The following is a 288,358-nucleotide window of genomic DNA, read 5'->3' on the forward strand; positions in this document are numbered from 1 at the left end:
TGTTTTCTTTCCATTCTCCTCTGCACCGCGGCGGGGGGAGGGGCGGCCGCGTGGCGCTTTTGTTGCCGGCGGCAGCCGAAACCAAAACATTAAATTTGGCGCCCAAGCGTGGGGCGGGGATAACGGCAGGGCTGAGCAGCGGGTGTTAAAACTGCTTTCTTAGATTTTGTTAAATTTTGTTATACACATTTTTCTGTGTTAGTTAAATAGTCGCCGGTAAAAATGTTTCTGTCTTTGATCAGATGGTTGTGGTTTTTGAATCCGTACTTGCTGTACTTGTTCCCTGTGGTGCTGTTCATCATCGCGGGGAAAAGGATCAGGATTATGATTTTACTGTACTGTACGATGTTGACTTATGACATGATAACATCACTGTGCATGAAATTACGCTTGTATTTGCATGCGGCACTGCGGTCATTTCCGTCTTAGAATTTGTTAATAATCGAACCCAATCTGTGGGGAAAACTGAAGGGGATACCTTCCCCCACTCTTTCGCTCCCCCCTCTCTCCTTCAGGCTGGTCCTAACGGCTTTTGAGAATTTCGAGTACCCGTGGGATGCTCAGGCCAGCGGGTTTCTATTGTTATGCTTCCTGAATGGGTTGCAGGTTTTGTTTAGGGCTAAACAAGTCGTTAAGAACATCCTGCAGAGACCTGCCCCGGGGCCGGATAGCTGTGAGTGAGTGGGTGTGTGGGACAGCATGGGCAAGTACCTAGGGCAGTGGACACCCCCGATGTTTTTTAAACTCACCCCTGAACAAATACAGAATCCGGACAAACTAGTGAAGTATCTGCAAAAAGTGTGCTGCCACCCTGGGAACTCCAGAGAGACACAAATCACTGCAACGTGCTGGGGTCTGGCCCACGCCTACCGAGACCTGTTCAACACTGTTCAGTGCCTTAAAGGGGAAAGGGGGGAAAACGAAGTGGCAGGCACTGCGACTGGCGCTGCCCCCCCAGCCGGCCCTGCAGCCCCTCCAGCCCAGCAGGCAGTCACAGCCCCCCCGACCGGCACCATGGCTGCTGCAGCCACTGGCGTTGTCCGGGCTCCCCCGGCGGGCACGGCAGTGGCTCCAGCCCCAGCTCCAGCCACAGGCACAGTGACTGAGCCCAATGACCAACCTGTGCCGGTAGCAGTCGCCCCCGTAAAATTAAAGAAAGGCGCAAAGAGAGCAGATCGCTCCGGGAGGGATGACAATGAGCCAGGGTCATTGCGGGAGATAAGACAAAGATCATCACCTGGTCCCTGTCCCTGGGCGAGTTGCGAGACATGCGGAAAGATTTCAGCCGCCACCCAGGCGAGCACATTGTCACCTGGCTGCTGCGGTGCTGGGATAACAGGGCCAGCAGCGTGGAGATAGAGGGCAAGGAAGCCAAGCAGCTGGGATCCCTGGCCAGGGATGGGGGCATTGACAAGGCCATTGGGAAGAAGGAACAAGTCCTCAGCCTCTGGAGGAGACTTCTGTCAGGCGTGAGGGAGAGGTACCCCTTCAGTGACGATTTTGTATGTTATCCTGGCAAGTGGACCGATATGGAAAGGGGAATTCAGTACTTGAGGGAATTAGCTGTGCGGGAGCTGGTTTACTATGACACAGACGATGACCAGTTACCCACAGACCCAGATGAAGTCCAGTGCACAGCATCTATGTGGAGGAAGTTTGTGCGGAGCGCACCCTCCTCATATGCCAACTCACTGGCAGTTGTAAACTGGAAAGGTAAAGAGGCACCAACAGTGGATGAGGTGGCTGTCCGACTCCGGCAATATGAGGAAAGTCTCTCTTCCTCCCTTGTCTCAGCTGTGGAGAAACTGGCCCAGGAGGTGCGGCAAATCAAAGAGAATATATCCTACTCCCCACCTGTACGGGCCAGCATCTCAGCTATTAGGGGCAGGCGTTCCTCCGCTCAGGAGAAAGAATACAGAGGCTACACACCCCGGGGCACCCTGTGGTTTTACCTGCGTGACCACAGAGAGGACATGAGAAAGTGGGATGGAAAACCTACCTCAACCCTAGAGGCACGAGTGCGTGAGTTGCGAGGTAAAACAATCACAAAAGGGGATTCTGTTAGGAAAAATGCCATTCCAGTTTCCAGCAGCCAGCTCTCCAGGCCAGGTAGGCAGTTTGATCTTGATTCCGATCCTCTGGAGAGGACCTCCAAGTCATTTTTACAGCAGGTGAGCAGCAAATTCTGTGACCAGGATTAGAGGGGCCCTGCCTCCAGCCAGGTGGAGGAAAGGGACAGTTGGGTTTATTGGACGGTGTGGATTCGGTGGCCTGGCACTTCAGATCCACAAGAGTATCAAGCTCTAGTGGACACTGGTGCACAGTGTACTTTAATGCCATCAGATTTCCAAGGGTCAGAGTCCATTTGCATTTCGGGAGTGACAGGGGGGTCCCAAGAGCTGAGTGTATTGGAGGCTGAAGTGAGCCTCACTGGGCAGGAGTGGCAGGAGCACCCCATTGTAACTGGCCCCGAGGCTCCGTGCATCCTTGGTATAGACTATCTTAGGAGAGGGTATTTCAAGGACCCAAAGGGGTATCGGTGGGCTTTTGGCATAGCTGCTTTGGAGACGGAAGAAATTAAACAGCTGTCCATTTTGCCTGGTCTCTCAGAGGATACTTCCGTTGTGGAGTTGCTGAGGGATGAAGAACAACAGGTGCCAATCGCAACCACAACGGTGCACCGGCGACAGTATCGTACCAACCGAGACTCCCTGATCCCCATCCATAAGCTGATCTGCCAGCTGGAGAGTCAAGGAGTGATCACCAAAACTCGCTCACCCTTTAATAGTCCCATATGGCCAGTGAGAAAATCTACTGGAGAGTGGAGAATGACAGTAGACTACCGTGGCCTGAATGAAGTCACACCACCCCTGAGTGCTGCCGTGCCAGACATGCTAGAACTCCAATATCAGCTGGAGTCAAAGGCAGCCAAGTGGTATGCTACAATTGACATCGCTAATGCATTCTTCTCCATCCCTTTGGCAGCAGAGTGCAGGCCACAGTTTGCTTTCACCTGGAGGGGCGTCCAGTACACCTGGAATCGACTGCCCCAGGGGTGGAAACATAGTCCCACCATCTGCCATGGACTAATCCGGACTGCACTGGAAAAGGGTGAAGCTCCAGAACATCTGCAGTACATCCACGACATCACTGTATGGGGTGACACAGTGGAGGAAGTTTTTGAGAAAGGGGAGAAAATAGTTCAGATCCTTCTGAAAGCCGGTTTCGCCATTAAGCGAAGTAAAGTCAGGGGACCTGTGCAAGAGATCCACTTTTTGGGGATAAAATGGCAGGATGGGCGCCTTCAAAACCCAATGGATGTCATCAACAAAACAGCAGCTATGTCTCCACCAACCAGCAAAAAGGAAGCACAAGCCTTCCTGGGTGTTGTGGGTTTTTGGAGGATGCGCATCCCAAATTACAGCCAGATTGTGAGTCCTCTGTACCACGTGACCCGGAAGAAGAATGATTTTGAATGGGGCCCTGAGCAACGACAGGCATTTGAACAGATTAAATGGGAGATAGTTCATGCCATAGCCCTTGGTCCAGTCCGGTCAGGGCAAGATGTTAAAAACGTGCTCTACACCGCAGCCGGGGAGAATGGCCCAACCTGGAGTCTCGGGCAGAAAGCACCAGGGGAGACTCGAGGTCGACCCCTGGGGTTTTGGAGCCGGGGATACAAAGGATCCGAAGCCCGCTATACTCCCACTGAAAAAGAGATTCTGGCAGCATATGAAGGCGTTGGAGCTGCTTCAGAAGTGGTCGGCACTGAAGCACAGCTCCTCCTAGCACCACGATTGCCGGTCCTGGGCTGGATGTTCAAAGAGAAGGTCCCCTCTATGCATCATGGCACCGATGCCACGTGGAGTAAGTGGGTCGCACTGATCACACCCCAGTAGCCCAGGAATTCTGGAAGTCATCATGGACTGGTCAGAAGGCAAAGATTTCGGAGCATCACCAGAGGAGGAGACGACACGTGCTGAAGAGGCCCCACTGTATAATAAGCTGCCAGAAGAGAAGAAACAGTATGCCCTGTTCACGGATGGGTCCTGTCGCATTGTGGGGAAGCAGCGGAGGTGGAAGGCTGCTGTATGGAGCCCTACACGACAAGTCGCAGAAACTGCCGAGGGAGAAGGTGAGTCCAGCCAGTTTGCAGAGGTGAAAGCCATCCAGCTGGCTTTAGACATTGCCAGTCAAGAGAAGTGGCCAGTGCTCTATCTTTACACCGACTCTTGGATGGTGGCCGATGCCTTGTGGGGGTGGCTGCAGCAATGGAAGAAGAACAACTGGCAGCGCAGAGGCAAACCTATCTGGGCTGCCCCATTGTGGCAAGATATTGCTGCCCGGCTGGAGCAGTTGGTTGTAAAAGTGCGTCACGTGGACGCCCACATCCCTAAGAGTCGGGCCACTGAAGAACATCAAAACAACCACCAGGTAGATCAGGCTGCTAAGATTGAAGTGGCTCAGGTGGATCTGGACTGGCAACATAAGGGTGAACTCTTTATAGCTCGGTGGGCCCATGACACCTCGGGCCACCAAGGAAGAGACGCGACATACCAATGGGCTCGTGACCGAGGGGTGGACTGGACTATGGACACCATCGCACAGGTTATCCATGAATGTGAAACATGCGCTGCAATCAAGCAAGCCAAGCGGGTAAAGCCTCTCTGGTATGGAGGATGATGGCTGAAATATAAATATGGGGAGGCTTGGCAGATTGACTACATCACACTGCCACAAACCCACCAAGGCAAGCGCTATGTGCTCACAATGGTGGAGGCCACCACCGGATGGCTGGAAACCTGCCCTGTGCCCCATGCCACCGCCCGGAATACCATCCTGGGCCTTGAAAAACAAGTCCTGTGGCGGCATGGCACTCCCGAAAGAATGGAGTCGGACAACAGGACTCACTTTCTTAACAGCCTCATAGACACCTGGGCCAAAGAACATGGTATCGAGTGGGTGTATCACATCCCCTACCATGCACCAGCCTCGGGAAAGATCGAGCGGTACAACGGGCCGCTAAAAACCACTTTGAGGGCTGCCGAGTTACAGGCTTTCCAGCAGCCTGTCTTTTCCAGCAGCCTGTTCAGTTAAGCTGTTTTGCTTAAGCGGCCTAGTCGTGCTAACTCTCAAGCTACATCGACCCCAACAGAGGGCAATGGGGGTTGGGACTTTCAAAAATTGAGATACTCATTTAGCAAAGGCCACCTGGTTGGTTAACACCAGGGGATCCACCAACCGGGCTGGTCCTGCCCAGTCAAAACCTCAGCGCCCCATAGAAGGGGATAAAGTCCCTGTAGTGCACATGCGGAACATGTTAGGGAAGACAGTTTGGGTTAGTCCTGCCTCGGGCAAAGGCAAGCCCGTCCGCGGGATCGCTTTTGCTCAAGGACCTGGGTGTACCTGGTGGGTAATGCGGAAGGATGGGGAAGTCTGATGTGTACCTCATGGGGATTTGATTTTGGGTGAGAATAGTCCATAAATAAATTGTATAAAGTTAATTGTTAAATAACCCTGTCACTGTCTGTTATCACTGTTATAGTTGTTATGTGTTGTACCAGTAGTATCGTAGTAAGAATTGTGCAGATTAAAGAAGGATGGACTTTTTGATGAAAACCTAGCAGAGCACAGCGATGATGGGACTGGACCTGGTTTTCAACAACTGGCACCCAGCAACTTCATCAGGATCAACATCTCCTGCAGACTGTGGGCACGGGCCGCACCAGATACATCAGCCGTGAGCTCCGGATGCAGCAAGTGACCGCCCATCACCACACATCACCTCTCCTGCCACGGAAGACCATTACGACAGATGGAGCCTGAAGTCATGGATTAACTGAACTCAATGGACACTTTAGAGTGATGATCCATAGACTAAGGGAATGATATCTGGAGACAGGAGAAGTGGTGGTGATCAACTGGACAATGGGGGACCTGGGCATGACGTAGATGGTATGGAATAAGGGGTGGATAATGTCCTGGGTTTGGCCAGGACAGGGGTAATTTTCACTGGAATCCAGGAAGGGATTCCAGGAAGGGATACAGCCGGGCGGGCTGACCCAACCTGGCCAAATAGAGCAGGGTATTCCATACCATGTGCCGTCATGCTGGGTTCCGGTGGGGGGGGGAGTTGGGCAGCGGGAACTCACCCACGGCTCGGGAGCACGCAGCAGCAGTCCGCGAGAGCGGCTGTCTGGGTCGTGCGGTTCGTGTTGTGTATTCCCCTTATCTGTATCGTTGTTGTTACTGTTCCCTTTGTTTGCTGTTCTGTTAAACTGCCCTTATCCCGACCCACCGGTTTTCTGCCTGTTTCTTTCCATTCTCCTCCGCACCCCGGCGGGGGCAGGGGTGGCCGTGTGGCACTTTTGTTGCCGGCCACAGCCAAACCATAACTCCCGGGAAGAAGGTAGGGGTGGGGGAAAGGTGTTTTAAGATTTGGTCTTATTTCTCATTATCCTACTCTGATTTGATTGGTAATAAATTAAACTAATTTCCCAAGTCAAGTCTGTTCTGCCCGTGACCATAACTGGTGAGTGATCTCTCTCTGTCCTTGTTCAACCCACAAGCCTTTTGTCATATTTCTGCTCCTCTGTCCAGCTGAGGTGAATGCAACCCCCTACCCCTCCAACCTGTCAATCTCAGAACCAGCCAACATTGTATTCTTGCCTGTACTTCAAGAGCAATTAACTGGTATAATTAGCCATTTTTCTTGCCTTTGAATGAGAGCATTGAGTTGGGATGATCAGGCACTCCCTGACTGTACCTGGAACCTCTGCTACCTGTTTGGTAAAGGTCAGAACTGCATGGTCTGAGGAACACCAAAATTACCCTGTTGTTGGCAAGATTGCTTCACATGGCCAGGATGGAAACTTACTGATGACTGTCAAATTTACTGACCAAAGTTAATCATCTTGAGATCCTATAAATAGTGGTACCAAGAAAGGCCCTTTGAGCTCTTCTGGACCGCAGAAGGCTGCACCCAGTATCTCCTTCTGAGTGGGACGCCTCTCAGAGCACTTTGAACTCTGAAGTTTGAGGTTACTTGGGCTGAACTACAGGGATCCCTCACTCCTTGAGGCTCAGCCTTTGTCTGCTGAGGAAAATCATTTGACATGAGTATTTCATTGAACTTGAGGGGAATTTTTAACAGGTACCTTTATCTATGCATATTGTCTGTGTGTGTGTGTGAATTGATTCAAATCATAATATCCTGTTATTGTGATTGTAGTGAATTCTTTTTAACCACTTTGTAAATGGTAAGTTAACCAATGACTAATTACTGCTATATTCCTATGATTGAAATATTGGAGAGCAGGCCATGCCATTCTAGCCCTGAACCCTCTTCACTGATGAAATATGGGCCTCCAGTCCAGGGCTCAAACCAATTCATTCTTTCTTAGCAGGTTGTTCAATGCACCTCTTAGCTTTGGCTGTTTGATTCTCTTCTGAAACCTGGGGAGGAAGGGAAGTCAATACCATAGAAAGAAAAAACCAAATTTGTTCTAAACTTCAGAAACTCTGCTGAAAGTCAAAAAGGCAATACAACCTCAATTTGCAATTTCTGAAAAGAACCAGTTCATGAACCCCTCTTCTAAAGTGCATACAATATTCAGCTGTTTCCATTCACACCTGTTCTACTGGTAGCCCTCTCTAACTCTGCTCTAACAACTCAAGGGTTATAAAAATGATTCTGTCACCAGTACTTCATGAAAGAAGGTAAGGAGTACATCGCTCCTCTGCTTTCACTAAAGATCATTTATTTTTGATAAATAGGTGCTTGGAAGCGTTAGGTACAATCCATTAGCAGATCTAGATTCTGCCTGGAGAACACATTCTAACAGAGAGGGCCCAAATGCTTATACAGTATTTGCGCAATCTATTTGTAAACAGATGAGGTAGATATGAGAAGACAAAGAAGGGATGGGATTCCCAGGAGAAACATAGAGACATTGCCCAAGTGTGCAGAGATGGAGTTAGGAAAACCAAAGCTCAACTGGAGTTGAACTAGCAAGGGATATGAAGGCCCAAAAGAAGAGCTTCTATAGGTATGATGGCAGAAAAATGAAGGCTAAAGAAAATATGGGCTTGTTACTCAGTGGGGCAGAAGACCTAGTGACCCAAACTCTACTTCCAGAAAGGAGCAAAATAATTCACTCTACAAAACTTAACCCCGGAGCCCTAGAAAGCAGGCACTCATATTGACACTCGTCAGATAGTACAGATAACAGCTATACATCGTTAGGATGTAGCATCTTTGTTAACCGGGCCCACTGTCTTTTTATCACCTCCCCTTCTTCTTCCATGTTCATTCAAGATGGGTTTGATCCATTTTGCCGGCACCCACTCCGTCTGTCCATTATCTGTAGAAACTCAAGCATATCCCCTCCCCCAAGTGAGTAGTCATACTGGACCTTCCCAAACCCCTTTGTCCGGGCGGAATACCGTTACTAACACCACATCATTGTCATAGACATTTTTGTTTGTTCCCCTGTGCTGAACAGCTGGGGGGTCACTGTGACCTCCTCTAACATTCAACCAATTCAGGACAAAAAGGGTTTTGTGTAGACAGTCTGTTGGGGATTGCTCTCCCCCCTTTTTTAAAATATTTAAATGATCTTTTAGTAAGCGATGGGAACGCTCAACAATAGCTTGACCGGTGGAGTTGTATGGGATGCCCCGTACGTGCTTAACACCCCACCGCTGAAGGAAACGGGCCACCACCTGAGACCTGTAGGCTGGGCCATTATCAGTTTTAATTTGTTCAGGTACTCCCAACACAGCAAAGGCTTGCGCCCAATGTCATTGGGTTGCTTTGGCATTGGTAGAAGTAGCTGCTGTTGCCCAGATGGCAGCCGAACACGTATCGACAGAGACATGGATGTGCTTCAAACGCCCAAACTGGGGGAACTCGGTCACATCGGTTTGCCAAAGTTGTCTGGGCTGTAGACCTCGAGGATTTACACCACCATCCTGTATAGGAGTGAGTCTCGCACAGTCAGGGCAGGCTGCAACAATAGCACGCGCATCTGCTTTAGATAATGAAAACTGTCGTTGCAGCGACGCCGCAGACTGATGGAAAAAATCATGCGCTGCTCATGCAGCATCAAAGTTCGTGGACAGTTGTACGGGAGTGGTCGTCACTAGTTGGTCCGCACGGTGGTTACCTTCTGCTAGGCCCCCAGGAATGGAAGTACGACTTCTAATATGAGCTACAAATAGTGGTTCTTGCCACTGTTGAAGCATGTGCCATAACTGAGTTATGGCACTGAACAGCAATGGGTTTTGTATCTTACCGATAAATGCAAAATGTAACCTTTGTACGATACCAACGACATATAGTGAGTCAATCACAATATTAAGAGGTTGTTGAGGCCACCGTTTCAATACTTCCACTACTGCTAAAAGTTCTAAAATTTGAGCAGATAATATAAATATACATAAAGAAAATATGGGCTTGTTACTCAGTGGGGCAGAAGACCTAGTGACCAATGGCATGGAAAAGGCTGAGGTATTCAATGCCTTTTTTTTACTTCAGTTTTCACCAGAAAATACTGCCCTAAGACCTCTCAGTCCCCTGAGCCTCCTAGCAGTCTGTGGGAGTGAAGCATTGCCCACAGTAGAGAACAATGCAGTTAGAGAACACTTAAGCCCATTGGACATATAGAAGTATATGGGACTAGACAGGATGCAAAAGGGGCTGAAGGAGCTGGTCCATGCCATTGTAAGGCCGTGCTCTACCAACGTTAAAAGGTCATGGTGGTCAAACAAGTTTCCTGATGACTGGAAAAATGCAAATGTTACACTCATCTTCAAGAACGGCAAGGGGAAGGATCCAGGGACATACAGGCTGGTCAGCTTCATCTCAGTCCCTTGGAATTATGAAACAAACCCTCCTGGAAGCCATGCCCAAGCACAGAAAGGACAAGAAGATGACTGGGAACAGCCAGCACGGATTTACCAAGGGCAAATTGTGCCCGACCAATCTGATTGCCTTCTATGATGAGATGACTGACTCAGTACTAGGGGAGAGCATTGAATGTTGTTCACCTCAGTTTCAACAAGGCCTTTGACGTGATCTTTCGTAGTGTCCTTATAGCCAAATCGGTGAAATATGGACTGGATAAGTGGACAATAAGGTGGGTGAAAATTTGGCTGGACCATCATGCTCACTGTTGTGATCAGTCGTACAAAGTCCAACTGATTACCAGTGGCCTCTCAAGGACTGATAGTGGGGTTGATACTGTTTAACATCTTTATTAATGACTTGGATGATGGGATGGAGTGCACACTCTGAAAGTTTCTGGATGATACCAATTTGGGGGGAGTAGCTGATACACTGTAGGGCAGGGTTGCTACTCAGAGGGCCCTCAAAAGACTGGAGAAAAGGGCTGACAGGAACGTCATTGAGTTCAACAAAGAGAAATTTCCCATATCTGGGATGAAACAACTCCATACACCAGTACAGGCTGGGGGCTGACTGGCTACAGAACAGCTTTGCAGAAAAGGACCTGAGGTCCTGGTGGACAACTAGTATATGAGCCAGCAGTGTGCCTTTGTCATCAAGGCCAACTGCATCCTGGGCTGTATTAGCAGTAATGCAGCCAGAAGGTTAAGTGATTTCCCCCCCCCCCCCCCCCATTCAGTACTGATGAGACTACAACTGGAGTTCTGTGTCCACTTTTGAGCTCTCCAGTACAAGACAGGCATTGACATACTGGAGTGAGCCCAGCAGAGGTCCATCAAGATGGTCAGGGGGCTGGAGCCTATGACATAGAAGGAGAGGCTGAGAGCTGGGATCATTTAGCCTTCAAAAGAGAAGGAAGGACAAGAGGCAACGGGCACAAGCTGAAACATGGGAAATTCCACTTAGATATGAGAAGCTTTTTCCCCATGGGGACGTCAAACACAAATAGGGGCCATGCTTGGGGAGTGGGATGAGTTGGACTAGAGATCTCCAGATGTCTCTTCCAACCTATATCATTCTGCTATTGGAGAGAAATATTCAGAGCATAGTGATGCATAGGACTCTGGGATGCATCACATCAGGTCCCATAGACTTATGTATGTTCAGGTTCCTCAGGTGGTCACGAACCTGGTCTTCCCTTACAGTGGGAGGGGCTCTGGTCCCCATCTTGCAGTCCATCAACTGGGGAGGGGCGAGGAGTGAGGTCACCAGTGAAGACTGAGGCAAAAAAGTTGTGGAGTACCTCAGCCTTCTGATCTGTTGATACGAGGTGTCCACTCATGTTCATCGGGGGGGTTATGCTTTCTTTGACCTTCCTTTTCTGGCTGACATACCTGTAGAAGCCCTTCTTGTTATTCTTAGCATTCCTTGCCAAGTTCAGCTTCAGCTGCGCCTTGGCCCTCCTGACCCCATCCCTACACAACCGGGCAGCATCCCTATACTCTTCCCAGGAAACCTGTCCCTGCTTCCACTGTCTGTGCAGTTCCCTCTTGGTCTTTAGTTTGACCAGTATGTCTCGACTCAGCCATGCTGGTCTCTTCCCTTCCTTGCCTGATGTCTTACACCTGGGGACTGAGAGCTCCTGTGCTCTATGGAAAGCGTCCTTAAAGATCTGCCAGCTCTGATCTCCTCCCCTGTCCTTGAGGGCAGTTTCCCAGGGGGTCCTACTGACTAACTCCTTGAAGAGCTGGAAGTTGGCTTTCCTAAAATTTGGGGTCCTCACTATTCTCCTCTCCTTTCCCATATCCCTCAGGAGTGTGAAGTCCACCAATGCGTGATCACTGCAGCCCAGGCTGCCTCCAGTCTTGACGTCATTGATGAGTTCACTTGCATTGGTGACCATCAGGTCCAGTATTGCATCCCCTTGGGTAGGGCTGGCTATTATCTGTCTTATAACATTATCTTCAATGCATTCTAGGAGTCTCCTGGATTGCCTACAGCTCTCCGTACTACTTTTCCAGCAGATGTCAGGGTGGTTGAAGTCCCCCAGTAGGATGAGATACTGCGAGCACTAAGCCTCCTGGAGCTGGAGGAGGAAGGCTTCGTCAGTAGGCTCCCCTTGATCAGGCAGCCTGTAGTAGACACCCACGACAAGGTTCCCTTTGTTGCCTCTGTCTCTAATTCTTACCCATAAGCTTTCTACCTGCTCGTGGCTATTCTTCAGGGACAGCTCTTCACACTCTATCCATTTCTTGATGTAGAGGGCAATGCCTCCACCCCTCTTTCCATGCCTGTCCCTTGTGAACAGCCTGTAGCCATCAATAGTCACACTCGAGACATGGGCTTCATCCCACCAAGTTTCAGTAAGGACAATCAGATCATAGCTTTCTAGCAGCACGGTAGCTTCCAGCTCTTCCTGTTTGTTGCCCATGCTGCGTGCATTCGTGTAGAGGCACTTCATCTGGGCTGTTGGCCGTGTCACCTTCTTAGAGGAACACCCCTTGTTTCCCTTGGGGTGTTTCACAGAAGTTTCCTTGTTGGCTCCTACTACCTCAGGAGCTCCCAGCTCATCTCCGATGAATCCTGTCTGATGCCAGAAAGCCTGGTGCTGTGTAGGCCATCCTGTTGTCAAAAAAGCCAAAGTTGCGTTGATTACACCAGCCATGGCACCATGTATTAATAAATTGGTTCCGCCTGATGTAGGACAGAAATATTCAGAGCATTGCGATGCTTAGGTTGTAATGATAGAGGGCAGAAATGCTTAGGTCGTAATGACATTGTTTAATTTAGGCCTGACTACTTTGTATAAACAATGCATGCCTTACTAACATTTCATGCCCTTGAAGAGGAGCTAACAGTCTGATAAAAGGGGAACATCCTGCCCAGAAAGCGCCAAAAGCTGGACGAATGCTGAAGAAGCATGAAGTTAACAAAGATCGAGGGTAACTAGGAAAAAAGATAAAGGCAGCAGGGGGAGATCGCGACCACCGACTCAATTCAGAACCAAAAGACTGCGCCCCTCCCAGCTTGGGAGCATGCGTAGTTAAGGAAGGAAGGAGTATACTTCAAAGATAAGTGTGTAATGCAATGAACCAATCAGAATGTAACAAGTAATTTGTTTTTGTAAGAGTATGTAGTCCTCGTGACTCTGCTAAGCAGCGTGCTAGCTTTTTGGAATTATCACCTAGCACCCACAGCTGCACAAATATGCAATAATGACAATAACTCCACTCTGTGTGTATATTGGCATACTGCACACCGGGCAAACAATCCCACTTTTGGGACAACAGTTTTGGCGACCCAGATGGGACTGCACTGACAGCCTTGCTCGGATCATCTTGCCGTACCCAATGGGAAGAAGCGGCCTGACTGGACTCCATCGCGCACCGACCTGTTGATCAGGGACTCCACTGGCCCCTCTCCTGCAGTCGGGCAGTAAGCGACACAAAGGTGCAATGCTATTGGAAAGAGGTATTTTCTGATAGATAAGTAAGAAAAAAGGGAAGAGTCTTCTGGGAAGCAGCAGGCATTTGGGGACATTTTTTGTCCCACTTGGGCTCTGTATAAGACATATTGGGAGAGATACGCAGCAGTAGCATTGTTGTTTTGTTTCTTACACATTGTTTAATGACAGGAGACATCCCTCATTTTGATTTGTTTCTTACACATTGTTTTAATGATGGGCGATGTCCCTCGTTTTGGTTTGTTTCTTACATGAGGACCCTGCTTGTTGTTCTGCCTGCGATCCTAATCCATATTCCAATCCGTGCATTCCTGAGTCCAGTTCCTATCTGCTGCTGGGGCCAGTCCAGGACTTCCTGGTGCTGCCTGGCAGCTGCTGGCAGGAAGCCAGTGCTCCGGCACCCAACTCCGGGAAACTCAGTATCAGTTTTGTATATTTTGCATTATTTCTCTTATTATTAGTATTATTAATATTATTAGTGTTATTAGTAAAACTATTTATATTCCATGTGTAAGTCTCTTTCCCTTTTCCTCCTTTTTCCCTTCCTCTGGTGGGAGGGCAGGGGTTAACACAGAGCATCTGCCACTCAGTTTATTGCCGCCCTGCTTTAAATGGTGACAGATTTTAATTGGTGCCCAACGTGGCACCAGAGGGCTCGAGAGCAGGTCTGAGTTCAAACTCAGGTTCCGGCAGGAGATCAGGCTCAGTTGAGAAAGTATAAGGTTTTTCTTTGAGAGTTTCGAGGAGTTTGGAATTGAAGCAGGCAGCTTTCATTCACCATGCTGAGTGCCTTAACATTAAGCTTGATATTATACGATGTCTTTTTAGAGATTCATTCAGACCCAGGTGTTGTGGTAATGTTTGGGTTGTTTGCCACTGGTTTCATGCGGTTTATGAATTTTAGGCCTAAGAGGAAAGGCATTGTTGTGCTGTGGGGTTTATCACTGAGCTTTATCGTGGTAAGATCGGCCATTATCATTCTGATGTCTCATTTTAATCAAGTGATGAAAATGAAAAGTGCAAAACCCGAACCAGCGCCAACAAGATCATTTGAGTACTACAGGAGTTACCTTGTGAATTTTGTTAGTGATCATAAGTTTTCTTGTTATGCTAACCTGACTTTGCCAGATTTTGGGAATTTTGGATATGCTTGGGACTATCAAAACATGTTTCTGTTTTCAGTTTTCCTGAATGTTTTTCAGGTGTTCTGTCCTATTAAACCTTGGTGCACGTGTAAGTGCTGTAGAATTAGTGTAGGTCTTTCAGGGTATAGCAATGCAAGGTATGTCAATACAACCTCCACCCCACCACAGCTACTGGCAGCTTCCACGGCAAGCGCTGCCAATATTGCTGCTCCTGATACAGCTGCTGCAGCCACTCCACCTCGAGTGACAGATACTAGAGCCACTCCATCTCCATTAAGAGTCCCTGCAGCCACTCCACCTCCAGTAACAGATACTGCAGCTATTCCACCTGTGACAACAGCCCCTGTAGCCACTCTACCTCCAACAATAGCCCCTGCAGTCACTCCACCTCTGATAGCAGCCCCTGCAGCCACTCCACCTCCAGTGAGAGATACTACAGCTACTTTGACCCTGATGACTGGCACTGCAGCTACACCAACCTTAGTGGTTGCCCTTGCAGCCATCCAAACCCCCATGGCAGTTACTGTGGTTACTCAGGTGCCAGCAGTATCAGTCGTCACCGCGGCCAAGAGGAAATACAAGGGAAAACCAGAGCAGGGAGACGGCACATTATCATCATCATCAGAACCAGAGATAGTTATCTGCTCCTTATCCCTGGAGGAGTTGCAAGGTATAAAGAAAGATTTTTTAGCCATCATGAAGGTGAGTTACTTACCACCTGGTTTGTTCGATGCTAGGGTAACGGGGCTGATAGTTTGGACTTAGACGGCAGAGAAGCAATGCATTTAGGAACCCTGGCCAGAGATGGTGGCATTGACAAGGCGATTGGGCAAAGGGCAGAAAATCAAAGCCTCTGGAGGCGAATCTTGTCGGCAGTGAAGAGCAGGTATCCCTGTAAGACTGATATCATTTGCCACCTGCAGCGAAGAAATCAGCCCAATGCGGCGATTGAAATCATCAAATGTGGTGAAGAAGTCAGTCGGACTTTTCTCTCTTCTCAAGGCAAGTTTCCTGTATTCTGAAGCCAAGCAAGTAAGCGAGCAAGCGAACTAACAAGCAAGCGAGTGAGCAAGCGAGCGACCTTGCAACACAGTCAAGAAAGTATTTTATATCCACAGATACGAGTCCGAGCTATGAGGCCAAACAGGAAGATTCCCTCCTTTCTCACACTCCCTAATGAGGGAGAGTTAGCTTTCTCACACATTCATCCCTCGTGACTGTCTTCAGTCACAAACAACCATACAGGTGCTCCAGGCAGTTTTCCAGCCTGACCCTTTTATCCACTCATGCACACAATAACTATTTCCCGTGTGGCCTGCTCAGATCTCTGTTCCTGTGCTTATTCTTGATCAATCTTCCATATCTTGTGTACAGCTCCGTCAGCCACCTAAGCAAATGGACCACCATGGGGAAAGGTATTAAGTATCTGAGAGAATTAGCTGTGTGAGAGATAATTCACAACGACCCACCGATAATTATAAATCCAGATGAAGTGCCATGCACCTGACCTTTATTTCAGAAGGTTGTGCAGAGCGCACCATCAACATATGTCCACTTGTTGGCAGTAATTAATACAAGATGACGAGAAAGCAACTGTGGGTGAAGTGGCCACGAAATTGTGGCGGTTAGAAGAGAGTGTCTCTTCCCCCCTACAGGCCTGCGTTTCAGCAGTGAAGAAGATGACTAAGGAAGCTGAGAAAAACAAGAGCATGTTACAAAAAATACTTGACAAACTCGACTTTCTATGTACAGGAGCCCATGTCGGAGCCGTTAGGAGATGAGACTCTTTTGTGGGATCAGCTCGAGAGAAACTGAACATGTCACAGGGTACCTTGCGGTTTTTAGTGCATGACCAGTGGGAAGATATGAGGAAATGGGATGGAAAACCTACTGCTGACCTAGAGGCATAAGTATGTGAGTTAAAAAAGAAAGTTCCCAAGAGAATAGTTACTCTAGTTTCCAGTGGGCAGTTCTCCAGACAGGGCGCCGAGTTTCAGCATCCATGCAGGGACAGGAATGACTCTCACACATTGATGCAATGCACAGTCGATTCCCTTTTTTGCTCCGTTTGCATGGTTATATACATTTTTCATATCTGTACACGCGATCACACTTATTCGGATAGGCTACAGACATAAATCACGCGCTGTTCACGCGCCCCATATTCCCTTATGATTGGTAACTATGCACTAGCGCTAATAGCAACAGACCATCTCCACGTCCTTGAACACAACTTTTTTTTGCTAACCCACATCATGTGCACTATCAGAATTTTCTCCATTGTTATTCTTAACTGCCCTTTCCAGTGGCCTGTTCAGTTATACTAACTGTTTTGCTTAAGTGGCCTAGTCGTGCTAACTCTCAAGCTACATCAACCCCAACATCAGGGTAGGTGGAATTCCCATCCCTCTCTAACAGACTTAAATAAAAAGAATTAGAGGGGACCTGCCTCCAGCCAGGAGGAGGAGAGGGACAACCGAGTTTACTGGACTGTGTGGATTCGATGGCCTGGTATGTCAGAACCATGTGAGTATAAAGCTTTGCTAGACACTGGCGCAGAGTGTATATAATGCCATCGAATCACAAAGGAGCAGAGTCAATTAGTATTTCTGGAGTGACGGGGGGATCTCAAGAGTTATCGGTATTACAGGCCGAAGTGAGCCTGACGGGAAAAGAATGGGAAAAAATACCCTATAGTAACTGGCCCGGATGCTCCGTGCATCCTTGGTGTAGACTGTCTCAGGAGAGGGTATGAGCAACGACAAGCATCTGAACAAATTAAACGGGAGATAGTTCATGCCGTACCCCTGGTCCAGTCCGGTCAGGGCAAGATGTTAAAAACGTGCTCAACACCGCAGCCGGGGAGAATGGCCCAACCTGGAGTCTCGGGCAGAAAGCACCAGGGGAGACTCGAGGTCGACCCCTGGGGTTTTGGAATCGGGCATACAAAGGATCTGAGGCCCGCTATACTCCCACTGAAAAAGAGATTCTGGCAGCATATGAAGGCGTTTGAGCTGCTTCAGAAGTAGTTGGCACTGAAGCACAGCTCATCTTAGCAGTCCGACTGCTGGTCCTGGGCTGGATGTTCAAAGAGAGAGTCCCCTCTACGCATCATGCCACTGCTGCTATGTGGAGTAAGTGGGTCGCACTGATCACACAGCGGGCCCGAATGGGAAACCCCAGTGGCCCAGGAATTCTGGAGGTAATCATGGACTGGCCAGAAGGCAAAGACTTCAGAAAATCTCCAGAGGAGAGGAGGTGACACATGTTAAAGAGGCCCCACTGTATAATAAGCTGCCAAAAAACTAAAAGCAGTATGCCCTGTTCACGGATGGCTCCCGTCGTACTGTGGGGAAGCAACGGAGGTGGAAGGCTGCTGAATGGAGACCTACACAACAAGTCACAGACACTGCTGAAGGAGGTGAGTCGAGCCAGTTTGCAGAGGTGAAAGCCATCCAGCTGGCTTTAGACATTGCCAGTCGAGAGAAGTAGCCAGTGCTCTATCTTTACACTGACTCCTGGATGGTGGCCAATGCCTTGTGGGGGTGGCTGCAGCAATGGAAGAAGAACAACTGGCAGCACAGAGGCAAAACTATCTGGGTGTAATTGATGGCCTTGCTGGACTTGTCAAATGCAAGACAAAAGACATACTCCGGACTGAGGCGTCAACAGCCAAAGAGTTAACAAAGGGAGCTACTGACTTGTGCTTATCTTCTCAGACAAAAGTAAGGGGGGATAGTACAGATGGCCCCCAGAAGCGCATCCCGATTCTGACAACACGACATTCCGTGCCAAGAGCCAATCAATACACAGTTATAGACTTAGTCCCACCTCGCCAAAAGATTTTCCAAACATATAAATATTGGCATTTGAAAAACTCTCTTTGGGAGGAGGAGCCAAGCGAGAACTTTACCTGACGGACGGGTCGATGGGCCTGAGCCTCTCTTCCCAAGGGACGCCTTTTTGGTAAGAGTCGCGCCTCTGTCAGACATATCCCCAGGAACACATTGTTAACTAAAGCGCTAAACCATTACCTTGAGCTCAACTTTTGCAGACAGTGCATTTATCAACAGCAATCCCGAATCTGTGATACCTGTCGCTTGAATAAATTACCTATTGTTTCAGCTATGCGAAACTGTTTCAGTGAAAGTCCTTGGAAGGGCTCTGACAGGCAAACATTGACTCTGATAAGTGGCTCCACACTTAACCCTTTAGACATAAACCGTTGACCAAGTCTGGGACTAGGAGTAGATCCAGCCGCACCTAGACTCTCCTCTGAGAGAGAGTTTAGAACACAAGGGGGTCTGCTCTGAACCTCGTGACTCAACGGGAGGGCTCTCCTTTTGCCACTTATCAGACTCCCCTTACCCCCCTTTTAACGTGACAGTAAAAAAATTGTCATAGTCGGCAGGATTGCCATGGATAAACTGCTACAAAAATATAAGTGTGCACCATCACAAGCAGGAATTGAATGGGCCCAGAAATTCTGGAAAGATGAGGGTAAAGTGGTAGAATGGATGAAACAATGTCTAAGTGAGCAAAAGATCAAAAACACTAAAGGGCAAAAATTTATTTGTGCTCTGTTAGGGGCTTGCCTATCTTGCGCACAGAAAGAAATTAAAGAGTCCCTACCGCCCGAAAAAAATTGCAGATGTAGAATATGCTGCACTAAAATCAAAAAATGAAGTATTAAAAACATCACTGACTTTTGAAAAGGAAAGTAGAAAGAAATTGGAGACACAAATCGACACCCTAAAAGGTGAAATCGGTTACCTTAAATCGCAATTGTTTTGGGCCAATAGGCGAGAAAAACATTTAGAAGGAAAATGAAATCTGTCATTAAACCCAATACCGTCCTCTGTCTCAGCTAAACAAATCTGCAAATTAATACAGTATGCGGATCCCGAGACACGGGATGGAGACATCTGGGACAGTGATGATTGTGATGAACTGGAGGAAAATTCTGATTATGATTTAGCCCCAGAACCTATACCTATTCGACCATTGATTAAAACAGAAACCACCGATGAGGTTGGAGACCCGGCTCGTACTACAGTACAAACCATCCCATGGTCTCCTGCTGAATTGGCAAAATTGCAGGAAAAATATTCCAGGCGTCTGGAGGAGTCCGAGATGTAATATGCATGTCGAGTCTCCCTCACCGGGGGAGACCGAATCCTCTTAAATGAGGAAGAAGCAGGAGGCTACTGGGGTCCTGGAGTATTCCTAACTACCACTCCAGGTATTCATAATTATTCATTAACTATGCGAGCTGCTTATTGGGCTGGCAGCATAGACCCGCAAGACAGAGGAGAACCTTCTGTTATAAAAGACTCGAGGTTCTCTGATTTGGTGACATCTGTGCAAAAGGCTGCCTGCATACAAGCAATGCATGAGTGGGATGTGTTAATAAGATCCCCAATGTTAGCCCCTATACATCCGGCAAGATTAACTCCATTGATCCGAGGCCTCCCAGACAGTTTAAAAACATATGTGGCCAATGTGCAAGATCGACTTCAAGTCACTCGACCCAGACAATGCCGACGCCCACATCGGGGGCAAGATCAGGATCAGGACCAAGATCAAAATCAAGTAATCACTTGGAGTGAATTTGTACAAGACATAGTAAACTATGGGCGGAGGATGGCTGGATCGGATCCTCACAGTTATCTGATCCGCCACCTCGGCGACTTCGCCAGATTCACAGCCCTAAGGCTAAGCCTGAATGCAAATTAAAATTTGATAAGGAGCGTAACGAGCTCTGGCGTAAAGCTCGAGCTATGGGGGTGCCACGGCACCTACTGGTTGGTATATCCATGACTGACCTAAAAATTCTTGTACAGTCATTAAGCCATAAATTTAATTCAACAAAGAAAGGTCAGCCGGCAGAAAACAAAACAAGTCCTGTTAACACTGCACCCTCTGCCCCACAGCAGGAGCTAATTGATTTAACAGACACTCAGGCAAAAAACGCACATCCCTGGGGTGGGCTGTGAACCTCCTTCCCCGGCGGGTACTAGCTATACAGTGGCTCTCTGATATACCTCCTGAACCTGTCATTGCCATTCCGGTGGGACCAAAGAAAGTTTTTGTCAATTTCCTCATTGATACAGGTGCTCAAATTTTGGTAATCACCAAGGAGACCGCAACATGCTTAAATGTAAAACCTGGTCGCCGTAAAGCAAAATTTACAGGCATTGACGGAGTCATAAGGCAATGCCCTACAGCAAAAATTACCCTGTGGCTCCCAGGCGAACAAAGATTAACCTGCACTGAAGTACTGGTCGGTGCTGCTAACACTAATATCTTAGGATTTGATTTGTTGTATGGCAGAGTGTGGAAACTCCCTGATGGTTCATTTGGAGTTTTGCTGGGCGAGAAATTAAACAGAATGAGCCTAAATAAATAAATTTATTAGAAATGTCCGTATCTTTACCACCATCAAAAATTACAAACACAGAACAGTACACCTTACCAGCAGCTGCGCAATCGGGTATTGACAGGGTGGTAAGAGACTTAGAAAACCAAGGCATCATCACTCGTACACACTCACCCTATAATTCCCCTGTTTGGCCAGTTAAGAAACCAAAATGGGCAATGGAGGCTCATGATTGATTACAGGCGATTAAACGGCAACTCTGCACCTTTAACTGCAGCTGTACCTAGCATTGCAGAATTGGTGACCCAAATACAGGAAGCCTCTCACACATGGGTGGCAGCTTTAGATATGTAAAACGAGGCCACACTGGCCAGGCCAAGCTGATTTGTATTGGGAAGGCATAGCCCGAGGATGGCCTGTGTCAACAAAACTGTATGAACTAGTGGCAACTGCCTGTTCACAGTCTTGCCTGCGACTTAACAAAGATCATCCAAGTAAGGTGCCTCCCATGCACATTCGAAATAAAAAAAAACTGTGGCACACCTGGCAAATTGATTACATAGGTCCATTGCGACCCTCAGGGGGCAAAAAACATGTATTAGTAGGGGTGGAAGTTGTTTCAGGAATTACCATGGCAACAGCTGTCCCGGCTGCAACTGGAGATAACACAGTTTACAGCCTGAAGGAATGGTTCAGCACACTCCCCCTTCCTGAGGAGATTCCAAGTGACAACGGATCACACTTTACAGCCACAGTGGTACAAGACTGGGCAAAAGAAGCAGCAATTCGGTGGGTATTCCATACTCCATACTACCCCCAAGCAAACGGTATTGTTGAGCGAACAAACGGGTTAGTTAAGCGATTTGCTAAAACCCATGAATCTGGGTGGCATCTGCGACTATCCAATGCCATCTATCAATTAAATAATCGATGGAGCAGAGATGGCTGTCCCAAAATGAAAGTCTTCTCTGCTTCTGCCACAACTCTGGTGCCAAAGGCAGACGTAAAACCAGAACACCCTACTACCTTTTACGCAGGCCAGCCAGTGCTGGTTAAAATGCCTCAGATTGGAACAGTGGCACTAGTATTAACAAAACCAAAAAATCTTTATGCTTGGGAAGCGAAAGATAGCTCTGGAAAACTGCATCGAATCAGTACTAGGTGGATAGTACCCACCTTTCAACCTACTACATGCCGGTTTCAATGACAACCGAGCACTTTCTTTTCTGTTTGCAGGTATTTTCCAAACGCTGGGAAACTACACCTAAAATCACGGACTGTCATGTGTCAAAACAGACTGCCCTCAAGGACTGCTGATTTATACTTCTAGTCCTAATCCGTGGAATCATCTGTGAACCAAAGTTTCCAGAAGGTCAAAACAATCTGACAAAGAAGATAATAAGTGATTTAATTCTGATAGGAATACTGATTTCTAGTTTTACTTGTATGTTATGTGAACTTTTTTACCTTTTGCTTTATTGTTTAGGTTACTGGTTTGTTTACAATGCACAATAGTTTTCTTTTGTTGTGGCTTTGATAGTTATAATTTACTATAGAATTGTCAATATGAATCTTCTATCATGCATTAGCAGTGGTAGTCAAATATATGGAAGTGTAATATGTGTTTACATATTAGGTGTAATGATTGTGCATGTGTTCCATAGAGATTATAATCAAAAAGCAAAGAAATCTTTGGGTATGACAGAGGAAAACACAGCCTTTAAGTTGTTGCAAGGATTTCTTAGAATGATGAATTGGACTCAGGGAACCACTTGTCTTATGTTGCCAACAACCCCTGCAGAGGGATTCCCTTTTATTGTATTATAAAAGTGGATCCCAAACAGGTTAACAAATGCACATGTGATATAGTTTGTAACAACAATGCTGAGCCACAGGCCACAAGATGCCACGTTCCTTTCCAACATTATCTAAATGGACATAATAGCCTCGATGAACTCGAAAATAGTACGTGTAGCACTTTAATGCTACCTGCACCACCTGAAACTGTATGGCTGTGTTCTGATGGACAAATATCAGACTACATTCAACCCTATTGGGATGGATTAGAATGTACTCTAGGTATTCCAAGCTTGTGTCCTACTGTAGCTCTTAATTTCATTCAATCCTTAACAAAATCACAAGGACACAGAGCTAAAAGACAGTCACAAATGTGGAACTCTATGCAAGAAAATGGTAATCTTTTTCCCTGGTCCAGCTATTATACACCAGCAATGAGACTAAACTTAGGAATGAAAGCTTTTTGGGGTATTTGGACAGTAATAACCAATAATCGATTATATATAGAAAATTTGACATGGCAAGTAGAATCCCTAGCAAATTGGACAAAAGCAGCAACTAATGCAGTTGACTTGCAGCTGCAAGCTACATCCAAAATGACCCTACAAAATAGGTTAGCCTTGGATACGATTTTGTTAAAAGAAAGTGGTGTTTGTGGATGGCTAAATGCCTCCTATCCTGATGAAACTTGTTGTGTTTCTGTCCCAAATGTATCCGTCACTTTACATCAAGCCAAGGATGAAATGCGTAAGATTGCGGAACAGTCTCGAGAACTCCGTGAAAATATGAAACAGAAGCCCTGGGAATGGACAGGGTGGATCTTCAAAATTTTTAATGGACTTGGACTAAACATTAGTGGATGGATGCAAAGTTTGATTCAATATGTATTGATGTTTATTGTACTCCTTATAGTTATTTGTGTGGGTTTATCATGTAAAATCTTCACTAGTTAAAACTTTTAGTACGCATATTAGAGTGCCTCAAGTTCATAACCCTGATTATGTTCCTTTAATTCCTTCTCCTATTAGGGAGGAAGATGAGCCCCTCAACCAATCTGAACCTAAATTCATCCGATATTCCTTTTTGAGGAAATGTGACTAAAGTCACGGGGTGGATAATGTAATCGATGGCCTTGCTGGACTTGTCAAATGCAAGACAAAAGACATACTCTGAGGTGACTGAGGTGTCAACAGCCAAAGAGTTAACAAAGGGAGTAATTAACTTGTGCTTATCTTCTCAGACAAAAGTAAGGGGGGATAGTACAGATGGCCCCCGGAAGCACATCCCGATTCTGACAACACGACATTCCGTGCCAAGAGCCAATCGATACACAATAATTGACTTAGTCCCACCTCACCAAAAGTTTTTCCAAATGTATAAAATAAGCATTTGAAAAACTCTCTTTGGGATGAGAAGCCAAGCGAGAACTTTACCTGACGGACGGGTCGACGGGCCTGAACCTCTCTTCCCAAGGGACGCCTTTTTGGTAAGAGTCGCGCCTCTGACTTTGTCAGATGTATCCCTAGGATCACATTGTTAACTAAAGCGCTAAACCATTACCTTGAGCTCAACTTTTGTAGACAGTGCATTTATCAATGGCAATCCCGAATCTGTGATACCTGTCGCTTGAATAAATTACCTATTGTTTCAACTTTGCGAAACTGTTTCAGTGAAAGTCCTTGGAAGGGCTCTGACAGGCAAACATTGACTCTGATAAGTGGCTCCACATTTAACCCTTTAGACATAAACCGTTGACCAAGTCTGGGACTAGGAGTAGATCCAGCCGCACCTAGACTCTCCTCTGAGAGAGAGTTTAGAACGCAAGGGGGTCTGCTCTGAACCTCGTGACTCAACGGGAGGGCTCTCCTTTTGCCACTTATCAGACTCCCCTTAAAATGGCAGGATGGGCACCGTCAAATCCCAATGGATGTCATCGACAAAATAGCAGCTATGTCTCCACCAACCAGCAAAAAGGAAGCACAGGCCTTCTTATGTGTTGTGGGTTTTTGGAGGATGCACATCCAAAATTACAGCCAGATTGTAAGTCCTCTGTACCACGTGACCCGGAAGAAGAATGATTTTGAATGGGGCCCTGAGCAATGACAGGCATTTGAACAAATTAAACGGGAGATAGTTCATGCCGTAGCCCTTGGTCCAGTCCGGTCAGGGCAAGATGTTAAAAACGTGCTCTACACCGCAGCCGGGGAGAATGGCCCAACCTGGAGTCTCGGGCAGAAAGCACCAGGGGAGACTCGAGGTCGACCCCTGGGGTTTTGGAGCCGGGGATACAGAGGATCCGAGGCCCGCTATACTGGCATATATTCTGGCAGCATATGAAGGCGTTGGAGCTGCTTCAGAAGTGGTCAGCACTGAAGCACAGCTCCTCCTAGCACCACGATTGCCGGTCCTGGGCTGGATGTTCAAAGAGAAGGTCCCCTCTACGCATCATGCCACCGATGCTACGTGGAGTAAGTGGGTTGCGCTGATCACACAGCGGACCCAAATGGGAAACCCCAGTGGCCCAGGAATTCTGGAGGTAATCATGGACTGGCCAGAAGGCAAAGATGTTGGAGCATCACCAGAGGAGGAGACGACACGTGCTGAAGAGGCCCCACTGTATAATAAACTGACAGAAGATAAGAAACAGTATGCCCTGTTCACAGATGGGTCCTGTCGCATTGTGGGGAAGCAGCAGAGGTGGAAGGCTGCTGTATGGAGCCCTACAAGACAAGTCGCAGACACTGCTGAAGGAGGTGAGTTGAGCCAGTTTGCAGAGGTGAAAGCCATCCAGCTGGCTTTAGACATTGCCAGTCGAGAGAAGTGGCCAGTGCTCTATCTTTACACCGACTCCTGGATGGTGGCCAATGCCTTGTGGGGGTGGCTGCAGCAATGGAAGAACAACTGGCAGCGCAGAGGCAAACCTATCTGGGCTGCCCCATTGTGGCAAGATATTGCTGCCCGGCTGGAGCAGTTGGTTGTAAAAGTGCGTCACGTGGATGCCCACGCCCCTAAGAGTCGGGCCACTGAAGAACATCAAAACAACCACCAGGTGGATCAGGCTGCCAAGATTGAAGTGGCTCAGGTGGATCTGGACTGGCAACATAAGGGTGAACTCTTTATAGCTCGGTGGGCCCATGACACCTCGGGCCACCAAGGAAGAGACGCGACATACCGATGGGCTTGTGACCGAGGGGTGAACTTGACCATGGACACCATCGCACAGGTCATCCATGAATGTGAAACATGCGCTGCAATCAAGCAAGCCAAGCGGGTAAAGCCACTCTGGTACGGAGGACGACGGCTAAAATATAAATACGGGGAGGCTTGGCAGATTGACTACATCACACTGCCACAAACCCGCCAAGGCAAGCGCTATGTGCTCACAATGGTGGAGGCCACCACCGGATGGCTGGAAACCTACCCTGTGCCCCATGCCACCGCCCGGAATACCATCCTGGGCCTGGAAAAACAAGTCCTGAGGCGACATGGCACTCACGAAAGAATTGAGTCGGACAATGGGACTCATTTTCGTAACAGCCTCGTGGACACCTGGGCCAAAGAACACGGTATCAAGTGGGTGTATCACATCCCCTACCATGCACCAGCCTCCAGAAAGATCGAGCGGTACAATGGGCTGCTAAAAATCACTTTGAGAGCAATGGGGAATGGGACTTTCAAAAACTGGGATGCTCATTTAGCAAAGGCCACCTGGTTAGTTAACACCAGAGGATCCACCAACCGGGCTGGTCCTGCCCAGTCAAAACCTCAGCGCCCCGTAGAAGGGGATAAAGTCCCCGTAGTGCACGTGGAACATGTTAGGGAAGACAGTTTGGGTTAGTCCTGCCTCGGGCAAAGGCAAGCCCGTCCGCGGGATCGCTTTTGCTCAAGGACCTGGGTGTACCTGGTGGGTAATGCGGAAGGATGGGGAAGTCCGATGTGTACCTCATGGGGATTTGATTTTGGGGGAGAATAGTCCATAAATAAATTGTATAAAGTTAATTGTTAAATAACCCTGTCACTGTCTGTTATCACTGTTATAATTGTTATGTGTTGTACCAGTAGTATCGTAGTAAGAATCGTCCAGATTAAAGAAGGATGGACTTTTTGATGAAACCTAGCAGAGCACATCGATGATGGGACTGGACCTGGTTTTCAACAACTGGCACCCAGCAACTTCATCAAGATCAACAGCTCCTGCAGACTGTGGGCACGGGCCGCACCAGATACATCAGCCGTGAGCTGCGGATGCAGCAAGTGACCACCCATCACCACACATCACCTCTCCTGCCACGGAAGACCATTACGACAGATGGAGCCTGAAGTCATGGATTAAATGAACTCAACGGACACTTTAGAGGGATGATCCATAGACTAAGGGAATGATATCTGGAGACAGGAGAAGTGGTGGTGATCAACTGGACAATGGGGGACCTGGGCATGACATAGATGGTATGGAATAAGGGGTGGATAATGTCCTGGGTTCGGCCAGGACAGGGTTAATTTTCATCGGAATCCAGGAAGGGGCACAGCGAGGGGAGAGGGGGGGTGGCTGACCCCAACCTGGCCAAACAGAGCAGGGTATTCCATACCATGTGCCGTCATGGTGGGTTCCGGTAGGGAGGGAGCTGGGGGCGGGAACTCACTCGCGGCTCGCAGCACCCGTCTGGTTCGGGAGAACGGCTCTGTGGGTCGTGCGGTTCGTTGTTGTTTTTTCTCCTTATCTTTATCATTGTTGTTACTGTTCCCTTTGTTTGCTGTTCTATTAAACTGCCCTTATCCCAACCCACCAGTTTTTGCCTGTTTTCTTTCCATTCTCCTCCTCACCCCAGCGGGAGGAGGGGCGGCCACGTGGCGCTTTTGTTGCCGGCCACAACCAAACCAGAACGCCCCCTTTTAACGCGACACTGGGCTGCTCCATTATGGCAAGATATTGAAAAGGTAGAGAAGCTGCTTGTAAAAGTGCATCACGTGGATGCACATTTCCCAAAAAGACTGCACCCCTCCAGCTTGCGAGCATGCGTAGTTAAGGAAGGAAGGAGTATACCTCTAAGATAAGCATATAACGCGATGAACCAATCAGAATGTAATGAGCAATTTGTTTGTTTTTGTAAGAATATGTAGTCCTTGTGACTCTGCTAAGCAGCATGCTAGCTTTGTGGAATTATCACCTAGCACCCATATCTGCACAAATATGCAATAAAGACAACACCTCTGCTCTGTGTGTATATTGGCGTACTGCACACCGGGCAAATGATCCCACTTTTGGGACAACAATAACAGAGGCTGAATCCTGAACATTCTTTCTGGTAACACTGTCGCTGAAAAAGAATCTAATAATATTACCGAATCCTGTCAGTCAGGATGAAAGAAGATGTCTTTTACAACTCCTTCTCTACCAGATGTGTGCTGGAACTAAACCCACTCAGTCTCAACCGAAGCACCAGATAGGACAAGAAAGTCTCAGTTTGTAAACCATTTATGAGGATTTTGTAAACATATATCTGGCTTGTCATCAGGGTATAAAGGTTTATAGTCTTGTCTGATAGGATTCATTGCAGGAGCCAGTATTGTATTTGTAATAAGCTTTTGGACCTTAGTTGAAATAGACTGTACAACATAGGCAGCTGTGGGTTATAATGCTCATAAACTGAACTTCCCAAATAAAATAAATTCAAGCTCTAGGATGCAGCTTTCCTATCATTTTTCTAAACTTTATATGAAATACCTGTTTTGATCCTTCTATTCCAAGCTCAGTTTAATGTTCTAGCATTATTGGGTCCTCCCCAATTAAAATAGCATTCTACATTTTTAGATGCGAAACATACTGTCTGGAACACACATTATAGATCTGTGAGAAACATGGCTTGATACGACAGAGACTTTATTCTTTGTTTTCAGATTAAGTATGCTGAAATAAGTTAATGCTGCAAATATTTTCTCAATTTTGCTAAAGCAAAACTTGCAGTAGTAGGCTTTTGTGGTCACACATTAACAGCAATGAAGTCCAGATGCCAAAGTCAACCCTATTTTAGCTAGCTAAATTTAGAATGGGAAATTATTCTTGATATTTAAATTAACATATTATATTCTGTAGCTATTGGATGCATGAACTACTAAATCAAGTTGACCCCTCAAATAATAATCTTTTTTGCACTATGAGAAATAATTTTTTTTTACTCCTAATACTACTACATAAATATTAACTATCTTATTTAAAAGACAAAAGTTGCAATAATTTTTCTTTCAAAATCAATAGTATTACAATCTAAAATATTTAATTATATAAACCCCAAAACAATTCAAAGTCAAATGTTTGTAACAGGAAAACAAATTTATTTATTTCAGAAGACAATACACAACTTTTTTTTGAAAAACACAAGAAAACTAGCCTGAGTTCATGTCTGAAATATTCAGAAGAATCCTACTGTCTTTAGTATGTTCCAGTCATTATTTTTAAACAACACACTAAAAGTTAATATATATTTTTATAATTATAAAAGTTTCCTAGTTGTTGTACAGTACACAATACAAATTGCCCACAAACTATTATTTATCTCCTTCCAATTTTCAGAGGACATGAGATACTAAAAGATTTAGCATTTCTCACAAAAAAAAAATCACATCAGGAAATATATATTTACAAAATCAAATACATTATACAAAAAACTATCAGATTATTCTGTAAAGTTGTTTTCCTTAAATAATTAAAAAGTGTGTTCAACTAATTAAAAAAATGCAAAACAACATTACATCACACATACAGTCTACAAAAAGTTGCTTTCTTAATTTACATAATGTATGCAGTAAATAGGAAAACAAAAGTTCCGTTTCTCCTAGTGTTATTACATTTCTGTGCCTGTGGGACTGAATAATGTAATCTGCCACTTACTAAGTGAAATTTAAATGATGGCACTTTAAAAAAATACAGTAGATAAATGGAACCAAGTTAGTTTCCTAGAAGGTAAGAAAGTCCTGAGTGATGACAGAATTATTGATTGGCAAGCTCTATAATTAACCTAATTACAGTTTACCACCTGAGGCAAAATTTCCCAAGTGTTTGAAAGGCACTCAAAGTTTATTCAATAGCCTCATTGGTTATTACTGCAAATCCAAATTTCCAGTGAAAATGAGAAACTTGCTTTGGTACAAAATTATATTTTTCTGACATTTTAATTGCTTTATTGGGTTATTTTAATATGATATTTAGTGTTTAAATACAAAACAATCACTTTAACAATGTATTTGGGAACCCTTTAGCATTCTTTGTGTAAAAAAAACCAAACCAAAAGTAAAAAAACCTCTTGTTATCAGCGAGTAAAAAGATACTGGATTAGGTTCCTGGCAAACGCCAAGCAAGGTGAGGTTGTCCCTCCACAGCCTTAATTCTTTTAGAATATTTATTATTTTAAAGTTCACCCAGTGCTGAAAATTCTTGCAAGACATTTGCATCACAATCAAGGAAGATCTTAAAAACATAAGAGCATTTCCCTGATTCAGATTTAAGTGAGGGGCATTTTGATGCTCATAGTCTTGTTATGGACTTTTTTCTTTATAATGAATTTCAGCCTTAATGATTAACTCACAAGAACAATTTTTACCAAACGTTTAATTACTCAGGGCTTCCAATCCCAACATTTTAATTGTTGGATTTCTTTTTTTAAAAGAAAAAAAATCGGAATAAACCAAGAGAGTTTAAATGACCAAACTGAGGCACATTTTCCTCAAATAAAAACTAGGCAGTCACTTTGTAAGTGGCTTTTACTATTTCTTAAGTAAAATGGGTAAATTAAACTCACATCTGCTGGCATATAAAATCACTAGCAGCAATGTTCAAGGCATGCAAACTGGGAAGCATTTACAATAAATTGTGAATAAAATATTGTTAAATTAAAACCCTTTGAGTATTGCATTTTAATTATGCATGAATTTGCATTAACTGACTAAAAATCTTTACAACTTACTTGCACTATACTATTGATGTAATTCCACTAAACAATGTAATGAGAATTTTTTTTTCACTCAGCTAGATTTGAATAAATACATCTGCACCTAGTGTTGCTGATTGCTACTGCAAGGAACCAATAGAAAAGTTCAGAAAGGTGACGTTTCTATCTAACATTTTCAACAACTCCCTACTCACTTCTGAACTTGTTCCCTTGTTTTGGTGAGTACTACTTGTAAGAACAAAGAACTTTTTCAACACAACAGAAGGCAGGTGCAATTTCCAGGTGTGGGGTTTTTTTCTTTCTAAATTCTGACATTCAATAAGAGTCATCCAAACTGCATTCCTGTAGAGGAAGCTGAATCTAGTACCTCTGTCTTTCCATTAGTTCATATCACAGTGACTGAATGTTAAAAGTAATATGAATACAACAGTGTCCTTTTCGTCTGTTTGTCAGATAGACTGCAGAAAATTTGACTGCAAACAGACCAAGGGTTCTGTAAAATTCATTCTCTTGTGAGCTAAGGAGGTTTTGTTTTATTTTTAAAGATTTTCATTCACAGTATTAGAGTATTTTAATATTACCCTAAAGAGATTTTCAAAATAGTACAAAAAAAAATTTTTTTCTAAACCTCCATCTTGTAAAGGCATCTTAAAGTAAACAAATTATGTCTGTAAAGTCAAGTATTTGATTTATCCACATATTTATGCAATTATGAAAACAAAATAGCAGTGGTGTTTTGCACCAGACAGCACATATTGATGACAGTGAATAATTTAGCGTAAATCTATTGAGCCTTCTGTAACAAAATCATTTCTGTCTAGTATGCAAGTATTTAATTTAGAAATAAAAAAAAAATCTGCAAGACAATCAGTAGCTTAAATGTATAGAATATTTTCAGTGGTCTAATTAAATTACCCCAAAAGTGTATCCTTACAATGCTCAAAGGGTTAATGCAAGGCATTATATTAAATTGATTTTCTAAGGCTAAAACTAAGCACTTTGCATTTATGCTTCTATTCCTGTGTTTTTTTTCTTTTTCTCACCAAAGTAGCAAAGATACTAGAATACCATTCATTGACCTGTTTTTAAACCACAGACACAATAGTTTTCCTGTTCTACAGAGACAAGGATGCAATTTTCAGAAATTTATACTGATCTCTCAAATGAATATTTTAAACTCCGAAAGCAGTCACATGAAGTACCAAAAATACTCACATTATTAAAAAAGTTAATTTTTCACCAATTTTTTTCATGACTACAAAATGTTATTTTATTTTGTAAAACCAGTCTATAAATTAAGTTAGATTGCAATGCAGCTCTAACTAATATAAATGATTTTCTAAACTATGCTGATATCATTTGGTGAGAACCACAAATATATCAGGTCAGATCTTCCCCCGTGGAAAATATTTTGAACAGAAGTAGTGTTTCAGACATTTTAAAATGCTTCAGTTTAAATTAAAATGTTTTATAGACCTATACATTCCTCAGTGACAGTACATCAGCACATTATTTTACACATTTGTCAGCTAAAGGCAGAAATGCTGTACATCATCATTTTGTAAGTAAACAATTTAAAGAATATTCTCCAAATTTTTTTAATGGAACATTAAAAAAAAGGTGCACAAGGCATGCTACAGTACAATAATAGAACACAGAAACATAACTGAAAAGAGAAGGTTTTTTAAACTGATTTACAATAGAAATATGAAAATGTACCAACAACTTTTCTTAAATGTAAAACTTGTGAAAATTGGGCCCCATGTTTTGAAAAAGTAATTCAACAATACCCATTCCGCCACAGTGTTCACTAAGTTATTTGTGCTAATAGGAGAAGTGTCTCTAAAATATTTATTTTGACTTTCACATCAAGATCGGGTAAAATCCACAAATCATGAGACCTTATCTTATAATGTCTAGCCAGTGGATGCTTGCTACAGCTCTTCAGAACTTAAGAGTTAAGCAGGCTTCAGAGTGGCAATTCAGCCACATGTTACACACTACATAATTTGGACTGAGGTATCCATATTTCTGTTCTTATATCATTAACAATACCCATCTATTAAAAAATATCAAAAGTGTGTAAATTTTTTCATATGTGTATGTTTGATCAAAATTGCAGTAAATTTAAAAGCAAAGCACAATAATCTCAAATCTGTAAGTATACACAGCAGCTTACAGCAACTTAATTCTTTTAAATATTTGTTAAAGTGGGGAAAATGCTGCTTAAAAAATTAAGATAACCATAGAAATACAAACTCCATTCAGTTATCTGAATCGGGGATATTTCCAATTTGTTTTTATAACTGCTGTTAGAACCCATGATATACATTCTATCTTTGTATGCATATATTTTGTTTTCTTTTTGCACTACATGAACAGTGATCAACAGTTCAAAATATCAGTCAAAAGATATTCAGGTCCCATCTCTTCTTAGCAATCTGAATTTACATGTTACAACCATACTTTTCTCTCAGCAACAACAAATTCAACATTCTACCAATAAAGGACGATGATAAGAAAGCATTTAAGGTTTGTCAACACAAAATTTGAAACCAGGCAATACAGACCATCAGTACAGCATAGAACACCCTATGTTAAAAATGAAAAATGCTAAATATTTCATTTTATTTTACTTGTTAAAATTTTATAATGCAAAATAAAAGGAAGTAAATATTTACCATTGGTTAGCTTTCAGGATTTTTGGTGCAGGGTGCTGATTTCTAAGGGAAAAAAACAGGATGCGGTGATATTTGGGAGAACTAAACAGGGATTCAGTGCAAAGGTGAATTTAGAGACAAACAAACATAAACCTCATTTGCATTTTTTGCCGAGACAAAAATATCTACTGACACCAGTAACAATTGTGCCTACATAGAATGGAGCAGGATGGGTTGGCCTCCAATTTCTGCTAAGCATTTTACAAATAATTTTGTACCCCAAAAAATGTTAGGACATCTTAGTTGATGTGTAACCGTTCTTGGAGCATATGAAAGCTGTAGTAACAAATTTCTTTGCTAAAAATACACTGTTCATTTCACATGCTGTTCACCCATTTAGTATATATGATTTAAAAACAAAAATCAATCACACTAGATAAAACAAGAGACTTCCTAAATTTTTTATACAGTCCTTTCTATGAAATTGATTTTTTTATTCTCTCCTTCACCTTTTTCTTTTATTTATTTTCACTATTTTAGCTTAGTGAATCCATGTCTTTGCTTTAAAAATAATTAAAATGCTTAAAATAATCAGAAAAATCATGTTTAATGTCAATTAATATGGACTGTATAAACTATTACTATAAGATGTAATCATTAAAACATAGCATCAGGCTGACACCCTACCACATATACAAACTGAAAATAAGCACTGCATTTTGCACCTGCTCATTTATTTAGTCTGTCTTTTTAAAATTAAAATCTGATAAGGGTTTAAAAATATATAACCATGCTTACGACTAGGGTCCATTTACTTTGTTAACACCATTTGAAGTTGGTATTAAAGCTAGTTTTGCTTTTCAAGTTCCCAAGAAAATTTTATTTGTAATAAAGTGAAATTCAGATAGAAACAAGAAAAAATAGTTTTATTATCAATTTTAAGAGGGATAGTAAAATCACTTAATAATAAAAGCCCCTTTTATTTCTTTGAAGACTATGTAACCCGCCCTTAATACTTAGGAAATTTGAAAGTGACAGGCACACCTTGTTGAATAAATTTTAAGAGTTATTTAGAATAACAAAAAATACTAAATCTTAGCTTCAGTTCTGTTTAAGGCACCATGTAATAGCCGAGGTACGATGATCCCTGATGTACATTCTTAAATGGCAATGGTCCATCTAGCCACCTATTCAAATTCAATGCAATTGGGAATAAGTTCAAGTGAGGTGTGCCAGTTACACTACCTTATTAAATTTTTGTAAAAATTTAAATTCACTTTAATAATTAGGAAATATATTTTGAAAAGAAAATTATGCAGGTTGCTACATTCTTTACATTCTATAAATTATCATTTATGAAAGCAACAGATTGAACTAGTAGTAGGAAAAGACCTGGAACAGAAGAAAGTCATCCAAAAGGAATGTTCATCAGTCACTTCTTTTCTGGTTCAGTTTCAATCAACTACAGTACCATTCAACAACCAAAAGCATCTGTGCAGTGGTCTCAAATATAGAATCAGTAGTCTCCAAAACCAGAGGAACTGGCATGCAAATAAAATCTGGAGCTGTTGTTTTTAAAGGAAGCTTGTATTGTTTACATGGTGATCAGATAATTAGGTATGCCTACAGTATAGACATTACCACATTATTACAATTCTATCACTCATTCTGCATTTGTAAATGCAGTGAAAACACTTCTTGCTTACAAAACGAAAACAGTAGATCACCCAATCCTACAACATTGCAATAAAAATACCCCCCGAATGCTTACAATTTCATCAAAATAGTGTCTTCTAGTTCTGTTCAATGAATAGCACCTTTTATAATAAATTTGATGCATCTGCTGTCAAATGAGTAAGCCTCTGGTATAAGTAAAAGAAAGTATTACTTTTAATATTTCACAGAAGTGCATATAATTAAAAATCTATGTATATGAAATCATGACAAATAATTAACATTAAAATATTTTTAAACTATGAAAAAAATAAGTTATTTTAATTTTAAGAGGACATTAGCATTAACATTAAAAGCTTGGCAAAAATCTTCCTTGATGCTTAAAACTAGAAAAACTCATAATATTGAGTAACCAATGTAAAATGATTTTTCTTACTAATTTTTTTAAACATCTGGCAAAATGCATACACCCATTTCATTTCACTTCACAACTCCAATAAAAGGTAATGTTCAGCACAGCTAAAATTTGATAAGTCACCTTTCAGACTTATTCTCCCCCCCCCCATTAAGTCCAGCATCAACAGGGCTATTGTAGTTGGGGGGATGCTTCAATATTACACTGCAGTATATGTATTTCCAGTAGCACTGCATTGTCTGATAGTCTGAGTATTTGTAACAATGTGCTCACTATGAAGTGGGTTCAGGAGGCTCTGCTCTACTCCACTCTGAAGTACTGGCTGCTGCATGCAGCCCACCTGAAATGCCTGGTTTAGTTCTGTTTTCTCCCTCTTGGCTTGTGGCTCTCTGTTTTCATCCAATTCTTCTATTTCACTTTCAACTTCACTGCCCTCATCTGCACGAAAAAACAACCAGGAAAAAGTAGCACAAAGGGAAAAAATCTAAATACAAGGGCCTTTATTTTGCAAATAACATGAAATGTGAAAACACAGGGAAGTGTAGCAACCTGAGAAAGTAGAAACTGAAAGCTCAACATTTTATTGGGAAAAGTCAATAAATACTACAGACAAATAGGGTAATGTACTCTCTCTAATGTTGTTTCATTTTATTGATAAGGAAACTGAACTGAAGAGAGTTTAACTTGCTCCAAATCATACAACCAGTGTAAGAATGGAGAACAAACTAAGCCTTCAATCTACAAAGAGGACACAAACTCATTTCTTACTATATCCTTCAGTAACAATTAGCAAGTTATTTGGCAAGTGCTTGGACCCAATTTCACCATTTTCACTTATCAAACCCATCATTCACTATAAATGTAGATATATGTACATGCTCATCGTATCTTCCTTTTTCCGACTGTCCAACCACTTCCACTCTCTCACCAGGATATACAGCTAAATTCTGGGTGAAAATCTGAAAATTTCTTGTGTAAATAACAAGCATTTTAAAAAAGATTTTCCAATTAAGAACCTAGACTGTTCTAGTCAATTTTATATACTATATATCATGTATAGCATATTGTACCCATATAATAGTAATATACACATAAATTATGACACAGCTTTAGATTCCACTTTACCATATTTTAAAAAAATAAGGACTTGTTTTGCCCCGAGACACATTAGTTCTTTATAAAATTATACATTTGAGAGATTTGACTGCTTACCTTTATCCATATTTCCAGGGGATATAGCATTTAAATCACCAAACTGCAAAATAAACAATAAAAAGTGTGGATAGAGTCCTACACAAACATGACCTTAGATTATCTATGATGAAGCCAGTACTATGCTCCAATGCCTTGTGGCTAGTATGAAAGTGCATGCATGTGACTGCAGTCACGTCCACAGTGTAGCAGTTTATTTTCCATTCCATCATATTTGTGTTCATATTAAGGAAATTAACAGTAAAATAAAAAATCCTTAGCAACTAAAACAACAGAATATAAACTTAGCATATGTTTTTGGTTTTAGGGTGACTTATGTCAAGGCCTTTGTTGCTTTGAGCGAGATATTTCTGATGTAGAATGCTGGAAAATATGACTGGTGTCCATTTTTAAACTGCAATATTTTAACCAAAAGCTCTTTTAAAAGTTCCCCTGAGAAGGTGTGTCACTAAAGGCAGTTACAGTGTAGCAAAACTATATGTAAGGTAAATAAATGACACCACTGAAAATAGGGTTTAATGTTATTACAGTGTATTCTGCTAACTGGTTTACTTATAAAAAAAAACAAAGTGAAAAGTTGCTCACAAGTAAAAAATACAACCTTCCTTCCTCTCTTTCCTTGTTAGAGTCATCTACCCTTCTCTTAAACAAGAAGCAGCAGAGCGTAATTTGATGAGTGAATCTCAAATGAAAGGAGTACAATTTTTAGATAAATATATTTCTAACCAGACCTGATTCAGTCCTTTTCAGAAATAAAGAAAGATAAAACTTCAGTGAATACTAAACCAGCATAAGCAGCAGCAGCCCTGTACTTTCAGGTTCCCTCACACATACTCCCTCCTCACCTCCTTATACCCATCCTTTCACCTTAAGTGTTCACATGACCGTGCAAAGAACCACGACAGAACTGACCCAAGAAAAAAACCCACAATTTTAATGGGGTTATTTTGCACAGGATGAATTCTCTGATCCAGTTAAGCACAGGACTGCCTGAGTACTTGTGCCAGCATCAATGTCCAAAACTAAGGGGATGGGAGAGGAGGAGACAGTGTTTTTCTCAGCTGCAAAGCTAGTTTATACTGGCTTCAAGTGTTTGTAGAACTAGCCTTAGTCTTTCCCATTTTATTTCAACCACAGTCAGTAAATGCAGAGAAACACAACAAGCCATGCATTTAATGAATATTTACATCTTCTTCCCTGTTCCCCTCTCACCTTTGAAAGCTTTAGATTACATTTTCTCTCTAAGATCATATCTATCTTAAGTTTACCAAAACATTATAGGAAGTCCCACAGTACACCAAAAACATTACATTTAACATATACCATGTCTGTCAAGAAAACAAGAATGTAGCAATACTACACTTTTGCAGTACTTTGCTATAAATGTAATGGCAGAGTTTAATCGAATATCTAATCAGAAATCTACAACTACCTGAAAGGAGGTTGTAGTGAGGCAGGTGTTGGTCTCTTCTCTCAGGTAACTAGCGATACGACCAGACACAATGGCCTCAAGTTGCATCAGGGGAGGTTTAGATTGGATATTAGGAAAAAATTCTTTACTGAAAGAGTGGTCAGACATTGGAAGAGGCTGCCCAGTGAGGTGGTTGAGTCCCCATCCCTGGAGGTGTTTAAAAAAAGTGTAGATGTGGCACTTTGGGACATGGTTTAGTAGGAATGGTGGTGTTGGATAGATGATTGGACTCGATGATCTTAGAGGTCTTTTCCAATCTATGATTCTATGATTCTATGTCATTTTGATCAGACTATAAATTAAGCCAAGACTCACCATATCTATGAAAAAGTACATTTTTTATAATATTTAATGATACTATTTAATATATCCTGAGGGAAGAATGATATATCAAGTCATGCAAGGTGACTTACAACTTGTCAGTAAGATAAAATATGATATAATGATTGCCAAGTATAAAAACATTAAGCTTCAGTCTGGTGAACCATCTATCATATGTCCACATCTATCCATTTTCTAAGCACTCATCCAGCCATTCGCTTGTTTCCCTGCCCCCCATCCCTCTGGATGAGGGAGAAGATAGGAAGAAGATAGGAAGAACTGGAGTGAGAAAGCTCATGGATGAAGATTAAGACAGGGAGATCACTTACCAGTTACTGTCACAGGCAAAACAGACTCTACTTGGGGAATTTAATTTATTGCCAATTAAAATAAATATTTAATTACTGATTCAAGTAGTGGGAAGCAAAAGCAAAAAAGAACAAAACATTTAAACACTTAAGGAAAACATCTTTCTTCCCCCTTTCCCATGCACAACTTCACTCCAAGAACCTCTCTTCCCCCTGTGTTATCGCAAGTTACGCTCAATCCCTTCAGTAAGGTAGTGGGTGGTGCAGGGGTGCTTGTGGTCAGTACATAGCGGTTTTTCTCTGCCACTCCTTCCTTCTCACACTTTTCATCTGGTCCGGCGTGGGTTCTTCACATGCCGCAGTTCCTTTGGGAATATCCCTCTGCTCTGGAGGTTCTCTATGGGCTGCAGGGAATATCTGCTCCACCATGGAGCATCTCCTGCTGCTCTGACCTTGTTGATCCCTCTGCTGTTTCTCACTCTCTTTTATTCCCTTCTCCTGTGCCTGTCTGGTGTTTTCTGCCCTTTCTTTAATATGTTTTCACAGAGGCACCCAAAATTTGCTGATTGACTCATCTTTGGACTGTGGTGGTTCCGTTGCCAAGCCAGCTAGAACTGGCTGTGCCCAGCACAGGGCAGTCCCTTACCTTTTCTCATAGAGGCCACCCCTGCAGCCCCAGCCCTGCAGCCCTGCCCACCCCCAAAGCCTTGCCACATACAACCAATACACGTGAACAATACCACTGAAGCAAAACTAACTTCTGCATGTGAACCACCCTTCTGAAGTCAAAGGGACTACTAATTTGTGTAAATATTTGTATTGGAATTTTAAGTATGTGTAAACAGATGCCTGAAAGCAAGTTTCCTATTATTCTGTTCCTTTATTATTTTCATATCAACTATTTAGTTTTCCAGAACTCAAAAAAGTAGGTTTCTACCTATTAGGTTGATCTGCTTTTCTGCTTTCTTTTTTTTTTTTTTTTTTTTTGAGCAAGCTCGTTTGCAGAGAATCAGTGTTAGAAGTCATTGTGGTTTCATTACTCTGAAAAACAATTAGCCAAGGAAACATGGATTAAGGTATATAACCCAAATTTGAAGATGCCAATGTATTTGCAATTCAATCTGCATCACTTATATTACAAAATATCCCACAGCTCCATGTAAACATTAAAAAAAATTGTATATGCATATCCAAACTGACCACTAAATTCATCAATCCATTGTCTTGCATATTATCTTACCTCTCCCATAACTGCGATAGGTGTCTCTCCTGTTGCCTGAGCAACACGATGTTCTACTAAGTAAAACATGTACTCATCATAAAGCAAGCGGATCAGATGAAAAGAGCCAAAGCTAGCAGCACTGCGTAAGGTTAAATCTCGAATCACCATTGAGCTATTTAAATATGGGGAAAAAAAATAATTAAATAAATATCACAGTTCTTTAATGGTTTATTCATATGGAATATGCACTTCAAGAATAATATTTTTTAAATTAATGCTAACCACAAACAGCTGATTTATAGTGTCTTCAGAAAGAAATGTCTGAGAAAGACAATTATTTGCCTCTCCACTTTTTCTGAAAGCATGGTTGGAGACCACATTACATAACTAAATGCTAAATTTTCAAAAAGACAGGAAGGGTTTTGTTTTGGTATATGCATAATTACCAATATGTGAGCGCATGTAAAAACTGACCTTAGTGGAAGGTAGTTCTTCGTTAAAATTTTAAATAATAAAATTGTGTTAAGATTATTTAGTTTTAAACAAAATAGTCTTTCAAAATATTGTATCTGTTGTGCTCACACTCCTAGTTCAAAGGTTTTAATTGGTATGATTTTTAAACTTGTAAAATTTAAATAAGTTTGTGTATACCTTATAATAGAAAAATGCAGATTGTGGATGAAAACATACCTGCAGAAAATTGATGCTACAATGTACCATTTCGAAAAAAAACACTAGCTTTACTATGATAACTGATATGGTAGCAGATGACATGGAATATTTGTCTTGATGTTCTTTTTACACAGTAAAAAATATTTTGTTTTCCCTACATAATAAAAATAGAAGCCATGTTATTTTAATAAATAGTATTAAGAACATTGGTTTTAAAATTGTATAGTGTCAACCCAAAATGTTTCATAGCATGTTGCCGAATCAGGATAAAATTCTAACCTCATTACACTTGCACAAAGCCTTTAAAATCATGTACAAGGATCATTTCATCCACTGCTGAGTTGCACGTAGTCCTGTGTTTAATGTTAACAGCACTACTGTTTTTTTGGGGGGGAGGCTCTTCATTTCTTAGCAACTATTGTCTGATATTAATTTTGTCAACATTATTACAACATACAGTTCAGCAAATAATAAAACAGCTAAAATAATTTAGAATACTATTAAGAACTACCTGTAGAAAGACCATTTTAAAAGAAATTGCCGTGCTGCTTTAGGAAAGCTGGGTCTTCCTTCATATGGTTTCAATGCTTGCATCATTACATTATCAAGCCAGGCAGCCCACTGCTCCAGAGTGCTCTGCTGCTGAAGAGTCATCTTGAAATCTGTTTCTAGTCTTTGAACCATATTGTCATCACACTGACACACCCAGGAAGCCTGTTCCTGTTACAACACATAGCAAACATGAAAGCAAAATACAAAACATAAATTGTTCTTAAAGACTGAACAAATAAATGAAAAGGATGAAATACACTTATTAGGCAAACTAATGGGTATTTTTATTTTCATGTCTCTTTCATTTTCGTTGGAAGAATATGAGAGTAAGGAACCCAAAATATAAAAATATAAAAATCATCAAAGAAAGCACACACACAAAAATGCAATGAAAAAACCACAAACACATTGCAATGTTCCATATTAATTTTCATGAAAGAATTTTCAACTTCCATCATTCATAATTTTTTGAGTAAAAGTTTCAGGAATTGTCAGGCTTGGAACTACAGAAAAAAGGAGTGAAAGGGGCAGTCAAATGGAAGTTGAGAGAGTAAGAAATAAAGAGGAACCAAGAAACCAAAATACCTATTGCTTTGAAGGAGTTACCAAATACAATTTCTGTTATATTTTTTAATCACCTCACTTAAAAAGACCTTTGTTTTATAGGCAAAAAAAGGATTGTTGTGTTTATCCATAGTCTGCAATATATTACACATTGCTTAATGAATAATATAAATAGCACACAATTGGACAAACACAGTCCATGTACAATAATGAGCAATTCACAGTGTTATCATGGAATGTAATTATATTACATTTTTAAGTTTAAATAAGACCAATAGGACACTTATGTTAAATAGAACTTAGAGAAAACCATTATCGATTTAATATAGGCCATATTTTTAAACTCTAGCTATCACATGCCAAGTTAACTTCTCAACATTCATAGACCCTATATCCTACCACAGAATAATATTTAATATAACATGAATTCAGTCACATACTAAATCTTGGGTAGTTTACACATCATTATGCAATATAACTATATCTGTGTTAAATTTTATTTATTCTAATGTCTTTAGAACAAGAAAAAAGAATTTAACTGTTGTTAGTGAACTTCTGAACTTCTGTTAAGAAAAAATGTGTTAAAATGTTTGTTCATGAAAGAAGATCAATGTATGACTAACAGTAATCTGGGCCATGCTAGTTAGCTGAGCAACAGGAGAAAAAAAATGTTGCTTCTGCTAAGGAGAAGAAAGGTAAAACGGAAACCTTTTTCTAAACCTAATGGAAAATAATAAATTGATGTTTCACAGATAACTGGAAACTAGTTCTCACCGGTTACTTAGGAAAGGCTGGAAATGCAAGCACAAACAATTATGGAAAGTATACTAATAATATTGTGTTTGAAATAAAAATAAATTGTAGAATCATAGAATGCTTTGGGTTGGAAGGGACCTTTACAGGTCATCTAGCCCAAACCCCCTGTAGTGAGCAGGGACATCTTCAACTAGACCAGGTCGCTCAGAGCCCCGATGAAATGTAATGAAACAATCTGTACTAGAAATAGTGCTGTATGATCAATATTTTTTTATGGAAGATCAGAAGCTATGCTACTATCCAAGATTTCATCTTCAGGCATTCATGCTGTTCATTCTAAGAACACATGTACTCTGCACTTTCATCTGCATTAAATAAAAATCGGCAGAATGCATGGTCTGAAAGATAAGAAGCCTTCAGAGAAAATGGAAATACATAATGGTTCTGAGGTTTTATTTTCCGTATGGTCAAAGTGTAAGCTGGAAAGTTTCAACTGAATCACTGCAAATATAAAAATCAGCAAAATGTTCCCACTTTGCTTTCTTGATGGAATAATAAGAACTAACAATAAAAATAAAAAATTTGGGGGGAAATAATAGCAACTTTTATTAAAGTCTGTTTTTTAAAGCCACAGATACCTGTACATTGGCAAAATCAACACGGTTGAGATCACTGAGCATCTGGTTGATCTGAGAAGTGTTCTGAAGCACAGCCCGAGCTGCCTGAGCCAGGTGATTAAGAGATGTGTATCTTCTCAAAGTCTGTGCAAAGGCACTTACAGCAGCAACCTATGAAGAAATCCATTTATCTTAACACATTGTATTATAAACAGGTCTTCTGTTTCATCTATTTTTAATTTTAAAATTGCTGTATTGATTTAGATTAATTGCAGATACTGTAATTCACATATAATGGAACAAATACAGTTTTTCCTATTAATTTTTTCTGACAAAGCAAAGTTATTTCCAAACCCATGTTTCATGTTTGAAGTTCAACCTAAATACAACACTCAGCATGAAAGTTAAAATGCTGCTACTTTTAGATTTTAAATGATATCTAGTGTACAATTGCATAAAGTGAAGAAAACTGCAGTAAACTTTTTTCACCTTGGTTTGTGTCATTCTCTGTGGAATATTGTTCATGGCACTGGAAAGCCAACCTTCAAGGCTTTTTGCGAAATTGCGAATGGCTTGGGTCAAGGCACCTAAACATTAAAGAAAAGGAATAAAATTTTAAAAATGGCAAGGTGCCTCTCTTGAAACCTTTTGCAACCTCAGTATTTAAATATTCCACATTGACATCTGCTGCATTTATTGGCTCAGAGACTTATCCAGTCTAGGTTTGGATCCTTTCCAATACAAGAAGAATGTTGATAAACTGGAGCAAGTTCAATTGAGGGCCAATGACATGGTCAGGAGGCTGCAGCACATACCTTATGAGGAGAGGCTGAGGGAACTAGGTTAGTTCAGCCTGGAAAAGAGAAGGTTTAGGGGGGACCTAACAGAAGCCTTTCAATACCTACAAGGCATCAGGAAGATCGAATCAGACTCTTCACAACGATGCATGGCAGGAGGGTGGTAGACACCAGGCATAAACTAAAAAAAGAGGCCCTGACTTGATAGGAGAAATTTTTTTACCTTGAAGATAGTTAAGCAGTGACAATTCATGGCCCTTCATTGGAGACTTTCCAGTATGTCCATGTCTCTCTTTTACAGGGGAGCCCAGAACTGGACACAGGACTCCAGGTACACAGTACTCAACTGGTGCTGAATAAAGGGGAAGGATCACCTACCTGGACCTACTGGCAGTACTTTGCCTAATGCAACCCAGGATACCATTAGCCCTCTTTGCGGCAAGGGCACACTGTGGGCTCATGTTCAACTTGGTGTCCACCATGACCCCCAGGTCCTTTTCTGCTTTCCAGCTGGCTGCCACCCCGCCGCGCCCCCCCCCCCCCCCGCCGCGCCCCCCCCCCCCCCCCCCCCCCCCCCCCGGCATGTACCAGTGCATGGGGTTGTTCCTCCCCAGGGGCAGGACTTGGCACTTCTCCTTGTTGAAGTACATGAGGTTCCTGTCAGCCCATTTCTCCATCTTGTCGAGGTCCCTCTGGATGGCAGCACAGCCCTGTGATGTATCAGCCACTCTTCCCAGTTTTGTGTCATCAGCCAATCTTGCTGAGGGTATGCTCTGCCTCATCATCCAGATCACTAATGAAGATGTTGAACAGTATTGGACCCAGTATTGTCCCCTGGGGTACACTGCTATTTACTGGCCTCCAACTAGACTTTGTTCCACTATGACCATGGGAACCTCTTTGAGGATGGAGGACTGCTAGGGAGAGACAGGATCCACATGGCCAAGTGGGGCACAGACAGCTTCGCCAACAGGCTGACCAACCTGGTAAGGAGAGCTTTACACTAGGAATGCTGGGGAAGGGATGACCAACAGTCAAGTGAGGAAGTCATAGACTGGATGAGCAAGCAAAGGATGTGGGGCAAGCAGGAGGGACCTCATAATCAACAAAACCGGGTTGAAAGTGGACCACTTTAAGCATATGCACATAACTAAGGAAGTGTCAGGAGATCAGCATCATAGGAAAGCCTTCATGCCCTCTGGGGGAAATTGGTATGACCGGGTGCGTCTCTGAAGTGCCTGCACACTTATGCACGCAACATGGGGAAAAACAGGAGGAATTAGATGTCTGTGAGCATTTGCAGGGCTACGATCTCAGGGATCACAGAGGTATTGTGGGACGGCTCATACAACTGGAGTGCTGCAATGGATGGATACAGAATCTTTAGGGAAAACAAGACAAGAAGGCGCTCTATATGAAAGAGGAACTGGAATGCATGGAGCTTCGAATAGAGATGGATGATAAGCCAATTGAAAGCTTAAGGGTCTGGGTTAGATGACATACGAGTGTGGGTAATGTTGTGGGTATCTGATACAGACTGCCTGATCAGGAAGAAGTAGATGAAGTCCTGTGGTGGGTTGACCTTGGCTGGCTGCCAGGTGCCCACCAAGCCGCTCTATCACTCCCCCTTCTCAACAGAACGAGGGAGAAAAATGCGATGGAAAGCTTGCGGGTCGAGATAAGGACAGGGAGATCATTCAGCAATTACCGTCGCAGGAAAAACAGACTTGGCTTGGGGAAGATTAATTTAATTTATTGCCAATTAAACAGCGTAGGATAATCAGGAATAAGAAAAAATCTAAAAACACCGTCCCCCCACTCCCCCATTCTTCCCAGGCTCAACTTCACTCCCAACTCTACCACCTCCTCCCCCTGAGCGGTGCAGGGGGACGGGGAATGGGGGCTGTGGTCAGTTCATAACAGAATCACAGAATCACAGAATGTTAGGGGTTGGAAGGGACCTCTGTGGGTCATCTACTCCAAACCCCCTGCTGAAGCAGGGTCACCTAGAGCAGGCTGCAGAGGACCTTGTCCAGGTGGGTCTTGAATATCTCCAGAGAAGGAGACTCCACAACCTCTCTGGGCAGCCTGTTCCAGTGCTCCGTCACCCTCAGAGGGAAGAAGTTCTTCCCATGTTCAGATGGAACTTCCTATGTTTCACTTTGTGCCCATTGTCCCTTGTCCTGTTGCTGGGCACCACTGAAAAGAGTTTGGCCCCATCCTCCTGACACCCACCCTTAAGATATTTATAAGGTCCCCTCTCAGCCTTCTCTTCTTCAGACTGAACAAGCCCAGCTCCCTCAACCTTTCCTCGTAGGAGAGCTGCTCCAGTCCCCTGATCATCCTTGTAGCCCTCCACTGGACTCTCTCCAGCAGCTCCTCATCTTTCTTGAACTGGGGAGCCCAGAACTGGACACAGTACTCCAGATGGGGCCTCACCAGGGCAGAGTAGAGGGGAAGGAGAACCTCCCTCGTCCTGCTGGCCACACTTCTTCTAATGCACCCCAGGATCCCATTGGCCTTCTCGGCAACCAGGGCACACTGCTGGCTCATGGTTAACCTGTCGTCCACCAGGACACCCTGGTCCCTCTCCACAGAGCTGCTCTCCAGCAGGTCCACCCCTAGCCTGTACTGGTGCATGGGGTTGTTCCTCCCCAGGTGCAGGACCCTGCACTTGCCCTTGTTGAACTGCATCAGGTTCCTCTCTGCCCAACTCTCCAGCCTGTCCAGGTCTCGCTGAATGGCAGCACAGCCTTCCGGTGTATCCACCACTCCTCCCAGTTTTGTGTCATCAGGAAACGTGCTGAGGGTGCACTCTAACTCTTCATCCTGGTCGTTGATGAAGAAGATGAACAAGACTGGGCCGAGTACTGACCCCTGGGGGGCACCACTAGCTACAGGCCTCCAACTAGACTCTGCGCAGCTGATGACAACCCTCTGAGTTCTGCCATTCAGCCAGTTCTCAATCCACCTCACCAACCACTCATCCAGCCCACACTTCCTGAGCTTGCCTAGGAGGATGTTATGGGAGACAGTGTCAAAAGCCTTGCTGAAGTCGAGGTAGACAACATCCACTGCTCTCCCCTGCTTTGTCTCTGCCTCTCCTTCCTCCACACGCACTTCCCCTGCTCCAGTGTGGGGTCCCACCCACGGGAGACAGTCCTTCATGACCTTCTACAATGTGGGTCCTTCCCATGGTCTGCCGTTCTTCACGAACTGCTCCAGCATGGGTCCTTTCCGTGGGGTGCAGTCCTACAAGAACAGACTGCTCCAGTGTGGATCTCCCCACTGGGTCACAGGTCCTGCCAGAAAACCTGCTCTAGCATGGACTCCTCTCCACGGGGCCACCGTTCTTGCCAGGAGCCTGCTGTAGCATGCGCTCTCTGTGGGCTGCAGCTTCCTTCAGGGCACATCCACCTGCTCTCGCATGGGGTCCTCTGTGGACTGCACGGTGACAATGTGCTTCACCATGGTCTTCACCACAGACTGCAGGGGAATCTCTGCTCCGGCACCTGGAGCACCTCCTCCCTCTCCTTCTTCACTGACCTTGGTGTCCGCATTGTTGTTTCTCTCACATATTCTCACTCCTCTCTCCCAGCTGCTGTTGTGCAGCAGTTTTTAGCCTTTCTTAAATACGTTGTCACAGAGGCACTACCAATGTCTCTAATGATTGGCTCAGACTTTGGCCAGCAGCGTGTCCATCTTGGAGCTGGCTGAAACTGGCCCTTTCCGACATGGGGACAGCTTCTGGTGTCTTCTCATAGAAGCCATCCCTGCACCCCCCCATCGCTACCAAAACCTTGCCATGTAAAGCCAACACAGGTCTTCTTCAGGCAACTGGCATAAGCCTCATGTTCACAGGCTCTGGTTCTCATGAGAGACTTGAACAACCCCAATATCTGCTAGAGGGACAACAAAGCAGGGCACAAGCAACCCAGGAGGACAGTGAAGCAGCGCAACTGGTTGCCCAAAGAGGTTTGTGTAGTTTCCGTCCTTAGATGTTTCCAAGACCCGACTGGGTAAAGCCCTGAGCAAACTGATCTGAACTCAGCATTGACCACGCTTTGAGCAGGAGGTTGGACTAGAGACCTCCTGAGGTCCCTTCCAACCTGAATTATTCGTTGATTCTGTATTATGTAACAATTATTTAGCTTCTGATTTAACAAACAGAACTGATCACCTAAGGCCCTTTCAAGAAACTTATGATCAGCAGTGAAAATTCTTTTTGGCCTTCCTACAGGTACATCAGTAATTGCAACCATTGTTTCCTATCTCCTGAAAACTTCCATCATGAATTTTCCGCCTTCAATTTTTGCCTAAATATTTTTGCTTTTAAAGAGCAACACCCTGCAGGAAATGGCAATTATTGCAATACTGCAGTTTCCTCAAGTAAGCTCAAAGTACCCTGAACCATTGCCAACATGCTGTTTATTTTAGTTCTGAAGAACAAAATGCAATGTGCAGTGTTCAAAGACAGCATCAATAAGCAATATATAAGAATGTTTTTAACTAACAGAAGGTAGGATTGCTCTTACTGCTGTGAAATCTTGGTGCTCTTCTCTGGGCACGCTCCAGCAACTGAATGTCCTTCTTGTAGAGAGGGGTCCAAAACCGAACACAGTACTCGAGGTGCGGCCTCACCAGGGCCAAGTACAGGGGCACGATCACTTCCCTACTCCTGCTAGCCACACTGTTCCTGATACAAGCCAGGATGCCATTGGCCTTCTTGGCCACCTGGGCACACTGCTGGCTCATGTTCAGCCGGCTGTCAACCAGCAGCCCAAGGTCCTTTTCCGCACTCAGGATGAATCGCTCCATAATCTTCCCTGGCACTGAGGTCAGGCTGACAGGCCTGTAGTTCCCAGGATCCTCCTTCTGGCCCTTCTTGTAGATGGGTGTCACATTGGCTATCCTCCAGTCATCTGGGACCTCCCCTGTTAGCCAGGACTGCTGATAGACGATGGAGAGTGGCTTGCCCAGCTCCTCAGCCAGTTCCCTCAGCACTCTTGGGTGAATCCCATACAGCCCCATAGACTTGTAAGTGTCCAGGTGGCATAGCATGTTGTTAACTGCTTCCTCCTGGGTTATGGGAGGTTTATTCTGCTCTCCATCCCTGTCTTCCAGCACTGGAGGCCGAGTACCCTGGGAATAACCGGTCTGACTATTAAAGGCTGAGGCAAAGAAGGCATTAAGTACCTCAGCCTTTTCCTCATCCTTGTTGGCAATATTCCCCCCCTGCATCCAATAAGGGATGGAGACTCTCCTTGGCCCTCTTTTTGTTGTTGATGTATTTGTAAAAACATTTTTTGTTGTCCCTTACAACAGTGGGCAGCCTGAGTTCTAGCTGGGCTTTTGCCTTTCTAATTTCCTCTCTGCATGACCTTACGAGACCCCTGTACTCCTCTTGAGTTGCCTGCCCTTTCTTCCATAGGTGGTAGGCCCTCCTTTTTTTCCTGTCCCAGCAGGAGCTTCCTGTTCAGCCAGGCCGGTTGTCTTCGCCGCCGGTTCGTCTTGCGGCACATGGGGACAGCCTGCTCCTGTGCCTTTAAGACTTCCTCCTTGAAGAATGTCCAGCCTGCCTGGACCCCTTTGCCCTTCAGGACTCTCTCCCAGGGGACTCTCTCAACCAGCATCCTGAACAGGCCAAAGTCTGCCCTCCAAAAGTCCATGGTGGAGAACGAGTGCTGCTACAGTAATGAAGAAGAAAAAACTAGAGAAGGGGAATCATATTACCTTTAAGTGACTTTTTTTTTTTCACTACGTCTAGGAAGAAACAGTCCAAGTAAAGACTGGATTTTGTTTCTGAGGCAAAACACCGTGTTTGGTAGAGTGAGAATTAATGGTTAATGGAAATCTCCTAATATGAGAAATGCCCTTTTTCAACTTGAGTAATCGATGAATCCTGTAATTAAGAACTTCCGCTAGCAAAGTCAGCCAATTTGCTTAAAAAGACAGAAATATTTTATTTTTCACAGCATCCTTTTCTTCAAATTTGTAGTGATCACTAGTTTATGTAACTGCCCCCAAATGTGGATGCTCATCTGGAATTTAGTTTGGATTTATAAAACTTCTATATTAACTCTATGGAGCAGGCTTTTTTGTCTCTTTTTTTTTTTTTTTTTTTATTTCCTGAGGTTTCCAGGCAAAGAACAAATGCTCTTTTGCACTGTCAGTCATCTAACCCACTTATGCTTCTACATAAACGCTTTTGTATGCACTTACTAATTAAGTATGCATTCACTCTTGTTAATTTGTTACCCGCAGGGTAAGAAAAAGTCAAAGTATAAGGAATACTATAAATAATGTGTCAACGATATTTAGTTCTTTAAAGGAAATATTTTTTTTTTCTGGGCAAATGCTATGTAAAACACATAAAATAGGATCTTTTTCACCCCACTGTATTTCAGGATGATCTGTTTTAAAAAAGAAGTGTGGAAAGAAGCAGCTCAGTGTCATCCCGATTAAAATAAAAAACAAACCAAAAAGACTTTTAGCTATGAAGAAAGAGGAATTCTAAATTCTAAAGAAGCAATATTCCCTCTTTCTAGCTAAACACTATATTATTAGAGGACAGTGATGTATAGAGTGATCACAAATTTCTGATGAGCTCTGAAAATGATACATTCAATTAAAAATTTTTGTTGTCCTCTGTCCTGTAAATAGCGGTTAACATACCCAGCCATTACCAAAAGCCTAAGCACCTACGTGCTCCAAACATTCTTCAAATTGATCTGGCTATCATCAAAATTGCCAAAAACGTCTTCCAGAGAATCTATAAGAACAATCTGGTGTGAAATAAATGGCCTAAGTTCATTCTGCTAGTTTGTAAAGTGTTACTAAACACACATTAAATGATGTAGCAAAGAAAGTTATGAGGAGAACATTTATTTTTGGATAAGCATTCAAAAAGCTTGGGTTCTCATCTGAAATATCTCTCCTACACAAATCTTACAAATAACAAGATTTTGTAGTCTTTTCGGTACTTGTAATTGCTGTAATTGAGATATACAATGTGAAAAATATGGTGAACATAACTTCTCTGCCTGGAATAGGAATTCCCAAACAAGTTTGTTACTGTCCGTCCTGTCACTTGTGAAGAGATAAAAAGGCCATTCTCAGGGGAAAGGATCTATTGCCAGTAATACGCAGTGGCTCTGGTCTTTTGCTAGAATCATTAGATAATAATCAACTTTACTCCTGACTCAAGTATAGAGTGTTTGACTTCTTTTTAAACAAAGAAATTTGGCTTTTTCCTACACAGTAATTTTTCATTCGTTTTGTGGGCACTAAAAAGTTTTCACAAAAATTTCAACTGACCAAATTTTACTTAGAGCTTGTTTTTCAAAAATGTTTTCCCCACTGATAATTTCTTTTATGGTAATATTTATTCGGAAGTTATGTGAGAGAGTAGGTTTTGGGGATTATCCCCCCCCCACCCCCCCATACTGAAAATCAGGACAAGAAAAAAAAAATGAAACTCATAAAAATAGAATTATCAGTTTACATCCTTACTAAATTAAACACATTTTCCCATTTTTTTGGCCAGTTGCTGTTGGTAACTTTCTGATTATCCAGAAAAAAAAAGAAACCTGCCTATGATGGGGTATTTCTACAAAGCAGTACTTGCAAATATTTTCCCGAGTTGATTCTTACAGCATAGCTAACAGAGGCAGCCAACAGATGCAGCACTTTGCTCAATAGGGGGCCAGAAACTTTGCAGAGAACAACATCCATGTTCTGAGCAATGGTGTTAATGTGTCACAGGGTACCACCTCCAGCAATCGGAGCAACTATCCCTATGTTGTCAGAGGCCTTAATCCAGACCGAACTCCCGAGGAAGGATGCAGCTCTCAGAGTACAGCGAGTGCCCGGGGTCTCTCGCTGAGGCTGGGGCAGAGGGAGACACTTTCCTTGCCTGCAGAAGTTGTGCAGTGGTACAGGATCTGTGTTGCCACGGAGGTGCAGGAAGAGGTCAGCAGACTGCATGGTATCAGAGATGGTGAGAAAGAGATCAACCGGATCTTTTTCAAGACCTTGCAGCCTGAACCCTCAGCTGTGTTGAAGGGAGGATCAGGTGGTCTGTGCTTATTGGCGAAGGCTGGAAGCTTGGGACTTACGGCAACAGGAAGAATGCTCCTGCTCCACATGCATATCTCCAGCTAAAGAACAGGTTCAGTACCTTCGCAGCAGATGAGGGTCTGGGAACGCTGTCCAATGGAGCATCCGAGTCAGCTAAGCCTGAGCCACGCAGCAGCACCAGAAGGAAGTGGCAAGTGACAATAGTGGGAGACTCCATGCTGTAGGGGTTGGGGGCCCACATCTGCCAACCCGATCTGCTGTGTTGGGAGGTTTACTGCTTGCTGGGGGTTGGATCCGGGATGCTGTGGAGATACTGCCAAGGTTTGTATGACCCTTGGACTATTACTCCTTGCGAATCTTCACATGGGCACCAACGATACTGCCAGAGGAGACCTGGAGCATATCATGTGTGACTACATGCATCTGGAGGCAATGGTCAAGAGCGTGGGGGCCCAGGTAGTGTTCTCCTTGATCTTTCCAGTGAGAAGCAAGGGCTTGAGAAGGAATGGAAGGATCCTGTGGGACAACAGTTGGTTTCCCAGGTGGCAATGACAACTGGTATTTGTATTTTATGACCATGGGGACCCTTCTTTAAGGATTGAAGACTGCTAGAGAGAGATGGGATCCACCTGATCAAGTGGGGCAAAGCCATCTTTACCAACAGGCTGGCCAACCTGGTGAGGAGAACTTTAAACTGGAAATGACAAGGGAGGAAGATAATGACCCACAATCAAGCGAGGGAGTGGTGGTGTGGAATTATTAGTAAAATTAAGGTCTATATGAAAACATAGCAGTGTTCACCCATTGAGGAAAAGCAAAAGGAGCTCTGAGGATGGGACACAGCTCCAGCAGGCATGCCAGGAATCCACTCACACAGCAACTCCCTGCAACATACCATAGAGGATGGAACGGAGTGGAGACTCCATGGCCATGCTCCATGATGATAAAGTGGGAAGAAATGGTTCTCTAGAACTGATAAGCAGCTCATCTGGCCCCCTGAGCCAACAGGTTTTCAAAACCTTGCCAAAGTGCTACCCTCTCATGAACTTTGCTCATTTTAATATCATTTTAATACCAAAACACACCTCCATCCCGAAGGCTACCTGCCTCCGAAGTGCGACCACCCCTCTTCGAGTCTGCGCTCTCAATTTTTCGTAAACTATACCTTTAAACGTGAAGCGAGAAAATTTTACACCAATCATGATAAAAGGTATGTATGACTACAAGTCACTCAAACTCCACCTTAAAGACAGAAAGGATACAAAAATAGCCAGGGAAATGGGGGATTTTCTGAGAAGAAGATAACACCGTAGATCTTCGGAGGAAAAGAAGATAACACCGTGAGCAAGTCAAGGGAAACTCCACCTCAGACTGCCTCCGACAACCGGGATTGGCCGATGGGCTGAGCCTTGCTTCTCTCCCCCTTGGGACGCCTTGGGTGAGACTTAAACTAAGCACTTTTCTCGGGAATAGTTACTCCCTAATGTTTATAGCCAGGCTGTATTATTTATAACCCTTTCACGCGTTTTATATTTGCACGTGCTTTCTTGCAGACAGTCACTATCACTGGCAATTCAAAACACCTATATACCAGTTGCACAAATAAAACTGCACTGGTTAAGTAGCCAGTTGTCACAGTTTCTCACTGAATGCAACCGAACCCTAAGCGCGGCCGTGCTAGTTCATGAGCACGACTGGACTGAAGGTGCAGACTGCTATTAGTGTATCCAGAATCGTGGTAGTTTAATATACGTATTAAACGCGACTGGACTGGTAGTGGCAAATTGGACATCACTCAGAATTTAAACCTAGCCGCACCTAGCCTCTCACTCCAGTGAAGAGAGTTAGAATGCAAGGGGGTTTATTTTCTGCCAAATTAAGGTGACAGAAAATTGGCGTCAGGGACAGGGTTGCCATGGATAAACTGCTGCAAAAATACGGTTGTGCCCCTTGCCAAGCTGGGAAGGAGTGGGCCCAGAAGTTTTGGAAGGGCGAAAAGAAAGTAGTCGAATGTGTTAAACAGTGTCAGGTTTCACAAAAGCTCCGAATGGGTAAAGGTAAAGGAGTGATTTGTGCAGTGTTTTGCACCTGTTTATCTTGTGCACAAAAAGAAACGAAGGAAGGCCCTGCTCCTACTCTGGTCTCTGCCGTAGAACACGCAGCTTTAAAATCAGAAAATGAGGTGCTGAAATCAGCATTAGCTTTTCAGAAGGAGACAGGAGAAAAATTAGAAACTCAGGTTAGTAAACTTACAAACCAAGTTCACGAGCTCTTGGGGGAAAATAGAAATTTAGAATATCGAAATGCTAGACTCAGGGGTGAGGCTCAGCATTTTAGGATGTTGTTGGAAAAGATGAATGGGCTTTTAGATAAAATGCAGCCTTCTGCCCAGGTCCAGCAGATTCGTAAGTTAATGCGTTACCCGAGCTCAGGAATGCAGACTGAAGATTTTTGGTGTAACAGTGATGATGAGGAAGTCAGTGAAGTCGAAGGGACTTTTAAATCCCAAGTGATTCCCTTGCGACCTCTGGTCAAAACCAAAACAACTGTTGATGATGATGATGAAATCCATACCAGTACATGTACCGTGCCGTGGACACCAACAGAGTTGGAAAGAATAAAAGAGAAATACTCCAGGCAGCCAAGCGAGTCAGCTGTTGAATATGTGTGGCAAGTTTCTGCTGAGGGTGGAGATAGAATTATGTTAAGTGAGGATGAAGCGGGAGACACCTGGGGACCTGGAGTGTTGTTAACAACAACAACACTCCTGTGCCAGGAGATCATTGTTATTCCCTAACCGCTGGAGCAGCCTACTGGGCAGGTGGTATGGATCCGCGGGAAAGGGGAGAGCCGCTAGAGATTAGAGCTAAGGGTTACTCTGACCTGTCTGCAGCAGTACGAAAAGCAGCTTGCCTGCAAGCTATGTATAACCGGGAGGAGTTTCGAAAATCCCCGATGTTAGCTCCTATTGACCCAGACCGACTAGCCCCTCTCATCCGTGGTCTCCCCGATTGCCTTAAGCCATTAAGGTCGAAACTCGAAACCACATACGGGAGATTTGTGATAACCCTAACCATGGTCAGGGTCGGCGTAACCATATACCCACTTGGAATGAATATGTACAGGAAACAGACAGATATGGACGCCAGATGGGCTGGGCTACCCTAACTGGTGAAAAAAACCCTGATCCTACCTGAAGGATTCGCCAGGTCCACATAAACAACTCCAAACCTGATCGAATGCATAGTCACAACTCTAAACCTGACGGGAGGTTTAAACCTGATAAGGAGTGAAATGAGTTGTGGTGTAAGGTCCTGGACTTGGGGGTACTTCGACGGCTCCTGCACGGTGTCCCTACGGAAGATCTCCGTGCACTGGTCCAATCCTTAACTAGAAAAAATAATTCAGTTGGGGTAAAGCATCCAACCGGAGAGTCTCCTGATTATGACAGTGTTGTGCCTTCTGCACCAGAATCTAACTTGATTGGTTTGTCAGAGTCCCAGCAAAAAAATTCCCATCCCCGGGGAGGGCAGTGAGCCACCCTGCCTGGCGGGTACTAGCGATTCAATGGCTTCCTGGTAAAATCAACGAACCTATTATTGCCCTTCCCATTGGACCCCGAAAAATATTAACCGAATTTCTCGTCGATACCGGGGCCCAAATGTCAGTAATCACTAATAAAACAGCACAACTTTTGGGCATAAAACCCACCCAACACAAAGTCAAATTTATGGGGATTGATGGTGTGATAAAAACATGCCCCACTGCAAAAATTACCCTCCGGTTTCCAGGAGAACAGTGAATGACCAGGAAAGAAGTGTTAGTGGGTGCTGCACACACTAGTTTTTAGGATTTGATTTGCTGCACGGGCGAGTGTGGAAACTCCCCAATGGAACTGTGTGGAGCTTTGCAGGACTTGAAAACGGATTAGGCACAATAGCACTGAGTCTGCTAGAAACCTCCATACCATTACCCCCCTCTAAAATCACTAACGTTCGGCAATACCCGTTGCCAGCAGCGGCACTTACCGGTATTGACGGGGTGGTAGTAGAATTGGAAAAAAAAAGGCAAATGCCAGTACTGCACCCCTAACTGCCGCAGTTCCAAATATTGCTGAAGTGGTGACAATAATACAAAGAGCTGCTCATTCCTGGATGGCTACCTTAAATGTACTGGTAAAAATACCTCAAATTGAAGCAGTGCTAATGATACTAGTCACTCCTAAAAAATCCCTATGCATGGGAAGCCAAAGATTGCTCAGAAAAAAATACACTGGATCAGCACCCGGTGGATTTCACCTTCCTTTTAACCCCATCACTCGAAAGACCGAGCATGTTTTTCATCTCTTTTGTGTTTACAGGAATCCTGGATGAACTGCACGTGGACGGACGCATTGGCTTACACTAACCTCGAGTACATCCAAGGAATTTTGTCCCTCATTCTAGCTGTAATACTATTTCTACTTAAAATGAATGAGTTTAGCAACTGTCATCATATATAACAACAACGAATTGCAAATACATGAATCAGAATGGAAGCATTCGATGCATAGATGGAAAGTCGACAAAGGAAAAACAATCTGCATAGGTTGTAGAACCTTTAATGCTAGTAGTAGAAGAGATTTCCCTCCTTCAACCCAAGTTACCAGCAGAAAATTTCCTGAACAAAAAACAGAGCCCACGATAGGTAGGAAGCATTGTGCATCTGATGTTTGTTGGTTCAATTTTACTATAATTCAATCAGTATCAGTTGTCTGTTTAGGAAGCACTGACAGAGGAGACAGAGCACTATCATTTAAATTTGGGTTAGACATATCACAGGAAAAGACTTCAACTACGGCTATGCCTGTACCAATCACAGTGTCACCCCAACAAAATTTTAAGAATGAATCCATTCAGATGCCCACAAGTCTAAATCCTTACATTTTTAACATTGGTCCTTACGTTATCAAAAATACCGGTCAACAACAAATATTGTTTAACCCGACCTACTCTCTCAAGCGAGTGGAACTATCAATGCAGATTAATATCTCTGCCATCAAACCTATTTGCTTCCCTTTCCTAGGTACATCCTACGCGGGATGGTATGCGTGGTTACATGAACGAACCCTTACCTCCTCACAACGATTGAAGAGAGATGTAACTGGTATCTTAGGAACAAGCTCGGGAGTCTTAAACAGTATAGATGCTGAAATACTTGCTAACAAACTAGTCACAACTACTGGTGACTTGAATAGGTTAGAACACCCCCTACGGTCTTCCCTTTTAACTCTAGGAAATCACCAATGGCTTTTTTCGAATATATTACCTCAGTGGGAAGAAACAAGTGAAAAGGACCATCAGCTGATTGCAAATGCACTTGGTGCAGCTCAAAGCAATATTTCTTTAGCACTCAACTGTATCCAAGCCGAGCTTTGGATGCATGGGCGAACAAGGAGCTCCCGACCAAACTCAAACATGAAAAGGAAGCATACAGGAGCTGGAAAAAGGGGCAAGTGACCCAGGAGGAATTCAGAGACACTGTCTGAGCATGCAGGGATGGGGTTAGGAACGCCAAAGCCCACCCAGAGTTGAATGTGGCAAGGGATATGAAGGACAGCAAGAAGGACTTCTACAGATACATCAGCATTAAAAGAAATACTAAGGAAAACATGAGCCAGCTGCTGAATCATGTGGGCGACCTGATGGAAGACTGAGGTACTGAATGCCTTCTGCACCTGAGTCTTTGCTGGTAAGGATTGCCTTCAGGAATCCCAGGCCTCTGAGACCAGAGGGAAAGTCTGCAGCAAGGAAGAATTCTCCTCAGTAGAGGAGGACTCAGTTATAGAACACTTGACTGGACATAGACAAGTCCATGGGACCTGATGGGATGCACCCACGAGTGCTGAGGGAGCTGGCTGATGTCATTGCAAGGCCACTCTCAATTATCTTTGAATGGTCATGGTGATCAGGGGAGGTTCCTGAGGACTGGAAGAAAGCAAATGACGCTGCAATCTTCAAGAAGGGCAAGAAGGCTACAGGCTGGACAGCCTCACCTCTGTTCCTGGGAAGATGATGGAGAAAATAATCCTGGAAGCCATTTCCAAAGAAGGTGCTTGGTAGGAATCAGCATGGATTTAGGAATGGGAAATCACGCCTGACCAACCTGGTAAGCCCTCTACAATGAGTTGACTAGCTTGGTGGATGGGGGGGAGAGCAGTGGATGCTGTTTATCTTGACATTAGCAAGGCTTTTGACACTGTCTCCCGTAACAACCTCATAGACAAGCTGACAAAGTACAGGTTAGATAAGTGGACAGTGAGGTGGACTGAAAACTGGCTGAACTGCCAGGCCCAGACAGTTGTGATCAGAAGCATAAAGTCTAGCTGGAGGCCCGCCTCTAGTGGTGTCCCCCGGGGTTGATCCTCGGGCCAATACTGTTTAACAACTTCATTAATGACCTGAATGATGTGACAGGGTGCACCCTCAGCAAGTTTGCAGATGATACAGAATTGGGAGGAGCAGTTGATAGACCAGATGGCTGTTGTGCCATTCAGAGGGACCTGGACAGGCTGGAGAAATGGGCAGACAGGAACCTCATGCAGTCCAACAAAGGGAAATGCCAAGCCCTGCCCCTGGGGAGGAATAGCATGATGCACCAGTGCAGGCTAGGGGCTGACTGGCTGGAAAGCAGCTTTGCAGAGAAGGAATTGGATGTCCTGGTGGACAACAAGCTGAACGTGAGCCAGTAACATGCCCTTGCAGCAAAGGAGGCCAATGGTATCCTGAGCTGCATTAGGAACACTGCTGACAGGACATCGAGGGAGGTGATCCTTTCTCTCTACTCAGCACTGGTGAGGCCACACCTGGAGTATTGCATCCAGTTCTGGGCTCCCCAGTACAAGAAAGAAAATGAACATACTGTAGCAAGTTCAGCGAAGAGCCCCTGCAGTGATGAAGGGATCGGAGCACCTCCCATAGGAGGAGATGCTGAGAGAGCTGGGATAGAATCATGGAATAGTAGAATCATAGAATTGTTTAGGTTGGAAAAGACCTTTAAGATCGTCGAGTCCAACCGTTAACCTAACACTGCCAAGTCCACCACTAAGCCATGTCCCTAAGCGCCATATCTACACGTCTTTTAAATGCCTCCAGGGATGGTGACCCTGTATTGTCTAGCCTGGAAAAGAGAAGGCTCAGGAGGGATCTTATCTATGTATCTAAATACCTGATGGGAGGGTGTATTGAAGATGGAGCCAAACTTTTCTCAGTGGCGCTCAGGGACAGGACAAGAGGGAATAGGCACAAACTGAAACACAGGAAATTCCGTTTAAACTTAAGAAAAATCTTTTTTACTCTAGGGGTGGTCAAACACTGGACCAGGTTGTCCAGAGAGGTTGTGGAGTCTCCATCCTTGGACATATTCAAAACCTGGCTGGACAATGTCCTGAGCAACTTGCTCTGGTTGATCCTGCTTTGAGCGGGGGTTGGGAGGGGGTTTTGACTAGACAATGTCCGGAGATCCCTTCCAACCTCAACTACTCAACTATTCTACGGTTCTGTGATAACACTTGAACTCATCATGGCAGAAGGTGTCATTTACAGTATCAAAAATAGCTTTGCTAGCTACAAGGATAGCTGAGGCTCTGTGTCTTAAAATATTAATCCAACTTATAAAGTGATTCTTGCTTGGTCCACAGAAAGGATATAAAAGTTAGTATTTACAAGGATTATACTGGATTGTAAATAGGAAATGTCTTTTTAATATTTGACACAACATACAAAACACGTAATAAATGTTTTAGGAAGGAATTTAAACTACAGGCACCACTTCCAGGAAGATCAACCTGAACTTTGCAACTGATGTGAAACCAGGGGGGATCCCAGACACCAAACTGGGAGGGATGCGGGAATTGATAGAACTGTACAAACCGATGAAGGGACTTGCAGGAGGAAGGGGAAGCAGGGAGAAACAAAGAGAGGGCATAGACAGAAAGGGGGATAAAATGGGCTAGTCATGGGTAAAACGGGGCCAGTCAGTATGCTTGTCTGGCTGAGCCCTGCACCTGATCCCTGCAGTCTGTCCTATCTTCTAGTACTTTTTTTTCTTAACTATTGCTCTGCTTAATCTTACTCTCTGTCCCCTATGCATGTGTGCTCCAAGGAACAGGTGCCAGCTGCTTGTGAGACCTCTGTGTGTGTGAGTGAAATTTGGTGCCCAGCTACTGGAGTCAGACTGGGGGGTGTAGGCACCCTGGGGCCTGTAGTGTCAGCTACGGGAGTGAGAGTCCTAGCATCAGCAGTTGGAGGGGCCATAGCTCTCCGGATCATCATCATAGAATCATCATATGGTTTGGGTTGGAAGGGACCTTTAAAGGTCCAACCACCCTGCCATGGGCAGGGATCTCTTTCACTAGATCAGGTTTCTCCCGATGCACCCCAGGATGCAGTTTGCCTTCTTGGCTGCCAGGGCACACAGCTGACGCATATTGTCCCTACTGTCAACCAGCACCCCCAGATCCCTTTCTGCAGGGCTGCTCTTCAGTCAATCCTCTCCCAATTTATACTTGTGCCCAGCATTACTCCGTGCCAGGTGCAGAATCTGGCATTTGGACTTGTTAAATTTCATTCCACTGATGATTGCTCAATGCTCCAATCTATCTAGATCCCTCTGCAAGGCCTCTTGTCCCTCACGAGAATCAACAGCACCTCCCAATTTGGTATTGTCAGCAAACTTGCTAATGGTGCATTCAACTCCTGAATCTAGATCATTGATAAATATATTGAACAGAACTGGCCCTAGAATTGAGCCCTGAGGAACACCACTGGTGAACAGTTGCCAGCCAGATGTAGCACCATGTTTTGGTTTTGGCTGCCGCCGGCTACAAAAGCACCACGCGGCCGCCCCTCCCCCCGCCGCGGTGTGGAGCAGAATGGAAAGAAAACAGGCAAAAAACTGGTGGGTCGGGATAAGGGCAGTTTAACAGAACAGTAAACAGAGGGAACAGTAACAACAACGATACAGATAAGGAGAAAACACAACAATGAACCGCACAACAGACCCGCTCTCTCGGACAGGACCGGCGCCGCACGCTCCCGAGCTGCGAGAGAGTTCCCGCCACGCCGCGGCCCCCCCACGGGAACCCAGCATGACAGCACATGGTATGGAATACCGGGCTCTGTTTGGCCAGGTTGGGGTTGGGTCAGCCCATTTGGCTGTGCCCCTTCCTGGATTCTGGTGAAAATTAACCCTGTCCTGGCCGAACCCAGGACATTATCCACCCCTTATTCCATACCATCTACGTCATGCCCAGATCCCCCATTGTCCAGTTGATCACCACCACTTCTCCTGTCTCCAGATATCATTCCCTTAGTCTATGGATGATCACTCTGAAGTGTCCGTTGAGTTCATTTAATCCATGACTTTGGGCTCCATCTGTCGTAATGGGCTTTCGTGGCAGGAGAGGGGATATGTGGTGATGGGCGGTCGCTTGCTGCATCCGGAGCTCACAGTCTGCAGGAGATGTTGATCTCAATGAAGTTGCTGGGTGCCAGCTGTTGAAAACCAGGTCCAGTCCCATCATCGCTGTGCTCTGCTAGGTGTTCATCAAAAAAGTCCATCCTTCTTTAATCTGGACGATTCTTACTATGCTACTACCGGTACAACACATAACAATTATAACAGTGATAACAGACAGTGACAGGGTTATTTAACAATTAACTTTATACAATTTATTTATGGACTATTCTCACCCAAAATCAAATCCCCATGAGGTACACATCGGACTTCCCCATCCTTCCGCATTACCCACCAGGTACACCCAGGTCCTTGAGCAAAAGCAATCCCGCAGACGGGTTTGCCTTTGCCCGAGGCAGGGCTAACCCAAACTGTCTTCCCTAACATGTTCCGCATGTGCACTACGGGGACTTTATCCCCTTCTACGGGGTGCTGAGGTTTTGACTGGGCAGGACCAGACCGGTTGGTGGACCCTCTGGTGTTAACCAACCAGGTGGCCTTTGCTTAATGGGTATCCCAATTTTTGAGAGTCCCAACCCCCATTGCTCTCAAAGTGGTTTTTAGCAGCCCATTGTACCGCTCGATCTTTCCAGAGGCTGGTGCATGGTAGGGGATGTGATACACCCACTCAATACCATGTTCTTTGGCCCAGGTGTCTATGAGGCTGTTAAGAAAAGGAGTCCCGTTGTCCGACTCAATTCTTTCGGGGGTGCCATGTCGCCACAGGACTTGTTTTTCCAGGCCCAGGATGGTATTCCGGGCGGTGGCATGGGGCACAGGGTAGGTTTCCAGCCATCCGGTGGTGGCCTCCACCATTGTGAGCACATAGCGCTTGCCTTGGCGGGTTTGTGGCAGTGTGATGTAGTCAATCTGCCAAGCCTCCCCATATTTATATTTTAGCCATCGTCCTCCAGACCACTGAGGCTTTACCCGCTTGGCTTGCTTGATTGCAGCGCATGTTTCACATTCATGGATAACCTGTGCGATGGTGTCCATGGTCAAGTTCACCCCTCAGTCACGAGCCCATCTGTATGTTGCGTCTCTTCCTTGGTGGCCCGAGGTGTCATGGGCCCACCGAGCTATAAAGAGTTCACCCTTACTTTGCCAGTCCAGATCCACCTGAGCCACTTCAATCTTAGCAGCCTGATCTACCTGGTGGTTGTTTTGATGTTCTTCAGTGGCCCGACTCTTAGGGACGTGGGCGTCCACGTGACGGACTTTTACAACCAACTGCTCCAGCCGGGCAGCAATATCTTGCCACAATGGGGCAGCCCAGATAGGTTTGCCTCTGCGCTGCCAGTTTGTCTTCTTCCATTGCTGCAGCCACGCCCACAAGGCATTGGCCACCATCAAGGAGTCGGTGTAAAGATAGAGCACTGGCCACTTCTCTTGACTGGCAATGGCTAAAGCCAGCTGGATGGCTTTCACCTCTGCAAACTGGCTGGACTCACCTTCTCCCTCGGCAGTTTCCGCGACTTGTCATGTAGGGTTCCATACAGCAGCCTTCCACCTCCGCTGCTTCCCCACAATGCGACAGGACCCATCCGTGAACAGGGCATACTGTTTCTTCTCTTCTGGCAGCTGGTTATACAGTGGGGCCTCTTCAGCACGTGTCGTCTCCTCCTCTGGTGATGCTCCGAAATCTTTGCCTTCTGGCCGGTCCATAGAATCACAGAATCACAGAATCACAGAAGAGCAGGGGTTGGAAGGGTCCTCTGTGGGTCATCTAGTCCAACCCTCCTGCCGAAGCAGGGTCACCTACAGCAAGCTGCACAGGACCTTGTCCAGGCGGGTCTTGAATATTACCATGATTACCTCCAGAATTCCTGGGCGACTGGGGTTTCCCATTTGGGCGCGCTGTGTGGTCAGTGCGACCCACTTACTCCACGTAGTATCGGTGGCATGATGCGTAGAGGGGACCCTCTCTTTGAACATCCAGCCCAGGACCGGCAATCGTGGTGCTAGGAGGAGCTGTGCTTCAGTGCCGACCACTGCTGAAGCAGCTCCAACGCCTTCATATGCTGCCAGAATCTCTTTTTCAGTGGGAGTATAGCGGGCCTCGGATCCTTTGTATCCCCGGCTCCAGAACCCCAGGGGTCGACCTCGAGTCTCCCCTGGTGCTTTCTGCCCGAGACTCCAGGTTGGGCCATTCTCCCCGGCTGCGGTGTAGAGCACGTTTTTAACATCTTGCCCTGACCGGACTGGACCAAGGGCTATGGCATGAACTATCTCCCGTTTAATCTGTTCAAATGCCTGTCGTTGCTCAGGGCCCCATTCAAAATCATTCTTCTTCCGGGTCACGTGGTACAGAGGACTCACAATCTGGCTGTAATTTTGGATGTGCATCGTCCAAAAACCCACAACACCCAGGAAGGCTTGTGCTTCCTTTTTGCTGGTTGGTGGAGACATAGCTGCTATTTTGTTGATGACATCCATTGGGTTTTGATGGCGCCCATCCTGCCATTTTATCCCCAAAAAGTGGATCTCTTGCACAGGTCCCTTGACTTCACTTCGCTTAATGGTGAAACCGGCTTTCAGAAGGATCTGAACTATTTTCTCCCCTTTCTCAAAAACTTCCTCCGCTGTGTCACCCCATACAATGATGTCGTGGATGTACTGCAGATGTTCTGGAGCTTCACCCTTTTCCAGTGCAGTCCGGATTAGTCCATGGCAGATGGTGGGACTGTGTTTCCACCCCTGGGGCAGTCGATTCCAGGTGTACTGGACGCCCCTCCAGGTGAAAGCAAACTGTGGCCTGCACTCTGCTGCCAAAGGGATGGAGAAGAATGCATTAGCGATGTCAATTGTAGCATACCACTTGGCTGCCTTTGACTCCAGCTGATATTGGAGTTCTAGCATGTCTGGCACGCCAGCACTCAGGGGTGGTGTGACTTCATTCAGGCCACGGTAGTCTATTGTCAGTCTCCACTCTCCAGTAGATTTTCTCACTGGCCATATGGGACTATTAAAGGGTGAGCGAGTTTTGGTGATCACTCCTTGACTCTCCAGCTGGCGGATCAGCTGATGAATGGGGATCAGGGAGTCTCGGTTGGTACGATACTGTCACCGGTGCACCGTTGTGGTTGCGAATGGCACCTGTTGTTCTTCATCCCTCAGCAACCCCACAACGGAAGGATCCTCCGAGAGACCAGGCAAAATGGACAGCTGTTTAATTTCTTCCGTCTCCAAAGCAGCTATGCCAAAAGCCCACCGATACCCCCTTGGGTCCTTGAAATACCCTCTCCTAAGATAGTCTATACCAAGGATGCACGGAGCCTCGGGGCCAGTTACAATGGGGTGCTCCTGCCACTCCTGCCCAGTGAGGCTCACTTCAGCCTCCAATACACTCAGCTCTTGGGACCCCCCTGTCACTCCCGAAATGCAAATGGACTCTGACCCTTGGAAATCTGATGGCATTAAAGTACACTGTGCACCAGTGTCCACTAGAGCTTGATACTCTTGTGGATCTGAAGTGCCAGGCCACCGAATCCACACCGTCCAATAAACCCAACTGTCCCTTTCCTCCACCTGGCTGGAGGCAGGGCCCCTCTAATCCTGGTCAGAGAATTTGCTGCTCACCTGCTGTACAAATGACTTGGAGGTCCTCTCCAGAGGATCGGAATCAAGATCAAACTGCCTACCTGGCCTGGAGAGCTGGCTGCTGGAAACTGGAATGGCATTTTTCCTAACAGAATCCCCTTTTGTGATTGTTTTACCTCGCAACTCACGCACTCGTGCCTCTAGGGTTGAGGTAGGTTTTCCATCCCACTTCCTCATGTCCTCTCTGTGGTCACGCAGGTAAAACCACAGGGTGCCCCGGGGTGTGTAGCCTCTGTATTCTTTCTCCTGAGCGGAGGAACGCCTGCCCCTAATAGCTGAGATGCTGGCCCGTACAGGTGGGGAGTAGGATATATTCTCTTTGATTTGCCGCACCTCCTGGGCCAGTTTCTCCACAGCTGAGACAAGGGACGAAGAGAGACTTTCCTCATATTGCCGGAGTCGGACAGCCACCTCATCCACTGTTGGTGCCTCTTTACCTTTCCAGTTTACAACTGCCAGTGAGTTGGCATATGAGGAGGGTGCGCTCCGCACAAACTTCCTCCACATAGATGCTGTGCACTGGACTTCATCTGGGTCTGTGGGTAACTGGTCATCGTCTGTGTCATAGTAAACCAGCTCCCGCACAGCTAATTCCCTCAAGTACTGAATACCCCTTTCCATATCGGTCCACTTGCCAGGATAACATACAAAATCGTCACTGAAGGGGTACCTCTCCCTCACGCCTGACAGAAGTCTCCTCCAGAGGCTGAGGACTTGTTCCTTATTCCCAATGGCCTTGTCAATGCCCCCATCCCTGGCCAGGGATCCCAGCTGCTTGGCTTCCTTGCCCTCTATCTCCACGCTGCTGGCCCTGTTATCCCAGCACCGCAGCAGCCAGGTGACAATGTGCTCGCCTGGTTGGCGGCTGAAATCTTTCCGCATGTCTCGCAGCTTGCCCAGGAACAGGGACCAGTTGATGATCTCTGTCTTATCTCCCGCAATGACCCTGGCTCATCGTCATCCCTCCTGGAGCGATCTGCTCTCTTTGCGCCTTTCTTTAATTTTACGGGGGCGACTGCTACCGGCACAGGTTGGTCATTGGGCTCAGTCACTGTGCCTGTGGCTGGAGCTGGGGCTGGAGCCACTGCCGTGCCCGCCGGGGGAGCCCGGACAACGCCAGTGGCTGCAGCAGCCATGGTGCCGGTCGGGGGGGCTGTGACTGCCTGCTGGGCTGGAGGGGCTGCAGGGCCGGCTGGGGGGGCAGCGCCAGTCGCAGTGCCTGCCACTTCGTTTTCCCCCCTTTCCCCTTTAAGGCACTGAACAGTGTTGAACAGGGCTCGGTAGGCGTGGGCCAGACCCCAGCACGTTGCAGTGATTTGTGTCTCTCTGGAGTTCCCAGGGTGGCAGCACACTTTTTGCAGATACTTCACTAGTTTGTCCGGATTCTGTATTTGTTCAGGGGTGAGTTTAAAAAACATCGGGGGTGTCCACTGCCCTAGGTACTTGCCCATGCTGTCCCACACACCCACCCACTCACAGCTATCCGGCCCCGGGGCAGGTCTCTGCACGATGTTCTTAACGACTTGTTTAGCCCTAAACAAAACCTGCAACCCATTCAGGAAGCATAACAATAGAAACCCGCTGGCCTGAGCATCCCACAGGTACTCGAAATTCTCAAAAGCCGTTAGGACCAGCCTGAAGGAGAGAGGGGGGAGCGAAAGAGTGGGGGAAGGTATCCCCTTCAGTTTTCCCCACAGATTGGGTTCGATTATTAACAAATTCTAAGACATAGGATCTGAGGTACGGAAATGACCGCAGTGCCGCATGCAAATACAAGCGTAATTTCATGCACAGTGATGTTATCATGTCATAAGTCAACATCGTACAGTACAGTAAAATCATAATCCTGATCCTTTTCCCCGCGATGATGAACAGCACCACAGGGAACAAGTACAGCAAGTACGGATTCAAAAACCACAACCATCTGATCAAAGACAGAAACATTTTTACCGGCGACTATTTAACTAACACAGAAAAATGTGTATAACAAAATTTAACAAAATCTAAGAAAGCAGTTTTAACACCCGCTGCTCAGCCCTGCCGTTATCCCCGCCCCACGCTTGGGCGCCAAATTTAATGTTTTGGTTTCGGCTGCCGCCGGCAACAAAAGCGCCACGCGGCCGCCCCTCCCCCCGCCGCGGTGCAGAGGAGAATGGAAAGAAAACAGGTAAAAAACTGGTGGGTCGGGATAAGGGCAGTTTAACAGAACAGCTAACAGAGGGAACAGTAATAACAACGATACAGATAAGGAGAAAACACGACACGAACCGCACAACAGACCCGCTCTCTCGGACAGGGCCGGCGCCGCACGCTCCCGAGCCGCGAGAGAGTTCCCGCTGCACTGCGCCCCCCCCCCACCGGAACCCATCATGACGGCACATGGTATGGAATACCCGGCTCTGTTTGGCCAGGTTGGGGTTGGGCCAGCCCACCCGGCTGTGCCCCTTCCTGGATTCTGGTGAAAATTAACCCTGTCCTGGCCGAACCCAGGACACCCCATTCACTACAACCCTTTGAGTCCTGCCATTCAGGCAGTTCTTCACCCAGTGCACCGTGAACCTGTTCATCCCACAGTTGGACAACTTTGTCCAGAAGGATGCTATGAGGGACAGTATCAAAAGCCTTACTGAAATCCAGAAAGACTGCTTTCCCTTCATCCACTAGATGGGTAACCTTATCATAGAAGGATATCAAATTAGTTAGACAGGCCCTTCCCTTTGTGAACCCTTGTTGACTGTGCCTGAGGATTGCGTTGTTCTTTAAATGCCTTTCAGTAGTACCCACTATGATCTTCTCCATAATTTTTCTGGGAACTGGGGTTAGACTAACAGGTCTGTAGTTTCCTGGGTCTTCCCTCACGTCCTTCTTGCAAATTGGAATAACGTTGGCTAGCTTCCAGTCAGCAGGGACCTCCCCAGACTCCCAAGACCTTTGGTAGGTGATTGAGAGGGGTCCTTCAGTACTCTGGGATGAATCCCATCAGGCCCCGTGGACTTGTGAACATTCAGCTGATACAGCTGGTCCCTTACCAGCAGTCCACAAATGGAAAGTCACTGCTCCCGCAGTCATGGTCCTCCGACTCAGGGGACTGGGAAGCCCATGGTCTATCATTATTATTAAAGACCGAGGCAAAAAAAAAGCACTGAATGCCTCCGCTTTTTCTTCATCCCTATTTGTCAGGTGACCATCTTCAACAAGCATCAGTCCAATGTTTTCTTTAGACCTCCTCTTGCTGTTAACGTACTTAAAAAAGCCTTTCTTGTTGTCTGACACAACACTGGCCAGTTTCAACTCTAATTGAGCTTTGGCCTTTTGTGTCTTCACCCTGCATATACGAACCACAGCTCTGTACTCTTCCTGCAAAGCCTGACCTTGCTTACGGAGATCATAGAGTTACTTTTTCCTCTTGAGGTCCACGAGGAGTTCCCTGTTCATCCAAGCTTGTCTTCCGCCCTGCTTGCTTGACTTTCGACACAAGGTTATTGCCTGCTCCTATGCTTCTAGAAGGTGGTTCTTAAAGACTGACCAGCACTCGTGGACTCCTAAGCCCTCAAAAGCAGATTCCCAGGGTACTCTGCTAAATATCTCCCTGCATAGCTCGAAGTTTGCTCTCCTGAAGTCCAGTGTAGCAATTCTGCCGTCCTTTTTTCTCATTACACCAAAAATTTTGAACTCGACCATTTCATGACCATAGAATCACAGAATCATAGAACGTTTAGGGTTGGAAGGGACCTTTAGAGGTCATCTAGCCCAAACCCTCTGCAGTGAGCAGGGACATCTTCAACTAGAGCAGGTTGCTCAGAGCCCTGTCCAACCTGGCCTTGAATGTTTCTAGGGATGGGGCCTCTGCTACCTGTCTGGGCAACCCATTCCAGTGTTTCACCACACTCATGGTAAAAACTTTCTTCCTTATATCCCGTCTAAATTTACCCTCTTTTAGTTTAAAACCATTACTTCTTGTCCTGTCACAACAGGCCTTCTTATAAAGATTGCCCCCATCTTTCCTATAGGTCCCCTTCAGGTACTGAAAGGCTGCTATAAGGTCTCCCCGCAGCCTTCTCTTCTCCAGGCTGAACAGCCCCAACTCTCTCAGCCTTTCCTCATAGGAGAGGTGTTCCATCCCTCTGATCATTTTTGTGGCCCTCCTCTGGACCCGCTCCAACAGCTCCATGTCCTTCTTGTGCTGAGGGCTCCAGAGCTGGATGCAGGACTCCGGGCGAGGTCTCACCAGAGCAGAGCGGAGCAGAGGGGCAGAAGCACCTCCCTCGACCTGCTGGCCACCCTTCTTTTGATGCAGCCCAGGATACGATTGGCCTTCTGGGCTGCGAGCGCACATTGCTGGCTCATGTCCAGCTTTTCATCCCCCAGAACCCCCAAGTCTTTCTCGGCAGGGTTGCTCTCAATCCCTTCATCCCCCAGCCTGTATTGGTACCGGGGGTTGCCCCGACCCAGGCGCAGGAACTTGCGCTTGGCCTTGTTAAACCTCATGAGGTTCACACAGGCGGCCTGTGGTAGACACGCACGACAAGGTTCCCTTTGTTGCCTCTGTCTCTAATTCTTATCCATAAGCTTTTGACCCGCTCGTGGCTAATCTTCAGGGACAGCTCTTCACACTCTATCCATTTCTTGATGTAGAGGACAACGCCTCCACCCCTCTTTCCATGCCTGCCCCTTGTGAACAGCCTGTAGCCATCAATAGCCACACTCGAGACATGGGATTCATCCCACCAAGTTTCAGTAATGGCAATCAGGTCATCACTGCTTTCTAGCAGCACGGTAGCTTCCAGCTCTTCCTGTTTGTTGCCCGTGCTGCGTGCATTCGTGTAGAGGCATTTCATCTGAGCTGTTGGCTATGTCACTGTCTTGGAGGAACACCGCTTATTTCCCTTGGGGTGTTTCACGGAAGTTTCCTTGTTGGCGCCAACTACCTCAGGAGCCCCCAGCTCACCTCCGCAAGACTTCAACTGTGCTGCAGTGTCCCCAGCCAAGACAAGCACCTACCATCACATCCCCCATGAGTCCTTCTCTATTCACAAGTAGCAAGTCTAGGAGGGCATCTTTCCTAGTTGCCTCACTGAGTACCTGTGACAAGAAGTTGTCTCCCACAAACTTCAAGAATTTCCGAGACCTGCTCGTCACAGCAGTATCGTATTCCAATCTGATGTCTGGAAAGTTGAAATCTCCCATAAGGACAAGGGCTACCAGTCCTGAAATTTCTCCTAATTGCATATAGAATAGCTCATTGGTGCTTACATCCTGGCTGGGTGATCGGTAGTAGATACCCACTGCAATATGTCCTTTCTTTTCCATGCCCCTGATCCTTACCCAGAGGCTCTCAACCACATCACCAGTAACTGTAAAGGCTGTACAATCAAACCTCTCCCTTACATACAGTGCGACACCTCGACTTTGCCTGCCCTGCCTGTCCCTCCTGAACAGCCTGTAGCCCTCCAGTCGTGGGTCTCATTCCACCAAGTCTCACTAAGACCAATGATGTCATAGTTCTAGGAACTGACCAGTGCCTTCCAGTTCATCCTGTTTGTTTCTCATACTGTGTGCATCGGTGTACAAGCATTTCAGATATGCTCCTGGGCTCTGAATCTAGATCTGAATCTACCCTCTTTCAGTTTAAAACCGTTGCCCCTTGTCCTGTCACTACAGGCCCTGGTAAAAAGTGTCTCTTCATCTTTCTTAGAAGCCACCTTTAAGTACTGAAAGGCCACAGTAAGGTCTCCCCGGAGCCTTCTCTTCTCCAGGCCGAACAACCCCAACTCTCTCAGCCTGTCCTCATAGGAGAGGTATTCCAGCCCTCTGATCATTCTTGTGGCCCTCCTCTGGACCCGCTCTAACAGAACTGGATGCCCCGGAGCTGGACGCAGTACTCCAGGTGGGGTCTCACGAGAGCGGAATAGCACTTTCTTTTATGCAGCCCGGGATGCGATTGGCTTTCTGGGCTGCAAGCGCACATTGCAGGCTCATGTTCAATTTTTCGTCCACCAGTATCTCCAGTACCTTCTCACCAGGGCTGTTCTCAATCCATTCATCCTCCAGTCTGTATTGATACTGGGGATTGTCCCGACCCAGGTGCAGGACCCTGCACGTGGCCTTGTTGAACTTCATGTGGTTCGCATGGGCCCCACTCCTAGAGCCTGTCAAGGTCCTTCTGGATGGCATCCCTTCCCTCTAGCAAATCACCTGTGTCACTCAGCAAACTTGCTGAGGGTGCACTCAGTCCCACTGTCTGTGTTGTTGATGAAGATATTAAACAATACTGGTCCCAGAACTCACCCCTGAGGGACACCACGCGTCACTGGTTTCCACTTGGACGCTGAGCCATTGACTGTAACTCTTTGGACATGGCCATCCAGCCAGTTCCTTACCCACCTAACGGTCCATCCCTCAAAGCCATATCTCTCCAATTTGGCAGCCAGAATGTTGTGGGAGACTGTATCAGAGGCCTTACGGAAGTCCAGGTAGATGACATCCATGTCTCTTCCCTTGTCCACCGATGCAGTCACTCCATCATAGAAGGCCACTAGATTCAGTGAGGCACAGAATCACAGAATCACAGAATAGTAGGGGTTGGAAGGGACCTCTGTGGGTCATCTCGTCCAACCCCCCTGCCGAAGCAGGGTCACCTACAGCAGGCTGCACAGGACCTTGTCCAGGCGGGTCTTGAATATCTCCAGAGAAGGAGACTCCACAACCTCCCTGGGCAGCCTGTTCCAGGGCTCCGTCACCCTCAGAGGGAAGAAGTTCTTCCTCATGTTCAGACGGAACTTCCTGTGCCTCAGTTTGTGCCCATTGCCCCTTGTCCTGTCACTGGGCACCACTGAAACGAGCTTGGCCCCATCCTCCTGACACCCACCCTTCAGATATTTGTAAGCATTTATTAGGTCCCCTCGCAGCCTTCTCTTCTTCAGGCTGAACAAGCCCAGCTCCCTCAGCCTCTCCTCGTAGGGGAGATGTTCCAGTCCCCTCATCATCCTCGTAGCCCTCCGCTGCACTCTCTCCAGTAGCTCTTCATCTTTCTTGAACTGGGGAGCCCAGAACTGGACACAGTACTCCAGAGGAGGCCTCACTAGGGCAGTGTAGAGGGGAAGGAGAACCTCCCTCGTCCTGCTGGCCGCACTCTTCTTGATGCACCCCAGGATCCCATTGGCTTTCTTGGCAGCCAGGGCACACTGCTGGCTCATGGTTAACCTGTCGTCCACCAGGACACCCAGGTCCCTCTCCGCACAGCTGCTCTCCAGCAGGTCCACCCCAAGCCTGTACTGATGCACGGGGTTGTTCCTTCCCAGGTGCAGGACCCTGCATTTGCCTTTGTTTAACCTCATCAGGTTCCTCTCTGCCCAACTTTCCAGCCTATCCAGGTCACGCTGAATGGCAGCACAGCCTTCTGTTGTATCTACCACACCTCCCAGTTTGGTGTCATCAGCAAACTTGCTGAGGGTACATTCTAACTCTTCATCCAGGTCATTGATGAAGAAGTTAAACAAGACTGGGCCCAGTACTGACCCCTGGGGGACACCACTTGTTACCAGCCTCCAACTAGACTCAGCGTCGCTGATGACAACCCTCTGAGTTCTGCCATTCAGCCAGTTCTCTATCCACTTCACCGACCACTCATCCAGCCCACACTTCCTCAGCTTCCCTAGGAGGATATCATGGGAGACTGTGTCGAAAGCCTTGCTGAAGTCGAGGTAGACAACATCCACGGCTCTCCCTTCGTCTACCCAGCCAGTCATGTCATTGTAGAAAGCTATTAGATTGGTCAGGCATGATTTCCCCTTGGTGAATCCATGCTGACTACTCCTGATAACCTTCTTTTCTTCCACTTGCCTGATGGTGGCCTCCAGGATAAGCTGCTCCATCACCTTTCCCGGGATGGAGGTGAGGCTGACCGGCCTGTAGTTCCCTGGGTCCTCCTTCTTGCCCTTTTTGAAGATTGGAGTGACATTGGCCTTTCTCCAGTCCTCGGGCACCTCTCCTGTCCTCCAGGACCTCTCAAAGATGATGGAGAGTGACCCAGCAATGATATCTGCCAGCTCCCTCAGCACTTGTGGGTGCATTCCATCGGGGCCCATGGATTTGTGGGCGTCCAGATCGCTTAAGCGATCCTTCACACAGTCCTCCTCGACCAAGGGAAAGTCGTCCTCTTTGTAGGCTTCTTCTCTTACCTCCGGGGCCTGGGATTCCTGAGGGCCAGTCTTAGCACTGAAGACTGAAGCAAAGGCGGCATTCAGTAGCTCTGCCTTCTCTGCATCCTCCGTCACCAGGACACCCGCCTCATTCAGCAGCAGCCCCACGTTGTCCCTAGCCTTCCTTTTGCTGCTGATGTAGTTGAAGAAGCCCTTCTTGTTGTTTTTGACATCCCTTGCCAGCTTCAATTCCAGGTGGGCCTTGGCCTTCCTCAATGCATCCCTGCACGCTCTGACCACGTTCCTGTACTCTTCCCAAGTGGCCTGCCCCTCTTTCCACATTCCATGGACCTTTCTCTTCTGCCTGATCTCTGCTAGAAGCTCCTTGTTTAACCATGCAGGTCTCCTGCCTCCTTTGCTAGATTTCTTTCTCTGGGGGATGCATTGCTCCTGTGCATGGAAGAAGTGTCATTTAAAGAGCGACCAGCACTCATGGACCCCCCTGCCTTCGAGAGCCCTGGCCCACGGGATTCCTCCCAGTAGCTCCTTGAAGAGGGCAAAGTCAGCCCTCCTGAGGTCCAAGGTTTTGATCCTGCTTATCGCCCTGCTTCCTCCACGCAGGATCCTGAACTCCACCATTTCATGGTCACTGCAGCCGAGTCTACCTCCGACCTTCACATCCTCCACCAGTCCCTCCTTGTTTGTTAACACAAGGTCCAGCAGAGCGCCTTTCCTTGTTGGTTCCTCCACCACTTGCATCAGAAAGTTATCATCGATGCTCTGGAGGAACCTCCTGGACCGCGTGTGCCTAGCTGTATGGTCTTCCCAGCTGATGTCAGGGTGGTTGAAGTCCCCCATGAGAACCAGGGCCTGTGACTGTGAGGCTGCTTGCAGCTGCCTGTAGAAGGCCTCATCAACCTCCTCCTCCTGGTCAGGTGGCCTGTAGTACACACCCACCGTAATCTCACCCTTATGAGCCTGTCCCTTAATTCTAACCCACAAGCTTTCAACTTGTTCCTCATTTGCCCCCAGGCCAAGCTCAATGCATTCTACTTGCTCCCTCACATATAGAGCAACTCCCCCACCTCTCCTTGTTGGTCTGTCTTTCCTAAAGAGTCTGTAGCCATCCATGACAGCATGCCAGTCATGCGAGTTGTCCCACCACATTTCTGTGATGGCGACCAAGTCGTAGCCGTCCTGCTGTATAATGGCTTCCAGCTCCTCCTGTTTATTGCCCATGCTACATGCTGCACGATTTGCCCTCGGTGAAGCCATGTTGGCTGTCTCTAATCACCTCCCTGTCTTCCGCATGTTTCGACATTTCTTCCATGAGGATGTGTTCCGTGATCTTACAGGTCACAGAGGTGAGGCTGACAGGTCGGTAGTTCCCAGGGTCCTCCTTTCTACCCTTTTTAAAAATGGGTATGATGGTTCCCTTTTTCCAGTCACTGGGGATTTCACCTGACTGCCATGACTTTTCAGATACGATGGGAGGGTGGCTTGGCAAGTACATCAGCCGATTCCCATCAGGACCCTGGCATGCATCTTGTCGGGTCCCATAGACTTATGTATGCTCAGGTTCCTCAGGTGGTCTCGAACCTGACCTTCTGCTATGATGGGAGGAACTTCTTTCCCCCAGTCCCTGCCTTGAGGTTCGGGTCTTGAGAGATGTGGGAAGAGAAATTGCCAGTGTCAGGGTGATTGAAGTCCCCCGGGAGGACCAGCGCCTGCGAGCGTGATGCTTCCTGTAGTTGAAGTAAGAATGCTTCATTGACGTCCTCCCCTTGATCAGGTGGCCTGTAGTAAACACTAGCCACGAGGTTTCCTTTGTTGGCTTGGCCCCTAATTTTTACCCTTAAGCTTCTCAACCTGTTCATCGCTGTTTTTCAAAGACTGTTCTGTGCAGTCAATCCATTTTTTTCGTGTTGAGGGCAACCCCTCCCCCCCCCGCCCCTCCTTCCTTGCCTGTGCTTTCTGAACAGTTTATAGCCATCAATTGCAGCGCTCCAGTCGTGCAATTCATCCCACCAAGTTTCAGTGACGGCGATTAGATCGCAGCTTTCCATGTGCACAGTGGCTCCCATCTTTTCCTGTTTGTTACCCATGCTGTGTGCATTGCTATAGAGGCACTTCAGCGGGCCTATATCAACCTTGTCACCTTTTTAGAAGAACACAGCCTAATTCCTTTGAGGCATTTCACAGGTGTTTCCCTGTTGGTTCTTAATATTTCTTTTATAATTTATTTTTTACATTATATATTATATTATATTTTATATGTGTATACAATTATAATTTTTTAAAATATTTAACACAACATACAAAACATGAAATAAATGTTTTAGGTAGGAATTTATCCTTCTTGCAAACCAATTTTAAATCATTTACTACCAAAGGGAGCCAAAAAAAAAATACCATGCTTGAGCAACGACGTATACTATAAAATCAACTGTGAAAAGGAAACTCTGTTCCTGATAATGGTCAGTTGGCCATAATACTGGAATCCTGAGTCCTTCATGCTGGAAACAGAACAGAAAGTACAGTAGACCGGAATAGTAAACAAGACTTAAAATGTTTGACCGTGTTGTGTTGGTTTAATAGGTATCAAAACTGATAAGGTTTTAGCAGCCACTGATAATACATAAATGTTTAATTATCCAAAAATTAAATGACAAAGCATATACATTTTGCTTTTTTAACAACTAGAATTTTTATATATGAAACTTAAACAAAAGCCTACTGAAGTCAGTGGAAAGACTGTCTGACATTAACGGACTCAGGCTCGGGGCCATAGTGAATTCACAGCTGTCTGGTAGGCTAGAGTCAGTATGTAAAAGAACCCATTGTTATGCTAAATTCAGTGACAAAACTATATTCCATTGGGAAATATACTCTTAAAACTTCTAGAGACTTTCCTAAATGCAGTGAAATATGCACTCTCTTTTTCTTTAAATACAGTGCTTACATGAACTCCAGTACACCTTCCTACTCAACAGAATTAAGGAAAGATGACACACACTACGTTTACATCCTTCCAAATCATTCCCAAAAGTTTCACGTGAGGCACAAAAGATCACCACATAAAACAAAACAAAACAAAACAAAACAAAACAAAACAAAACACAGCTCAGCACAGCCTTATGAGATGTTATCTGTGTTTAACTTACTAGGAATAGGTCTAAGGACATCAGGAATGAGAATCTCCACCAAAGCCTGGTACATCACATGGTCACAATTACCCATCCATTTCAGAATAGACTCATTTTTGCAGAGAGTAATCAGTTTTCCTTTTGGAAGTCGACTTTCTATTTCACTCAGATTGCTGGTGTGAATAAATGTAACAAATGAAAACGCATTTACATACAGATAAGTACAATGGACTTTGATTATTTAATAAAAACTTTATAAATGCCTCTGTTACATCCAATTGAAACTCTTTAACTTCTTCCTATGAAACTGGGGAAAATGGCCTCCAAAGTTCTACTCCAGCCCATAAATTATGGTATGATAAAAATGATCCTTGCAATTTAAACAAACCAGACAGTATGTTGTGAAAAGATACTTTGACTTTAGTCATCCAAACAAAGGAAAAAACAGAAGATGTATGCAACCATTTCAAGGCTGCAGTTTAACGTATACCAACAGCCTATATATCAAACAGCAGACAACACAAATTTAACCTGAAAAACTACTGATATCAGAAAAGGTTCTTAGCCTATATGTAAAACTAAGACTTTCTTTGATTTGACTCCAGCTGCTATATTATGACGGTGAACAGTAAAGAAAAAGAGACATTTACTGACCTCAGTTCAATAATAGCTGTGTCGTCAGCTGGAGCAGAAGGAGAATAGCGCCAGAAAGTTTGCCACAATTTTTCTATCAGGCTAAACTGAAGATTCACAACAACATCCACTATTGCCTAAAAAAATATAAAACAAGTGCAAATAGTCTTCTACCTCATCCCCCCTCCCGCCCCAACTCCTCCCAGGGGTATAGCTTCCCCTGGTCATTTTGTAGAAAAAATAGTTAAATGTATGTTTATAAATAAATATATAATATCCTTTTAAATAACTTTTTAGCAACAAATTTTCCAACTGTCCATACTAGTGTGAACAGAGATTCAGATGAGGCCAAGTGAAAATACAAGGAAGCCCGCAATTTCATGAATTTTGTTGCTTCATTACATGTTTTAAAGCACCTTCAACAGTAATTTTAAAACACGTTATTCAATAGGAAATGTGGCCTTAAGTTCTTAAACAACCTGCTTCTTTAAAACTTGAAGAAAAAAGTGAGCTTGTTTTTAACATAAACCTTCAAAATAATAATTTAATCTGATTTCAACTCCTATAAACAAAAGCAAAATTCTGTATATGTATTATCTAAAGTTCAATTTATCTAAAATTCTCCAAACCTACGCATGATTACATTCCAGTATCAGTATTCTATTACATGTTATTTTATTTTCCTATAAATATAAAGAGAGAAATTCCATAGAAGTGTTTTTGCAAATGCCCTTTCCGATGGAATAAGCAAAATATTTGAGGAGCACATCAAATACAAGTAGGCTGGCTGCAATGTGTTTTTTGTCAGTCATCCTGTTGTACTGATTGTCACTAGAAGACGTGAATTTTCAAAGAATGATTTATGTGAAACATCCCTTTTCTCTTACCTCACAGTGCTCTCGATAAAGACTCTGCAGTGATTTTATGTCCTCAAGGGTAGTACCATCTGGCAGAGAAGATATTTCAACTTCTCCAAACTCTGGAAGTACTCGAGATGCATCTGTTTCCATGACAACATAACAGAAGAAAGCTATTGTGAATGGTGCCAACTGCAGTTTGATGAGAAAACATTTAAGGATGATGTAAAGAAATAAAGTGTAGAAGGTCATAATGCCCAGAGAGGAATCTCTTTCATATCGAATATATTTTAAAGTTGCTAGCTATTTTTTAAGCAAAAGGAGATGCTAAATTATTCTTGACAGATAGCAGATAAAAATGATTTCACATACCTGTATATAGAAAAAGCTAAGACACGTTTTCAGAATACGACAGGATGTAGCAGAACGTTCATGTCAGTACATAAGAGATTAATATAATCTAATAGTTTTTGTTTTGAACAACTGAATAGTTTTTGCATTGTCATGCATGTTAGGGTTTAGTAGACTCAGCAGCATGTATGTATTTGAAATTTACAAGACTTTCAACTGTAGCCAACTTGTACTTTTACTGTTTCTCATAAGTGTTTCCAAGAGATACACTGGTATGGGGGGGGGGGGGGGGGGAAATGCACTGTCAACGGGGAGGACAGTGGAAGGGAAAATTCAAAAACATGCAAGCTATAGCCTAAGGCTCCCAATGATTTCAGTAACAGCAAGGTTAGGCCAAAGGATGTGGTGCTTCAAAATCTCAATATATGAACTCAAAACTAAGTGTACAGTTATTGCTATGACACATTTAATAAGGTTTTTTGCATTAGCAAATTGCTAAATCACCATTTGCTTTCACAACTGAGAAATCGATATGCTTAGCTACATCAATGAATGCACAAAATGCACATTTTCAAAAGCGATCCTTGGGTTTCTGGTTTTCACTATTTGGCTCTTTCCATTGATAACATTGCAGCACAAACTCAATACATCTTCTTGTCAATGGTCAACACAACTGCAGTGTAAAACTATAATCCTAGTTGTCCTGGTTTTGACTGGGATAGAGTTAATTTTCTTCCCAGTAGCTGCTGTGTTTTGGATTTAGTATGAGAAGAATGTTGATAACACACTGATGTTTTTAGTTGTTGCTAAGAAATCAAGGACTTTTTTCAGTTTCCCGTGTTCGACTACTGAGCGGGTATACAAGAGCTGGGAGTCATGCTCAATATATAAATGAGGGTTGGCCAGGGGTCAGGAGCTTTTCCGTGAGCTCAAATTTTTCTGTGAGTTTGAAACTTTTCCGTGAATTTGACTTTTCTGTGAGTTCCACAAAATCAGTGAGTTCCACAATCTCTGCTCAGGGGCTGGCTGTGCAGTTGGTCGTCGGGCGGTGAGAAAATTGTTTTGCGTATCACTTGTTTTGCATATTTTTTATTATTATTATTAAATTATTATTTCCTTTGTTGTCTTATTAAACTGTCTTTATCTCAGTCCATGAGTTTTATGTTTTGTCCATTCTCCTCCCCATCCCACTGAGGAGGGAGGAGTGAGTGAGCAGCTGTGTGGTCCTAGTTGCTGGCTGCCAGGTTAAACCACAGCAGTCCTTTTTGGCGCCCAACGTGAGGCTTGAAGGGTTGAGATAACAACAGATCTGACCAGCGCATATTAAAGCAAATTTGTGATAAGCATTCATCACGTTGGTTTGGTCATCCCTGGTCACAGTGCGGTCTTATTTGCTCTCGGAGTTGTTCTCAGAGTTGTATTGTGTAACAACTTACTTGCCATATATACTATTTATCAGTGCTTGTGTGCAGTCTGTCACCACTGGGCGTTGGATTAAGGTTATCGCTCTGCTGTGCTGTGTGACACTGGCTTATGGTTTGATAAAAATATTGGTTGCGGGACCGATTCTTTATCTGTGTTCGGTGGTGTTGGGTGGCATGCAGGGTGAAGCGGCAGCAGCATTATCTCTTACTTTGGGAGCCATCTAGTGGAAACTATTAGTAATTACCCTTATTTTTTCTCTTTGAAGTGCTAAGCTATGGGGAAGACATCTTCCTTCATCTTCCTCTTTTCCTCTAGGCTTATTACAACAGTTTTGAGAATTTTTAATACCCTTGGGATGTTTGAACCAGCATGCTCCTATTGCTTGGTCTCCTGAATGGGTGTCAAGTCTTGCTTAGGGTTAAGAAAAACTTTAAGAATACTGCGGCTACTCCAACCCCCACGACAGTCACCGTAGCTACTCAAACCCCTGCAACAGGTACTGTGGTTACTCGAACCCCTGTGATGGGCACTGCAGCTACTCAAACCCCCGCGACAAGCACTGCAGATACTCAAACCCCTGCAACGGGCACCACAGCTACACCAACCCCTGCAACAGGCACTGTGGCTACTCAAACCACTGCAACAGGTACTGTAGTTACTCAAACCCCAGTGACAGGCATTGCAGCTGAACCAGAGAACCAGCCTGTGTCTGTATCACTCGCCCCTATACAGAAGAAGAGATGGACAAGAAAGTCAACTAAACAAGAAAGTTTAGTAAAGGATGACAAAGTAGGGTCATCACAAGAACAAAAGAAAGGAGAGGCAGAACCAGAGGTAACCACCCAATCCTTATCTCTGGGTGAACTGCGAGATTTCAGCTGACAGGGATCCCTGTCTAGGGAAGGGAGAATTGTCAAGGCAATTGGAAGAGGGACACAAGTCCTCAGCCTTTGGAGGCGACTCCTGTCAGCCATGAAGAACAGGTATCCCTTCAAGGAAGATGTTATATGCTACCCAGGCAAGTGAACAACCATGGAGAGAACTATCCGGTACCTGAGGGAATTAGCTGTGCGGGTGTTGATTTATTGTGACCTGGACAACCCGCAGTCACCCACAGATCCAGATGAAGTTCAATGCACATGACCCACATGGCAAAAGTTTGTACAGAGTGCACCATCATCGTATACCAAATCATTGGCGACAATGGGCTGGAAAGCAGAAGGTGCCCCAATGGTGAATGAAGTGGCTGTCCAACTCCAGCAATACGAAGACAATCTGTCTTCTTCCCTACGGTCTTGGGTCTCAGCTGTAGATAGGCTGTCTGAAAAACCCGAAAACTTGTTCGAAAAACTGTTCAAAAAAGTGGAAAGGTCCTACTCCCCGCCTGTATGGACCAGCATCTCAGCTATTAGGAGAAAGCATGTCCCTGCTCAAGAGAAATGGTACACACCATGAGGCACCCTGTGGTTTTACCTGCATGACCATGACATGAGGACATGAGGAGGTGGGATGGAAAACCTACCTCAGTGCTAAAGGCACGGTTACGTAAGTTGCAAGGAAAAACAATCACAAATGAGGGTTCTCCCAGGCAAATTGCTGCTCCGGTTTCCAGTGGGCACTTCCCCAGACAGAGCAGAAGGGCTGATCTTACTTCTGATCCTAGGGGAGGGACTTCCGATTGATTCTTACAAGACGTGAGTAACAAGGATGGGGTAACCCACATGTGCAACACAAACCCATTCCTCAATATCAACTACTATGTCCGGAACTAGAGAGGCCCTGCCTCCATCCAGGTGGAGGAGAGGGACAATCAAGTTTACTGGACTGTGTGGGTTCGATGGCCTGGCTCCAAGGAGTATAAAGCCCTAGCAGACACTGGTGCACAGTGTACCTTAATGTCATCAAGCTATAAAGGGGCAGAACCCATTTGTATTTCTGGAGTGACAGGGGGATCCCAACAGCTAACTGTATTGGAGGCTGAAATAAGCCTAACTGGGAATGAGTGGCAAAAGTACCCCATTGTGACTGGCCCAGAGGCTCTGTGCATCCTTGGCATAGACTACCTCAGGAGAGAGTATTTCAAGGACTCAAAGGGGTACTGGTGAGCTTTTGGTATAGCAGCTGTGGAGACGGAGGAAATTAAAAAGCTGTCTGCCTTGCCCGGTCTCGCAGATGACTCTTCTGTTGTGAGGTTGCTCAGGGTCGAGGAACAACAGGTGCCAGTCGCTACCACGGCAGTGCACCAGCAGCAATATTGCACCAACCGAGACTCCATTATCCCCATCCATCAACTGATTTGTCAAATGGAGAGTCAAGGAGTCATCAACAGGACTCACTCACCTTTTAATTGCTCGATATGACCAGTGTGAAAGTCCAACGGAGAGTGGAGACTGACAGTAGACTATCGTGGCCTGAATGAAGTCACACCATCGCTGAGTGCTGGCGTGCCAGACATGCTAGAACTTCAATATCAGCTGGAGTCAAAGGCAGCCAAGTGGTATGCTACAATTGACATCGCTAACGCATTCTTCTCCATCCCTTTGGCAGCAGAGTGCAGGCCACAGTTTGCTTTCACCTGGAGGGGCATCCAGTACACCTGGAACCAACTGCCCCAGGGGTGGAAACACAGCCCTACCATTTGTCATGGACTGATCCAGACTGCACTGGAAAAAGGTGAAACTCTGGAACATTTAAAATACATGGATGACATCATCATGTGGGGCGATATTGCAGAAGAAGTTTTTGAGAAAGGGACATAAATAAAACAAATCCTTCTGAAATCCAGTTTCGCCATAACACAAAGTAAGCACAAGGGACCTACACAGGAGATCCGGTTTTTAGGAATAAAATGGCAAGATGGATGTCGTCAGATCCCAATGGATGTGATCAGCAAAATAGCAGCTATGTCTCCAACAAAGAGCAAGAAGGAAACACAGGCCTTTCTGGGTGTTGTGGGTTTTTGGAGGATGCATATCCCAAATCACAGTCTGATTGTAAGCCCTCTCTATCACGTGACCCGGAAGAAGAATGATTTTGAATGGGGCCCTGAGCAACGAATAGCCTTTGAACAAATTAAACAAGAAACAGTTCATGAAGTAGCCTTTGGGCCAGTCCAGGCAGCACTAAATGTTAAAAATGTGCTCAACACCACAGCCAGGGAGAATGGCCCAACCTGGAGTCTCGGGCAGAAAGCACCAGGGGAGACTCGAGGTCGACCCCTGGGGTTTTGGAGCCGGGGATATAGAGGATCCGAGGCCTGCTATACTCCAACTGAGAAAGAGATACTGGCAGCATGTGAAGGAGTTCGAGCTGCTTCAGAAGTGGTTGGCACTGAAGAACAGCTCTTTTCTGTGAGTTCGGTGAAATCTGCGAGTTCTGTGTAATCTGCAAGTTCCACAATCACTGCTCCAGGTCGGGCAATTGGTCGTCGGGCAGTGACAAAATTGTGTTGTGTATCACCTGTTTTGCATATTCGTTATTATTATTATTGTTATTTCCTTTTCGTCTTATTAAACTGTCTCTATCCCAACTCACGAGTTTTACTTTTTGTCCATTCTCCTCCCCATACCACTGGGGGGAAGGGGAGGGGCGAGCGGCTGTGTGGTCCTAATTGCTGGTTGCCGGGTTAAACCACAACACCGATTTATGTGCATATTCAAAAAACTGAGAAGCCAGTGGAAATTTATGATCTTTCAGGGTGAGTTTTTCGGTGTGCATTTTTGTATAAATTGCTTCATCGCAATTGCATTATAATATATTTTAAATCTACCATGCAAGTAGATTTTGCACATTTTTTCTTTTATATCTGCGTGATGCATATTAAATATTGCAGAAGTTTCACAATATAGAACATATAGCTTCAGTGAGTATCTTTTTGTTCTGTTATCAGTGAGAGTTTTAAATAAGGCAACATAACTAAAAGAATTACTGTATTTGCATGACGATGATGGTGATAATGGGGTTTATTTTCTTTATACAACAGTATAACATCTTTTCATACCTAAAAACTGTTGATGATGTTGACTTTGGGCAATTATCGTTTGTTCAGCAGATGTGCCTGTCTGTTGACCGCTTCCTGTGAAACCATCTGCAACTCCATCCACTTTCTGCACAGGCTTGTACCTACAAAATTATCAAATACAAATTTATTCTTTATGTTCAGTTTTTTGTAAGTGAATATCATACTCTGTTCTGCCTGATTTCTCAGTCACAATATACAGATTTGCTAGTTCACACACAAGTAAAAAGTAACATCAGAATAATTGTAGTAAGGAAAAGTAGAACATTTGCAATGCATTATAAAATTCCTAAAGCTGATATCACAGAACAACTACCAATTTCTTGTAGAATTTAGTTTAAAAGCTGTACCACTAAGACCTAAAGCTCATATACACTAAACAAACACAATCTTTCCCTTTCCAAAGGACCTGTCTTCCCAGGAATCCAGTAGCTCAAAAGTAAGGTTTAATCACCTTAAGAAGGGCCATGCCTTTGTTTGGAGACAAAGAAATTCAAATAATTTTAAAATTTAACAAACTTCTCATGAGGTCAGAAGGCCCGAGAAGGCTACTGTCCTGGGTTCATCTGGGATAGGGTTAATTTTCACAAGAAGTTGGTTGGGATGACCCAAACCAGCCAATGAAACGGGATATTCTATACCATGTGATGCCGTGCTCAGTATTTAAGTGGGGAGCTGGATGAAGGAAGGGAATTTGATACTCAGGAGCAAGCTGAGCATTGGGCAGTGAGAACATTGCGCTCTGTATATTCTTTTTATCAGTATTGTTGTTATTTTCTTCTCCCTTTGCCATTCTTTTAAATCGGTTTTATCCCAACCCATGAGTTTTGCCTTTTCCTTCTGATTCTCCTCCCCATCCCACCCAGAGGGGGGGGGCAGGGGGTGGCATAAGAGTGTTATGGTGTGGTTCTTTGTTGCCAGCTGGGGCTAAACCACAACAGCTACTTAGACTCAAACTGAATAGCTGAACCAGGGGAGGTTCAGACTTGATATTAGGAAGCATTTCTTTACAGAGTGGTCAAACACTGGAACAGGCTTCCTAGAGAGGTGGTCCATGTCCCATGCCTGTCAGTGTTTAAGAGGCATTTGGACAATGCCCTTAACAACATGCTTTAACTTTTGGTCAGGCCTGAATTGGTCAGGCAGTTGGACTAGATGATTGTTTTAGGTCCCTTCCAACTGACCTATGATATGCTGTTCTATTCTGCTTTAAACTCTTCATCAGTCAAGTCACAAAAGCTTTTATAAAGGATTAAAAAAGATATAAATAGGAATCCTGGTTTGGATGGTCAGATGTTAAGACCATCACACTGACAGGCTGTAGATTCTGCCTGGCTTCTCCAACACAACTGAAAATTAATTCTGCCCCAGCTCTTAGTGATAAGAACTTGGAAGCTTTGTCCTTCTGAAATAGCCTTGTAGCCAGAATAAAACTAGAGAAACCTTGGTGCAGAATGCAATGCGTATGAACTGTCACTCAAGTCTGAAATTGAAGTGTACAGATTGTAAAGCTTTGTATTAACTTTAGAAATGTCAACAAATTCCACTCTGAAAATGCTCCTCTTAAGAAGCAGTTGAGTCAGCTGTGACCATGTTCTCATTTTGATCTTATTAAATGAATCGATTTTAGTTTATGAGAAAGCTCCCACAAGAAGCAAGCATCCAAGATTCTGGTCATTCCAGACATATATTTAACTATAGAATAACATAGGATATAGGATATACAAGAAGTATACTTTTCCAGAGAAGGCCTCTCAGTCTGATTATCATAAAGTATGATAACCTCAGGAATTTTAGTACTTGGAAACAAAAACTTCTGTCATCATCTTAATCTCTAGGACTTTTATATGATGTTTGGTTACCGTAAAGTCCCGGGATGAAATCCCAGGCCTGCTGAAATCAACAGCACAACTGTAATCAACCTTAAGAAGACTAAAGTTTAATCTCTAGTATCACGGTAACATTGAACTATTATGGATAAACTTCTCATTACTTGATAGATCTATTTGCAATCCAAAAACCTAATTTTGTGAGAATTTTTAACTCTATTCTCATTATACTTTTTCATTAAAATTCCTGGCAGAAGATCAATTTTTATAAGTATTTGAAAATCAAAATCAGTATGTTCACATAGTTCCACTACTTTCTACAAAATGTATTATTTCACAAACATTTCAGCTCTTGGAGTAGAATCCAAAGTGCCTTGAATACATAAAAGTAACAGTTCTTTGGGTTTCTAGGGTTTAGGAAGAACTTTAACAACAACAACAAAAAAGCCAACTTAATCAGCTGGTGCTAGGAGTCAGGATTATCCTACCACTTGCTCCAATGTACTTTATGTAAAAAATGTTGTTTAATTTCGGCCTGACTACTTTGTAGAAACAATGCATGCCTTACTAACAATCATGTCCTTGAAGAGGAGCTAACAGTCTGATAAAAGGGGAACATCCTGCCCAGAAGGTGCCGAAAGCTGGACGAATGTCGAAGAAGTATGAAGTTAACAAAGATCGAGGGTAACTAGGGAAAAGGTAAAGGCGGCAGGGGGAGATCGTGACCACCGACTCAATTCAGAACCAGAAATACTATACTCCCCCCCAGCTTGCAAGCATGTGTAGTTAAATAAAGAAGGTATATACCTTTAAGATGAGTGTATAACGTGATGAACCAATGAGAATGTAATGAGCAATTTCTTTGGTTTTGTAAGAGTATATAGTCCTTGTGACTCTGCTAAGCGGTGTGCTAGCTTTGTGGAATTATCACCTAGGACCCATATCTGCACAAATATGCAATAAAGACAATACCTCTGCTCTGTGCATATATTGGTGTACTGCACACCGGGTAAACGATCCCACTTTTGGGACAACAGTGGGATGGAATAAATAAAGCAGAGCCACACTATTTTCATTAGTATCCATTGAAAGGACAAAAGGAAATGGGCACAAACTGAAATACAGAAAATTCCGCTTAAACATAAGAAAATGCTTTTTTTTTTTTTTACTCTAGGGGTGGTTAAACACTGAAACAGTTTGCCCAGGAAGGTTGTGGAGTCTCCATCTTTAGAGATATTCAAAACCCAACTGTACATGGTCTTGGGAAACCTGCTCTAGCTGATACTGCTTTGAGCTGGGGGCGGGGGGTGGGCTAGACAATCTCCAGAGGTGCCTTCCAACCAAATGACATTTCCTGTTTTTTCAGTTTGTGCCCATTGCCCATTGTCCTGTCTCTGGGCACTTCTGAGAAGAGTCCGTCTCAGTCTTTTACTCCTTCCCATCAAGTATTTAAACACACTGATAAGATCCCTATATTGTAGAAGTACTGATCTCTAGCTCAGCCACAGCCATGCTTGTGGCTGGTATGGATCCCATTGCTCTGGACCCCAATCCATGAACTGGCTTTCTGGCTTGACCTTGGACCTGCCTCATCACCACAAATTTGTCTGATGATTTGGACTCTTGGTTGAATCTCACTACCATCACCAGGTCTGCCCCACTTGCCATACTTGGATACTGTGGGATTGGGCACCAGGCTGGCGAGGCCCCTGTTGTGTGTATAAAGGTTCTCAACTCCCAGCTCCCCACCCCTCAGGGAGAAGCTAGCCTTTGCTGCTCCCTGACAGGAAGACAGTGCTGAAAGCCTTGCTAAAGTTAATATCGACAATATCCATTGCTCTCCTCTTGTCCACTTAGCCAGTCATCTCATTGTGGAAGGCTACTAGGTTGGTCAAGCATGATTTTTCCCTTTGTAAATCCATGCTGACAACTCCCAATCATCTTCTTGTCCTTCATAGGTGGGCTTTGGCTTTCCTAACACCATCCCTGCACACTCAGTCTCTCTATATTCCTCTGGAACCACTCCAACAGTTCCATGTCCTTCTTGTGCTGAGGGCTCCAGAGCTGGATGCAGTACTCCGGGTGAGGTCTCACCAGAGTAGGGCAGAGGGTTAGAATCAGCTCCCTCACCTTGCTGGCTAAACTACTCTTGATGCAGCCCAGGATATGGTTGGCCTTCTGGGCAGTGAGTGCACATTGCTGGTTGGTGTCAAGCTTTTCATCCTCCAGAACCCCCAAGTCCTTCTCGGCAGGGCTGCTCTCAATCCCCTCATCCCCCAGCATGGATTGATACCAGGGGTTGCCCCGACCCAGATGCAGGACCTTGCACTTGGCCTTGTTGAACCTCATGAGGTTCACACAGGCCCACCTCTCCAGCTTGTCCAGGTCCCTCTGGATGGCATCCCCTCCTTCTGGTGTGTCAACTGCACCACTCAGCTTGGTGTCATCTGCAAACTTGCTGGGGGTGCACTCAATCTCACTAAGTCATTGATAAAAATATTAAACAGCCCCAGTATGGACCTCTGAGGGACACCACATTTCACCGGCGTCAAATGCATATCTTCTCAATTCAGAGAGAAGAGAATTCACCTCCCTGTCCTCCATGTGCCTTAGCATAGCTTCTAGGAGGATCTGTTCCATGACCTTCCCAGGCACAGAGGGGAGGCTGACAGGTCGGTAGTTCCCAGGGTCTTCCTTCCTACCCTTTTTAAAAAGGGGCACAATGTTTCCCTTCTTCCAGTCACCAGGGACTTCACCTGACTGCCATGACTTTTCAAATATCATGGAGAGTGGCTTGGCAACTCCATCAGCCAATTCCCTCAGAACTCTGGGATGCATCTCGTCAGGTCCCATAGACTTATGTATGTTCAGGTTCCTCAGGTGGTCGAAACCCTGGTCTTCCCTTACAGTGGGAGGGACTTTACCCCTCTGGTCTCCATCTTGCGATTTTTTGACTCGGGAGGGGTGAGGAGAGAGGTTGCCAGTGAAGACTGAGGCAAAAAAGTTGTGGAATACCTCAGCCTTCTCCTCATCTGTTGATGCTGGGTTGCTGATGCAGATGGGATGCACCCACGAGTGCTGAGGGAGCTGGCAGGTGTCATTGCTGAGCCACTCTCCATCATCTTTGAAAGGCCCTGGAGGACAGGAGAGGTGCCCAAGGACTAGAGGAAAGCCAGTGTCACTCCAGTGAAGGAAATTTGGGCTGGATGAGTGGGCAGTGAGGTGGATGGAGAACTGGCTGAATGCCAGAACTCAGAGGGATGTCATCAGCAGTGCTGAGTCTAGTTGGAGGCCGGTAACTAGTGGTGTCCCCCAGGGGTCAGTACTCGGCCCAGTCTTGTTCAACTTCTTCATCAATGACCTGGATGAAGGGACAGAGTGTACCCTCAACAAGTTTGCTGATGACACAAAACTGGGAGGAGTGGTGGATACACTAGCAGGCTGTGCTGCCCTCCAGCGAGACCTGGACAGGCTGGAAAGTTGGGCAGAGAGGAACCTGATGAGGTTCAACAAGGGCAAGTGCAGGGTCCTGCACCTGGGGAGGAACAGCCCCGTGCATCAGTACAGGCTTGGGGTGGACCTGCTGGAGAGCAGCTCTGTGGAGAGGGACCTGGGTGTCCTGGTGGACAACAAGTTGACCGTGAGCCAGCAGTGTGCCCTGGCTGCCAAGAAGGCCAATGGGATCCTGGGATGCATTAAGAGGAGTGCGGCCAGCAGGACGAGGGAGGTTCTCCTCCCCCTCTACTCTGCCCTGGTGAGGCCCCATCTGGAGTACTGTGTCCAGTTCTGGGCTCCCCAGTTCAAGAAAGATGAGGAGCTACTGGAGAGAGTCCAGTGGAGGGCAACGAAGGTGATCAGGGGACTGGAGCCTCTCTCCTATGAGGAGAGGCTTAGGGAGCTGGGCTTGTTCAGTCTGAAGAAGAGAAGGCTGAGAGGGGACCTAATAAATGCTTACAAATATCTGAAGGGGGGGTGTCAGGAGGATGGGGCCAAACTCTTTTCAGTGGTGCCCAGCAACAGGACAAGGGGCAACGGGCACAAAGTGAAGCATAGGAAGTTCCGTCTGAACATGAGGAAGAACTTCTTCCCTCTGAGGTTGATGGAGCACTGGAACAGGCTGCCCAGGGAGGTTGTGGAGTCTCCTTCTCTGGAGATATTCAAGACCCGCCTGGACGAGGTCCTGTGCAGCCTGCTCTAGGTGACCCTGCTTCAGCAGGGGGGTTGGAGTAGATGACCCACAGAGGTCCCTTCCAACTCCTACCGTTCTGTCATTCCCTGATTCTGTGAAATGTCTGTTCAGAAGAATAGCATCATATTTTACCTTTATTATTACTTTTTTTAAATTTATATGTTTTTAGGTGTGTGCTCTCTCATTTGTACCGATATCAGACTCCAGTGATATCAACTGCAGATCTGACAAACCTTTATTTTTCACAAGAGAAGATAAACAATTCCAATTAGAGTTTCAACTCTGCCACAGAAATGAGGACAGTTAAGTCTCCAGGAACTAGAAATATGAAAAAGTAGTTTCTTTTAACACCATACCTCTGTTTCTGCTGCATGGGTTGCTGTCTCATAGCCATATACTGCATGTCCTCTTGCAGCCGATTAAGTGGAGAATCTGGTTTGACACGAATCCCATAATAATGGTATTTGGAGTTCCCCCTTGATGAAAGAACAAAAATAATGTTAGTTTTATGCATATGCATCATACACACTTCACAATTTGCCTTGACTGGAAAACAGTTCATAAAAGTTAGGCTTCATTTTCCTCTCACTGTAGTATAAAACTGGTATAACTCCACCAGCTTCTGGAAATCAGTTCACTTATTTTCCAGCACTTTACTGTTGGACTTCATTTAAACAGAATAAGGGAAGTAAAAACCAAATAAATGACTTATGCAGTCATGGTGAATAAAATAATTCCATAAATGGGGTGTGCTTGTGAGTGAATGAGGGTTTATGTATGTTTCACTAGTCAACTTCAATCCTCATCAGCTGGAGAGGAAGAGCAGAATTGGTCTACCTCCATTCATGTTTGTGTTAGTGCTACTGGTGTCTATGTGGGTGCTGGTAAAAGCATTGCTCTGAGTTAGCTTGTGTGGTTAGCTGTATTAGTGTTGTGTGTGTTTATCTGCATCTTTGGAACACATGCTCAGTCTCACTACTAGCTGGACCTGCAAATTCAGTAGCTGCATCCATTGGAATGAAATGGAAGATATCTGGGTCTTAAGATCTGCTATAGCAGACCAGGAGTCCCCTGGGTCCTGAAGTCCACTGGATTTGGCAACTCCCTTAACAGTAAGATTTTAAATATTATTTATTTGTTTGTTTGCTTGCTTGTTTTTAACATACAAGCTTCACATTCACAATTATTATTGATATTTTCTATTATACTTTAAGATTTTATTAACACAAACCTGGTTCCCAGTCTTCTGGTCCGTAATCCCATGAAGATTGACCTTATGAGTTTTCCAAAGGAGGCAGCATTGACTGGATCTAATTTGTGCTCTTGACAATGACGTAAGTAATGGTTGTAAAGGGTACTTCTGGGGAGACTCACTCCTTCTGCAGTTTCATAGTTGTCTAAAAGCCATTGGAGCTATACCAAATATGAAAGAGTGAACATATGCAAATTCAGTATTACTGTACTAAAAAAAAATCTTAATTGTACAACACAGACCTCTGATATTTTTTAGATCACTCTTAAGTCACGTTTAATATGGTGACTTTGTTCTTCAAGCAACTATAATCTCTTTAAATCTCTTTCAATGCTAGATATTCCATGATGCCTTAGTATCTTTTAGAATTACAAGGAAATAACAAAACTCATTGCATTTGTGACCTCAGACAGCTCCACTTCTAAAACTATTTCAGATTCAGTGCAATACATTAACATTTTATTAAGTTATTTGTGCTTTGGAGAAAAATTGTTGGAACTCCAAGGAAATAAAATAATCTATATAATTTATATTAATTGCAGAAAAAAATTAAAAGTAGTAAGTTAATATATTTTTAATTCTGGAATCTTATACTATTTTTCTTCACCTGAAATGAAAAAAATACAAATGGAAAAACCCCAGTACTTCATTTAACTGAATAGGGTTTATTTTCTTCTAAATTCAAAGAAGAAGATATTAAATACAAAGTAACAAGCAGTCTGGATAACATGAAAAATAACTGTCACATCTACAAAATACTATGGGCCCAATCCCTTTTTGTTGTAGTCTGTTTGCCTTTGACTTCTCCATTACTTTTCCATGTAATTTAACATAGAATTTTGATATTTAACGTAGAATTTTGGTGAGCAATTTTGGAAGCATGTAGGCTAACAGTTTCTAATACATCATTGTACCTTTGTATAGAAGAACTAGTAACTAACATACACACAAAGCCTAAGTAAAATGGTCAGTTTAATGACATTTAACAGGATAGGAGAACAATAGAATACAATGGAAATATTTTTATAGTGGTCATATGTAAGTTCTGTGGTTTCAGTTTTATGTGGAAGTGAACATTTTACCTAGCTTATACCCCCTTCCCTCCATGGTTTCATATCCTTGGAATTTCCCTTTAATTTCAGCTTGAATAATTCCAAAACTTTGTTATCTGCTTGCATTTACTACTTAATTACTTAAGAAAGTAATTATACCAAAATGAATCAGCATGAACATCCAAATTTTCCAGGTTCACAAATCTTACCAAAACTCTGGGCTTAGTTTGAGCATCCAGTAAATCCCCAATCTGTGGATTTGTTTTTGGCATTTGGAACAGAATTTTATTTCAATATGCTGGAGCCTCACACAGTTGTATAATACATTTCAATTTACTCCACCAAAGAAATGAATACGACCAAGATATGTGTTTAAAGTATAGTAAAAGAAATACAAAGTTTATGTGACATTTAATATGCTACTCTGCAGGGTTATTTACTAATAGATCACTGAACAAATTCTGTTCTACCAATTTCAATATAACTTGCCTTTTAAATAACACAAATATCAATATTTTAATGGCCATTACTCATGAAATGTTTCTGCTCTGACCCTTCTTTATTGCAGAACTAATAGTAAAATTTAGATTATAATGAATATATTGGACATACAGTTCTGTTTAAGTCAGTTGTGAGCAATTTACCAAGCACAATACATGAAAAACACATACAAAAAAAAATGATTAGGAAAACATTTACTCCAGACCTTTCAAAGACCATCTTCATGTTTACTTTCTCACAGAAAACATCACCAGAACTATCATGCTTAGGTTTCTAAACAAGAGCTCTATGTAAAGATGCAGGAGAAGCAAGATCTAACTGGTTCCAAGATGGATGCAGATAATTTTGCACTTTAATTAAACATAACAAAAAAGCGCATTTCATCATCCTTTTATCAACTTGTAGATATAAACATTTATTAAAAACATCTTAACATTCACAAATGTAATTTATCGTGAGCATTTACAATTCAGAAAAAAAGCCTAGGAAAAATATTATTGTAAACTTTTACCTTTACCTGAGTGTATTAACAAAACCATTTCGCTAATCACCTAAGTATATCTTAATTATGCCATACAAGCTTTCCATTCAATCCATACTAATTACATTTTGGAATATGGGCTATTTCTGTTTTACCTCACAAAGAAAAAAATTATTGACAAACAAAATTATTTCCCAATTAATTTCTAAACATAGCATTAGACTTTTTTTCCAGATGAATTATAATTTATTAGGATTCATTTAAGTGCATTTTCCTAATGATCTGTATTTGACAGATATTCTTTCAACCACAGCTTGGCATTAGCCAACAATGGGAAAGCAAAACCCAAGATAAGTACAAAATAAGGATTTTTGCTCTAGGGTGAAGATATTTCAATAACAAAAACTTGAAGTGGTTACTTGGTAGGTTACAGCCTGGAAAGAAGAGTGCCAACAGTTGAATACCATGTAAAAAGGTAAATAATCTGCAGACATGATGAAGTTACTGCAAACAAACTTAAATATATTTTTGTATTTGCAGAAATCTAATTCTAAAATTGAAATGTCTAGACTTTTATTTCTGACCTGTTGATTTATAATATTAACAACATTGGAATGGTATGAAATGGTTTGCACAGAACAGATAAATTGATTCCAACTCCAGTGAAACTTCAGTATTTAGAAAACATTAGATTATAAATTAGTTAAGTCAGTTGTATGCAGAGAGAAAACAGGAAAGGAAATAAAATAGAGAAAAACGAAAAAATCATTAATATGAACAAGTATTAACTTGGGCAACAAAATGCCAGCTTAAGGTAGAAGACAGGACTAAAACCATATTTACTGTCCTTATTTGAGTCATAATTCAATAAAGGTTTTAAAAATAGGGAAATATCCAGTAAGTTTGATCTGGGTTCCATTAATTTCTTCCAAAATGACTGAGGGTAGGAAAGAACAATTATTACAGCAAGATGCACAGAGGTCTTTTTTTCACAGAATCAACAATACATCCCTCTATTTGTCTTTCAGTAGTTTTGAAAACACCTCAAAACAGTTAAGAAACATCAGGATAAGACTACCATAACAGACAGGTGCAAATCTCATTATTAGGAAGATATTTTCAGAATGGTTTGGGTTGGAAGGGACTGTTAAAGATCATCTTCTCCAACCCCTCTGCCATGGGCAGGGACACCTTCCACTACACCAGGTTTCTTAAAGCCCATTCCAACCTGACCTTGAACACTTCCAGTGATGGGGCGTCTACAACTTCTTGGGGCAACATGTTCCAGTGTCTCACCACCCTCATCGTAAAGATCTTTCTTCCTTATGTCCAATCCAAATCTACTCTCTACTTCAGTTTAAAACTGCTGCTCCTTGTCCTGTCACTACAGGCCCTGCTAAAAAGTTTTCCCCATCTTATAAGCCCCCTTTAAATATTGAAAGTCTCCAATAAGGTCTTCCCGGAGCCTTCTGTTCTCCAGGCTGAACAACCTCAACTCTCTCAGGCTTTCTTCATAGGTGAGGTGTTCCAGCCCTCTGATCATTTATGTGGCCCTCCTCGGACCCACTCTATCCTACTGTCTATGTCATCGATGAAGATATTAAAAAGTATTGGTCCCAATACAGACCCCTGAGGGACACCACTCATTACTTTTGGACATTGAGCCATTGTCCACTACCCTCTGGATGTGACCATCCAAATAATTCCTCATCCACCTAACAGTCCATCCATCAAACCCATCTCTCTCCAACTTAGTGGCCAGAATATTGTGGGGGACCATGTCAAAGGCCTTACAGAAGTCCAGGTAGATGACATCGGTAGCACTTCCCTTGTTCACCAGTGCAGTCACCCCATCGTTGTAGGCCACTAGACTACTCAGGCACAATTTGCCCTTGGTGAAGCCATGCTGGCTGTCTCTAATCATCTCCCTGTCTTTCATATGGTTTGACATATCTTCCAGGAGGATCTGTTCCATGATCTTTTAACTAATGCATGACAAAGGAAATAGGGGAATACAGTTTTCTGATGTAGAAAAGCTTGTCCTTTAACTCTTATTGTTTTCAGCGTGAAGATTCTGGACGTCCTTGTCAGACTCAAGGCAGACTAATCAATTCTTTGTATATGTAAGTTTTAAGATAGATTTTTGCCATTTTGCAAAAAAAAATTCCTTATCATCCATTTAATTATGATATTAAAATAATTTTGGCATATTTCTAGGTTGTCATAACAATTATTTTAAAAACACCCAAAATAATCTAAAAGTCCTTATTCACATTTTACAGAATTCAGTTTCCCTCACTCAATTTTAGCATTTCCTAAGAAAAGTAAATTCTCTTCCAAGAAATAATTGTACTGGCTCCTGCTGTCTTTTTCTACCATGATGATAAACTTTGACAAAACAATTTTGGTTTTCACCTCCATATTACCACCATCTTGGGGGAGGGAATGTCAACAAATAAAAATAAGTGTATAGTCTCTACCCAATATACTCATACATCCATATCATGCTCAATATTTACATTTCTGTGTTAAAGGAATACAATAATATTAAAAAACATGTAAGTTTATGTTGGTTAGTAAGGCTGAAAAGCAAAAAGGATGCAGTATGTATAGAAGTTTTGCAGTATTAAAAAATACAAAACTATTTATACCAACTGAAGAAAAAAAGTTGTTCACATAACATTTCAAGAAAGACTAGCACTGTTTAAAAACATACTGAAGATTAAACTTTGAGCCTTTATCTTTCACCTAAAAGTTGTATTTAATGGCTTTATCACTATATTTGCAACCATCTTTTTATCCAAACATCTTCAGCTTTCTCTTATGGAAAATTCATAACTACAGGATTTGCAAAGACAGAACAAAGCAAGATGCAGAAGAATAAAACATTAGACACTAACACATTATTTTAATTTTTTCTATCATCTCATAAATGGATCTTCAGAATTCTTATCTTGTAATAAACTTATTCAGAATAATAGAAATATTTTAAAAGAAATCTAAAGAATACATTTTATTCAAAGTGTGTGCTGCTTCTTTCCCCCTTCACCTGCTACTAAATTATTATATTGGGTACACAAATTGTACAAAATTATTTTAAAATGTCAAACACAGACTACTTAAGAATTATTTTTTTATTATTTTTACATTTATTTTAGGACCTGCAGAACAGGCAAATACGTTAAACTGTGTTAACACAATATAGAACCTAGAAAAGAAATGCACTCTACAGTATGTCATGACACTTAACCTGATAACATACAGTGACAGAAGATGTAGATTACAAGCAATTAAAATGGAAAGACTAAAAGCAAAAAGTAGCAATAAATTAAAACAAACATTTAGATGCAGGCTAAGCACGCAGAACAAGCAAGAGATTAGCTTTCATGATAGAAGAGACAACTTACATGGCTGTTGAGAAGAGAGCTTCTGTGAGTGGAAAGACCATCAGACTTTTGCAGTGTCTCAATCGCCATTTCAATCTGATAATAGATGTTATTAAAAAATCACTCAAGACAAGACAGTAAAAAAGGCTGATCAGAAAAATTCTGATAGATTGCCTTAAGTTCAACAGAAATGTCTAGTTCAGTCTCAACTAAGGGATATTTTCTATTTAAAGGCCTCATCCTGAAGTCCTCATGAAGGCAAACCTCCCCAGTGAAGTCAGGGAGGCATTTTGCTTGCATATATACTGCAGGATCTCACTTTCAAAGTCCAATTTACCTTCCTCTCTGCTCATGAAATAAAAGAAGTGAATTTACCAGTAAGCTACATTGCAAACAGTAAAAATGACTGAACAATCAATGTTTTCAATAAAAGCAAAAAAAAAAAAAATCCTGGAATAAAATCCTAAGAAAGGCCTCAACATTTCTTCCTTTAAGTATTTGAGAAAGACCTGAGCACACTCTGAATGTGAATTAGAAACAAAATTTCTGCTCTCTGCAACCATGGAGTAAAATCTCAGTCATTCAGTAGGTTTGCTGCCATTACTTTCATTGGACAGGACATCACCCCTACACCCTGTCAGAACATTCTTTGAATATCCAGAGCTCTCAAAGTAAACGAAAATTGGAGGTTTACACAGACAGCAAGATCCATCCTTAAAAAAAGAAAAAAAAAATCAGATGGGTTCAGAATAGTTTTAAAAGAAAAACTATTATATAGCACTAATTATACTGTAGTATTACTCCTAATACAAATGTGTAAAGACAACCATATCCATTCTCATTCTTCCCCATATTAATACATCTTTTGATTAATTCTATGACAGCATTAAAAATAATATTACAATCTAATTGTAATTTAGCTGCAGAGCTAGAATAGCAAGAACATTGAAAGTGATAGAGACAATGGGATATAAAGTAAAAGAAGGCACATAATTAGCCACATTAAATGGAAAAAACACAAAAGCAATGGAAAACCATCTGCACATTTAAAACCAATTATTCCCCCTGTAGACAGTTTGTAAATAAGCCTTCCCTATCCTTCTTTAATTCTGACACTATTATCCAAAGTGTTTATGCTGGTAAATTACACTACTAAAATGAGCTCACTCAATATACAGCACAAAATTGGAAAATATTTCAGATTATATTTCAATTAGTGCATAAATACTACTTGCTTTCCCCTTTTTATAAGCTAATCAAATAGCATTTTTACTGTAGGAATTCTCAATGAAAAAGGAAGTCTTTCTTACCACTGTCTAATATTAGAAATATAAGCCTTCTTATAAAAGTATACAAGTATCTGATCAGTATGTAAGAAAATATACTTCAATACTACAAAAATAATATTTAAATCCAGATTTTTTCTTGCTTCAGTGGAAAATACTATTAGGTCAAACTATTAAATAAGACAGAAAAGGTCAAATTTAAAAGGATACAGTATGCTAAAAATTAAAAGGTTAAGATTTCATCACACTAAGATCAACTTACTATATACTGAAACCATAGACTCTCCCATCTAAACATGATATTATAACATGATACATAGTTTGAATCATAACTCTGAATCTTATACCTCTGTTTGACAATACGTTGTCTACAGTAGTACTACAGGACTTGAAGTCCTGCCTCCTGCTGCTTGTTCCAGCTACTACATTACCCTCTCACTTCACTGAGACAAGTTTTTCTGGCCTGTTCAAAGAACCAATACTTTAAAATTATAAATTAAGAAGTTTTATATGTATATGTGTGAGTGTGTATATGTATAAAGAAACACTTCCGTGCTTTGGCAACTGCATAGCACTACAAACTGAGGGAACAAGGCACTGAGGAATGTAATCGGTGGCCTTGCTGGACTTGTCAATGCCAAACGAAAGACATGCTCGGACTCAGGCGTCAAGAGCCAAAGAGTTAACAAAGGGAGCAATTAACTGGTGCTTACCTTATCAGACAGAAGTAAGGGGGGATAGCTAATTAATGTAAAACAAGTGATCTGTGGGGCACAGCAGAGGCCACCCAGCCAGAGATTGCTTTGGATAAAGAACAGATGGCCCCCGGAAGCACATACCAAGATGCCTGCTCCGAAGGCATGTCAAACTGCTGAGTCCCGCTTCTGATGACACGACATTCCATGCCAAGAGCCAATCGACACATAATAATTGACTTAGTCCCACCTCACCAAAAGATTTCCAAACATATAAATTTTGGCACTTGAAAAACACTCTGGGAGGAGGAGCCAAGCGAGAACTTTACCTGATGGATGGATCGAGGGGCCTGAACCTCTCTTCCCCCTCCCAAGAAGGGACGCCTTTTTGGTAAGAGTTGCGCCTCTGACTTTGTCAGATGTATCCCCGGGAACACATTGTTAACTAAAGCGCTTTGAGCTCAACTTTTGTAGACAGTGCATTTATCAATGGCAATCCCGAATCTATGATACCTGTCACTTGAATAAATTACCTATTGTTTCAACTTTGCAAAACTGTTTCAGTGAAAGTCCTTGAAGGGGCTCTGACAGGCAAGTTGAATCTGAGAAGTGGCTCCACACTTAACCCTTTAGACATAAACCGTTGACCAAGTCTGGGACTAGGAGTAGATCCAGCCACACCTAGACTCTCCTCTGAGAGAGAGTTTAGAATGCAAGGGGGTCTGCTCTGAACCTCGTGACTCAACTGGAGGGCTCTCCTTTTGCCGCTTATGGGACTCCCTTACCCCTTTTAAAGTGACAAGGAATATATGTGAATATATGTCACCAATACTGCCACTGAAGACAATATATCCGTGGTCACAGATCCATAGATTTTAAAAAGGTCTAAATGATTATTATGATCTGTTTGTCTTATTTTTTGAATAATGCAGGTAAAGAAGTGTTCATTACCGCTAAAATTCACCACTAAATATTTCATCAATCTCATGAAGTATTACTGTACTAGAGCAGGTCTTTCAGAAAGATATCTGATCTATACTTCAAGTGATAAGTATTCACCATATTCTAGTGTAACCTTTTCCAATAGTATTTATTTTCATTATTAAACATTTTGTACATTATTCCTTGTATAAATTTTGATGAGTTGCATTTTGAGCTTTACCTGCTACTGGAATATCTCTTCACTATCTGAATGAAGGAACTCGGGAGCATGTAAGTACAAACAATGGCTCTGTGCTTTGTCCTGGTGTTGACAGTCTTGCTGTACTGGGGGAACTATCTTGTAGAGAGGATGAGGGAATACATCTCCCTCTCCCTATCCGGGATTTCTGTGGATGGTTTTATTAGGAAGGCTCCCGAGGTCCTTGTTCACCCTTAGGTGAGCTGTTTAATACTACTAATTAACGCTGCTGGCATATTATGGGTTTTGTGGAATGTGGTCTCGTCCTGGTGTAAGAGAAGACAACTTTTGGGTGAGGTGATTCTGAAATGTGCCCTGAGGTGGCCGGTCCCTGGGTGGCAGGGTGTGTGGAAGGATTTGGGCAGGTTCCTAGGATGGTTATCACCTCCCACAGCCTGGGACTTCACACCTGAACAGGCAAGCAACCCTGGCAAACTGACATGCCACCTGATAGAAGGGTGCCTTGCCTACCCCAATGAAAACCAGCAGATTCTGGCAGTGTACTGGGGTCTGGCCTGCGCCTATCGAGCCACAGTTTAGTACTCTCTTTGCCAAACAGCTCTCCATCATATCTGAGAGGTCGTGGCAGTCTGGGGAGGTCCCTACTGACTGGAGAAAGGGCAACATCACCCCCATTTTTAAAAAGGGAAAAAAGGAAGACTCGGGGAACTACAGGCCAGTCAGTCTCACCTCTGTGCCTAGCAAGATGATGGAGCAGATCCTCCTTGAAACCATGCTAAGGCACATGGATAACAAAGAGGTGACTGGGGACAGCCAACATGGCTTCACCAAGGGCAAATCATGCCTGACCAACTTGGTAGCCTTCTATGATGGGGTTACAGCGTTGGTGGACAAAGGGCGGGCAACTGACATCGCCTACCTGGAGTTGTGCAAGGCATTCGACACTGTCCCGCATGACGTCCTTGTCTCTAAATTGGAAGGACATGGAGTTGACAGATGGACCACTCGTCGGATAAGGAACTGGCTCGATGGACGCACTCAAAGAGTTGCAGTCAATGGCTCGATGTCCAGGTGGAGACCAGTGACGAGGGGTGTGCCTCAGGGGTCGGTAGTGGGGCTGGTGCTGTTCAATATCTTTGTCGGAGACATGGACAGTGGGACTGAGTGCACCCTCAGCAAGTTTGCCAACGACACCAAGCTGTATGGTGTAGTTGACATGCTGGAGGGAAGGGGTGACATTCAGAGGGACCTTGACAGGCTGGAGAGGTGGGCCTGCGTGAACCGCATGAAGTTCAACAAGGCCAAGTGCAGGGTCCTGCACGTGGGTCAGGGCACTCCCAAACACAGGTACAGGCTGGGCGGAGAGTGGCTCGAGAGCAGCCCTGAGGAGAAGGACTTGGGGGTACCGGTGGATGAGAAGCTCAACATGAGCCGGCAATGTGCGCTTGCAGCCCAGAAGGCCAACCGTATCCTGGGCTGCATCAAGAGAAGCGTGGCCAGCAGGTCGAGGGAGGTGATTCTGCCCCTTTACTCCGCTCTCGTGAGACCTCACCTGAAGTACTGCATCCATCTCTGGAGCCCCCAACATAGGAAGGACATGCATGTGTCGGAGCAGGTCCAGAGGAGGGCCACGAAGATGATCAGAGGGCTGGAGTACCTCTCCTACGAGGACAGGCTGAGGGAGCTGGGGCTGTTCAGCCTGGAGAAGAGAAGGCTCCGGGGTGACCTTATAGCAGCCTTCCAGTACCTGAAGGGGGCCTACAGGAAGGATGGAGAGGGACTTTTCACAAGGGTGTGTAGTGATAGGACAAGGGGGGAACGGCTCTAAACTAAAAGAGGGCAGATTAGATATTAGGAAGAAGTTCTTCACCATGAGGGTGGTGAAATGCTGGAACAGGTTGCCCAGAGAAGCTGTGGCTGTCCCCTCCCTGGAAGTGTTCAAGGCCAGGTTGGATGGAGCCCTGAGCAACCTGGTTTAGTGGAAGATGTCCCTGCTCCTGACATTACCTAATAGTCGCTGTGCATTTAAAAAACTGATAGTGCTTATCTATTGTCTAAAGTAACTGAAGCAGAGTCTTGCATCTCCATACAAAGGGGTTAGTTCCTGATAGGGGCTGGAAAATGCATTGGGGGACATATAGGCTCTGTAGAAACATTTAATTTGAAAGATTGTGGCCAGAAATTTATACACCATGGTGAGACAGGTGACTCAGCAGTGCGATCTTTGCCTCCAGACTAATCCGAAAAATAATCCTAAACCAGAAATGGGTCAAATTGGAAAAAGTAATAGGCAACAATGGCAAATTGATTTCAGGGAACTCCCAAGAAAAGGGGAGTACTGATATCTATTATTAACTGTTACCTTTTCAGGTTGGCCAGAAGCATTCCCGACCAGGACGGCTAAAGCTCAAGAGCTGTAACCTTTGGTGTTGCAAGAGTACGGGAAATTCTTATAGTGAATGGAAAAGGAACCAATTATGATGAAAGCTGGAGTCCAATAATTATTTTGGAAAGATGCTAAATAATGATGTACTATAATAGAATTAAGAGTAGTAAAAGAATTTACTAACTTTTTTGAAAAGGGGGGACTGAAGGATGGGGTCAAAAAGCTTTTTAATAGAAGTGGCACTACCTAATAGTTGCTGTGCATTTAAAAAACTGATAGTGCCTATCTATTGTCTAAATTAACTGAAGCAGAGAGTCTTGCATCTCCATACAAAGGGGTTAGTTCCTGATAGGGGCTGGGAGTCGCCTAGAACCGGTCAAGACCGACCCTGCTGTATGGATGGGATCCAGAAGAGAACTGAGTTTGCACAGAAACAGAGGTCAATCAGCGGACACCGTGATGAAGAGGATGGGCCTTCATCTTGGGACCCCCGACGACCACCACTAGGAGGCACTGTGCAAGCACAGCTGGGAGGAGTCTATGGAAATTACTTCTTGGAACTAATTATAATATGGAAATTATTTCTCGGAACTGATTTTAATATGAAATTAGGATAGATGCATATGTATAGGCATATTGGGAAATCTAATGTATATGTAATATGTGATTGTATAAATTAGAGACAAGTTGCTGCTCGGCATGCACGACTTTGGTGGGACTACCCCCTGTGCTGCCCGGCACCGAATAAACATACCTACTTTACAATCTTACAGATTGTGAAGTCTGCTTTCCGCACGTCAATAGTTGAGGCAGGGACCCAGACAACAACAACTACAGTAATTGCCCCACTAGTGAAGAAGAAACAGTGGACAAGGAGAACAGCAAGTCCGTATTGTCAATTAGTAAGAGAGAAGGAAGAAAGGGAAAGGTGTGATGAAGAGGCCGATTCTTCGACAAGGGAAGTGGAGGAAGGAGTGAGAGACTGGAAGCGGAAACTACCCGGTCCCTGACCTCATCAGAACTTCGAGACGTGCGGAAATATTATAGCCGCCAGTCAGGTGAGCAGATTGCTGCCTGGCTGCTCCGATGCTGGGATAACTGGGCCGACAGTCAGCAATTGGAAGGTAAGGAAGCTCAGCAGCTGGGTTCCCTTGCTAGAAACTGGGGAACTGAGAGAGAAATTGGAAAAGAGGCAGCAATTTGCAGTCTCTGGAGACGGCTCCTCTCAAGTGTGAGGGCAAGATACCCATTCAAGGAAGATCTTGCGAACTCCCCAGGAAAGTGGACTACTGCAGATGAAGGCATCCAGTACCTGAGAGAATTAGCGGTGCTGGAAGTCATCTACAGTGATCTTGATGATGATGAGGAGGTCTCCAAAGATCCAGAGGATGTCCTGTGCACATGGGCCATGTGGAGGAAGGTGATTCTAAGTGCCCCAGCATCATATTCTAACAGCTTGGCAGCAATGTGTTGCCCGGATATGGATACACTGACTGTGGAGAGAGTGTCTTCTTGGCTCCAAAACTTTGAGGAAAATCTCTGTACCACCTCATCCCTACGGGCCAGTGCCTTGGGTGTCAGGGACACCCCAAGAAATCGGTCCTCTTCTGCCCTGGTCAGAGGGAAAGGGAGCCCCAGGCACATGCCACGTGGTGCACTCTGGTTCTTCCTGCGTGACCAGGGGGAGGACATGAGGAAGTGGGATGGTGAACCCACCTTTAAGCTGGAAGCCCATGTACATGAACTGAGAGGGAAGACAGCTGTTAAGAAGGGGCCACCTGAGAAGGCTGTCAGTGTAGTTGCTGCTGAGACACAAGAAGGCCATCGGCAATCTCCCAGACACAGAAGAAGGACTGAGATCACCTCCCTTGATCCTGGTGAGGGGACTTCTGGTCTGGCACTGCAAGGGTCAGACAGTGAATACTCGGACCAGGAACAGGAAGAGAGGGTCCCTGCCTTCAGCCAGGATGAGGAAAGGGATGACCGGGTATACTGGACTGTGTGGATTCGATGGCCTGGCACATCAGACCTACAGAAGTATAAGGCTTTGGTAGACACTGGTGCACAGTGTACGCTGGTGCCACCAGGGTACGGGGGCACAGAACCCATCTGGATCTCTGGAGTGACAGGGGGATGCTAAAACTTGTCTGTACTGGAGGCTGAGGTGAGCTTAGCAAGGGACAAGTGGCAGAAGCACCCCACTGTGACCAGCCCAGAGGCCCCTTGTATCCTTGGCATAGACTGCCTCAGGAGAGGGTACTTCAAGGACCCAAAGGGGTACCGATGGGCGTTTGGTGTGGCCACTGTAAACACAAAGAAGATCAAACAGCTATCTACCCTGCCTGGCCTCTCAGAAGATCCCATCGTTGTGGGATCACTGCGATTCGAAGAACAGCAGGTGCTAATCACTACCAGGATGGTGCATTGGTGGCAATATCATACAAACTGAGACTCCCTGGCTCCCATCCATGAGCTGATTCGTCAAATGGAGATCCAAGGAGTGATCAGCAAGACTTGCTCACCTTTTAATAGCCCCATATGGCCAGTGTGAAAGTCTGATGGAGGGTGGAGGTTAACAGTAGAATACTGTGGCCTGAATGAAGTGATGCCACCACTGAGTGCTGCTGTACCAGACATGCTAGAGCTCTGATATGAACTGGAGTCCAAGGCAGCCAAGTACTATGCCACCATTGACATTGCAATGTGTATTTTTCAATTCTTTTGGCAGCAGAGTGCAGGCCACAGTTTGCTTTCACCTGGAGGGGCATCCAGTACACCTGGAATCGACTGCCCCAGGGGTGGAAACACAGTCCCACCATTTGCCATGGACTAATCCAGACTGCACTGGAACAGGGTGAAACTCTGGAACATTTAAAATACATGGATGACATCATCATGTGGGGCGATATTGCAGAAGAAGTTTTTGAGAAAGGGACATAAATAAAACAAATCCTTCTGAAATCCAGTTTTGCCATAACACAAAGTAAGCACAAGGGACCTACACAGGAGATCCGGTTTTTAGGAATAAAATGGCAAGATGGATGTCGTCAGATCCCAATGGATGTGATCAGCAAAATAGCAGCTATGTCTCCAACAAAGAGCAAGAAGGAAACATAAGCCTTCTCAGGCATTGTGGGGTTTTGGAGGATGCATATCCCAAATCACAGTCTGATTGTAAGCCCTCTCTATCACGTGACCCGGAAGAAGAATGATTTTGAATGGGGCCCTGAGCAACGAATAGCCTTTGAACAAATTAAACAAGAAACAGTTCATGAAGTAGCCTTTGGGCCAGTCCAGGCAGGACTAAATGTTAAAAATGTGCTCAACACCACAGCCAGGGAGAATGGCCCAATCTGGAGTCTCTGGCAGAAAGCACCAGGGGAGACTCGAGGTCGACCCCTGGGGTTTTGGAGCCCACTATACTCCCACTGAAAAAGAGATTCTGGCAGCATATGAAGGTGTTCGAGCTGCTTCAGAAGTGGTCAGCACTGAAGCACAGCTCCTCCTAGCACCACGACTGCTGGTCCTGGGCTGGATGTTCAAAGAGAGGGTCCCCTCTACACATCATGCCACTGCTGCTACGTGGAGGAAGTGGGTCGCACTGATCACACAGCGGGCCTGAATGGGAAACCCCAGTCGCCCAGGAATTCTGGAAGCAATCATGGACTGGCCAGAAGGCAAAGACTTCAGAATATCTCCAGAGGAGAGGAGATGACACATGCTGAAGAGGCTCCACAATATAATAAACTACCAGCAAATGAAAAGCAATATGCCCTGTTCACAGATGGCTCCTGTCGCATTGTGGGAAAATATCGAAGGAGGAAGGCTGCTGTGTGGAGTCTTACAGGACGAGTTGCTGAAGCCGCTGAAGGAGAAGGTGAGTTGAGCCAGTTTGCAGAGGTGAAAGCCATCCAGCTGGCTTTAGACATTGCTGAAAGGTGGCCAGTACTTTATCTCTGTACTGACTCCTGGATGGTGGCCAATGCCTTGTGTGGGTGGCTGCAGCAATGGAAGAAGAACAACTGGCAGCGCAGAGGCAAACCTATCTGGGCTGCCCCATTGTGGCAAGATATTGCTGCCCGGCTAGAGAAGCTGGTTGTAAAGGTACATCATGTAGGTTCCCGCATACCCAAGAGTCAAGCCACTGAGGAAGATCAAAACAACCACCAGGTAGATCAGGCTGCCAAGACTGAAGTGGCTCAGGTGGATTTAGACTGGCAAAATAAGGGTGAACTATTTATAGCTGGGTGGGCCCATGATACCTCAGGCCCTCAAGAGAGAGATGCAACATATAGGTGGGCTCATGACCGAGGGGTGGACTTGACCATGGACACCATCGCACAGGTTATCCATGAATGTGAAACATGCGCTGCAATCAAGCAAGCCAAGCGGGTAAAGCCTCAGTGGTCTGGAGGACGATGGCTGAAATATAAGTATGGGGAGGCCTGGCAGATTGACTACATCACGCTCCCCCAAACCTGCCATGGCAATCTTCACTCTGAGGGTGACGGAGCACTGGAACAGGCTGCCCAGGGAGGTTGTGGAGTCTCCTTCTCTGGAGATATTCAAGACTCGCCTGGACAAGGTCCTGTGCAGCTTGCTGTAGGTGACCCTGCTTCGGCAGGAGGGTTGGAGTAGATGACCCACAGAGGTCCCTTCCAACCCCTACCATTCTGTGATAAAATTCTGTGATTCTGCTTACAATGATGGAAGCAACCACCGGATGGCTGGAAACATATACTCTGCCCCATGCCACTGCCCGGAACACTATCCTGGGCCTTGAAAAGCAAGTCCTGGGGAGACATGGCACTCCCGAAACAATTGAGTTCGACAATGGGACTCATTTCCGAAACAACCTCATAGCCACCTGGGCCAAAGGCATGGCATTGAGTGGGTGTATCACATCCCCCATCATGCCCCAGCCTCTGGGAAAATCCAACAATACAGTGGACTCTTAAAAACTACACTGAGAGCACTGGGGAGTGGGACCTTCAAACACTGGGATACACATGTAGCAAAGGCCACCTGACTAGTTAACACCAGGGGATCTACCAGTCGAGCTGGCCCCGCCCTATCAAAACTGTTACATATTGTAGAAGGGGATAAAGTCCCTGTAGTGCACATGAAGAATATATTAGGGAAAACAGTCTGGGTTAGTCCTGCCTCAGGCAAAGGCAAACCTATCTGTGGGATTGCTTTTGCTCAGGGACCTGGGTGCACTTGGTGGGCAATGCGGAAGAATGGGGAAGTCCCATGTGTACCTCAGGGGGATTTGATTTTGGGTGAGAATAGCCAATAAATTAAATTGTATGCTAAATAACCATGCCACGGTATGTCATCAGTACTATAGTTGCTATATGCCATATCAGTGGTATTACAGTAAGAATCATCCAAATTAGTAAAGGATGAACTTTGGTAAAACCAACTGTGAGCTCCAGATGCAGCATGCGACCATCCAACACCACAAGTCACCTCTCCTGCCCTGAAGGACTATTACAACAGATGGAGCCCAAGATCATGCACTAAATGAACTCAACGGACATTTTAGAGGGATGGTCCATAGACTAAGGGAACAATATCTGTGTGTATGTGTGTGTGTATATATATATACACAAACAGAAAATGTGATAGTAGTAAATTGGAAAGTGTGGACCCTGGGAATGACATAGACGGTATAGCGTAAGGGGTGGATAATGTCCTGGGTTCAGCTGGGATAGGGTTAATTTTCACAAGAAGCTGGTTGGGCTGACCCAAACCAGCCAATCAAATGGGATATTCTATACCATGTGATGTCATGCTCAGTATTTAAGTGGGGAGCTGGATGAAGGAAGGGAATTTGATACGCAGGAGCAAGCCGAGCATTGGGCAGTGAGAACATTGCGCTTTGTATATTCTTTTTATCAGTATTATTGTTGTCATTTTCTTCTCCCCTTTGCCATTCTGTTAAACTGTTTTTATCCCAACCCATGAGTTTTGCCTTTTCCTTCTGATTCTCCTCCCCATCCCACCAGGGAGGGGTAAGGAGTGAGAGAGCAACTGTATGGTTCTTTGTTGCCAACTGAGGCTAAACCACAACAATGTGCAGGAAGTGCCAGCTACTTAAACAAGTTATTCATGTGCAGAATCTGTTCCTCCTTCAGTCTTTTAAGTTCAAAGTCAGGGCCAAGAACTTAGACTTCGGTTCTGGAAAAAAATTAGCATGAACTTAAGTTCACCTTTATTCAGAGTAGCTTTTAAGCATATATCCCACATTAAATAGCGATTATCCCGAATAGTGGGTTTTTTTAAACCTTAGCCTTGACATTTTAAGAAAAATTATGAAAATAAATTTAACATTTTGAATTATATTCTACACAGAGATGAATTAATTTCATACCTTACATTTCTAGGGACAAACAGTCAGAAGTTACAGGCATATTTACAACTGGAGTGCTAAATGACAAAAAGCCCACATCCATTTGTTTGCATGTGTGATCATACATTTCTTCTTTGTAAAAGACTAATTCAATATGGAAAAACATCATTTATTAAAGTGTTTGGCCTGATTACTGAAAAAAGTTATCATTCCCACAGTAACTCCAATCAAACCATGTTAAACATATCTGCATTACTAATTACCAATGCATGTAATTATCAGTGTACATATTAATATAAGCATGGGTGGAATCACAGCATGATAATTATGTGAGTTGTGATTTTAGACTTCTTTTTCTCTCACTGCTTTATCGGATGGTTTATTTAAGGAAGGTACCATGCTTTCTTTTGCATCAGGAGACTGCTTAGCGCACTCTAATTAGTACCAGAAGTATTAATTAATTCATATGCATTAATTAATTCATATTGACTTTGTTTTTATTTCCATGTACATTTTGATCTGCACAAGTATGACTGAAGCAGGATAAATTTCTGAGTCAAGAGTTCCTATGGTTAGTGATGATTCATGAATAACAGTGATTGCAGATTGATCCCAACAATTGTTAGGAAAAATACAACTAATGGACGAGAGCTCCTCCCTTGCTGACAAGCATAATACATTTTTTAATTTAATAGCTATATGCACATTTTGAAAGTTTTGACATTAGGAAACACTGATAATATAATTTTAATTTTATCAGAACAGTCCTTCAGACATTCACATATGGTAAAAAGTGCAGGGTGATTTAAATTCTATTATTTATAGGGCAGGTAATTTTCTAATTAATCTTTGCTGTAGCTGCCTGTCCTCTGACAGTAACTGGCTACATATTATTGAGATCTCTTAAATTCTCTATACAAGTATGAAATGATGGTGCAGGTAGGATGAGGATTAAAAATGAAATGAGGTCTAGCTATAACAGGTACAAAGAAAAGAAAAATTGATCTGCTGTGTTGCTCTAGTTTGCCTGGTTTATTTATACCTTCTAGTAAATTTAAAACTGAGTATGTGTTTGACATCACAGCTTACGCTGAACTGTTTAGGTTTCAATTGACTCTTGCTTGTGCGAGTTGAACCCTATATATCAAGAGAATAAAATTAATTAGAGATGTCAAGAACTAATTAGAGATCTCGAGACTGGTGGCAGCCTGGGCTGCACTAATCACGCCCTGGTGGAATTCACAGTCTTGCGGGATATGGGCCAGGTGAAGAGTAGAGTCAGGACCCTGAATTTTAAGAGAGCAAATGTTCAGTTGTTTAAGGAATTAGTGGGTGGGATCCCCTGGGAAACTGCCCTCAGGAATAAAGGAGCTGAACAGAGCTGGCAGCTCTTCAAGGATGTTTTTCTTAGAGCGCAAGAGCTCTTGATTCCCACGTGTAAGAAATCAGGCAGGGAAGGCAGGAGACCGGCATGGCCCAGTAAGGACATCCTGGTCAAACTAAAGTGTAAGAAGGAAATGCACAGGCAGTGGAACCAGGGGCGTGTATCCTGGGAAGAACATAGGGACGCTTCCCAGAGGTGTAGGGATGGGATCAGGAAAGCTAAGGCACAGCTGGAGCTGAATTTAGCAAGGGATGAGAAGAATAATAAGAAGGGCTTCTACAGATACATTGGCCAGAAAAGGAAGATTAAAGAAAATATACACCCACCCACCCACACACCTGCCCCAATAAATAGGATAGGAGAACTGGTGACAACCGACATGGAAAAGGCTGAGGTACTCAACAACTGCTTTGCCTCAGTTTTCAGTGAAAATCTCTCTTCCCACGTCTCTCAAGCCCCTGAACCTCAAGGCAGGGACTGGGGGAAAGAAGTTCCTCCCATCATAGCAGAAGGTCAGGTTCGAGACGACTTGAGAAACCTGAACATATACAAGTCCACGGGACCCGATGGCATGCATGCCAGGGTCCTGAGGAAATCGGTTCATGTAGTTGCCAAGCCACTCTCCATTATATCTGAAAAGTCATGGCAGTCAGGCAAAGTCCCCGGTGACTGGTAAAAGGGAAAAATTGCACCCATTTTTAAAAAAGGTACAAAAGGAGGACCCTGGGAACTGCCAACCAGTCATCCTCAACTCTGTACCGAGTAAGATCATGGAGCAGATCCTCCTAGAAGATACATCGAAACATACGGGAGACAGGGAGGTGATTAGAAACAGCCAACATGGCTTCACTGAGGGCAAATCGTGCCTCACTGAATCTAGTGGCCTTCTATGATGGAGTGACTGCATCGGTGGACAAGGGAAGAGACATGGATGTCATCTACCTGGACTTCTGTAAGGCCTCTGATACAGTCTCCCACAACATTCTGGCTGCCAAATTGGAGAGATATGGCTTTGAGGGATGGACCGTTAGGTGGATAAGGAACTGGCTGGATGGCCATGTCCAAAGAGTTACAGTCAATGGCTCAGTGTCCAAGTGGAAACCAGTGACGCGTGGTGTCCCTCAGGGGTCCATATTGGTACAAATACTGTTTAATATCTTCATCAACAACATAGACAGTGGGATTGAGTACACCCTCAGCAAGTTTGCAGATGACGTCATGCTAAGTGATGCAGTTGGTTTGCTCAAGGGCAGAGATGGCATCCACAGGGCCCTGAGAGGCTTGAGGAGTGGGCCCATGTGAACCGCATGAAGTTCAAAAAGGCCAAGTCCAAGGTCCTGCACCTGGTTCAAGGCAATTCTCAGTATCAATACAGACTGGAGATGAATGAATTGAGAGCAGCTCTGCAGAAAAGGACTTGAGGATATTGGTGGAAAAAAATTGGACATGAGCCTGCAATGTGCGCTTTCAGCCCAGAAAGCCGATTGCATCCTGGGCTGCATCAGAAGAAGCATGGCCAGCAGGTTGAGGAAGGTGATTCTGCCACTCTGCTCTGCTTTGATGAGTCTCCACCTGGAGTACTGTGTCCAGCTCTGGAGCCACAAAAATGATCAGAGGGCTGGAACAAGAGACTTTTTACCAAGGCCTGTAGTGATAGGACAAGGGGCAATGGTTGAAAACTGAAATAAGGTAGATTTGGATTGGTCATAAGGAAGAAATTCTTTAGTATGAGGGTGGTGAGGCACCGGAACAGCTTGCTCAGAGAAGTTGTGGATGCCCCATCCCTGGAAGTGTTCAGGGTCGGGTTGGACAGGTCTTTGAGCAACCTGACCTAGTGAAAGATCTCCCTGGTCATGACAGGAGGGTTGGACTAGATGATCTTTCAAGGTCCATTCTGACCCAAACCATTCTATGATTCTATAAAATAATAATAATGAAAGCAATTTTGTAGTTTCTTCTCAATAATATATCAACAAGAAATGCACTTTAATGTATTCTAATGTCTCATTTTTGTAACAATACACTATAATACCTTATAAATGGGAGGAAAACTATTTAATGGTAGAAACACAATTTTGGAATTGTAATTTAATTTTTATCTGTATTCCTTAAAAGCTACATATAGCAATATAAAGATAATTCAGAACATCCTAATTAACAGATTTTCTTTTACACATGAAGCAAGTGCAGGATAACGAAAGTTATGTACCTTGAATTTTGTTTTCATAAGACATTATTTTTAGAATGAGCACAAAATTAACTTTACTTATGTTTTAGTATGAGGCAAAAGTTGGTAATTACTCTGTTGAATTTTAGAGTACGTATTAGGATACAATTCCTTGTAAGCATTGAAATATTTAATTTTGGAAAATAAAATTCTAGTTCCTTATTTTGGCTGAAAAAAATTAATCATCTTTTCATTTGCAAAAATTGATATCGAGTTTTGATGCCATTCAAATGATTCTAGGATATCAAATGTCAAAGTCTACTACTCTTCCTGGATTACTTGAAATTTGCTTGTGTTTACTGACAGCATGTCATCTACACTTTGATCCTACACTAAATTAATTGTTTCCATTTATTGAATTCTACTATCAATTTGTAATACTAAACTTATGACATATTTTGCTTGACTACAAAAGGTTGTCATCTGCAGATGACATCTTCTGATGCAATTGAGAAGAAAGTTTATAATGTCTAAAGGGTTTTTTTAAATTCAAATATAAAGCAATTCATAATAACTAATGTGACACAGGAATATTTTTTGACACTTAAATATTTTACCAAAACATTACTTTTCAAATTTACTTCACACTAGAAGATTCATTGCTTTTGCTTAGATAAAGCCACTCTCATTCTGCCTGCACTTTGTAATCATGTTCCATGAAATATTTTTCAAATGAGTGAAAACATTTTTTGCCTGATTATGCAAAGTCAAGAAATAAGATGGTGGTGCTTTTTCCATTTGATATTTTTGTAATGAATTATTACTCATTACACTGGTTTCCAAAAGTAAAATTATTTAATTTCAGTAGCCTTTCTGACCAAAAAAACCCTACTAAAAAAAAAAAATATTAAAAAATAAATGCTATTTAATTGTCCTGTACCTCGCTATCAATCCCTTCATGACAGTTTTCAACTCTTACTACTGCAAGTTTCACAAGTTCTCTTGCACATTATTTCCAAATCTCTACAACCAGGTCAGAATGTCATCAAAGGCTTGGTAAGTGTTCATTAAGGCTCTCCAGCAAAGCCAGAATAAGCATAAAACCATTTACATCCCTGGAATTCCTTAAGGGAAAGGAACACGTTTTTCTTCATGGCTAGGTTTTTACAGTATTAACTATCATGGTTGTAGCAGAAGCCATTTTTCCATCCCTTAAGACATTTCCACAATGAACTGATCTTGAAATGCAATTGGAACTATCATAAATAGATAATAACAATGAACTAAGATAATATATTCTTAGTATTCTGAACAAGTAACAAATATCTTCAAATAAGCTACAAACCCAACAATAATATGGAGTCAAAACATAAATGAAGTCAAACATATCTATGTTGAGCTATTTTAATTAAAGTTTATATTAGATATAAATCATTTAGTAATATTTTCTCTTTTTCAGAAAGAAAGATGTAATGTCTAAAGAAGATATTTCAGGCCTCAGTCCTACAAATTGTCAATCTTATCCACATTCTTATGCATGTGAGCATTCCCAGTGCACTGTGCTGTTTTTGGCTGGGATAGAGTTAAATTTCTTCATAGAAGCTCATATGGGGCTATGTTCTGGATCTGTGCTGAAAACAGTGTTGATAATACAGAGATGTTTTAGTTATTGCTGAGCAGTGCTTACACAGAGTCAAGGCCTTTTCTGCTTCTCACACCACTCTACCAGCGAGTAGGCTGGGAGTGCACAAGAAGTTGGGGGACACAGCCAGGACAGCTGGTCCCCAACTGACCAAAGGGATATTCCACACCATATATGAGCATGTCATTCTCAGTAATAAAACTAAGGGGGAAACTTGTGGGTGGGCCACTGCTTGGGGACTGGCTGGGCATTGGTTGGTTGGTGGTGAGCAATTGTTTTCATTTTCATCATTTGTCTTTCTTGGGTTTTATTTTTCTATCTTCATTATTTTTTTCTTTTCCTTACAATTTTATTATTATTATTATTATTTCTCTTTTTTAAATTATTAAACTGTTTTTATCTCAACCCATGAGTTTTCTCACTTTTACCCTTCTGATTCTCTCCCCCATCCCATCGGCGGGGGCAGTGAGTGAATGGCTGTGTGGTGCTTAGTTGCTAGTTGGGGTTAAACTACAGCAGTCCTTTTTGATGCCCAACATGGGGCTCGAAGGGTTCGAGATAACGACATATTTGATTGGGATGTGCTAGATCACATTTATAGCTGTTATTGCTGTTTAACTATTAATTGGCAGGCTCCTGTGCTTGCCATGAGTCTTGCTTGCTTCACTGTATATTAGGGTCTAGTGCTCGTTAGTGGCTGCTTTTTGCTTTCGCTGCTTGCTGTACTGCTTATCATCTTACTCTGTTGTGCCTGGGAACATTTTGATAACAGCGGTGGTGATGCGCCTGGGCTGGCAGATGGCCAGGACATCACTGCTGTTTCTGTGCTGCTGTACTGGACAGGCTGGAACTCCAGTGTGAACTCTGAGTCGAAAGGACTGTGACCTGTGGATAAGTCTACACCAGAGCAGGAACATCTCGAAGTGTCTGTGGCCATGGTTATGTCTGTACCACAGCAGGTATACCTCTGAAGGGATTGTGGCCCAAGGATAAGTCCACGCTGGAGAAGGTACACCTTGAAGTATGAGTGGCTGTGCATGAGGTCATGCTGGAGCACCTCAAAGCATCTGTCCATGGATAAGCCCGCAGCAGAGTAGGTACACCCCTGGAGGGACTGCAGCCATGGATGAGGCCATGTTGGAGTAGGTTCACTTCTGAAGGGACTGTGGCTGTGGGTAAGGCCAATCTGGAGCAGGTATATCTCTGAAGGTGTTGTGGCCCACGGACAAGGCCATGCTGGAACAGGTGCACCTCAAAGCAACTGTGGCTGTGGATAACTCTGTGCTGGAGCAGGGGCACAGGGAGGAGTTCATTTGCAATGTTAAACCCTAAGGTCTGGTCCAAAGGGTGGAGATTGTAATGGAAATACCTTTAAATTGTTGTAACCCATGATTTGAGTTGCATGTTATGGGAAGAACTACAGCAGAAACCACCCAAACCAATGGAGGACAAGCCTTACAAGATGTAGTGTAAGTGCAGCAGTGATCCAGCCTGAGCTGGCTTTGGTGCTCAATAACTCCACGCAACACACCACCTCTCCTGTTCTGAGTGACCACAATAACAGACGGAGCCCAAAGTCATAGACCAAATGAACTCAATGGACATTTTATGGATATTTATGGACATTTCACAAACATTTTACGGGGGAAGAGGTGGTTAATGAGGATGTATTGGATAGTGTGGGACCTGAGCATGATATGAATGGTATGGAATAAGGGGTGGAGAACATGCTGGTTTTGGCTGGGATAGAGATAATCTTCATAGTAGCTTGTATGGTGCTATGTTTTGGATTTGTGCTGAAAAAAGTGTTGATAACACAGGGATGTTTTAGTTATTGCTGAGCAGTGCTTACAGCAGTGTCAGGGCCTTTTCTGCTCCTCATACCGCCCTGCCAGCAAGTAGGCTGGGGGTGCACAAAAAGTTAGGAAGGGACACAGTTGGGACTGCTGACCCCAACTGACCAAAGGGATATTCCACACCATACGACATCATGCTCAGCAATAAAACTAAGGGGGAGATTGGCGGAGGGGCTGCTGCTCAGTGACTGGCTGGACATCAGGTGGTTGGTGGTGAGTAATTGTTTTCATTTTCATCACTTGTCTTTCTTGGGTTTTATTTTTCTCTCTTTGTTTTTTTTTTCTTTTCCTTATTACTATGTGGTTTTTTTAAAAAAATAATAAACTGTTTTATTTCAACCCATGAGTTTTCTCACTTTTACTCTTCTGATTCTCTCCCCCATACCACTGGGGGGGAGTGAGCGAGCGGCTACGTGGTGCATAGTTGCCAGCTGGGCTTAAACCACGACAGAACTCACTTAATACTATTCACATACACAAAGTTAAACTAAATGCAAATATTTGCAAGACAAAGCCATGTATTACTTATTCCTCCAATATAATATGCTTTTTGCTACAGAAATATATCAGCACACAGGAACATCATAGTGATTAAGAATCTATCCCCAAAGATTTAACATAGTTCTGAAGTACTTACTGTAGCTGGGGAGGCCCGCGTTGTATGAGTCACTGAATGACCAGAATTTTCCATTGAACTGCCAATCAGATAGGTCCCTCCTGAGCTGCTAATGAGCTGTCCTCCTGCAACACCCATCTGAATCCCTCCAGTGCCCACCATACTATGAGAGGAGACCACTGTTGTTGCCTGTGCAGAACTTCCTTGAGTATCGAAGTAATTTCCCCCAGTGTTTTGGCTATACATCTGAGTTTCCGTGTAAGGATAAGCTGTTCGACTTCAGGAAAAGAAAACAAAAGAAGTAGTAGTTATTTATTTGGATTGTTTAAGTGAGGGAAACATCACTGTAGAAAAGAGTGTACAGTTGCTGTAACCAAACTTTATAGGATTGGCAAATAGCCCCTGCCTCCACACAAAATAACATTTCATTATGTCAAAGTACTGAGTAATTAACTTGGACTCACTCTTAAAATAAGTATTCATTAAACTTCATGGAAAATGTTTTCAGTCCCATCTGAAGATGGGTGGAGAAAAGTATGACAAGAATTGAAAAGATGAGAAGATCTCATTCAAGTATTAATCCATTACATTATAATTTATAAAACTGTTGTAACTTTTAAAATCCTAAAGTCAAAGCTGGATTTTTATTTAGATGCCATTTCTTTTGTATACTCTGTATGTTACAAAACTGTATGTTACAAAAGTGTAAACATGACAAAAAAAGTCAGCCAAGATGGCCCTATATACAAAAGTCCTATAAATGTTTTGTATTGATTTTAAATTCACTGAAACTCTCTGGATGAAGCTTGAAATTCTGAGCTCATTTGTATTTTAAGACATGCAGTTAGTTCAGCAGAGAAATTTTAAATGGGACAACAATATGTACAGTGTTATGATGAAAAAGAAATAAAAGTAAAATAGAATTAAAATTTGTGAAGGGACTTGTGAAGGGATTAAAAAAGTCAAAGGCATAGCAGCAATTTAACTCAATTCTTTCCAATTATTAAACATTTGGGCCTCATTAATCAGTTAAACTTTTCACTTAACTCATGAACCTTATATCATTCTTCACTTCATGTTCATAATGACTTGGATCATTACCCTTTAATAGGTTATATTAGCTATTGAGCATAGTGGATATTTGGTCCCGTGTACTGACTTGGGCTTTCAAATTGATATAGCTCAAAATACACAAGTAAATAACACTCATTAACTTTTCTAAAATGAAGTATCTGGATTTTGCAGTACTTAAAAAATTTTAGCCAATGTTTCAAGACCAATAAGCTTTATACCATGGCATGTGTTACAATAAAATAGTCAAATGATAAAAATTAGTTTATTTACCCAGATGATAATTTTGACATTTAATCATAAAATCCTATAATGCTTCCTTTAATCAACTGGCACCAATATTTTGAACCCATAACAACAATCAAGTCAGAACTTCTATGGTATTAACTATGGCCATCATGGATTCTCCCTTGTTCTTCAGAGACAACAAAAACCTCTAAAACTTAATTTTAAAGCTTTTTGAGTTATGTACTATATTACTTAATTAATATAGCAGTTACTTAAGCTAATTTTTTTTTGTTTTGTTTTATTATTGGTATTTCAAAAGCTTTAAGAGCAGCTGTGAGAAATACACAGTTAATCTAGAGGGACTACAGTGCAATTTAATGAAAACAAAACAATTTAAAAGTGGGGGGGGGGGGGCAAGGAGAAAGGCTCCAGAACCTGTATGGTCCTGTAGTAGCACCTTCTTTTCAGAGCTAGAATCAAGCCATCCTTTACACTGCAATAAGATATGTACAGGCAAGATGGTTTAGAGAAATCTCCTTGGGTATACCTGATTGATTTTATTAAACTGGGGCATCACTGAATGCCTCAAATGGATGGTAAGTCAAGCATCTGCTACCAGACCAGATGTTATATCTTTCTTAGAACCAGGCAATTTAATAAACAGCCCTATTTAATAGACGATACTTAAGGAGAACATGATGATGGAAATTTAGGGGAAATAGTTCAATAAGTGTCTGCCAGGGGAGTGGAATACTGTAATTTCCCCCAAAAGGGGAAAGAAAAAGCTAGATATTAGTAAGATAAGGAAAAGAACCAAGACACGAGCTCATTGTTGACAGTAAAAATAGCCTTGGCCAGAGGAAATGGTACAAATGATGTCTGCAAGACGAATCTCATTTGAAGAGGTAGAGTCCAAGAGGTGGGTCTTAGAAGCCCAAAAGACTGATGCAAATCCTAGAGAATGCCCTCATTTCTTCAGGTCAGTTCATTTCTCCCTCTCTTCAATAGGCTACAACTAACAATACTGAAAAGATTACTCTGTCCAACTGATGGGGAGTGCCGACTATGCTTAGATTCCTAACTCTTCCAAAAATAGTTTTAAGTTCTATTCATGTTTCCAGATCTCATGATTTATTCTGCCAAACACATTTGCATTTCATTAAATAGATTAGATGACAAATTATCCTTTGTCTGATGATGATATGCAGGAAAGATGAAATCTTGGAACAAAATGAAGCACAGGAAGTTCCGTCTGAACATGAGGAAGAATTTCTTTACTTTGAGGGTGACAGAGCACTGGAACAGGCTGCCCAGAGAGTTTGTGGATTCTCCTTCTCTGGAGATATTCAAGACCCGCCAGGACGAGGTCCTGTGCAGCCTGCTCTAGGTGACCCTGCTTCAGCAGGGGGGTTGGACTACATGATCCACAGAGGTCCCTTCCAACCCCTAACATTCTGTGAATCTGTGATTCTGTGAATATTGGCTCATTAGCTGTAAAAAGGGAGTTGGGTATGGAGGCAATTAAAAGTGGTCTGCTTAGCTTTACCAGAGTAGCATCGGGCTGTGAGGGTCACCTAGAGTAGGCTGCACAGGACCTTGTCCAGGCGGGTCTTGAATATCTCCAGAGAAGGAGACTCCACAACCTCCCTGGGCAGCCTGTCCCAGTGCTCCGTCACCCTCAGAGGGAAGAAGTTCTTCCTCATGTTCAGACGGAACTTCCCATGCTTCAGTTTATGCCCATTGCCCCTTGTCCTGTCACTGGGCACCACTGAAAAGAGCTTGTCCCCATCCTCCTGACACCCACCCTTCAGATATTTGTAAGCATTTATTAGGTCCCCTCGCAGCCTTCTCTTCTTCAGGCAGAACAAGCCCAGCTCCCTCAGCCTTTCCTCGTAGGGGAGATGTTCCAGTCCCCTCATCATCCTCGTAGCCCTCCGCTGGACTCTCTCCAGTAGCTCTTCATCTTTCATGAACTGGGCAGCCCAGAACTGGACAGAGTACTCCAGATGAGGCCTCACCAGGGCAGTGTAGAGGGGAAGGAGAACCTCCCTCGACCTGCTGGCCGCACTCTTCTTGATGCACCCCAGGATCCCATTGGCTTTCTTGGCAGCCAGGGCACGCTGCTGGCTCATGGTTAACCTGTCGTCCACCAGGACGCCCAGGTCCCTCTCCACAGAGCTGCTCTCCAGCAGGTCCACCCCAAGCCTGTACTCTCCAGAGAAGGAGACTCCACAACCTCCCTGGGCAGCCTGTTCCAGGGCTCCGTCACCCTCAGAGGGAAGAAGTTCTTCCTCATGTTCAGACGGAACTTCCTGTGCCTCAGTTTGTGCCCATTGCCCCTTGTCCTGTCACTGGGCACCACTGAAAAGAGCTTGGCCCCATCCTCCTGACACCCACCCTTGAGATATTTATAAGCATTTATTAGGTCCCCTCGCAGCCTTCTCTTCTTCAGGCTGAAACAAGGGGTAATAGCTTTAAACTAAGGGAGGGTAGATTTAGACTGAATATAAGGAAGAAAGTTTTTACCGTGAGGGTGGTAAAACACTGGAACAGATTTCCCAGAGAGGTAGTGGAGGCCCCATCCCTAGAAACATTCAAGGCCAGGTTGGATGGGGCTCTGAGCAGCGTTATCTAGTTGAAGATGTCCCTGCTCACTGCAGGGGGTTTGGACTAGATGACCTCTAAAGGTCCCTTCCAACCCAAACTGTTCTATGATATTGTTCTCACTAGCCCACTCTTCCAGCCTGTCCAGGTCTCTCTGTAAATGGCTCTCCCTTCTGGTGTCCACCTCACCACTCAGTTTGGTGTTGTCAGCAAACTTGGTGAAGGTGCTTTCAATCCCATCATCCAGATCATTTATGAAAATTTTGAACATCGTGAGGCCCAGTATTGAACCCTGGGGGACCCCACTTGTGACAGGTTGCAAGTCTGAGTAAAAACCATTGATCACTACCCTCTGAGTGTGGCCTGTTGTCCAACTTCCTACCCATCTTGCACACCATCCATCCAAACTGTGTCTTGACAGTTTGTCTAGGAGAAAGCTGTGTCAAACACTTTGCAGAAATCAAGGTAAACGACATCCACTGCTCTCCCCACTTTGACAGAAAGTGTTACTTTGTTTTAGAAGGTGATCAGGTTAGTCTGGCATGGTTTGCCTTTGGTAAATCTGTGCTGGCTTTTCCCAGTCACCTGCTTCATTTAGTTTTTGAGAGTTTCTAGGAGAACTCGTTCCATTACTTTCCCAGGAACTGAAGTAAGACAAATGGGCCTATAGTTTCCTGGGTCCTCTTTTGGGCCCTTCTTGTAGATGGGTTATGACATTTGTCCTCTTTCAGTCATCAGGGATATCCCTTGACCTCCATGACTTTTTAGAGATTGTAGACAGTGGCCTTGCAACACTTCTCTTAACACCCTGGGATGGTTTCCATCTGGGCCCACAGATTTATGTGGATTGAGCCCTTGCAAAATGCTGCAGATCAGCCCTTCCTCCACTACTAGAGGAATGTTGACACGTGTTGCTGTAGCTACTCAATCATGTGATCTGGGGTCCAGCTACACCAGTAAAGACAGAGGCAAAGAAAGTATTGAGAACCTCTGCCTTGTCAGCATTATTAGTGACTAGCTTTCCTGTCCTGTTTAGTAATAGGCCTCTGTCTTCCCTGTGCTTCTGCTTGCTGCTCACCTACCTGAAGAACCCTTTCTTGTTGTTCTCTTGCCAATTTCAGTTCTAGCTGATCCTTAGCCTTCCTGACTGCATGTCTGCACGCCCTAGCAAAGTTCTTGTCCTCAGTGGCTATTTGGCCACCTTTCCATAGCAGGTATGGTGCTTTTTTTGCCTTTAAGCACAGCCAAAAGCTCTTCATTAAGCCAGGGTGGTCTCTTGTTCTGCCTTCTTCCTTTCCCTTTGTAGGGGATGGACTGTTCTTGTGCTTCCAGGAGGCTGTTCTTGAATAACTCCCAGCACTCACAAGCTCCTTTGCCCTCCATGGATCCTTCCCATGTAGAATCCCTCACAGCTGGGCTCTGAGCGTATTGAAGTTAGCTCTTCGAAAATCCAGGGTCTTTGTCCTACTACTGGCCTTCAGCATGTTCGGCAGGATCTTAAACTCCACAATGTTGTGCTCATTGTATCCAAGGCTACCATTGGTAGTTATGTTGTCAAGTAAATCTTCTTGGTTTGTGACCAGTAAATGTAGAAATGTGTGGTTCCTAGTCAGCGTGTCCAGCACCTGTAGCAGGAAGCAGTCCTCAATGCATTCCAGGAACCTCATGGACGACTTGTGCACTGCTGTGTTGTTTTTCCAACAAATGTCCGGGTAATTGAAGTCACCCATAAGGACCAAGTTCTGTTGGCCCGAGACTTCCTTGAGCAGCCAAAGTAAGGTTTTGTCAGCCTCATCGTCCTGACTGGGAGGTTGGTAACAGAAACCTACCATAAGATCCCCCTTGGTGACAGTACCTCCAATCCAAAGGCATTCGATGATAGAACTTTTGTGGTCTCCGTAGCTCACCTCCATGCACTCAAATTTCTCTTTTACATAAAGTGCAACTCCACCTTCTCTTCTTCCCTTCCTAGCTTTCCAAAATAACTTGTAACCATCCACTGTGGTCTTCCAGTCATGTGAGTTTTCCCTCCAGGTTTCTTTGATTCCTGTGACATCATAACTCTCAGACTGGGCACGGAGCTCCAGTTCGTCCTGTTTGTTGCCCAGACTACTTGCATTGGTATACATGCACTTGAGGTGGCCTGGACTTGGGGTTCTTGCCTTTGGAAAGGGTTGGGGAGCATTCCTCGCTACTCTGGTAGGTGTGCTCATCTACCCTGTTGCTTATGGATACACAGGTGTCACAGCTGTGGACCCTACTCCTCTCAAGTTCATTAGTTTAAAGCGTGATTCACTAAGTCAGTCAATCTACTAGCAAAGATTCTCCTGCCTCTTCTAGACAGGTGGATTCCATCTCTTCCCAATAGGCTATATTCACTGAAGAACTTCCCATGACCACAGAAACCAAATCCCTGGCTATGACTCCAGCCACGAAGCCAGGTATTGATCCACATGATGCATCGACTTCTGCCTGAAGCTCTTTGTCTGGTAGTCCTTGGAGGTCAGTGCCATGGAGCCCTAGCATTTCTTCTTGCAAAGTCTCAAATATACTATACTTCTTGTTCCCCCTCTCTAATATAGTGTAACCTGCTGACTTCCTCCTGCAGCTCCTCCACCTGCTGCCTGAGTGACTCCACCAGAGCACACCTTGCACAGGTGGAGCTTGCACCCTCCTCCCCCCAGGAGTGTGTGGTACAGACTTTACAGCCCTCCACCTGGACAGCAGCTTCCCTGATAGGAAGCTCTGTATGGGTGGCTGCCTCCACTGGCCCCAGGCTAGCCTGGCTAGGTAGCCAATTCCTGTCTGCTGCAGAGTGCAGCCCTCGCCTGCTCTCTACCACCATGCTTTCGACAACCTCAAAGCACTGCCTAATAATCCCTTCAAATTCCCTGGAGACCTAAAGCTGCTGGGTAGGCTTGCACAGCCAACAGCTAGCTGGGGTGACCATTGAGGCTACAGTGTAAGACTGGGTTAGCAGAGCAGGCAGCAGCAGCCAACCAACTGGTAGGATGCACCACCCTTATCGCGCACCCTTCTGCTCAAACTGCCACTCAAACTGCTGCGCCATTCCTCTCAGGCACTATTCCCTACAGCACCACATTCTGGTCACTGGCACTCCCTAGGGGCCGGTTATATGTGGCTTCCCACAGTTTGAACTGGCTGCAGTGACATCTGGGACCACACAACTCTCTCCTGCCCCTCTTGCGAGACCTGTCACAAGCTGGCCTGTCCCTCCACACACACAAACCAAGGGTGCTGGGGACCCAGAAACCCCCTAAAACACCCTCCAGGACCTCACAAGCCTCACACTCTTCTCAGCACACAGAAAATACTGGTGCTGCTGCTGGCATTTGCTGCCTGTAGTTTGAACTGGCTGGGAAACAGCCAGCACCACCCAAGCAAATGGAGCTCCTAACTGAAATCAAACAAAAAAAGGAAGTACACAAAAGGCGGAAGTGGGGCGGGGGAGTTGCAATCGATGTAAAAAAAATGGATTGACTGCACAGAACAGTCTTTGAAAAACAGAGATGATTTTATGGGTAAAACTTAGGGGTCAAGCCAACAAAAGAAACCTTGTGGCTGGTGTTTACTACAGGCCACCTGATCAAGGGGAGGACGTCAATGAAGCATTCTTACTTCAACTACAGGAAGCATCACGCTCGCAGGCGCTGGTCCTCCCGGGGGACTTCAATCACCCTGACACTGGCAATTTCTCTTCCCACATCTCTCAAGCCCCTGAACCTCAAGGCAGGGACTGGGGGAAAGAAGTTCCTCCCATCATAGCAGAAGGTCAGGTTCGAGACCACCTGAGGAACCTGAGCATACATAAGTCTATGGGACCCGACAAGATGCAGCCAGGGTCCTGAGGGAATCGGCTGATGTACTTGCCAAGCCACCCTCCCATCGTATCTGAAAAGTCATGGCAGTCAGGTGAAATCCCCAGTGACTGGAAAAAGGGAACCATCATACCCATTTTTAAAAAGGGTAGAAAGGAGGACCCTGGGAACTACCGACCTGTCAGCCTCACCTCTGTGACCTGTAAGATCACGGAACACATCCTCACGGAAGACATGTCGAAACATGCAGAAGACAGGGAGGTGATTAGAGACAGCCAACATGGCTTCACCAAGGGCAAATCGTGCCTCACTGAATCTAGTGGCCTTCTATGATGGAGTGACTGCATCGGTGGACAAGGGAAGAGACATGGATGTCATCTACCTGGACTTCTGTAAGGCCTCTGATACAGTCTCCCACAACATTCTGGCTGCCAAATTGGAGAGATATGGCTTTGAGGGATGGACCGTTAGGTGGGTAAGGAACTGGCTGGATGGCCATGTCCAAAGAGTTACAGTCAATGGCTCAGCGTCCAAGTGGAAACCAGTGACGCGTGGTGTCCCTCAGGGGTGAGTTCTGGGACCAGTATTGTTTAATATCTTCATCAACAACACAGACAGTGGGACTGAGTGCACCCTCAGCAAGTTTGCTGAGTGACACAGGTGATTTGCTAGAGGGAAGGGATGCCATCCAGAAGGACCTTGACAGGCTCTAGGAGTGGGGCCCATGCGAACCACATGAAGTTCAACAAGGCCACGTGCAGGGTCCTGCACCTGGGTCGGGACAATCCCCAGTATCAATACAGACTGGGGGATGAATGGATTGAGAACAGCCCTGGTGAGAAGGTACTGGAGATACTGGTGGACGAAAAATTGAACATGAGCCTGCAATGTGCGCTTGCAGCCCAGAAAGCCAATCGCATCCCGGGCTGCATAAAAGAAAGTGCTATTCCGCTCTCGTGAGACCCCACCTGGAGTACTGCGTCCAGCTCCGGGGCATCCAGTTCTGTTAGAGCGGGTCCAGAGGAGGGCCACAAGAATGATCAGAGGGCTGGAATACCTCTCCTATGAGGACAGGCTGAGAGAGTTGGGGTTGTTCGGCCTGGAGAAGAGAAGGCTCCGGGGAGACCTTACTGTGGCCTTTCAGTACTTAAAGGTGGCTTCTAAGAAAGATGAAGAGACACTTTTTACCAGGGCCTGTAGTGACAGGACAAGGGGCAACGGTTTTAAACTGAAAGAGGGTAGATTCAGATCTAGATTCAGAGCCCAGGAGCATATCTGAAATGCTTGTACACCGATGCACACAGTATGAGAAACAAACAGGATGAACTGGAAGGCACTGGTCAGTTCCTAGAACTATGACATCATTGGTCTTAGTGAGACTTGGTGGAATGAGACCCACGACTGGAGGGCTACAGGCTGTTCAGGAGGGACAGGCAGGGCAGGCAAAGTCGAGGTGTCACACTGTATGTAAGGGAGAGGTTTGATTGTACAGCCTTTACAGTTACTGGTGATGTGGTTGAGAGCCTCTGGGTAAGGATCAGGGGCATGGAAAAGAAAGGACATATTGCAGTGGGTATCTACTACCGATCACCCAGCCAGGATGTAAGCACCAATGAGCTATTCTATATGCAATTAGGAGAAATTTCAGGACTGGTAGCCCTTGTCCTTATGGGAGATTTCAACTTTCCAGACATCAGATTGGAATACGATACTGCTGTGACGAGCAGGTCTCGGAAATTCTTGAAGTTTGTGGGAGACAACTTCTTGTCACAGGTACTCAGTGAGGCAACTAGGAAAGATGCCCTCCTAGACTTGCTACTTGTGAATAGAGAAGGACTCATGGGGGATGTGATGGTAGGTGCTTGTCTTGGCTGGGGACACTGCAGCACAGTTGAAGTCTTGCGGAGGTGAGCTGGGGGCTCCTGAGGTAGTTGGCGCCAACAAGGAAACTTCCGTGAAACACCCCAAGGGAAATAAGCGGTGTTCCTCCAAGACAGTGACATAGCCAACAGCTCAGATGAAATGCCTCTACACGAATGCACGCAGCACGGGCAACAAACAGGAAGAGCTGGAAGCTACCGTGCTGCTAGAAAGCAGTGATGACCTGATTGCCATTACTGAAACTTGGTGGGATGAATCCCATGTCTCGAGTGTGGCTATTGATGGCTACAGGCTGTTCACAAGGGGCAGGCATGGAAAGAGGGGTGGAGGCGTTGTCCTCTACATCAAGAAATGGATAGAGTGTAAAGAGCTGTCCCTGAAGATTAGCCATGAGCGGGTCAAAAGCTTATGGGTAAGAATTAGAGACAGAGGCAACAAAGGGAACCTTGTCGTGCGTGTCTACCACAGGCCGCCTGTGTGAACCTCATGAGGTTTAACAAGGCCAAGCGCAAGTTCCTGCGCCTGGGTCGGGGCAACCCCCGGTACCAATACAGGCTGGGGGACGAAGGGATTGAGAGCAACCCTGCCGAGAAAGACTTGGGGGTTCTGGGGGATGAAAAGCTGGACATGAGCCAGCAATGTGCGCTCGCAGCCCAGAAGGCCAATCGTATCCTGGGCTGCATCAAAAGAAGGGTGGCCAGCAGGTCGAGGGAGGTGCTTCTGCCCCTCTGCTCCGCTCTGCTCTGGTGAGACCTCGCCCGGAGTCCTGCATCCAGCTCTGGAGCCCTCAGCACAAGAAGGACATGGAGCTGTTGGAGCGGGTCCAGAGGAGGGCCACAAAAATGATCAGAGGGATGGAACACCTCTCCTATGAGGAAAGGCTGAGAGAGTTGGGGCTGTTCAGCCTGGAGAAGAGAAGGCTGCGGGGAGACCTTATAGCAGCCTTTCAGTACCTGAAGGGGACCTATAGGAAAGATGGGGGCAATCTTTATAAGAAGGCCTGTTGTGACAGGACAAGAAGTAATGGTTTTAAACTAAAAGAGGGTAAATTTAGACGGGATATAAGGAAGAAAGTTTTTACCATGAGTGTGGTGAAACACTGGAATGGGTTGCCCAGACAGGTAGCAGAGGCCCCATCCCTAGAAACATTCAAGGCCAGGTTGGACAGGGCTCTGAGCAACCTGCTCTAGTTGAAGATGTCCCTGCTCACTGCAGAGGGTTTGGGCTAGATGACCTCTAAAGGTCCCTTCCAACCCTAAACGTTCTATGATTCTGTGATTCTATGGTCATGAAATGGTCGAGTTCAAAATTTTTGGTGTAATGAGAAAAAAGGACGGCAGAATTGCTACACTGGACTTCAGGAGAGCAAACTTCGAGCTATGCAGGGAGATATTTAGCAGAGTACCCTGGGAATCTGCTTTTGAGGGCTTAGGAGTCCACGAGTGCTGGTCAGTCTTTAAGAACCACCTTCTAGAAGCATAGGAGCAGGCAATAACCTTGTGTCGAAAGTCAAGCAAGCAGGGCGGAAGACAAGCTTGGATGAACAGGGAACTCCTCGTGGACCTCAAGAGGAAAAAGTAACTCTATGATCTCCGTAAGCAAGGTCAGGCTTTGCAGGAAGAGTACAGAGCTGTGGTTCGTATATGCAGGGTGAAGACACAAAAGGCCAAAGCTCAATTAGAGTTGAAACTGGCCAGTGTTGTGTCAGACAACAAGAAAGGCTTTTTTAAGTACGTTAACAGCAAGAGGAGGTCTAAAGAAAACATTGGACTGATGCTTGTTGAAGATGGTCACCTGACAAATAGGGATGAAGAAAAAGCGGAGGCATTCAGTGCTTTTTTTTTGCCTCGGTCTTTAATAATAATGATAGACCATGGGCTTCCCAGTCCCCTGAGTCGGAGGACCATGACTGCGGGAGCAGTGACTTTCCATTTGTGGACTGCTGGTAAGGGACCAGCTGTATCAGCTGAATGTTCACAAGTCCACGGGGCCTGATGGGATTCATCCCAGAGTACTGAAGGACCCCTCTCAATCACCTACCAAAGGTCTTGGGAGTCTGGGGAGGTCCCTGCTGACTGGAAGCTAGCCAACGTTATTCCAATTTGCAAGAAGGACGTGAGGGAAGACCCAGGAAACTACAGACCTGTTAGTCTAACCCCAGTTCCCAGAAAAATTATGGAGAAGATCATAGTGGGTACTACTGAAAGGCATTTAAAGAACAATGCAATCCTCAGGCACAGTCAACAAGGGTTCACAAAGGGAAGGGCCTAACTAATTTGATATCCTTCTATGATAAGGTTACCCATCTAGTGGATGAAGGGAAAGCAGTCTTTCTGGATTTCAGTAAGGCTTTTGATACTGTCCCTCATAGCATCCTTCTGGACAAAGTTGTCCAACTGTGGGATGAACAGGTTCACGGTGCACTGGGTGAAGAACTGCCTGAATGGCAGGACTCAAAGGGTTGTAGTGAATGGTGCTACATCTGGCTGGCAACTGTTCACCAGTGGTGTTCCTCAGGGCTCAATTCTAGGGCCAGTTCTGTTCAATATATTTATCAATGATCTAGATTCAGGAGTTGAATGCACCATTAGCAAGTTTGCTGACAATACCAAATTGGGAGGTGCTGTTGATTCTCGTGAGGGACAAGAGGCCTTGCAGAGGGATCTAGATAGATTGGAGCATTGAGCAATCATCAGTGGAATGAAATTTAACAAGTCCAAATGCCAGATTCTGCACCTGGCACGGAGTAATGCTGGGCACAAGTATAAATTGGGAGAGGATTGACTGAAGAGCAGCCCTGCAGAAAGGGATCTGGGGGTGCTGGTTGACAGTAGGGACAATATGCGTCAGCTGTGTGCCCTGGCAGCCAAGAAGGCAAACTGCATCCTGGGGTGCATCGGGAGAAACCTGATCTAGTGAAAGAGATCCCTGCCCATGGCAGGGTGGTTGGACCTTTAAAGGTCCCTTCCAACCCAAACCATATGATGATTCTATGATGATGATCCGGAGAGCTATGGCCCCTCCAACTGCTGATGCTAGGACTCTCACTCCCGTAGCTGACACTACAGGCCCCAGGGTGCCTACACCCCCCAGTCTGACTCCAGTAGCTGGGCACCAAATTTCACTCACACACACAGAGGTCTCACAAGCAGCTGGCACCTGTTCCTTGGAGCACACATGCATAGGGGACAGAGAGTAAGATTAAGCAGAGCAATAGTTAAGAAAAAAAAGTACTAGAAGATAGGACAGACTGCAGGGATCAGGTGCAGGGCTCAGCCAGACAAGCATACTGACTGGCCCCGTTTTACCCATGACTAGCCCATTTTATCCCCCTTTCTGTCTATGCCCTCTCTTTGTTTCTCCCTGCTTCCCCTTCCTCCTGCAAGTCCCTTCATCGGTTTGTACAGTTCTATCAATTCCCGCATCCCTCCCAGTTTGGTGTCTGGGATCCCCCCTGGTTTCACATCAGTTGCAAAGTTCAGGTTGATCTTCCTGGAAGTGGTGCCTGTAGTTTAAATTCCTTCCTAAAACATTTATTACGTGTTTTGTATGTTGTGTCAAATATTAAAAAGACATTTCCTATTTACAATCCAGTATAATCCTTGTAAATACTAACTTTTATATCCTTTCTGTGGACCAAGCAAGAATCACTTTATAAGTTGGATTAATATTTTAAGACACAGAGCCTCAGCTATCCTTGTAGCTAGCAAAGCTATTTTTGATACTGTAAATGACACCTTCTGCCATGATGAGTTCAAGTGTTATCACAGAACCGTAGAATAGTTGAGTAGTTGAGGTTGGAAGGGATCTCCGGACATTGTCTAGTCAAAACCCCCTCCCAACCCCCGCTCAAAGCAGGATCAACCAGAGCAAGTTGCTCAGGACATTGTCCAGCCAGGTTTTGAATATGTCCAAGGATGGAGACTCCACAACCTCTCTGGACAACCTGGTCCAGTGTTTGACCACCCCTAGAGTAAAAAAGATTTTTCTTAAGTTTAAACGGAATTTCCTGTGTTTCAGTTTGTGCCTATTCCCTCTTGTCCTGTCCCTGAGCACCACTGAGAAAAGTTTGGCTCCATCTTCAATACACCCTCCCATCAGGTATTTAGATACATAGATAAGATCCCTCCTGAGCCTTCTCTTTTCCAGGCTAGACAATACAGGGTCACCATCCCTGGAGGCATTTAAAAGACGTGTAGATATGGCGCTTAGGGACATGGCTTAGTGGTGGACTTGGCAGTGTTAGGTTAACGGTTGGACTCGACGATCTTAAAGGTCTTTTCCAACCTAAACAATTCTATGATTCTACTATTCCATGATTCTATCCCAGCTCTCTCAGCATCTCCTCCTATGGGAGGTGCTCCGATCCCTTCATCACTGCAGGGGCTCTTCGCTGAACTTGCTACAGTATGTTCATTTTCTTTCTTGTACTGGGGAGCCCAGAACTGGATGCAATACTCCAGGTGTGGCCTCACCAGTGCTGAGTAGAGAGAAAGGATCACCTCCCTCGATGTCCTGTCAGCAGTGTTCCTAATGCAGCTCAGGATACCATTGGCCTCCTTTGCTGCAAGGGCATGTTACTGGCTCACGTTCAGCTTGTTGTCCACCAGGACATCCAATTCCTTCTCTGCAAAGCTGCTTTCCAGCCAGTCAGCCCCTAGCCTGCACTGGTGCATCATGCTATTCCTCCCCAGGGGCAGGGCTTGGCATTTCCCTTTGTTGGACTGCATGAGGTTCCTGTCTGCCCATTTCTCCAGCCTGTCCAGGTCCCTCTGAATGGCACAACAGCCATCTGGTCTATCAACTGCTCCTCCCAATTCTGTATCATCTGCAAACTTGCTGAGGGTGCACCCTGTCACATCATTCAGGTCATTAATGAAGTTGTTAAACAGTATTGGCCCGAGGATCAACCCCGGGGGACACCACTAGAGGCGGGCCTCCAGCTAGACTTTATGCTTCTGATCACAACTGTCTGGGCCTGGCAGTTCAGCCAGTTTTCAGTCCACCTCACTGTCCACTTATCTAACCTGTACTTTGTCAGCTTGTCTATGAGGTTGTTACGGGAGACAGTGTCAAAAGCCTTGCTAATGTCAAGATAAACAGCATCCACTGCTCTCCCCCCCATCCACCAAGCTAGTCAACTCATTGTAGAGGGCTTACCAGGTTGGTCAGGCGTGATTTCCCATTCCTAAATCCATGCTGATTCCTACCAAGCACCTTCTTTGGAAATGGCTTCCAGGATTATTTTCTCCATCATCTTCCCAGGAACAGAGGTGAGGCTGTCCAGCCTGTAGCCTTCTTGCCCTTCTTGAAGATTGCAGCGTCATTTGCTTTCTTCCAGTCCTCAGGAACCTCCCCTGATCACCATGACCATTCAAAGATAATTGAGAGTGGCCTTGCAATGACATCAGCCAGCTCCCTCAGCACTCGTGGGTGCATCCCATCAGGTCCCATGGACTTGTCTATGTCCAGTCAAGTGTTCTATAACTGAGTCCTCCTCTACTGAGGAGAATTCTTCCTTGCTGCAGACTTTCCCTCTGGTCTCAGAGGCCTGGGATTCCTGAAGGCAATCCTTACCAGCAAAGACTCAGGTGCAGAAGGCATTCAGTACCTCAGTCTTCCATCAGGTCGCCCACATGATTCAGCAGCTGGCTCATGTTTTCCTTAGTATTTCTTTTAATGCTGATGTATCTGTAGAAGTCCTTCTTGCTGTCCTTCATATCCCTTGCCACATTCAACTCTGGGTGGGCTTTGGCGTTCCTAACCCCATCCCTGCATGCTCAGACAGTGTCTCTGAATTCCTCCTGGGTCACTTGCCCCTTTTTCCAGCTCCTGTATGCTTCCTTTTCATGTTTGAGTTTGGTCGGGAGCTCCTTGTTCGCCCATGCAGACCTGCCATCTTTGCTTGATATCCTGCTCATTGGGATGGACCATTCTTGAGCTTGGAGGAGGTGGTCCTTGAATATCAGCCAGCTTTCCTAGATCCCCTCTGTTCTTCAGGACTGTCTCCCATGGGATTCTTCCAAGCAGGTCCCTGCATAGACCAATGTCTGCTCTCCTGAAGTTTGGAACTGTGATCCTGCCATTTGCCTTGTCCCCTCCTCTCAAAATTCTCAACTCCACCATCTCATGGTCAGTGCAGCCCAAGCTGCCCCCCCAACCTTCACATCGCCAAACAGTTTGTAAGAATTGTAAGAGAAGATTCCTTGTTTGCAAGAATTGCGTCCAGTAAAGCGTCTCCCCTTCAACCCTGTTTTGCTGATCTGCAAGCTCTCTCTTTTCCATAACACCCTGCACCCTTCCCTTGACAACCCATTCCACCACTCCCTCGCTTGATTGTGGGTTATTATCTCCCTCCCTTGTCATTTCCAGTTTAAAGTTGTCACCAGGTTGGCCAGCCTGTTGGTAAAGATGGCTTTGCCCCACTTGATCAGGTGGATCCCATCTCTCTCTAGCAGTCTTCAGTCCTTAAAGAAGGGTCCCCATGGTCATAAAATACAAATACCAGTTGTCATTGCCACCTGGGAAACCAACTGTTGTCCCACAGGATCCTTCCATTCCCTCTCAAGCCCTTGCTTCTCACTGGAAAGATCAAGGAGAACACTACCTGGGCCCCCACGCTCTTGACCATTGCCTCCAGATGCATGTAGTCACACATGATATGCTCCAGGTCTCCTCTGGCAGTATCGTTGGTGCCCATGTGAAGATTCGCAAGGAGTAATAGTCCAAGGGTCATACAAACCTTGGCAGTATCTCCACAGCATCCCGGATCCAACCCCCAGCAAGCAGTAAATCTCCCAACACAGCAGATCGGGTTGGCAGATGTGGGCCCCCAACCCCTACAGCATGGAGTCTCCCACTATTGTCACTTGCCACTTCCTTCTGGTGCTGCTGCGTGGCTCAGGCTTAGCTGACTCGGATGCTCCATTGGACAGCGTTCCCAGACCCTCATCTGCTGCGAAGGTACTGAACCTGTTCTTTAGCTGGAGATATGCAGGTGGAGCAGGAGCATTCTTCCTGTTGCCGTAAGTCCCAAGCTTCCAGCCTTCGCCAATAAGCACAGACCACCTGATCCTCCCTTCAACACAGCTGAGGGTTCAGGCTGCAAGGTCTTGAAAAAGATCCGGTTGATCTCTTTCTCACCATCTCTGATACCATGCAGTCTGCTGACCTCTTCCTGCACCTCCGTGGCAACACAGATCCTGTACCACTGCACAACTTCTGCAGGCAAGGAAAGTGTCTCCCTCTGCCCCAGCCTCAGCGAGAGACCCCGGGCACTCGCTGTACTCTGAGAGCTGCATCCTTCCTCGGGAGTTCGGTCTGGATTAAGGCCTCTGACAACATAGGGATAGTTGCTCCGATTGCTGGAGGTGGTACCCTGTGACACATTAACACCATTGCTCAGAACATGGATGTTGTTCTCTGCAAAGTTTCTGGCCCCCTATTGAGCAAAGTGCTGCATCTGTTGGCTGCCTCTGTTAGCTATGCTGTAAGAATCAACTCGGGAAAATATTTGCAAGTACTGCTTTGTAGAAATACCCCATCATAGGCAGGTTTCTTTTTTTTTCTGGATAATCAGAAAGTTACCAACAGCAACTGGCCAAAAAAATGGGAAAATGTGTTTAATTTAGTAAGGATGTAAACTGATAATTCTATTTTTATGAGTTTCATTTTTTTTTTCTTGTCCTGATTTTCAGTATGGGGGGGTAGGGGGGGGATAATCCCCAAAACCTACTCTCTCACATAACTTCCGAATAAATATTACCATAAAAGAAATTATCAGTGGGGAAAACATTTTTGAAAAACAAGCTCTAAGTAAAATTTGGTCAGTTGAAATTTTTGTGAAAACTTTTTAGTGCCCACAAAACGAATGAAAAATTACTGTGTAGGAAAAAGCCAAATTTCTTTGTTTAAAAAGAAGTCAAACACTCTATACTTGAGTCAGGAGTAAAGTTGATTATTATCTAATGATTCTAGCAAAAGACCAGAGCCACTGCGTATTACTGGCAATAGATCCTTTCCCCTGAGAATGGCCTTTTTATCTCTTCACAAGTGACAGGACGGACAGTAACAAACTTGTTTGGGAATTCCTATTCCAGGCAGAGAAGTTATGTTCACCATATTTTTCACATTGTATATCTCAATTACAGCAATTACAAGTACCGAAAAGACTACAAAATCTTGTTATTTGTAAGATTTGTGTAGGAGAGATATTTCAGATGAGAACCCAAGCTTTTTGAATGCTTATCCAAAAATAAATGTTCTCCTCATAACTTTCTTTGCTACATCATTTAATGTGTGTTTAGTAACACTTTACAAACTAGCAGAATGAACTTAGGCCATTTATTTCACACCAGATTGTTCTTATAGATTCTCTGGAAGACGTTTTTGGCAATTTTGATGATAGCCAGATCAATTTGAAGAATGTTTGGAGCACGTAGGTGCTTAGGCTTTTGGTAATGGCTGGGTATGTTAACCGCTATTTACAGGACAGAGGACAACAAAAATTTTTAATTGAATGTATCATTTTCAGAGCTCATCAGAAATTTGTGATCACTCTATACATCACTGTCCTCTAACAATATAGTGTTTAGCTAGAAAGAGGGAATATTGCTTCTTTAGAATTTAGAATTCCTCTTTCTTCATAGCTAAAAGTCTTTTTGGTTTGTTTTTTATTTTAATCGGGATGACACTGAGCTGCTTCTTTCCACACTTCTTTTTTAAAACAGATCATCCTGAAATACAGTGGGGTGAAAAAGATCCTATTTTAGGTGTTTTACATAGCATTTGCCCAGAAAAAAAAAATATTTCCTTTAAAGAACTAAATATCGTTGACACATTATTTATAGTATTCCTTATACTTTGACTTTTTCTTACCCTGCGGGTAACAAATTAACAAGAGTGAATGCATACTTAATTAGTAAGTGCATACAAAAGCGTTTATGTAGAAGCATAAGTGGGTTAGATGACTGACAGTGCAAAAGAGCATTTGTTCTTTGCCTGGAAACCTCAGGAAATAAAAAAAAAAAAAAAAAAAGAGACAAAAAAGCCTGCTCCATAGAGTTAATATAGAAGTTTTATAAATCCAAACTAAATTCCAGATGAGCATCCACATTTGGGGGCAGTTACATAAACTAGTGATCACTACAAATTTGAAGAAAAGGATGCTGTGAAAAATAAAATATTTCTGTCTTTTTAAGCAAATTGGCTGACTTTGCTAGCGGAAGTTCTTAATTACAGGATTCATCGATTACTCAAGTTGAAAAAGGGCATTTCTCATATTAGGAGATTTCCATTAACCATTAATTCTCACTCTACCAAACACGGTGTTTTGCCTCAGAAACAAAATCCAGTCTTTACTTGGACTGTTTCTTCCTAGACGTAGTGAAAAAAAAAAGCCACTTAAAGGTAATATGATTCCCCTTCTCTAGTTTTTTCTTCTTCATTACTGTAGCAGCACTCGTTCTCCACCATGGACTTTTGGAGGGCAGACTTTGGCCTGTTCAGGATGCTGGTTGAGAGAGTCCCCTGGGAAAGAGTCCTGAAGGGCAAAGGGGTCCAGGCAGGCTGGACATTCTTCAAGGAGGAAGTCTTAAAGGCACAGGAGCAGGCTGTCCCCATGTGCCGCAAGACGAACCGGCGGCGAAGACAACCGGCCTGGCTGAACAGGAAGCTCCTGCTGGGACTCAGGAAAAAAAGGAGGGTCTACCACCTATGGAAGAAAGGGCAGGCAACTCAAGAGGAGTACAGGGGTCTCGTAAGGTCATGCAGAGAGGAAATTAGAAAGGCAAAAGCCCAGCTAGAACTCAGGCTGCCCACTGTTGTAAGGGACAACAAAAAATGTTTTTACAAATACATCAAGAACAAAAAGAGGGCCAAGGAGAGTCTCCATGCCTTATTGGATGCAGGGGGGGAATATTGCCAACAAGGATGAGGAAAAGGCTGAGGTACTTAATGCCTTCTTTGCCTCAGCCTTTAATAGTCAGACCGGTTATTCCCAGGGTACTCGGCCTCCAGTGCTGGAAGACAGGGATGGAGAGCAGAATAAACCTCCCATAATCCAGGATGAAGCAGTTAATGACCTGCTAGGCCACCTGGACACTCACAAGTCTATGGGGCTGTATGGGATTCACCCAAGAGTGCTGAGGGAACTGGCTGAGGAGCTGGGCAAGCCACTCTCCATCGTCTATCAGCAGTCCTGGCTAACAGGGGAGGTCCCAGATGACTGGAGGATAGCCAATGTGACACCCATCTACAAGAAGGGCCAGAAGGAGGATCCTGGGAACTACAGGCCTGTCAGCCTGACCTCAGTGCCGGGGAAGATTATGGAGCGATTCATCTTGAGTGCGCTCACCGGGCAGGTGCAGGACACCCAGGTGATCAGGCCCAGCCAGCATGGGTTCATGAAAGGCAGGTCCTGCTTGACCAATCTGATCTCCTTCTATGACCAGATGACCCGCCTAGTGGATGAGGGAAAGGCTGTGGATGTTGTCTACCTGGACTTTAGTAAGGCCTTTGACACTGTTCCCTATAGCATCCTCCTGGAGAAACTGGCTGCCCATGGTTTGGATGGGTGTAGTCTTCGCTGGATAAAGAACTGGCTGGATGGCCGAGTGCAGAGAGTGGTGGTGAATGGAGTTAAATCCAGCTGGCAGCCGGTCATGAGTGGTGTCCCCCAGGGGTCAGTTTTGGGGCCAGTCTTCTTTAATATCTTTATCGGTGATCTGGATGAGGGGATTGAGTGCTCCCTCAGGAAGTTTGCAGATGACACCAAGTTGGGTGGGAGTGTTGATCTGCTTGAGGGTAGGAAGGCTCTGCAGAGGGATCTGGGCAGGATAGATCGATGGGCCGAGGCCAACCGTATGAGGTTCAACAAGGCCAAGTGCTGGGTCCCGCACTTGGGTCACAACAACCCCATGCAACGCTACAGGCTTGGGGAAGAGTGGCTGGAAAGCTGCCCGGCGGAAAAGGACCTTGGGCTGCTGGTTGACAGCCGGCTGAACATGAGCCAGCAGTGTGCCCAGGTGGCCAAGAAGGCCAATGGCATCCTGGCTTGTATCAGGAACAGTGTGGCTAGCAGGAGTAGGGAAGTGATCGTGCCCCTGTACTTGGCCCTGGTGAGGCCGCACCTCGAGTACTGTGTTCGGTTTTGGACCCCTCTCTACAAGAAGGACATTCAGTTGCTGGAGCGTGCCCAGAGAAGAGCACCAAGATTTCACAGCAGTAAGAGCAATCCTACCTTCTGTTAGTTAAAAACATTCTTATATATTGCTTATTGATGCTGTCTTTGAACACTGCACATTGCATTTTGTTCTTCAGAACTAAAATAAACAGCATGTTGGCAATGGTTCAGGGTACTTTGAGCTTACTTGAGGAAACTGCAGTATTGCAATAATTGCCATTTCCTGCAGGGTGTTGCTCTTTAAAAGCAAAAATATTTAGGCAAAAATTGAAGGCGGAAAATTCATGATGGAAGTTTTCAGGAGATAGGAAACAATGGTTGCAATTACTGATGTACCTGTAGGAAGGCCAAAAAGAATTTTCACTGCTGATCATAAGTTTCTTGAAAGGGCCTTAGGTGATCAGTTCTGTTTGTTAAATCAGAAGCTAAATAATTGTTACATAATACAGAATCAACGAATAATTCAGGTTGGAAGGGACCTCAGGAGGTCTCTAGTCCAACCTCCTGCTCAAAGCGTGGTCAATGCTGAGTTCAGATCAGTTTGCTCAGGGCTTTACCCAGTCGGGTCTTGGAAACATCTAAGGACGGAAACTACACAAACCTCTTTGGGCAACCAGTTGCGCTGCTTCACTGTCCTCCTGGGTTGCTTGTGCCCTGCTTTGTTGTCCCTCTAGCAGATATTGGGGTTGTTCAAGTCTCTCATGAGAACCAGAGCCTGTGAACATGAGGCTTATGCCAGTTGCCTGAAGAAGACCTGTGTTGGCTTTACATGGCAAGGTTTTGGTAGCGATGGGGGGGTGCAGGGATGGCTTCTATGAGAAGACACCAGAAGCTGTCCCCATGTCGGAAAGGGCCAGTTTCAGCCAGCTCCAAGATGGACACGCTGCTGGCCAAAGTCTGAGCCAATCATTAGAGACATTGGTAGTGCCTCTGTGACAACGTATTTAAGAAAGGCTAAAAACTGCTGCACAACAGCAGCTGGGAGAGAGGAGTGAGAATATGTGAGAGAAACAACAATGCGGACACCAAGGTCAGTGAAGAAGGAGAGGGAGGAGGTGCTCCAGGTGCCGGAGCAGAGATTCCCCTGCAGTCTGTGGTGAAGACCATGGTGAAGCACATTGTCACCGTGCAGTCCACAGAGGACCCCATGCGAGAGCAGGTGGATGTGCCCTGAAGGAAGCTGCAGCCCACAGAGAGCGCATGCTACAGCAGGCTCCTGGCAAGAACGGTGGCCCCGTGGAGAGGAGTCCATGCTAGAGCAGGTTTTCTGGCAGGACCTGTGACCCAGTGGGGAGATCCACACTGGAGCAGTCTGTTCTTGTAGGACTGCACCCCACGGAAAGGACCCATGCTGCAGCAGTTCGTGAAGAACGGCAGACCATGGGAAGGACCCACATTGTAGAAGGTCATGAAGGACTGTCTCCCGTGGGTGGGACCCCACACTGGAGCAGGGGAAGTGCGTGTGGAGGAAGGAGAGGCAGAGACAAAGCAGGGGAGAGCAGTGGATGTTGTCTACCTCGACTTCAGCAAGGCTTTTGACACTGTCTCCCATAATATCCTCCTAGGGAAGCTCAGGAAGTGTGGGCTGGATGAGTGGTTGGTGAGGTGGATTGAGAACTGGCTGAATGGCAGAACTCAGAGGGTTGTCACCAACTGCGCAGAGTCTAGTTGGAGGTCTGTAACTAGTGGTGCCCCCCAGGCGTCAGTACTGGGCCCAGTCTTGTTCATCTTCTTCATCAACGACCTGGATGAAGAGTTAGAATGTACCCTCAGCACGTTTCCTGATGACACAAAACTGGGAGGAGTGGTGGATACACCGGAAGGCTGTGCTGCCATTCAGGGAGACCTGGACAGGCTGGAGAGTTGGGCAGAGAGGAACCTGATGCAGTTCAACAAGGGCAAATGCAGGGTCCTGCACCTGGGGCCAGCAGTGTGCCCTGGTTGCCAAGAAGGCCAATGGGATCCTGGGATGCATTAAGAGGAGTGTGGCCAGCAGGTCGAGGGAGGTTCTCCTCCCCCTCTACTCTGCCCTAGTGAGGCCCCATCTGGAGTACTGTGTCCAGTTCTGGGATCCCCAGTTCAAGAAAGATGAGGAGCTACTGGAGAGAGTCTAGAGGAGGGCTATTAGCATGATGAGGGGACTGGAACATCTCTCCTACGAGGAAAGGCTGAGGGAGCTGGGCTTGTTCAGCCTGAAGAAGAGAAGGCTGCAAGGGGACCTTATAAATATCTTAAGGATGGGTGTCAGTATGATGGGGCCAAACTCTTTTCAGTAGTGCCCAGTGACAGGACAAGGGGCAATGGGCACAAACTGAGGCACAGGAAGTTCCATCTGAACATGGGAAGAACTTCTTCCCTCTGAGGGTGACAGAGCACTGGAACAGGCTGCCCAGGGAGGTTGTGGAGTCTCCTTCTCTGGAGATATTCAAGACCCACCTGGACAAGGTCCTCTGCAGCCTGCTCTAGGTGACCCTGCTTCAGCAGGGGGTTTGGAGTAGATGACCCACAGAGGTCCCTTCCAACCCCTAACATTCTGTGATTCTGTGATTCTGTGATTCTGTTATGAACTGACCACAGCCCCCATTCCCTGTCCCCCTGCACCGCTCAGGGGGAGGAGGTAGTAGAGTTGGGAGTGAAGTTGAGCCTGGGAAGAATGGGGGAGTGGGGGGACGGTGTTTTTAGATTTTTTCTTATTCCTGATTATCCTACTCTGTTTAATTGGCAATAAATTAAATTAATCTTCCCCAAGCCAAGTCTGTTTTGCCTGTGACAGTAATTGCTGAATGATCTCCCTGTCCTTATCTCGACCCGCAAGCTTTCCATCGCATTTTTCTCCCTCGTTCTGTTGAGAAGGGGGAGTGATAGAGCGGCTTGGTGGGCACCTGGCAGCCAGCCAAGGTCAACCCACCACAGGACTTCATCTACTTCTTCCTGATCAGGCAGTCTGTATCAGATACCCACAACATTACCCACACTCGTATGTCATCTAACCCAGACCCTTAAGCTTTCAATTGGCTTATCATCCATCTCTATTCGAAGCTCCATGCATTCCAGTTCCTCTTTCATATAGAGTGCCTTCTTGTCTTGTTTTCCCTAAAGATTCTGTATCCATCCATTGCAGCACTCCAGTTGTATGAGCCGTCCCACAATACCTCTGTGATCCCTGAGATGACAGGACAAGGGGCAATGGGCACAAATTGAAGCATAGGAAGTTCCATCTGAACATGGGAAGAACTTCTTCCCTCTGAGGGTGACAGAGCACTGGAACAGGCTGCCCAGGGAGGTTGTGGAGTCTCCTTCTCTGGAGATATTCAAGACCCGCCTGGACAAGATCCTGTGCAGCCTACTGTAGGTGACCCTGCTTCGGCAGGGGGGTTGGACTAGATGACCCACAGAGGTCCCTTCCAACCCCTACCATTCTGTGATTCTGTGATTCTGTGATTCTGTAGCCCTGCAAATGCTCACAGACATCCAATTCCTCCTGTTTTTCCCCATGTTGCGTGCATAAGTGTGCAGGCACTTCAGAGACGCACCCAGTCATAGCAATTTCCCCCAGAGGGCATGAAGGCTTTCCTATGATGCTGATCTCCTGACACTTCCTTAGTTATGTGCATATGCTTAAAGTGGTCCACTTTCAACCCGGTTTTGTTGATTATGAGGTCCCTCCTGCTTGCCCCACATCCTTTGCTTGCTCATCCAGTCTATGACTTCCTCACTTGACTGTTGGTCATCCCTTCCCCAGCATTCCTAGTGTAAAGCTCTCCTTACCAGGTTGGTCAGCCTGTTGGCGAAGCTGTCTGTGCCCCACTTGGCCATGTGGATCCTGTCTCTCCCTAGCAGTCCTCCATCCTCAAAGAGGTTCCCATGGTCATAGTGGAACAAAGTCTAGTTGGAGGCCAGTAAATAGCAGTGTACCCCAGGGGACAATACTGGGTCCAATACTGTTCAACATCTTCATTAGTGATCTGGATGATGAGGCAGAGCATACCCTCAGCAAGATTGGCTGATGACACAAAACTGGGAAGAGTGGCTGATACATCACAGGGCTGTGCTGCCATCCAGAGGGACCTCGACAAGATGGAGAAATGGGCTGACAGGAACCTCATGTACTTCAACAAGGAGAAGTGCCAAGTCCTGCCCCTGGGGAGGAACAACCCCATGCACTGGTCCATGCCGGGGGGGGGGGGGGGGGCGGCAGGGTGGCAGCCAGCTGGAAAGCAGCTTTGCAGAAAAGGACCTGGGGGTCATGGTGGACACCAAGTTGAACATGAGCCCACAGTGTGCCCTTGCCGCAAAGAGGGCTAATGGTATCCTGGGTTGCATTAGGCAAAGTACTGCCAGTAGGTCCAGGTAAGTGATCCTTCCCCTTTATTCAGAACCAGTTGAGTCCTGTGTACCTGGAGTCCTGTGTACCTGGAGTCCTGTGTCCAGTTCTGGGCTCCTAGCTGAGAGAGCTGGAACTGTTTAGCCTAGAGAAGAGGACGCTTGGGGCGGGGGAGTATCTTATCAATGTATATAAATACCTGAAGGGAAGGTGCATAGAAGATAGAGCCAGGCTCTTTTCAGCGGTGCCTAGTGACAGGACAAGTAGCAATGGGCACAAACTGAAACACAGGAGGTGCCCTCTGAACATCAGGAAACACTTTTTTACTGTGACAGTGACTGAGCACTGGAGCAGGTTACCCAGAGAGATTGTGGAGTCTCCCTCCTTGGAGATATTCAAAAGCCATCTGGACATGTTCCTGGGCAACCATCTTTAGGTGGCCCTGCTTGAGCAGGGGGTTGGACAAGATGACCTCCATAGGTCCCTTCCAACCTCAACCATTCTGCTATTTTGTAAAAAATGAAAACCTTGCTGCCAACACTACACACACAGCCAATTGTTGACCTGCAGGATCCATCCACTCATCCTCAAGCTCTTTCCCCTCACCAGTAAGATAAAGAAGAAGATCACCAAGGCCCCTATGTCCTTGACCATTACCCCCAGAGTCATAGAGCCACACGTGACACTTTCCAGGTAGGTCTTCCTTAGCAGTATCATTGGTGTCCACATGGAAAAGCAGCAGAGATTAATAGCCTGAGGGCCAGAGAAGCTTTAGCAGGTTTTCAGTGGTGTACCACATCCAAGCCCCTAGCAAGCAAACCTCTCTAAACAATTGGTCAGTTCAGTACATGGGAGTCTCCATCCCCTTCAGCAGTGAGTTATTCACTACTGCATGACTCAGGTTCCACCAGGATGGATGCTTTGTTTGACAGACCTCCCAGCTCCTCATCTGCTATGAAGCCACTGATTCTATTTTGCAATTGCAGATCTTCAGGTGGAGAAGGAGCCTTCCTCCTGGTGCCAGAAGTCACAAGTTTCCACCCTCCACCATCATGGGAGTCTCCACTTCCCAACCGAATAAGCACAAACTGCTCCTGCTCTTCCTTCAGTATAGTTGGAGGTTCGGGCTCTTGAAGCTACAGAATTTCAGAGGAGAACCAGATTGTAACCAGGGAGCTAGAATCAGTTAACCATAAACATGAACAATGCTGCTATGTCCCTTGTACAGCCCTACCCATCTGGACATTAGGTCTGGGAACAGAGGGTCTAGTCTCTAGGTAACCATTAATGTTAAACAATAGTAGTGAAGGGGATTTTTAATAGAAATAGCATTACCTAATAGTTGCAGGTGCATTTATAGTACCTATCTATTGTGTAAATTAACTGAAGCAGAGAGTCTTGCATCTCCATACAGAGGGGTTAGTTTTTGATAGAGGCTGGAAGTCGCCTAGAACCGGTCAAGACGACCCTACTGTGTGGATGGGAGCCAGAAGAGAACTGAGTTTGCGCAGAAACAAAGGTCAATGAGCAAACACTGTGATGAAGAGGATGAGCCTTCATCTTAGGACCCCCGACAACCACCACTAGGAGGCACTGCACAAGCGCAGCTGGGAGGAGTCTATGGAAATTACTTCTTGGAACTGATTTTAATATGGAAATTACTTCTTGGAATTTATTTTAATATAAGAGGGATAAGTTATGCACATGTATAGGTGGATTGGGAAACCTAATGAATATGTATATTTTTGATCTATATAAACTGCATGGAAAAGGTATGAGGTATGCACGTTCAGTGGAATTATCCCCCGTGCATCCAGCACTGCAATGAAGAATGCCTGCCTTTTAACACTACATTGGTGTTACAAGATTTTATTCCTGGATTTTCAGCGACGAGTTGATCTCTTTCTCAGCATCTCTGATGCTGTGCAGTCTGCTGACCTCCTCCCATAGCTCCTTTACTTGGCAACACAGATCCTCAACAAGCACACACCACCTGTAGACTCTAAGACTATGCTCTGCTGCCCCAGCATCAGCAAAACCCCAGGCCCATCCTACAGTCTGAGATGTACAGAACTGTATCCTCTTTCTGGAGCTCCATCTAGGCCAAGGCCTCTGACATTCCAGGGACAGTTGCTCTAACAGCTGCTGGGGACCATGTCTTACAACAGGTCCCCACCATTGCTGAGGCTACAGACACTGTCTTGAGTAGAGTTACTAAACCCCACTTTCTACAAATTGCTGACTCTGTTCATTGTGGTCTAGGTTGGCACTTATATAGGCCACTCCCTAGTATTTGCTGAAAGGGTGCTTGACTGTCCCTAATCAGGAGTCAGCTGGAACAAAAGCTCAATGCCCTCTTTAATCAAGAACAGCTGTTAGAACTGCTGGAGCCTGCTAGAAATCAGAGTCTCCTGTAGCTAGGAAGATCCAGTTAAGGAGCACTTAAGCCTTTTAGATGTACACAAGCCCATGGGACCAGGTGGGATACATCCAAGGGTGCTGAACGAGCTGATTGATGTCATTGCAAGGCAGCTCTCTATCATTCTCAAAAGGTCACAGCAACCAGGGGAAGTTAAGGATGACTGGAAAGAGTGATATCACACCCATCTTCAAGGACAAAAAGGAGGATACCAGAAACTACAAGCTAGTCAGCCTCACCTCAATTCCTAGAAAGGTTATGGAACAAATTCTCCTGGAAGCAATTTATAAATACATGAAGGATAAGAAGATGATTGGGAGCAGCCAGCGGATTTACCAAGGACAAATCATGCATGACCAAACTCACTGCTTTCTATGATGAAGTGATTGGCATTGTAGACAACAGGAGGCAGTGGATGCCTTTGACACAGTCTCCCATAATCTCCTTATCACCAAATTGTTGAGATATGGGCTGGATAAGTGAACAATAAGGTGGGTGGAAAATCATCTGGAGTTCTGGGCTCAAGGAGTTGTGATCTGTGGCGCGAAGTCCAGCTGTGGGCCAGTAACTAGTGGGGTCTCTCAGGGATCAGTACTGGGACCAACACTGTTTAAGGTCTTCGTTAATGACCTGGATGACAGGACAAAATGCATTTTCAGCAAGTTTGTAGATGACGCCAAATGGGGGGGGGGGGCACTCAATATGCTGGAGATCAGAGGGACCTGGAAAGGCCAGCAAAATGGACTGATGGGATCATCATGAAGTTTAACATGGATAAATGCCAAGTCTTGTATGTGGGATGGAATAACTATGCAACAGTATAGACTGGGGGGCTGACTGTCTACAAAGCAACTTTGCAGAGAAGAACCTGGGGGTCCTGGTGGAAAGCCAGTTGAATATGAGCCAGCAGCATTTTGGCTCTTTGTTAGATTTGTGTGTCTATCACTGTACTTTCTTCTTTCCATCCACTGGTCCTTGCAGCAAAGAAGGACAAATGCATCCTGGGTTATATTACCATGAGTGTAGCCAGCAGGTTGAGGGAAGTGATCCTTACCCTCTATTTAGCGCAGGTGAGTGTATCTGGAATCCTGTGTCCAGTTTGGGGCTCCCCGGTACAAGAGAGACATGGATATACTGGAGCAAGTCCAGCAGAGGACCACCAAGGTGGTCAGGGGGTTGGAGAACATGACATATGAGGAGAGGCTGAGATAACAGAGGTGCACAGCAATAGGACAGGAGGCAACGAATGCAAGTTATAATATGGGAAGTTCTGATTAGATATTAGGAAAATACTTTTTTCCATGAGGGGGGTCGAATACAGGAACAGGTTTCCCAGAAAGGGTGTGGAACCTCTGTCCTTGGAGGTGTACATGACTCAATGGGACAAGTCCCTGAGCAACCTGATCCAATTAGACCTGCTTTGAGCAGAGGGTTGAACTAGATCACCTCTGGAGGTCCCTTACAACCTAAATTTTTTCTGTGGTAAATTATCAACCATACTAAAATACAGTTTACTGGTGGATGAAATAGCACTACAAGTTATGTTGTGTCAGCCAGCTCCTCCTTCCATCTTCTTTTAAGGTACTATCTACAAATGAATTCGTCAGCAGTTATATCAGGAAAATCATATAGGCATCATGTCCTATATGGAGACAACTTTTCTGGGCTGTTTATCAGGTCAGTGTTTTTTTTGTTTTGCTTTTTGAAGTTCTTTTTCCCAGACACCCAAGCATTTTGGCTCTTTGTTAGATCTGTATGTCTGCCACCATACTTTCTTCTTTCAACCCACTGGTTCTTGGCTCTTGGCTTTCCAGTCACTTCCACCAGCTCTTTATCTAAGACCCTTTCCTGCTTACTGGATCACAGTCCCAGTCTTCTTAACCAGCCAACTCATGTTTTCCTTTTCTCCTTCACTGATTGGCCCTAGTTGCTGTTTTAATGTGTAAATGATCTCTTGGGAGGGCTTGAGGGTTATGTCAGAATCAGGCTAGCACATGACCATAAAAGGAGAATGAAAGAATATCCATGTTAATAGTCACAGAACTTTTTCCATTCCCACCACAGGTTTAGTACTTGCTCCTTTCTCTGTTTTAATAGGATAGCTTCCTTCAACCATATATCCTAGGCCCTCTATATGGAATAGAATAGACTCTTTGTTCATAGATTAGGTAATAGAACCCAGAGTTAACAGCAGAAGCAGCAGCTGCAAGGAGATGCCCCATTTAGGACTTCCTGGAGCACATCCATTGGTCTTTGGAGCGTTTAACATGTAAATAGGGTAAACTAAACATAATCCTCTGCTTAATATATTTGAGCTATAAACTCAGGCAAAATTTCATGAACTGCAATAAACCACACACTTCCAACATCAATGCTCATTTTCAAGTCCATAATTGAAAGAGCAAAAGTACTAGATCCTTTAAAAGAAAAACTTATACAAGCGTGAATGAAGAAATAGGTTTTCTTTTGTCTCAACAGTTCAGTGTCTTTGGCTGACATTTTTCAAAAACAAGTTAGCCCGATAAGGCATTCTACATAGAAATTTTCAATCTTTGATTACTGTTTAACAATGTTATAAGTGACTTTCAGTTTTTACAGTATCTTAAACAAGGACGCATTGGTCATTCTTAATAATAAGCACATCTTAACAGACCCATTTAGGATAGAAGATTGATTAGATATTATAAGAGCAAAGAAAATCAGGCAACAAGAGAGTATGTGGGAAAAGGTTAACTGAAGAATGAATTTGGCAAAATATGCCAGTGGAGAGGATGCTGCAAGTGTTAACATCAGTCTCTGAACAAGTGTTGTTGACTCTTTTGTGTCAATGCCAGATTATCATCAACAAATACATATTTGCTGGCACCAAACACGTTTTCTACATGCCTTTTGCTTCTTTCTTAACCTTCTAACACATCAGAAGTGTCAAGGGGATATATTTAGAGGTAACTGGAAAAGGAGGGAGGGAAGGTCCTCCCTGAGCAACTCTGAAGTTAGCCCTACTCTGAGTGTGTGTGGGGGTTGTACCATATAACCTCCAGAGGTCTCTTTTGACCTAAATTATTCTATGATTTTAAGTTTGCACATGGGAGAAAGGAACTTGATGGCAGAAAAGCGTGTATATTGAAGCAAGAAAAGCATGGGAAATAGAAGAGTCTAAGAGAGAAGCAAAAGGACATATTCTCATTCTTCTCCCTTCTTTCCTTTGGAAAAAAAATTAAGTATGTATCTCATTGCACTAAACACATTAAAGCAATTACATAATTATTTTCTGTAAGTAATGACTGCAGCTGCTTCAGCAATTTAGGAAATTGCTAGTAGAATTTCAACTAGAAGAATAGGAGGCCCACATGAAGACTTCTCTATTACACAGATGATCATATTATGACAAATTTAGATAATCCTTCCTATCAGCATAACTTAAAACTTGTCCATAAACTGAAGTTTTTTTCCCCAAACAACAAAATGCTGCATATATAGCTTCACATTATGTCCAACTGTAACAATTACCTGAATTCATTTTAGACGAATTCGTGATGTTAATTCAACTTCTTTTCACCCAAATAATGATTTAAAATGAGAAAAAATAAAGTTTTTGTTCAAACATTTTTCTTTGCTACTTAAAATACAGTAGCCCATATGATGTCATTATAGAATGTGCATTTAACTTCATATTTTAGTAAACATTCTAATTTTGATCAATAACCAACTTACATAGTTCCATTTGTGTAGACTGTATCACTTCCTTCCACATACTGAACCTGGGCTGGGTAGGCATGCTGTACCTGTTGCACAGTCTGTACTTGCTGTACCTGTAAACAAGAACACCAGAAATATAGGATAGTTTACCTTATAAAAACAATGACTAGTGCTTCAGCGCGCCTAATGTTTTTAAACAATGTTCTCAGTCATGGGACATCCCTGTTCTCACAATTACTAAATAACACAGAATGTAATATTGTGCTGCAAGTCTTTAATACGCTAAGTGGAGTACTAACATTGGAGATGCATGCCCTTGAGAGTATGGGTATTTTCAATGACAAAGACAGAACCATCTGAAAAGTACAAGAACTATATGCTTCACACCAAGCTTAGGAACTATATTTAGTAAGGAAGAAAACTTCATTTGGTCATCTATATGCTGCTTTTCTGGTTTTGTTTGTTTTTTTTTAACTCCCATTTAACTCTATACAACACAAGCCTCTAAAGCACAACTTACACATGCTGTTAATAGGCAACCTTTGACCTGTCAGAGTAGGTCCTAAAAAAATTCAGTGTAATCCTAGAAGAGTCTGGTTCTCATGCATGTGATGCATCATCTATGCTCTTTAAGAACATCTTAGAATAAATTCATCATCCTCACTACATTCTATGAAATTCCTATTCCTACTTTTCCACTGTTAACTCATATACTTTGAAATGAGATTCTTAACTTCATTGTTAACCTAATGTACTGGTTTTGGCTGGGATAGAGTTAAATTTCTTCCTAGTAGCTTGTATGGGCCTATGTTTTGGATTTGTGCTGGAAACAGTGTTGATAATACAGGGATGTTTTGGTTATTGCTGAGCAGTGCTTACACAGAGTCAAGGCTTTTTCTGCTTCTCACATCGCCCCACCAGCGAGTAGGCTGGGGGTGCACAAGAAGTTGGAGACACAGGCAGGACAGCTGACCCCAACTAACCAAAGGGATATTCCATATCATATGATGTCATGCTCAGCAATAAAACTAGGGAGAAGGTTAGTGGGGGGGCCACTGCTCAGGGACTGGCTGGGAATTGGTTGGCTGGTGGTGAGCAATTGTTTTCATTTGCATCATATGTCTTTCTTGGGTTTTATTTTTCTCTCTCTCTCTGTTATTTTTTTCCTCTTTTCCTTATAATTTTTTATTATTATTACTTTTTCATTATTAAACTTTTAAACAACCCACGAGTTTTCTCACTTTTTCCCTTCTGATTCTCTCCCCCATCCCACTGGTGGGGGGGGGAGTGAGTGAGCGGCTGTGTGTTGCTTAGTTGCCATCTGGGTTTAAACCACAACACCTAAGGAAAAATTTATATGAAAACCTTAAGTCTGAAAAAAACCCCCACATTACTTTGAATGAGACTGTTCAAGTGTGACAGAAAAACATGTTTCTGTCAGTCAGCAGTAATGAGATGTACTCTTTTTGATGGTTAAATAGAAAAATCAGCAGTTTGCTGATTTCCCATGTGAACCATTACATAAATTGACATTGGCCTGCCATCCCTTAGCAGTGTTTCTGAACTATAATTTCCCAAATTCAAAAAATACATCTCTTATCATTAAGGCAAGAATAAACTATGTACAGAATTTTGATTTTAGATAGAAGTGTTTGCATTAAAAGTACTAATAAGGTTAAGAGAAAAATACCAGGGTAACATAAGTAAGGATTCACAAACCCCATTTAAAATAAAAAAATATAATCAAGTGCAGTATCTAAAAAAAAAAAAACCAAAAAAAAACCCCAACCCAAAAAAAACAACAACAAAAATAAATCAAAAAAAACCAAAAAAGTTGGATATTCAAAGCTTTCTGTTCTGTTTAAAAAAAATAAAAAATCATCTTAATTCATTAATTGTCTGGAATAGTTTTGGAAAGCAGCGCATGCTGTAATGTGGATGTTTAGATAAATGACCGATATGAGTTCATGACTTTTTCATATGTCTATTTTTATGTTGATTTTGCATTAAGCTCCAATTTCTATTAGCAAAAGTGTGTATGTCCAGTTTAATGACACAATTATTTGTGAATGCTATGGTCATAGTCTATGCTGAATAGAAAGATTTGGTTTGTGTAACTTTTGATGCATGGCTACACCTTCTAAAATTGATTAGACACTTGGTTTTTTTTTTTTACTCTTCGAATTCTTCTGTATTGCATGACATAAACCATAAGGTCAGTGAGATTAATTTAAAATCCTTGTAAGCTTGCTACCTCATGCTTAAGAGTGCATGTTAAAACAGGAATGATACATAAGTGGAAAATCATATTTTAGGAAACATAAGACTAAGAAAAATTCTACAGGATGTTAAATGGCATTTAATTATGCTCCTCACTTTTTGGCCTTATTTTTGCTACTTTTTACTTACACATGTATAGGTCTCTCCCTTCACCATTCAAGGTGCCAAAAATGACGATTGCTGTGTTGCTTGAAAACACCTGTGAAATCTCTGCCACTACACTCAGAAAGGAATCTTAGTTTTTCATTAAGGAAACTTTTTTTTTCTTCATTTGGAGACTTTCATGAAAACCATAGTTATATTGTCAGTGTGCAAAGAAAAGATTTATTTTAGCAGAAAATAATTTAGACATTAAGAAATTATTCCCCCCATAACTACAGGAAAATTTTTTTTTTAATTATTTCTTCTGATTTTTTCATCTTTACCTAATGTAGTCTGCTCCTAAAGCATGAGTACATAAATTCAAATTTAATCAAATATATACTATATACAGTTAATTTTTCAAAGCAAAACCACTCTTCATAAAAAAGATTGTTTTAATGCCTGATAGCCCTTTCTTTTCCTACAGTGGAAAAGCACCTATCTTACCCACATTCTTCATCACATTTCCTAGTGGTATACTAGATTCACATCTTTATTCTTCCTTTTCCTTACCCTACACATTCAATTCCTTTAAAATTCCCGACCTTTTCTCAACACTTTCATCATCTATCCTTTTCTCTCTAAACCAGTATCTCCTTCATATCCTGTCTCAATCACTGCAGAATCATCTGCATCAGCTTTCACAACATATGCATCACCTCTTCTATCTATACAAAATATTGCAGCAAACTCCTCTTCCTTGGCCAGGCTAATCCACTAACTTTCCTTTCTGAAACCTTACATGACTTCTACTTTCAAAATAAGTCTCAACTGAAAAAGTACAATCCAATATAATCACAAAATAGTCCAAAATACAGGTGAAATATTCAGTGAAACAATTATTGGAAATAGTAGCATTGAAAGATAAATAATATCTTACTGAAAATATATGCTGATATAAACTATATCTAGTTTTTAAAAGTTTTAATCAAAGCTTAAAAAGAGTTAACCACACTAAGCCTCCTACAAAGCTTCATTTACAAAGTTAGTTAGCTTGACCAACCTGATCTCCTTCTATGACCATGTGAACCACCTAGTGGATGAGGGAAAGGCTGTGGATGTTGTCTACCTGGACTTTAGTAAGGCCTTTGACACTGTTCCCCACAGCATCCTCCTGGAGAAACTAGCTGCCCATGGTTTGGATGGGTGTACTCTTCACTGGATAAAGAACTGGCTAAATGGTCGAGCCCAGAGAGTGGTGGTGAATGGAGTTAAATCCAGCTGGCAGCCGGTCACGAGTGGTGTCCCCCAGGGGTCAGTTTTGGGGCCAGTCTTGTCTAACATCTTTATCAATGATCTGGATGAGGGGATTGAGTGCTCCCTCAGTAAGTTTGCAGATGACACCAAGCTGGGCGGGAGTGTCGATCTGCTCGCGGGTAGGAAGGCTCTGCAGAGGGATCTGGACAGACTGGATCGATAGGCTGAGGCCAACTGTATTGAGGTTCAACAAGGCCAAGTGCCGGGTCCTGCACTTTCAACGACGGTTGGACTTGATGATCTTAGAGGTCTTTTCTAACCTATGATTCTATGTAAGAAAGACCTTATCCTAATGTGCCCTGATAGGATGCACCCATGAGTGCTGAGAGAGCTGGCTGATGTCATTGTGAGGCCACTCTCAATAATCTTTGAATGATCATGGCGATTAGGAGAGGTGCCAGAGGCCTGGTAATGCAAAAATCCCTCCCATCTTCAAGAAGGAGGACCAGGGAACTACATGCCGGTCAGCTTCACCTCAGTCCCTGGGAAGGTGATGGAGCAAATAATCCTGGGAACCATTTCCCAGCACATGAATGACAAGAAAATAATCAGGAGTAGTCAGCACGGATTCACCAAGGGAAAGTCATGCTAGACAAACTTAACAACCTTCTACAATGAAATAACTGGTCTGGTAGACCAGGGGAGAGCAGTGGATATAGTCTACCTAGACTTCAGAAGGCCTTTGACACTCTCCCACATAAGGTCCTCATAGAGAAGCTGATGATGTATGGGCTGGATGAACAGACAGTGAGGTGGACTGAAAACTGTCTGAATGGCTGGGCCCAGAGGGTGGTGATCAGCAGCACAAAGTCTAGTTGACCAAGAGAGCTGGAGTTGTTTAGCTCAGATGCTCAGTGGGGAATCTCATTATGTGTACAAATACCTGAAGCGAAGGTGCAAAGAAGATGGAGCCAGGCTCTTTTCAGTGGTGCCCAATGACAGAACAAGAGGCAATGGGCACAAACTGAAACATAGGAGTTGCCCTCTGAACATCAGGAAACATTTTTTTATTATGACAGTGACTGAGCACTAGAGGAGGTTACCCAGAGAGATTGTGGATTCTCCCCCCTTGGAGATACTCAAAAGCTCTCTTGACATGTTATTAGACAATCAGCTCTAGGTGACCCTGCTTGGGCAGGGGGGATAACCTCCAGAGGTCCCTTTCAACCTTGACCATTCTCTGAGTCTGTAATAAAGATTTAAGTTGAAAGAGAGAGATCTATATAAAAGTCCTAATTCAGCAAAAGCCTTTCAGCGGCACAAAGTCTAGTTGAAGGCCAGTGACTAGTGGTGTATCCCAGGGGCCAAAACCAGGTCCAGTCTTGTTCAACATCTTCATCAATGGTCTAGATGATGGGGCAGAGTGTACCCCCAGCCATTTGCTGATGACACCAAACTGGGAAGAGTGGCTGATACATCACAGGGTTGTACTGCGGTCCAGAAATGGGCTGACAGGAACCTCATGAAATTCAAAAAGCGGAAGCACCAAGTCCTGCACCTGGGGAATAATAACCGCATGCAACAGTACAGGCTGGGAGCCGACCAGCTGGAAAGCAGATTTGCAGAAAATGACCTGGGAGTCCTACTACCTGCAATATGGAGGAAAGTATCATTTCAAGGTTAAAGGCATCACTCTAAATGCAACAAACAGAGAAAAGAACAATAAAAGAACAATTTTGAGGCACTGAGGGATCTTAGGTTGGATTACAGCACAACTCCAGACAGTGATGACCTTAAAGACTGTGACAGAGCAGTGCTCTATCATCAGGAATAAGCAGAAATGGGCAATAGAAACCAGGCCCTTCCAGAAGACGCATAAGGTGATTTACAACAAAATGTACTGGCTAAAAATTTTAACAGCCTCTCCTATGGATTTTGATCATGGGCATGCACTAGAAGCACCCCTTTTCTGCTGTTCTGGCAGGGCCATTGAGAGAGATATCAACAGGCTGTAGAAATGAGCTGACAGGAACCTCATGTACTTCAACGAGGAGAAGTGCCAAGTCCTGCCCCTGGGGAGGAACAACCCCATGCACTGGTCCATGCCGGGGGGGGGGGGGGGGCGGCAGCCAGTTGGAAAGCAGCTTTGCAGAAAAGGACCTGGGGGTCATGGTGGACACCAAGTTGAACATGAGCCCACAGTGTGCCCTTGCCGCAAAGAGGGCTAATGGTATCCTGGGTTGCATTAGGCAAAGTACTGCCAGTAGGTCCAGGTAAGTGATCCTTCCCCTTTATTCAGCACCAGTTGAGTCCTGTGTACCTGGAGTCCTGTGTCCAGTTCTGGGCTCCTAGCTGAGAGAGCTGGAACTGTTTAGCCTAGAGAAGAGGACGCTTGGGGCGGGGGAGTATCTTATCAATGTATATAAATACCTGAAGGGAAGGTGCATAGAAGATAGAGCCAGGCTCTTTTCAGCGGTGCCTAGTGACAGGACAAGTAGCAATGGGCACAAACTGAAACACAGGAGGTGCCCTCTGAACATCAGGAAACACTTTTTTACTGTGACAGTGACTGAGCACTGGAGCAGGTTACCCAGAGAGATTGTGGAGTCTCCCTCCTTGGAGATATTCAAAAGCCATCTGGACATGTTCCTGGGCAACCATCTTTAGGTGGCCCTGCTTGAGCAGGGGGTTGGACAAGATGACCTCCATAGGTCCCTTCCAACCTCAACCATTCTGCGATTTTGCGATTCTGTGATTTCAGCCAATTATTAACTTAGTAGGGATGAACTTTGAGCAAGTACACAAAGACAATCGTTTAAATTCATGTTAAGTGCCCAATACTTCAATGTTTTGCTGAAATGTGGGGATTGGAGGTTTTTTTGGGGGATGTGGGTGTGGGGTATGTTTACAAAAAAAAAGCAAGTGTATTCTGAGGTACATTATAAGTAGAAGTGATATTAATGCAATTATGAGACATTATGAATTGAGTCTGAATACCAGGAAAAATTATTAGTAAAATGTATGAGGCAGTTAAACAGCATTGCAAAGAACATGCAGAAAAATTCATCACCTTAAATTTTAAAACTAAACAAAATGCTAGAAATTTTAATTTAGACAACAGCAATTCACTAGCACAGAAACAGACTTTAACAAGTTATTACCAGTTTTAATATTGTTGATTTTGAAACAGTAAAGCCAACTTATGTTGAGAAAGAACATCAGCTTTCACCCAAAGAACCTTAAACACTGACAGCTGAATGGAGGGGAAGTGGAGAGGGAGGTGCTGATCTCTTCTCCCTGGTATCCAGTGATAGGATGCATGGGAATGGTTCAAAGCTGCACCAGGGGAGGTTCAGACTAGATATTAGGAAACATTTCTTTACTGAGAGGGTTGTCAAACAGTGAAACAGGCTTCGTAGAGAAGTGGTCAATGCTCCATGCCTGTCAGTGTTTAAGAGGCATTTGGACAATGCCCTTAACAACATGTTTTAACTTTTGGTCAGCCCTGAATTGGTCAGGCAGTTGGACTAGATGATCATTGTAGGTCCCTTCCAACTGGAACAAATAATTTTTTTTTAAAAAAAAAAAGCTAAATTACACATACTGAAGAAGACTTTGACAAAAGTCATGGCATTTCACATTCAGTTCCTGTTTTCCAACTCCACTTCCCTCCTCAGTCTCCCCATGCACCACTCTCTCTACTGTTGGTGGGGCTGCATAGGTGATAAATCATGTCACAGAAGTGTGTGCTGAGCTGGCTGCTTCAGAAGCCCCTTTAATTCTCTGGCAACTCCAAATATATGCATTATATATGGTTTTACTTCAAATATCTTTCTGCAGTTGTGCAAGGACCTGCAGGGAGTCCAGCTTAGAAGTACAAAATGACATTGCTTTTGTATTTTACATCTATATTTATTTATTTCAAAAATTCCATATTCCTTATCAACCTTTCAAAGGAATAAATGTGAATATTCAATAACTTAAATGAATGTATTTTTTTATAAGATATTGCACACATTTCATAGTAATCTACTTTTACAATCATGCATATGTATTTCTGGTGGTTGCCAGATATTCTAGTTCAAGAAATAAACCCTGAAAAACTTATGTCTGCTTATGTAGCTATTTTAGTCCAGCAAAATAAAATTGAATGAAACAGTGAAGAAGAGTTGCTTTTGCAGCCTTGTACAAAATCAGTTTGTCACTACACCTGTTGAAATGCATCATTCTGTCTTGCCAGGTTTTTTTGTTTTCCCAAAATTAACAAACACCTACCTGTTGCTGAACCGGTACCTGCTGTACTACCTGTGTGGGCACTGCTGCCTGGCCAGCCACAGATGCCTGTAAAGTCACAGTCGAACCTGTGTCCGACCCAGTCTCTGATGTCTGCATCGTGGTCTCTGAATAAAATTAAAATGTAAAATTAAAAGTTCAGCACAAACTTCTTCGCTTTTTGTCACTTATTCAGATCTTAAAAGAAGACTATTTATGCAAAATCCAATCTGGGGATTAGCTAAAGATTGTTTCACGTACTATTACATGAATACATGGAGCTACTTAATTTATTTTTCCTTTTTTTAAAATGCTGCTTTGGCCTAAAATATTAGAAAATTCATATTATATATTATTGCTTTGTCTAAGGTCTGCTTAGAGCTTGCAGCACATCAAGAAGAGAATACTATAAGCTTTGGACTTGATGAATTTTTTTCTAACAGTTTAGTCTGCTTTGTTTATCAAGTCAGAAGCAAAGTGCACACAAACCACTTACTGCTTTGAGGTAAAGAACTTCTAGAAAAAAATCCATTCACAGGCCTGATTCTTCTCTAACTACACTTGTATACGTTAGCTGCAACTATTGTCAAATTTTGAGAGAAGACTGAAAACCTTATACCATATTAAGACAACACACTTTAAGCTACCTATATGCACAAAAACAATTAATTGTAGAAGCTGCACATATAAATCTTTACTTCTTAATTAAGCATGCCTTCACAAAAAGACTTGCAATACTCAATGCAATTAAGCTGAACACCGGAAGAATTTCATACCAACTCATCACAATTCTAAAGAACTAAAAGAGTAATTTCTATAGTAATCACAATACAAGTAAATTACAGTACCTCCAATATTGTCAGCTTTCAGAAAGAACTAACATACACTGAATAAAGTGTAATGTAAGAACACAATGAGTAAAATATGCAATACCAGAAAGAAATTTCTCTCTTCATTTTCTTCCCTGAAACGGTTCACATCCTTATGTACTGAAATATTCAAAGTTTTCTCTTACCTTACTTGCACTCAAAATATCTTATTTAATAATGTAAATGAACAGAAACTTTTCTCACTTATTTATGTGACTTCAGGAACAACTCATAAAAACCAGAAATAAGTCAAAGTCCTCCCATCAGCTTGTAAATGACTACCCATTCTTCAAAGATGTTCTTCCTCTGGTTTACTGAGTTGCACTATAAATTCTTCATATTCAAATGCCGAGTTAAAGCTCTAGCAGGTGATACAATGAGGGGCTGCAACCTGAAAAGAAGACCCTGAAAAGCATTTTAAAGGTCATAGTGAAAAAGTGATTCAAGTAAACTTGCTTTAGCAGAAAGTATTAATGTAAGCACTGGAGTTATAAACAGGGATTTTACCCCTATTAAAATAGTGAGGGACACACTAGAAAAGTAATGAGGTTGTGGCACTGACATTTTTAAGAGGACTATTCAAAATCTGAATAGAGCACGGAAATGGTCCAACAACGGAGGAAAATGCCTTACAAAGAAAACCTATTTAGAGTATCAGAAAGAAGAGTGAGGATGACGTACATACTAAGAATCAGAGAATTCCTCAATTTTGCACAGAATCACAGAATCATTTATGTTGGAAGGGACCTCTTGAGATCATCTAGTCCAACCCCCCTGCTCAAAACAGGGTCACCTAGAGCAAGTTGCTCAGGGCCATGTCCAGTTGGGTCCTCAATATCTCCAACAATATAGACTGCACATCATCTTTGGTACAGTCCTTGACTAACCTCACAGTAAAAAAGTGTCTTCGAGTGTTCAGACGGAATTTCCTGCTTTTTTCCATTTGTGCCCGTTGCCTCTTGTCCTGTCAATGAGCACCACTGAGAAGAGTCTTGCTCCCTCATTTTCACTCCCTCCCATCAGGTATTTATACACAATGATAAGATCCTCCCTGACCCTTCTCTTCTCCAGGCTGAATAGTCCCAGCTCTCTCAGCCTCTCCTCATATGGCAGATGCTCCAGTCCCTTAATCATCTTTGTAGCCCTTTGCTGGACTTGCTCCAGTATGTCCATGTGTCTCTTGCACTGGGGAGCCCAGAACTGAATACGGTACTCCAGATGCGGCCTCACTAGCACTGAGTAGAGAGGAAGGATCTACCTCAACTCGCTAGCAATGCTCTTCCTAATGCAGCCAGGGATACTGTTGGCCTTTTTTGCCACAAGGCTGCATTGCTGGCTCACATTCAGCTTCTTGTCCACCAGGACATCCATTTCCTTCTCTGTAAAGCTACTTTCTAGTAGTCAGCCTGCAGCCTGTACTGGTGAAAAAAGGGGTTAAAAGGGATTTTAGTAGAAGTAGCATTATCTAATAGTTGCAGTGCATTTAAAGAGAACTGATAGTGCCTATCTATTGTCTAAATTAAATGAAGCAGAGAGTCTTGCATCTCCATACAAAGGGGTTAGTTCCTGATAGGGGCTGGGAGTCGCCTAGAACCGGTTAAGACCGACCCTGCTGTATGGATGGGAGCCAGGAGAGAACTGAGTTTGTGCAGAAACAAAGGTCAATCAGTGAACACCGTGATGAAGAGGATGGGCCTTCATCTTGGGACCCCCGACGACCACCACCAGAAGGCACTGCACAAGTGCAGCTGGGAGGAGTCTATGGAAATGACTTCTTGGAACTGATTTTAATATGGAAATTACTTCTTGGAACTAATTTTGATATGAAACAGGAATAGGTTATGTATATGTATAGGCATATTGGGAAATCTAATGCATATGTAATACTTGATTGTATAAGTTGAAGAGACAAGTTGCTGCTCGGCGCGCACAACTGGTGGGACTACCCCCCCGTGCCACCCGGCACTGAATAAACATACCTACTTTACAATATTACAGATTGTGGAGTCTGTTTTCCGCACGTCAGTTTTGGCGAGCCAGGCAGGAGATCTCTACTCGACCGTGGGAGCAACTGCGGGGCACGCGCTCCTAGGAGTGCCCCGGGCACTTTCCTCAGAGGAGCCTCTGCTGCCGGCCGCTCACCCAGAGAGCAGACAACAACCTCCTGAAGCCGCGGATATAAACGGTATGTTTTGTAGGGAAGGGCCTGTAAGTCGTACACATGGCCGGGGCTGCTGGTAAATCGCACTGAGGTGTCTGGCATGCAGCATAGTCCCCGTGGGGAAAGGGTGCCCTGGTAAGGAAGGGGGGGTTTGCTGACCTATAGAGCGGCCGCTAGCGATCTTGAGGGTAGATCGAGCAAACCCGAGGTTACCGCTGCATCCCAGTGTCAGGAGGCAGGATGGACCTGCTAATGATTGGTATATAAAAAGCAGGAGAAGAGTAAGCGAACCTCCACGCAATTGCGTTTGGGTGGTTTTTGTATGAATGCTAACTGTAACTGTGTTTGGGTGGTTTTTGTATGCATGTTAACTGAAGTGATAATGTTATAATTTGAATACCCGGGGATTTTATGTTAAAAGTTTTATCTTTGTGTGTGTGTATGTGTGGTTGAGACACAGCATTGCGGTGAAGTGAGGGGGAGTCCCGATCTGCGGTCCCGTATCTCCGCGAGGAGCACGGCCAGAGATGGACAAAGCGCTTGGAACAATTATAAAGCTTGTAAATCTTTTAACATGCAAATTGGGCTGCGGTAGTGCCTAACCACTCTCCTAAGTGATGGGGAACGGGAACTGGTTAATTATTAAAGTGGCAGAGCAAAGGAAATCACTCCTTAGGTGGTTTGGGCTCGAACCTTGGGAGTATTTGGATGAGGGGGGGGGACTGGATACAAAGAGGAGAAGAGAGATTTTATTTGAAAGGGGCATATGTGACTCCCGCAGGGTGGAAAGTAGCCTTAGATTGGGAACAACCTCCAGAAATCCTTATAAGTCCTGGGGTTGGTGGGCAAGCAGGAATAATTCCCTGCTTCGCATGTGGGCTAGCTCCTAGATTATATAAAAATTGGCACCAAGCTTGGGTCCTGTTGAAGTGTAAACCTTGTGATAAAAAGTGGTACTGTGTATCTAGCAGGCGAAGAGCGCAGTGTCCTAAGTGCCTTCCCCGGACCCCATGGTTTTATAGTTGGGAAAGAACTCACAAAGAAATTGAGGTAGTGAAGCTGGTGTCTGGAAGGGAAAATTTAATTCCGGAAATTTGGGATGTGTGGGAGAAAGATTGGGAGGAAACTATAATGAATTGTAAGAAACAATTCGTGTGGAAACTTATTAAAAGAATAACAAAAGACAAATTAAAGGGGCAATAAGTCACGAAATGGGTAACAATCAGGGAGGAATTTTGAAAAGAGTTCTTTAGACTGGTACTCCCTCACTGGAAAGACATTGTTGGGACCGGAGGCATAGAAAGTAAAAGGACCTTTATCAAATATTGCAATCAATGGTGGCCTCTATATAAATTGGAAAATGGGGCCAAGTGGCCATTAAACGGGTCAATAGACTGTAATACCCTTTTGCAGCTAATGCTGTTTTTGAGGAGAGAAGGAAAATGGGATGAGGTCTCATATGCAGATATGTTTTTCACCCTCTGAAACCATCTGGAGTGACAAAGGGACTGTGGAATGATACCACCACAGGACCCCATGGTACTCGCACTTGAGCGAGAAAATAATAAAGAACTCAGAGGTAAACTGAGGCAGTGTTGTTCGGCATGTAGCATTGGGCAAAGATGTACTAATCTAACTGACTTGTTTAAGCCTCCCCCTCAACCACAGGAACAGGATGCGGACTCGGACGAAATCCCCACTCCTCCAGACAGCCCTGTATCTTCCCGGACTAGGATTTCCCCCTCCAAGACCCGAAGTGGGATGCTAACAGGTCTGCTCATATGGAGAGATTTCAGGCATACCAAAAGTGGATTTCTAAAGGAATGGAAAGGGCCATTCCCAGAACCATAAATTGGTCAGCTTTATATGCAGTTAAACAGGGTCCTTCCGAGTCCCCATTCGAATTCCTGGATCGATTGAGGGATGTAATGTGCCGTAACACAATGCTGGACCCTGGGTCAGAGGTAGGAATACAACAACTAGTCTCCCTATTGTTGGGTCAGTCTACAGGAGACATTAGGCTCAAACTCCAGAAGTTGCATCCTACAGAAGGTAGGAACTTGGAAGTCCTGCTGGATGAAGCGTGGAGAGTGTTTAGCAATAGAGAAGAGGGATACAGGCAAGGGCAGAGGAGAATGGTGGCAGTTGTCAGGGAAGAGGAAGGAAGAAGGCCTAGACGAGAATTGTCCCGGTTGGGTAAAGACCAATGTGCGCTGTGTAAAAGATTTGGTCATTGGAAAAGGAAATGTCCAAAATATAAGGAAAAGGGACGAGGCCGCCAGACAGAAAAAATAGCCCATGTAAAGGAAGGAAGATTGACGGGGACCTGGGGAATCCACCCTAGCGGATCCACTGGTTATAATGAAGCTAGAGAAGGAACAACAAGAGGCAGAATTTTTGGTTGACACAGGGGCAACATACTCGGTTTTGAATCAAGCCTTGATGCCCCTGGGGAGTGATTATAGCATGGTAAAAGGGGCAACTGGCCAAAGTGAAAAGGCATACTTTTGTAAACCTTTGAAGTATAAATTAGGAAAACAATGGGGCATCCACAAATTCTTGTATATGCCCAATTCCCCAAAGGCACTTCTGGGAAGGGATTTGTTGGAACAGTTGGGTGCAAAAATTACATTTGAAAAAGGAGAAATTACTCAGGAGGTAAAGGATCGACAATATATTCAGGTACTGAGTCTATTTCTAACCAGTCCTCCCACAGAAGGAGAAATCCCGAAGAGATCCTAAACCAGGTATACCCTGGGGTATGGGCCACTGATGCCCCTGGAAGAGCGAAGAATGCTCCACCCATTGAAGTTAGACTCAAAGAAGGCCGGCAACCGGTAAGAGTTAAGCAATATCCCCTAAAACAGGAAGATAAGGAAGGAATCCGGCCAGAGATAGAAAGATTTCTACAATTAGGATTACTGAAAGAGTGCGAGTCGGATTTTAACACCCCTATACTACCTGTCCATAAATCTGACGGGTCGTATCGGGTGGTCCAGGATCTGCGAGCCATAAACAAAATAACAGAGGACCTCTACCCAGTAGTAGCAAACCCATATACTTTGTTGACCGTATTGGCTCCCGAATTAATCTGGTTTACTGTTTTAGATCTGAAAGATGCCTTCTTTTGCCTCCCTCTCCATGAAGCCAGTCAGAAATTATTCGCATTTGAATGGGAGAACCCCAAAAGTGGTCGAAAGACTCAGCTCACTTGGACGGTGCTGCCACAAGGATTTAAGAACAGTCCTCAAAAGACTTGGAGTCCTGGGAAATCCTGTCTGAAGAAGGGAAATTACTACAGCATGTGGATGACATCCTGATTGCCAACAAAACAGAAGACGATTGTATCACTTGGATGGTGAGTCTACTAAATTTCTTGGGGCTCCAAGGGTACCAGGTATTTAAGAAGAAGGCCCAGATAATGCAGCGCGAGGTAATTTACTTGGGCTATGAGATTAGTGCTGGACAGAGAACTTTGGGACAGGCCCGTAAGGAGGCAATATGCCAAACTCCGAGACCTCAGACAGTGAAAGAGTTACGGACTTTCTTGGGAATGACCGGGTGGTGTCGGCTGTGGATTTATAATTATGGACTACTTGTTAAACCACTATATGCACTAACAGCTACTGGACAAAATCACCTTAAATGAAACAAGGAGACCATGCAAGCCTTTGAACTACTGAAAAAGGCTCTGATGTCGGCCCCTGCCTTAGGGCTCCCAGATGCGAGTAAGCCGTTTTTCCTTTTCTCTCACGAAAAGTAGGGGGATTGCTCCGGAGATACTAGCACAAGATCTGGGTCCATATCGACGTGCAGTTGCTTATCTCTCCAAACAACTGGATGCAACTGCGAAGGGTTGGCCTGGATGGCTGCGAGCAGTTGCAGCTGTAATATTAAATATACAGGAAGCCTGAAAATTTACCTTGGGCCAGAAAATGACTGTCTTGGTGTCCCACACGGTATCCGCAGTATTGGAAGCAAAAGGAGGACACTGGCTTTCTCCACAAAGATTCCTGAGATATCAGGCTATACTGGTAGAGCAGGATGATGTGGAGATTATAGTTACTAACATTGTCAATCCAGCTTCCTTTCTCAGCGGAAACACAGGAGAACCAGTGCATCATGACTGCTTGGAGACCATTGAAGCAACCTATGCAAGTCGCCCGGATTTCAGAGACAGCCCTATGGAAAACGGAGAAAACTGGTTCACAGATGGAAGCAGCTATGTTCTGAGTGGTAAGAGATACGCGGGGTATGCTATTACCACAACTCAAGAAATCATAGAGTCAAGACCTTTGCCCATAAACACCTCTGCGCAAAAGGCAGAAATAATTGCTTTAACCCGTGCCTTGGAATTGGCCCAAGGCAAAGTTGTGAATATATACACAGACTCGAAGTATGCCTTCGGAGTTGTGCATGCACATGGAGCGATCTGGAAGGAAAGAGGATTATTGAACTCTCAAGGGAAAAACATCAAACATGCAGAAGAAATTTTGAAACTACTGGAGGCAGTTCAACTCCCCGAGAAAGTGGCAATCATGCATATTAAGGCGCACCAGAAAGTGAGCTCAAAATTGGAAAAAGGAAACGAGCTGGCGGACAGAGAGGCAAAACAGGTGGCCGAAACGGAGGTAAGAACTGAAGGGGCTTTAATCCCTGATGGACGAATCTCCCTAGAAGGTAAGCCAGAATATACTAAGGAAGACCAGAAACTTCTCACAGATCTAGAAGGGTCATATAATGAGGAGGGGTGGGCTCAAACCCCACAGGGAAAACTAATCATTCCCTCCTGTCTGATATGGCATTTGATAAGGGAAGAACATAAAAAAAGGCATTGGGTTACAAAGGCTCTGTACAAACATTTAATTAGAGAGATTGTGGCCAGAAATATATATACCATGGTGAGACAGGTGACTCAGCAGTGCGATCTTTGCCTCCAGAGTAATCTGAAAAATAATCCTAAACCAGAAATGGGTCAGACTGGAAAAGGTAATGGACCTGGACAACAATGGCAAATTGATTTCATGGAAGAGGATGGGCCTTCATCTTGGGACCCCCGACGACCACCACCAGGAGGCACTGTGCAAGTGCAGCTGGGAGGAGTCTATGGAAATTACTTCTTGGAACTGATTTTAATATGGAAATTACTTCTTAGAACTAATTTTAATATGGAAATTACTTCTTGGAACTGATTTTGATATGAAACGGGGATAGGTTATGCATATGTATAGGCATATTGGGAAATCTAATGTATATGTAATATTTGATTGTATAAGTTGAAGAGACAAGTTGCTGCTCGGCGCGCACAGCTTTGGTGGGACTACCCCCCGTGCCACCCAGCACTAAATAAACATGCCTACTTTACAATCTTACAGATTGTGGAGTCTGTTTTCCGCACGTCACTGGTGCCTGGGGTAAGTCCTCCCCAGATGCAGGACTTTGCATTCCCACTTGTTGAACTTCATGAGATACTTCTCAGCCCAGTTCTCCAGCCTGTCAAAGTCCCTCTGAATGGCACAACAGCCATCTGGTCTATCAACCCCTCCTCCCAATTCTGCATCATCTGACAACTTGCTGAGGGTGCACTCTGTCCTATTTTTCAGGTCACTAATTAAGATATCAAAAAGTACTGGCCCCATATAGACTCCTGGGGGACACCACTAGTGACTTGCTTCCAATTGAAATTTGTGCCACTGATCTCAACCCTCTGGGCCTGGCCATTCAGCCAGTTTCAGTCCACCTCACTGTCCATTAAACATCCACTGCTCTTCCCTCATCTACCAAGCTAGTCAACTCATTGTAGAGGGCTTACCAGGTTGGTCAGGCGTGATTTCCCATTCCTAAATCCATGCTGATTCCTACCAAGCACCTTCACATCCTTCAGTTTCCAGGATTATTTTCTCCATCATCTTCCCAGGAACAGAGGTGAGGCTGTCCAGCCTGTAGCCTTCTTGCCCTTCTTGAAGATTGCAGCGTCATTTGCTTTCTTCCAGTCCTCAGGAACCTCCCCCGATCACCATGACCATTCAAAGATAATTGAGAGTAGCCTTGCAACGACATCAGCCAGGTCCCTCAGCACTTGTGGGTGCAACACATCAGGCCCGATGGACTTATGTATGTTCAGTTTGTGTAAGTGCTCTTATACATGGTCCTCCTCCATGGAGGGTAAATCTTCCTTGCTGCAGACTTTCCCTCTGGTCTCAGAGGCCTGGGAAACCTCAAGGCTGGTCTTACCAGTAAAGACTGAGGTGAAGAAGGCATTGAGTACCTTGGCCTTTCCCATGTCATTTGTCACCAGTTCCCCTGCCCCATTCAGCAGCAGGTGACTTTTTCTCTAGTGTTCCTTTTGCCGTTTCTGTACTTGTAGAATCATTTCTTGTTGCCAATGCATCTATCGATCAGCATTACATTTTGCATTGGGTCTGCCTGGGACAGAGTTAAATTTCCTCATAGCTGCCCATATGGTGCCGTGCTTTGCATTTGTGGCTAGGACAGTGTTGATAACAGACCAATATTTTGGCTATTGCTGAGTAGTGCTTGCACAGCATCAAGGCTTTTCTCTCCAACTCCCCACCCCCCTCCCACCAAGGCCAGTAGGCTGGGGGTGAGCAAGAGGTTGGGAGGGGACATAGCTACAACAGCTGACCCCAACTGACCAAAGGGATATTCCATACCATACGACATTGTGCTCAGCAAAAAAAGCTCACAGAAAGTAGGAGGAAGGGGGGACACACACGACACTCATGGTTATGGCATTTGTCTTAGCAAGCAACCGTTAAGCATGCTGAGGCTCTGCTTTCCAGGAAGTAGCCACAAGATGTCCAATGGGGAGTAGTGAATTAATTCCTCTTTTTGCTTTGTTTGCACATACAGCTTTTGTTTTTCTTAAACTGTCATTGTCTTGATCCACAAGCTGATTACAAAATTCAAGACAGTTGAGACCAAGAGATGAGAGCGAAGGCTGAGAAAGCCAAGAGATATGAGACCCAAGAGGGTCGAGAGAGAGAGTGCGCCAAGAGAGAGCCAAGAGGAGACAGACAAGAGACAGGAGGAAAACGGGAGAGACAAGACAAGACAAGACATGAGATAGACAAGATGAGACAAGAGATAAATGGAGAGAGAGAGAAGAGAGGAGAGAGATGAGACAAGAGGAAAGGAGACGAGACAAGAGACAAGACAAGATGAGATCATAGGAGTGGAGAGGAGAGATGAGAATGGAGAGATAGGATGAAAGAGATAAGAGAGGCCAGATGGGACAAGAGTAGAGGAGAGAGGGCCAAGAGGGGAGTGGGATGAGAGAGAGAGACAGGAGAGAGAAGATGGACAAGAGGGATGAGATGAGACAAGGGACAAGACGAGAATTGAGATGAGATGAGAGATGAGACAAAGCAAGACAAGAGGAGAGAAAAAAAGAGGAGAGGAGAGGAGAGGAGAGGAGAGGAGAGGAGAGGAGAGGAGAGGAGAGGAGAGGAGAGGAGAGGAGAGGAGAGGAGAGGAGAGACTAGAGAGGAGAGACTAGAGAGGAGAGACTAGAGAGGAGAGACTAGAGAGGAGACGAGATGGGAGATGAGGCGAGACAAGAGACAAGAGAGATAACAGGAGAGGGGAGACTAGACAACAAGTGACAGTGACAGATGAGAAACAAGACGAGAGAGAGACATGAGAGACGACAGGTGATATCTGAGACAAGGGACAAGATGAGGGATGAGACGAGATGATAGAAGGAGACAAGAGGATGATGAGGGATGGGTAAGAGAGGGATAAGACAGAGACAAGACAGACAAGATGAGAGGGGGAGATGTGCAATGAGAGGAGAGACGAGAGAAAAAATTAGATAAGACAAGAGACAAGGCAAGAGGCAACAGACGAGAAGAGAGGAGGTGACAGACAGGAGACGATTTGAGACGAGAGAGGAGACGATCTGAGACGAAAGGAGAGATGAGAGGAGATGACATGAGAGGAGAGACAAGAGGAAAGATGAGAGACAGGAGATGAGACTAGAGGAGAGAAGAGAGACAACACGAGACGAGAATGGAGAGACAGGATGAAAGAGACAAGAGAGGCCAGACGATGGGGGGGGCGAGGGGAGGGCAAGAGAGAGATAAGGGATGAGAGAGATGCAAGAGACAACTGAGATGAGGGATGAGATGAGAGACAAGAGGAGGGACAAGAGATGAGAAGAAAGTTGAGATGACACGAGAGATGAGACAAAGTGAGACGAGGAGAGAAAAAAGAAGATTAGAGGAGACAAGGTGAGAGGAGAGATGACAAAAGACAAAATGAGGCAAGATGAGAGGCAACAGTCAAGAAATGAGAGAGGAGATGACAGGAGACGAGAGAGATGAGTGATAAGAGATGAAACAAGACAGATGGGACAGAAGAGAGACAATAGGTGAAAGGAGAGAGACGAGAGATGAGCAAAGGGGAGAGACGAGAGGCAGGTGATGAGAGACAAGATGAGAGAGATGGGAAAGAAGAGAGACAACAGATGAGAGAAGATATGAGACGAGGGAGATAAGAGATGAGACGAGGGGAGAGACAGGAGATAAAAAAGATAGAGGGGAGAGAGCAGAGGGACAAGAGAGGGAGAAGGAGAGGAGACGGGTTGGTGTGAGAGAGGCGAGATGAGAGATTAAAGACTGGGGAGAGATGAGACGAGAAATGAGACAAGAGAGACAAGCCAACCTAGACAAGACAAGAGGGGGTAATATGAGAGGAGACAAGACAAGAGAAGGCGAGGGGGCAGAGGAGAGACACGAGATGAGGAGAGAGAGATGTGAGAGATCAGACAAGGTGAGAGAAATGAGATGAGAGATACAAGAGAGACTAGCTGAGACATGAGAGAGAGAGATGAGGGCCAAAAGGAGAGACAAGAGAGAAAAAGAGGCAAGGGAGGGGCAGGGAGGGAGAACAGAGAGGGAGGAGAAAGAGGGGAGTGGGACAAGATGAGTTATGTGTCCTGGTTTTGTCTGGGATAGAGTTAAGTTTCTTCTCAGTAGCTGCTGTGTTTTGGATTTAGTATGAGAAGAATGTTGATAACACTAATATTTTCAGTTGTTGCTATGAAATCAAGGACTTTTTCCCAGTTTCTCATATTCAGCTAATGAGCAGGTGTGCAGGAGCTGGGAGGAAGCATAGCCAGGCAGCTAGCCCAAGCTGGCCAATGGAAATATTCCATACCATAGATGTCATGCTCAGTTTAGGAATGGGGGTTGGCCAGGAGGAAGAAGCTATTGGCTCTTTTTGTTTTCTGTGGGTTCGAATCCTTTCTTGTCTGGGAGTTCGAACTTTTTTGGGAATTTCACAAAATTTATGATTTTGGGGTTCCACAATTGCTGCTCTGCTCTCCTGAGAGACCAGAGGCTGACGAGGGGGGGGGTGTGTGTGCCACGCGACAAGAGATGAGAGAGACAACAGCGACTTGAGAGAGTAGAGCGACTAGAGAGATAACAGACGAGAGTAGAGAGCGGTGGAGAGAGAGCAGCGAGATGAGAGGCGAGAGAGGTGAGACGAGGCAAGAGAGGAGAGGTGAGAGATGGGGGGAGATGAAAGACGAGAGAAAACATGAGAGATGAGACATAAAAAATGAGACAAGAGATGAAAGATGAGACAAGACATGAGAGACGAGATGAAATGAGAGGAGAGAGAGAAGGAAAATGGGAGGTAAAAAAGGGGAAGCAAGAAAGGGGAGGCAAGTGACGAGAGGAGAGATGAAGAGACTAGAGACTCCAGATGAGAGATGCAATGGGAAACGAGACGAGAGACAAGAAGAGAAGAGAGGAGAGAGGAGGACAGTGAGACCAGACAAGAAAGGTGAGAGAGACCAGATAAGAGAGATGAGATGAGAGACAAGAGAGACCTGACAAGATGAGAGTGAGTGAGTGGCTGAAGAGGAGCTGGGAAGAGCCAAGTGGAGCAAGGACCAAGAAAGATGCAAGGGGTGACAGAGAACAGAGACAGAACCGAGAGACGAGCGAGGGCCGAGAGAGGAGCAGGGGCTGCAAGAATGCCAAGGGAGTAGTGAGAGTCGAGTTAGGACTGAGAGAGAGATAAGACCAGGGAGGGCAAGAGAGAACTGAGAGTAAGATGGGAGAGGAGCGAGGGGTGAGGGAGAGCCGAGGGAGATTACCGAGAGAGGAGCAGAGAACTGAGAGATGAGCGAGGACCAAGAAACAAGGGTTGAGAGAGATAAAGGCAAGAGAGACCTGGAAGTGAGCAGAGAGCAAGCTGAGAAAGACCAGAGAGGAGTGAGGAAGAGCCAACGGAGAGCCTAGATGCGAGGGCCAAGATGAAACAGAGCCAAGAGAGCACCAAGGGCCTATAGAAATGTGAGAGAGCCAGGAGAGGGGCAAGGGAGGAAAGAGCCAAGAGAGAGCCAAGGGTCAAGCCAGAGCAGGGAGAGGGGAGAGGGCTGGGAGACGAGTGAGGGAGGAGAGAGCCAAGAGAGGTCAGGGAGAGAAATGAGGGCCAAGAGAGAGCTGGGAGACACCCAAGAGAGTGGCAAGAGCCTAAAGAGCCAAGACAGAGCCAAGATAGAGGCAAGGGAAGAGAGAGCCGAGAGAAAGATGAGAGAGGAATGAGGGCCAAGAGAAAGCTGAGAGAGGAGCCAGGGCCAAGAGAGAGCTGACAAAGAATAGAATAGAATAGAATAGAATAGAATAGAATAGAATAGAATAGAATAGAATAGAATAGTTCAGTTAGAAGGGACCTACAATGATCAGCTAGTCCAACTGCCTGACCAATTCAGGGCTGACCAAAAGTTAAAGCATGTTGTTAAAGGCAAGAGAGACCTGAGAGCAAGCAGAGAGTAAGCTGAGAAATCCCAAATGGGAGCAAGGCAGAGCCGAGGGAGAGCCAATAGCTGAGTGAGGGCCAAGAGGAGCCAGGGCCAAAAGAGAGCAAGGCAAGAGCTGGGAGAGGGGTGAGGACTGAGAGAGACCACTGAGAGAGGAGTGAGAGCCAAGAGAGCTGAAACATGAGAGAGGGCCAAGAGACAACCAGGAGAGGAGTGAGGGTCGCAAGAGCCAAGAGAGGGTCAAGGTCTCCAAGAGAGGGGTGAGAGGGTCGAGAGGAGCAAGGGCCAAGAGAGAGCCCAAAGAGGGGAGAGGAAGGAGAGAGCCAGGGGAGAGGCGAGAAAGACTCAGGAAAGGGGTGAGGACTGAAAGCAAGTCAAGAGAGGGGAGAGGTCCCCGGGAGGGGAGAGGAAGGAGAAAGCTGAGACAGAGCCAGGAGAGGGACAAAGGCCAAGAGAAAGCCAAGAAAGGAGCAAGGACCTTGTGAGGAGCAAGGGGCAAGAAAGAGCCGGGAGAGAGCTGTGAGAAGGGCAAGGGCAAAAGCTGTGAGAGAGCTGAGAGAGCTCCCGGGGAGGGGACACAGAGGAGAGCCGAGAGAGACTGCTGGGTACATGGCAAGGGCCAAGAGCAAGCTGATAAAGGGCTAGGGCTGTGAGAAAGCCAAGAGGGGTGAATGCCAAGAGAGGAGCAAGGGCCGAGAGAGAGCCAGGAGAGCTGAGAGAAAGTGGACAGATGGGGCAAAAGAGAGCCGAGAGAGATGGGACAGTGGTAAGGGCCTAAAGAGCCGAGAGAGAGATGAAAGAGGAGCAAGGGCCAAGAGAGTGCTGAGAGGAGTGAGGGCCGAGAAGAGCAAAGGCCAGGAGAGAGCTGTGAGAGGGGTAAGGGCCTAGAGAACTGAGAGCCCAGAGAGGGGAGAGGGAGGAGAGAACTGAGTAAGAGCCAGCATAGAGGTGAGGAGTGAGAGAAAATCAAGAGAGGAGCAAGCACCGAGAGAGGAGAGGAAGACGAGAGAGAACTCATAGAGGTGCAAGGGCTGAAAGAGAGCTGATAGAAGGGCAAGGGCCAAAAACCAGGAGGGAACTGGAAGAGGAACAAGTGCCAAGAGAGAGCCAAGAGGGGAGCAAGGACCAACAGAGCTGGGAGAGGGTCAAGGACCGAGAGAATGTTGAGACAGAGGTGAGAGGGACTACAGAGCACAGGTCGAGAAAGAACTGGGAGAGAGTTGTTAGAGGGGCGAGGGCCTAGAGAGCTGAGAGAGTCTGGAGGGGAGAGGGAGAAGAGAGCCAGGACGGAGACAAGGGGTAAAGACAAAGCCAAGAGGAGCAAGGGCCCCAAGAGAAGTGAGGGCCAAGAGAGGAGCAAGGGCTGAGAGTCAAGAGAGGAGCTAAGGCCAAGACAGAGACAGAAGCATAGTGAGGGTCTACAGAGCTGAGACAGAGCCGGGAGAGGGGCAAGCTGAGAGAGAGACAGGAGAGGTGAGAGGTTTGAGAACAAAAAGAGGGGAGGGCCGAGAGAGGAGCGAGTGTCAAGAGCAGAGTGCGGGTTGAGAGAGAAAAGAGAGAGGGGAGGTCCAAGAGAGGATGGAGAGAGGAGAACATCTCGAGAGCAAAGTGAAGGGCAAGAGCTGAGAGAAAGGAGCAAGGAGCAAAGTGCAAGGAGCTGACAGGAGCAAGATAGAGGAATGAGGCATGAGAGAGGGGATTGAAGAGCATGAGCAAGGAATGAGAGGAGCAAGGGGAAAAAGAGAAGGGAGCAAGGAGTGAGAGATCGCCAAGGGTGAGGGGAGCAAAGAGAGAGCGAGCCGAGAGCAACAGGAGCAAGGGATGAGAGCAGAGAGGGGGGGGCAAGAGGGGAGCAAGGAGTGAGAGAGGGTAGCGATGGACAAGAGAGGGGTGAGGCCCAAGAGACAGCTGTGAAAGAGATGGGAGGGGGACAAAGACTGAGAGAGAACTGAGAGAGGAGCAAGGGACAAGACAGGGGTAAGGAATGAGACAGGATATGTCCCCATAGCGCTGGGTGACAAGTCTACAGAGGGGAGCGAGAGCCTATGGCTGAGAGGAAGGGGAGCAAGAGGAGTGAGAGACAAGATAAAGGGAAGCAAGAGAAGTGAGATGCGAGAGCCAAGAGAGAGGGGAGTGAGGAGCAAGGGGTGACAGCCAAGAGGGGGGAAGAGGCGAAAGTGAAGGGAGAGAAGGCCAAGAGCAAGGGTGAGGGTCAAGAATGAGAGGAGCGAGATCTGAGAGCAAGATGAGCGAGAGCCCAGAGAGGAGGGGTGAGAAAGGAGCAAGGGGAACAAGATCCGCAAGTGGAGGGTGCAAAAGCTGAGAGAACGAGGAGCGAGAGAGATGGGAGGGTTGCGAGAGGGGAGTGAGTGGCAAGGGGGAAGAGCGGGAGGGGGGGTGGGGGCAAAGAGGGAGGGACAAGAGGAAGGGGTGCAAAGAGAAAGAGGCAAGAGTGGAAAGGAAGGAGCAAGGGGGTGGGGCGAGAGAGAAGGGGGCGAAGGGCAAGAGCATGGGGTAAGAGTGAGGGCAGTGAGGGGTAAGAGCTGGGGGAGGGGGCGGCAGGAGCCAGGAGTGAGAGGTACAAGAGAGGGGAATGATGGGAAGAGCTGGGATCATGAGGAATAAGGGGAGTGAGCCAAGGGCAAGGGACAAGGGAGGGGAATGACAGAGGGGAGGGAGAGGCATGAGCAAGGGGCACAAGAGCCAAAAGCAAGATGAGCAAGAGCCTGGAGTGAGGAGTGTGAGATGAGCAAGAGTGGAGAGCAAAGGGAGCAAGAGCCATGAGAAAAGAGAGCAAGAGCCGAAAGAGGGAAGTGAGGAGTGAGAGCCGACAGAGGGGAGCAAGAGCCTATGGCTGATAGGAAGGGGAGCGAGAGACAAGACAGAGGGGAATGGGGTGCAAGGGCCAAGACTGAGGGGAGCAAGGAGCATGGGGCAACAGCCGAGAGAGAGAGAGGAGTAAGGGGCGAGAGTGGGGGGAGCAAGGGCTGAGAACCCAGAGCAAGATTAAGGGGTATGAGGGGAGTGAGAGCCATGGGAGAGTGTGGAGCAAGAGCTGAAACAGGGGAGCAAGTAGCAACAACTGACAGAGGGGAGCAAGAGTCTATGGATGAGAGGAAGGGGAGCAAGAGAAGCAAGAGATAAGATAGAGGGGAGTGAGGTACAAGGGGTGCAAGGACAGAGCAAGGGGTGAGAGAGAGGGGAGCCAGGGGAATCACAGAATCATTAAGGTTGGAAAAGACCTCTAAGATCAAGTCCAACCGTCAACCCAACACCACCATGCCTACTAAACCATGTCCTGAAGTGCCATATCTACACATTTTTTGAACACCTCCAGGGATGGTGGACTCCACCACTTCCCTGGGCAGCCTATTCCAATGCCTGACCACTCTTTTAGTAAAGAAATTTTTCCTAATATCCAATCTAAACCTCCCCTGGCACAACTAAACCTCCCCTGATGCAACTAAATGAGAGATGTGAGACAGGAGGGAGGGGGAGAGCCCAGAGGGGGGGTACGAGGAGAGAGGGATGGGGGGGGAGCAAAAGGAACAAAGGACAAGAGAGAGGCGAGCACGAGTTGCGAGGGATGAGAGGGAGGAGAGAGCAGAAAGAGGGGAACAAGAGGAGAGAAAAATGAGTGAAGGCCAAGGGAGAGGAGAGTGAGACGAGCAAGGGCCAAGAGAGAGGGGGAGCAAGAAGCAAGGGCAGAGAGGAGAGCCTGGGGACTGAGAGAGAGGAGAGATGAGTGAGGAGCAAGGGAGAAAGAAGCGAGAGGTGTGAGGGCCAACAGAGAGGGGAGCAAGAGGCACAAGGGCCAAGAAAGAAAGGAGCAATAGGTTATTGCAATGGGGCCAAGGACCAAGAGAGAGGAGAGTGGGAGGAGAGCCAAATGACCAAGGGCTGAGAGAGGAAGGAACAAGAGGAAAGCCAGAGGCATAAGGGCCAACAGAGGGTGGAGCGAGAGGGGAGAGTGAGGGCTGTGAGACAGGAGAGCAAGAGGAGCAAGGGCTGAGAGGGAGTAGAGCAAAGGGGAAGTGAGGTGAGTGAGGTGCAAGAGGGAGGAGAGTGAGAGGAGCAAGGGTGGGGGGGGGGGGCAAGGGCCAAGAGAGAAGGAAGCAAGAGGAGTGAGGGCTGAGAGGGGAGTGGGGGCTGAGGGAGGAAGAAGCAAGAGGACCTAGGGCCGAGAGAGAAAGGAGCAAGAGGTGCACATGATGGGACCACAGGCCAAGAGAGAGGAGAGCGAGAGGGGAGCATCGTGGAGAAAAAATGAGAGCAGGGAGAACAAGAGGACCAAGGGCTGAGAGAGAGAGGAGAGCTAGAGTGGCTAGGGTTGAGCAGGGTGCGCAAGGAGTAAGGAGCGAGAGGGCAAGACAGAGAACAAGTGGTGAGAGGGCTGAGAGAGAGGAGAGCAAGAGGAGCAAAGAACGCTGTCTGAGAGGGAAATGAGAAGAGTGAGGAGTGAAGGCCAAAGTGGGGGGAAGTGAGAGGAGTGCCAGAGGAGCAAGGGCCAAGAGAGGAGTGAGAGGAGCAAGGGCTGAGAGTGAGAAGCACAGAGCTGCAAGGAACGAGAGAGGGACAAGAGCAAGGGCCAAGAGAGAAGAGCAAGGAGCAAGAGCTGAGGGGAAAGGCAAGCTGAGGGGAGAGGGGAGCAAGAGTCAAGTGGAGGGGAGAGAGGCACAAGATAAGAGGGGCATGAGAGCCAAGATGAGCCAGAGGAGCAAGGGCCAAGAGAGGAGCGAGAGCTGAGAGAGGGGAGTGAAAGGAGAGAGAAGCAAGATCTGAGAGGAACACAGTCTGAGAGTGAGGAGCAAGAGCCAGGAACAAGGAGCGAGAGCAAGGAGTAGGGGAAGAGAGCAGCAAGGAGCAAGAGCCAAGAATGAGCAAGCAAGAGCAAGGACCAAGGGCTGAGATAAGAAAGCAGCAAGGGAGGTTTGAGGGAGATGGGAGTAGCAAGGGACGAGAGCTGAGAGTGGAGTCGGGAGTGAGAGACAGGGAAATGAGGACCGGGGGGGCAGAGAGTGCCAAGAGCAAGGAAGCATGACTGAGCACCAAGGAGCAAGAGCCAAACGAGAGGATAAAGGAGTGAGCAGCCGAGAGCAAGGAGCACAGAGCCAAGAGAGAGGAGCTATGGCTGAGAGGAGAGAGGAGTGAGAGAGGGTAGAGAGCTAGGACTGAGGTCAAGGGCCGTGAGCAAGGAGCAAGGGCTGAGAGAGGGGAGTGAGAGGAGCGAGGACCGAGGGGAGCAAAGAGCGAGAAGAGAGAAGTGGGTGGCAGAGAGGAAAGCTGAAAGCGAGGAACCAGGAGTGAGAGCTGAGGAACAGGGAGTGAGAGCCGAGAGAGCGCAACAAGAAACAAGAAGCCAAGAGAGATTAGCATACAGTTGAGAAGAGTGAGAGAGGACCCAGAGAGAGGGGAGCAAGAGGGCCAAGAGAGGGAAGAATGAGAGGGATGAAGGCCAAGAGACAGGAGAGTGAGAGGGGTGAAGGGGTTGGGAGGAGTGAGGGCTGAGAAGGGGGAGGGGAGCGACAGCCAAGAGAAGGGAGCAATAGTTGAACGAAATGGGTGTAGGGAGAGTGAGGTGAGAGTGAGAAGAGGGTGAGAGACACAAGGGCTAATAGAGAGGGGAGCGAGAGGAGGATGAGGGCAGATAAAGCGGGGGGAGAGGAGCGAGGGGCAGATAAAGCAGGGGGGAGAGGAGTGAGGGCCAAGCAAGAGGAGGGCAAGAGCCAAGCGAGAGGAGAGTGAAAGGGGAGCAGGACCCAAGAGAGGGAAGAATGAGGGAGGAATGAGAGGAGTGAGGGCCAAGAGAGGAGAGCGACAGATGTGCAAGAGGAGAGAGGACCGGGGGGGGGGGGGGGGGGGGGGGGTGGTTGGGGCTTGACAAGTGAGAGCCAAGAGACAGAAAAGCAAGAAGGTAACAAGGGCTGAGAAAAAAGGGCTGAGAGAGGGGTGAGTGAGACAAGCGGGGACCAAGAAAGAGAGGAGAGGCACGAGGAGCAGAGAGGGATGAGTGAGGATCCTCCTAGTGCCTAGAAGGGGCCGAGACTGGAGAGAGGGCCGGAGGGGCTGAGAGCAAGAGCCAAGAGCGGGAGGCAAGAGGGGACTGAGAGAGGAAGACTGAGGGGAGTTGAGAGAGGAGGATGAGCCAAAAGTCAGGAGCGAGTGGAGAGAGAGCATCCAGAGTGCCAAGTGAGTTCCCAGAGAGATCCAAACATCAAGAGAGTAAAAATCAGAGCAAGAGTCAAGAACGGGAGCACCAAGAGTCAAGAGCATGGGTAGTCGAGAGCAAGCCAAGAGAGTGCCCAGAGCGGAGAGAGAGCTGAGCGAGCAGACAGAGCAGACAGAGCACCAAGAGAGAGCCATGAGAGAGCAGAGAAAGAGCCAATAACTGAGTGAGAGCCCCAAGACAGTGTGCTCAGAGCCAAGAGTGCCAAGAGAGCCAGCGTCAAGAGAGGGAGCACCGAGAGTTGAGAGACTGTGTGATGCGACAGATGGAGCACTAAGCTGAGAGACACGAGAGTCTCAAGAGTTGACAGTTGAGAGTTGAGAGGGATTACTGAGAGTCAAGAGCAGAGCATTGAGCGAGCCAAGACCTGAAAGTAATGAGAGTAAAGAGCGTGCTGAGAAGAGAGAGGGAGTGCCGAGAGGAGAGAGGAGCAGAGCAGAAGCATTAAGAGAGCCGAGAGCATTGACATGGAGCTGGACAGCCATGTACAGTGAGAATGCTGATAGGACTGAGCTAGAAAGTCAAGCGTGTCAACTGAGCGCATTGAGAGTGAACACTGAGAGAGGGAGCAAGTGAGCTGAGAGGCGAGTGAGCTGAGACACAAAAGTGCCCAGAGAGTGAAGGGTGCCATGATGGCAAGTGTCAGAGTCAAAGACAAAGAGAACTCAAAGAGTAGGTAATAACAACAAACACAATCCTTCACTTCCATGTTGTTGGTCCAAATCTGTTCAAATTGGAAGGACAAAGTATATCATCTATTTGATGTCTTGTGTTCTAGACCAACGGTCTCCAAAGGGGGATGCATGCACCCCAGAAGGGTGCACAAGATGATACATTAGAGTGGGGGAAGAAAATACTAGAATTTATATTTAAAACAAATAAGAAAGATTAAGCTTTACTAATACTTAATATATGGATTGACACTGGTGCCCTCACTCGGTCCGTATGTCAGGTGGTCATGTGTCACACTATGCAAGGTATCCTTAATGGGAGCAGCCATAAAGATGACCTGATTATAAGGGGAAAAATACTAAACAGAAGATGTCTGCTGAAACACTGACAGAGAAAATGCCTGCCAGCCTAGGAAATGCTAGGCCTGTGAACCAGAAGAATCCTTGAGAAGCACAACTGGCATCTTTGAAGTGCAGCTGGGTACCTAGAAACCAGAGACATCCTGAGATACCATTGATAAGAACAAACCCAAGAAACTGTAACAGCAAATTATTGTCTGGAAAGGTGAAAAATAGTCTGGAAAAGAGTCTGGAAAACATTCTGAAAAAGAAGGAATCGGTAACTGCCATTGGCTGTTCTAACTGCAAGAACAGGAAAACAGTCTGGAAAAATAAAAATTGGTCTGAGAGATTAGGAAAACATCATTACTTACTGACTGTCCAAGGTGAAAAACAGAAAGTAGCAACACCTATTGGCTGTTCCAGGTGCTGGTGTCCTACACCCACTTATGCCTCTGTGATTGTCATGGGTTGACCTTGCCTGGCTGACAGGTGCTCACCAAGCCACTATATCACTCCCCCTCCTCAACTGGACAGGGGAAGAAAAAAATATAATGGAAAGCTCATGGGTCCAGATAAGGACAGGGAGATCACTTCCTAATTACTGATCAATCACTCCCGACTTTTCTACCTCCTCCCCCCGAGCGGCACAGGGGGATGGGAAATGGGGGTTGCGGTTAGGCCATTATGCGTTGTCTCTGACTCTCCTTCCTCCTCGCACTCTTCCCCTGCTCCAGCATGGGGTCCCTCCCATGAGAGATAGTCTTCCACGAACCTCTCCAACATGGCTCCTTCCCATGGGCTGCAGTTCTTCACAAAGTGCTCCAGCATGGGTCCCCCACAGGGTCACAAGTCCTGCCAGAAAACCTGCTCCAGCGTGGGCTCCTCTCTCCATGGGTCCACAGGACCTGCCAGGAGCCTGCTCCAGTGTGGGCTCTCCATGGGGTCACAGCCTCCTTCGGGCATCCACCTGCTGTGGTGTGAGGTCCTCCATGGACCGCAGGTGGATATCTGCTCCACCATGGACCTCTATGGGCTGAAAGGAGACAGCCTGCCTCACCATGGTCTTCTCCACAGGCTGCAGGGGAATCTCTGCTCTGGTGCCTGGAGCACCTTCTCCCCCTCCTTCTTCACTGACCTTAGTGTCTGCAGAGTTCTCACTCCTCTCTCCAGCTGCAAAAATGCCCTTACACTTTTTTTTTTCTTTTTTCTTCTTAAAATACGTTATCACAGAGGCGCTACCGCTGTTGCTCATTGGCTTGGCCTTGGTCAGTGGCAGGTCCGTCTTGGAGCTGGCTGGCATTGGTTCTATCGGGCATAAGGGAAGCTTCTAGCAGCTTCTCACAGAAGCCATCCCTGTAGTCCCTCTGCTACCAAAACCTTGCCACGCAAACCCAATACAGCGATATAAAAATGGCTTTCTACCCAAAACAAAGCTTCTCTCTCTGAGAACTCCCCCTGCACAAACTTTTCTATGAGATCTCTTAGACAAGTTATTGGACTCTCACAGGGGACATCTGGCTGATTCCAGACTCCGTGACACAGATCGCCTTCAAAGTGAGACTGTTTTCGATTTCAAGGCCCCACTCCTGGGAGCTGGTTTGGTGAGCACTGTACCAGTGCTATTTTGAAGAATATATATGCACACACACGTGTGCATATAGGTAATTGATCATAAGTGTATTTGCTGCTTATTATCTGCTTATGCAGATATTTTTGAAAAAATACACACACTTAATCTGTCCTTTCAAGGTAAAGGTGATGTTTTAACAAGGAGTGATAAACACTCTGCTTTTCAAAAGAAACCTGTGCTATGCAGAGAGCATTTTGAAAACAGATGTTTGGAAATGTTTCTATCATTATGAGATTTTGTTGATGAAAACAGTGCAAGTGTATCACCTATAAAACCTCTCATATTTGTGCACTTAAAAAATTTGGAAACAGAATTTTCTAACCTGTTTAAAAATCTTCCAAATGAAGAGTTTCAGCAGGTTTTGGAACCATTTGTTAAATCTATAAAGCTGTAACATATTCCTATAAATTTACAAGAATAACTAACTGACATAAGGGAAGATGGAAATTTACTAGCTGAATTTACTGGTTTTGGCTAGGATAGAGTTAATTTTCTTCATAGTAGCTGGTAGTGTGGCTTACCCTGGCTGGACGCCAGGTGCCCCCAAAAGCCATTATATCACTCACCCTCCTCAACTGGACAGGGAAGAAAAAAATACCATGAAAGGCTTGTGAAAGGCTTATGGGTCAAGATAAGGACAGGGAGAGATCATTTACCAATTACCATCAAAAGCAAAAAAAACTGAACTTGAGGAAATTATTTTAATTTGTCACCAATCAAATCAGAGCAGGATAACGAGAAATAAAAACAAATCTTAAAAACACCTTCCCCCCATCCCTCCCTTCTTCCTGGGCTTAACTTCACTCCCAGATTTTCTATACCTCCTCCCCATGAGCGGCGCAGGGGAATGGGGAATGGGGGTTACAGTCAGTTTATCACATGCTGTCTCTGCTGCTGATATCGGGCAGAAATATTTAGATCATAGTAATGCTTAGGTTGTAGTGACACTGTTTAATTTAGGCCTGACTACTTTGTATAAACAATGCATGCCTTGCTAAGAATCATGCCCTTGAAGAGGAGCTAACAGTCTGATAAAAGGGGAACATGCTGCCCAGAAGGCACCGAAAGCTGAATGACTGCCCAAGAAGCATGAACTTAACAAAGATCGAGGGTAACTAGGAAAAAGGTAAAGGTGGCAGGGGGAGATCACGACCACCGACTCAATTCAGAACCAAAAAGACTGCACCCCCCCCCAGCTTGGGAGCATGCGTAGTTAAGGAAGGAAGGAGTATACCTCTAAGAAAAGTGTGTAACGCAATAAACCAATCAGAATGTAACAAGTAATTTCTTTGTTTTTGTAAGAGTATATAGTCCTTGTGACTCTGCTAAGCAGTGTGCTATCTTTGTGGAACTATCACCTAACATCCATATCTATGCAAATACGCAATAAAGACAATACTTCTGCTCTGTGTGTATATTGGCGTACTGCACACCGGGCAAATGATCCCGCTTTTGGGACAACAGTTTTGGCGACCCAGATGGGACTGTGCTGACAGCCTTGCCAGGATTGTCTTGCTGTACCTGACGGGAAGAAGCAGCCTGACAGGACTCCAGCATGCACTGACCTGTTGGTCAGGTACTCCATCAGCCCCTCTCCTGCAGTCAGGCAGTAAGTGACACAACAGTGCAATGCTATTGGAAAAGGGGCATTTTCTGATAAGTACATAAGAGAAAAAGGAGAAGTCTTTGGGGAAGTAGAAAGCATTTGGGGACATTTTTGTCCCATATGGGCTCTGTATAAGACGTATTGGGAGAGATACGCAGCAGTAGCATAATTGTTTTGTTTCTTATATGTTGTTTAATGATGGGAGACATCCCTTGTTTTGTATTTGCTTCTTACACATTGTTTTGACAACAGGAGACATCCTTCGTTTTGTATTTGTGTGTAAGAAATGTTGGTTTGAATTTGTGTGTAAGAAACATTGGTTTGTATTTGTGTGTAAGAAACATTGGTTTGTGTAAGAAACATTGGTTTGTGTAAGAAATATTGGATTCCATACCCATATGGGCAGTGCTACTTCTCGGGAGACTCCCCTTTGCTCTCCCTTGGGATGCATCCTAAAACATTGGAGTAAATTTGGATGGGATCTCCTGACTAGGGATAAATTAAAACAGTATTGTAATCAATCGGAGCATGGTGAAAGATTGCCTAAAAACGGATCCTTAAAATGTAGTACTATATTACAACTAATGCTATTTTGTCGTAGAAATGAAAAAAGAGATGAGGTGCCATATGTTGATGCTTTTATGACTTTGTATAAAAAAACCACAGATATCCAAAGGAAATGTGGTAAAATGAAAAGATATTGCATGCAATTGTTGTAAAATAGGGTACATGATATACAGGGGGGGTATGTGATGTATAGAGGGGTAAGTGATGTATAAGAATTATAAGGAACTTCACAAAGATTAAGCAGAAACAAAGGACTGACTATCAGAGGCCTCAGGCAAGAATACACCCAAGGACATACAACTAGCACATCCTGAAGAAGTGCAGATAAACCAGCAGACACCAGTTGAAACCAAGATAAGGAGCTTGAGAAATCCACAAATTGCTCAGTGAGCCAACTCATCGACTCAGGCCGCATGCATAATGATTATGCAAATATTATAATTAGTTCCAGGAAATAGAATAAATACGTATGAACATTCACAGAAACTTAATGCACATGTAGGTAAAAGGGTGATATAAGCTTGGAGTGAGGCAACATACGGCATGCATGTTAGGCGAAGCGATCCCCTGTGCATCCAGTGCTGCAATAAAGTGAATGCCTGCTTCTTAATGCTACATTGATGTTAAGAGGTTTATTCCCAATTACAGTGACAGTTTTGGCACCCCAGATGGGACTCTGCTTCTGAACCTCGACGGATCTGCGGGATCGCTGGACCTCCAGTCGGCACCGAGGTATTCTTGGGGAGACCCTCCAATCACCAGACCAAAGAGCTCTGAGCAAGACCCCTGGGAAGGTAAAAGGCATTCTTTTCATAGGAACATTAGAGGTAAAGAGGTAAAGGTTAAAGGTTGCCTGCCCATAAGGCACAGCAAAAGCCTTGCAGGGTTGGGCTATAAAGGTACCTAAGGGAAGGATTCAGTCCTATCCGATGAAAGTCTGTACGACACCTGGGTTTGGAATTTGGTACTTGGTTTGGCAATCAATTAAACCTTCGATAGAAGGGGTGGGTTGGAGTCCCACTTAAAGTGGTATAAGGGGTTCGAGTCCCAAACATCTTGTTATTCTATGTTAAGTCATTGCTTTCATGGTTTTGTGTTGGTTTTTTGGGGTTTTTTTTTGTACTGTTTTATAATGGGTACTAAACCCTCAGTGGAAGGGAGGATTCTGAAAAAGTCTCCCCTAGAATCCATATTGAAACACTGGGAGTAGGGGAGACCCCCTCACTCGGAAACAGCTTAATAATGTATGGGGTTTGGTTTGTTTAAAGGGAACTGGTACAATTTGGGAACTGAATTTTGGTTTTGGAATACTTACAAGTCGGTATGTATTGTGGGGTTGCAAGTTCTCTGGTTATTTGACATTGATCAATCGTTTCATGACTCTGGTTTTGGGTTGCATATTATATATACTGTATATATTGTTTTGAATGAGCTCTATGCGTGTATGTATATAAACATATTGGTCGAGGTAGTTTGGCTGTATATTGTATGTACATATATTGTGGCACTTAAGTGATTAACACAGTTTGTAGGTAGAAGGATTTTAAAAAGAACCCCTCTAGGGTATGTGTGTGTGGGGGTTGTGTTAACTGATCGGTCAAGAAGTAGAGAGGTTATATTATTGTAACATGGGTTCTGGACAAGCTTTGGAGGGAGGAATTTTAAAGTCACTTTTGGGATGTTTATTGAAGCACTGGAAGGAGGTGGGAGGTGATCCCCTCACAAGAAAGGAATTAATTGAATACTGTAATCATTGGTGGCCAATGTATATTTCGGAAGATCAAGAGAAACGGCCAAAGAATGGAACTTTAAAGTATAATATTGCAATCAATGTTGTTTTGCCAGTGATGTGGGAAATTGACGTTTAGTTCAGTTTTGCTATAACTTTAGTTTGATTTTGTTATATAGCTTTGCAGCTATGTCGAGGCAAGGATTAGCCTCTGACATTCAGTTTGGTCCTATTCTTTACAATCTTGCTAATAAGGACTGCTGTGAGCTCAAATGTAGACAACAAGGACTGGTATGAGACAGGTAAAAGAGACAGGGACTGATAAGGACTGATAACCAGAGCCCTATTGTCTGTAAGAAGCCCCCCTCTAGCTGAAACTGGTTTGGCGGCTTGGAACTCAGCCAACACAGACAACTCAGCAGTTTTGGGCCAAAGGTGAAAAGTACACAGCGAGGAAGACTATGAGCCTTCATCCAGAAGATCCCCACAGAGGACCACCAGATGACATTGTGCAAGCGCTAAAGAGGGGCGGGGTATGATAATGAATTCCTGGAAATAATTATAATAATCACGCCTATTTCCAGAACTAACTGTAATAATCCAGCCCACTTAGATAAACTTTGTAATAAATAGGTGCATGCTTTGTGACTCGGTGTGCAAGTTAGGAGGAGTGATCCCCCTTGCACCTGACGCCGTAATATAACGTACCTGCTTTATAACTCTTTGTGAGTTGTGGAGTTTGTTTCCGCACGTCAATTTGGTGACCCAGATGGGACCCTCTCCATCCGGCTGCGGGATCTGCTGAGGACGGGACTCCTCTGGGCACCCCCGAGATTTCTCAGGAGGACTCCCCTACTCACCCAGATCACCGCGGGGACATACAAGGACCATCACTAGCGCATCAGGTATGTTGTAACTGTAAGGGGATACCTATAAGGCGTGAGGAGATGTCCTTCGCGAGGTAAAGAGCATTGGTGCTCATCCCTGGGGTTGGGGGTTTGAGGTCTCCATGAGGTGGTGGCGGGGTAAGTCTTGTACCCCGACTAATGGTAACTTGGGTTCTCCTGACTGCGGTAGCAGGAGTTATATTTGGTATTGCCGTGGTGTTGGGGTCGATGTAGTTTGAGAGTTAGCATGACTAGGCCGCTTAAGCAAAACAGTTAGCATAGGCCGCTGGAAAGGACAGTTAAGAATAACAATTGAGAAAGTGCTGATAGTGCACATGATGTGGGTTAGCAAAAACAAGATGTGTTCAAGGACATGGAGGCGGTCTGTTGCTATTGGCGTTAGTGCATAGTTACCAATCATAAGGGAATGTGGGGCGTGTGAACAGTGTGTGATTTATGTCTGTAGCCTATCCGAATAAGCATGATCGCGTGTGCAGATATGAAAAATGTATATAACCACACAAGCAGACCAATAAAGGGGAATCGGCTGTGCATTGTATCAATGTGTGAGAGTCATTCCTGTCCCTGCATGGATGCTGAAACTCGGCACCGTGGTTATTGTTCTATGCTGTAAAAATCCGGTATCATGTGTTGTGTGAAGGATCATACCATCTAACACTATTATTACACCTAATAATAAGGCCTTGATGCTTGTATGAAGTGCCAGGCTAGCCCTCGAGTGTACGTGTATTATTGTGCTGTTATTGTGTGTTAAAAGTATTGAATGAGTGATTGGGCGAGTGAGGTGCAGCCTGGCTGCAAAGTGAGTGCGGAGTTCTGATCCGCGGTTCCATGTTCTCCGCAAAGAGAGAGGCCAGAGACAAACGAAGCATGTAGCAAACTGTGAAACAGTGTTACTTGAATCAATTACTAACCTTTGGTGTCCTATACATGGGGATTTTTCATGTAACCTGATTTTTGTTTTTAAGTGTTTTGGTTATGGGTAAAACATCTGGGTACGATTTAGAGATGGTTGTCAGTGTACACAATGTGGAAATTGGTCTGATTAGGATAGGATTGATCGCTCAGGCAAACTTCAGCAAGCGATTTGCGGGACTTTAGGAAATACCAAAAATCAGTGAAATTTAAGCAATAAGGGTATAGCTACAGAATTATCATCATTCTATGAGAAGGGACGTAGGACAGAGTAGCACTGTGGTCCCTCAATGTGGAGCTCGTACTAGCTCCTGTCCACTTTGTCACTGCTGTTGCCTATTTGTTTGCGCTAAGTGTTCAAAGTGTTAGAAGTACATTATTTTGTCAAACAGAAGACAGGAGTTTTATCTTAATAATTGTCTTGAATTTAGGTGTATTCGCTGTGGGGCGAGTACACCTCTGCACCTTCTGCCTTGGGTAAGGTATTACTGCTGTCGGTTATAATCATAATAGTATGTTGTATTTGTTACATGTTATATAATGTTCCAGATTATCTAATATAATTGGGGAGGAGTTATATTATACGGGACGGTTTAAGGGTGACAGTGTGTAGTCCCCTGTAAAGGTGTAAAATTGCAGTCCGGTAACTATTTCTCGGTGCTTAAAGTATAGAAGTTCGGTTAAGAGCTGGAGCTGTTGGTGTCAGAAGGATTTATTTAAGTGCAAAGTTGGCTGCTTGTGCATTGACTGAGGGACAGAGAGGTGGCCCTGGTAAATAATGGGATGTAAACAAAGTGGAGGGATAATGAGGAAGAGCCCTTTATGCTGTATTTTGGCTCACTGGAAGGATATAGGAGGACTGTGGATTGAGGATCCCATAGGACCCCCTCGTGTTAGCTTTAGAAAAGGAAAATAAGAGAGAAGAAAAAGGAAGGTTAGAGAGATGTTGTCATGTAATACAGGGCAGAGATGTACTAAGTTGGATAAAATGAGGGCCGGAGAAAGTTGCAGAAACTGAGAACGACAGACAGCAGAAATTTAGGAAGTGTGGAGAGTGTTTAGTCGAAAGAAAGATAAGATGTTGGTAGCAGAGTTACAAGAGAGTGAAGGATTCAGAAGTGAAGGACCTAAGAGGCCTTTGGAAAGAGACCAATGTGAGTGGTGTAGGCAGAGGGGACATTGGAAAAATGAGTGTCTGGAAAGGCAGGAGGAGGAAAAGGATACAGGCCCACGTCAAGGAGGATTGATGGGGACCTAGGGAATCTACCTTAGCGGATCCACTGGTTGTATTAGAGCTAGGGAAATGGCAACAGGGCATGGAATTTCTAGTTGATACTGGGGCAACGTTCTCGGTTTTAAATCAAGCTTTGACACCCGTGGATGATGACTTTGTAACGGTAAGGGGAGCTCCTGGCCAAAGTGAAAAGGTGTACTTTTTAAAACCTGTTGAATTCAAATTAGGGAAACAATTGGGGGTACACAAATTTTTATATATGCCTAATTCCCCAAGGCCTCTATTAGGACAAGATTTATTGGAACAATTAAAGGCAAAAATAAGATTTGACAAAGGGAAAGTAGAACTCTGGGTGGGAAGTGACCAGCTAATTGAAATTTTGAGTTTGGCCCTCATAAATACCCCTGTTGGCTCAGGAATACCTGAGGAAATCCAGAACCAGGTATACCCGGGAGTATGGGCCACAGAGACACCGGGAAAAGCAAAAAATGCCTCTCCAATAATAGTCAAACTTAAGCAAGGAGCGCGGCCTGTAAGGATTAGACAATACCCCCTTAAAATGGAAGATAGGGAAGGAATTCGACCACTGATCAACCGGTTCATCAAATATGGGTTATTAAAAGAGTGTGAATCAGAATATAACACTCCCATTTTACCTATTAAAAAGCCGGATGGTAGTTATCGAACAGTACAAGATCTCAGGGCTATCAATAGAATTGTTGAGGACCTGCACCCTGTCGTGGCAAACCCATACACATTATTAACCAAATTAATACCTGAACTGTCCTGGTTTACCGTCCTGGACTTGAAAGACGCCTTCTTTTGCCTCCCATTAAGTTTAGAAAGCCAGTTGTTGTTTGCATTTGAATGGGAAAACCCAGACTCTGGAAGAAAGACACAGCTGACATGGACTGTGTTACCCCAGGGGTTTAAGAATAGCCCCACTCTTTTTGGAAATCAATTACCTAAAGACTTGGAACAATGGGAGCGACCCCATGGAGCTGGAACAATATTATTAATAGCCAACGAGACAAAAGAACTTTGTATAATATGGACAATCAGTCTGCTAAATTTCCTTGGACTTAATGGCTATCAAGTTTCTCCACAGAAAGCCCAAACAGCTCAACAGCAAGTAACCTACCTCGGATACAAGACAGCTGCGGGCCAACGAACACAGGGAACAATGAGGAAGGAGGCCATCTGTCAGGCCGCTTGACCACAGACACCTGAAGAGACTGGTATCTCATATCGTATCAGCACTATTAGAGGTGAAGGGAGGACACTATCTCTCACCACAAAGATTTCTTAAATATCAAGCTATCCTGGTAGAGCAGGATGATGTGGAAATAGTAGTTACTAACATTGTCAATCCAGTATCTTTCTTCAGCGGGACCACAGGGGAACTGGTATTGCATGACTGCTTAGAAACAATTGAAGCAGTCTATTCCAGCCGACCCGACCTAAAAGAGGAGCCACTAGAGGTCGCTGAACGTTCCTGGTACGCTGACGGAAGCAGCTTCGTTCGACAAGGAGTCTACAAGGCAGGATACGTGGTAACCACTACAGATCAGGTAATCGAGTCCAAAACCCTTGCCCCAAACGCCTCAGCTCAAAAGGCAGAAATAATAGCCTTATCTCGAGCATTAGAACTAGCTAAAGGCAAGAAAATTAATATCTGGATGGACTCTACATACACCTTTGGGGTAGTCCATGCTCATGGAGCTGTGTGAAAAGAGAGAGGACTCCCATCTACCCAAGGAAAACATATAAAACACACCGAAGAAATTCTTAAGCTCCTGGAAGCAGTGCAGCTGCCCGAGAAAGTGGCTATTATGCATTGTAAAGCTCATCAGAAAGGAGACACCGCTCAAGAACTGGGCAATGCCATGGCGGACCGCGAGGCTAAAAGAGTAGCTGAGAAGAGTGAATTGGGGGTGCAGTCTTTAGTCCCAGATGGTAAAATGCAAATAGATTGTGAACCCAAGTATTCTAAAGAAGATCAAAAGTTAATTGAAGACCTAGGGGGAAAAATAGAGAAAGGTAGGTGGGCAAAGACTCCACAAGGTAAAATAATAATACCATTTGCATTGTTATGGGCCGTAGTTATGCCAGAACATAGAAAATCTCATTGGGGAACAGAGGCCCTGTATAAATATTTGAGCCGGCTGATAGTCGCCCGAAATCTGTACACCACTCTTAAGCAAGTAACACAACAACGCGAGGTTTGTTTACAGAGTAACCCTAGGACAGAACCTAAAGCCCAACTAGGAGAAATCGGGAAAGGAAATTACCAGGGGAAGCAGTGGCAAATTGATTTCTCAGAACTCCCAAGCAAAGGGGGGTTTCGATACCTGTTGGTCTTGATGGACACCTTTTCAGGAGGGCCAGAAGCATTCCCTTGTCGAACTAATAAAGCTAGGGAAGTAACCAAGGTACTGTTGCAAGAAATAATACCGAGATTTGGGGTTCCCGCGGTAATCTCATCAGATCGGGGGTCACATTTTGTTGCCAAGACTAACTTTTGGGAATAGACTGGCAATTACATACCCCATATAATCTGCAGTCAAGTGGTCAAGTGGAGAAGATGAACCACCTCATTAAACTGCAAATTGTAAAATTGGGTCAGGAGGCTAACCTGTCTTGGCCCCAATCATTGCCATTAGCACTCCTGAGAATTAGAACCAAACCCAGAACCAAAAAAGGACTAAGTGCTTTCGAAATAATATACGGGAGGCCCTACATTGTAAAAGCAGGAACATCAACTCAAATTGGGAATGAGGTATTAACTGGCTACATAATAAGCTTGCAGAAGCAGCTTCGAGAAACAGAAAAGCTGGTCTTAGGAACTAGAGCCTGAGGTCTTGATGGGCCTGTACATAATATTGAACCTGGTAATTATGTATATATCAGATCTCTTTTAGATTCTCCACTAGAACCGAAATGGGAAGGACCGTTCCAAGTGCTGCTGACATCCCACACAGCAGTCAAGATTAAGGAGCAGACATTCTGGATCCATCATACAAGAGTGAAGAAAGCTCCTCAGCAGCAATGGAAAATAACGTCCACTGGACCCCTGAAGCTCTGCATCCAAAGGCGCTAATATGGACCAACCAAGCTAAGCTAAGGACCTTTGCCATAATAATGTGGGTGGTGACTGTGCTGAAACCCATAAGCGAGAATTAATTTAGTAATTGTCATAATATATTGACAACAGGGAATTGCTTATGACAGTGGCCAATATTTTGCCAAAATCCTGAAGAGGATGACCTTATAGCAAAAGAATTTGCAAAAGGAGAAAGAAAAGGGGGGACTTGATGTGGGAAATTGACGTTTAGTTCGATTTTGCTATGACTTTAGTTTGATTTTGTTATATAACTTTGCAGCTATGTCGAGGCAAGGATTAGCCTCTGACATTCAGTTTGGTCCTATTCTTTACAATCTTGCTAATAAGGACTGCTGTGAGCTCAAATGTAGACAACAAGGACTGGTATGAGACAGGTAAAAGAGACAGGGACTGATAAGGACTGATAACCAGAGCCCTATTGTCTGTAAGAAGCCCCCCTCTAGCTGAAACTGGTTTGGCGGCTTGGAACTCAGCCAACACAGACAACTCAGCAGTTTTGGGCCAAAGGTGAAAAGTACACAGCGAGGAAGACTATGAGCCTTCATCCAGAAGATCCCCACAGAGGACCACCAGATGACATTGTGCAAGCGCTAAAGAGGGGCGGGGTATGATAATGAATTCCTGGAAATAATTATAATAATCACGCCTATTTCCAGAACTAACTGTAATAATCCAGCCCACTTAGATAAACTTTGTAATAAATAGGTGCATGCTTTGTGACTCGGTGTGCAAGTTAGGAGGAGTGATCCCCCTTGCACCCGGCGCCATAATAAACATACCTGCTTTATAACTCTTTGTGAGTTGTGGAGTTTGTTTCTGTACGTCACCAGCACAAAGGGAAATGGGATGAAGTGCCATATATTGGTTTGTTCTTTAATGTTTGGTGAATGATGTATGATTTGGACGATGGCGAGAAACAGCCTGAAAATGGAGCTATGAATTATGATACGCTGTTACAACTGATGCTGTTTCGTAGACAGAAAAGTGGGACGAAGTGGTGTATGTTGATTTGTTCCTTAAGTTACAAAATGACCATAAAACTCAAAAGGACTGTAAATTGCCGATGCCTGACACTGATGGTATATTTGAAGCGACAAAAAGAAAAGGAAAAACAAAGGATGGTTGCTGTAACGGCTGTCTGAAGGGAAAAGAATGTGTTAAGACTGATGAAGAGGACATGCAATTGTTGGTGAAGATGAAGTGAGCTTGGAGCAGAAAAGTATAGGAGATGAGACATTTACCCAGTATTGGGAAAAAACAGAGGGAATGGGAATGTGTCTAAATTGTATAAAGTATGACAGGAGCCAGAGGAAAATCCCCCTGGAGTTTGGGAATGGTTGTGTAAAGTGACTAGGACAAAAAGGCATCAAGTTACAGGCTTCTTTGCTAGCTGGTGCTCTGAATGGAAAAGACAGAGGAGTACTTAGAAGTCAAGAGACAGAAAGACGGAATGAATGGAGGGGCTAGACAGGGTAATCTTCCCGGGAAAAGGAGGGCATTGGAAGATGGAGTGCCCCAATTAGCAAGACAAGTCCCGAAGGGGGGGGGGGTACAGTTCCTGAAGCTGATCTGCTTGTGAGTCGGATTGAAGAGGACCGGGGGTGATTTTAAAGGTATCCCCAGCAGACCCCCTGGTTCAAATTAAGCTGGGGAACAAAGAGGTGAAATTTTCAGTTGATACTGGAACCACTTATTCTGTACTTAACTCCTGCAAAGGAAATTTTAGCCATGAGACTGTCTGTAAGTGGTGTTGGTGCTACAGGGAAACAAGAAAATCGGCGGCTTCTAACAACCCTTAAAATTTAAGTTCGGAAAGCAATGGATGACTCACCAATTTTTATATATGCCTGGTTGCCCAGTACCCTTGATGGGAAGGGATTTATTGAGCAAATCAGATGCTCAAATAACTTCTAAAGTTGGCAAAGGAGCTAGAAATACAGAAAAAGGAAAACCCTGAGAGAACAATACTGCAATATGTAGATGGTATTTTGCTGGCTGCAGAGACTCAAGGAGAGTGTCTACAGATCATAGAATGCTTTGGGTTGGAAAGGACCTTTAGAAGTCATCTAGTCCAAACCCCCTGCAGAGAGCAGGGACATCTTCAACAAGACCGGGTTGCTCAGAGCCCCCTCCAACCTGGCCTTGAATGTTTCTAGGGATGGGACCTCCACTACCTCTCTGGGCAATCTGTTCCAGTGTTTTACCACCCTCACGGTAAAAAATTTCTTCCTCCTATCTAGCCTAAACCTACCCTCCCTTAGTTTAAAGCCATTACCCCTTGTCCTATCGCAACAAGCCCTGCCGTAAATATTTTCCCCATCTTTCCTATAGGCTCCCTTTAAGTACTGAAAGGCTGCTATAAGGTGTCCCCGGAGCCTTCTCTTCTCCAAGCTGAACAGCCCCAACTCTCTCAGCCTGTCCTCATAGGAGAGGTACTCTAGCCCTATGATCATCTTTGTTGCCCTCCTCTGGAACTGCTCCAACAGCTCCATGTCCTTCTTGTGCTGAATGCTCCAGAGCTGGACACAATACTCCAGGTGGGGTCTCATCAGAGCGGAGTAGAGGGGCAGAAACAGCTCCCTCGACCTGCTGGCCACGCTTCTCTTGATGCAGCCCAGGATATGGTTGGCCTTCTGGGCTGCAAGCATACATTGGTGGCTCATGTCCAGCTTTTCATCCACCAGTACCCCCAAGTGCTTCTTGGCAGGGCTGCTCTCAATCCCTTCATCCCCCAGCATGGATTGATACCAGGGGTTGCCCCGACCCAGGTGCAGGACCTTGCACTTGGCCTTGTTGAACCTCATGAGGTTCACACAGGCCCACCTCTCCAGCTTGTCCAGGTCCCTCTGGATGGCATCCCCTCCTTCTGGTGTGTCAACTGCACCACTCAGCTTGGTGTCACAGAATCACAGAATGGTAGGAGTTGGAAGGGACCTCTGTGGGTCATCTAGTCCAACCCCCCTGCCAAAGCAGGGTCACCTACAGCAGGCTGCACAGGACCTTGTCCAGGTGGGTCTTGAATATCTCCAGAGAAGGAGACTCCACAACCTCCCTGGGCAGCCTGTTCCAGGGCTCCGTCACCCTCAGAGGGAAGAAGTTCTTCCTCATGTTCAGACGGAACTTCCTGTGCCTCAGTTTGTGCCCATTGCCCCTTGTCCTGTCACTGGGCACTACTGAAAAGAGCTTGGCCCCATCCTCCTGACACCCACCCTTCAGATATTTATAAGCATTTATAAGGTCCCCTCACAGCCTTCACTTCTTCAGGCTGAACAAGCCCAGCTCCCTCAGCCTCTCCTCGTAGGGGAGATGCTCCAGTCCCCTCATCATCCTCGTAGCCCTCCGCTGGACTCTCTCCAGTAGCTCTTCATCTTTCTTGAACTGGGGAGCCCAGAACTGGACACAGTACTCCAGATGGGGCCTCACCAGGGCAGTGTAGAGGGGAAGGAGAACCTCCCTCGACCTCCTGGCCACACTCTTCTTGATGCACCCCAGGATCCCATTGGCCTTCTTGGCAGCCAGGGCACACTGCTGGCTCATGGTTAACCTGTCATCCACCAGGACACCCAGGTCCCTCTCCACAGAGCTGCTCTCCAGCAGGTCCACCCCAAGTCTGTACTGGTGCATGGGGTTGTTCCTCCCCAGGTGCAGGACCCTGCATTTGCCTTTGTTGAACCTCATCAGGTTCCTCTCTGCCCAACTTTCCAGCCTATCCAGGTCATCTGCAAACTTGCTGGGGGTGCACTCAATCTCAGTGTATATGTCATTGATGAAAATATTAAACAGCACCAGTCCCAGTACAGACCCCTGAGGGACACCACTTGTCCCTGGTGTCCATTTGGACATCAAGCTGTTGACCATTACCCTCTGGCTGCGACCATCCAGCCAATTCCTTATCCACCAAACAGTCCACCCATCAAATCCATATCTCCCCTATTTAGAGAGAAGGATGTTGTGGGGGACCATGTCAAAGGCCTTACAGAAGTCCAGATAGATGACATCCATAGCTCTTCCCTTGTCCACCGATGAAGTCCCTCCATCATAGAAAGCCACTAGGTTGATCAGGCAGGACTTGCCCTTGGTGAAGCCATGCTGGCTGTCTCAAATCACCTCCCTGTCCTCTGTGTGCCTTAGCATAGCTTCTAGGAGGATCTGTTCCATCATCTTCCCAGGCACAGAGGGGAGGCTGACAGGTCGGTAGTTCCCAGGGTCTTCCTTCCTACCCTTTTTGAAAATGGGCACAATGTTTCCCTTCTTCCAGTCACCAAGGACTTCACCTGACTGCCATGACCTTTCAAATATCATGGAGAGTGGCTTGGCAACTCCATCAGCCAATTCCCTCAGGACTCTGGGATGCATCTCGTCAGGTCCCATAGACTTATGTATGTTCAGGTTCCTCAGGTGGTCGAAACCCTGGTCTTCCCTTACAGTGGGAGGGGCTTTGCCCCCCCTGGTCCCCATCTTACAGTCCATCAACTGGGGAGGGGCGAGGAGAGAGGTTGCCAGTGAAGACTGAGGCAAAAAAGTTGTGGAGTACCTCAGCCTTCTCCTCATCTGTTGATACGAGGTTGCCATTCTTGTTCATTAGGGGGGTTACGCTTTCTTTAACCTTCCTTTTCTGGCTGACATACCTGCAGAAGCCCTTCTGGTTATTCTTAGCATTCCTTGCCAAGTTCAGCTCCAGCTGAACAGACTATAAGTCTCTTGAATTTCTTAGGACAAGGAGGATATCAGGTATCAAAGAGCAAAGCCCAGGTGGGGAAGAAGACTGTAATTTATTTAGGTTTTGAGAGCTCACAAGGACAGCAGAGACTTGGAGCTGACAGAAAAGAAGAGATCTGCCAAACTCCAGATCCAAGAACTGTATGAGACCTAAGGGTGTTTCTGGGTATGGTTGGATGTTGCAGACTGTGGATTCTCAACGATGGACTACTGGTAAAATCCCTCTATGAAACTTTAAAGGGGTCAAAAGACAATCACCTACTACGGACTCCTGAATGCCAAGTAGCCTTTACAGACTTTAAAAAGGCTTTGATGTCAGCACCTGCATTGGGATTGACTGATTTCTCTAAACCTTTTGAGCTCTTTGTACATGAACGACAACATCTTGCCCTGGGCCTGCTGACTCAAACACTGGGAACCTGGAGAAGAGCTGTGGTGTATTTCTCCAAACAAGTAGACAATATCACAGAATGGCAGGGGTTGGAAGGGACCTCTGTGGGTCATCTAGTCCAACCCCCCTGCCAAAGCAGGGTCACCTACAGCAGGCTGCACAGGACCTTGTCCAGGCGGGTCTTGAATATCTCCAGAGAAGGAGACTCCACAACCTCCCTGGGCAGCCTGTCCCAGTGCTCCGTCACCCTCAGAGGGAAGAAGTTCTTCCTCATGTTCAGACGGAACTTCCTGTGCTTCAGTTTGTGCCCATTGCCCCTTGTCCTGTCACTGGGCACCACTGAAAAGAGCTTGGCCCCATCCTCCTGACACCCACACTTCAGATATCTGTAAGCATGTATTAGGTCCCCTCGCAGCCTTCTCTTCTTCAGACTGAACAAGCCCAGCTCCCTCAGCCTCTCCTCGTAGGGGAGATGCTCCAGTCCCCTCATCATCCTCGTAGCCCTCCGCTGCACTCTCTCCAGTAGCTCCTCATCTTTCTTGAACTGGGGAGCTCAGAACTGGACACAGTACTCCAGATGGGGCCTCACCAGGGCAGAGTAGAGGGGGAGGAGGACCTCCCTCGACCTCCTGGCCACACTCTTCTTGATGCACCCCAGGATCCCATTGGCTTTCTTGGCAGCCAGGGCACACTGCTGGTTCATGGTTAACCTGTCGTCCACCAGGACACCCAGGTCCCTCTCCACAGAGCTGCTCTCCAGCAGGTCCACCCCAAGCCTGTACTGATGCACGGGGCTGTTCCTCCCCAGGTGCAGGACCCTGCACTTGCCCTTGTTGAACCTCATCAGGTTCCTCTCTGTCCAACTTTCCAGCCTGTCCAGGTCACGCTGAATGGCAGCACAGCCATCCGGTGTATCTACCACACCTCCCAGTTTGGTGTCATCAGCAAACTTGCTGAGGGTACATTCTAACTCTTCATTCAGGTCGTTGATGAAGAAGTTAAACAAGGCTGGGCCAAGTACTGACCCCTGGGGGACACCACTTGTTACCAGCCTCCAACTAGACTCAGTACCGCTGATGACAACCCTCTGAGCTCTGCCATTCAGCCAGTTCTCAATCCACATCACCGACCACTCATCCAGCCCACACTTCCTGAGCTTCCCTAGGAGAATGTTATGGGAGACTGTGTCGAAAGCCTTGCTGAAGTCGAGGTAGACAACATCCACGGCTCTCCCTTCGTCTACCCAGCCAGTCATGCCATCGTAGAAAGCTATCAGTTTGGTCAGGCATGATTTCCCCTTGGTGAATCCATGCTGACTACTCCTGATAACCTTCTTTTCCTCCACTTGCTTGATGATGGCCTCCAGGATAAGCTGCTCCACCACCTTTCCCGGGATGGAGGTGAGGCTGACCGGTCTGTAGTTCCCTGGGTCCTCCTTCTTGCCCTTTTTGGAGACTGGAGTGACACTGGCCTTTCTCCAGTCCTCGGGCACCTCTCCTGTCCTCCAGGACCTCTCAAAAATAATGGAGAGTGGCTCAGCAATGACATCCGCCAGCTCCCTCAGCACTCATGGGTGCATTCGATCGGGGTCCATGGATTTGTGGACATCCAGATCGCTTAAGCGATCCCTCACACAGTCCTCCTTGACCAAGGGAAAGTCATGCTCTCTGTGGGCTTCTTCTCTTACCTCTGGGGCCTGGGATTCCTGAGGGCCTGCCTTGGCACTGAAGACTGAAGCAAAGAAGGCATTCAGTAGCTCTGCCTTCTCCGCATCCTCCGTCACCAGGACACCCGCCTCATTCACCAGCGGCCCCACATTGTCCCTAGCCTTCCTTTTACTACTGATGTAGTTGAAGAAGCCCTTCTTGTTGTTTTTGACATCCCTTGCCAGCTTCAATTCCAGGTGGGCTTTGGCCTTCCTCATCGCATCCCTGCACGGTCTGACCACATTCCTGTACTCTTCCCAAGTGGCCTGTCCTTCTTTCCACATTCCATGGACCTTTCTCTTCCACCTGATCTCCGCTAGAAGCTCCTTGCTCATCCATGCGGGTCTCCTGCCTCCTTTGCTAGATTTCTTTCTCAGGGGGATGCACCGCTCCTGAGCACGGAGGAAGTGACGTTTAAGCAGCGACCAATATGGTAGCAGCTTTATACGAGATGGAAAAAAGATGGCCGGATACGCAGTGGTTATAACTACACGGGTAATAGAGGCTGGGGCCCTACCCATTAACACGTTGGCCCAGAAGGCAGAACTGGTGGCACTGAGACAAGCCTTGAAGATAGCTGAAGGGAAAAAGGTAAATATATGGACTGTTTCAAAGTATGCATTTGGGATACTTCATGCATACGGGCTACCTGGAAAGAAAGAGGACTGTTGTCAACTCAAGGACCACCTATCAAATACAAGGAAGAAATTCTCCAACTTCTACAGGATATTCAAAGACCTAAGGAAGCGGCAATAATGCACTGCAAAGCACATCAATTCGGACAAAGCGCAGTAAACATTGGTAATCAATCGGCTGATAAAACTGCTAGAGAGGTGGCTGAACAAAGAATCCTTGCATTGGTACCAATGAAACAGGTGAAGCTCCCAATTCTGAAGCCTATTTATAGTGAGACAGATCAACAATTGGCATCATTGTTAAAAGCAACCACAAATGACAAGGGTTGGTTAATAACCCCCACAAAACAAGTCATTGTTACACTGCAGGTAATGACTGAAATTGTAGAAGAGAGACATAAGGAAACACACCGGGGTGGTGAGGCTATGATTGCTAGTCTTCAGTATTTGATTATATGTGTAGGGATGACTGGGACAGTGTTATGGGTTTGCGTGGCAACGTTTTGGTAGCTGGGGGGCTATAGTGGTGGCTTCTGCGAGAAGCTGCTGGATGCTTCCCCCGTGTCTCAGAGCCGGCTGGCACTGGCTTTATAAGACGGACCCGCCGCTGCCCAAGGCCAAGCCAATCAGCAACGGTGGTAGCGCCTCTGGGATAACATATTTAAGAAGGGGAAGAAAAAAACTGCAGTGAGATGGCAGTTGAGAGAGAGGAGTGAGACAACGTCAAAGAAACAACTCTGCAGACACCAAGGTCAGTGCAGAAGGAGGGGGAGGAAGAGGTGCTCCAGGCGCCAGAGCAGAGACTCTTCCCTTGCAGATCGTGAAGACCATGGTGAGGCAGGTTGTCCCCCTGCAGCCCATGGAGGTCCACAGTGGAGCTGATATCCACCTGTAGCCCGTGGAAGGGACCCCATGACGGAGAAGATGGATGCCTGAAGGAGGCTGTGACCCCGCGGGAAGCCCATGCTGGAGCAGGCTCCCAGCAGGACCTGTGGACCCATGGAGAGAGGAGCCCACGCTGGAGCAGGTTTGTTGGCAGGGTTTGTGACCCCCTGGGGGACCCATACTGGAGCAGCCTGTTCCTGAAGGACTGCACCCCGTGGGAAGGACCCACGCTGGGGCAGTTCGTGAAGAGCTGCAACCTGTGGGAAGGACTCACATTGGAGAAGTTTGTGGAGAACTGTCTCCCATGAGAGGGACCTCATGCTGGAGCAGGGGAAGAGTGTGAAGAGTCCTCCCCCTAAGGAGGAAAAAACGGGAGAGACGTGTGATGAACTGACCATAACCCCCATTCCCCATCCCCCTGCGCTGCTCAGGAGGGAGGAGGTAGAAAATTGTGAGAAAAGTTAAAGCTCGGGGGGGGGGGGGGGGGGGGGTTGGGGGGGGGGTAGAGAAACAAGAGTGAAGTTGAGCCCAGGAAGAAGGGAGGGGTGGGGGGGAAGGTGTTTTAAGATTTAGTTTTATTTTCTCATTATCCTACTCTGATTTGATTGGTGATGAATTAAACTCCCTTTTCTCCCCAAGTTCAGTCTGTTTTGTCCGTGACAGTAATTGGTGAGTGATCTCTCCCTGTCCTCATCTCGAGCCTCGAGCCTTTCATCATATTTCCTCTCCCCTGTCCAGTTGAGGAGGGGAGTGATAGAGTGGTTTTGGTGGGCACCTGGCATTTATCCAGACCAAACCAAAACAGACAGTAAAGTCTGTAATAGCAAAATGCCCTATTTGTTTTAAAAAAATAATCTCATAAATAGGAAAGGCCACCCCCAGGGACCACTAGGCAAGGAAATTCCCCTGGAGATTACTGGCAAATTGATTTTTCTGAGTTACCAAAACAAAATGGTTATAGATATCTTTTCGTATTAGTTGACACCTGCTCAGGATGGCTGGAGGCTTTCCCTTGTCGCACCAACAAAGCTAGGGAAGTAACCAAGCTATTGCTCAAAGAAACAATACCAAGGTTTGGGGTACTGATAGGAATGTCCTCTGATCAAGGCCCACATTTTATGACAGATATAGTCCAACAGTTAAGTAAAATCCTTGGTGTCAAGTGGAATTTACACACCCCATGGAGGCCTCAATCGAGTGGGAAAGCAGAAAGAACGAATCAAACCCTGAAATGGCAAATTAGTAAAATATGCCAGGAAACTTCTTTGAAGTGGCCACAGGCCCTTCCATTAGCTCTTTTGAGAATCAGAATACAACCAAAGTCTAGGAGTAAAATTAGTCCTTATGATATATGGAAAACCATATCCAGCACCACTGATCCCAGGGGAAACACATGTAAAAGGGAAGACAGATTTAAAGTTATATCTGATTTCTCTAGGAAAGGTCCTTGCAGCTCTCCAACGACACATCGTTTTGACAGGACCACTCACATTGGACACTCTTGTCCATCCTTATCAACCAGGAGATTTTTTGTACGTAAAGACGTGGAGCTCTGAACCAAGATAAAGAACTTGAGAAATCCATAAACTGTTCAGTGAGCCAACTCAGACTCAGGCCACATGCATAATGACTATGCAAATATGATAATTAGTTCCAGGAAATAGAATAAATATGTATGAACATTCACAGAAACTTAATGCACATGTAGGTAACAGGGTGATATAAGCTTGGAGTGAAGCAACATACAGCATGCACGTTAGATAGAGTGATCCCCTGTGCATCCAGCACTGCAATAAAGTGAATGCCTGCTTCTTAATGATACATTGGTATCAAGAGGTTTATTCCCAATTTCGGTGACACCACCACTACCCAAAGCTGAGCCAATCAGCAAAGCTGTTAGCGCCTCTGTGATAACATATTTAAAAAAGGGTAAAAACGCTGCACAGTAAGGGGGGGGGCATGTAAGAAACAACTCTGCAGACACCAAAGTCAGTGAAGGGGGAGGGGGAGGAGGTGTGCCCAAGCAGAGATTCCCCTGCATCCCATGGTGAAGACCACAGCGGAACAGGATATACCCTGAAGAAAGCTGCAGCCCATGCTGGAGCAGGCTCTTGGCAGGAACTGCAGCCCATGGGGAGGACACGCTTGTACTGGTTTTGGCTGGGATGGAGTTAATTTTCTTCATAGCAACTTGTATAGTGCTGTGCTTTGGATTTGTGACTAAATCAGCATTGATAACACACTGGTGGTTTAGCTATTGCTGAACAGTGCTTACACAGTGTCAAAGCCTTCTCTGTTTCTCATGCTGCTCAGCGAGCAAGTAGGGTGGGGGTACACAAAAAGTTGGGAGGGGACACAGCCAGGACAGGTGACCCCAGCTGACCAAAGGGATATTCCATACCAATAACATCATGCTCAGCAACAAGAGCTGGGTGAAAAGAGGAGGGGGGGGCATTCAGAGTTATGGCATTTATCTTCTCAAGTAACCGTCACCCATGCTGAGGCCCTGCTTTCCTGGAAATGGCTAAACATCTGCCTGCCAATGAGAAGTAGTGAATGAATTCCTTATTTTGCTTTGCTTACATGTGCAGCTTTGCTTTACCCATTAAGTTGTCTTTATCTTAACCCACAAGTTTTCTCACTTTTGCTCTTCTAATTTTCTCCCTCATTCCACTGTCAGGGTAGTGAGTGAGCAATTCTGTGGTACTTAGCTGCCTACCGGGGTTAACCCACAACAGCAGTCCTTTCCTGAAGGATTGTAGCCCATGAGAAGGGCCCACGCTGGAGCACGGGAAAAGCGTGAGGAGGAAGGAGCAGCACAGAGCAACCATTACTTATTGACTGCAACCCCCTATTTCCCATCCCCCCTGCGCCACTAGGGCAGAGGGGAGGAGGTAGGAGAGTTGGGAATGAAGCCGTAAATTTGAGTCTGTTAAAAGGGGGTAGGGGAGGAGGCGTTTTATTTTTTGCCTTTGTTTCTCACCATCCAAATCTATTTTTAAATTGACAGCATGTTAAGTTCATTTTCCCCACGTCAAGTCTGTTTTGCCTGTGATGACAACTGGCAAGTGATCTCTCTGTCTTTATCTTGACACACAAGCTTTTCCATCTTATTTTCTCCCCCTGTCTTGTTGAGAAGGGGGAGTGAGAGAACAGCTGGGTGGGCATCTGGCCAAGGTCAACCCACCACAACATAATTTAGTTAAACATTCATAGAGCAGTTATCATAATAAGTTAGTTCTGGATGCAGTGGAAATATTAACCTACAAACCCAGTTACTCAGGTTTGTCCTGCAAGAGTTGTATTAGGGAATGGCTATTCTAGAAGAAGAATCTAAAGAAGTCTATAAGAAGATAAGTATATATACAATATATTATAAATCACCTACTTGGGAGAAGGTGGAGGGGGGAGTTGTATGAAGATAATGAAGACTGTTCTGGAAAATAAATGAAATCCTTACAAAAACTAAAAGTAATCTATGCGATTTGAGAATACATACTTACCATCAGTTTTTATAAGGGAAGACATAAAAATTCCCAAATCTCCTCTAAAAAGGTCACTACTATAAGAAAAAATTGTTTGTTGCTTATATGGTAAAAACACATTTAAAAAATTATGGGCTATGAATATGAACAGCTACATTATAAATGGTATTTTCTATAGTTTGTCTTTTTTAAATTTCTGCTTTCTACTTACTTTCCATTACTCAAAAAAAAAAAAAAAAAAATCAGATTTTAACCTCCAAATTGCAAACCTTCAATTTCTGAGTCTCAGATCTTCTCTCTTGCATCTTTGCTTCATCATCTTTCCTCTAAACTCTCCAGTTTTGGTGATAGTTGCTAGTTTACTACACTAATACCTCCTTATTGCAAAAATAACTGAATTGATAGTCTAATGACATCATACTAATTTAAAGGTTGTTCATACAAGTGCTTAACTCCCACTTAAATTAACTGAATTCACATGCTGAAAACTAAGTGCTTGCTTAACAACTTCCCTAAAGACAGACAGACCTAAATACCTGCTTCAAATACACTTTATAAATGCTTTTTAAGTCCCCAGTTTAGAAAAATATGCCACATAAATGATGATTCAAATATAAACATAAAGTTTTTTTTATTGGATATATCATCTTCACCTACTAACACACTTTGCAGTGAGAATTCTAATGTTAGTGATACCACAGAAGAACACATTCTGAAATGGACTGAGCTGGAAGACACTATTCACATAGTCTGACTTGAGAGACCCACTTAACAAAGACTTTTTCAGAATGCAACACCAAAACATCCCAAGTCAAGTGAGTAACATTAAAGTAGTTTATATTTCCATACAATGTTCCCTCAGCACAGGAAAGACATGCACCAAAAATTAAATTTGTCTGTCAGTTTTATACAAATCTTCACAAAAATTTCACAAACATTTTTGAAAAAAGTTAGAGTTTGATTTAAAATAGCCAATTTTCTTGCATTTAGCAAATAAATGTTTTTTTTAAGTCAGTATAGGATTTTATATCAATATTCGTCTCCAAAAAAGTTAGAAAAATTGTCTCAGAACATTTGTTAGCTGAACCAAGAGAAGACAAAAGAAAAAATAAAAATAATTAAACACTGACCATGTATATTTTGGAACATAAAAATTGTCTAAATGAGATTAGCTGATACTGCAAGCTTCACAAAGACACAAGAACCCCTACAGTAGGCAGTTATGGAATAACCTCTTCAGGGGAGGTCTCTTTCTAACTCCATTAGTTTGACTTATATCCCAAAGTAGAAGAATTTTGATTCCTTAAAAAATATTTGTTTGTTTGCTTATTTAGCTGGTGACTTTTAGGAAGTCCTACAATGGATTAATTTACAAATCACCTTAGACAAGCATTAAATGTCTTACTTAATGCTCCATTTAATGATTATTTTCTGTTTTGCCTCATAGTACTATGCTAAAAAACATGACAGCCAGTCTCATTCTAGACAGCTTTATTAGTTTTGGTACCAGAAGCATTCTGAAGTACCTTTGTTTTACAAGGGGCTTCCTATTTCTGAGGGACAAAAAGTTCCTTAAATTCAAACTAGCTTATTATGAAAAGAAAACCATGACAACTGTTTGTACTCTTGTGTTATTATTACATCCGACATGGTCGCTCTTAGAAATTCAATCTACTACTGTTGCTAGGACTCAGTTGCTGTGCAACCTAAAAGGTATGTGGTGCTTTCAGGTTCAGAAGCATTAATAAATCTGTAGGCCTCCTCATACATTTCTGACCAATTTGCTTAAAGAGCTTAAAACTCTTCTCAAATAGTCACCGCACACCTCCAGATATATTTTTTAAAAGGGTTATACTGATAGATTTTAACAATTGCACTGTTTTTTGGCTGGGATAGAATTAATTTTCTTCATAGCAGCTTGTATGGTTCTGTGTTTTGGATTTGTGACTAAAACAGTGTTGATAACACATCCATGTTTTAGCTATTGTTGAAGAGTGCTTATGTGGCATCAAGACCTTTTCTGTTTCTCACACTGCCCTGCCAGCAAGCAGACTGGGGGTGCTCAAGAAGTTGGAAAGGGACACAGCTGGGACAGCTGACCCCAACTGACCAAAGGGATATTCCATATCATATGGCATCACACTCGGCAATAAAAGCTGGGGGGAAGGAGGAAGAAGGGGAGAATATTTGGAGTTATGGCACTTGTCTTCCCAAGGAACCATTATGCACGATGAAGCCCTGCTTTCCTGGGAATGGCTAAACATCTGCTTGAAGATGGGAGGCAGTGAATTAATTCCTTATTTTACTTTGTTCGTACACACAAGAAAATATTTAATAAATATTAAAGCAGTACATATTATCTTCACTGCATTCTAACTGAAAGCAAACAACAAAAGTTTTCCTTTAATTTGTCATTTAGGAGGACAATTAAAAGTCTGAAACACCAAGAAACCTCAAAGTTAATGTTTCAACAGCTAAAACAGCTGCACAACATGCTCTATAGCGATACTTTCTTTTACGCTCCCAAAGGACAAGATATCAATCTCTATATTTTGGACCACAAATTAACAACCTAAAAAACACCTTAAAAATGGCAGCATGATGCTTCATATTTACTTTTTATATCTACATATGCCCAATGGATCTTCAAGTTGACTCTAAGATGCTTTTGTCAAACTGCGTTCTTCTGGTTTTGCTCATTATTTCCAATCATAAAGATTCTGCAGGCCAAATTAGATATCTACAAATACCTCTACAGGATCAGTGTTTTCAATAATATTTTAGCAAATCCACTGGAGAAGGGCTAAGAAATCACACACAGAAGTAGTGAACGATATGGCTTTTCTCCAGTAAGTTGTTCTATTACCAATCTACATGATTAATAACATCTATAGGAAATAGGAAGTCTGGCTTATGCTTTTTGCTCTTTAAATGTACCCACATCACAATAGATGGAGTATAGGGTGTGGATGTTTGCTGATTGGCCAGATGTCTATTGCCAAATGGAATATATAACACCTGAGCACTGACTGCCTTTTCTTCAATAGTAGCATAAATTTAGTCTTACCTTTCCCCAGATAATTATTCTCATGAAATCTGTGTTTTTGAAACTTCTACCCCTCTTTCAAATAAGATGGAGGGCAGTATCACAGAAACTATTTCCTTAAGAACACAAGAATAAAAAGATGTGTCAAAAGTTATCGGAAAGGCTAAGATAAGTAGTCTATACAATACCCAGTTTGTGCACCTCAAAACATTTCATATTACTTAGCTGAAGTTTTCTACAGGGACCTCAGAAAAGAATAACAAAATGAAGATTGCTCTGAAAGCAAAAAATTGGGGGAGGGGGGGGAGTAAATTTCTTCCTAAGAGAGCATTCATGAATGAGAACTTTTTTGTAACTGGTATTTTGTTTCTTCTCCAGAATTCATAAGCTTGCAATGTTTTTTCTAAAGCAAAACCAAACTTTTTTTTTTTTGCCTCTATTAACATAATTGGCTTATAAGACAAACCATAAAGAGAGTTTGCCTCATCTCCTGCACTTTTACTATTTAGCCTTGTAAAGAACACAGTAGTAACTCAGAGTCCAGAATCAAGCACCCATTTCCATCAACACAGGCAAAAATATAAATATAGAGTGAATAAGTACAGTAATTGCTACTTTTAATTTCTTTCAAGGACAGATCACTGCAACATTAAAAGCTACCCTATTGACTGTGATCTCAAAAGTGATGGAAAACAGCTTGGAAAACAGTCTAAAATTATTATATCTACACAGCTACAGTTAAAGACATGTAGATACACTATACTGTAAAAACAGTTGTACTTAAAAACTAGCTAATGATTATCTGAACTACATTTTACAGTCTTGATTTTTGTTAGATCTAGTTTCTACTGAAAGTAAGTGTTTTCCTCTGTGTTGCTCAAGGATATACTAGAGACAGGAGGGACTTTAGCAAAGAGCAGTTGCAATGCCGTCCAAGTTCAATTGTTCCATAAGTAACCCTTTGTTAGTACCATAAGATAGTCCCTTGAATGTAACTAAAGTAAATGAAAATTCTGCAGACATAGGTTTGTTCATATAAAACAGAACACAGCCTCAATCTGTTAAGTTTGGTGAGACAGCTTAGTTGAATAAGTATTCCTCACATGAGGTAATTCAACCAGAACCAGACCGTACTGAGATTAAAACAGCACTCCCCCCTCCACTATTATGGAGTATCTCCCTCATCTGTGAGACTAGCATGCTTCTACAGTACAAATTGTCCAAGTTCATTGCTCCCTTTAGTCTTTTCCACTCGAATTCCTTCTCAGCATCAAAATTTTGAGTACTTGATGCAAGTACATAGAGCAGGCTTTGACACACATGTAGATGCTCATTCTCTCTAAACAGCTGTTTCACACGTACACGATAAAGATCTACCCAAAGCGAAATGGATATTGCCATCTACACTTAAGATTTTTTAACATTTTCCAGCATAAATGTGTTTATATTTTGGTGTATCTGTACTAAATTTATTCTTTTTCCGGTGGGGCATAATGTCAATCACCCAGAACTTTCAGGAAAATTAAATTCTCTGCAGTTCCAAGAATAGGGCATATTGAAATAAATAAATAAATCAGCCACCTGTATTTAAATGTATACATAGATACATATAAAAAAAATAACATATATATTTTAACATAGATACTAAAAAAAACCTGAAAACAGCTACTCTAATACTAAGTTGTAGTAAATTCCTGATTTTTTTCTGGTAAATTTAATGTGGCAAAGGGTTATCACACCAAAAGAGATGTCAAGCCAGGCACAGAAGCACTACTATATCACAAAGGGGGCAGGCTTTAATATGTTCTGCAAAAATCTAAGCAGATGTCAACTGAGCACACTTACAGATAATTTCTAAATTATCTAAAAAAATAATTGAAAAACTTCCTCAGATTCTCCTACTTGTCAAAAAGGCGAGTTCCTCAACATGATTATTTTCACAATATGTTTGAAGATGTTTTAACCAATCTTCAGGTTGCTGGTGTGAAAAACAGATCCTAAACTGCTGAATAAGTGTTCTTTTTAGTCATTTACAATTGGCTGAAGGCGCCTTCTTCAAAATAAATTTTAAATGTCAATTTTGCGTATATTGAGATGAAGCAGGTAACACGTACACCCCAAAAGAAAACAGATTAACAAAAGAGTAACTGCAGCTCAGCTGGACATACTTCAGAGATGTCTGATATACAATGCTTCCCAGCCTTGCCACATCCCACTACCTCAACTAAACTGTGAAACATTAAACCATGTGGAAGCGAAGCATCTAACAAGGAAAAAGAAAGAATAGTGGACAGGAAACAATTAAGCAAAAAGGAACCATACTGAGGAGATTAACAAAGATTGAAACTGAGTGCCAGCAAATACAGAAAACAGAATTATAAAATGTACATGAACAGACAAAACTATCAGCAATAATAAAAAAGCAAAATAGGACTAAAAATTAAATTGCAAAAGCAAAGAAAATGTTGACACAGAAAAGATTTAAAGACTGACATTTAGTTTAACTTCTTATCTAGAAACAAAATGAGCAAAATGTTCCAAGGATGTTCTTTAGCTTCCCCCCATTATCTGAATTCAAAATATCCCTTTAAAAATCTGTCTTCCATTTCACAAGCTTGTATCTGCATGTTAGTAAACAGTAATTCTAAAAAACGAATCATTATTATCCTAGTACAATATTACTTTATAGTTAGCTTAAAATTAGGTTTAATTCAAAAGGACTGATAATGTGATAAAACAAAACAAAAAGGAATCACCGAAGATAAAAATATCCCTGTTTTGCGCCATGTAAGTATGGGTGTAAGAGGCAACTAAACATTTCATCATGGCACTAAATGTTAGAGAAAGAGAGAGAGAAACTAGAGTAAATCCAAGTAAAGCAATTATACAGGATTTACCCATGGGATTTATGTTAAGAATCAGTGAAAAAAACACTGCCTAAGGGGTTGGAAAGAGCTGGATAGTTACACTGTATCAGTGTTTTTCTTCTTTTAAATTAATTTAAAAATAGGTTAAAACCCACAGTAGATATGTTCTGTCATTGTTTTTCTACATAGCACTTTTATTAGGTAGCAGAAAGACACTGTGTTCATAAGAAAGATAACGTGTACATTTTTTGTAATGAGGTGCACTTCCTAACACGGTATAAGCTAGGGTTAATAGACTACGAAATTATTTTAGAACATCTACTGAGATAATACAACTTGATAAAGAAAATGAATGACAACAGGAAACCATACGGATCAACAACATGGCATGGTTGGACCACATTAATTAATAAAACGTACCCAGGTAGATAGTTCTTATTCCTATGGAACTATACATTAAAGACTTCTTTAGCTCTTCAGAAACAAATATATTTCTAAGAAAGTAAGACAAACACACAACGTTGTGTGCTCTAAATATGCACAAATCCTTTGAGTTTACTGAAAAATTAGTGGTTTCTATACTAGTAGGTTAAATTCTACAAGTAGTATGAGCTGGAGAATTCAAAAAGGCTCTGAATCAGTGCATGAAAAATAATACAATCAAATATTCCATGTAGAACAAATATGTTTTTAAAATAAAATGAAAATGTTAGTTGATGAGAACAGAAAGTTGGGAATTCAGAAGTACAGCCATAAGATTATATTATAAAATTAAATTACACTTGCAACCAGATAGCTTGGTTTACGGAAATGACAGCCAACTACACTGAAGGATTTTATATAGTATCAATTAGCCCTTCAACCTCTACTATTAACTATCACATCTTCAAGAAAGTTTTAAAGGATCTCTAACCCCTCTGCTATGTTACCCACTGGCCTTCCCCATTGATATACAAGATACTTTGGAACATTACAAGTACTGCAGCATGTCAGATAACAACTTCCAATAAAAAAAAAACGATAAATACGCTTCATAATAAACAACCACAGGGCATTTTACATCATTTTTTCCCCTTCGGAAGTGATGTGTCTTCCCACATTATAAAATGGGAGGGTAGAAAGGCCGAGGAAGAGAAAGCGCTCAAGGCTCCCCCCTCCCCCCTCCCCCTCCCCCTCCCCCTCAATCAGTAGCGAAGCCCAATGGAGCAGTTCCAGCCTGGATGTTGCAAGGAGGGAGGAGGTAAAGGTTGGGGCGGAGAAGGAGGAGAAGAAAGGGATAGAAAGGCGGGATTGCAGGCCTGTACAGAACAGCTACATTCACCTGAACTGTGGAAAGCTGTGGTGTTGTTCTTGCTGGTGGTGGCTGTTGTAGGTGACGATGAGGAAGGAGATGGAAAGCAGCAGAAAAGCGGTTGTTGTTGATGAGTAACAGTCACCAAGACTACGGTGACTATGGCGCTTGATTCACAAGGCAACAGTTGCTATAACTCACAAAAGAGAGAGAGCAAGCGAGAGAGGAGGCGGCAGTGGCCCATCCGAAGAGACCCGGAAGAGGCAGGACCTTCCGTATGACGGGCAGCTTCTAGGGCTGGAGGGGAGGGGGATCTGTTTCCTCAAGGGGGAAAGAAAAGAAGGTTGGGAGGGACGTATTAACTCTTCCACCTCGCTAAGGGGGTTCGAGGGCGCATTCAATCCCCAACAAGCAAAGTGGCAATAGTATGACAATGGACTATCCATGTATGTAAGATCACACTACACCGGAGCGGGCAGAGAGGGAACCTGTAGTGGTGTCTGTTCAAATGAATAGCAACCGCCAGGACGAAATCCGAGCGGGAGAGAGAAGAGGGGGTGTGGTCATATCTGCATATCTGTCTCCCGCGTGGATCATGCTCACCGACATCCTGACGTCACATCCGATTAGCAACTAAGATAAAGGGGGGTTTTGTGCAGGGATCTCCGTTCAGTGGTTTGCTTTGCTTTTCCACTCTGCTTGCTTTCTGCTACTTGGAAGCAGTTTAGAGTGAACAGGAAGTTCTACTTTGTGCTCACTGCTTGTCAACTTTTTCACTTCTTTTTCCATCAGAAAATGGCAGTGAAGAGCTGTTGATGGATGGGGTATTTGTTAACTACTACTATTTAAAGTAGGTGAGACTGTGGCAGCAGCTGTACTGCCCTCACTGGCAAAGCTGAATGTTTTTTGTAACTACTGTATACAGTTGGCCTGCTGGACTCAGCACATGCACAACCAGCATGTGCATTACCAGCTGTCTTGTGCCAACCTTTCCCTCCAGCGATGTTCCTCATAGACCCCCTACCCTTCCTCACATATGCCTTTCCTTAGAATGCAACCTGCTTCACTTCTGTTCCTTCCCTTGACGTGCGGAAACAAACTCCACAACTCACAAAGAGTTATAAAGCAGGTATGTTTATTACGGCGCCGGGTGCAAGGGGGATCGCTCCTTCTAACTTGCACACCGAGTCACAAAGCGTGCACCTATTTATTGCAAAGTTTATCTAGGTGGGCTGGATTATTACAATTAGTCTTGGGAATAAGCGTGATTATTATAATTATTTCTAAGGATTTATTATCATACTCCGCCCCTCTCTAGCACCTGCGCAGTGTTGTCTGGTGGTCATTTGTGGGGGTCTTCTGGAGGAAGGCTCGTAGTCCTCCTCGCGAAGGCTTGTAGTCTTCCTCGCTGTGTACTTCATACCTTTGGCTCAAAAATTCCTGAGTTGTCTGTGTTGGCTGAGTCCCAAACTGCAGAACCGGTTTCAGCTAGAGGGATGCTCCCTATAGGCCATAAATTCCCAGTTAGCAGTCCTTATCCATCCCTGTTTCCCTTCATCTGGCTTGCAGCAGTCCTTGTGATTTACATTTGAGCTCTCAGAAGTCCTTGTTAGCAGGCCATTTGGCAGTGGTTAACCTTTGCCTCGACATGGCTGCAGAGCTATATAACAAACTAAAACTAAAGCTATAGCGAAATCGTACTAAATGTCAGTTTCCCACATCACCCTGAACACACTTCATTCTGCATTCTGCCACCAGGGTGATGCACTTCAATTTCCTTTCCTCATCCTGTTTCTCCTTCATCTCCCATATCACCAGTGATTCTCTACTGCTCTAGCATCATGGGGCTACAAGGTATTGAGGATGACTGAGAGGGTGGTTGGTCACTGGAACAGGCTCCCCAGGGAAGTGGTCACGGCACCAAGCTTGTCAGAGTTCTTGTCACAGGTTAAAGCAGGGCAGCAATAAACTGAGCGGCAGATGCTGTCTATTAACCCCCACCTGTCGCGGCTGGATTAAGGACTCGTCATACGATCAATATGATCAGACAGTTTATTGCGCTACAAACCCGTGATTATATAGATAATTTTCTTCTGTGCCACGTGATAGCTATTAATATGATTGGTTATACTTAATTTCCACGCGCTGATCATGCGGCCGATATCTCTTCTAATTGGATCAATGTCCTTGTCTGTGCTCTGCTAGACTCCTCCTAGACTCTGCCTTAAGCTCCTGCTTTTCTCGGCTTCTTGCGGTTTCTTCAGCCGTTTAGTTCCTCATTCTTGTGTTGAGCCAGCAGCTCGTGACCGCAAATGTCCTTCGCATGACTTCGCGGCCTAGCCGAGCTCGCAGCCTTGACATGACTACTGCTACAGATCCGCAAGACTTAAGATAAGGGTATCTGGAGGGCTCACCAAGTGACCATTATTTTCCAGATACCCCACAAATCCCCCTTTTTGTTTTTGAGCCATCCAGATACCTTGCATCATTTTTGCCAACAGCCTCTTTATACATTGCAAAGCACAACTAAATATCAATAGCATAACAACAACCATAATTACCAATGTTATTCCTTGGCGTACCAGATCTGCAAGCCATCCTGAGATCCCAAGATGCCTCAGCCAATCCATAAGGCCAGACTCTACCTGTACAGCGTTCAGATTTTTTCGCAAGTCTGCCAATTGCTTATGGATGGACTGCGAGTGATCACTCAGGTTCACGCAACACATTCCCTCAAAATCTTCACAACCGTGACCATGCGCTAGTAGCAAAAAATCTATTGCTGCTCTATTTTCTAAAACTGCGTGCCTTAAACTGTCTAAATCTTCTGTTAACTCAGATATTATTTTCGACGTTATATTCATTTCTTTTGCAACTAAACATGCGAGCTTTCCTATGCCGGTTAATGCTTTTGAAGCTGCTCCCCAAGGTAATAAGAGTGACAACACAACCCTTTCGGCCCTCTCATACAAAGTTAGATTTCCGTCACACTGGGGTATTAATTTTCTCAATGCTCTCTTTGCTCTTGTGTGATTTTTCAAGACATTCATTGGAGGTGCAAACATGATTAGTTTTCCAAAATAACATGGACCTCCATATGCCCTCACAGGTATCTCGTGCCAAGTTTTATCTCCGCAAATCAAAAAATATCCCGGAGGAATGGCTTTTGCCAAATTATTAGTCCATGCTGCTAGAGTACTAACTTGATACTCGGAACCAGCCGAGTTATTACAAAAATCCCCTCCACTTTTCATATAATCATATTCCACTTCACCTTTTGCATAATCATAATATTTATTCTTACTTGTTACATTTGTCCAACCTGTTAAATTGTGCTGCCTAAACCTGTTTATTCCTTGTTTATAATCCCCAAGGTGGAAACATGAATAGTTTCCATTCATGGAGCCCAACAGATCAATTTCTTGGGGGTCCCAAGGTAATGACACATTTAGATAATTGATTACCACGATCGCAGCCAATCCTCCCAACGGCACTCCTGGCCGAAACCTGCTTCGTATGTTTTCCTCGTATTGCATCTTTGCCACTACCGTGTCGTTTAGCCCTATCTCATTCGATACCCATTGAATACACTGAAAAGTTTAAGCCAATTTTGTTATCCTTATGTAGTATCGTCAACCATGGGTGGAGTCGCTTCTGGACTCTCGCTTTGAACTTTGGTGGGCTCACCTTGTTTCTGGGTCCTTTCCTCTATCCAAGGCCTTACCCACCTTGCTGGTACCCAAATTGGACCGTTCTCTGCAAGGACACACACATAACCTCTGCCAGTTAATTTTACCTCTACAGGCCCCTTCCATTCTCTTGTGATTAAATCCCGATACCTAACCTTCACTGGACTAGACTGCTGTGGATTAGTGTCTGATGATAATTGGTGTACTATGATCGGTGGAGAGATCCGACCCTCCGTGAGGCGTAAGTAATTCAATACATAAAGCGCTTTTGCAACGCGTTCTGCTGGACTGCCCATTTCTCCCCCTTTTTGTTTTCACAACAGCGCTTTCAACGTGCTGTGTGCACGTTCCACTATTGCTTGTCCCGTAGGGGAATGAGGTATCCCAGTTGTTCTCCGAATCCCCCATTGTTGGCAGACTTGCAAAAGTCTTCGAGATATAAGCAGGCCCATTATCTGTTTTGAATACCAACAACAACTGCATAATAAAACACATTACTGCTGACACATGCAACTTTCAACAATTATGATCAAGATTGTACATACATATAGGATCAAATATAATATGCATGAAACTTAATTGCCTGGATTTGACTCAGGTCGTTTCCCACAGTAGCAAGTAGTAATTACAGCAAAAGTGGAGTATGTGTCATTTTTCATATAGATACTGAAGTATTGCCAGGAGATTTCTAATGCAGTCCGCTCAGACCTCTTTGGAAACCTGAAGGAGTCTCGGCTTTGCCCTCCTGGCAGCCGGGCTCCGCGCCGTGCCTCTAGTCCACCCGGGTCCAGAAGAACTGCATTTTAAAACAACTTTTAATTACAACTCCCTGTTCTTGGTTGCAGAACTTTGACTCAGGTAAAGATTTCTCACTAAAACATCAGCATTAAACAACAGAAAAGATGCTTTGCTTAATGAAATCAAGAATTTTTTCTTAAGTCTTCCAAAACTCAGTACAACACATCAATAGTCAGTTTAATAAGCCTTAAATTTATATTAATCACACCAAAAAAAGTAACTCTTTAGTGTGGTATTTACTATGCTAGTATTTACATTATGCCCTAGTTCAAGTCACAAAAGGCAGCCTGTAAAGAAAAAAGCCAATGGAGAAATCCTCGTGTATACTGGAGCTGGGTTTTTGAAGCACTCCAGAGGGAAAAAAAAAGCTCTCATTTTCACCCATCTTGGGTGAAATTGTGAAAGGGCCTTCTTGTCGTGATTAAAACAACTTTTCTCCTGTTTCCCCCTTTTTTGTTTTGCGACCAGAGGTCGCACCGCTGCACCTACGGCGGCAGCCATGACAGTAGCCTTGTCCTGCTCTAACATACGTTCCGCGGCTTCTAACACTGCTGCCGCGTTCGCACCTCGAGGCAAAGCACTAAGAGCCCTTTTTGTTTTTTTCCTTAACGAGCCACTTGATGGCTGGCAGCGGCGGCGGGGACCCGGCCCCCGGCCCCGCCGCAACTTTGGCGGCCGCGGAGCCGCCCCCGCGGAACCGGGGTGGGGAGGTGCCGGCCGCGGAGCCGCTCCGGGCGCGGACGGCGCCGGCAGCTGCCCGCGCGGGAGGCCGGCGGCGAGGCCCGCGCCTTCGCCGCCCCGCACCCCCCCCCCCCCCCCCCCCGAAGCTCTCTCTCGCTTTCTCTTCCCCCCCACCGTCGCCGCGCCGGGCCCGATCGGCCCGACACCGCAGACAGCCGCCCGCGGAACTTTCCGGTCGGCGGCGGGGGGGACTGCGCCCCGCCCCGCGGGTGCGCGCCGCAGCCGCGCAGCGAGCCCGGGGTCGGAGCCCGGGATCGGGGTGCGCTCCGCCGCCCACCTCCCCCGTCCCCCCATCTCTCCTAGCCCCCTCCCCCACGGCGCAGCGCAATTCGGAGGAGGATACAGGAATGGGTTGGCAGGGTCAGGAGGTGGCGGTTCAGGCGGAGGTGGCAGTCCTGTCGCCTGCAACTTTTCCAATTTTGTAATCAGTTCTGCGATCTGACTGTCCTTCGACTCTCGAGCTCGTTCTCTTTCCTCTGCTGTCTGCATCGCTGGTGTTCCTTCGCTCTGCGACGCTGCCGCGACGCTCTCACTCACGGTCTCCATCATGCCTCGACCTTCCTTTTTCTTGTTTACTGGGGCAAGTGGAATACTGGGACCCACAAAAAGCATAGCTGAAGCGGACCCTCTTTCTGGTGTTAACGCAGCAAAAGCTGATGCAGCAGCCCCCTTTTCGGCTCTCATTTCTTTCAGTGTCTCATAAATCAGTCTCCACACCGTAGAGAATTTACTCACTTCCTTGGAACCCGTACTAACTTCTTCCCACAGTCTTTCCACTGTGGGGATCAAATCATTTCTCTGTGCCCAAAGCAACAGAGACTTCAAGGTAAGTGAGTCATATTGTAACCCTCTCGTGGAAAGGACGTGTTGGAGGAGCTTTACCACTGCCAACTCTTCTCGGGTCAGTGTGATCCCCATCTCCTCCCCGGCGGCCTGCTTGATCAGGGCAGGTTTTCCCTCAACGTATGCTAGCATCTTTTTTTCTTTTTTCCGAGTGTCGGGGCAGCACTCACCTTCGGCCAGCCTCCGCACCCTCCGTCGTTGGCTTCCCGCTGGAAGGTTCCTTTTTTCCGGTCCAGTGCCGATCAGAGGGTCCCTGTTTGGGCGCCACTTGTCACGGCGGGATTAAGGACTCGTCATACAATCAATATGATCAGACAAAGACAGTTTATTGCGCTACAAACCCGTGATTATATAGATAATTTTCTTCCATGCCACGCGATAGCTATTAATATGATTGGTTATACTTAATTTCCACGTGCTGATCATGCGGCCGATATCTCTTCTGATTGGATCAATGTCCTTGTCTGTGCTCTGCTAGACTCCTCCTAGACTCTGCCTTAAGCTCCTGCTTTTCTCGGCTTCTTGCGGTTTCTTCAGCCGTTTAGTTCCTCATTCTTGTGTTGAGCCAGCAGCTCGTGACCGCAAATGTCCTTCGCATGACCTCATGGCCTAGCCGAGCTCGCAGCCTTGACATGACTACTGCTACAGATCCGCAAGACTTAAGATAAGGGTATCTGGAGGGCGCACCAAGTGACCATTATCTTCCAGATATCCCACACCCACCCTCCCACCAGAGGAAGGGAAAAGGAGGAAAAGGGAGAGAGACTTACAAATGGAATATTAAAACAGCTTTACTAATAACACTAATAATACTAATAATATTAATAATAAGAGAAATAATGCAAAATATACAAAACCGATACTGAGTTTCCTGGAGTTGGGTGCCGGGGCACTGGCATCCCACCAGCAGCTGCCAGGCAGCACCAGGAAGTCCTGGAGTAGACTCAGCAGCAGACAGGAACTGGACTCAGGAATGCACAGATTGGAATCTGGATCAGGACTGCAGGTAGAACAACGAGCAGAGTCCTCTTCAGAAGGCAGCCATGGATGAAGAGAGCAAGACCCTCGTGATCCCCCAGGTTTAAATGGAGTATGACATGCATGGCATGGAATACCTCATTGGTCAATATTGGGTCACCTGTCCTGTCTGCCCCTCCCTGCAAGTGCAACCCCTTCCGACTCCTCACTTGCGGGACCCAAGAGATCTGTCGGTGACCTTGACTGCTATAGGAGTACTTATAAACAGGGGCCTTTTTCTGCATTCCTTTCCTACTGTTAGCTCAGTGTAACTATAAACATTAGATGTTACCAGCTTTGGAGCAGACAGGCTCTGTAAAATATGCAGCCAGCTTCAGAAAAATGCAGTTATTTAGAAGAAGGAACATTCACTAAAAGAGAATCAATTCTGTTTTAACCAAAACCAGGACAGTTCTCTAATCACAGAATCGCAGAAGGGGTTGGAAGGGACCTCTGTGGGTCATCTAGTGCAACCCTCCTGCCGAAGCAGGGTCACCTACAGCAGGCTGCACAGGACCTCGTAAAGGCGGGTCTTGAATATCTCCAGAGAAGGAGACTCCACAACCTCCCTGGGCAGCCTGTTCCAGGGCTCCGTCACCCTCAGAGGGAAGAAGTTCTTCCTCATGTTCAGACGGAACTTCCCATGCTTCAGTTTGTGCCCATTGCCCCTGACACCCATCCTTAAGATATTTGTAAGCATTTATAAGGTCCCCTCGCAGCCTTCTCTTCTTCAGGCTAAACAAGCCCAGCTCCCTCAGCCTTTCCTCATAGGAGAGATTCTCCAGTCCCCTCATCATCCTCGTAGCCCTCCGCTGGACTCTCTCCAGTAGCTCCTCATCTTTCTTGAATTGGGGAGCCCAGAACTGGGCACAGTACTCCAGATGGGGCCTCACTAGGGCAGAGTAGAGGGGAATCCTGAGATGCTGAACAAATAACTTCTCCACTAGGTTCTTGTGGTGGGTTGACCTTGGCTGGATGCCAGGTGCTCAGCAAGCTACTCTATCATTCCCCTCCTCAGCCGGAGGGGGGAGAAAGTAAGATGGAAAAAAACTCGTGGGTTTAAACTTGCAGTTTAATAAAGCAAAAGCAAAGGCCGCGCATGGAAGCAAAGGAAAACTTGCTACTTCCTATCAGCAGGACATGTCCAGCCACTTCCCGGGAAGTAGGGCTTCAATGCTCATAGCAGCTGCTCCGGAAGACAAAAATCATAACAACGAATGCCCCTGCTTCCTCCTCCTTTACCTTAGCTTTTATTGCTGACCATGACGTCATATGGTATAGAATATCCCTTTGGTCAGTTTGGGTCAGCTGTCCTGGCTATGTCCCCTCCCAACCTCTTGCCCACCCCCAGCCTGCTGGGTGAGGTGGGGTGGGGGGGAGGGGGGGGGATGTTGGAGAGACAGCCTTGATGCTGTGCAAGCACTGCTCAGCATTAGCCAAAACACTGATGTGTTATCAACACCTAACTACCAGTACAAAGCACAGCACTATGAGGGCTGCTATGGGGAAAAATAACTCCATCCCAGCCAGACCCAATACAGTTGTGCTACTTGACTGAAGAGCTCACATTCACTCATCTGTGGTGAATGATTGCATGGACCCCAATCTTGTGCTCGATCAGAATCATTTTATTGCTCAAGTGAATACCTTATATACTAATACAGTAGTTACTAGAGCCAATCAGCTTTGGATTCGTGGCTTTGCGAATGCCAGTTCACAGTTGCTATTTTCCAGGATCTTTTGCAGCTGGATGTGTGAAAACAGCTTATCTCCTGAGAACAGAGAAGGGAGGCGCAGGATGCACTGATCTTTCAGGGTCATGAGACAGTGCTGTTCTGTCTCAAATTATACGGTTTCCCACATCTCCCCCTTTTTTGTTTAGCCAGACACTGTTGATGACAAGAGCTGACATAATTCGGCCTTCAGCTTTCTACAGTCTTCTCATTGAGGCCCACACAAACTACAACACCAAAAACAGAAAAGAGAACACAAATGCTAATAGAAGACATAGAGATGTGAAGTGCATACCATAACGTGCTGGGTGTAAAGAAAGATCAAATGAACCTGAGAATGATACATATTGATGGCAAATCTGTTACCTAACATTTGGGTGTAGACTGATTTACTTGCATCCAATTTTCTTTCTGTGTGGATGGTGGGATCCAGGCACCGCCTGACCACAACATATCATTATTGCCAATTGGAGGGGATGCATCCCACTATGTCAGGAATCGTAATAATGGTGGATCAATGATATGAGCTCAGTAAATTTGCACTTGGGTTATAGGTATACTTATCACATATACAAACATCCATAACATTCAGTATTGGCTATCCATATTAATCACCTAGGTTAAGATCAATGTATCTAGAGCTATGACTCATTAACTATATGGGCTAAAATCAATGTACATAAAAGCATAAATCTGCAAACTTCACCCCATCTGTTCCCTGCTGTATCAAATGCTTCCGCAGCCCCGATAAATCAGAATCCAGATACAACAGTCCAAAGTCAAAAACCAGAAATAATCAATACCTGCAGAACTCACCAAACCAAAGATGCAAAAGCAGTTACTTAGTCCAGACAAATCCGTTAGATGACAGAAGCCAAATAAATCCATCAGAACACAGAAATACAAACACTATGACAACAAACATATAAAACCACACAATTATAGTTGTGACTGCACACGCACAGGCACAGCAAGTTTGCAACATAAATCCAAATATTACAAATAAACAGAGACTTACAAACAGACAGAGACTTACAATAACATTCAACACTTAACAGACAAATTCCCAAGCCTCGGTTTCAGGGAGAGTACTCTCTTTTCGATTCTGTTTTAGGAAGGGTACTTTCCCTTCTCCCCAGGGATATAGCCCAATGCTGTGAAGCTTTGTTATAAATGACAATACGCCATTTGCATTATCTGTTTCTTTATTAATATTTAAGGCAATAAAAAGCAAGCAAACAGCGCTGGGTGCGTGGGGAGTCGCTGCTCCACCAACACGCACACCTTCTAATGGCACTGGCGGTCTTTATATTCTCTCCGAGCTGTTCGTTTCCGTGAAGTCTCTTCCTTCTTTTGATTCTCTGTGCTTACGTGGCATCATTTATTGACGCATGCGTATTATGATGTTGGTGGTCTTTATAGTTCTTCTGGTGGTCTTCGGGATGAAGAGTCTCTTCTTCCTCGGTGTCCTCTAAATGTCCTTTTCCTATCAACGCGTACGCACTTGGTTTTGTCTTGCATAAATGATATAGTTAGCCCAGTCTCAAACTGCACTGGACTTCTATATTAGCCCAATCTCAAACCCACAGATATCCTGTCTGTTGTTCCATGCCTTATGTGGTTTTGTTATTTCACATTATGCTAGTTTACAAAGTTGCACAATATGTGCACTCGACGTGAATAATTTTCTAGTCTATTACAATCCCCCATCTTTTTTCTTTATCCCATTGATTCGTGTTCTTGCTTCAAATCGATCTAAAGCTTGTTGAATCGGAGTAGGCCCCTTTTCTTCATTTTAATTATCACCAAGGAATGGGTTTTTCCCCTTCGAACCATTTCTGGATCCATTGGTATTGCCGAAATCTGCATCTCTTGAACAACGGAATGAATTAACCGAATAAAGCATGGAATCATACAGGGTAAAAACAAAAGTCCTATAACAGAGCATAATAATATGAATCCCAACTTTTTCCACCAAACCCCATTAAACAAATTATCCCACCAGTTATCAGATAAAATAGAGTTTCATTTCTGTACTGGCACATGAGCAATTCTTTTTATTTCATCAGCAATTTTCGCAATGGCTTCTCCGTTATCATCTATTTCTAGACAACACTCTGAGGTATTAAATTTTTCACAAAACCCCCACTCTTCAGCTAGTAGATAATCTAAGGCCAAGCGGTTTTGATAAATGGCTGCCCTGGATTGTGTTAATTGTCTGGCCACTAATTTTAGGGCCTCGGCTGTCTGATTGGTTATGATTTCAACTACGGCTTAGAGTCTTATAATACGATTTAACATGTAAATAGGGGTTCTGTAACCCCAGCTTCCATTTTGAGCCCAAGTGGCCAGGTCATAATATTCAATTATCCTTTCTGGAGGCCACTCGTCTTCTCCCCAAGTTTGTTGTCCCCCTATTGAGGGGAGTCCTTCTAAACTTCTTCTCTTCCGTTCCAATGTTTCATATAACGGGACCCTTAAAAGGTCTCCTTTTTGTTTTGGAAGCAGGAAGAATGCCGGTTGTATGATTCCTATAGTACAGGTGCCTCGCCACTTTTTGGATAATTTGTTATATGCTCACTTTCCACATATCCAGAACAGCCCATCTGGGGATTTCCAGGATATTGACGTGTTTTCGGGGTTTTCCCAGAATCCTTTTAATTCATTAATTTCTGTAAACGGATTAGCTCCTGTTTGATTTTTCCAACATAGCTGAGTGATGGTATTTCCGATAAAATTTCTGTCCCATCTTAATGTCCAATAGCCCTCTGGTGGTCTAGGCCACCAAGTTCCCTTACCTTTCGTACAGTTGGTGGTATATACCAATTTACATGGGACGTGGCCCACGTATTTAGTGAAATTATTTCCTTCCCTAGCTATGCAAATTTGACCAATTACTTCATGGCTCAAGACCTATCCTTCAGGTCTCTTCTCTTTGAGAGAAGTGTGTGTTTGATTCCACAATAGAATTTGTTCTGGGGTTAGTCCTTCTCCCCTCCAGGGCCATTGTTCAGTCATTTGTGAGCGTCCACAAATCCAACAACCAGTTATGTTTAATTCTTGTGCTGTCTTTTGCATTAAATCTATGAACAGGTTTTTACCTGGGGTGAGTAGATCCCATTCACTGAGTCTTTGTTTTAGTTTGTCATATATGTTCGCATATATGTTTTGGGCACAAACTGAGGCACAGGAAGTTCCATCTGAACATGAGGAGGAACTTCTTCCCTCTGAGGGTGACGGAGCACTGGAACAGGCTGCCCAGGGAGTTTGTGGAGTCTCCTTCTCTGGAGATATTCAAGACCCGCCTGGACAAGATCCTTTGCAGCCTACTGTAGGTGACCCTGCTTCGGCAGGGGGGTTGGACTAGATGACCCACAGAGGTCCCTTCCAACCCCTACTATTCTGTGATTCTGTGATTCTGTGATTCTGTTGTACTCCCCCTCCATCAGTATATCCCCACATACCTGTTTTGGTAAAACAAATATTTTGCTCCCCCCTTGGACATGTAAGATAACCATTTGGTTCTTTTCCGGTCCATGCTCCTAAATTGGTTGCTACCCAAACGTCCCCTACTAATGGTAATTTACACGTTTCTAATTTCTGTTGGTCATAACATCCTCTATTAATATGTGTATGATAAGAAAGAGTCTGCACTGCTGTTCTTCCATACCGGGTTAGTTAATAGCATTTAGAGCAAGCATCCTGGGTCAACTCTCCCAAATTTGAGAACAAAAGCAGTATCCCTAGAGTCCATTTTACCCCTCTGTCTTCCTCGCCTACCGGGTTGCTTCTGGCAGCGGGTTTTCTGTTTTTCTTCTCGACAGCAAGGGTAATGGCCTGGGATTTCCCATCTGCTTTGTTTCCTTTCATGTTTCTTTTTTATAGCTTCCCAGCTCTTAGCTTTGACTGCTTCCCAGCTATGGCAAGAACAGCAGGGCACCTGACTTCTTTTACGACACTCCTTTTTCCTAATCGCAGCTTTGCTTTTCAATCTACCTCTAGAACCATGTACGAACAATTTCCACCACTGTGGCCCGTCTGATTCAATGATTTTTTTGCTATTAATTTTTTTCAGTGTTTGTTCAGTAATTATATGCTCAAGATGTTCACATTCCGGGCATAAGCCTTTAGGAGCGTTTGTCCCGGGGAAATGGTAATACCACCACTCTTTACAGTAATTGTATTAAGCACATATTATTGGGTTACAGTCACAATTACTTTCATCGCAAATTAATTTAGACATCTATCTTTTTGGAAGGTTATCCGTAAATCTCCAGGCTTGGAGGTCACTTTCCATTCATGAATTGGCCCCTTTATTCGCGATGCATGAGTCCAGCCTTTTTCTGCGGTTTGGACAGCAGTTTCTGTAGTTAATAAAACAAGATAAGGTCCTTCCCATTGAGGAGACAAACTTTCTTCTTTCCGTGTTTTGATCAACACTTTTTCTCTGGGCTTAATTTTATGTATGGTAAAATCCAAAGGGGCTGTTTGAGCCAAAATTCCTTTGTTCCTAAGTTCCTTAATATTCTCAGCAATAGTTTTAATATATTGCTGTATTGAATAATCTTCAGTCAGGGTCTCGTTAAGGGGCATCCCCTGAGAATATGGCATTCCGTATAACATTTCATAAGGGGAAATCCCCATATACGTATTCGGCATAGTTCTTATATTTAGTAAAGCTAACGGTAGACATTTAACCCATGATAGTTTGGTTTCTACTATTAATTTAGACAATTGTTGTTTTAAGGTTTGATTCATTCGTTCTACCCTTCCTGAACTTTGTGGGTGCCATGGAGTATGATATTCCCAGGTGATACCCAAAGCAGTGGTACGCGCTTTAACAACCTTTGAGGTAAAGTGCAAACCTTGGTCAGAATCTATCACCCACACTATGCCATATCTGGGAATAATATGCTCTAATAAAATTTTAGCTACTGAAGAGGCGGTAGCCCTTGCTGTGGGAAATGCTTCGACCCAGTGGGTAAGTTGATCTATGATAACAAGTAGATACTTCCACCTCCCTACTTTGGGCAACTCGGTAAAATCTACTTGGATCTTTTCAAATGGTCTGTAGGCAGTTTGTCTCCCTCCAGCTGGGGCTTGACGTAAGGCTCGCTTATTTACTTTCTGGCAAGTGAGGCATCCATAGGTATCTTGTTTTGCGACATCATATATTCCAATACAAACAAAATGTTTTTAAAAATGGTCACTTAAAGCTTTGGTTCCCCAATGCGTTCTCTCATGGAGCTGATCAATGATTCTTCCTGAATACGATTTTGGTAGAATTTCTCTACCGTCTGGCAAAACCCACTTACTGTTTTTAAATTCTGCCCCTAGTTTCTTAATATTTTCCAATTCCTGTGTAGTGAACCTTTTTTCTTTTAATGTCTCCTCTTCTTGTAACTGTAATGTCAGAACGGGAGAGGGTTGCGTCCTCATAGCCACTTCCTTAGCCTCCTTATCTGCTAGGTTGTTTCCACGAACCCGATAACTGGTGCCCTGTTGATGACCCCTGGTATGGGTTACAGCTATTTCTTTTGGGCCCTTCAAGGAGTCTAAAATTCGCACAATTAAGCCTTGATGGATTAGTTCTTTGCCTTGTGTATTCATTAATCCTCTTTCTTTCCAGATTTTTCCAAAGGTATGCACTATGCTATAGGCATACTTTGAATCTATATATATAGTCTCGACCTTATCCTTTAATAGCTCTAAGGCCCTCCATAAAGCATATAGTTCACAAGCTTGTGCTAACCAGGAGGCACTTAAGGGACCTGATTCTGCTACCTCCATTTTTCTTCCGTCCACTATTGCATACCCTGATTTTTGCTTGCCTTCAACTGTTCTCGAAGACCCATCTATAAATAATCTTTCTCCTGTTTCTAACTCTACCTCCTCCAAATCTGGTCTTACTTTGGTTTGTAGTTCTATGACCTCTATGCAATTACGCTCAAGTTGTTTTTGGGGTTCTCCGTATAAAAATTGGGATGGATTCTGCGTTTCAGTTACTTTTAACTCTAACTCCGGGGAGTCTATGAGAATGGCCTCATGTTTTAACATCCGGCTATCAGTTAGCCATTTCCCAGCCCTTTGCTGTAACACTCCTCTAACATTATGAGGAGTGTATACTACTAACTTTCCACTAAAAGTTATCTTTTTTGTTTCCCCTATCAGGAGGGCAGTAGCCACAAGGGCTTATAGACAGGTGGGCCATCCTCTACTGACCGGGTCTAATAATTTGGAAAAATGCCCTATTGGTTTCTTACTACCAGCCCAATCCTGTGCTAGTACTCCATAGGCTGTCTGGTTAGATACATTTACAAAGAGGTGGAAGGGTTTATTTAGATCAGGGAGGCTCAACACTGGGGCTTCAACCAGGGAGCGCTTAATCTTATCGAACAGTTGATCATCTTCCAGAGTCCATTTTAAAGAATTAGTAGTTAATTTTTCATGCAAAAACTTCACCTTTTCACTGAATCCCTCAATCCATTGACGACAGTATCCTAATAATTCTAGAACCTGCCTAATTTCTCTTTTGGATCGAGGGGGGTGCAGGGACAGAATCCCTGAGATTTTGTTTGGGTCCAATTTCTTTTTCCCTTGACTTAGCCAATGTCCTAGGTATTTTACCTCTGGTTCAGCAAATTGTAATTTTGATTTTGGTATTTTGAGTCCCTTATTTCCTAAAAAGTTTAATAATTTAATAGTCCCATCCTTCACTTGGTCTTCAGTTTTTCCTGCGACTAACAGGTCATCTACATATTGTAATAGTTTGGTCCCTTCAGGGGATTCAAAATCTAATAACAATTTTTCTAGGGCTTGCCCAAATAAGTTAGGGGACTCCGTAAATCCTTGGGGAAGGACGGTCCATCGGAGTTGTTGCTTCCTATTTGTTTCTGGATCCTCCCATTCAAAGGCAAAATAATCTCTACTTTCCTCATCTGAAGGGCAAGCCCAAAAGGGGTCCTTTAAGTCTATCACACTATACCAAACATTCTCAGGGGACAAATGGCTTAACAAGGTATAGGGATTGGCCACCACTGGAAATCGGGTAATTGTCCTTTGATTTACCGCTCTCAAATCTTGAACTAGATGGTAGGACCCATCCGACTTCTTCACCGGTAATATGGGGGTATTGTGTGGGGACATGCACGGTTCTAATGTGCCCTGTTTTAAAAGGTTATCTATGACAGGTTTTAAACCCTTTCTCCCTTCTAAGGATACAGGATATTGTCGTATCCTAATAGGAATATGCGAATCTTTCACTTCTATTTTCATGGGTTCAATTTCCAATTTCCCGATATCCCCAGTATTGTGCCAAACTCTAGGATCTATCTTATTTTCATCTTCTATGGTTAAAGTGCACAACTTTATTTCAAGTTTCCCATTTTTAGTTTCTATATTTAATCCTAATGCAATGATTAAATCCCTTCCCAGTAAGTTATTTTCTGCCTCAGGTACTACCAATAAATCATTTAAGCATATACGTTCATCTGATTCAATTTCAACATTATCTATGACAGGAACTCTAAAGAGTTCTCCCTTGGCCCCAACGACCAAGGCAGTTTTGTTTCCCTTCTTGATTCCTTTTGGTATACTCCTAATGGTTGATTTTTCAGCACCTGTATCAACTAAAAATATTACTTCCTCTTTCTGGGGACCTATTAAAAGTTTTATCAAGGGCTCTTCTGATGTTCTGGTCCCCAAAAAGTATAGCCCCTGACATCCCTACTTGTCTTCCTTGAACATCTTTTCATCTTGTTCTCTTTTTTTACAATTCCTCTTCAGGTGTCCCTTCTTGTTACAATAGAAACAAGTAGGAATTGTAGGTGTATCATGATTAAATTTGCCGGTCTTAGGTATGTTCTTTGATCTTTTCTCAGGCTCTGTTCCCCTTTTTTGGGTTTCCCGAACAGCTGCCACAAATATTTTGGCTTTAGCTTTTTGTTTCTCCTCATCTCTCCTGACATAAACATTTTGAGCCTCCCATAAAAGCTCCTGTAATCCTCGATCTTGCCAATCTTCTATTTTCTCTAATTTCTTTCTGATGTCTCCCCAAGATCTGGCTACAAATTGCGTCTTAAGTAGAGCTTCACCAACTGGTGAATTTGGATCCACCCCTGAATACATTTGGAGATTTTTCCTCAATCTTTCTAGCCAGTCAGTGGGAGATTCATCTTTCCCTTGGTGTTCACTAAAAGCTTTGTTGATGTTCTGGACTCGGGGTACTGATTCTCTAATTCCCTGTATAATCATAGTCCTTAAATCCTTCATACTCTGTCTACCTTGTGCAGCCTGGTGATCCCAATTTGGATTTAGGTTTGGCCATTTTTGATCCCCAGGAGGGCCACCCTGATTTTGTTGTTCCCAAATTCGCATTCCTGCCTGGCAGATCATTTGTCTCTCTTCTGTTGTAAAGAGGATGCCTAAGACTGATTGAGTCTCTTCCCATGTATAAGTATTTGGCCCTAAAAATTGATCCGGTCTTTCCGCTACTCCCAAGGGAACATCCAGTAGTTTTCCCATTTCCTTTTTAAAGGTTCTCACATCCACTGTGTTGAGGGGAATGGCCACAAACCCAATTCCCCCATTATTCCCTCCCAAAGGTACTTCTCTTAATGGATATAACCTACCTCTGATCCCTTCTTCGCTATCACTATCAGGGGTTTTTTGTTTGGTTTTACTTCGAGTTCGCTGAGACGGGGGTGATGAGGGTGAGGGTGACGCAGGGACTGAAGGGTTCTGTGGGGAAAGTAGGGGAGCAGGACTCTGGTCCTGTCTGTAGGGCAGTGGCAAATGATCTAAAGGTTCCCAGTTTTTCTCCTTCCCCTTTTCTTTGATTAGACATAATAGCGCAGGCTTAGAGGAGTCTGTCCATAAAGCAGCATAATCACTTTCTTCCTGACTGAATGGTTCTTTGGCATTTACATAAATATTCAAAGCCTGACAGATCCAATCATCAAAAGACCCGAATGTTGGCCAATATAAATGATTAGGTCTTATGGGTTTTTTGGTCCATTCTTCCATGCAGTATTGAATCATTTTTTCCTTACTTTTCTCTCTTCTAGATTCCCATGTATCCCAATGCTTAATCATTAACCCTAGGGGACTGTCCTGGGGTATTTCAAGTAAGTCGCTCCCCTTCCTTTTATTTCTAGGACCTCTCCGTGGGTCCTTTGGGCCGGGATTTTTACTTTTCCCTTGACCCATCCCGACTGATGCTCCTGAGAGTGGGGTCCCAAAAATCCCCCCCTTCGCAGCCACTTCTTCCCTTCGCTGGCCAAGTCCCTCGCGGGAGATTGGAACCACAGCTAGAAGGACTCCACACTCACTCCACAACTAAGTTGCGTCTCACTCATGCATACAGTCTTTCTCCCACCCAACCGAACGATACTTACAGTCCGATGTTCTCGTCCGGGTCTTCGTGCACTAGAATTACGGGTGTATTTTTCTGCAGATTTCGGGGAGCTCAATTCTTTGCTTGCTTCTTATTTTTCATAATCTCATTGGTCTCTGGAGCCACCCCAACCAGAGCCACGAAATCGTGGGGCGCTCCCCTGATTCAGGCAGCACCCAGATGATCCAAGGAGATCACGTCGGGGTCACCAAATTGTTATAAATGACAATACGTCATTTGCATTATCTTTTTCTTTATTAATATTTAAGGCAATAAAAAGCAAGCAAACAGCGCTGGGTGCGTGGGGAGTCGCTGCTCCACCAACATGCACACCTTCTAATGGCACTGGCGGTCTTTATATTCTCTCCGAGCTGTTCGTTTCCGTGAAGTCTCTTCCTTCTTTTGATTCTCTGTGCTTACGTGGCATCATTTATTGACGCATGCGTATTATGATGTTGGTGGTCTTTATAGTTCTTCTGGTGGTCTTCGGGATGAAGAGTCTCTTCTTCCTCGGTGTCCTCTAAATGTCCTTTTCCTATCAACGCGTGCGCACTTGGTTTTTGTCTTGCATAAGCGATGTAGTTAGCCCAGTCTTAAACTGCACTGGACTTCTATATTAGCCCAATCTCAAACCCACAGATATCCTGTCTGTTGTTCCATGCCTTATGTGGTTTTGTTATTTCACATTATGCTAGTTTACAAAGTTGCACAATATGTGCACTCGACATGAATCATCTTCTAGTCTATTACAGCTTTCACTACAACTAACAGGCAGGCAACAAGAAATAATACTGGAAGAATGCCTTTACCTTACTGATGGTCCTTGCTCAGAACATCTCGGTCCAGGGATTGGAGGTTCTCCCTGAGAATCCCTTGCTGCTGGCCGGAGGTCCTGCGATCCCTTGGACCGTTAATGTTCAAGAGCAGGGTCCCACCTGGGGTGCCAAAATCTGTTACCAAAAAGTGGCAAAATAATTCACTCCCTAAAACTTAATTTTGGAGTTTTAGAAAGCAGGCATTCTTTATTGCAGTGCTGGATGCACAGGGGATAGCTCCACCCAAATGTGTGTACCGAAAAGACACAATTACTAGATATTTATGCTATGTTTACATGCATATTCATTACATTTCCAAGAAAATGCTTATCATTCCTTTTTTTTAAGAACTCATTAGCATATATTACTATCATAATCAGCTAGAGCGGCTTGCAGCAATAAGGATTTCCTGTTTAATACCACAAGGTCATCTTTAGCCAGCGGCAGGTAAATAGTATCAGGATCACGTCCTGTCAATAGCTGACAACGATTCCGACCTTGTGCTATTAAGGACACTATCATGTCTACCTTTGTGGTTAATGTTTTCATGGGCGTATGAGACAAAAAGATCCATTCCAGAGTCTTCAACTCCTGCATGTTAGCACACCACTGACCTAAAAAAGCATAGGGCTGGAAAAAAGCATAAATTATATACAAATCTATTGCTAACTTGACGTTAATTCTGGAGGCAAAGGCAGTTGCGATTTTATCCGAAACTTTCTGCAAGACAGTTTTCGCTTCTGGCGTCAATCTTCCGGAAAATAACAAATATGAGTCCCTTTTAGCAAAGTAAATAGAGGGGACAACTCTTCAGTTGGGATGCCAATATTTTCACCTTTCAACAAAGAGTGAAGAACATCATCTGGAAAGGTCATCTGAACTATGGAAAGATAATAAAGTCCAGCTATTTGTCCACTGTTGCAGCAGGATCTAGGACTCGACCAATATGATCCATAGCAGTCAACTTTATTAGTAAAGAATCTAGATTATATAGACAGCACTCAGTTGTGATTAGTCACTATACATAAACACTCGGTGCAACACTCAGCTATGATTGGTTACTATACATAAAAACATCTATCAATAAAACACCCCGGTTACATAATCAATACTCAAACTATGATTGGTCAGTATTCATAGAACGACTGTTTACCTGCAGCTGGCGTGAGAACGATTGTCTTTCCCACAGCCAGCCTGAGAAAAGCTTTGAGGCCTGTGCTGCTTGAAGCCTGTGCTACTACAAACCGATCGAGTCCATATTCAGAGTGTCTGGGTTGCTCACAATATGTCCCTGTTTCTCCAGAAACCCCACAAATCCCCCTTTTTGTTTTTGAGCAACCCAGATACCGTTAAACATCTTCTTAACCACCTTTATGGCACAACTTATCAAACATCCAAAAATGCATAGCATGATCAGAATCGTAACCAACATCACTATTCCCTGTTTGACCAGATCCAACACCCACTGATGCCCAGGTGACTGAGCCAGTCTGTCAATCTTGACTCTACCTCTATAACGTTCAAATTTTTGCGTAGTTCACTCAGTTGTTGATGTATCAATTTTGAGTGGTCACACAAACTCATACAACGCATTCCTTCAAAATCTTCACACTCATGTCCTTGTGCTAAAAGTGAAAAATTAATTGCCACACAATTTTGTAAAGTCGCGTGTCTAATCAAATCAACACCTAAAAACAAACTACTTAAGGCCTAAGAAGTAGCATTAGTCTGCTTGGTTAACCCACATCCCAGTTTCATCAGGGCAACTAGAGCCTGAAAGGCTGCAATCCTGGGGGCTAAAAATGATGCAGTGATTATTTCACCGCTATTCCAAAATTTGATATTGTGTTTGCAATTTGAGGTAAAAGCATGAATTGCTCTCTTCCCTCAGTATCGTGTATTTCAGTGGCCAATTATCATGATCTGATTTGGTGTTAAAAGCAATAATCTCCCTAGACTACAGGGACCTTCCTTTATATGGGATGGGATAGATGGCTAAGCATGGTCCCTACAAATGATAAATTCTCCATGGGGTAAAGCAAGTGGTTGATTAATCGATTTAGATATGCTCAATGTATTAACGCTCCATGCATGTGTTTGATTTCTCCCTGTATAGTTAAAAAAAAAACAAAAATCCTTTGGTATGGAGTCAAGTAACTCTATCTCTTGAGGCTCTAACTGGGCCAACGGCGGTTGAACAGTCCATAGGTCCTACATATCAGTGACTGTGCCGTTGTTCAGGGGGACCACACTGGTCAGTGCCGATGGTATGGGCCATGCATCTAAAGGGACACCAACAAGGCGTGTGGAAAAGGAGGTTCCCTGGAGATGCTATGGACAGGCAAATCAAATCTGGTCTTGTCAGGTCTGCTAGCGTGACCCACAGACTCATTTTGGTTGCGGTGGCACCCATACTGCTTGCATCCCCCCAATCAAGCTTAAGAGGATCGTTATCATTTCCATCTTATATACCGGTCTGTGTTACAGCAAAAACAGCGGATTGAATAGATCTCACTTACGGTATCGATTCTTTTACAGCGAATGCACAATGGTGTTAAGGTATGATAAATGTGTTAATTACCATTCAAACAAATCAAATGCCTTTTACAAAATATACAATGTGCAATAATATATCTATAACAGCGCTTACAGACTAAACATATAGACACCTGCGGCCTAGTGAGGCCTGATACACAACTCCTTACAGTCTCAAACGAATCACTTCCCATCAAACAGTGTGTTATCACTCAAAATGTCTTCTGACGGTTCAGCAGGCGCTTTAGAGTCTTTTGTGGTTGCCTGTTGCTTGACTAGCGCCGGCTTAAAGCACTTCGCTGGGAACCATTTAGGTCCTACATCTGTGGAAACACAAGCATACCCGTGCCCCCACATTAATAGTTCCCATGGCACTGTCCAAGCTCCCGATTGCAAATCCCGTGCCAGCACCTTTGCCTTAGGTCGTATATCAGCATTCTGTAATGACAGAAAATGAGTTAGGATAGGAGGCGATTCTTGAGACGCCGGAAGTGTTAGGTGGTTCCAGCTGAACACGGTTTTGTGCAGACGATCATGTACTCGGACATTAGTTCCTGGGAACTTTCTATCCTGATCAGGCAGCTATTTGCACGAGGGTCTCTGTTTTACTTTTGTCCCATCCGTAGCCAACTTACACGCCAGGTCAGCTGATGCTGATGAAGATGAGAGCTGACATAATTTTGGCCTTCAGCTTGCTACCACTTTCTCAGAGGCCCACACAAACTACAATACTAAAAAACAGACATAAGAACACAAATGCCTATTGAAGACATAGAGATGTGAAGTGCATACCATAACCTGCTGGGTGTAAAGAAAGATCAAATTAACCTGAGAATGATACATATTGATGGTAAATCTGTTACCTAGCATATGAGTGTAGATTGATTTACTTGCATCCAATTTTCTTCCTGTGTGGATGGTGGGACCAAAGCACTGCCTGACCATAACGTATCATTATTGTCAGTTGGAGGGGATGCATCTCACCGCGTCAGGTGTCGAGATAACAGTGTATCAATAATATGAGCTCAGTAAATTTGCACTTGGGTTATAGGTATACTTATCACATATACAAACATCCCTAACATTTACTATTGACTATCCATATTAGTCACATAGCGACTCATTAACTATACAGGCTAAAATTAATGTACATAAAAGCACAAAGCTGCAAACATCAGCACATCTAACCCCTGTTGCATCAAATGCTTGCAGTCCTGCTAAATCAGAGTCCAAACACAAGAATCTAAAGCCAAAAAAAAAAAAAAACCACCAGAAAATAATCAATACCTGCAGAACTTATTCCAAACCGGAAGATGCAAAACCTGTTACTTAATCCAGACAAATCCACCAGATCACAGAAACCAGATAAATCCATCAGATCACAGAAATACAAACACTGTAACATAAAATCACACGTTCATGGTCGCGACCACACACACACACACAGGCACACCAAGTTTTCAGCATAAATCCAAAATATTGCAAAGACAGGACTTACAATAATATTCAACATTTAACAGACAAATTCCCAAGCTTCAGTTTCAGGAAGAGTACTTTCTTTTTAATTCTGTTTTAGGAAGGGCATTTTCCCTTCTACTCAGGGATATAACCTAATGTTGAAGCTTTCACTACGACTAACAAGCAGGCAACAAGAAACAATACTGGAAGAATGCCTTTGCCTTATTAATGGTTCCTGCTTAGAACTTTTTTGGTCCAGGGATCAGAGGTTCTCCCCGAGAATCCCTCGGTGCCGGCTGGAGGTCCTGCGATCCCTCGGACCATTGATGTTCAAGAGCAGGGTCCTACCTACCTGGGTACCCAAAATCTATTACTAGAAAGCAGCAAAATAATTAACTTTCTAAAACTTAATTTTGGAGTTCTAGAAAGCAGGCATTCTTTACTGCAGTACTGAACGCACAGGGAATAGTTCTACCCAAATGTGTGTACCGAAAAGACACTCTTACTAGATATTTATGCCATGTTAACATACATAATCATTACATTTCCGAGAAGTGGTTAATATTTTCGTGGCCGTATAATACCAAAAGATCCATTCCAGAGTCTTCAACTTCTGCGCATCAGCACATGACCGACCTAAAAGAGGATAAGGCTGGAAAACAAAAAACCTCACAAATTATATACAAATTTGTTGGTAAATTGACATTAATTCTGGAGGTAAAGGTAATTGCAATTCTATCTGAAACCTTTTGTAAAAACAGTTTTTGCTTTTGCCATTGATCTTCGGGAAAATAACAAATCTGAGTCCTTTTTAACAAAGTAAATAGAGGGGACAACTCTTCAGTCGTAATGTCAATATTTTTACCTTTCAACAGAGTGAATAACATCATCTAGATAGACCATCTGCAGTAATTGTATTATGCACACTTTTTCCCAACCAAGGCGTTGAATGTCAGAAAGATGGTTCTTGCCGCGCCACTTGTGGGTTAGGCCGGGCCAGGCCGGCGCACTGGGCTCGGCAAGGGGGGCGCGGGCCACGCCGCCGTTTGCCCGGGGGGAGCCATGTGCCCCACCAGGTGTAAGGTTTGCTGACCCGTCCGATGCGGTGGCTGCTGGCGCGGCGGCTGTACTGCGTCTGAGGGACTGTGCAGTTTTATGTTGGAATTCACCCTGCTTTGATCTCAGGTCGGGTACGCCAATTGCTGCAGAGAGACCCCGCTGCACACCCCCGGGATGCTGGATCCCGCACCCCACTTCCCATTTCTCCGGATCCAAAGGATCATCAGGTTCTGGTGGATTCATCTCCCGCATCTCTCGTGTTGGGCTAGGAACTTCGTAGTATGTAGGGTTAAATTTCAAAAGACTGCAGCTCTGTCCTTGCTTCTGAGATAAAAAGGAGTAGCAGCCGCTAGTAAGATAGTTTCTGCGGGCTTAAAAGCATTTAAAGCTGTATGCACTAATTTCAAAGTAACAATTTCCTCAGGGATTTTAAGTTGCAAGACTTTGTTCTTTCAAAATTCACTGTAATTTTTTTTTTTTTTTTTTTTTTGATGGAGCTTTCGCTCCTTTCTAGGTGACTGTCCCATCCTCCAGCGAGCTGGGGGGGGGAAAAACAGACCCGATTCCTGTTCAGGGCCTGTTGGACCCAGCCCCTGCTCACGGCTTTCTTCAGGTGGTACATTTGCAACAAAAGGACTTTTCTGAATGACTCTGGCCACTTTTTTCTCTGTTAACACATCTTTTAATGCTTCATAAACCAAACGCCAAACTCGCATTCATGTCACCCCTTGAAGTATGTTTGAAAGGTAATTCTCCTGACACCTTCCAAGTCAAAATACCAAAAACACGTGGTGATTCCGCGGGCACTCCATTACTTCTGAGTCAGGCTAACAACAGCTCGAAAAAAAGTAGGAGCTTATTATCGCTCCTCTTTGTTGCCGACCTGCATGCACAGAGTCCACGATTCTCTGCCACACATCTAAGTCGAACAACTGATCTGTTTCCCAGTTTTCTGCATTCACTGGTATTGTGGTTATCCCGCTTACAGTTCACACACCACTTTCTTCCCCCTTGGCTAACCGGTCCTTTGACTCCACATTCCTTCCGAAAGTGACCCCTTTTACCACAATTAAAACAACTCCTGGCCTGATTTTCCCTTTTCTGTTTTTCGACCAACGGTCGCACCGCCACCGCAACTGTAACTGCCATCACAGTAACTACCCCTCTCCACCATACCCCCGACCCTCCCCCGGTTCCCAACCCCCCATCCCACGGCACGGCGCAAGGTGGGGCTGGAAGAGAAAACGGGTTATGTGGGTTACGGACTGGTGGCTCCGGCAAGGAAAGGTCTGTAGCCTGCCTGGGAGACTGGTCCAGGTGCATTTGCAGTTTTTCTAGCTTAGATATTAGTTCGCTGAGTTGGTCCTCTCGGACCTCCCGGACAGCCGCTTTCTCGTCTACGCAACGAATCACTGGAGATCCGGAAGACGGCGGCGTAGGCGGAGGAAATGGAGGATACCGCGGTACAGGATTCGGGGACGTGGAACGATCGGAGGGGGCAGCGGCGGCGCGCGGCCGGTCTGCGGGCGGCGGCGCCTCAGCGCACCCCTCTCCGCGGCGCGGTGGCGGTGACTCTGGCGGCGGGGGTGGAAACCCCTGCGCCAGCGGGTCGCCCCGCGCGTGCTCCTTCTCCTAGACCCCAGGTTCCCCTGCCTCCACGGGCTGCCGACTCGGACCCCCTCCTGCTTTCACAGGCGGCAGAGGGATACTAGGACCCTGAAACAGCAGACTTGTAGCCGAGCAGCTCCCTCCCTCGGGTGTTAACGCAGCAAAAGCAGAAGCAACGGCTTCCCTCTCAGCTATCGTAGCTTTCAAAGTGTCATGTATTAGCCTCCACAACGTGGAGAATTTGCTCGCTTCCTTGGATCCCGTACTAATTTCTTCCCACAGTTTCGTTCCTATATCCGCCCATGTCTGAACTTCAAAGGCAGCATTAACTGAGGGGATTAAGTCCTTTCTCCGTGCCGCAGCAACAGAGACTTCAAGGTAGCCGAGTCATATTGTAACCCTCTCACGGAGAGGATGTGTTGGAGGAGCTTAACCACTGCTGACTCTTCCTTTGTCAGTGTGGACCCCATCTCCTCCCCGGCCACCTGCTTGATCAGGGCAGGATTTCCGGGATTTCTTTTCCCGACTTTGTGCTAGCGACTCCCGAGTGCCGGGGCAGCACTCACCTTCGGCCGGCGTCCGCTCCCTCAGGGTTCGGTCTTCCTGGAAAGATCACCCATAGATGCTAGTGCCGATCTGAGGGTCCCTGTTCGGGCGCCATTTGTTGCGGCAGGATCTAGGACTCGACCAATATGATCCATAGCAGTCAACTTTATTAGTAAAGAATCTAGATTATATAGACAGCACTCAGTTGTGATTAGTCACTATACATAAACACTCGGTGCAACACTCAGCTATGATTGGTTACTATACATAAAAACATCTATCAATAAAACACCCCGGTTACATAATCAATACTCAAACTATGATTGGTCAGTATTCATAGAACGACTGTTTACCTGCAGCTGGCGTGAGAACGATTGTCTTTCCCACAGCCAGCCTGAGAAAAGCTTTGAGGCCTGTGCTGCTTGAAGCCTGTGCTACTACAAACCGATCGAGTCCATATTCAGAGTGTCTGGGTTGCTCACAATATGTCCCTGTTTCTCCAGAAACCCCACAGTCCACAAGCAATTCTACTGCAGTAACTGAATTGTATACACTTTTTCCAAGCAAGGGCTTGAATGTAAGGAAAGTGGTTCTTGCCGCGCCGCTTCTGTGTCGGGCCGGGCTGGGTGGGCGCGCCGGGAGCGGGGACGGCGGGGACGGGCCGCGCCGCGCCGCCGGTTGCCGAGCGAGGGGAGCCCGCCAGCTGGAAGGGGCGGCGCGCGGCAGGCGCGGCCCACGGGGGGGAGGGGGGCATATACCTCAGTAGGTGTAAGGTTTACTGATTCATCGGATATTGTAACTGCTGTCGTTGTGGCCAGATCCAGCCCGGCACTGCGGGCTGGGCTGGGCTGTGTCGGAGGGACTGCACGGTTTTACGCTGGAATCCACCCTGCTTTGATCTCAGGTCGGGTACGCCAATTGCTGTAGAGGGACCCTGTTGTACATTTTCGGGGTGCCGGGTTTTGCACCCCACTTCCCATTTCTCTGGATTTAAAGGATCGTCAGGTTCTGGCGGATTTACCTCCCGCATTTCTCGTGTTAGGTTAGGAATTTAATCGTATGTGGGGTTAAATATTTCAAAAGACTGCGGCTCGGTCTGTATCTGCTTTTGAGATAACGGAGGAGGAGTAGCAGCCGCTTGTAAGATAGTTTCTGCGGGTTTTAGAGCATTTAAAGCTGTATGCACTGTTTTCCAAGTAATAATGATTTTTTCAGGGATTTCAAGCTGCAAAACTTTGTTCTTTCAAAATTCTCTGTAAAATCTTTTGATGGAGCTTTTGCTTCTTTGTAGCTGACTGTCCCATCTAATAATTTCCGCAGCTGCTCACCTCAGTCGTTCAAGGGGAGGGTGATGACTCCTGTGCGTGTGCACTCGCGTGCATTGGCCGCCGCCCGCCGCAGCGCGGCCGCCGTGGGGCTGGGGGGCAGCGCGGCGCCGCCGTCGCGGTGTTGGAAGTAGTTTTTTAGTAGCAGTGCCGTCCCCTCCTTCAGCGAGCCGGGGGGGGACAGATCCGGTTCCTGCTCAGGGTTTATTGGACCCGGATCAAAAGGGTCGCCTTCTGGAGCGGTATCGTTGACAGCAACCATGGTATCGAGGAAGAGATTGTTAGAAGGAGCCCTGGTGTCACTGAAAATTAGGGAATAAAACCTCGTAACACCAATGTAGTGTTAAAAGGCAGGCATTCTTTATTGCAGCGCTGGATGCATGGGGATAATTCCACCGAACATGCATACCTCATACTTTTTCCATGCGGTTTATATAGATCAAAAATATACATATTTATTTTATTCATGCATATTCAATATTATTCTCTTTGGCGATTGGTGTAAACTTTTCTCGCTTTCTACGTAAATTATTGCGTAAATTATTGCGCAGACTCAGTCACCCTCTTCCATTGTTTCCTTTTGAGTAGGTGGTATTACTTGAGTAGGGGGCCAGTGAGTCGGTGGTCGCGATCTCCCCCTGCTGGAATTACCTTTTGCCCACTAGGCTCACAATCTTGGCAGTCCTGGTCAGTTTCTTCAGTCCACTTCACACAACCACACTCCATCATTTCTCTTGACAACAACACAATTACATACTATGGTTAGCATTAATGGTTACCTAGAGACTAGACCCTCCGTTCCCAGACCTAATGTCCAGGTGGGTAGGGCTGTCACCGAAAATCCGGGAATAAAACCTCGTAACACCAATGTAGTGTTAAAAGGCAGGCATTCTTTATTGAGATGTCGGATGCACGGGGGATAATTCCACCGAACGTGCATACCCCATACCCTTTCCGTGCAGTTTATATAGATCAAAATATACATATTCATCTGATTACATAAGCCCTTTCTTTCATAGTCAAATCAGTCCATTTTCATACACTCCTCCCACCCGCACTTGCGCAGTGCCTCCTAGTGGTGGTCGTCGGGGGTCCTAAGATGAAGGCTTATCCTCTTCATCACAGTTTCTGCGCAAACTCAGTCCTCTTCTGGCTCTTGTCCCTGCGGCACGGGTCATCTTGACCAGTTCTAGGCACCTGCTGGTTTTAATTAAAACTAACTTCTTTGGGGAGAGATGTATGACTTTTTGCTTCAATTAATTCACACAATAGATAGGTACCACAAATACACCTGCAATCATTTGGTAACGCTATTTCTATTAAAAAAATCCCCTTCACCATTATTGTTTAACGTTAATGATTACCTAGGGACTAAACCCTCTGTTCCCAGACCTAATGTTCAGATGGGTAGGGCTGTACAAGGGACATAGTAGCATTGTTTGTGCTTTATGATTAACTAATTCCATCACCGTGGTTACAGGGCTGTACCAGGAACATAGCAGCATTGTTCGTGTTTATGGTTAACTGATTCCATCACCCTGGTTACACTGGAGGGAGGGCGATCCTCGGATTGTTTGGGTTGGGGGTTTGGTAACGGAGGTGCCGACGCTTCATGAGAAGCAGAAGGGGGAATATCAGTGGTAAAATTCTGCCGAGCTGTTTTGATAGTTATTATGATTTGTCCACAAGTGACCAGGTGCTTGCAGGCTTGGCTATCTCCCACCTCAACAGCATTCTGCAAAAGCACCCCCACCCTTTTCCAAGCATCAATTTGGAAGGTTCCATTGTCAGGAAACTGTGGGTGATTATGGGGAATCCATTCTAACCAAGTCACTAGTTGCGTGCTAGTAATGTTTCTGTTCTGTGTCTGTAGCATCCTCCTAAGCACATCAATGCTTTTTCTTTGTTCCCGGGATAGCTTCCCACCCATGGTTCCCAGCTGCTCACCTATCATCAGGCGATTGGTGCACTTGTTCCTTGATCCATGGTTCCTGGTTCAGCTGGGCTATGCCACCGGTCCTGGGCTCTATTTCTGCCTCCTTTCTTGTCCCTGTTCGGGCACCATTTGTGGCATATTACGTCACGGATTGAGCTTGTGGTGCAAGTGAGACAAAGTTGATTTTGCAAGCAGTGCTTTATACATCTTTACCCGGACGTTAGTTCCCTGGCAACTTTCTATCCCGATAAGGCAGCTATTTGCATGAGGTTCTCTGTTCTACTTCTGTCCAATCCGTAGCCATATCACACGCCAGGTCAGCCAATGAGGTTGCTGATCACGCACAGTCCATGCGCTGACTGACAGTCCACAACCACTGATTTTTAACTCCTTATCAGGTACTCGGCTCCTTCAGCACATCCACAAGTCCTGTTTACTTCAGCATTTTTCTCTTGCCCTTCTGCTTTTGTCCCCATCCTCTACAATTCCAAATATATAGATTTTTCTCTGAAAATAAACTTTTTAAACTAAAATCGTTCTCAAAGAATGTATGTCTCTTCTTAATTTTTTAAGAGATCATCCTTTTTTCTGAATTTTACAACAATTACTCATTGCTAATGTGGAAGTAGAAATGCTAAAGCCTGAGTGGGCCTCTTGACTCTCATCCTGTCTCGTGGGCGTCTTGATCAAACTCTCACTCTGTCTCCTGAAACAATAATCACTGTGTAAATTTCATGATAAATCAGTCCCCATGCTAAAGAAAGCAGACTCCAGACCGGCCTTAAGCAGTTCTGTGGCCTTATGTATGCAACAGATATGAATAACTCACATCCTGTTATCTGTCTTTTGCGTAGCATCTGTAAGTGTATAAAACTTGTATCCACTTTACAGGGATAGAGTTCACATCAGCATAGACTTTTTCTGTGCTCTCTCCAGCAGCTTCTGTTCTGACTTGATGTAAATTGTATTCCATTTTTTCCATGGCAAATTTGGGGCCGTGAGCCGGATTCACACATCCTGCTTCACCTTGACACGCGGAAACAAACTCCACAACTCACAAAGAGTTATAAAGCAGGTATGTTTATTACGGTGCCGGGTGCAAGGGGGATCGCTCCTCCTAACTTGCACACCGAGTCACAAAGCATGCACCTATTTATTACAAAGTTTATCTAAGTGGGATGGATTATTACAGTTAGTTCTGGAAATAGGCGTGATTATTATAATTATTTCCAGGAATTCATTATCATACCCCGCCCCTCTTTAGCGCTTGCACAATGTCATCTGGTGGTCCTCTGTGGGGATCTTCTGGATGAAGGCTCATAGTCTTTCTCACTGTGTACTTTTCACCTTTGGCCCAAAACTGCTGAGTTGTCTGTGTTGGCTGAGTTCCAAGCTGCCAAACCAGTTTCAGCTAGAGGGGGGCTTCTTACAGACAATGGGGCTCTGGTTATCAGTCCTTATCAGTCCCTGTCTCTTTTACCTGTCTGGCACCAGTCCTTGTTGTCTACATTTGAGCTCACAGCAGTCCTTATTAGCAAGATTGTAAAGAATAGGACCAAACTGAATGTCAGAGGCTAATCCTTGCCTCGACATGGCTGCAAAGCTATATAACAAAATCAAACTAAATTTACAGCAAAACTGAACTAAACGTCAATTTCCCACATCAACCTGGGAGGACCGCAGACTGCTCTCTGCCAAAACCCCTTAGCACCACTCAGAAAAGTACAGGATGTTTTGAAATCCCTACTGGGACTTTGGGCAATGATCATCTGTAGGCTCCTGTGGCATGCTGAGACTGTAACCAGGGTGATGGAATCAGCTAACCATGGCAATGAACAATGCTGCTATATTCCTTGTACAGCCCTATCCAACTGGACATTATGTCTGGGAACATTGAGTATATGAAGTAAGTCATTCAGGATAGATGTAGGTAATCATTAATGCGAACAAAACAACAGAAAATGTGTTTCTGTCAAAAGAGAATGATGGAGCATGTTTTTGTGTAGCGAACTGAGAAAACTGACCAGGACTGTCAAGATTGCAAGCCAAGTGGGTAAAAGGTAATTCCGGCAGGGGGAGATCGCGACCATGGACCCACTGACCACCTACCCAGGTAATACCACCTACTCAAAAGAGAACAATGGAAGAGGGTGACTGAGTCTGCACAAGAATTTACATGTGAAGCGAGCAAATTTGTACCAATCACCAAAGAGAATAATAATGAATATGTATGGATAAAAATGAATATGTATATTTTTGATCTCTATAAATCATATGGAAAAGGTATAAGGTGTGCTCGTTAGGTGGAGCTATCCCCCGTGCATCCAGCGCTGCAATAAAGAATACTTGCCTTTTAACACTACATTGGTGTTACAAGGTTGTATTCCTAGATTTTTGGTCACACTTAGATAATTGGAATTTGGCGACAAAAAAAAAATGATTCCTCAAAACAATTCACTTTAGAAGGTACTTTAACTTAGATAAAATAGTTCACTTAAGGTGGGATTTATTTTTTTAACTGGTGTGAGGAGGCCTCCAGAAGGAGAGACTGAGTCCCAGGCCAGAGGGTTGGGAGAATCTCAGGGAAAAAGAAACTGAACACCTAAAAGCAAAGAAATAAACAAACAAAAAAACCCTGGCAGCTACCAAAATAGAATGTGGCTTTTGCCTGAAAAGGTGAAATCTTACAAATATCTATTGAAGTGGAATATGATTCAAATGTGGAATGCCTGTGGGACGAATGTGTGCATGTTTGGTGTATCGAGCTGGATCAGCCAGCAAATAAGGACCTGTGAAGCAGGTAAGAGGACCTGGAATCCAGGCAGGGGTACCGAAAGGACTGAAGAGTACGTGCCGGTACTCAAGGGATCCACTAATGTGCATGTGCTTGTGAATCTAGAGTGTCGTGTGTGTGCCTTCAGTAGTGACTGATGCTGTGAAAAGCTGGAATTGAAGACTCAATAGTCGGCAGGCTATTAAGCAGTTATTCTTTATTACGGCGCCGGGCACACAGGGGATCTCTCCTCCAAACGTGCACGCCGAACACCCTGTAATTTCAGGTTAAATACAATCACAATATACATATTCATTATATTTCTAAGAAATGCTTAGCATATTCATGACTTTTCCAAGAACTAATTAGCATATGTTAATGTCTTCCATGCATGTCTGTTAGCATCCTCGGGTGGCCTTTGGGGGTCTCAAGATGAAGGCTTATACTCCTCATCACAGTGTCTGCTGGTTGACCTTTGTTTCTGCGCAAACTCAGTTCTAAGATTATGTATACTGTGTCCTTCTGTGATGAATGGGTTAACTTTGTTCATGAAATCGCATGTGAGTGTTGGAGTTTCTTTGTAACTTAAGCTGGAGCCTCAGACATCCGGAGGAGTAAGCAACCATTTGCTGAAGGCAGATGGCCCATCTGCTGATAAGCAAAGGAAATGGCTTAGGTGATGAATGAGCAATGACTTGTGGGATGAATGAGCAGACAGCAGGGCGCCTGAGAAAGACTTCGGCCTTCATCCCAACGACCACCCAGAGGCAGACAACGACCACCTGGCAATTAGTTGCGCAAGTGCGAACAAAATGCAGAGAATACCAGAAGCCACGTATGCAGGAAATAGGAACTCTATAAAAAGAGGCGCGGACCGTTGGCGGAGTGCTGACTTCCCCGGTCGTCCAGCGCTGTTTTGCTCTTTTATCGCTTGCTAATAAATTCACTTTGGTTAATGAAAAGTTGGCTTCTCAATTTGACTTGAGCACAAGCGTCTATAACACTTCCAGGTTGTTTGGTTCTGGTCTTGTTGCCCTCTTGGTGCCTCTTTATCTCTGTAGCTTGGTGCATCTGCCCTCCCAAGGCTGAGCTGTCTGGGGTAGAATTATTTAGGAGCCTCTCTAACTTAGAGCTTTCCTGTCTTATCAAAACAGCAAGGATCTACTTAAGTTTAATTACAATCACTCTGGTAAGTGGAAATTTTACATTTACGGGTATCAGATCCCTCCTTTTCTTTTGAGGATTTGTAGCTAGAAAGCTATGGATCCTCACTATTGTATTTTATAGGTATATTTTCAAATTTCTTCAGTCTTTCATTCCAAGTGTCCGGGAAAAGTATTTTCTGATTTCCGTTTGGTGCCTAATCTTGTTCCTTTTCCAGTCACTGTATGTCTCAACTGAATCTTGACAACACCATAGGAAACATTTGAGAGATATGCAAACAAGTATTCCTAAAACCATCAGGGTGATTAATCCCATCAATAATTGTTTTAACTATTCTAAATTAGGGAGCCAAGAGGTTACTTTATCCCATAAATCTCGAAACCCCAAGGAAGTATCATCCGAAGATACTTAATGGAACACTCGTGTTTTCTCCCAGAGCATATTCAGATCTGCTTCTATCTGTCTGTCTTTATTGATATATGCACAGCAACTGGTATTAATGATCATACATACTTCCCTTTTTTGGCAGTTGATAGATTTAATGCTATTCGATTCTGTAGCACAACTTTACTAGGGGATGATACTTCTGTCTGTAAATTTTTATAGTACTTATTGTTAGATTTTCAGGTTTTTTTTAAAACTGTGGAAAAGTTTATTATGGCTTTCTCTAGTTCGCTTACTTCTAGCCAGGGTAAAAATTATCTGACAAAGCTATGAAATTTTGTTCCCCTACTTAAAAGTGGGTTGTCTTCCCGTTTGGCTCCTCTTCATGATGTTTTTAATATACTTTTAGGTATTTGGGACTGGTTACCCAGCCAATCGATATATTCCTAAAATAATCCCAGTTCGAGGGGCTATAGGTTTCTAGTTGGGTTCTGTTACAAAAATCAATATATACCACACTTGTCTCTTTCAAATCCCAAGTTCTTACTTCTACTGTAGTTTCGTTGATCCAATAATCATTCCACCCGTCCCTGCAAGTACAATTTTTGTGAGTATGGAACGGGGTTCAGCACGTACAAGTGTTGGATCTTGCTTTCCATAGGCAACTATTATTGCTGACCAATATCTGGGTGTTGTTATCTAATATCTGTAGGTCAAATCTTGGCCTAGTCATGTAGCTCGAGTTATCATAATCAGTATCCTCTATCATGTCTTCTCCAAAACTCGGGCCAAGTATTATTGTCAGTTTCAAAGAGTACACCCTACCCCATATAAAGGGAGTCTCATGTCACCTTTTGGTAAGGCAGTACAAATCCAACAATTCTTAGCTCCTGTGGCGTTTGCTATCATCTGAATTGCATTGTAATATAAGTTCTCACTCCAAGTGTTCACTAATAAGCCTAGGTTTAACAAAGTTACTGCCGCAATCAGTAGTTTCAAACTGCCAGCCTTTTCGACGGTCCATCTTGCTTCAGGAGCCTTCTTCACTCGAGAATAATGGATCCAGGCTGGTTGTTCTCGAATTTTGATTGTAGTGAAAGTAGTCAGCAATACCTGGTAAAGGTCAATTCCACTTCTCTCTCAGTGGGTCACCTGAAAAATTCTTGACATAAACTTAATCTCCAGGGCTAAATGGATGGACAGAGTGATCTAACCCTTTAGCTCTGATACCTAAAACATTTTTATTAATCTTTTCTAATTACTTTCCTAAGGATATAACATAATTCTGTAGATACTGATTTGTGAACTGGTTCAAATTTTTTTTCGTGATATTTAGCCTGATATGGTCTCCCATATTGTATCTCAAAAGGGCTCAAATTTTCTTTGGTCCTAGGTTTTACACATATCCAAAGTAGTGCAATAGGCAATGCTTGGTACCAATATAGATTCGCTTCTTGGCATATTTTTGTTGTCTGTTGTTTTATCATGTGGTTCATTCTTTTTTACTTGCCCACTGGCTTGTGGTCTGTAGGGCATATGTAACTGCCAATCGATTTCTAATAGTTTATTGACCTTTTGCACTACTTCTGCACAAAAATGTGTCCCCCTATCTGAGGAGATAATTGTTGGTACTCCAAATCGAGGTATTATTTCATTTAATAATATCTTAGTTACCTCCCTTGCTTTGTTTGTTCTACAAGGGAATGCTTCTGGCCAACCTGAAAAGGTATCCGTAAATATTAATAAGTACCTGTGCCCTCCTTTTCTTGGAGGTTCAGAGAAATCAATTTGCCCATGTTTTCCGGGTACACTTCCCTTCCCAATACTTCCTAATTGTACCCAGTTACCTGTATTGGGGTTATTTTTAAAATATATTTCACATTGTTGGGTTACTTGTCAGACTGTAGTATACAAATTTTTCCCTATCAATTACTGATATAAAAATTTATACAGGGAGTCTGCTCCCCAATGTGTTCTTCTTTAACCACCCCCCATATCTGTTTAGCAGGGATTATGATTGTGCCATCACTTGAGTAGGCCCATCCCTGGGATGGAACTTGTCCTCCTAATCCCTTTATTAATTCTTCATCATCTTCAGAATACTTAATATTTTCTTGGTCAATTTTCTACTTCTGTTTTCTGGGATTAAGGCCAAAATCTCTTGCATTCTTTCTGCCGCTTGTTTAGCTTCATAGTCAGCCAACCTGCTACTTCTTTCCTGGTCAGTGTTACCCTTCAGGTGTCCTCAGCAGTGCATGATGGCAACTTTTGTTGACAGTCGGACGGCTTCTAACAGGCGAAGGATTTCCTCAGCATATTTAACCTGCTTCCCTTGTGCAGTTAGTAGTCTTCGCTCCTTTCAAATTGCCCCATGAGCATGGACAACTCCAAAAGCATATTTGGAATCTGTCCATATATTTATCTTTTTTCCTTTTGCTAATTCTAGAGCCCTAGTTAGGGCAATAATTTCAGCCTTTTGAGCTGATGTTCCAGCAGGTAGTGATTGAGACTCAACTACTTCATCTGTTGTTGTCACTGCGTACCCGGCCTTTCAAATACCTTGTCAGACAAAGCTGCTTCCATCTGTGAACCAGGAGTCCTGTGCATCTTCCAGAGGTTCTTCTTTCAAATCTGGTCTGCTGGAGTACACAGTCTTTATGGTTTCTAAGCAATCATGTATCACTGGTTCAGAGATTGACCCGCTGAGAAAAGAAGCTGGGTTCGTAATATTAGTCACTACGATATTACTATCATCTGATTCAATCAAAATGGCCTGGTACTGTAGGAATCGGGATGGGGAAAGCCAATGGTTCCCTTTTTGTTCCAGTACAGCTGATACTGTGTGTGAGACCAGTACTGTGATCTTTTGGCCCAAGGTAAATTTTCGGGCTTCTTGGATATTCAAGACTACTGCTGCCACAGCTCACAGACATCCTGGCCATCCTTTGCTTACTTCGTCCAGCTGTTTAGAAAAATAGGCCACAGTTCTTTTGCAGGGTTTCAGCCAGTGAGCTAGGACCCCCAGAGCTATGCCTTGTCTCTCATAAGAAAACAGCCAGAAGGGTTTAGTAACATCAGGCAGGCCCAGAGCCGGGGCCTTTATTAGCTCTTTCTTAAGTGTCTTAAATGCATTTTGAGCTTCTTTGGACCAGATCAATCGGGTGGGGTTGTTTTTCAAAAGTTCATACAAGGGCTTCACTAGTATTCCGTAATTATAAATCCATAACCGGCACCAACCTGTCATTCCCAGAAAGGTCCTGAGCTCTTTTACCGTCTGAGGGAGAAGAGTCTTGCAGATGGCTTCTTTTCGTTCTGTTCCTAGTTCTCTCTGTCCTCCAGAGAGCTCGTGTTCAAGGTAGGTTATCATTGGTGCACCATCTGAGCTTTCTGTTGAGAGACTTGATACTCATTTAGTCCCCAAAAGTTTAACAAACTGGTAGTCCACTGTATACAGTCAGGTTTTGTTTCAGTTGTTATTAGTAAATTATTTACATACTGTAAAAGGGTTCCATCTCTGGAGGGAGGGTTCCATGCTTAAGTTCTTGTGCTAAATGATTTCCAAAGATCGTTAGTGTTATAGTCAAAGAGACTGAGATATTTTAAATTTAGAATAAATTTATTTAAGGCAAATGAGCAAAGCAGCGCTGGGCGGCCGGGGAGTCTCCTGCTCCACCAACGGTCCGCAAATTCAGGAAATTACAGTCCATATTTTATACTTCCACGACTTCCTCCTTTTCGGCAATCTCCTCCCCGCTTTTTACGTCTTTAGTCCTTTCTGCGCAAACTCAGTCTTGTTGCTAGGAGGTCGGTCCTCTTCTTTGGGTCGTCTCGGGATTAAGGCAGTAGGTCTTCCTTAAGCGGCTTTATCTCTTGCGCTTGTGTATTTTGTTCATCTTGCATAATTCTATGCATTTCTTCCTTATCAGTACATTTCAAGGCTTACAGCTATCACAACAGGATATCACTCAAGGTCTACAGCTAACATCGGTTTAGACATTTAGCAATATACATAAATCTTTGACTACAAGCTCTATTTGATCAGCAAATTATCTGTTCCTATCTTTCGTTAACTATTACAATTCCCCCCTTTTTCTATTTATCATTAATTTGCTTATCAAATCTCGTTACAGCATCCCGAGCTGCATTTAAGATAGGATCTTGTTCTATCCTAGGTGCTTCTTCTGTTAATTCTAAATATTGCTGTCTCATTACCATCAGTTGTATAGTATTAATTCTATTTTTAATAAAGGTCACAAGCCTATTCAGGATACAAGGACCAAACGTCAAAACCATCAATAATATTATTAGAGGACCTATCAGAGTGGAAATTAAAGTGGTTAACCAAGGTGATTGATTAAACCATGATTCAAACCAGCTTTGCTGAGCTTCTCTCTCCCTTTTTCTTTTGAGAATTCCTTCTCGTAATTTCGTCATGGATTCACAAACCACTCCCGTGTGATCAACATAAAAACAGTATTCTTCCCTCAATGCAACACACAGTCCCCCTTGTTGAAAGAATATCAAATCTAGCCCTCTTCTATTTTGTAACACTACTTCAGAGAGTGAAGTAAGGGACTTTTCCAGATATGATATTGACTTTTCAATTCTTTCCAAGTCCTCATCAACCGCTGCTCTCGGAGACAGTATTCCCTTATTTTGTTGAACAAGTGACGTGATTCCAGTCGCTGCCCCCGCGGTTCCCAGCCCAAGGAGTGTGGCAATAGTTATAGCAGTAAGTGTCTCCCTTTTTTGTATTCTGTGTTTATCCTCATTCCAATGGTCAAGGACTGATTCCTCTGAATGGTAAAGGATTCGGGGTATGATTATTACCTGTATACAAAATTCCTTGTTTTCGTTGAGCATTTGTAAAGACAAACAGGGGGTTAACCTGGTCTTTGAACATATCCACCATCCCCCTTCGCTAGGTATGGCCCATTTGTTTCCCGTCTTATTAAGTTGCAAAGTTTTAAAACCACATAGGTTGTTGTTGTTGTTAAAGGTACCTTTCCTACGCACACTCCCTGTCCTCTTACCTGTTGGCGAGTAATCCCTATTTTCTTCGCTCCCCAGTTGCATTGTGGAGGGTTCTGGTCATTGGATAGATTAAATGAAGTGTTCAAGGCTATCCCTTCGTAAAATGGAGGCCTAGTATCATAGCACAGCCAACAGGAATTAGTCATGTTAGAGTCAATGTGGTTAAGAGTATAGTAAGCTGCTTGCACTAAATTTAACAAGGGTTCCGTCTCTTCATGTATTTTGATAGGTGCTGTGGTAATGCCAGTATTGTTAGGGCTAACAGTCGGAGTAATTGAGGTTGTTGAACTCTTTCTTTTCCCTCCACTTGTTCGTCCTGACTTAACTTCCCCTTTTAAGATCCCATTAGGTCCTATTGCTCGGGGTCTTTGAGTTATCACCTGTTTTCTAATAAAAATTAAACCTCCTCTGTCTAGTCCAGGTTCCCAGTACCTGACCCCCCAAGTCCTTCCTGTTAGCCATCCTGAGTCTTCTGGTTGCATTACTTGGAGGATTATATGATTACAATTACTATGTCCTACAGATCCCCCGGACACATCAACTCGTGGTTGTTTACAGCCTAGTGGTCCCCATGTCATTGTTAAATACTTATCTTGGAGTGTGGGTATCCAGGCAGAAGCAATAGTAACACAGTCCCAATATGCACAATAGTATTGATTAGGATAATTACAATATCCTTTTCCTGGGTTAGATGCTGGACAAAAATAATAAGGCTTTAGGTTTAGGCAAGGCTGTCTGGGTACTACTTGGCACAGTGGAACAGAGAAGCTAGGAGGTCCTGCTGTAACATTTTTCCCAGTTACTTTTTGATTGTCCCATCTGCTAAGGACCCATTCAAAAGGTTGGTGTGGTGAACTTCTAATTGCGTGTGTTATATATATTAAACTTACGATCACTGGAACTTTATTCATATCTGCAAACTGTAAGTCCTGATGGTATTGGCTATTGGCAAGTTTATTACAGCAGGATTACTTCCACGATTGTACCCCTCTGCCTCCTTTGTCTACTCCTTTGCAGGGAGCAAGGAGGTTTGAGTATCTTCTCGGCAGCAGTGGTATTCTTCAGGAATTCTGCTGTTATGATATTAGTGCCTGTTTAGCCTTACTTTTATAGTTCCAAGGACACAATGTTTGCTTTAAGATTTCCATTCCTGGTTTTGATTTGTTAACGAATTCCAAACACTCTCAATTTTCCCTGTTTTACTTCTGAGCCCGCTTCCATATAAACCTAATAGCACATTGTCTCAAAGTGTTATACCAATCGGTTTCATATATTTTCCAAGTCTCAGGCACCAACAACTCCCACCCACCAAATAAGTTGCATATCTCTATTTCTGTTCGCTGGATTCTAGTAGGTATAGGGTGTTTCCTACATTTCATACAATAGAAGTGTCATTTACGCGAGACACAATACCATTTTCTGTTACACTCTACGCATTTACAAACTACCCAACCCGAATGTCCAGAAGTGGGGTGTTTTATACAAGGTATTCTCCACATGTTTTCTATTTTGAGTGTTTCAGGTATTTCTGTTTCTACTTCACAACATAGAGGGAGGACTTGAGACGTTCCTGTTAACTTATACAGTCCAGCCCCTCCCGTTTGATCAGATATTCTTCCTTTACTCCATGGTGCAAAGTGTACTTCCCGTAAAGTACCTTCAGGGGGTATTTGAAACCACTGGTGTAGACTGTCTCTCACTTCCCTTCTAGGATGGTTCATTCGCTGGTGCCAGTCTTTTTCATCCTTATCCGAAGGTCTCCCGGTACAGATGCTACAATCCATTTGGTGGGAGTTGATTCCACTGGTCCCTTGACTCGAGATGCATGAGTCCAACCCCGCTCAGCCGTACGAATTGCCGTATCTGTGGTGAGAAGAACAACAAAAGGCCCTTCCCAACGAGGGGTTAATGAGGATTCTCTCCATGTTTTTACCAATACTTGGTCTCCCGGCTAAATTTTATGTATACATTAACAGCCGACTACCCGCTAGCCATTTATCGGCTTTTTGCTGTAAGATTTGCCTGCTGTAGGTGACCCTTTTTCAGCAGGAGGGTTGGACTAGATGACCCACAGAGGTCCCTTCCAACCCCTACTATTCTGTGATTCTGTGATTCCTCTTATATTATGGGGGGTAAAGACTTTTAATTCTCCCCCAAAGGTTACCTTTCCTGCTTCTTCTACTAGTAAGGCTATAGCTACGATAGCCTGTAGACAAGTAGGCCATCCCCTGCTCATTGGATCTAATAGCTTGGAATAATATCCCACTGGTTTCTTTTGTCCTGCCCACGTTTGAGTGAAGATCCCATATGCAGTCCCATTCTCAGTATTACTGCTCTAAGCTCCCCGGTTTGTGCACTTCTTTTACCTGTTTCGCTGACCCGTTCTCCCGTGGCTACTTCCAGCGCCACTGCATTATAATTCCACGCATTATTTTGCCTGTAGGATGACGCATCAGTGAACCATACCCCTTCGAGGTTTCTGGTTTCTGTTAGAGGAAGCGCCTCCCGAATTGGAGATGGTTTGGTTGGAGGAGTTTGGAACAGCAAAGTACTGTCTATATCTTTTTGCAATTTAGACACTTTAGTGCTGCTTTCTGTAATAGGCATAACGTCATGGATGCTTTCACAGAATTACAGAATCACAGAATAGTAGGGGTTGGAAGGGACCTCTGTGGGTCATCTAGTCCAACCCTCCTGCCGAAGCAGGGTCACCTACAGCAAGCTGCACAGGACCTTGTCCAGGCGGGTCTTGAATATCTCCAGAGAAGGAGACTCCACAACCTCCCTGGGCAGCCTGTTCCAGTGCTCCGTCACCCTCAGAGGGAAGAAGTTCTTCCTCATGTTCAGACGGAACTTCCTGTGCCTCAGTTTGTGCCCATTGCCCCTTGTCCTGTCACTGGGCACCACTGAAAAGAGCTTGGCCCCATCCTCCTGACACCCACCCTTCAGATATTTGTAAGCATTTATAAGGTCCCCTCGCAGCCTTCTCTTCTTCAGGCTGAACAAGCCCAGTTCCCTCAACCTCTCCTCGTAGGGGAGATGTTCCAGTCCCCTCATCATCCTCGTAGCCCTCCGCTGCACTCTCTCCAGTAGCTCTTCATCTTTCTTGAACTGGGGAGCCCAGAACTGGACAGAGTACTCCAGATGAGGCCTAACCAGGACAGTGTAGAGGGGAAGGAGAACCTCCCTCGTCCTGCTGGCCACACTCTTCTTGATGCACCCCAGGATCCCATTGGCTTTCTTGGCAGCCAGGGCACACTGCTGGCTCATGGTTAACCTGTCGTCCACCAGGACACCCAGGTCCCTCTCCGCAGAGCTGCTCTCCAGCAGGTCCACCCCAAGCCTGTACTGATGCATGGGGTTGTTCCTCCCCAGGTGCAGGACCCTGCATTTGGCTTTGTTGAACCTCATCAGGTTCCTCTCTGCCCAGCTTTCCAGCCTATCCAGGTCACGCTGAATGGCAGCACAGCCTTCTGGTGTATCTACCACACCTCCCAGTTTGGTGTCATCAGCAAACTTGCTGAGGGTACATTCTAACTCTTCATCCAGGTCACTGATGAAGAAGTTAAACAAGACTGGGCCCAGTACTGACCCCTGGGGGACACCACTTGTTACCAGCCTCCAACTAGACTCGGTACCGCTGATGACAACCCTCTGAGTTCTGCCATTCAGCCAGTTCTCTATCCACTTCACCGACCACTCATCCAGCCCACACTTCCTCAGCTTCCCTAGGAGGATATCATGGGAGACTGTGTCGAAAGCCTTGCTGAAGTCAAGGTAGACAACATCCACGGCTCTCCCTTCGTCTACCCAGCCAGTCATGTCATCGTAGAAAGCTATTAGATTGGTCAGGCATGATTTCCCCTTGGTGAATCCATGCCGACTACTCCTGATCACCTTCTTTTCTTCCACTTGCTTGATGATGGCCTCCAGGATAAGCTGCTCCACCACCTTTCCCGGGATGGAGGTGAGGCTGACCGGCCTGTAGTTCCCTGGGTCCTCTTTCTTGCCCTTTTTGGAGACTGGAGTGACACTGGCCTTTCTCCAGTCCTCGGGCACCTCTCCTGTCCTCCAGGACCTCTCAAAGATGATGGAGAGTGGCTCAGCAATGGCATCCGCCAGCTCCCTCAGCACTCGTGGGTGCATTCCATCGGGGCCCATGGATTTGTGGACATCCAGATCACTTAAGCGATCCCTCACACAGTCCTCCTCGACCAAGGGAAAGTCGTCCTCCTTGTAGGCTTCTTCTCTTACCTCCGGGGCCTGGGATTCCTGAGGGTCAGTCTTAGCACTGAAGACTGAAGCAAAGGCGGCATTCAGTAGCTCTGCCTTCTCCGCATCCTCCGTCACCAGGACACCCATCTCATTCAGCTGCGGCCCCACGTTGTCCCTAGCCTTCCTTTTGCTGCTGATGTAGTTGAAGAAGCCCTTCTTATTGTTTTTGACATCCCTTGCCAGCTTCAATTCCAGGTGAGCCTTGGCCTTCCTCGTCGCATCCCTGCATGCTCTCACCACATTTCTGTACTCTTCCCAAGTGGCCTGCCCCTCTTTCCACATTCCATGGACCTTTCTCTTCTGCCTGATCTCTGCTAGAAGCTCCTTGTTTAACCATGCAGGTCTCCTGCCTCCTTTGCTAGATTTCTTTCTCAGGGGGATGCATTGCTCCTGAGCATGGAGGAAGTGTCGTTTAAAGAGCGACCAGCACTCATGGAACCCCCTGCCTTCGAGAGCCCTGGCCCACGGGATTCCTCCCAGTAGCTCCTTGAAGAGGCCAAAGTCAGCCCTCCTGAGGTCCAGGGTTTTGATCCTGCTTATCGCCCTGCTTCCTCCACGCAGGATCCTGAACTCGACCATTTCATGGTCACTGCAGCCGAGTCTACCTCCGACCTTCACATCCTCCACCAGTCCCTCCTTGTTTGTTAACACAAGGTCCAGCAGAGTGCCTTTCCTTGTTGGTTCCTCCAGCACTTGCATCAGAAAGTTATCATCGATGCTCTGTAGGAACCTCCTGGACCGCGTGTGCCTAGCAGTATGGTCTTCCCAGCTGATGTCAGGGTGGTTGAAGTCCCCCATGAGAACCAGGGCCTGTGACTGTGAGGCTGCTTGCAGCTGCATGTAGAAGGCCTCATCAACCTCCTCCTCCTGATCAGGTGGCCTGTAGTACACACCCACCGTATATGGGCACCCCCATAGCTCGAGCTTTACGCCAGAACTCGTTACGCTCCTTATCAAATTTTAATTTGCATTCAGGCTTAGCCTTAGGGCTGTGAATCTGGCGAAGTCACCGAGGTGGCGGATCAGATAACTGTGAGGATCTGATCCATCCCATCCTGCGCCCGTAGTTTACTATATGTTGTACAAATTCACTCCAAGTGATTACTTGATTTTGATCTTGGTCCTGATCCAGATCTTGCCCTCGACGTGGGCGTCGGCATTGTCTGGGTCGAGTGACTTGAAGTCGATCTTGCACATTGGCCACATATGTTTTTAAACTGTCTGGGAGGCCTCGGATCAATGGAGTTAATCTTTCCGGATCTATAGGGGCTAACATTGGGGATCTTATTAACACATCCCGCTCATGCATTGCTTGTATGCAGGCAGCCTTTTGTAGAGATGTCACCAAATCAGAGAACCCTGAGGTTTTTATAACAGAAGGTTCTCCTCTGTCATGAGGGTCTATGCCACCAGCCCAATAAGCAGATCGCATAGTTAATGAATAATTATGAATACCTGGAGTGGTAGTTAGGAATACTCCAGTACCCCAGTAGCCTCCTACTTCTTAAATGTTTAAAGCTTGACAAATTCAGTCTTCAAATGAACCGTACACTGGCCAATATAAATGATCTTGTCTTATCTGTTTTTCCCCCCCCAAAGACAAAGTGCGTCTTAAGTAGAGCTTCACCAACTGGTGAATTTGGATCCACCCCTGAATACATCTGGAAATTTTTCGACCACACACACAGAGGCAGACCAAGTTTTCAACATAAATCCAAACATTACAAAGACTTATGGACAGACAAGGACTTACAATAATATTCAACATTTAACAGACAAATTCCTGAGCCTCGGTTTCTGGAAGAGTACTCTCTTTTCAATTCTGTTTTAAGAAGGATACTTTTTTCCCTTGACTTCCCTTTCCCAGAGGGGTAATCATCCCAATATTTTATCATTAGTCCTAAAGGACTATCTGGGGGTATATCAGGTAACCCTACCTTAAAATTACCCATGGGAGCAGAGGATTTACTTTTCTTCTGTCCCATCTTCCTAAAGTGCCTTCTCACACACTCACACTCGCTTCCCTTCTTCCGTGACTTACGCCCTCGCGGGCTATAAGAACCGCACTACTAGAATGTCCACACTCGCTTCGTCCCAAAGGACGTCTCAACTGCTGCACTTCGGGAACCCTTATTCCCCGACCGAACGGAACCGCATATACTTACTCGCTCCTGAGTCTTCGTTCGGATCTTCGTGCACAAAAATTACGGGGAACTGCAGTACATTCCTTTGCTCACTTGTCTTAGAAATTTGGTCAGATATCCAGTCTGTACCGCAGGAGGTCCTTCCCAGGACCGTCAAAAGACGCCCTCCTGAAGATAAAGCCCCGTAGCACAGGAGATCTGGATCCGAGTCACGGCACCAAATTTTTATAGTCAAAGAGACTGAGATATTTTAAATTTAGAATAAATTTATTTAAGGCAAATGAGCAAAGCAGCGCTGGGCGGCCGGGGAGTCTCCTGCTCCACCAACGGTCTGCAAATTCAGGAAATTACAGTCCATATTTTATACTTCCACGACTTCCTCCTTTTCGGCAATCTCCTCCCCGCTTTTTACGTCTTTAGCCCTTCTGCGCAAACTCAGTCTTGTTGCTAGGAGGTCGGTCCTCTTCTTTGGGTCGTCTCGGGATTAAGGCAGTAGGTCTTCCTTAAGCGGCTTTATCTCTTGCGCTTGTGTATTTTTGTTCATCTTGCATAATTCTATGCATTTCTTCCTTATCAGTACATTTCAAGGCTTACAGCTATCACAACAGGATATCGCTCAAGGTCTACAGCTAACATCGGTTTAGACATTTAGCAATATACATAAATCTTTGACTACAAGCTCTATTTGATCAGCAAATTATCTGTTCCTATCTTTCGTCAACTATTACAGTTAGGCTGTTCTTAAAACCTTGTATAACACTGTCCAGGTAAGCTGGGTTTTTCTACCCGTGGTAGGATTTTCCCACTCAAACGCAAATAAATTCTGACTTTCTTTGGCTAAAGGCAGACAGAAAAATGCATACTTTAAATCTAATACTGTAAACCACACTTCATTATCTCGTAATTTAGTAAGTAAAGGATTAGCTACCACAGGGTGTATGTCTTTAACAATCTTATTCACTTCTCTTAAATCCTGTACTGCCCCATAAGTTCCATCTGTTTTGTTTTGGTTTGGTTTTTTTCACTGATAATATAGGAGTATTGCATTCTGACTCACATTCCACTAGTAGACCACACTGTAAAAAGTTATTAATTGGTCCTTTTATTTCTTTTCGGTCCTCTTATTTCAAGGGATGTTGCTTTTGTCATATAGGTTTTGCCCCTTTTTGCTGGGGAAGACTACCCTGTTTCAGCCCCCCCCTGCTTTTTCATTCGTCTTTCTGTCTCTTGACTTTAAAGTACTCCTCTGCTTTTTTTTTTTTTTTTCCATTCAGAGCAGCAGCTGAAGAAGCTGGTAACTTGACACCATTTTGTCTTAATCACTTTACACAACCGTTCGTAAAATCCAGAGGGATTTTACTTTGTTTTTTTTTTCCAATACCGCGTTAAACTTTTCATCTCCTATAACTTTTAATTGTCTATAAAATTGTAACAGCATATCATAATTCAATTAATTGTTTCTTTGTGAGGGGATCACCTCCTCCTGAAGCTCATGTTACAATAAAATAACTTATCAATTTCTTCACTGATCGGTTAACACAACACATGCACACACACACACACACGCATCCTAGAAGGGATCTTATAAAATCCTTCTGTTTACAAATTGTGTATCCCTTAAGTACAACAATATATACAGGTAAATTACTTCACCTAATATGTTTATATATTGTTATGGTTTGGCTGCAGCCGGCAACAAAAGCGCCACGCGGCCGCCCCTCCCCCTCTGGGGTGCAGAGGAGAAGGGAAAGAAACAGGCAGAAACTGGTGGGTTGGGATGAGGGCAGTTTAACAGAACAGCAAACAAAGGGAACAGGAACAACAACGATACAGATAAGGGGAATGCACAACACACACCACACAACCCAGAGAGCTGCTCTCCCAGACTGGACCAGTGCCGCATGCTCCCGAACCACAAGGGAGTTCCCGCCGCCCAGCTCCCCCCCACCGGAACCCAGCATAACAGCACATGGTATGGAATACCCGGCTCTGTTTGGCCAGGTTGGGTCAGCCCACCCGGCTGTGCCCCTTCCAGGATTCTGGTGAAAATTAACCCTGTCCTGGCCAAACCCAGGACATTATCCACCCCTTATTCCATACCATCTACGTCATGCCCAGGTCCCCCATTGTCCAGTTGATCACCACCACTTCTCCTGTCTCCAGATATCATTCCCTTAGTCTATGGATCATCACTCTAAAGTGTCCATTGAGTTCATTTAATCCATGACTTTGGGCTCCATCTGTCGTAATGGTCTTCTGTGGCAGGAAAGGTGATGTGTGGTGATGGGCAGTCCCTTGCTGCATCCGGAGCTCAAGGCTGATGTATATGGTGCGGCCCGTGCCCACAGTCTGCAGGAGATGTTGATCTTGATGAAGTTGCTGGGTGCCAGTTGTTGAAAACCAGGTCCAGTCCCATCATCGCTGTGCTCTGCTAGGTTTCATCAAAAAGCCCATCCTTCTTTAATCTGGACGATTCTTACTACGATACTACTGGTATAACATACAACAATTATAACAGTGACAACAGACAGTGACAGGGTTATTTACCAATTAACTTTATACATTTTAGTTACGGACTATTCTCACCCAAAATGAAATCCCCATGAGGTACACATCGGACTTCCCCATCCTTCCGCATTACCCACCAGGTACACCCAGGTCCTTGAGCAAAAGCAATCCCACGGACGGGCTTGCCTTTGCCCGAGGCAGGACTAACCCAAACTGTCTTCCCTAACATGTTCCGCATGTGCACTACGGGGACTTTATCCCCTTCTACGGGGCGCTGAGGTTTTGACTGGGCAGGACCAGCCCGGTTGGTGGACCCTCTGGTGTTCACCAACCAGGTGGCCTTTGCTTAATGGGTATCCCAGTTTTTGAAAGTCCCACCCCCCATTGCTCTCACAGTGGTTTTTAGCAGCCCATTGTACCGCTCGATCTTTCCAGAGGCTGGTGCATGGTAGGGGATGTGATACACCCACTCGATACCGTGTTCTTTGGCCCAGGTGTCTATGAGGCTGTTGCGAAAGTGAGTCCCGTTGTCCTACTCGATTCTTTCGGGAGTGCCATGTCGCCACAGGAGTTGTTTTTCAAGGCCTAGGATGATATTCCTGGCGGTGGCATGGGGCACAGGGTAGGTTTCCAGCCATCCGGTGGTGGCCTCCACCATTGTGAGCACATAGCGCTTGCCTTGGCGGGTTTGTGGCAGTATGATGTAGTCAATCTGCCAATCCTCCCCATATTTATATTTTAGCCATCGTCCTCCATACCACTGAGGCTTTACCCGCTTGGCTTGCTTGATTGCAGCGCATGTTTCACATTCATGGATAACCTGTGCGATGGTATCCATGGTCAAGTCCACCCCTCGGTCACGAGCCCATGTGTATGTCGCGTCTCTTCCTTGGTGGCCCGAGGTGTCATGGGCCCACCGAGCTATGAATAGTTCACCCTTATGTTGCCAGTCCAGATCCACCTGGGCCACTTCAATCTTGGCAGCCTGATCCACCTGGTGGTTGTTTTGATGTTCTTCAGTGGCCCAACTCTTAGGGACGTGGGCGTCCACGTGACGGACTTTTACAGCCAACTGCTCCAGCCAGGCAGCAATATCTTGCCACAATGGGGCAGCCCAGATAGGTTTGCCTCTGCGCTGCCAGTTGTTCTTCTTCCATTGCTGCAGCCACCCCCACAAGGCACTGGCCACCATCCAAGAGTCGGTGTAAAGATAGAGCACTGGCCACTTCTCTCGACTGGCAATGTCTAAAGCCAGCTGGATGGCTTTCACCTCTGCAAACTGGCTGGACTCACCTTCTCCCTCAACAGTTTCCACAACTTGTCATGTAGGGCTCCATACAGCAGCCTTCCACCTCCGCTGCTTCCCCACAATGCGGCAGGACCCATCTGTGAACAGGGCACACTGTTTCTTATCTTCTGGCAGCTGGTTATACAGTGGGGCCTCTTCAGCACATGTCACCTCCTCCTCTGGCGATGCTCCAAAATCTTTGCCTTCTGGCCAGTCCATGATTACCTCCAGAATTCCAGGGCAACTGGGGTTTCCCATTCGGGCCCGCTGTGTGATCAGTGTGACCCACTTACTCCACGTGGCATCAGTGGCATGATGCGTAGAGGGGACCTTCTCTTTGAACATCCAGCCCAGGACCAGCAATCGTGGTGCTAGGAGGAGCTGTGCTTCAGTGGCGACCACTTCTGAAGCAGCTCGAACGCCTTCATATGCTGCCAGAATCTCTTTTTCAGTGGGAGTATAGCGGGCCTCGGATCCTTTGTATCCCCGGCTCCAGAACCCCAGGGGTCGACCTCGAGTCTCCCCTGGTGCTTTCTGCCAGAGACTCCAGGTTGGGCCATTCTCCCCGGCTGCGGTGTAGAGCACGTTTTTAACATCTTGCCCTGACCGGACTGGACCAAGGGCTACGGCATGAACTATCTTCCGTTTAATTTGTTCAAATGCCTGTCGTTGCTCAGGGTCCCATTCAAAATCATTCTTCTTCCGGGTCACATGGTACAGAGGACTTACAATCTGGCTGTAATTTGGGATGTGCATCCTCCAAAAACCCACAACACCAAAGAAGGCCTGTGCTTCCTTTTTGCTGGTTGGTGGAGACATAGCTGCTATTTTGTTGATGACATCCATTGGGATTTGACGGCGCCCATCCTGCCATTTTATCCCCAAAAAGTGGATCTCTTGCACAGGTCCCTTGACTTTACTTCGCTTAAGGGTGAAACCGGCTTTCAGAAGGATCTGAACTATTTTCTCCCCTTTCTCAAAAACTTCCTCCGCTGTGCCACCCCATACAATGATGTCGTCGATGTACTGCAGATGTTCTGGAGCTTCACCCTTTTCCAGTGCAGTCCGGATTAGTCCATGGCAGATGGTGGGACTGTGTTTCCACCCCTGGGGCAGTCGATTCCAGGTGTACTGGATGCCCCTCCAGGTGAAAGCAAACTGTGGCCTGCACTCTGCTGCCAAAGGGATGGAGAAGAATGCATTAGCGATGTCAATTGTAGCATACCACTTGGCTGCCTTTGACTCCAGCTGATATTGAAGTTCTAGCATGTCTGGCACGCCAGCACTCAGCGGTGGTGTGACTTCATTCAGGCCACGGTAGTCTATTGTCAGTCTCCACTCTCCAGTAGATTTTCTCACTGGCCATATGGGACTATTAAAGTGTGAGCGAGTTTTGCTGATCACTCCTTGACTCTCCAGCTGGCGGATCAGCTGATGAATGGGGAGAAGGGAGTCTCGGTTAGTGCGATATTGTCACTGGTTCACCGTTGTGGTTGCGATTGGCACCTGTTGTTCTTCATCCCTCAGCAACCCCACAACGGAAGGATCCTCCGAGAGACCAGGCAAAATGGACAGCTGTTTAATTTCTTCTGCTTCCAAAGCAGCTATGCCAAAAGCCCACCGATACCCCTTTGGGTCCTTGAAATACCCTCTCCTAAGATAGTCTATACCAAGGATGCACGGAGCCTCGGGGCCTGTTACAATGGGGTGCTTCTGCCACTCCTGCCCAGTGAGGCTCACTTCAGCCTCCAATACACTCAGCTCTTGGGACCCCCCTGTCACTCCCGAAATGCAAATGGACTCTGACCCTTGGAAATCTGATGGCATTAAAGTACACTGTGCACCAGTGTCCACTAGAGCTTGATACTCTTGTGGATCTGACGTGCCAGGCCACCGAATCCACACTGTCCAATAAACCCGACTGTCCCTTTCCTCCACCTGGCTGGAGGCAGGGCCCCTCTAATCCTGGTCAGAGAATTTGCTGCTCACTTGCTGTAAGAATGACTTGGAGGTCCCCTCCAGAGGATCAGAATCAAGATCAAACTGTGTACCTGGTCTGGAGAGCTGGCTGCTGGAAACTGGAGCGGCATTTTTCCTAACAGAATCCCCTTTGGTCATTGTTTTACCTCGCAGCTCATGCACTCGTGCCTCTAGACTTGAGGTAGGTTTTCCATCCCACTTCCTCATGTCCTCTCCGTGGTCATGCAGGTAAAACCACAGGGTGCCCTGTGGTGTGTAGCCTCTGTATCCTCTCTCCTGAGCAGAGCAACGCTTGCCCCTAATAGCTGAGACATTGGCCCGTACAGGTGGGGAGTAGGACCTATTCTCTTTTATTTGCCGCACCTCCCGGGGCAGTTTCTCCACAGCTGAGACAAGGGACGAAGAGAGACTTTCCTCATATTGCCGCAGTCGGACAGCCACCTCATCCACTGTTGGTGCCTCTTTACCTTTCCAGTCTACTACTGCCAGTGAGTTGGCATATGAGGATGGTGCGCTCCGCACAAACTTCCTCCACATAGATGCTGTGCACTGGACTTCATCTGGGTCTGTGGGTACTTGCTCATCGTCTGGTTCATTATAAACCAGCTCCCGCACAGCTAATTCCCTCAAGTACTGGATACCCCTTTCCATATTGGTCCACTTGCCAGGATAACATACAAAATCGTCACTGAAGGGGTACCTCTCCCTCTCGCCTGACAGAAGCCTCCTCCAGAGGCTGAGGTCTTGTTCCTTCTTCCCAATGGCCTTGTCAATGCCCCCTTCCCTGGCCAGGGATCCCAGCTGCTTGGCTTCCTTGCCCTCTAATTCCAAGCTGCTGGCCCTGTTATCCCAGCACCGCAGCAGCCAGGTGACAATGTGTTCGCCTGGTTGGTGGCTGAAATCTATCCGCATGTCTCGCAGCTCGCTCAGGGACAGGGACCGGGTGATGATCTCTGTCTCTATCTCCCGCGATGACCCTGGCTCATTGTTCTCCTTCCCGGAGCGATCTGCTCTCTTTGCGTCTTTAGTTTTACAGGGGCGACTGCAACCGGCACAGGTTGGTTTTTGGGCTCAGCCGCGATGCCTGCAGCTGGAGCTGGGGCTGGAGCAGCTGCCGTGCCCACCGGGGAAAGCGGGGCTGCCCCTGCAGCTGTGGCAGCGGCAGTGGTGGTGCCGGTCGGGGGGGGCTGTGACTGCCTGCTGGGCTGGAGGGGCTGCAGGGCCGGCTGGGGGGGCAGCGCCAGTCGCAGTGCCTGCTGCTTCGTTTCCCACTCCTTCCCCTTTAGGGCACTGAACAGTGTTGAACAGGGAAGCTCAGTAGGTGTGGGCCAGACCCCAGCACATTGCGGTGATTTGTGTTTCTCTGGAGTTCCCAGGGTGGCAGCACACTTTTTGCAGATGCTTTACTAGTTTGTGTGGATTCTGTTCTTGCTCAGGTTTGAGTTTAAAACACACCGGGCGTGTGCAAGGACACCTCGTTCTGCAGCCTCTTTTGCCATTTTGTCTGCGAATCGATTACCTATGTTTACAGCTGTCTGACCAAATTGATGAGCTTTGCAATGCATTACTGCCACTTCCTTTGGCTTCTGCACCTCTTCTAGGAGCTGGAGGATTTCTTCTTTATGTTTTATCGATGATCCTCGGGCTGACAGCAGTCCTCTTTCTTTCCAGATAGCCCCATGAGCATGAATCACACCAAATGCATATTTGGAATCAGTCCACATATTTACCCTCTTTCCTTCTGCCATTCACAAGGCTTGTTTCAACGCCACCAGTTCTGCTTTCTGTGCTGAGGTATGCAGGTTGTGTTCCTGACTCCAGTACCTCGGTGGTGGTCACAACAGCGTATCCGGCCGTTCGTCTTCCTTCTTTCACAAAGCTGCTCCCATCCGTAAATAACTCCAAATCAGGATTTTCCAGAGGTTCATCTTTCACGTCCGATCTGCTGGAATAGGCTTGTTCAACAGTTAGCAGGCAGTCATGTTCTAGACTTTCTGTCGGATTTTCCGTCGACAGAAACATTGCTGGATTTACAATAGTTGTGGTTTTTAATTCCACATTGTCTTATTCTAGCAAGACAACCTGATATTTCAACATTCTGCTGGGGGATCGCAAATGACCCCCCTTTTGTTCTAAAACAGTTACCACCATGTGTGGTACATATACCACTATCTTTTGGCCCATAGTCAATTTTCGAGCTTCCTGAATCAGCAATACTGTTGCTGCCACAGCGCGTAAACATCCCGGCCATCCTTTACTCACGTTGTCAGGTTGTTTAGAGAAGTATCCTACTGGTCGTTTCCAGGATCCCAGATGTTGTGCCAGCATTCCAAGGGCCAGATGTTGCCTCTCATGGACAAACAGCTCAAAAGGTTTGGTTAGATCAGGTAAACCCAAAGCAGGGGCCATCATCAATGCTTTTTTAAGTTCCCTAAATGATTTTTGGCATTCAGGTGTCCATGTCAGATACAAGTCTTTGGATTCTCTTAAAGCTTCATAGAGTGGTTTCACATATAGTCCATAGTTTGGAATCCAAAGTCGACACCATCCAATCATCCGCAAGAAAGCTCTCAGCTCCTTTGGACTGTTGCGTTCTGGGATCTGACAAATGGCTTCTTTTCTCTCATTGCTTAATTGTCTTTGCCCCTGAGATATTAGGGTTGGTCTAGATGACCCACAGAGGTCCCTTCCAACCCCTACCATTCTGTGATTCTGTGATTTCAAATCCCAAATAGATCACTGCTTCTTTTCCTATCTGGGCCTGATTTCTGGAAACTCTGTATCCCCCTTGGCCCAGAAAATTCAATAAACTGATAGTAATTTCAAAACATTCTTCCTTGCTCTCTGCTGCTATCAGAATATCATCCACATATTGTAACAATGTTCCCTTTTCCTGGTTCTGTTTCTTCCATATTTCAAATTCTTTTGCCAACTGATTCCCAAATATTGTGGGGCTATTTTTGAATCCTTGTGGAAGTACAGTCCATGTCAGTTGCATCTTTCGTCCTGTTGCAGGGCTCTCCCATTCAAAAGCAAATATGCTTTGACTTTGTATATCCAGAGGTATGCAAAAGAAGTCATCCTTTAAATCTAGTACAGTAAAGCATTTATGTTCCTCTTTCAGAGATGTCAGTAAAGTATAGGGATTGGCTACTACTGGGTGTATATCTTGAACTATCTGATTTATAGCTCTTAAATCCTGGACTAGTCAATATTCTTTTCCTCCAGATTTCCTTACCGGTAATATAGGAGTGTTATATTCTGACTCACATTCTACCAAAAGTCCATATTCCAAAAATTTCGTGATTAACCCCTCTAATCCTTTTCGAGCCTCCCACTTAATAGGATATTGTTTTTGTCTTACTGGCTTGGATCCAGGTTTCAAGGTCACTTTTACCGGTTCTGCCAATTTGGACCGTCCCGGAACTTCATTTGCCCAAACCAAGGGGATTACTGCGTTTTCCACCTCTTCTGGAATTTGCTCCTCCTTAAAAGAATCCTGTAACATAAACACTCTCACCTCTACGGCTTTTGATTCTGGTATCAATAATTCAATTTCCCCATTTTTAAAAGTTATTTGTGCCTCTAATTTGCTTAATAAATCTCGTCCTAACAAAGGCAACGGACATTTAGGCATGTATAAAAACTGGTGAGTTACCCACTGTTTTCCCAATCTAAATTTCAACAGCTTTAAGAAAGGTTAATTTTCTTTTTGCCCTGTCGCACCAACAACATCTACTGATTTACTACTACATTTCCCTTTACATGTGTTTAATACCGAATAAGTGGCCCCTGAAGTGGCTACTGAAAATACTACTTCCTCATTCCCTAGCTTCAGTGTAACCAGGGGTTCAGCTAGGGTTGACTCCCCCAGTCCTCTTCATGATTCCTCATCCGGAGTCATCAGCTTGATTGCACAGAGAGTTGGATCTAATTCTACTCTAACTGTGCCCGTTGCCCCTTGTCCTGTCGCTGGGCACCACTGAAAAGAGTTTCGCCCCATCCTCCTGACACCCATCCTTAAGATATTTGTAAGCATTTATAAGGTCCCCTCGCAGCCTTCTCTTCTTCAGGCTAAACAAGCCCAGCTCCCTCAGCCTTTCCTCGTAGGGGAGATTCTCCAGTCCCCTCATCATCCTCGTAGCCCTCCGCTGGACTCTCTCCAGTAGCTCCTCATCTTTCTTGAATTGGGGAGCCCAGAACTGGGCACAGTACTCCAGATGGGGCCTCACTAGGGCAGAGTAGAGGGGAATCCTGAGATGCTGAACAAATAACTTCTCCACTAGGTTCTTGTGGTGGGTTGACCTTGGCTGGATGCCAGGTGCTCACCAAGCTACTCTATCATTCCCCTCCTCAGCCGGAGGGGGGAGAAAGTAAGATGGAAAAAAACTCGTGGGTTTAAACTTGCAGTTTAATAAAGCAAAAGCAAAGGCCGCGCATGGAAGCAAAGGAAAACTTGCTACTTCCTATCAGCAGGACATGTCCAGCCACTTCCCGGGAAGTAGGGCTTCAATGCTCATAGCGGCTGCTCCGGAAGACAAAAATCATAACAACGAATGCCCCTGCTTCCTCCTCCTTTACCTTAGCTTTTATTGCTGACCATGACGTCATATGGTATAGAATATCCCTTTGGTCAGTTTGGGTCAGCTGTCCTGGCTATGTCCCCTCCCAACCTCTTGCCCACCCCCAGCCTGCTGGGTGAGGTGGGGTGGGGGGGAGGGGGGGGGATGTTGGAGAGACAGCCTTGATGCTGTGCAAGCACTGCTCAGCATTAGCCAAAACACTGATGTGTTATCAACACCTAACTACCAGTACAAAGCACAGCACTATGAGGGCTGCTATGGGGAAAAATAACTCCATCCCAGCCAGACCCAATACAGTTGTGCTACTTGACTGAAGAGCTCACATTCACTCATCTGTGGTGAATGATTGCATGGACCCCAATCTTGTGCTCGATCAGAATCATTTTATTGCTCAAGTGAATACCTTATATACTAATACAGTAGTTACTAGAGCCAATCAGCTTTGGATTCGTGGCTTTGCGAATGCCAGTTCACAGTTGCTATTTTCCAGGATCTTTTGCAGCTGGATGTGTGAAAACAGCTTATCTCCTGAGAACAGAGAAGGGAGGCGCAGGATGCACTGATCTTTCAGGGTCATGAGACAGTGCTGTTCTGTCTCAAATTATACGGTTTCCCACATCTCCCCCTTTTTTGTTTAGCCAGACACTGTTGATGACAAGAGCTGACATAATTCGGCCTTCAGCTTTCTACAGTCTTCTCATTGAGGCCCACACAAACTACAACACCAAAAACAGAAAAGAGAACACAAATGCTAATAGAAGACATAGAGATGTGAAGTGCATACCATAACGTGCTGGGTGTAAAGAAAGATCAAATGAACCTGAGAATGATACATATTGATGGCAAATCTGTTACCTAACATTTGGGTGTAGACTGATTTACTTGCATCCAATTTTCTTTCTGTGTGGATGGTGGGATCCAGGCACCGCCTGACCACAACATATCATTATTGCCAATTGGAGGGGATGCATCCCACTATGTCAGGAATCGTAATAATGGTGGATCAATGATATAAGCTCAGTAAATTTGCGCTTGGGTTATAGGTATACTTATCACATATACAAACATCCATAACATTCAGTATTGGCTATTCATATTAATCACCTAGGCTAAAATCAATGTATCTAGAGCTATGACTCATTAACTATATGGGCTAAAATCAATGTACATAAAAGCATAAATCTGCAAACTTCACCCCATCTGTTCCCTGCTGTATCAAATGCTTCCGCAGCCCCGATAAATCAGAATCCAGATACAACAGTCCAAAGTCAAAAACCAGAAATAATCAATACCTGCAGAACTCACCAAACCAAAGATGCAAAAGCAGTTACTTAGTCCAGACAAATCCGTTAGATGACAGAAGCCAAATAAATCCATTAGATCACAGAAATACAAACACTATGACAACAAACACATAAAACCACACAATTATAGTTGTGACTGCACACGCACAAGCACACCAAGTTTGCAACATAAATCCATTACAAATTACATATTACAAATAGACAGAGACTTACAATAACATTCAACACTTAACAGACAAATTCCCAAGCCTCATTTTCAGGGAGAGTGCTTCCTTTTCAATTCTGTTTTAGGAAGGGTACTTTCCCTTCTCCCCAGGGATATAGCCCAATGCTATGAAGCTTTCGCTACAACAAACAGGCAGGCAACAAGAAATAACACTGGAAGAATGCCTTTACCTTATTGATGGTCCCTGCTCAGAACTTCTTGGTCCAGGGATTGGAGGTTCTCCCCGAGAATCCCTCGGTGCCGGCTGGAGGTCCTGCGATCCCTCGGATCGTTGAGGTTCAGGAGCAGGGTCCCATCTGGGTTGCCAAAATCTGTTACCGGAAAGCGGCAAAATAATTAACTTTCTAAAACTTAATTTTGAATTTCTAGAAAGCAGGCATTCTTTACTTCAGTACTGGACGCACAGGGAATAGTTCTACCCAAATGTGCGTACCAGAAAGACACTACTACTAGATTTTTATGCTATGTTAACATGCATAATCATTACATTTCTGAGAAGTGCTTATCATTCCCCCCTTTTTTTTTTTGTATATATATATATATTAATGTCCTTTGTACATGTCTATTGGCACCTCTGGGCAGTTGTCGGGAGCCCTCAGGTGAAGGTTCATACTTTTCCTCACGTTGTCTTCTAGTTGACCTTTGCTCTTGTGCAGACTCAGTTCTAAAACCATGTATACTGTGTCCTCCAAGATTGCTTCGTTATACGAAAGCTGTTGTGGGAGATAATTGCCAAATATGCAAGGAATGTATTAATCGGTGTGGGTGGTGCACCCACTGCAGCCATCAGAGTACTTGCGTTTGCTGTAATTTTTTTCAGTTTTCCCTGTGTAATAGAATCATCCAGAGTGGATCTCTTCTGCTTCCATGTCAGAAGTTGCTCCCTGAGAGTGAGCGTGGTCACCTCTGGCATCGGATTCTGCGTTACGTTCTTTCAGCTCATGATATGGCTTCACATATTTTGCTGGTAACCATCGAGGGCCTGTTGAAAGAAGAACACACGCATACCCTCTTCCCCACGTTATTAGTTCTACAGGACCTGTCTATTGCGATTCCCCAAATTCTTTATACCATACTTTTGGTCGAGCCACAAATGGAGGGACCATCCTGAATTGGTGGTCAGCTGCTGTTGTAAATAACTGATGATCAGAATGTGTAACATCACTCTGCCACAACTCACTAGTTCGTAAACCACAAAGGTTCACTCCTGTATACAATGGTACGGGTGTAATACGTTGACAATCAGGGCATGCACAAACAATTTCTGTGGCTTGCCCTTGGGACAAAGCAAATTGTTTATGCAAGGAAGAGGCATTTTGATGAAAGAAGTCGTGAGATAATCAGGCTTGCTCAAAACTGTGTGGCAGTACTGCTGCCATTGTCAATTTATCTGCTACAGCATTTCCTTCAGTTATTGGTCCTGGCAGAGTAGTATGTGACCGTATATGCATTATAAAATATACATGTACACGATTTTTAAGTAGTGTAGGTAATTTCAATAGCAAGGAAAAAGTTGTTGGTTATTGACCTCTTTTATCATTGCATCTTCAATGCGTTGAACAATTCCCACAACATATGCAGAATCTGTGACAACATTGAGTGGTTCAGTCGAAAACAATTCAAAGACGTGCAAGGCCGCTGATAGTTCAACAACTTGTGTGGATCCTTCAACGATTAAAATAGATGATTGCCAATCTGACGAATCTGTTTGTTTCCACACAACTACAGCTTTGTGTGTTTTTCCTGATCCGTCCAGAAACACTGTTCGTGCTCCTTTAATAGGAACAGGAACACATCGGTTTTTTGGCTGCAATGGAATTTGAGAGAGGGAATGTAACAGCTTATGTTGTGGAAGGGTATAACGTATGTCATTCCAATAATCAGCTAGAGCGGCTTGCAGTGATAAGGATTCCCTGTTTAATACCACAAAGTCATCTTTAGCCAGTGGCAGGTAAATAGTATCAGGATCATGTCCTGTTAATTGCTGACAGCGATTCCGACCTTGTGCTATTCAGGACACTATCATGTCTACCTTTGTGGTTAATGTTTTCATGGGCGTATGAGACAAAAAGATCCATTCCAGAGTCTTGAACTCCTGTGTGTTAACACACCACTGACCTAAAAGAGCATAAGGCTGGAAAAAAGCATAAATTATATACAAATGTATTGGTAACTTAAGATTGATTCTGGAGGCAAAGAAAGTTGCAATTTTATCCAAAACTTTCTGCAAGACAGTTTTTGTTTCTGGTGTCAATCTCCTGGAAGATCACAATTCTGAGTCCCCTTTCAACAAGGTAAATAGAGGGGACAACTCTTCAGTTGTGATGCCTAAAAGGGGTCGTACCCAATTAATTGTTCCTAATAATTTTTTAAATCATGAAGAGTGGTGACCTGGTCAACAATACACAATGGTTGTGGGAACACTTGTGAAGTAAAAAGTTTCCATCCTAGATACTTCCAGGGTTGCCCTGTCTGCACCTTTTCCGGGGCTATCTGTAACCCGTAGATCTTTAATGATGATTCTAATTTAGCAAAAGCAGTGAGCAGCACATTTTGTGTTTCAGCAGCAAGGAGGATGTCATCCATATAGTGATATAAGTAGATCTGATTGAAGGATTGCCATACTTCTTTTAGTGCTGCATCATTGTGCTCGTTACTGCATTTATAGCCTGCAGATCTTGTAATAATCTCCATTTACCAGACTTTTTTGGAATGACAAATCTAGAGATGTTCCATGGACTAGTGGATGGTACTATATGACCTAATACCAGCTGCTTGTCCACAAGGAATTCTACTGCAGTAACTGAACTGTACACACTTTTTCCAACCAAGGGCTTGAGCATAAGCAAAACGGTTCTCGCCACGCCGTTTCTGGGTCAGGCTGGGTGGATGTGCCGGGGGCGGGGGGGGCCGTGCTGTGCCGTGCTGCCAGTTGCCGAGCGAGGGGAGCCCACCAGCGGGAAGGGGAGGCATGCGGGGGGCTGTGTGCCCCAGCAGTGCCAGGTTCGCTGACCTGTCTGGTGTGGTGACTGCCGGCGCTGCGGGCTGTGCTGCGCTGGAGGGACTGCACGGTTTTAGGCTGGAATTCACCCTGCTTTGATCTCAGGTCGGGTACGCCAACTGCTGTAGAGGGGCCCTGTTGTACTTTTTTGGTTGCAAGCTGAAATAGCAAGATCTCAGCGGCTTCCTCTTGTTCAGTTTGCCTCATAATAGCAGTTTGTAACCCATCTAAAAACTGAACATAGGGTTCCTGAGATCCCTGTCGAATTGATACAAAAGACGCTTCTTGCCAGCCAAGATCTGGCACCTTTCACAAGGCCTTGAGAGTTAAATCCGCAGCTTGCACAAATACCGGTCTTGGCAGTGTTGCTTGTGCTCCTCCCGTGGCATAATTATCTTCACCCAGCAACTCGTTTTCTCCAACACCTAATCCAGTAGAAATATTCTCCATAACTTGCACAATTGCAAGTTCCTTATATTCTGATGCCCAGACGGTATATTGTGCAGGTGATAGAACCATTCTAAGTATTGATCGCCAATCAGAAGGGGTCATAAGATTCTCCTATAGCCTGTATGAGGTTCATAGTAAACGAAGCCTGGAGACCATATTCTTGTATGGATTTACAAACCTCCTTAATAGCCTCGTATGGTAAATAAGCATACTCTGGGGCTTGGTTAGGCTTATATACTACAGGCATAGCTTGAAGGATAGAAACATCTCCTTTGCAGAGCGCATCAATCCTACATTTATCTAACAATACGTTCGACTGTCCGACAACATTCAATGGTCCGGTATGAGTTAGAGGCTGAGTAGGAGCCAAAGGGAGCGTTTTAGGAGCAAAAGGGGGGGGCGGTTAATAAGTGACATGCGCGATAATGATTTTTGTCATTGTGCCTGTAAAATTTCATCTGCTGTGGGGGCGGGGGTTGCTGTAACCTTCACCGGAGTTAGCAGCAAGTATAAATCAGGTCAGTCCTCGGTGTCTATTTCTCCAGGATCAAAAGGATCGTCAGATTCTGGTAGATCTACCCCCCGCATGCCCTGTGTTGAGTTAGGGGTTTCATTGTACCTAAGACTAAATGTTTCAAAAGACTGCAGCTCAGTCTGTTCCTGCTTTTGCGAGAACGGAGGAGGGGCGACCGACACTTGTAAGATAGTGTCTGCGGGTTTTAGAGCATTTAAAGCTGTATACACTGTTTTCCAAGTCATAATCATTTCGTCAGGGACTTCAAGCCGCAAGTCCTTTTTTGTCTGCAATTCCTCCTCCATCTTTGCCCACAACGAGCTATCATATGAACCTGAGGAAGGATACCACGAGCAATAGTCTCTTATCCAAACTAACAATTTAACCAACTTTGTAACTGATACCGCAAACCCTTGTTCTCTCAAAATTCTCTGTAAAATCTCTTGATGGAGCTTTTGCTCCTTTGTAGCCTACTGTCCCATCTTATAAATCCGCAGCGGCTCACCTGAATCGTTCCAGCGAAGGGTGATGTCTCCCCTTGTGTGTGCGCATGCGTGCATATGTCTCTCCTCTTGGTCCCAGCTGCGGTTCACCACCGGTAATGATCTCCAAGTCTGAATATCTTCATGTCCAAATATCTTTATATCCAAATATCTTTATGTCTGAATATCTTCATGTTCGAAAACTCACGTTCGGGCACCATCTGTGGTGAATGACTTTACGGACCCCAATCTTGTGCTCGATCAGAATCATTTTATTGCTCAAGTGAATACCTTATATACTAATACAATAGTTACTAGAGCCAATCAGCTTTGGATTCGTGGCTTTGTGAATGCCAGTTCACAGTTGCTATTTTCCAGGATCTTTTGCAGCTGGATGTGTGAAAACAGCTTATCTCCTGAGAACAGAGAAGGGAGGCGCAGGACGCGCTGATCTTTCAGGGTTATGAGACAGTGCTGTTCTTCTCAAATTATATGGTTTCCCACATTCCATCCCTCCGCGCTTATCTCGCTTCTTTTTCTTTTTCCCTATTATTATACACAGTCCAAGCTATTTCAAGCATCTTACCCAGATCTCTAGATTCGGGTCCTTCTAATTTCTGGAGCTTCTTTCTTATATCGGGGGCCAATTGACCCACAAATATGGAGGCCAATTGTGTTGCTTCTTCTGGCTTTTCTGGATCCAAATTAGTATATTTTCGGGCAGTCACCTTCAGTCTTTCCATAAAGGCTGAAGGGGACTCCTTTAATTCTTGTCTCACCTCATAAATATTTGACCAATTTATCACTTTTGGCATCACATGCCTAACACTAAATAAAATCCACCTTTGATATCTAGTTGACATTTCCCTGGGTCCTGGCTGATTTGGGTCCCACTCAGGATCTGAGGATGGAAAATTCTGATCCACTGTTCCCTGTAAATCCCCGTGAGCATGCGCTCCCTCTATCTGTTTTCTAGCAGCATTCAATACCATTTTCTTTTCAGTATCATCGAGCAAAGTGTCCAATATCACTTGCAAATCATTCCAATCAGGGTCTTGGGTTCTAATTATTGTTTCAATAACCTTCGCTACCCTTTCAGGGTCCTCTCAATATGTGCCTGCAAGTTCTTTCCATGACCTTAAATCAGTTATTGAAAACGGAACTTTCACTGCTACTGGACCATTATTCCCTACCGCTTCTCAGCAAGGAACTTGGATGGGAGCTGGTTCAGCCACTCCCCCCCATCCTTCCCCGTGTTGTTCTTGAAACCAGGCTGAATCCTCCTGCCCCCCCCCCCCCCCCCCCATAGGAGAAGCAGAAGGACTATCAGCCTCCAACTCTCGATCCTCCTGATCACCTCCCATCTCCAGCGAGGTGCGACCATCAATTTAACATCATCCTCCTCAGACCCATATTTCAAACATTCCTTGCCAACACTACAAGCAGCACAACATTTTTTCGAACGCTCTTCACATTTTCCTTTCTTTAAAACCATCACCATAGAATTGTGTGGATGTATCCCACACTGCCTTTGCCATTCCGGATGATTTCTCAACGAGAAAAACAGATCTACATATGTCATCTCTTCCCATTTACCTTCCTGTCCTGGGTTCGGCCAGGACAGGGTTAATTTTCACTGGAATCCAGGAAGGGGCACAGCCGGGCGGGCTGACCCAACCTGGCCAACCAGAGCAGGGTATTCCATACCATGTGCCGTCATGCTGGGTTCCGGTGGGGGGGGCGGCGCGGCGGGAACTCACTTGCGGCCTGGGAGCGCAGGCACCAGTCCTGTCCAGGAGAGCGGCTGTCTGGGTTGTGCGGTTCGTGTTGTGTTTTCTCCTTATCTGTGTCGTTGTTGCTGTTCCCTTGGTTTGCTGTTCTGTTAAACTGCCCTTATCCCGACCCACCAGTTTTCTGCCTGTTTCTTTCCATTCTCCTCCTCACCCCGGCGGGGGGAGGGGCGGCCGCGTGGCGCTTTTGTTGCCGGCTGCAGCCAAAACCAGAACACGTCCCTTTTGCAAAACAACATTAATTGCAAGATAGTGTTATAACGCAGTGTCCCATTCTCTGGCCATCTCTCCCCACCATCCAGAGTATACATCGGCCACCAATGATTGCAGTACTCAGTTAATTGCTTCCGAGTCAAAGGATCACCCCCCATGTTTCCAATGTTTCAGCATATATCCCAAAGGTGTACCCTGTGGGATGGGCTTTTTACTCAGAAATGTGCCCATCTCCCAAACGACCAGTGGTTGTGATTGTGCACTATCACAGGCACTAGTCAGAGGGACCCCAACTCTTGCTGGAGCTCCCTCTGGGATCCCAGCCCCCTGTCGGGGATTCCAACCTTGGAGACTTCAACCCTCCCATTGAAGACTCCCCCCTTGGGCCCCGCTCCACCGGCTTTCACCGAGCAGAGACTTTCCAATCGAGGTACCTTTTTAGCCTAACTCTGCATGGCTTTCACCGTGCCTTACGAGCAGGCTTCAGTGGGACTCTAACCCACCTCCTGTCAGGAGCTCTGTTACTTATTAAAAGAATGCCTTAATTAATTTCCAGGGGACTTACTTGGAATCCTTGGTCCGGGGATCAGAGGGTCTCCTCGAGAATCCCTTGATGCCAGCTGGAGGTCCCGTGATCCCGCGGATCCATCGGTATTCACAAGCAGGGTCCCATCTAGGTCGCCAGAAACTGTCACCGAAAATCCAGGAATAAAACCTCATAACACCAATGTAGTGTTAAAAGGCAGGCATTCTTTATTGCAGCGCTGGATGCATGGGGGATAATTCCACTGAACGTGCATACCTCATATCTTTTCCATGCAGTTTATATAGATCAAAAATATACATATTTATTTTATTCATGCATATTCAATATTATTCTCTTTGGCGATTGGTGTAAACTTTTCTCGCTTCTTACGTAGATTGTTGCGCAGACTCAGTCACCCTCTTCTATTGTTTCCTTTTGCATAGGTGGTATTACTTGAGTAGGGGTCAGTGATTTGGTGGTCGCGATCTCCCCCTGCCGGAATTACCTTTTACCTACTAGGCTCGCAATCTTGGCAAACCTGGTCAGTTTCTTCAGTCCATTTCACACAACCACACTCCATCATTTCTCTTGACAACAACACAATCACCTACTATGGTTAGCATTAATGTTTACCTAGAGACTAGACCCTTCCTTCCCAGACCTAATGTCCAGGTGGGTAGGGCTGTACCAGGAACATAGCAGCATTGTTCATGTTTATGGTTAACTGATTCCGTCATCTTGGTTACAAAAACAGCAAGTCAAATTTGTCTAAGTAGTGTTATTGAGGAGCCTCTTTATCTTAAAGCTCTCTTGTCTTCTCAAAACAGCAAGGATCTGGTTTAGTTTAACTACAATCACTCTGGTAAGTGGAAATTTTACATTTACGGGTATCATGACCTTCAATTTCTACCAGCCAAAGAGGAGGAAGGGGACTTGGTTGTCTATGTTTGTTTTATGCGAGTCCTATATGTAGACACTGTTGAAGGCAGCGCCTTATCTGTGGCAGGCTGTGTGACCAGCTGTGTCAGTGTCCTGTGTATGTCCTCTGTATGTCCTGTATGTGAGTGGGGAATATCTGGGATACGAGCTCAGCTTTGTTACTGGTTGAACTTGCAAAGGGGAAAGTGGCAACCGTGTCCCTCAGCCTGGGCAGAGACCCTGGGGTTCATGGGATACACAGAGCTGGGCTACAGTGGCTGGGCAGCAGCTGCTGGAAGAGGGGTCCATTCCTAACATCCTTTAACGGTTTTCATAGTTGGAAGGATCCAGTTGAGCTGTGAGTATTCCCAAGATTGCGTATATATAATCCTTATGTGATGGAGGAGTGAGCCTTTGTTAATGTGATAAATTTGTAACTAACCTTCTAGAATGTTATGCAGGCACTCAAACAGGACCTGTGCTAGTAAATTCTTGGACTGGGAAGAAAAAATGTTTACAGAACATTAGAAGGTGTAAATGGCTCAAATTGCAGGACTAGTGACTGGAATTTGTAGTTTGGGGATGAAAAGAGAGGCTTACCCAGAGTATGTACAAGACCTCCTGTAAGTAACAAATCACTTCCACCTATCGAATTGATAATGATATTGGCTAGAAAGCAGGAGGAAATCTCAGAGAATCAGGCTAAGGCTGAGCTCTCTACAATATGAACTTTCAAATTTGAGAAGAATGAGATAGAAAATTGAAATGCACAGTTCCAAAGGAATAGCCTCAAATTACAGAAATTTAAACCTAATGGAGCCAAGTAGTAGAACTGAGTATTGCAGAAGAAATTGGTGAATTATAGGGGAACAAACATCACTTAATGTACCTAATGGAAATATAAATCTCTCATGGCTCCTGTCATTAGACAAATGCATACCATCCTGCTTGTAAACAAGTGATTCGAAGATCCGGTAGGAAAAAAACCTAACAGTACAATGTATACTGTTAAGCAGGTATTCTTTATTGCGGTGCTGGGCACACGGGGGATTTCTCCTCCAAACGCACGTGCCAGACACCCTGTCACTTCAGGTTAAATACAATCACAGGTTAAATACAATCACACATGTAAATATTCATTATATTTCTAAGAACTACTTAGCATATTAATTACTTTTCCAAGAACTAATTAGCATATGTGAATATCTTTCACGCATGTCTGTTTTAGCATCTTTGAGTGGTCTTTGGGGGTCCCAAGATGAAGGCCCATCCTGTTCATCATGGCGTTCGCTGATTTACCTTTGTTTCTGTGTAAACTCAGTTCTAAGATCACGTACATCATGTCCTTCAGGTTGTTTGGCTCTGGCCTTGTTGCTCTCTTGGTGCCTCCTTATCTCTGTAGCTTGGCGCATCTGCCCTCCCAAGGCCGAGCTGTCTGGAGTGGAATTATTTAGGAGTCTCTTTTATCCTACAATTATCCCAATTATTTGCTGGGAACCAAGACCACTTTTGTTTCACTTAATTATTTTGTCTAATGACTAAGTGATAGCTTGTGCCTATGTCCATCCACTACATTCCTTAATAAGAAAACAGGGATTAGTGTAACAGTTACATTGTTAGATCACTATGCATGCAGGAATACAAGTTACAGTACTAAAGACTACTAAAACCCAGAAAATATTAAGGCGTCTTTGTTATAATTTCACGTTTCTTACAATCCCCTCTATCACAAGTGGTGTCTGGACAGGACAACCCGGGATCAGCCAGTATGATTATCAGTGGCACAAGAGGTCCTTGTGTCCAAGGATGCTCAGATAAGTCCCTGATCCAAGGAGATAAGTGATTTTTTACTTTTTCCTCCCCTAAGGAGCTGGAATCCTTAAAAGATCTTGCCCTTAACAATGACAGGGGACGGGTCAGGTTACAGTTCCAGTGCTGTCCTACATGATCCCCCATCACCCCCAAACTTAAAGGCAGCAACGGCAGCACACTCAGTGGTGAAAGGAATGGTCACCGCGGGAGGGGGAAGGAACTGAGATAACATTCAGATCCTTCCCTCCACCGGAGGGCCAGATATCAAGCTCATTCACCAAAAAAGCAGGAACTTTGCTTTAAATGTTTTAGTTCATAGTGATACCCATAAATGTAAAATTTCCACTTACCAGAGTTGTTGCCATGGGTTACGGATCCGTTGTAACGATGTCACCCCAATATGAGTACAGATCGTTCACCTTTATTAGTCAGCAAAACAAGGTTTATATAGCAAAGCAATTACAGCATCTGATTGGTTAGACCCCCAATCCATATATAGGCAAAACTACTGCAACTCGTTGTGATTGGTGCAGAGCTGCATCTCGATGTGGAAGCAGTGCTGTGGCAGGAAACAACAGCATGGCAGGAAGGAAGTGACAGTGCAGCAGGAAACGGCGACATGACGGTCCCCCTGCTCCAGTGTCCCGAGCTCGTCGCTCTACCTTCCCAGCAGGGTTCCGTGTCCGCCGCTCCCAAGGCTCACCTCCGGATCGGAACCTGGGTTGCTCAACGGCACCAAGCTATGTCCCCTCTCATCCAGCCAGGACTCCACACAGAGTGATTGTAATGAAAATAAAGTAGATTCTTGCTGTTTTGAGAAGACAGGAAAGCTCTAAGGTGAAGAGGCTCCTAAATAATACTACGTAGACAAAATTGACTTGCTATTTTGGGGGGGGCAGGAAAGCTCTAAGATAGAGTCCCCCCTTTTCAAAAAAGTTAGTAAATTCTTTTACTACTCTTAATTCTATTATAGTACATCATTATTCAGCATCTTCTCAAAATACTTACTGGACTCCAGCTTTCATCATAATTGGTTCCTTTTCCATTCACTATAAGAATTTCCCGTACTCTTGCAACACCAAAGGCTACACCTCTTGAGCTTTGGCTATCCTGGTCAGGAATGCTTCCGGCCAACCTGAAAAGGTATCGGTTAATACCAATAGATATTGATACCCCCCTTTTCTTGGGAGTTCCGTTAAATCAATTTGCCATTGTTGTTCAGGCCCATTACCTTTTTCAATCCGACCCATTTCTGGTTTAGGGTTATTTTTCAGATTACTCTGGAGGCAAAGATCGCACTGCTGAGTCACCTGTCTCACCATGGTGTATAAGTTTCTAGCCACAATCTTTCTAGTTAAATGTTTGTACAGAGCCTTTGTCCACCAATGCCTTTTTTTATGTTCTTCCCTTATCAAATGCCATATCAGACAGGAGGGAATGATTAGTTTTCCCTGTGGGGTTTGAGCCCACCCTTCCTCATTATATGACTCTTCTAGATCTGTGAGAAGTTTCTGGTCTTCCTTAGTATATTCTGGCTTACCTTCTAGGGAGATTCGTCCATCAGGGATTAAAGCCCCTTCAGTTCTTACCTCCGTTTCGGCCACCTGTTTTGCCTCTCTGTCCGCCAGCTCGTTTCCTTTTTCCAATTTTGAGCTCACTTTCTGGTGCGCCTTAATATGCATGATTGCCACTTTCTCGGGGAGTTGAACTGCCTCCAGTAGTTTCAAAATTTCTTCTGCATGTTTGATGTTTTTCCCTTGAGAGTTCAATAGTCCTCTTTCCTTCCAGATCGCTCCATGTGCATGCACAACTCCGAAGGCATACTTCAAGTCTGTGTATATATTTACAACTTTGCCTTGGGCCGATTCCAAGGCATGGGTTAAAGCAATTATTTCTGCCTTTTGCGCAGAGGTGTTTATGGGCAAAGGTCTTGACTCTATGATTTCTTGAGTTGTGGTAATAGCATACCCCGTGTATCTCTTACCACTCAGAACATAGCTGCTTCCATCTGTGAACCAGTTTTCTCCGTTTTCCATAGGGCTGTCTCTGAAACCCGGGCAACTTGCATAGGTTGCTTCAATGGTCTCCAAGCAGTCATGATGCACTGGTTCTCCTGTGTTTCCGCTGAGAAAGGAAGCTGGATTGACAGTGTTAGTAACTATAATCTCCACATCATCCTGCTCTACCAGTATAGCCTGATATCTCAGGAATCTTTGTGGAGAAAGCCAGTGTCCTCCTTTTGCTTCCAATACTGCGGATACTGTGTGGGACATCAAGACAGTCATTTTCTGGCCCAAGGTAAATTTTCAGGCTTCCTGTATATTTAATATTACAGCTGCAACCGCTCGCAGCCATCCAGGCCAACCCTTCGCAGTTGCATCCAGTTGTTTGGAGAGATAAGCAACTGCACGTCGATATGGACCCAGATCTTGTGCTAGTATCTCCGGAGCAATCCCCCTACTTTTCGTGAGAGAAAAGGAAAAACGGCTTACTCGCATCTGGGAGCCCTAAGGCAGGGGCCGACATCAGAGCCTTTTTCAGTAGTTCAAAGGCTTGCATGGTCTCCTTGTTTCATTTAAGGTGATTTTGTCCAGTAGCTGTTAGTGCATATAGTGGTTTAACAAGTAGTCCATAATTATAAATCCACAGCCGACACCACCCGGTCATTCCCAAGAAAGTCCGTAACTCTTTCACTGTCTGAGGTCTCGGAGTTTGGCATATTGCCTCCTTACGGGCCTGTCCCAAAGTTCTCTGTCCAGCACTAATCTCATAGCCCAAGTAAATTACCTCGCGCTGCATTATCTGGGCCTTCTTCTTAAATACCTGGTACCCTTGGAGCCCCAAGAAATTTAGTAGACTCACCATCCAAGTGATACAACCGTCTTCTGTTTTGGTGGCAATCAGGATGTCATCCACATGCTGTAGTAATTTCCCTTCTTCAGACAGGATTTCCCAGGACTCCAAGTCTTTTGAGGACTGTTCTTAAATCCTTGTGGCAGCACCGTCCAAGTGAGCTGAGTCTTTCGACCACTTTTGGGGTTCTCCCATTCAAATGCGAATAATTTCTGACTGGCTTCATGGAGAGGGAGGCAAAAGAAGGCATCTTTCAGATCTAAAACAGTAAACCAGATTAATTCGGGAGCCAATACGGTCAACAAAGTATATGGGTTTGCTACTACTGGGTAGAGGTCCTCTGTTATTTTGTTTATGGCTCGCAAATCCTGGACCACCCGATACGACCCGTCAGATTTACGGACAGGTAGTATAGGGGTGTTAAAATCCGACTCGCACTCTTTCAGTAATCCTAATTGTAAAAATCTTTCTATCTCTGGCGGGATTCCTTCCTTATCTTCCTGTTTTAGGGGATATTGCTTAACTCTTACCGGTTGCCGGCCTTCTTTGAGTCTAACTTCAATGGGTGGAGCATTCTTCGCTCTTCCAGGGACATCAATGGCCCATACCCCAGGGTATACCCGGTTTAGGATCTCCTCGGGAATTTTCCCTTCTGTGGGAGGACTGGTTAGAAATAGACTCAGTACCTGAATATATTGTCGATCCTTTACCTCCCGAGTAATTTCTCCTTTTTCAAATGTAATTTTTGCACCCAACTGTTCCAACAAATCCCTTCCCAGAAGTGCCTTTGGGGAATTGGGCATATACAAGAATTTGTGGATGCCCCATTGCTTTCCTAATTTATACTTCAAAGGTTTACAAAAGTATGCCTTTTCACTTTGGCCAGTTGCCCCTTTTACCATGATATAGTCACTCCCCAGGGGCATCAAGGCTTGATTCAAAACCGAGTATGTTGCCCCTGTGTCAACCAAAAATTCTGCCTCTTGTTGTTCCTTCTCTAGCTTCATTATAACCAGTGGATCCGCTAGGGTGGATTCCCCAGGTCCCCGTCAATCTTCCTTCCTTTACATGGGCTATTTTTTCTGTCTGGCGGCCTCGTCCCTTTTCCTTATATTTTGGACATTTCCTTTTCCAATGACCAAATCTTTTACACAGCGCACATTGGTCTTTACCCAACCGGGACAATTCTCGTCTAGGCCTTCTTCCTTCCTCTTCCCTGACAACTGCCACCATTCTCCTCTGCCCTTGCCTGTATCCCTCTTCTCTATTGCTAAACACTCTCCACGCTTCATCCAGTAAGACTTCCAAATTTCTCCCTTCTGTGGGGCGCACCTTCTGTCCTCCTTCCAAGTTAAAGCATCAAAAACATGCGGAGATTCCGCAGGCACTCCTTTACTTCTGAGCCAGGCTAACAACAGCTCCGAAGTTCATTCTTCACATTTAATCTCTCTCTTCCTTAAAATTTGCTTTAAGATTTTAACAATCACTTTCTCTTCAGCTGACATACTCACTCCCATCGCGTTTCTCGGCTGCTCACCTGATCCTGATTACGGCGATAATGGAAAAGGTGTCTGTATAGCCCCAGGGTCTTGGTCCGCTCGGTCCAGCTGGCAAGACGATTGTTCAGCTGAGACGTCTCCTCCCAGACACTGCTACTCTGGAGCACGCTTTGTCGATCCCTGAATCCGTCCCTGGGTCCTGGATAGCATCCTGGACTTGTCCTGGATCACGTCGGGGTCACCGTTCGAGGAGATTGACGACACCGACTCCGATATCCAAATCGAAGACCCTTTATTTATCAGAAAGCTGCTTTTTATACCCTTACAAAGCTGTCCACGCACTCCAGCCCAAATGCTTATTCGTTAACATACGTTGTTCACGCACCTATTCTAAACATTCAATTGGCTAGCTTAGCTGTGTATGATTTCTCCTTTGTTTGCTCTGGGCGTTCTGCCAAAGTCCTCTGTTGCACCTGATAACGTCCTTATTTTTCTCTTGTTCAGAAACTCTCAAGGACATCATGACCTTTGTTGATATAGAATGTTCCCACATCTGCCCTATACTACATGCTGAGCAACATCTTTCCAACTTCCCTTTTCCCTCGCTCTTATTGTCCTTTTCTACAGCTAACACTAGGGGGTCCTGTGGGACCGTCAGTCCACAGTCTATTTGATACTCAGGGTGATTTCAGAGGGTAAAGAACATGTCCGCGTAGGAAACCTCATCCCACTTCCTTTCTCTTCTCAAAAATAACATCAATTGCAACAAAGTATTATAATTCAGTGTTCCATTAAGGGGCCATTTTTCCTCATCATCTAATTTATACAAAGTGCACCACTGATTACAATACTTTACCAAGGTCCTTTTGTTCACACTCCCACCTGGTGGTCCTCCTATATCCTTCCAGTGAGACAAAATACAGCCTAAAGGGCTCTTTTTCAGTATCCTTCCACTTTGTTTGCCTCCCATTATTTACCAGGTCCACCTCTCTGTCCCTCAATCAATGTACGACAAACCAACTTTGCACCTAAACAAATCCTTCTAACACCGACAGCTCCAACTCTTAACCGAACTTCTATACTTTTAGCACTGAGAAATAGTTACCGGACCACAATCTTATACCTTTTACAGGGGACTACACGCTGTTACCCTTAAACCGTCTCATATAATATAACTCCTCCCCAATTATATTCTATAATCTGGAACAGTATACAACACTTATAACAAATACAACATACTATTACGATTATCACTACTAGTGTTCCGTCAATAGCAACATTGGAGTAATTACTTTAAAATCAACATTCACTCCTTTCTCACGCTTCGTTCGTCTCTGGCCGCTCTCCTCTCTGAGAACACGGAACTGCAGATCAGAACTCTGCACTCACTTTGCAGCCAGGCTGCATCTCACTCGCCCAGTCACTCACTCAGCACTTTTAACACACAATAACAGCACAATAATACACATACATTCTGGGGCTAGCCCGGCACTTCATACAAACATCAAGGCCTTATTATTAGGTGTAATAATAGTATTAGATGGTATGATCCTTCACACAACACATGGTACCGGATTTTTACAGCACAGAACAATAACCACGGCAATATCAAATATAACTCCTACTACCACAGTCAGGAGAACCCAAGTTACCATTAGTTGGGGTACAAGACTTACAAGTCTTACCCCACCATCACCTTAGGGGGACCTCAAACCCCCAAACCCAGGGGCGAGCACCAATGCTCTTTACCTCGCGTGGGACGTCTCCTCACGCCTTACAGTTACAATATACCTGATGCGCTAGTGATGGTCCTTGTCTGTCCCCGCGGTGACCTGGGTGAGTAGGGGAGTCCTCCTGAGAAATCTCGGGGGTGCCTGTAGGAGTCCCGTCCTCAGCAGATCCCACAGCCGGACGGAGAGGGTCCCATCTGGGGTCCCAAATTGACATGCAGAATCAAACTCCACAACTCACAGAGAGATATAAAGCAGGTATGTTTATTGTGGCGCTGGGTGCAAGGGGGGTTGCTCCTCCTAACTTGCACACCGAGTCACGAAGCATGCACCTATTTATTACAAAGCTTATCTAAGTAGGCTGGACTATTGTAATTATTTCTAGAAATTCATCATCATACTCCACCCCCCTTTAGCACTTGCGCAGTATCATCTGGTGGTCGTCTGTGGGGGTCTTCTGCATAAAGGTTCGTAGTCTTCCTCGCTGTGTGCTTTCACCTTTGGCTCAAAAATTCCTGAGTTGTCTGTGTTGGCTGAGTCCCAAACCATAGAACCAGTTTCAGCTAGAGAGTTGCTTCTTACAGACAACAAAGTTCTGGTTATCAGTCCTTGTTTCTCTTCGTTTGTCTCGCAAGCAGTCCTTGTTAGATACATTTGAGCCACAACAGTCCTTGTTAGCAAGATTACAAAGAGCAGAACTAAACTAAGTAACATTGTTTAACTCTTACCTTAACATAGCTGCAAAGCTATATAACAAAATTAAACTAAAGCTATAGCAAAATCGAACTAAACATCAATTTCCCACATCAGAAGGGAGGTGGAGATGCTACTGCCTCTGTGGCCCCTCTTCCTCAGAGGACTCTGTGAAGGAGAAAAAAGGCAAGCCTGCCAGTCTTTGAGTGTCTGAGGATACAATGCAGAAGTCTGTTGCCTATGGCTATCTGCTTCACAGCACCTAGGTCCTCAAGGACACAGTTTTCTGCGGAGTAGTGGGAATACTGAGATAGATCCATTTCTTTTCTGACTCCTGTAAGGAATGAAGTCAAGCTCTGAATAATGCTCCACAGATACACACACAGAGTGTTAGTTAAAGAAACTGGGATTTGTCGGGATCTTCTGCATAGGATAACACTCAGTAGAGAGGGTTACCCTTCTGCATAGGGTAACACTCCATGGAGAATCACTTGAGCAGGATGGCTCATTGCTGTCCAGATGGTGACAGGAGTCTCCATTGCAAGTATCCTTTTAACAGTATCTTCACCTGGATCGTATGAGATTCTCCTAAGTCTTGTTCAGTGATTTCTTATAATCCAGCTGGGCCATGGTCCTATGTGACCACTCCACTGTATGTATAATCAGTTCCTATCGACTAGGTAAAACTACCTTAATTATGTACAAAAGCTGTCCTATCCAGTAATACACATATCTAAACATACAAATAGCGCCTATAAACTGGTTAAAACCTTCTTTGTGCAAAGCAGAAACTAACTGGAGAATGAAAATAAAGCTGGGACAGTGTGGGTGGGGGATTCCTTTATTAATCAGTCAGTAATCTTATCTGAGCAGAAACTGGCTTGGGAGTTCACAGGACTTCCTGGAGTGTTCCTAATGATGACTAAGCATCCTGAGTATGTGAATAGGCACAGACCTTCTACTCAGCTGCATTTCAGTTATAACTATAGCAAAAATTTAAATTCCATGAGTTCTGCCACATTCCACCCCGTGTTCCATTACATATTAATGCACTCAAAATCCTGTTTATGGTCTGTTGTGGGTTAACCCTGTGTTGGGGTTGATGTAGCTTGACAGTTAGCATGACTAGGCCGCTTAAGCGAGACAGTTAGCATAACTGAACAGGCCGCTGGAAAGGGAAGCTAAGAAAAACAACTGAGAAAATTCTGATAGTGCACATGATGTGGGTTAGCAAAAACAAGATGTGTTCAAGGACGTGGAGGCAGTCTGTTGCTATTAGCGTTAGTGCATAGTTACCAATCATAAGGGAATGTGGGGTGTGTGAACAGCGTGTGATTTATGTCTGTAGCCTATCTGAATAAGCGTGATCGCGTGTGCAGATACGAAAAATGTATATAACCACGCAAGCGGAGCAATAAAGTGAATCGACTGTGCATTGCATCAATGTGTGAGAGTCATTCCTGTCCCTGCACGGATGCTGAAACTCGGCATTGTGGTGACCCTGAAGATTTACCGCAGCTGAAGAATGCAGGGGACAGCCGACCGGCGAGGTAAGCCAGGCTGCCCGAGAGAGGCAGGAGCGGATCCGCCGCACGCCGGGGGGGCGTGAACATCAGCAGCATGGGTTCCACTGTATCAGTGTTGGAAAAGGCAGCGCAGAAAAGCCTGTTGGAATTGGTGGATCGAGCCAACGTTAAGTTAACTGAAGGAGAGATATCGGGTCTATTATTGTGGTACCGCCGACGAAAGCTGATAGCAATGACAGATCGGTTGTTTGACTTGGCTGTGTGGCAGAGAATCGGGGACTCTGTGCAGGTCGGCAACAAAGAGGAGTGACAATTAGCCCCTGTTTTTCGAGCTGTCAAAAGCATGATCAGCTGAAAGGAACGAAAGCTCCATTAAAAGATTTTACAGAGAATTTTGAAAGAACAGTCTTGCAGTTTAAAATCCCTGAGGAAATCATTACTTGGAAATCAGTGCATACAGCTTTAAATGCTCTAAAACACGCAGAAACTATCTTAGAAGCAGCTGCTACTCTGATGTGGGGAACTGAAAATTAGTTCGATTTTGCTATAGCTTTAGTTTAATTTTGTTATATAATTTTGCATCTTTGTTAAAGTAAGAGTTAAACGCTGTTATTCAGTTTAGTTCTGTTCTTTGTAATCTTGCTAACAAGGACTGTTGTGGCTCAAATGTATCTAACAAGGACTGCTTGCGAGACAGACGAAGAGAAACAAGGACTGATAACCAGAACTTTGTTGTCTGTAAGAAGCAACTCTCTAGCTGAAACTGGTTCTATGGTTTGGGACTCAGCCAACACAGACAACTCAGGAATTTTTGAGCCAAAGGTGAAAGCACACAGCAAGGAAGACTACGAGCCTTCCTCCAGAAGACCCCCACAGACAACCACCAGAGGACACTGCGCAAGTGCTAAAGGGGGGTGGAGTATGATGATGAATTTCTAGAAATAATTACAATAGTCCAGCCTACTTAGATAAGCTTTGTAATAAATAGGTGCATGCTTCGTGACTCGGTGTGCAAGTTAGGAGGAGCGATCCCCCTTGCACCCGGCGCTGCAATAAACATACCTGCTTTATAACTCTCTGAGTTGTGAAGTTTGATTCTGCACGTCAACTCCTCCACCGTTATCTCCAAAGCAAGGACAGAGCCGCAGTATTTTGAAATATTTAACCCCACATACGATGAAATTCCTAACCCAACCTGAGAAATGCGGGAGGTAAATCCACCAGAAACTGACGATCCTTTAAATGCAGAGAAATGGGAAGTGGGGTGCAAAATCCGGCACCCCGAAAGTGTACAACAGGGTCCCTCTACAGCAATTGGCGTACCCGACCTGAGATCAAAGCAGGGTGAATTCCAGCATAAAACCGTGCAGTCCCTCCGACACAGCACAGCCCGCAGCGCCAGCAACCACCACACCAGATGGATCAGCAAACCTTTCACCTGGTGGGGCACATGGCCCACCCCGGGCAAACGGCGGCACGGCCCGGCACAACCCATCCCCCCCGCCGATCCCAGCGCGCCGGCCCGGTCCGGCCCAACCCAGAAGTGGCGCGGCAAGAACCATCTGCCTGACATTCAAGGCTTTGGTTGGAAAAAGTGTGTATAATTCAATTACTGCAGTAGAATTCCTTGTGGACAAACAGCTGGACTTTATTATTTTTCCAGGGTTCAGATGGCCTTTCTAGATGATGTTGTTCACTCTGTTGAAAGGTGAAAATATTGACATCATGACTGAACTAGGGCTCTGGGGTTAAGTTTTGGAGAGTGAATTGTTTTGCTGCTTTCTGGTAATAGAGTTTGGGTATCCAGCTAGGACCCTGCTCTTGAACATCAATGGTCTGAGGGATTGCAGGACCTCCAGCTGGCACAGAGGGATTCTGGGGGAGAACCTCTGATCACTGGACCAAAAAAGTTCTGAGCACGAACCATTAATAAGACAAAGGCATTCTTCCAGTATTGTTTCTTGTTGCCTACCTGCTAGTCGTAGTGAAAGCTTCACAGCATTGGGCTATATCCCTGGGGAGAAGGGAAAGTGCCCTTCCTAAAACAGAATTGAAAAGAGAGTACTCTTCCTGAAACTGAGGCTTGGGAATTTGTCTGTTAAGTGTTGAATGTTATTGTAAGTCCTTGTCTGTTCATAAGTCCTTCCATTGCAAAAAAAAAAAAAAAAAAAAATCATAAGTCTTTGCAATATTTGGATTTATGTTGAAAACTTGGTGTGCTTGTGCTTGTGTGGTCGCGACTATGATTGTGTGGTTTTATGTGTTTGTTGTCATAGTGTTTGTATTTCTGTGTTCTGATGGATTTATTTGGTTTCTGTGATCTAACGGATTAGTCTGGACTAAGTAACTGCCTTTGCGTCTTTGGTTTGGTGAGTTCTGCAGGTATTGTATATAGTTAATGAATTATACTCTTAGATACATTGGTTTTAGCCTAGGTGATTAATATGAATACAGGTTATGGTATGCGCTTCACATCTATATGTCTCTTATTAGCATTTGTGTTCTTCTGTTTGTTTTTAGTGTTGCACTGTAGCGGGGCTGTTACTGGACCATAAAGCCAATAGTTATGCTTAGGTGTGTCAATGTAGCACTTGCTTTAAATTCATTAAATAAAAAAGGGGGAGATGTAGAGGAAGCAGTGATTATATTGGTCCTGTGTATAATACGCATAACACAAAAGGCACTAGAGGCAACTAAAAAAAATTTTTTTCATGCTACAACTAACACAAATTGAGAAAAATGTTTTTAAAGCAATGATAAGATAGCTTAGTGTTTTATTGAAAGAAAAGGGGGGAGATGTTGGGGCTGATGTAGCTTGAGAGTTAGCACGACTAGGCCGCTTAAGCAAAACAGTTAGCATAACTGAACAGGCCGCTGGAAAGGGCGGCTAAGAATAACAATTGAGAAAGTTCTGATAGTGCATATGATGTGGGTTAGCAAATACAAGATGTGTTCAAGGACGTGGAGGCAGTCTGTTGCTATTAGCGTTAGTGCATAGTTACCAATCATAAGGGAATGTGGGGCGCGTGAACAGCGTGTGATTTATGTCTGTAGCCTATCTGAATAAGCGTGATCGCGTGTACAGATATGAAAAATGTATATAACCACGCAAGCAGAGCAATAAAGTGAATCGACTGTGCATTGCATCAATGTGTGAGAGTCATTCCTGTCCCTGCACGGATGGTGAAACTCGGCAACCCTGGTAGACAGCTAAGCACTACACTGCTCACTCACTCTCCTGCAGTGGGATGGGGGAGACAATCAAAAGGGCAAAAGTGAGAAATAACATGAGTTGAGATCACAGAATCACAGAATCACAGAATGTTAGGGGTTGGAAGGGACCTCTGGAGATGATCTAGTCCAACCGCCCTGCCAAAGCAGGGTCACCTACAGCAGGCTGCACAGGACCTTGTCCAGGCGGGTCTTGAATATCTCCAGAGGAGACTCCACAACCTCTCTGGGCAGCCTGTTCCAGTGCTCCGTCACCCTCAGAGGGAAGAAGTTCTTCCTCATGTTCAGACGGAACTTCCTGTGCTTCAGTTTGTGCCCATTGCCCCTTGTCCTGTCGCTGGGCACCACTGAAAAGAGTCTGGCCCCATCCTCCTGACACCCACCCTTGAGGTATTTATGGGCATTTATAAGGTCCCCTCTCAGCCTTCTCTTCTTCAGGCTAAACAAGCCCAGCTCCCTCAGCCTTTCCTCGTAGGGGAGATGTTCCAGTCCCCTCATCATCTTCGTAGCCCTCCGCTGGACTCTCTCCAGTAGCTCCTCATCTAAGCTACTGAAGGTGAAGGGTTCTGAAGCAGAGGCTCGCGCCGAGGGACCCTTTCTCCGGTGGCAAAACCGCAGCGGCGAGGCGGCAAAAAGCGCCGAGAGAGAGAGGAGACCCCAGCCCCCCACCCCCCCCAGCGGGAAAGCGGGAGGTGCCAACGAGCGGCAGCTCTGACTCAGCGGGGGCGGAGTCGAGTGTGACAGCGGCCAAACCCCCTCACGGATAAGAGCAGCCCCCAGGGAGCGCGAGCGAACAGAGCCAGCAAACAGAGGCGGCGCAGCAGCCCGGGAGCGGCGCAGCAGTTTGCGCGGCAGTTCGTGCAGGCAGGGCGAGCGAGGAAGGCGACTGGCAGGGTACAGCCGCCCCTTCTGGCAACTCAAGTAGTGGGCGTCGCTCTTCCAGGAGATATTGTAGACATGGTTACCACCCGTGGTAAAGCTGTTGCTCGAAGGAGTGTGGGGACCCAGACGGAGGCCCCACGCAAGAATGCCGGTGTCCAGGTCTCTGGCTGCAGGGAGTGCCTGAGCCTGGCGCTCGTACCGGAGGACAGCAGAGACAACTGCTGTGTTCGTGTGAGCAGGTGAATGACCTGCTCAGCCTGGTGGCAGAGCTGAAGGAGGAAGTGGAGAGGCTGAGGAGCATCCGGGAGTGTGAGAGGGAGATCGACTGGTGGAGCCGCACCCTGCTCTCCCTGAGGCCGAAGCAGCAGGAGGCGGCTCCACAGAAAGCAGAGAACCCCCTACCCTCTTGCCACCGAGCAGAAAGAGGGGGCCTAAGAGATGGGGGGGAATGGAAACAGGTCCCTGCTCGGGGTGGCAAGCGAATCTCCCCCCGGCCTCCCTCACCGGCCCAGTTGACCTTAAGCAACAGATATGGGGCTCTGGAATGTGAGGGACTGGCCACACAGGATGTGGGTGAAGGTGAGGCTCCATCCAGGGGGTTGCCTAGAACGAGTCAGACAGCCCCACGTATTACGACTGCCTCAACTAAGAAAAAAAGGAGGGTCATTGTCATAGGTGATTCCCTTCTGAGGGGAACAGAGGGCCCGATCTGCCGACCGGACCCATCCCACAGGGAAGTCTGCTGCCTCCCTGGGGCCCGGGTTAGGGATGTTGCGAAGAAACTCCCTGGTCTGGTGCGGCCTTCTGATTACTACCCCCTCTTGGTAATACAGGTTGGCGGGGACGAGATAGCAGAAAGAAGTCCCAAGGCCATCAAAAGGGACTTCAGGGCACTGGGGTGACTGGTTGAGGGATCAGGGGCGCAGGTGGTGTTTTCCTCCATCCCATCCATTCCATCCCATCCATTGTGTCATCAGCAAACTTGTTGATGGTACACTCTGTCCCTTCATCCAGGTCATTCATGAAGTTGAACAAGACTGGGCCCAGTACTGACCCCTGGGGGACACCACTTGTTACCAGCCTCCAACTAGACTTAGTACCGCTGATGACAACCCTCTGAGTTCTGCCATTCAGCCAGTTCTCCGTCCACCTCACTGACCACTCATCCAGCCCACACTTCCTGAGCTTGCCTGGGAGGATGTTAGGGGAGACAGTGTCCAAAGCCTTGCTGAAGTCAAGGCAGACAACATCCACGGCTCTCTCCTCATCTACCCAGCCAGTCATGTCATTGTAGAAAGCTATCAGATTGGTCAGGCATGATTTCCCCTTGGTGAATCCATGCTGACTACTCCTGATAACCTTCTTTTCCTCCACTTGCTTGATGATGGCCTCCAGGATAAGCTGCTCCACCACCTTTCCCGGGATGGAGGTGAGGCTGACCGGCCTGTAGTTCCCTGGGTCCTCCTTCTTGCCCTTTTTGGAGACTGGAGTGACATTGGCCTTTCTCCAGTCCTCGGGCACCTCTCCTGTCCTCCAGGACCTTTCAAAGATGATGGAGAGTGGCTCAGCAATGACATCCGCCAGCTCCCTCAGCACTCGTGGGTGCATTCCATCGGGGCCCGTGAATTTGTGGGCGTCCAGATCGCTTAAGCGATCCCTCACGCAGTCCTCCTCGACCAAGGGAAAGTCATCCTCTCTGTGGGCTTCTTCTCTTACCTCTGGGGCCTGGGATTCCTGAGGACCGGCCTTGGCATTGAAGACTGAAGCAAAGAAGGCATTCAGTAGCTCTGCCTTCTCCGCATCCTCCATCACCAGGACACCCATCTCATTCAGCAGTGGCCCCACATTATCTCTAGTCTTCCGTTTGCTGCTGATGTAGTTGAAGAAGCCCTTCTTGTTGTCTTTGATATCCCTTGCCAGATTTTATTCCATGTGCACCTTAGCCTTCCTCATTCAAGGACAAGGGGCAATGGGCACAAACTGAAGCATGGGAAGTTCCGTCTGAACATGAGGAAGAACTTCTTCCCTCTGAGGGTGACGGAGCACTGGAACAGGCTGCCCAGGGAGGTTGTGGAGTCTCCTTCTCTGGAGATATTCAAGACCCGCCTGGACGCAGTCCTGTGCAGCCTGCTGTAGGTGACCCTGCTTCGGCAGGAGGGTTGGACTAGATGACCCACAGAGGTCCTTTCCAACCCCTACCATTCTGTGATTCTGTGATTCTGTGATTCTGTTGCATCCCTGCATGCTCTGACAGCATTCCTGTACTCCCAAGTGGCCTGTCCCTCTTTCCACATGGAC

The 288,358-nt window shown here is 44.9% G+C and overlaps 1 protein-coding gene and 1 long non-coding RNA gene across 5 annotated transcripts; both read right to left on the reverse strand.

Annotated features, from left to right (window-relative positions):
* Window positions 1-29,084: 29,084 nt before the first annotated feature.
* Window positions 29,085-206,967, reverse strand: LOC142358782 (transcription factor RFX3-like). 4 transcript variants are annotated; one of them, XM_075446520.1, is made up of 17 exons: window positions 206,811-206,967; window positions 154,982-155,106; window positions 147,104-147,201; window positions 115,863-116,118; window positions 96,335-96,409; window positions 90,873-91,054; window positions 89,998-90,117; window positions 83,606-83,727; window positions 77,860-77,972; window positions 76,994-77,109; window positions 76,358-76,512; window positions 43,571-43,668; window positions 43,103-43,252; window positions 41,104-41,312; window positions 39,939-40,092; window positions 36,599-36,641; window positions 29,085-35,824 (listed from the first exon to the last, which is right to left on the reverse strand). In XM_075446520.1, the coding sequence occupies exons 2-17, from the start codon at window positions 155,096-155,098 to the stop codon at window positions 35,586-35,588; spliced, it is 2,247 nt and encodes a 748-aa protein (XP_075302635.1). In that variant the 5' UTR covers window positions 155,099-155,106; window positions 206,811-206,967; the 3' UTR covers window positions 29,085-35,585. The 4 variants fall into 4 exon arrangements, 2 of the variants coding, with proteins under 2 accessions (XP_075302635.1, XP_075302634.1); XM_075446519.1 differs by lacking the exon at window positions 206,811-206,967 and adding an exon at window positions 199,476-199,524; XR_012766500.1 differs by lacking the exons at window positions 29,085-35,824; window positions 36,599-36,641; window positions 39,939-40,092; window positions 41,104-41,312 and adding an exon at window positions 44,467-44,671 and having other exon boundaries at window positions 43,167-43,252; window positions 206,811-206,895.
* Window positions 206,968-272,851: 65,884 nt separating this feature from the next.
* Window positions 272,852-278,266, reverse strand: LOC142365608 (uncharacterized). Its single transcript, XR_012766503.1, has 4 exons — window positions 278,037-278,266; window positions 277,030-277,162; window positions 274,655-274,781; window positions 272,852-274,454 (listed from the first exon to the last, which is right to left on the reverse strand). It is a non-coding gene; the product is annotated as an uncharacterized LOC142365608 (long non-coding RNA).
* Window positions 278,267-288,358: the final 10,092 nt, after the last annotated feature.

This window comes from Opisthocomus hoazin, chromosome W (genome assembly GCF_030867145.1).
Source record: "Opisthocomus hoazin isolate bOpiHoa1 chromosome W, bOpiHoa1.hap1, whole genome shotgun sequence".
In the NCBI taxonomy this organism is placed as follows: domain Eukaryota; kingdom Metazoa; phylum Chordata; class Aves; order Opisthocomiformes; family Opisthocomidae; genus Opisthocomus; species Opisthocomus hoazin.

Excerpts from the sequence above, each read along its gene's own strand:
- LOC142358782 (XM_075446520.1), bottom strand. The coding sequence starts at position 155,098 with ATGCAGACATCAGAGACTGGGTCGGACACAGGTTCGACTGTGACTTTA. Across the intron at positions 96,410-115,862 it reads CGCGGGCCTCCCCAGCTACA|ATTGAAATGGCGATTGAGAC; the intron begins GTAAGTACTTCA and ends ATCTATTATCAG. Across the intron at positions 76,513-76,993 it reads ACAGCTATTATTGAACTGAG|CAATCTGAGTGAAATAGAAA; the intron begins GTCAGTAAATGT and ends TATTCACACCAG.